The 236523-nt window shown below is 55.9% G+C and overlaps 8 protein-coding genes across 10 annotated transcripts; 2 read left to right on the top strand and 6 right to left on the bottom strand.

Annotated features, from left to right (window-relative positions):
• Positions 1-1150: 1150 nt before the first annotated feature.
• CRTAC1 (cartilage acidic protein 1) lies at positions 1151-15117 on the bottom strand. 2 transcript variants are annotated; one of them, XM_074158995.1, is made up of 16 exons: positions 15073-15117; positions 10905-11101; positions 9455-9651; positions 8387-8517; positions 7559-7715; positions 6816-6950; positions 6375-6520; positions 6047-6183; positions 5304-5386; positions 4663-4763; positions 4416-4584; positions 3762-3907; positions 3587-3629; positions 2980-3123; positions 1666-1791; positions 1151-1278 (listed from the first exon to the last, which is right to left on the bottom strand). In XM_074158995.1, the coding sequence occupies exons 1-16, from the start codon at positions 15115-15117 to the stop codon at positions 1151-1153; spliced, it is 2085 nt and encodes a 694-aa protein (XP_074015096.1). The 2 variants fall into 2 exon arrangements, with proteins under 2 accessions (XP_074015096.1, XP_074015097.1); XM_074158996.1 differs by lacking the exons at positions 1151-1278; positions 1666-1791 and adding an exon at positions 2647-2759.
• A 20839-nt stretch (positions 15118-35956) lies between these two features.
• On the top strand, positions 35957-37559 carry R3HCC1L (R3H domain and coiled-coil containing 1 like). The gene is made up of 5 exons (XM_074159196.1): positions 35957-36258; positions 36373-36443; positions 36556-36651; positions 36810-36950; positions 37131-37559. Exons 1-5 carry the CDS (start codon positions 35957-35959, stop codon positions 37184-37186), a joined length of 666 nt encoding a protein of 221 aa, XP_074015297.1. The 3' UTR covers positions 37187-37559.
• Positions 37560-39546: 1987 nt separating this feature from the next.
• Positions 39547-44660, bottom strand: LOXL4 (lysyl oxidase like 4). 2 transcript variants are annotated; one of them, XM_074158925.1, is made up of 14 exons: positions 44207-44660; positions 43834-44012; positions 43499-43710; positions 42905-42943; positions 42564-42780; positions 42268-42451; positions 41843-41997; positions 41365-41532; positions 41007-41169; positions 40630-40873; positions 40249-40364; positions 40035-40171; positions 39731-39842; positions 39547-39617 (listed from the first exon to the last, which is right to left on the bottom strand). In XM_074158925.1, exons 1-14 carry the CDS (start codon positions 44484-44486, stop codon positions 39547-39549), a joined length of 2277 nt encoding a protein of 758 aa, XP_074015026.1. In that variant the 5' UTR covers positions 44487-44660. The 2 variants fall into 2 exon arrangements, with proteins under 2 accessions (XP_074015026.1, XP_074015025.1); XM_074158924.1 differs by having other exon boundaries at positions 42549-42780; positions 43499-43743; positions 43873-44012; positions 44207-44486.
• Positions 44661-47471: 2811 nt separating this feature from the next.
• PYROXD2 (pyridine nucleotide-disulphide oxidoreductase domain 2) lies at positions 47472-52169 on the bottom strand. The gene is made up of 16 exons (XM_074159032.1): positions 52001-52169; positions 51556-51575; positions 51217-51310; positions 51070-51143; positions 50812-50958; positions 50515-50668; positions 50235-50296; positions 50024-50121; positions 49500-49641; positions 49274-49408; positions 49112-49184; positions 48849-49005; positions 48574-48728; positions 48305-48411; positions 48076-48196; positions 47472-47864 (listed from the first exon to the last, which is right to left on the bottom strand). The coding sequence occupies exons 1-16, from the start codon at positions 52167-52169 to the stop codon at positions 47794-47796; spliced, it is 1779 nt and encodes a 592-aa protein (XP_074015133.1). The 3' UTR covers positions 47472-47793.
• Positions 52170-53364: 1195 nt separating this feature from the next.
• On the bottom strand, positions 53365-58165 carry HPS1 (HPS1 biogenesis of lysosomal organelles complex 3 subunit 1). Its single transcript, XM_074159195.1, has 17 exons — positions 58083-58165; positions 57849-58020; positions 57633-57775; positions 57309-57417; positions 56959-57119; positions 56781-56883; positions 56412-56481; positions 56235-56302; positions 55455-55622; positions 55203-55379; positions 55064-55131; positions 54808-54930; positions 54640-54705; positions 54295-54439; positions 54086-54199; positions 53864-53946; positions 53365-53586 (listed from the first exon to the last, which is right to left on the bottom strand). The coding sequence occupies exons 1-17, from the start codon at positions 58163-58165 to the stop codon at positions 53424-53426; spliced, it is 2016 nt and encodes a 671-aa protein (XP_074015296.1). The 3' UTR covers positions 53365-53423.
• A 1265-nt stretch (positions 58166-59430) lies between these two features.
• On the bottom strand, positions 59431-175289 carry HPSE2 (heparanase 2 (inactive)). Its single transcript, XM_074159058.1, has 12 exons — positions 175030-175289; positions 173832-173989; positions 162751-162912; positions 99929-100102; positions 99160-99331; positions 87142-87189; positions 78372-78465; positions 75553-75659; positions 74168-74282; positions 60822-60967; positions 59679-59825; positions 59431-59596 (listed from the first exon to the last, which is right to left on the bottom strand). Exons 1-12 carry the CDS (start codon positions 175287-175289, stop codon positions 59431-59433), a joined length of 1749 nt encoding a protein of 582 aa, XP_074015159.1.
• An 11337-nt stretch (positions 175290-186626) lies between these two features.
• Positions 186627-206093, top strand: CNNM1 (cyclin and CBS domain divalent metal cation transport mediator 1). The gene is made up of 12 exons (XM_074158885.1): positions 186627-188154; positions 198304-198447; positions 199003-199143; positions 199433-199602; positions 199798-199897; positions 200076-200123; positions 203481-203543; positions 204533-204696; positions 204911-205086; positions 205439-205548; positions 205651-205767; positions 206014-206093. Exons 1-12 carry the CDS (start codon positions 186627-186629, stop codon positions 206091-206093), a joined length of 2841 nt encoding a protein of 946 aa, XP_074014986.1.
• A 2348-nt stretch (positions 206094-208441) lies between these two features.
• On the bottom strand, positions 208442-214406 carry GOT1 (glutamic-oxaloacetic transaminase 1). Its single transcript, XM_074159181.1, has 10 exons — positions 214187-214406; positions 213691-213872; positions 212636-212759; positions 212282-212394; positions 211984-212088; positions 211250-211400; positions 210948-211113; positions 210676-210818; positions 208860-210390; positions 208442-208778 (listed from the first exon to the last, which is right to left on the bottom strand). The coding sequence occupies exons 1-9, from the start codon at positions 214299-214301 to the stop codon at positions 210251-210253; spliced, it is 1239 nt and encodes a 412-aa protein (XP_074015282.1). The 5' UTR covers positions 214302-214406; the 3' UTR covers positions 208442-208778; positions 208860-210250.
• Between the last annotated feature and the right edge of the window lie 22117 nt (positions 214407-236523).

The raw sequence follows: 236523 nt of genomic DNA, 5'->3' as shown, positions 1-236523 counted from the left end.
GAGCCTGGCCAGAGCCCCGGTGCTGCTTCATCTGCATGATGGTGCCGTGCATTCATCCCGGCCCTGCCCCACGCGCTGCCTGTTGCTGCTCTCACCCATCTGGCAGCAGCATCCTCGCCAGCAGCATCCTTCAGCACTGCCCATGACACTGGGCACTTGCTTCTTCTCCCTGCCTGACCCACTGCCATCCCCAGCCAGACCCAGAAACCTCCTCAGCCCCAAGCCCCGTGCCCAGAGCAGGGACGTACAGTGCTGGCCAGGCTCTTGCCCTTGTGCTGCATGCCCTGGACTCATCCATTGCACGGCATAGCGGAGGCTGAGCTGTGGCATGGGTGAGCCAGGCTCCCTGCTCAGTCCTGGCAGAGCCTGCCTGCCAGCAGCTCCCTGCCTGCTCTGCTCCATGACCTGCTCCAACGCAGGGACCAGCTCCACCAGGACCCTTCCTCTCCTGCTGCTGAACCCTCCCATGCCCATGTGTCCTGCATATGTCACCTCCGGCACTCTGATTCTCAGCCTGGCCTGTGGTGGGGACCCCAAGGGGCACCTGAGCCTGGCTCATGGGATTCATGGGCCAGGGTCAGATTGGGGGGGGGGGGTGGGGGGGAGAGCGGGGGTGTGAACAGGAGGGTCCCTGTGACATCCAGCATCCTGGGAAGAAGAGCCCCTGCCGGGGTACAGGGCTGAAGTGAGGTGGTGTTGCTTTCCCAGGGTCCCAGAGGGAGGACCCTGCCCTGTGGGACTCCCTTTGGCTCAGTCATGGAGTGGGTGCAGGGTGGCCCTGGCCCCGCCACTCCTGCTGGGGCCCCCTGCATGGAGACCTTCCTCAATAAACCCTGCACTTCATCCTCTGCTGCCTGCCCCGTGTCCTCCTGTGTCGGAGTGGGGCGATGGTGGGCGGGGGGAAGAGAGTGGGCCTGGGCATCCCCCAGCACACCAGTGTGCATGGAGCCCCGCAAGGTGGGGGGAGCATGGAGGGAAATAAGGGGGGAGGAATGAGGCAGTGCATGAGGGGATGGGGACAGCCCTGTGGCCCTGGTGACAGGGACCCACAGGGAAACTAGTGCAGGAAAGGGTTTATTCAGTTGGCACTGGGTGCAACCAGCAAGGGGGCTGGGGGCGAGCGGGGGGCACCTGGCTGTGCCAGGGCAGGCTAGTTGCGCAGGCAGCGCCCACCCGCACCCAGGGAGAAGCCGTGGTGGCAGTGGCAGTGGAAGGAGCCGTGGCTGTTGTGGCAGATGTGGTCGCAGGGGCCGGGCTGTGCCTGGCACTCGTCTATGTCTGGAAGAGAATGGGAGAGAGTCAGAGCTGCGCGAAGGACAGGGTGGTCATCCAGCAGGGGACAGAAGGGACACAGGGCAGGGTGGGGGGGCAGCTTGTGAAGCTGGGACACGAAGGCATCTCCGATGCCTGTGCCCATGAGGTTGTGATCCTGCCACTGCTTGTCCCCAAGGCTGGCAGGTGGCAGATGCCTCCTCACTCCATCAACTCCTGCACAGCCACAGCCCACCCATCCTGCCCCCGTGTTGTGGGTTAGCTGGGACCGGGGCTGTGAGCACAACAGCCCCAGAAACAACGTCCCTGCTCCCAGGGCAGCATGGCTGCACCTGGCAGCGGCGGGCAGGTGAGTGCCACAGGCTACTGGCCCCGCTGCCTGCAGGTACTCACCCAGGCATTGGCTGGCAGTGGGATCAAGGGGGCGGAAGCCAGGGTGGCAGTGGCAGTTGTGTGCCCCGGGGGTGTTGGTGCAGAGCTGGCTGCAGTTGTGCAAGCCCTGGGCACACTCGTCGATGTCTGGTGGTGGGGAAGAGAGTGGCATGGGGTTATAACTCGCGGCAGGAAGGCAGCACAGCCCCACTGTCGCTGTGTGGGCAGGGCTGCCCGCTGCACCCCATCCCCTCCAGTGCCGCACTTCTGGCTGTACTGCTCAGGCTGGGATGAGGGATGGGCATGGGCAGAGCTGCATGGGGTCATTGTGCACCCTCCAACTAGCTCCTGGCCCCGGGCCATGGAGAGTTGGGGGATGCTAAGGCTGCTCCCCACCCTGCAGTCCCTTCCCTAAGCAGCCCCAGGGCAGGGTTGGCAGAAGCGTGGGCACAGCCCTGGCCCCTACAGCTCAGCAGGCCAGGCTAATAGACAGGATATAGTTTATTGGGGGGATGGGGTTCTCTGGGAGAGGGGCTGGAAGACTGAGCAGGGTCCGACTCCAAACAGTGGGGTCAATACATTAAAAAACAGACCAGGAGGGTCCTTCCCCTACAGGGCCTGGGGGGACCCTCCTCTGCCAGGGCCAGGGAGGGGGGACCCCGTCACCGAGGAGGGGGCAGGCGAAGCACACACGTCACAGGCCAAACCAGCAGGCACATGGTACGGTATCGAGGTGACGGAGCAAGTGACCGGGTGGGGAGGTGCCAGGGAAGGGGCGCTGCCCCCGGGGCTGCTTTCCCAGACATGGTGCAAGGGGCAAGCCCCCCACGGCCAGGCAGCCAGGCTCCGTACCCGTCCCGCCGCAGGCCACCCCCAGCAGGGCACAGCCGACACTTCCAGGGTAGTTCGACATGGAGAGAAAGAGAGAGAGAGAAAGAGAGAGACAGGCGGAGGCCAGCCCGTCCTTTCGCCAAGGCTGCTCTGGCACGTTACGGGCAGGGGTTAAAGTGCATAGAGGCAAAGGCAGAGTCCGAGGACTAGAGGGAGGAGGGCACCATGGGGGGGCCTGGGCCAGCTCCCGATGGAGGGGTATCCCTCAAAAAAGGCCACTTGAGCTGCACAGAGAAGGAGCAAGAAAGAAAAAGAGAGAGAGAATGTGTCAGTGGGGGCTCAGCAGGAGGCACAGGATGAACAGATAGAGAGCCAGGGTGCCAGGGGCTGGGCAGCTGCATGGAGGCTTGCAGGATGTGGCCAGGCCTTTGGCAGGGGTTCAACAGCATCCCAGAGCGGTGCTTTGGGGTGGCACAAGGTCAGGGCATCCCCGCCGTCACTCACCCACGCAAGCCGTGCCATCCTCATTGGGCTCGAAGCCCCGGCTGCAGCGCTTGTTGCTGCGGCAGCGGTACCCGCCGTAGGTGTTGATGCAGGTGGGCTTGTCCCGGGGACAGATGAAGGGGAACTCGGTGCACTCGTCCATGTCTGCAAGCAGAGAGGCCGTGGTGGGATGGCTGGGTTGGGAGCTTGGGACTGCTGGCCGTGGCCCCTCTGCTTTCCCCTGCACACTCTGGATGGCCTCCCCTCCAGAGGCAGCCATGCACAAGCCCTGCCTCTGCCTGTGAGGCTTATGGCATGGCCACGGCCACCCTGTCACATCCCTGCTGCCCCTCCATCACCTGTGGCTCGAGCCCAATGCCTTCCACCCCCAGCACAGCACTCTGGCCCCTCCCTGTGTCATCATGGGACCCCCTCCAGAGCCATGCCAGTGCCCCCATCCCCACAGCCCGTGCCGAGCAGGCAGGCGTACCCTGCACTGAGCTACGCAGCAGCCCTGGCTTCTGCCTGCCTGTAGCAGGATGCTGCCCCTGTGCCCCCCGCTGTGCCCACGGGGACATGCTGCAGCATCCCAGGTGCAGGGACTCCCGTGCCCCCAGCAGCCACTCACCTACGCAGCGTCCGTTCTCGTGCTGGGAGAATCCCTGCCCGCACTGCATTTGGGGAGAAGCAGAGACCACCGGGATGAGGAGGAATCAGCCTTGGGCAGCCACTGAGCCAGCAGAGCCCAGCCCCTCATTCCTGCCTCCAAAGCCCCCTGCCCTGTGCCCACACCAGGCCCTCACCTCCAGCGGGGCAGGCATGAGTGGCTCCTCCACATCCAGAGGGTAGGGAACCTCCAGGACAGAGTTGGTCTCACTGCTGGCCACAGCTCGCACCATGACGCGGCCATCCGGCCAGGTCACCTCCAGGCTGCTGGCTTCATCACGCCCTGCAAGCGGGCAGCCTGTCAGAGGGGGTGTCTCCAGGGTGGGCAGGGGCTGAAAGGAGGTGGGGGGGGTGGTAGGCATGGAGGGGCAAAGCCACCCCTTTCTCCCTGAGCCAGGCCGCTGATGCCTGTGGTGACAGCCCATGCACAGAGATGCAGCCCAAGGGGTGCATGTGGGGACACTCCTGCGGGCTTGACTGCCAGCTGTGCTGAGCCAGGGGAGGGTTAATGCCAGGGAAAGCCCTGGTCCCTGGGCGAAGCAGCAGGCGGGGCGTGGGGAAGGGGGCAGCTGCCCCTTGCAGCAGGGGTGCAGTGGCTGGGATGCTGCCTGCTCCCTCCCGTGCAGCCCACCATGCCCAGGGCGATGGGCATGGATGACTACCATCTTGCAGGGCACCAAGGTTGCAGAGGTGGCCCTGAGCAGGAGGGAGTGGAGGGCTCAGGAGCCCATCAAAGAGGGTGCCAGGGATGGGACTAGGGATGGAGGCAGCCCCTTGCCCCCCTGGCTCACCCAGTCCGAAGTGTGCCACAGGCTCCATCTCACAGAGGTACCCCGATCCACCATCGATGATGCGCAGGTGGGCCCCGCTGCGCCGCGTGAACAGCACCACTTTGGCCCCCCGTGCAAAGGCCCCAAAGCGGGTGCGGGGGATGACACGCAGCCAGTTGTTGCCGGTGCCCTGGGAGGGAGCAGGGAGGTTGAGCCAGGAGAGGTGGAAGGGATGGGGACAACGCGAGGACCCCCCTGCTTGACTCACCTGGGTGCCCTTGAAGATGGAGATCGGCTGTGCCATGGACTCACCATGGGACAGGATCAGGTCCAGCATCCCATCACCATCAAAGTCCGTCACTGCACCCCCTGCAAGGACAGGATCAGGACATCTCTGGGGCCCAGCCCCACATCTTTAAGTACTAGACCCTGCTGCCAGTGCTGGCAGCAGCACTCCCAGTGATGCAGGGGCATTAGGAAAGATGGGGTGACCCCAGGGCAGGCCTTAGGGGCCCTGTATGGGTGACACCCTGCAATCAGGTGGGTCAGCTCTATGGAGAGGCAGGGGACAGGGGCAGGCAGTGCCTGGGGGCCTGTGGGACACAAGAGGCTGCCTGGCCACCTGGTCCCCTCCGAAACACAGAGGTTGGCTTTGAACAGTGGGCATGCAGGAAGAAGCTCCCCAAGATCAAAGCCCTGGGGAACAACAGGAGGTGGCACCCTTAGCCGGGTACAGGTGGAGGGAGAAAGCATGGAGTTGCTCCTGGGTCATGGGGGCTCTGGGGAGCTGGTGGTGAGAGGGCAGGTGACCAGGCTGGGCATGTGGCATCCCCAGGCACAGAGGGTGCCAGGTGGTGCTGTGGCATGCCCCCGGCACGGGCTGCCCCTGCCAGGACTGGGGGGACTCACCCGTGCCCCGTCCCTCAGGCTCCAGCGCGTCCCCCGGGTTCAGCTCTTCCACGATGGGGTCCGAGTGCTCCCTGCGGGTGAGCCTGTGGCGCACAGACAGGGTGTCAGTGCTCGCTGCTGCGGCCCCCGGCAGCTCCCTGTCCCCCCCTGAGCAGCCTTGCAGAGAGGTGACAGCCCTGGTGGTGGTGCTGGTGGCTTTGCAGGGTGAGTAGGGGACGGGACTGGCCCCTGCCTGTTGGTACCTCACATCCTGCTCCATGGAGGTGACAGGGATGTCATGGGAGCCTGGCTCTTGTGGGACTGAGCTGTGGAGCAGCAGCAGCATCTTCCAAACACTGCCACGTCCTTCTGGGACTGGAGACACCCTCCCACCCTCTCCCGGCCTCCCCACCACACCACTGACCCCCACCCACCCACGGGTTCCAGCGCCAGATGGGGACAACCAACTCCCACCACCCTGTGTGCTGGCTGAGGTGGTGTCACACAGCGGTAATGAGGAATTGACCCCCACAATTAACAGAAGCCACGAACAAGCTTCCACACGGCTGCTAATCAGCGGTGCCGGAGACCCTGGGGGTGGCTGCAGGCACGATCGCAGTGGTTGGTAATGATGTGGGGAAGGGCTCAGTCACGGTGCCTTTTATTAGCCGAGCCTGAGCAGTGGCACTGCTGGAGAGGAGCCCCGTGAGCCCCGCTGTGCCGCGAGGGCTGCGTGGCCCCCCCGGTACCCGCTGGGCTCCTACCGGAAGAGGCGGTTGGCGGAGGAGCCGCGGTAGGCGATGTTGTTGAAGAAAACCTCCAGCTCTTGGTCGTTGTCAAAGTCGGCTGTGATGACGGTGCGGACGGGGGACGGCATGGAGAACTTGGGGGTAGCGATGTCCTATGCAAGGGGTGGGCACAGGGTGACAACGGGGATGGGGACTGGGACACCAAGTCCCGCTTTGGTGCTTCAGGTCCCTTTCCCAGTGGGAACGGGGACTCAAAGCCAAATCTGGGTGAATCCAGGCCCCTTGGCCAAGGATGCTTGGCAGCAAAGCTGGAAGTGGGGGGGGTCCCAGCCCCAGCCCTCACCCGGAATCGGACACGCCCGGGGGGCCCGCTCTGGAGGTAGAGGCGGTGTGGCCCATTCCAGTTGCCATAGACGATGTCCACTCGGCCATCACGGTTGAAGTCAGCCAGTGCCACGCCACGTCCATGCTGGTAGGGGTCATCCAGCCCTGGGGAGCCGCAAGGGGATGGGGAGAGACAGAATCCCCTCCCTGCCTCCGTCTTCCCGGGATGCCTCCCAGGATGTGCCCCATGGTCCCCGCCAAGATGGGTCCTCCCCACGCAGGGCTGCATCCCTGCCCTGATGGATGCCCTGGTGCACCTCAGGCACCCCCAGTGGTCAGCAGGGCTCTGAGTCCCCAGGGCTGTCCCTCCACCCTGTGCTCAGCCTGCCTGGGCAGGCAGAGCCATCTCTGCCCTGGGGACACCAACACCTGGGTCCTCCCCCCTGCTCCCCCTACTCACCCACAGCAGCTGCCACGTCCCGGTATGTCCCGTCCCCCCGGTTGTGGAAGAGGAAATTGGGGCTGTTCTCATTACCGCAGAATATGTCGGAGGCGCTGTCACTCAGGATGGGGCCCACAGCCACCCCACGGCCCCCTGGGGACAGCAGCCTGGGGGTGAGTGGGCAGCTGGCACGCCACCCCAGGGGGGTTCGTGCCCCCCATGCCCCCTCGGTGCTGTCCACCCGGTGCTCCTGGGACCCCTGGTGTCCCCTCTGCGCCCACCTCCCTCCTTCAGTCCCTCTCATCAGGAGCTAATTGGGCCTGGCAGCCGCTTGTGTCACTCCCAACTCTAATCACAGCCATCGCCATGGTGACAACACTCCTAATTAGTGACAATTTACTGCTGGGGAGACGGGGCATGGCGGTGGTCCCCACGGCAGTGGGGCAGCATGGGACGCAGGCTGGCACGTTCCCTGCTGCCCTGTCTGTGTGCCCATGTCCCTGTGCTATGCTGCCCAGCCCTGCGGATGCTGTGGGTTCTGGAGGGAGCTGCTGGGCAGGGTGATGGTGGGTGCAGGGGTCCTGGGTGAGCACCTCGTGGCCCTGGTCCCTTCCACGGGCAGTGGGGCTGCCACTAGATGGGGCAGTCAGGCAGCCGAATGCGTGGCACAGACCACTGCCTGCCCTGCCTGCAGTGGGGTCCCACGCTCGCCGTGCCCAGCAGTGCCCCGTGCCCTCCGTGGGACCGCAGCAGCTGGGTACCTGTGTACTTGCTGACGCCAGCCTGGGCAGCCACGTCCACCAGCACCACGACGCCACGGGCAGGGTCACTGGCAGCCACGTCCATCTCGAGCAGGGCGTGGGGGCCCACGTTGCCGCTGGCGTAGTTGGCGATGTAGATGGAGTACCTGCCGGAGCCCTGCGGCCAGCGGCACCTCCTCAGCACCCATCCACCCAAAACCCAACTCCACGGGGACCACAGGTTCCCTGCTGTGGGGCTGGATGCCCTCATGGCTCCATGGGACCAGGCGCTGGTACCATGTGCTGAACTCTCTGCTCTGCAAAGCCCATGGTGAAAAGCACGCTGGCAGTGGAGTCCTGGGGATGTGCCTCCAGGACCTCTGTGGTCCCCAGGCTCAGGGTGCTAGCACAGGGCACCCTGCCCCCAGAGCATCCCCAGTGTGCCAGCTCCACCCCATCCCCACCACCCGCCTTGTCCCGTGCAGCAGCTGGACCCTGATTTAGTGATAATCGTTTGGAAACAAACCACTGGGGGAGGAAGAAGAAGAAAGAGCAGGTGACAGGAACATAAATCACCTCGACAGGCACGTTTATCAGCTGGCGGCAAGTGTGTGGACAGGCGCCCGCAGTCCCCACGGTTGGGGGGAGGGGGACGGGGACTTCCAGCCCTGACAGCCATGGGCTGCTGGGGAGCACCCCCAGCCCCAGACGGGGGTGGGATGGGGCTGGTGCTCAGGCAAGAGGAGAGATTCCCCAGGACCCCACAGGGGAGGGCTGGAGGGGCATGGCGGGGGGAAGGAGGGAAAGGAGCAGAGATGGCCCCCTGCCCGCCATGCCCTGTCTGCTCACCATCCGGTCCACGCAGGCGACGGAGCGCCCAGCGAAGCGGCTGGCCACGTCCCGGTTCACCTCGTCGCTCAGGAGGTCCTCCCAGCGCCCGTTGCGGAACTTGAAGAGCTTGTCCGTGTAGGTGGCCATGCCTGGGGTGGGGGGGACACACAGGTCAGGGGCCTGCAGCATCCCACCTCCTCCTGAGGAGGGTGCCCTGTGGCAAGGGGAGGCTGTGGAATGGGTACCCTTTTCCCAGAGCATCCCAAACCCCTGCTCTGTCCCCCACAGCCCCCAGCAGCACCACGGGGCCAAGCTGCCACTGCAAGAGTTCCCGTGACCCTTAAGAGCCTCCGGGCGACACGCAGAAGAATCAACTCATTAAGGTAAAATGTGTCCCGATGGGGCACAGCCCCGTAGATCATCCCCAGGAAGGTAAAAAAAAATCGATGCGGTGCCAGGCACAGGCAGCGAGCCACACTGCCTGTGACAGCAGCAACGGCAGCGCCTGATTTAGGGACAGGTGTGCCGTTGGCCGCTGCCAGCCCGGGTAATTAGGAGTGTCAGGAAGACAGATCCATCGTGTGGAGGTCAGGGCAGTGGGACAGGGACACAGAGCGGTGCTAGAACACTGACCCAGGGAGCTCTGGGGATGCCTAGCGCCGGGCTGGGGCACAGAGGTCTCCTCCCCACAAGGGACATCCCAGGAGCTGGGACGGCAGCGACAGGGCAGGATTAGACCTGGGTTGGTCCAGCGGGCACAGGAAAACCGCGGCACGGTTCATCCTGCTGGGCACAGCTGGGATTTGCAGCGCAGGGTCCCTGTTGGCAGGGCAGCACCGGGGGTGTCGGGGAAGCTGCTGTCCCGCTTGGGGTACCGCGGGGAGGGCAATGGGCAGCTGGAAGTGCTGACTCGGCGGCTGGCTGGGCTCAGCGTCCCGCCTGCGCTGCCATCAATCAATGGAGCCACTCAACTGAGAAATTAACTCCAGCCCGCACACATCCCTCACGCGCCGAAGGTCGCAGGCTGGGATGCTGGGAGCTCCCCCTGCGTCCAGGTCCTGGGGCACAGCCACCAGCGGGGCTCACCGGAGAAGGCATTGTTGGTGTTGAGGAAGTAGACCTCCTCGCGGCCATCCCCATCGATGTCGCAGGCCGTCACACCGATGGCGTTGCCCTGCCGGTCCCGCAGCGCGTAGTACGGGGAACCTCGCTCATCCTCCGCCACATTCACCAGCCGTCCCCGTGCCTTGTCATACTTGAGCACCAGGTTGGGGCCGTTGTACCTGTGGGTGCGAGCAGGAGTGATGCCTCCCAGAGGCTCAAGGACAGGATGAAAGCCCCCATCCCTGGCGTGACAGCGGGTGTGACATCAGGTTTTCCCCATGATGGGCACAGCAGAGATCTGTGTGGTCCACGGACGCCAGGGACCCTGGGCTGTTCTCAGCACTAGAATGTGGGGCTGGCTCCTGGCTGCCAATGGGGAGGGCTCAGCCTGGACTTGTTCCAGCTCGTGTCCGGCATCCCATGTCTACCTGGCCTGGGTACCACGGGGCAATGCCAGGGCAGGGGCTGGGAGGCAGGCAGGACAGGATGGGGCGCAGGTTCCTGCTTGCAGTTCTTTCCCAGAGCAGGGAAACCGGCACGCAAGGCAAATCCTCCCCACAGGCTCCCCGCCTGCTCCTGCCTGGTGCACCAGTAAACAAGTTATACAACGGGCACTGTGACCGCTTACAAAACCTGGCTCAGCCCAGCTGGGAGCGGTGGCCCGGGCCCCTCCGAGGGTCCCCAGTGCTGCCTGTGATTTGCTGACCCAGGGTGATGCTCAGACGGGTGGCAGAGCTAGACTCTGCCTGCCACCATGGTGCCCTGGCTCCTGCAGTCCCCCCTCCCACCCCAGACGGGTTCTGTGGGGGTGAGGGGTCCCCTCCAGGTGAGCACACCTCCGTGTGTGAGCCTCCCTTGGGGGTGAACACAGTGGTGCATGCACAGACATGCTCTGCTGGCAGCCCACCGCCATGCCAGCACACACACACGGAGCCTGTGCCACTGTCCCTGCTGTCCCTGGCCAGGGCTGGACCTGCTGGCAGCAGCTGCTCCTTGTCCAGCCCTGCTTGGGTGCTGGCAGCACAGCACACGGCTCCCTGCCTCCTGCCAGCCCTTCCGAGCCATCACTCCAATAAAGGGCTATAAAAAAAAACTCCAGCCAATTAACCGAATCTCCGGAGAGCGCTGAGTCCTGTCAGCAGAGCTGAGCCGGCTTGGGGACGCGCTGGCTCTGCACTGCAGGGTGGACCCCAGCCACTGGGGAGCTGCCACTGACCCACAGAGGGGGGAACTGGCCCCAAGGCTGGGATGGGGGCACACACGTGGCACCCAGCTGGCATCAACACCCTCTGTGGGTGTATGCAGACTCCCACCCTAGCACCTTTTTGCCCACCCCCTCAGCCGGCCACATGCCCACGGAGGAGTGAGGAGCTCCTGGCCCTGCAGGGCCACCAGGACCCGCTGTCACCAAGGCACTAGGTACACCACTCACCCTGCCACCACGATCTCGAAGTCACCGTCGGCATCCAGGTCGGTGACAGCCACGCCGTAGTTGAGCTGTGTGGGGTTGCTGTCGTAGTCAGGTGGGAGGAGGCGGTGAGTGACGGCCGTGAACACGGGCTCGCTGCGCTGGGAGCCCTCACTGAGCCAGGCCAGGGACAGCAGGCACAGCACCAGCATCCTGGGCACCTGGGAGAGACCTGCAGCCCATCAGCTCCAGGAGGAGACCCTGCTCCACAGTGCCGGAGCATCCCCACCGCCCTTGCACAGGAGATGCTCTCTTACCACCCTTTGTCACCCATCTCAGCCTGTGCCACCCCACCGGCCCTTAGACCCCTGGGCACTGTCACAGCTCTGGCACCCCCGTGCATGGACCCTCTTGGCTGCAGCTCACCCTCAGGGCTCCCTCAGGACAGGAGCCTACCCCAGCAAGCTGGGAGCCAGGGCTGAGCAGGAGCAGGGCTGTGGGAGCCCATCCCATGGGAGGGACCCAGGAGGCAGCAGGAGGGCTGCTGACGAGGCTGGGCTCAGCCCCAGCTTGCTGTGCCCCAAGGGGCCACCGGCACCCAAGCTTCTGGCAAATCATGATGCCAATCCCTGCTCCCTTGGCAGGGCCGGAGGAAACAGGCAGTCACATGGCTGGGGAGCTCATCCCTTGCCCAGCTGGTCCTCCAGAGCTGGAGAAGGCCATGGAGAGAACACGGGAATACTCTGCCAGGTGGCTCCTGTGTGCCTCAGTTTCCCCACCCTGCTGGCACTGTCTCTCCCAGTGGCTCTGCAGGGTGAGCTCCTCCCAGGCTGGCTGCGGAAGGTGTCTGCACAGGGATGTGGTCACGGGAAGGAGGTGCTGGGAGGAACGGGAGGCTGGGAGGAGAGGCTCAATTAACCTGGGCTGCGGAGGACGGTGTCTGCCAGCACTGCTGGCAAGGCTGCGGAGACTTTGGAGCTGGCTCTCATCTGGCTGTAGCATGGGTGATGAGCAAGGTGGCACTTAGGATGGCCAGCCCTTGCCACAGGCCAGGCAGTCCCCTCCAGAGGGGAAAAAGCTCAGAAGTGGGTTGTGTGTCCCTGGGTTGTGGGCATGAACACGTGCCAGCACTCCAGCTGGGAGCAAGAGCAGCCTGTCCCACTCTTGCAGCCTGGAAGGAGGGCTGGAGCACCCGGCCACCAAGGCAGGGACACATGTGGCCATGCCGGGATGGCCATGCCCAGGCAGAGCTGCCCCTGCTTCCTGGGGAGCCAGGAACAGCCCCCAACACTGGCATAGGGATAGGGGAGAGTGGCCCCACTGCCAGCCAGTCCCCATGCTGTGGGCCCTGCCAGCAAGCAAAGGAAGCTGTGGCAGCTGCGTGGTGCCACACGTGCCCAGCTTGGAGAGGGGAAGCTGCCTGATGGCTTAGATCCTGGCAGATCCACCGGGCTACAGCAGCAGCCTGCTGCCGCCTTCCCTAGGGATGGGAATGGTCGCAAGGGTCTTTGGAGGGCCAGGATTCCCCTGCCACAAGCAAATAGCTTTCTTGCCCACCTGGCTGGGCAGGAAGGGGCTATCCTCCAACCACAGAGAAGACCTTGAGCCCCACTGCCCAGCACACCCGAAGCCCTGCATTCCACTGCCCAGGCCCTGCTCCCCTTCCCTCTCCAACCCCATCCGTTCATCAGGTGCAGCTGTAAGGGTGGATGTGTGTGTGTGTGTGCCCGCAGCTCTACTCTGTGCTGCTCCCATCCCCTCCCTGCTGTGACCCACATCCCCCCAGAGACCCCACTACAGCCAGCCCCACTCTAGCACCACGCTCTCCACCACCCAGCTGGACTCGGGACACTGTGCCCATCACTGCCATCCTGTCCGGAACAGCTGTCCAGGGGCAGGACCCTGGGTCTTTCCCTGGTGCAGGTGCCTGATGAAAGCCACATGTGATGGGGACAGGGTATCATTGCGTTGGGACAGTCCCTGGGTGTTACTCTGCAGCGCCAGGCAGTAAGGGAGGCAGAGCCTTTGCCACAGCCCCACGCTGGGCTCGCTGAAGTAAGCATGGGGAGCGACATCCACATGTGGACATAAGGATGCAGGGCTACCGTGTGCCGCCCCCCCCGCCGGCCACAGCCAGGCAATGGGTGGCTGTCCCCAGGCCACCAGCAGGGCTGTTCTTTCTCTGCCTCCCTTCCAGCTCCTGCTCCCCGCAGCTTGGCCCGTTCCCCAGGTACCCCCCCGGCCCATCCAGCTGCAGCCAAAATCCCTCCAGGCTGGATGGAACGTTTCCAGGGAGAAACAATGTTCCTGATTGGAGACAAAAGGCTTTTCCCAGCAGATCCGGTGCTTGGTGCCATGGGGAAGGGATGCACGGCCCAGAGCCAGGCCATTTTGGGAAAGGGGAGGGAGGCTCAAGTTCTGCATGAGGGATGGGAAAGGCCTCGTGGTCCCAACCATGCTGCTGATGGCACCAAGGCCCCAGCATGAAGCTTCACCTGAGGTTTGAGGCTGTGGGGTCCTGCCTGCACACAGGGCTGAGCTCAGCCTCCCTTGTCCAAGCAGAGCCGAGTCCTGGCTTGTGTTGTAGCATCTGGTGGCAAGGTCACACCAGGGTGCCTGCTCAGCATGGCTAAGCCTGGTGACATGATGGATGTGGCCATCACGGGGCATGGGAGGATGGGGTCAAGGCAGGGGGTGCGATGGGCACCCACGCAGGGTGCAGCCAGGCAGCGCAGGGACAGAGGGCTGGCCCTATGGCAGGGATGCAGCTTGTAGGGCTCATCTGTCCCTGCGCATGGCTGCAGCTGGCAATGCCCTGTGGGGAGGATGGGATGAGACTGGGAAGTGAGCCGCAGGGCAGGCAGGGGCTTGTGCCCCAGACCCCCTATGGCAGGTGGGGAAATACCGTCCCCAGAGCTCCTTATGCACCCACATGCGGATCCCCACCCTCGGCCCATATCATGGGGAGGGTGGGACTGGCTGTCTGCGCAGCCACCCCATCCCGCATGCCACCGTGACATCGCCGCCCACCACACTGCGCACCCCAGTGATGTCATGCTCCACCACTGCAGTGACATCCCGTCCTGGGCCGCAGCCACCTCCAGCACTGCTACAACATGGCATGCCATCACGCAGCAGGGGCCTCATCGCACCCCAAAGGTACCCCAGAGCAGTGACAACATGGTGACATCACAGCAGCCCATGACATCATGCTGCATGTGCCCCAATAACATCATATTCCCCTTCCTGCCATTCCTAGGCTGGCACAGCTGTCCCTGTCAGGGCAGAGGACAGGTAGGAGACGTCCCGCAGATCCAACAGCCCCTCTCCCACAGGGGCAGCGCTGCCCTGGGGTGCCAGCAGTGTCCCCTCCACGGCACCTTAGCCCCGAGGAGCTCAGCCCCTGCAGCGCCTCTGCTCCGGTTGGAGCCCACAGCCCTGGTCCCGCTGCCCCGGCTCCTCACTGCTGCCGTGGGCTCAGCACCGCTCCCTCTCCCACACCCCTCTCGCAGACCCCGGCCTGTGCATGCATCCCGTCACGGATGCTTCCCACGGGCACAAAGCCCTCGGCTGCTGGCCATCCCGTCCCTCTCCCCTCCCTCGCCGGACTCCTCAGCTCTGGACCCGGCACGCTGGGGCTCAGCCAGCAGCAGCTAATGCAGTGTGGAGATGAGCAGTCACCTTAGCCTCTGAGCTCAGCCCAAAGGGACACCAGGTCCTTGGGGGTCTCGGCCGCAGCCAACTGCTCCCAGACCCACCAGTGCACAACCAGCCCCTTCCCACCCAGGCAGATGCATGGATGGACCCCTCTATCCGCAGCCCCCAGCCCCTCCATGGGCTCAGCCACCGCGAAGCACAGATGTCCCTAGAAAGAGGAGCTGCCCGTTCTCTCTCCCTGTCCCTTGCTTCTTGTCACCCTGATGGCTCTCCCCCAGTCCCACCCCACACCCCCCCATCACTGCTTCATCCTCCTGAGCCTGCTCCCCCCCCAGCCCAGCATCCTTCATCCCCCTTCCTCCCACCCTGCCACCCCACGCACCCCTCCACGCTGCGGGGACAGGCTGCGTGCCCTACCCAGCTTGCCACCAACTTCTCTCCGGGCCGGTGACTGTGCGGGAGTTGACAGCCACCCCCTCCCCGCCCCGGAGTCCTCGGAAAACTTCACGGAGCAGCAAACCAACCCCTTACTCACGGGCCAGGGGGGCTGCCCGGCGCCCCCGCGGCGGCGGGAGCGCATCCCGCAGCGCCCGCCTCGCCGCTCGCCGCACCGCCCGGCTCCGGTTCCGCCGCTCCCCCGGCTTCCGACGGGGCTGGCCCGGTCGAACGGCGCCTTATGTAGGGGCGGGCGGCGGCGGCAGCGCCAATGAGCGAGGTGAGGGGGGCCGCTGCCAATGGAGAACGCGGAGGTGGGGCTGCGCCGCGCTGATTTACTGTCCCCACGGCAGGGATGCTGCGGGGGGATCCGCCGGGGAGCATCGCCCCGGGCACTAAGCCCGCCGGGGCTGGAAGTGATGGGGGGGCTCCGGGATGAGCGGAGCGTCGCTTCCCGGGCAGCCAGAGCCGCGGCGGGGGAGCCGGCTGGCCGAGGGGGGCTCCTGGCTCGCAGGAGAGGAGCTGCAGCCCCGCGGTCACCCCGTGGGTGCTGGGGGGTGGATGGCACTCGGGGCACGGCTGGGTAGGGCTCCCCACCTCCTGCAAGGACAGCTGGGGTGACAGGGTGAGGAAAGCCAGGGACCTGCCCCCGGCCTCGGTGCAGTGGGGGTTTGCCCCACAGAGCAGTGCAACTGGGGGCACGGGAGGGGGAAAGGGAGCGGAGCCGGGCAGCCCCCGTAGTGCAACACCCAGCTGCACCCCGAGGGCTCCTCACCCTCCCTGTGCCATCACCCTGCAGGTCACCCACCTCCCTGCTACCACCCTCCCTTCTCTGGGACTCCAGGAGCCGCTCTGCCCCGGCAGCCGGTCCGCACTGCCAGAAAGGCCTCGTCTCAGGCCATACAAGGCACTGGTTTGCCCAAAATCTTGTAGCCAGTGGATACCCGAGTCAGGATCGCACTCAACCCACAAGCCTGCACTCCCTGACATGTCTTTCTCCTGTGTGGCCGCTGTGGGGCTGGGCACAGAGCTCTCCATGTGTCTCTGGATGCAGAAAGTGGCTGTGGTAGGGACTGGGACAGCGCTGGCACGGAACATGGCTACCAGGTCACCCCAGTGGAGCACGTTTGTAGGTGCCCCAGCACGGAGCTCGTTTGTGGCCACCAGCAGAGACAGCAGGAGGGGCAGGAGCCCGTGCCATTTCACTGTTTCAAGTGGCTAATCACCTGCCCTGCTGAAACCCTGATTTCTCATTCAAACGTGTCTGGCTACAGCTTTTGCCTGTTGCTCCCTGTTCTTCTCTCCCTGCTGGATTCAAGAGCTCTCCAGTCCCAGTGATTGTCTCCCATGACGGCGCTTCCAGTGGCCATCAAGCACCCTTTGATTTCATTTCCAATGATCCCCCCTTCGCAGGGTGCCTGTCTGAGCACTGGGCTTGCTGCGCGGTTACCTGCTGCAGGGTCCCCACGACCAGTGTGACAGTGTCTGGGCACAGGGAACTGGCTATGGGGCACTGCCGTGGAGCAGGAACCCCCACTTCTCTCTGTGTTCACTGCGGGGAGGCCAGCATGCCTGTCACACACGTGCAACGCTGCGCTCACATGTCCTCGTGCCCCACAGAGCTGCGAGTGTGCTCTGCCCGCCGGTATCCCACAGCCCGGCTGCAGCCTTGCACGTGCGCGTGTGCTCAGGGCAGGCGCCCCCTCTGCTGAGTCGTTAGCTCATCCCAGATTTAGTAACCACCTGGGTAATTATTAGCACAAACTCTGCACGCCGGCTCCCAACACCCTCCCTGCGACTGGCAGGTAGAGAACACAGGCGCCGGCAGGAAGCCAGCGGGAGCATGCCGAGACTGTGAATGGTGCTGGGCACTCCGGCTCCCCGGGGGCTGCACACCCCATGTGCCGGCACACCGGGGCCCGGCCCTGGCCCTCAGCACATTGTGCACCCCCTGGCACGCACAGGCAGGCACGCCGGCACACCCCGCACACGCACCTGTACACACGTGTGTGCACATAGGTGTGCGTGCATGTCGTGCGCAGCTGGACAAGCACGTGGCGCGCACACACAGAGCTCTGCGGGTGCACACACCACGTTGGTGGGGATGGTGCTCACACCACGGCAGCCCGGGGGTACATGCACGCTGCGTGTGTGTGGGTCACACATGCTGAGAGGGCCTTGCACGCTCCAGCCCCATGCTGCTGGCACCCAGCAGGGTGATTTTTCCGCTTGTGGGGCTGCAAGTCACCCCCCAATACCTGCTGTCAGAGCCCCTCGGCGCCCTTCCCATGGAGTCTGCCCCCCTCTCCGGTTGGGATCCCGAGATGGTGGCATCCCCACAGGTTGGGATGTTTCTCTGGGGGACAAGAGCAGCCAGCAGGCACATTAGGATCACAACTGCCATGGCTGCAATCCACAGCCCTACCTCAGTCCCTGTGCCTTGTGCCGGCCCAACCTGGCACAGCCATCTCCATCCCACCCCTCCGCTCGCATGGTGGGGTGAGCACCCTGGGGTGGGACACGGGTCCCCCGAGGAGCTGCGGAGGGGAGCGCAGAGCATCGGTGAAAGGAGCTGGGGTGTATACAGGGACGTTCGCAAGGCGGTGAGGCAGGGCATGGGCTCCGGGGCGCAGGGAGGCAGGCTGTGCGGCACACAGGGGGATGCGCAGGGGATGGCGGCAGCAGCGGTGGGGACAATGCACAGGAAATTAGAGCGAGCGACAGGCAGACACGCTGCGGGGGGAAGGGAACCGCTGTGCTCCATCGAGGGCTGCAAGCAGGCGGGGGCAGGCTCTTCTGCTGAGCTGGGGACAGTGTGAGCAACAGCCACCTCCTCGCACATCCAGGACTGCCTTTCCCATCCCCAGGGCAGAGGCGTCCCAGCTTTCCCTGGATCTTGTTCCTGGGGTGCTTGCCCCATCCGTGCCAACCCAGCCCCCGGGGAGTGGGAACCCCCTTGCAGCCTACAGCCCTGGCACCCTGTGTCCTGGTGGCTTGTCTGCCAGCCCAGGATCTCCCTGGGGAGAAAGGAGCAGGATGCTGGGGACGGGTCTGCCCCACGCTTGCACTGCAATGGGCAGAGGGGTGGCACTGGGCTGTTTGCTGACAGTGCCAAGTGCCTTGGCCAGGCAGGGTCAGCCTGTGGGGTGGCAGTGCCAGGTGACCCCCATGGCCCTCGCAGGGACAACATGTCTCTGGGAGCTGGGGGACCCTCATCAGGACGGGAATCCGCGCAGGATCAGCTGGATTCATGGAGCACCCAGTCTGCCTCCTCCAGCAAATTCCAGATGGTGCAACACAAACTGGGCGCAGTGCTGGCACTAACCTCCAAGATTCTTCACTGGGGCTGTCGCTCCTCTTTCTAGAGCTTCATGAAAGCTAAGACACCTGCACACAGCCTGGTGGGTGCACAGCACGCACACACGCTGTCAGTACACTCTCATGCACCTTCATGCACACGTGCAAGAATTTGTGTGCAGCAGCCCCACCTGCGCACACTCTCTGTGCACACAGATGGTGTGTGAGCACGCAATGCGCTGCCCAAACGTGCGCACAGCCCGTGCACACACACACATCTGCACTCACACGTGCATGCGGTGATGTGCACGCACCCCACCGGGCACACTGCCCTGCGCACTGCTGCTCGCTGCACCCACCGGCACGACCCGGGCAGCAGCCGGGAGGGATGCACTGGCCACCCTTGCTGCTTTTTGGCACATGCTGTGACAGGAGGGGCTGTGCTGGGACCTCCCTGCTATGAGGGTCTAACTTCCACCCTAAATGTATTCATGGATAATTTATCCCCAGTCATTCCAGTGCTAACATTGTCTTTTAGCTGAAATAGCTCTTCTCCTCCCTGGCATTTACCCCACTGATGTATTTATAGTGAGCGCTCCGTTCCCCCGCAGCCTGCGCTGTGCTGGGCACGAGCCACCATCCTCCCATCATGGGTCTCCCGGGCTCTGCCTCCCCCGGCAACCCTGTGGTACCTCTGTCCCTCTCCCAGGCTGGCTCCAGCACAGGCAGCTTGCCCAGGGCCCATGCAGGGACACAAGAAGTCCCCAGTGCTGCCAGAAACACCTCTCCTGGTTCCTCCTAGGATTCCTCTTGACTCTTCCATGACTGCAAGCCTGTCATGCGGTGGCTCACAGCAATGGACTCCCACGCTCAGCCGGCTGCTCGCTCCATTCCTCTCCTGCCTGCCATCCCCTCCCTGTCCCTGTCCCGCAGTGCCCGACCTCCTGCCTTGCCTGCAGACCTCTGCCTGCTCTGGTCCTGCATCCCGAGCCAGCCTGCTGCTCCCTGGTGCCCGGACACCTCCCACCCCGGGGGCTCTTTGTGCTGGGACTGGCAGTGACCTGGGGATCGTCACCCATCCCAACGGCTCCCTGTGAGCTGCTGCCTCCCAGCACCCTTCCCTGGTCCCCTCCTCCTGCCAGTGAGGTCCTTCTTAGGCGCTTGCTGGGTGTGGAAAGGTCTGGAGAGGCGTCACCTCACCACAGAGACCAGGTCAACCCCGAGGCGTGTTTTACCTTCCAGTCCCCTTCATCACAGGTTTACCGCACCCTCAGCAGCAGCCAAGCACGAAGGTTGGGCCCTGGGTACTGCCCAGCCAGGGAGTCCCCAGGGGTGGCCAGCCCCTGCCTTGGACCCCCAGCCCCGCAGCTCTCTCCCACCCCAGCCCCTGGCTCTGTACAGCCTCCCTGGTCCCTGCACGGTCCCCAGCCACTCCTGTCACCGTGTGCAGTGCCCCCGGGTCCCCGCTTGGACTCTTCCTGTCGCCGGGACATCATTAGAAATGTTAATTATTAATTATCACTAAAAGCCCTTTTTGCTGCATTGCTGTTCTCTGCCTATCTCTCTGCCCCGTGCTGCCTGTAACCGGATCTGCCGGCGCTCGCCTCCTGCCTCGCAGTCCCTGTCCCCGCGTCCCTGCTTTCCCTCGCTACCTGCTGGGGTGCAGGGTTGGGGAGCGAGGGCAGACACAGCCCCCCATCCATCTGCAGGACATGGCTCTATGGGACGAACTGGACTTGTCTCCCCTGGGATCCCAGAGCCGTGGCTGGCATGGAGATGCACCAGTGCCAGTGCCCAGCCTGGGGACTGCCTTGCCCCATGCCAGGAGAGGGGACAGGAGACCAGAGGAGGGACCTGGCCAGTGCCGTGATGGAGCCATGGACCATCAGCTCTTCTCTGCCAGGGACGATGGGGTCCCTTATGAAAGGAGCACTGGGATGGGGCTCCCTGGCTGGGGGGGTCTCAGCAGGGTGGAGGCAGCGGGCTGTGCTCTAGCCCACCCAGGCAACATCCCTGGCTGGGGAAGAGCGAACAGGCTTCGGGAAAACCCGGGGTGCTGCTGGCAGCTGGCTGGGGCTGGCAGGACCAATAGGGCCAGTAGAGACTCAGGGCAGCTGGCTGCTTCAGAGGAGCCGTGCAGCTGCAGGGATGCAGGGGGATGCCCAGCCTACCCAGCTCAGCCTCCTCTGCCAGGGCTCCTGAAAGATTTATCAGCTTCAAGTGGATCCCGCTGATGAATCAATTAAAATCACGGTCTACCGAAAGCAGCCGGGTTCCTTTCCGCGGGGCAGTGGCTGTCACCCAACACGGCGGCACTGCCACAGCCAGCGCTGGGTGAGATCGGGAGCTGCTTCCAGTCACAGCATCCCCGAGTGCTGGCTGTCGGGCAGAAACCACCTCCTGGCAGCATCTCTGCCTGCCAGAGCCGGCCACGGCGCCCTGGTACCTCCTATGGACTATTGCACGATGGGCCACGGTGGAGCAGGCTGTGACACGGGGCCAACAGGGGCTACCTTGAGTTGGGATAAAACCTGGATCTCTCCCAAGAGGTCTCTCTTGCTTATTCCCCCCATCTCCCGAAGGAGCCAGGGTATCTGGTTTAGCAAGATCCCCAGCGCCGGGGGCTGTCACCGGCCACCCCATGCTGCTGCACAGTCCTGCTGAGAGAGCTGGAAAGCAAGACAATAGCGGGAAAGAGACAACGGTGAGAGCTCAGGGAGAGGCGTTCGGGCGCAGGCTCCCAGGGGAGCGCAGGGAGGAGCACCCAGGTCGCTCCTGGAGCGGTATTGATTCCTGCAGCACAAGCGCTGCCTTCTGTGCCTGTTCATTGTAGAAGAGACCCCGGCTCCCCCCCTCCACAGCCAGCCCACACTCCCACGGGCATGGCCCCATTGCCTCCCTGCCTGCAAACTGCCGGCAGCACCGGCGCCTGCCCGCACCACGGGCTGCTTCCTTGCATTATACAGTGCTGTCACGAGACGCCGAGTCCCCAGGTGTTTGGTGCAATAATGCAAAGCAGATCTAATCCACCCCAGCCCCGGGCTCTCCGCAGTCCCCTCCCCACGGGCTGAGCTTTTCCCCTGGCAGGGCACGGGGGAGAGACCTGGGGCTGTGGGTGCTCTGGGTGTCCCCGGCACGCTCCAACTTCTGGGTGATTCCCACCTTGCCCCTGTGTGCTCGTTACAGCTCTCCAGAGCTTTTCTCTGCCAAAAGCACTCCGTAAGCATTTGCTCCGCAGCAATAAATCAGTGATGCTCACAGGAGCACAGGAATGCTGGGCTCCCCGGGACCAGGGCACAGGGAGGTGCCTGAGGAGATGCTCGGTGCCAGAACGTGACTTCTTTATTTCCCGGCGTTTCAGCATGAAGCCTGACACTCACAGCTCAGAGGGTCCTGGGCCACGCCAGCAGCTTTCTGAGCCCCTGGGGTGTCTGGCTACTGGAGAGAAGGAGCAGAGCAAGCAGGGACTCCTCTGCACCCTGAGTGCAGTCCCAGAGGGTCCCCAGGGTTGGCTGGGGGTTGGCATGGTTGCAGCAGCCCTAGTACCCTTAGACAAGGGGGGTCCCTGTCCCTGGACCATGGCTGGCTCTTGGTGTCTCTCCCGCTCACCACCTGGCAGGGAGCTAGTGGGCAGCCAAAGCCCCTGCCCCCTCTGACACCCTCATTTGTGTGTTGAGCCAGGAAGTTCTCAGTTTCCTGAAAGCCGTGGGAGTCATAGGGGGTGACAGGCTGGGAGGAGGCTGCAGGGCAGGGGGAGAAAAGGCTCCTCGGGGAGCCAGAGCAGGAGCCAAGGCTGCCTCGTGCTGTCTCTCCTTCCCATCCCGAGGGCCAGGGCTCCGTGCAGCGCAGGATGCCAGGCAAGCGGGAGCTGGATGCACGGCTCGCCTGCGATCAGACCCAGATCTGGGGCCGCTGACAGCTCCTTTCTCTCCTGTGCTGCTCCTTTCATCCTGTGCCTCCCCGCGGCCCCGGCTGACGCAGCTGCAGATGAACAGACAAGGAGAGCCAAGCAACGCTCCCGGCCCGCTCTGCTGTCCCCAGGGAGGCACAGGCATGGCAGCTTTAGATCAAGACTCTTCGGAAGCAAGAGCAGCCCCGGCTATCAGCAGAGAGCGGCCGGCTGACTTCCAGCATCCACTCCTGCTGGCTGCATGATGTGGGCAGTGGGCTTTAGGATTCTGAGGCAGCCAGGACTGCAGTGCTGGGCCCCCCAGTGCAGAGCCATGGGGTGCTGCAGCTCCCACCAGCACCAGGCTGAGTGCCTGGGGCACGGCTGGGCTGGGGGCAGACCTGGCAGCACCAGCCAACCTCCTGCCCCAGCACTGGGAGCAGTAGGAGCCTGGTGCCACCCTGGTCTGCGCAGAACATCAGTCAGCCCTTGAGGAATGGGATGTCCATGCCTGGGAAGACTCCCAGGACCCCTGAGACCCCCCCAGCTCAGGACAAGGTGGGCCATGGCCAAACAGAGCCCTGCAGCCCCACTCTGGGGTAGTTGGCCTCAGAGGGTGGTGCAAGCAGGGTGCCTTTACACCACCGCCTTGTCCTCAGCCATCCCCTCTTTCCTGGGGAGCATGGGGGTGTCAGTGGTGCAATGGGTCCCTGTCCCTGTGGATGGTAGTCTGGAGGGTACCATGGTGTCCCTTGTGGGAGGCAGGAGCACGGACACAGCTGCTGGGGCTGGAGGGGACACATGAGGTTATCTCCAGTGGGGGCAAGCGAGGGGGTCCTTCTGCAGCCCACACCTCGCAGCACTTGGACGGTGCTGCTGCTGCCATGGAAACTGCCGTGGAGTATCATCCTGCGATGCTGGCCAGGGTCACCAGGCCACCACGGTCCCCAGCCTCCCTCGGGCTCTGTCTGTGGGCACCTGGGCTGACAGAGTGGGAGAGGCTGGGTGTTCCCTGCCAGCCACCGTTCCCGGGTCACCGTGGGCTGTGACAGGATGGGGGCACCCCCGGGTGGGACATCCCAGGCACGGCAGGGACAGGGAGGCCAGGGAAGTACTGGCAGGGGGTGTCTGGTGCCATTCCCAGACAAACCCAGCTCCCACGCGGCCAGGGGCTCCATGCTGCTTGGCCTCCCACAAACATAAATCATTTTCTAATTTATAACATGAATAATTGATTTTGCCTCCGTAGCTGGCGATAAATCTCCTGTGCGCACATGCATAAGAAAATAATAATAATGAAAGCGATCAGGATCTGCTGCCATCGATTACCTGCAAGAGGGACCACGGTCCCGTGTGTGCCACGGTGGGCTGGGGCAGGGGCTGGTCCCCAGGGGCTACCAGGTGGCCCTGACTGGTGTGAGCCTTCCTTGTCCTGCACAGGGCCACGCGGCTGGCGTGGGATGACCCTACCCATCTGTGTCTGTCTTGCCCCAGGGTTGTCCTGCCCAGCCCTCCCTTCCTGGTCTCAGGAGTGATCCCATCAGGACTACGGTGATGGAGCGTGGCTTCATTCCCAGGATTTCCTGCCTTGTTCACACCTGCACCCAAATAAAGGGAAATCAAAGGTAAAACACATTATTGCTTGGGTCCACCACTCAGCACAGAAGAACCAGGTCTCTGGGGCTAACGTACCTGCTGTGCTGAGCCCCCGTGGCTGTACTGGGACCCACACTGGGCAGCCAGGAAGGTCCGAGTACTTCAGGGCATCCCAAACCTCAGACGTCAGCAGTCCCAGCCCTGTAGCTGCACCTGAGGATGGATGTTTGGCACAGCCCCATGCACGGATACCCCATGCAATGCATCGGTGACACCTTGCCAGGGTGGCAGGTGACCAGTCTCAGGCCCTCAGCAGCTGCACAGCCCCTGGGGAGCTGCAGAAGCCCCGTTGGCTGCCAGCTTCCCCGGGCACCGGCCCCTTGTCCCACCACACGCAGGCGGTGCGCACGCTACGGGGCATCACTCCTCCCTCACCCGCACCGTGAAGCCGGGTGGGAAAAAGTTGCTTGGGAATTGCATGGCAGAGCTTTGGCTCATTGGGAAGCCTGTCCTGGGAGGGGGGCGCGGGCAGACACCCCCCACCCCATCAACCGGACAAACCAGGGTGGCTGCCATCAGCCTGCGCAAAGCCTTCCCAGCCCCGTGCCCCAGCCAGCCGGGTCACGGTCCCGCTCTGCCCTCGGCCCGCAGTGACAGCGAGCCCCACGCCGGCCACCCCCTCTCCCCTGCCAGCCCTTGCCCTGCCTGTGGGACCATCCAGCCCTCTTTCCCCGCTCACCCCATCCTTCCCCCGCAGGGACAGGCCCCGGCTGGGCAGCGCTCTGCAGCACCAGCCGCTGGATGCGCCGGTCCCGGAGACGCTCCTCTGGCTGCCGGCGAGCACCGGGGCCCGGTTCATTATCTACCGGGTGCTGCTCGCCAAACCCCAGGAAGGAAGCGGAGCAGAGCTGCCCGGCGCAGACACCTTTCCCCGGTCTGGGTGTCTGGGCAGCCGGCACGGCGGCCGGCCCGCAGCCCTGCGGCGGGAGGGCGGGATGTGGCCCGGGGGTGCCTCAACCCCCGGTAATTCCACACACACACACACACACATACACACACACACACACCCCAACCCGGTGCAGGGGGGGGAGCGCGGAGGGGCCTGCCGTAGCCCGGCCAGCACGGCCGCAGCAAGCACGGCGGCTCCCGCCTCCCGTGTGACATCGAGCGATAGTGGGGAACCTCGGGGGGGGGGGGGGGGCACCCCGGGGCGGGAGCGGGGTTCACCGTCCCTCCTGCCGCCCGTCGCCCGTCCCCGCCATGGCCGCGGAGCAGCCGGGCGGTGCCTGGGGGAGGAAGGGCCCCTGTGGCACCGGGGCCGCCTGTCGCGGTCCCAGCTCCGGGGATGCGCCGAGGGGCGAGGAGCGGGGGTAAAAGGCGGCCCCTCTGTGCCCCCGGGGGTGCCGGGGCGGGGGGAGCGGCCGGCGGGGACGCGGGGCGGTGCCGGTGCCGGTGCCGTACTACAGGTCCCGGCGCTCCCCGCGGCGGGGCGGGATGAGGCGGGCCCGGCGCGGCGGAAGCGGCGGCGGCGGCGCGGAGCGGCGGGGGACCCGGCGTGGCCACTGGTAACGGCGGGGGGCCCGGCAGGCGGCACGGCTCCGGCCCGGTGCGGCGGGACGCTCGGGGAGGGGACGCGGCAGCTCGGGGGTGTGCGCCCTGCCCCGTCCCCGGGCTGCACGTCGAGTCTCCTGACCCGTTCGCCCCCACCCCGTGTCCCCGCCATGTCCCCCACCGCGCTTTCCCAGCCCTGTCGCCACCCCACGTCCCATCCGTTACCCCAACCCCATACCCCGTCCTTCCCCCCCCCGCCATGTCCAAGCCCTGCCCCCCCCGTGTCTCTGTCCCCCCATGTCTCTGCCCCCCCAACCCCCCAAATGTCCCAGCACTGCCCCCCCCACCCTATAGAATCATAGAATGGTTTGGGTTGGAAGGGACCTTAAAGATCATCCAGTTCCCACCCCCCCTGCCCTGGGCAGGGACACCTCCCACCAGACCAGGTTGCTCCAAGCCCCATCCAGCCTGGCCTTGAACCCCTCCAGGGATGGGGCTAACACTTCCAGGGACAGGGCCAACGCTTCCAGGGATGGGGATTTCTATATTCTACAGAAATACCTCTGACCCCCCACCCTATGTCCCGGCCCCTCCCCACCCCCGCAATGTCCCAGCCCTGCCCTCCCCATGTCCCTGCCCCCCCATGTCTCTGCCCCCCACCCCCAAAATGTCCCAGCCCTGCCCCCCCACTCATTTCCCTGCCCTGTCCCCCACCCCGCTGGCAAGTAGCCCCTGGAGCTCCCAGACAGCACGGCAGGTTGCAGACCCCCATAACTCTCCCCACCTTATTGAGTCTCGGGGCAGTGCCAGCGGTGACAGCCCTCGAGGGCAGGGGAGTTATACGGCGTCCCCGGGCACTAGGTGTGCTGGGCTCCCGTGGCTTGTAAAACACATGCCCGCTGCTTCCAGGCACCGGATGCTGTTTTTCATGGCTTGCTGCCTGTCGGCCCTCGGCGTCCCCTCCATGCTTCATGCTGCCTGCAGGGCTCTGTGTGCTGCCCGCTTGTGGGGCTGTCACAGCCCCGGTGTGGCCTGTCACACGACGCTGGTGATCAGCTTCTGCCCCTTGCGCATTTTGGGGTGGTCACCCTGGCCACCCGCTTTCTGGTCTGAGCACACCATGGGTCTCTGGGCCTTGCTTTCCTGGCTGCTCCTGCCCACCGAGTAGCGGCTTCGGGTTATTTTCCCTTCATTTTTCCAGGCTGGGTTTCATTTTGTTCCCTGCCTACGTTTCTCAGATCCTTTGAATGATTTCTCTGCTTTTGCCGGTGTTTGCAACACCCCTCTGCTCGGTGTCATCTACAAAGATAATTGCCATTCGCTATTCTACTGAAAGTTTGGGAGATGGTGTAAAACTGAAGTTCAGCCAAATTGCGTCTTGCTTGCCTGATCCCTAAGCTTTGCCCGGCAATTCTTCCCAAATAACTCCCGCTGGGCAAGCCAACAGCCTCCGTTCAGGAGCCCACCGTGGTGGGTGAGCAGGCTCCTTCCTCCGGACGTAACGTTCTGCGCTAGGGATGGGCACAGGGTTTATCCCGTCCCTGGCACTGGTTTTATTGTCCTTTCTGGCACAGAAAATCAGCGCCTGGTTTGCTTTGCCCATCGCCAGGGCCCCAGTTTCTTCCCAGCACGGCGTGTGTGTCAGCGGGTTAATCGGTTCGTCTGGGCTCTGGCCACGCCGGCCAGGTGACTGTGTCTGTGTGGAGATGCTGTTTTTGCGTTCCCTGCAGCTGTTTTTGTGAGGCCTCCGCCTCATTTGCATTTTTCTGGTTAAAAACAGTAATTTTGCCCTTTTGAGTCATCTTTATTTTTGAGCCGTCATTAATTTTCTCTCCCTCCTCATTTATTAATAGACCTTTTCACTTTTGTGCTGATTCTGCCCGGATATATTTGTGAAGTCCTTTGTATTCCCCTTAGCCCTCCAGCTGTTAACTCCTTCTGCTGGGTTGTTGTCCCTTTTCCCCTCTGGAGCCGCGAAGGGACACGATCCACTTACAAATCCCCCTCCCGTCTGAAATGTTCCCCTTCTCTTGTTCCAGGTATCTCCTAAGAGCATTGCAAGTGAAAGGTGTGATTGAAATCTCTCTTTTCTCATGCCTTCACCACCTCCTCGCGTAGCCAGCGTTTGCTCCGGCTGCTGGAGAGCATCTTTTTCCCGGTAGCAGGGGGACAGGGATGTCGTAAAGCCCGTGGAGCTGCGGGGAGGCGTTGGACGGGATGGAGCTCTCCGCTCCTTGAAGCGCTTTGCTTTGCCTTGTGCCACCGGCTCTGCGTTTTTGCCTTCGCTCTGCCTGCCCCTGCCGGGTCCTGTCCTGGCCCCGTCACCTGCTGTGGGAGCCGGGCGGGCTGGGCTGGAGCTCTGCTCAGAGCAGGAGGGGTGCAAGGTAGCCAAAACCTCTGAGACAACCCTTGCCCGGGCTGCCAGGCTCCGGCGTTGTGCAGTCGGCGAGCGCGCTGCGGTGCGTGCCTGGCATGGGATGAGCCCTGCGAGCGGCGGGTTCCCCAGCGGGGCTGTTTAGAATCTCCTTGTACCTGCCTTTTTATTAGTCTTGTTATTGTATTTATTTATTTATTTATTTATTTTTTTCCCTCCAAAGAGCCCAATCTGCGGCAGGCTGTAAAAACTGACATTGCGGGGCCGCGAGCTGCGCGCCGAGGCGGCGTGCGGTCCCCTAAGGCTTCCGGTCCCCCGGTGCCACTGTCCCCATTCGCTGTCAAGGCTTTAAGGTTATCTGCTCTATCGACGGGAGTATGGATTGAGTGGAATTAGAAACCTCGAAGGCTAAAAATACAGCTCCCTGCCAGGAAATGCGGCAGCCTGCTGGGAGGGCGCTGGGTGGCACCGAAACTCTTCCGGGAACTGGCACGCTCTGTGAGCCCCGCAGCCCGGCATCCGTGCCCCGTTCCCAGGGCCGTGGCTCGCACCTCTGCCCGCAGGGAGAGGAGGTGGTGGGAGCTGTGGTTTAACTATGAGAGTCGTGCTGTGGGTGTCCCCGTCTGCCGGGGTGCGCTGTGCAGCGTGAAGTAAGGTCTGTAAGGTGGGCAGCTCTGTCTTACTGCTGTTTGTGGGGCCCTTCTCCAAAGAGGAAACGGAGAGAAAGCAGGGAGAGAGAGAGCTGTGCTCTCTCGTCTGTGCTGCAGATGGTGACCGGAGGAGCAATGCAGGCTGGCATGTTGCCTGGGCAGCTGTTCTGAGACCTCACAAACTCATGCCATGAGCACGAGCTCTCCATGAGTAGCGTGCTCCTGGGGATGGTGCGAGGGGAGCCTGTGCCTGCGGGGGGCTCCGGCCACCTCCTGGCTGATGCTCCAGCACCCCCCTACCCACGTCAGGCTGCGTTGTGCTGGGCCGGTGGGCACTACGTGCCAGGCAGCTGGGCAGCACGCCCACCACTACTTTTGCCGTGGTACCATGGTGTGCCCGGCCTGGGGCTGCCTTTGCCTGCTTGGTGCCACGATGCCAAGCTGCTTTATCACCCAGCTCTGAAAAGCAGGGCAGCACCTGGGGCAGCTCGGGCCCCTTTGGGGGTGCGCTGCCCGTCTCCGCCTGGCTTTGCGAGGCCAGCAGCGAGCTTGGTCCCGGAGTCCGGAAGCTCGGGCTTGCCCTGCCCAGCCTAGTGTGAATGAGACCCAAAGCCAGGGCTGTTGCTCTGCCTCCCGGAGCATGAAATCGGTCGGTGCCGACGCGTGGCCATGGCATCGATGAAGTGTGTAATAGGCTCGGGGCAGGAGCTGCGCTGCCCTGCGGGGAAGAAAAAAGTGCTGCAGGGTCCCTGCCAGCCTGAGCCAGCCCCCACCTCGCTGTGCTTCTCCCTGGGCTGCAGGAAGAGGCTCTTCCCTGGCAGCGCGCAGCAGGCAGAGGCAGGGTTGTGCGGGGAGAGGATGCTCCCGGCACCAGCCGTCTGGCTAACGCTGCACCATCTGCTTTGGAGGGTGAGGCAAGGTGAACGGCAAGCTTTCGAGGAGCCCATAAATTCTGCATGCAAAGGCCCTTCTTGGAGGTGACTTCAGGTGCGCGTGGGGCGATGCTGCTCCTGGCTGCTCCCCGTGCTGGAAATCCTCAAGAAGCAGAACCTGGAGGGACCAGTGATCACCCCCCAAGGCATTCCGTGATGGCTTGGCTGGGAAAAGTCCTTTAGCAGAACGTGCTTCAGTGTAGTTGGAAGCTCTGTGTAGTTGGAAATGGTGGCTCCCAGTGCCCCTCCCCTCCGGCACCCGGGCTGCCGCTCGGTAGGAAAATGTATAACGCCTCAGTGTTGAAAAATGACTAATCCAGACCTTGGAGGGTTTGTAGGATACGTTCTTTTCTCGCGGTCGATAAAGATAAAGGGGATCATTCTGCCAGCAAAATTAGTGTATCAAAGAGGGGCGAAAAAAATTACAAGAGCTGTGGAGACAGAAAAATGGTTGGGGCAGCCCCGGGACGGTGCCCGGCATCGTCACGGCGCCCATGCCTGCGCCTCGTGCCGTGGTGATGCGGGGGAGCACTGCCCTTCCCCGGGCTTGCCGGTGGTTTCCAGAGAGCCACGAGAGACCCATCCATCACGCTGAGGCAGCCGTCCGTCCGTCTGTCCGTCCATCAGGAGGAGGGGATGATGCCATGCAGCACGGGCAGCCCCGGCCGCTTTCCAGCCGGCGGTTGGCCTCCCCTCGCCTTCCCGGCACCGCTGCCGGCTGTCGGCGAGGGGCCGCGGGGAACGTTCGCGCCTCGGTCAGGGGCTGCGTGGAGGGGAGGCTAATGTACCGGAGGTGCCTCGGAAATGAGAGCCTTGGATGGGTTCCTGGCCCTATTGATCCGCCGGCAGTTTATGCATCCTGACATTCATAATCTCGGTCGGCGCTGATGGTCCAGATTAATGGGCCCGGGGGCTGTCCATCCGTCACTTCACATTAATTACTGAAGAGGTGTTTTTCCAGTGATTTACCTGACAGCGGCCCATGATGAATCCCCCTAAACGGAGTGGGCAGTGATTAATCACGGGGCCCCGGCCCGGCCCTGCTCTGCCTTCCCCTCGACCGCAACGCAGCCCCCCACGCCATCCGTCTCCATAAACCCTGCCTGATGCATATTTATAGGGGCAGGGGGGCCTGGTAGCTCACGGTGTGCCTGCTGCTGCCAAAGATGATGAAAAATAAATCTCTGCCGGGACGGGGCAGCAGGTGAACGGGGCTGTGGCGTGCCGGGGTGGCAGCCCGTGGTCCCGCACCGGGTTGTCCCCAGGCTGGGGTTTGGTTTCTGGTGCTCTGCGGCTGCTGTGGGCTTCTCCGCGGGTTTTGATGTATGAATGGTGGAAGGGCTCTGCATCCTGCTTCGGCTGCAGCCACTGGTCCCTGGGGCTGGAGGGTCCCAGGCAGCAGCTGCCGGAGCGGGGCAGGCACCTCGGTGGTGCTGGCAGGGATTCCCTGCTTCCCCCAAGCCCAGTACACCCCACCAAAGGCTGTAGGGCTGTGGGGTGCTCCGAGCACCAAACCCCATCTGCAGAGCTGCAGAGCTGCTGGTGCTGGGGCTCTGCTATCCGTTGCTGTGTGCCAGCTGCCGTAGGAGTGAGGATGGGTGCCAGGCTGGGACACCGACCCACCGCACACCCAGCTGCAGGGCCACGGGGACGCGGGCAGGGCAGTGACACTATCTCTCCTTGGCAGGCAGCGGTGGCACCATGCAGCAGGAGGCGGAGGGCAGCCGGCCGCGCCGCAGGAAGCCTGACATGGCCCTCTACGTGCCCAAAGCGCGGCGGGAGAGAGAGGCGCAAGCGGCGGGTGACGTGCTGGCTGGGCATCGCCAGGAGCCCAAGAACCACCACCTGGCACAGGACACTTGCCAGGGCAGCAGCGAGGGGCAGAGGCAAAGCCCCCGTGCCAGGACTCAGGCAGGCAGAGCGGCGAGGAGGGAAAGCAAGGTGGATGCTAGCCCGAAGGGGCTGCGGGCGGCTTCTGCTGGGCATGGCCGGGGTCTGGGAGGCAGCTGCCCCGCTGTGCTGGAGGGCCCGGGGACATCACCTGGCATGCAGGAGCTATGCCCGGATCTGGCTGTTGCCCAGCCCTGTGATGGGCAGGACAAAGCATCCCATGATGAAGGACTTGGGAAGCTCAGCCGTGGCCGCCGGATGATGAGGACCAAGCCTGACCCTACATCCCCACCGAGTGCCCAGGCTGGGGCCACGGGGGCTACCCTCAAGCCTGGGAGGGACCCCGCTAGCCCGACGCCCCCTGCTAGCCCACTGCTGGCATGTCGGACAGAGCTGAGTGGTGTGTCGGAGCATTTGGGGGACAGCACCCCAGATCCAGCCAGGGATCTCTCCCAGCACCCAGGAGAGGGTGTCCTGCAGCTGGCAGGGTCAGGCAACTGGGACAGCGTGCCTGGGCTGGCATGGGAGGCTGCGGGTCCGAAAGCCCAGGAGAAAGAGGGGGAGCATGAGGAGTCTCTCCTGGCAGAGCAGAGCAAGAGCTGTGCCACTGGGGTGCCGGAGGAGGAGAGGTGGGGAGGCACGGCTGAGCTCGCTGGGGAGAGCACCCTGGATGCACCGGGAGGAGCCAGCTGTGAACCCGGGTGCTCGAGGGGTGGTGTGGGTGTTGCACCAGGTCTCCCAGGGGAGAGCACCCCAGGGCAGGGCATCATCATCCCATCCCAGCTCCCGCCCAGCAAGGAGGAGAGCACTGCTGGTGTCGGGCATCCCGGTGGGGAGGGTGACCCGGTGCCCCCTGCGGAGGGAGCGGGCAGCACCTCTGCCGGGGCTCAGAGTGGCCCGTTGGGTGCTGACGAGGAGCTGTTGAGCGGCTCATGGGAGGGGTCACCCCTGGAGAGATGTGAACCCCCACTATCCCTGGAGCTGCTGTGCCATGGCGTAGAGGGGCTCTCTCCTGCGGGCTGGGCTGAGGAGCCGGCAGGGGCGGAGGAGGATGCAGGCTCGCCCCAGCGGCACCAATGCAGGCGGGAGGCTGAGGAGGAGGAAGAGGGAGGTCTCCACAGCGATTCCCCAAAGGCAGAGCAGGCCAGTGCCGGGACCCCGAGCCAGGCCAGCCCGGGCGCCGAGGAGAGCTGGGACGCGCTGTTCAATGACGACGGGGACTGCTTGGACCCGCGCCTGCTGGAGGAGGTACGTCCTGCGAGCCAGCGCCCGCCGGCATTTGCCGGGATGGCGGCTGCTGCCTGCTGGGATGTGGGGACAAGGGACCTTGGGGGTTTGGCTGTCCCTGTGTCCTCCAGGCTGGGTGCATGGTGGGGTGGGCTTCACCCGGGGCACACAGCCAGCCTGCTGCGATGCCCAAATGCCTGGGACCTCCACCTTCCCCCCAGCTGGTTTCCATCCCATTCCATCCCAGGGTGCTGGTGAAGGCTGGGGGAGATCTTCCCTCTCTAGTACGTAAAGCTCAGCTGCTAAAACCTGCTGGAGCACTGTAAACTGCAACTGTACCCTCGTGAAACCGGGGCTGGTGATAAAGAAATGGGCTGAGACGTATGGGCTCCCATTGAAATAGCAATGGGAAGTTTACTCGGAACTACGGCTTCTTAATCAGCTGTGGCTCATTACCGTCCCCTCCTGCACGCGTGCGGCTGAATTTACTACAATTAGCTGCTTAGTGCTGGGACCCACGCCGTTTTCCTGCTGTTTGCGAGGAAAGATCGGCTTCTGCAGCGAGGCTGGATATCCCTTATTGCATTTTAAATCAGTATCGTCAAACTGGTAATTTTCCAAATGACATTAATGTGCCCAAAGTAACAAACAGCGCTAATAATGTTACAGCCAGCGTCCGTCCACCCTGGGCTGGAAGCAGGGTCTGAAGTGGCGGATGGTGCCTGCTAACAGCTTCTGGGAAGGGATGAGATTAACCCAAGAGCATCGTTACTGAGGAGCACTGGTACCACCTCGTCTCTGGAGCTGTGGTCGGGCTGGTGTGCCCTCGCCAAGCTTGGTGTGGGGCTGGGACAGGGTGTGGGACACGCAGGGCTCGCCTCCAGGGCTACTCGGAGGGCGATGTGGAAGAGGTTTGAGTACCCCCATCCTTGCCTGGCAGTGCTCCCCCCCCGGCTTCAGTCCCCAACCCTCCAGCCGGGAGGCTGTGAGCACCAGTGCAAGGGGGACGGTGCTGCTGCTCCGATGGCAGCCCATGGCGCTGGCACTGGCTTTCCATGGGCTGGCACGGGAGGCATGGCTCCATCCTCTAGGCACAGCGGAGCGGCTGCCTGGCCCTCCTGATGATGGGGAGGTGGGTCAGGGAGGGCCCTTGTTATGGTGCAGCCGTAGGATGCTGTGGGAGAGGTTGTGCCACGCAGTACTGGTGCTAACTCTTAACTGTGAGCGGCTCTGGAGCATCCATGTTAGCTCCCCTGTGCTTGAGCTCTGAGCAAAGTTTGAGCTTTCCAGGGAGCTTCTCAAAAGGGGTAAATAAGAACCTGGAAAAGGGATTTCTCAAAAGTTCCCATCTTCACCCCCCCTACAGATTCCCGTACTGAGCCTGGTGCTTCCCGAGCCCTTCGAGCTCTCAGCAGGCAGATGGGGATGTGGCTGCTCAGGGAGGGTGCGGGCTCTTGGGGAGATGGAGCTGTTGTTAATTAACAAAAAGGACAAGAAAATTAGTAGCGTTCTTCCTTGTAACTGAATCCTTATTCACTGCGGATAGCCAGCAGAGAGCAAGATTTATGACGTTGTGTGTGGAGGAGAGATTTCTGATAGGGGACGGCTCTTTAATCTAGCAGAAAAAAACACCATAGCGAGAAGCTGAAACCAGACAAATTCAGAGTAGAAATCAGTTGGAACGCAGGGAGTAATTAAGCACTGCGACCATTTCCTTGCAGGCTGGGTGGACTCTCCATCAGCCGGCATGGCGTGCCGGGGGCCGCGGTGCCTGCGTGCCGGTGCACGCCTCTCCTCCGGCTCTGGAGGTGCGCTCTCGGCGAGCGAGCAGGAGAGTAAGGGAGCGGCCACGGACCCTTCTAACGTGCCCCGGGCGAGGATGCACGGTTAGGGAGCAGCAAGGCGTGATGGACAGGCTTCGTTTCCTGCGGCATCCTGCCTCTGCTGTCTGTCCGTCCGTCTGTCTGTCAGTGGACGCTTCCCAGTGCCGAGTGCAAGCCGGGTCTGGGGGCTCCCGCTCCCTGCCCCATGGCTGGGGGGCTGCGGGCACCCTGCGTGCCCAGGCTGGCAGCGTGTGGGACCTGTTGGGCTGTGCCTGCCACGTGGCTGAGCCCGGCTGCCAGACGGCTCCTGTCCTTGCCGCCCCACCACACTCGGTGATTTGTGAAGGTCAAGGACCGCTCCGGCACTCGGTGCTCCTGCTCTCTAATCATCTTCCCGGCACCTGGCACTACCCGAGTGCTCTGCTCCCTCAAGCGGCACCGCAGGGCTTCATCCGGCCCAGGGATGGCTTCTTCCCATCCCTGGAGCGGGCAGGGGGTGCTGGATGAGTGTGCTGCCCCGCGTGGGGTGCGCTCTGTCAATGGGGGACGGTGGCAGGGCAGGCGGCTCTGCTGGCAGCGCTAGCCTGTCCCGTGAGCTCCGTAACTCAGCTCTCCCCTCCGCCGGCATCCAGCCGCCCTGGCAGCACCCCCTCACCTGCCGTGAATCCATCTTCCCCATAAAATTGTCGGAATGAGCACTTTTTATTGACTGAGCTGGCTGGGATTTATGGACTCTAACCTTCCAGCCGTGCTGTGCTCTGCTACGATCGCTTGGGGGACCGGGCTGGGAACCCGGCTGAGTTATGTACCCGCTCCCCAGCACCGCACCAGCCCCACGCTCCGGGGGGTGGGGGGGGAAAAAAGGGGAGCCAAAGGCAGCTTCGAGCTGCGCCTGGCCCGGTGTCACACCAGAGTGGGGTGACACAGCCAGAGTGGGGCTGTGGATCCCCGCAGCCACCAGCACACAGCGTGGGATGGAAAGCAGAGGTGCAGCGAGTGGTGCCCGCTGGCACCCATGCCGCGGGGTGCAGGGGAGCAGGAGGTGGCTGCACCCCAGGTTGTGGCAGTGGGCGGCCCCCAAAGGTTGAAAAATGAGGGTTGACGAATGGGAGGGGTAGAAAAGCGCTACAGCCGTCATCTTTTAGGGCTGGAGAAAGTGCCCCGCTGTGAGATACTAAACGTGCACAACCCGTTTAGCTTATCAAGAAGAAGATTGAGAAGGGACTTGATTAGCGTGAGTGAGTGCTATCACGGGGAGGGGACCGGGGACTGAGGGCTCTTTAATCCAGCAGAGAGGCAGAACAAGAACCGCTGGCTGGAAAGGGAAGCCAGACACATTCAAATGAGAAATAAGGCATAAATTTTTAGCCGTGCAGGTGATTAACCACCAGAACTTGCTCCTCAGGGGAGCTCTGGTGTTTCCATCTTGGCGTCTGGGGTGCCGGTGGGCTGCTCGGGTGCATGTGCTGCAGCTGGGACAGACCGAGTCCGGCGCTCCCACACGGCAGGCAGATGTCAAGTCTGTCCTCTTGGCCTTGCTGTCCTGCTCCTTGCTGTTCCCCAAATGTATTTCGGTCAGCACGTCACTATGGAAGGAGGACTGTGCTCGGGGGCACACGTCCTGTCTCCCCGGTACCATTCCCACTGCTTCTCCGGCGGGACCACAGAGCGTGGCAGGCGAAGGGATGCTGGTAATGGGAAAAGCAAGTGCCTGGTGCGAGAGCCCTGGTCGATAACTCCTAATACCTCAACGCCATGAATCCATCTGCAGTGCTGGGGCCGGGGGGCGGGGGCTGGGCCACTTCCCAGGGAGCGCTTGCCATGGATCCGGGGCTGGCGTGGGACGGGTTGCTCAGTGCTGTGCCTCTCCCACCCCTGCAGCTCTCGGGGGGCGAGAAGCGCCGGGAGAGCCGGCAGTCGCCTCGCTTCGACTACTACGGGGCCGAGCCCGCTGCACCAGACCTCAGTGATGACGAGCTGCCCCATGTCATTGAGATCTATGATTTCCCCTCGGATTTCCGCACCGAGGACCTGCTGCGCGTCTTCTGCAGCTATCAGTGAGTCTGCCGGCAATGCCCCATCCCCAGTGCTGGGGTCTTCTGCCTGGGCTCTGCTCTGGACCCCTGCCCGCCCGGTGCCAATGCCTTGCTGAGCTTCCCTCTCTCTGGCAGGAAAAAAGGCTTTGATATTAAGTGGGTGGATGATACACACGCCCTGGGCATCTTCTCCAGCCCTATAACAGGTACTGCTCCCAGATCAGCTGGGGATGGGCAGAGGGGAGGCATCCCTGCCTCTCCTGCAGCCAGATGCTGGGCCTGACCCCGCATGCAGACCCTGCTGCTCTCTCCCCGCAGCACGCGATGCCCTCAGCACCAAGCACCTGATGGTGAAGACTCGCCCGCTCTCGCAGGGCACCCGCGCCTCTAAAGCCAAAGCCAGGGCGTACGCCGGTGAGTGATGCTGTGCCCTGCCGGCTTGTGCCGTGGTGCTTGTGCTGCATCCCGATAAATGGGGAGGGATGAGGCAGCTGGCATGGCTCCACAGCGCTTAAGCTGCCCTGTCCTTCCTGGGGTGCCCCTGTTGATGTCCCCCATCTCCGCTCACCCAGACTACCTGCAGCCGGCCAAGGAGCGCCCCGAAACATCGGCTGCCCTGGCCAGGCGGCTGGTGATCGGCGCCCTCGGGGTGCGCAGCAACCAGACGCCAGCCCAGCGAGATGCCGAGCGGAAGAAGCTGCAAGAAGCTCGGGGTGAGATTTGGGTGCCGCGAGGGGTCTGTGGCGTGGGAGGACCTTCTCTGTGGATGGCCTTCTCACAGGGTGCTGGGTGGGAGGGAGATGCGCTAGGGTAGGCTCCAGCCACGTTCATGGGGATGTGGGTGGTTGGGGGTTGATGAGGACATGGGGTTGACCCTCCTCTTGTCTCCACAGAGAGGAAACGCCTGGAGAACAAGCAGCGGGAGGATGCCTGGGAGGGCCGGGACTGAGCTGGGAGGACTTCAGCCCCACTGGAAACCCCCCTAGGGTGCCCGGACCCCTCTCTGTGGGCAGGCAGGGCACCCTGCATCTCGGAGCGGGGATGGATCCTGCACTGCATCCCAAAGCACTGGGCTGCTCCCCCGAAAGGGCTGAGCAGGGTGCATGCAGGCTGGTTGGTGCCATGCGGGTACTGTCGCCATCGGGCAGCGCTGCCCGTCCTGCGGGACCCCGGTGCTGCCTGCTGCCGCGGGAGCAGCCGGCGGGACACGGGGAGCTCGGCAGCGAGCACGTGGGGCTGCGCAGGGCGGCCCTGGCCACCTGGCAGGGCCTTGCCAGCCAGAGTTTCTGTCCTTTATTTTGCTAATAAATACCATTTATTTTATTTTCCTGGCCGTGCTCTGGTTCTGCATGCCGGGGAAGGGTGTGCACGCCGGGGGGCTGCCGTGCATGGCCCCAGCCATCCCTGGGATGTCCACGCCTCCCAGGTGGTGGGTGTCCCTGGCGGGTGGGTGGGGGGCACCGGCAGGAGGGCTCGGGCAGGAATGTGCTGGCAGGGACCCTGTTTACTTCTGCACAGCAGCTGTGGCCCCGAACAGCGGGGCCCTTGTCGGTGCACGGGCAGGGCCACGTTCCCGGCCCCGCACCGGGCTGTGATGTGGCTGCGCTGCCGGCCCCGGTGGGCTGGGGGCTTCCTGCCCTGCCCCGGGGCGGGAGCACGGGCAGGCAGCTGGGACCTGCCTTTGGCTCTTCTGCTCTGTATCATCTCTCAGCACCCAAAAAAACCAGCCCTGTGTGCCCCAGTACTCCCGCCCAGTAGCCCCCCCCCCCCCCCCCCAAACTCTTGGGGTAACGGTTTGTGGGGTTTCCGTGCCATTCATGGCAGGTGGGGATGGGGACGGTGCTTTTCCACCGCCCCTGCCAGGGGTTTGCGTGTTTTTGGTTGTGGCTGCCTCACCCCAGCCTGCGCTGAAGGGCTCGTGTGGCTGCCCCATGTTGTCCCCTGGCTGTCCCCCAGCTTGGCGGCGCTGGAGCCGGTCACGACCCTGTGCCGGCGGCGCTGCCAGCTGGGAGCTGTCTCGGCCGCCGCTCCCAGCCACTTGTGGCTCGGCCAGTGGAAATTTCAGGGCATGAAGCTGCTCTCATACGGAAAGCATCTTCCCCGCCATCCGGCATCCCTTGAACCCCGACCACGGTGGAGCGAGCCTCTGCCGGCATGTGCCTCGCCACGGTCCCTGGCCTTGGGCCACCCCAGCACGTCACTGCTGTCCCCGACAGCTCCTCCACGTGTGGGGACTGTCACGTGTGGGTACAACCCAGCCTGTCCTGGCTGTGCAGGGCCAAGGTGGGTGCTGGCAGCCCCCCACCCCGGTGTCTGCCTGCAAGGTGGGGACAGGCAGGGGTGTGCAAGGAGAGGGGGGGCAGTGCCCGGTAGCTGTCGTGCCAGGGGCTGAGCAGCACAGAGTGTAGGTCAGTGGTGAATATTCCCATTTATTTCCTTTTAAAAAAATTTGCTAGAAACCACAGGAGGAAAGAAACAGAGAGAGCAAGGGCACCGTGTCCCTTGTGTCCCCACCCTGTGCCCAGGAGCAAGGGCTTCAAGGGACAGAGTGGCCCCATCCCTGTTCCCGGGGCTGGGAAGCGGCCAGGGCAGCCTGGGAAAGCCCAGCACGGTGGCTGCAGCCATGGCACCCAGTGGGCTGGCTGCTGGCCCGCACTGCTACAGAGCTGGCCCCGTCCCTTTGTGCAGATGGGGTCAGCCAGGTCAGGGCCAGGGTGCCCTGGCCGCCGGGGATGACTGGTGGCAAGCCGGAGCTGCTTGGCACCAGCCATAGGCAGCCAGCCAGTGGCAGCAGGGGGGGACACTGTCTGGCCAGGGGGACACTGCCTAGACCAGGGTTGGTCCTGGCTGGGGACCAGCTTTGTGGTCCTAGCAGAGAAAAGAGCAGGGGATGGTGAGGTTGATAATGGGGTACCCCACCTCTTCCACAGCACAGCACCCCTCTCCCGTAGCACAGCACCTTTATTGAGGACAGGACTGGTGCAAGGGTGGCAGTGGCTGGGGCCTGTCCTGAGCCTGCTGGGTCAGAGGGTCCAGGGGGGCAGGCTGAGGTAGTCATCCTGGGGGGCACCGGAGCTGTGGCGGTGGGGGCTGCTGTGTACCCAGGCCCCTCTTGCAGGTCCTGTGGGGTGGACAGGGCTGGGGGGCACCAACACTCCCCGCCAGCATCCTCTGTGGCAGCATCAATAAATACAAAAGTCTTTGAGTCCCTGAGCTCAGTCCGGTGCTGCCAGGGCGCGGGGGCTGGTGTGCGGGAGCTGGGCTGCCCCGTGGCGCTGCCGGGAGCCTGCCGATGGCAGGGGGGGCGGGTCACACAAGGTTGTTGGCCAAGCGCTCCCGTCGCTCCAGATCGCTCACCACGTCGGCGCCGTAGGCATCACCTGGGGAGAGCGATGGTGTGGGTGGGGGGGGACGGGGGAGCTGCAGCACCCCCAGCCCCATCACTTGCCCCCACCCTGCCCGCTGTGCCCCCACTGCTCCCATCCCTCCGTACTCGTGTGGCAGCCGTGCATCCAGATGCGCTGCCCGTCATACTTGCACTGGCACCGCATCACGTTGTTGGAGAAGTCTGACTCGGCCACCTCGTGTTTGGGGTTGACGACCACCTGGGGAGGGCGAGGGGCAGGGCTGGGGGCACTGCTGCCATGCCTGGCCCTGGCAGGGCCATGGAACGCACTGTGGGGTGCGGAGCAGCACCCCCATGTTCAGGGTGAAGGGTGCTGGTGGTGCCCGTGGAGGCTGAGCCCCAGCCCTGAGCTCTGGTGCCTCAGTGCCCCCCTGCCCCTCCGTCCCTGTACCTGGAAGGTGTAGCTGCCCGGTGGCACGTCAGTGATGTCAATCCACTGGCAGTCGATGTCGTGGCGGTAGGTGTCCCAGCACCCCACGCTCACCCCCTGCTCCCCAAAGTTGGCACAGGCAAAGCGTCGCTGCAGCCCTGCAGGAGTGGGGGGGAGGTGAGGGAGGGCACAGGCAGAGCCCCCCTCAGGGAGCAGGACGGCGACTGGCACCTACCTTCAGGGCAGTTGGTGTCCTCCAGGCAAAAGCTGGCCTTGTGCCCTTCCGCCACCTTGGAGCCGTTGAGCGTCAGCAGGTCATAGTGGGTGAAGACCTCGATGCTGTGGAAGTGCCTGTGGGGACAGGGGCTGAGTGTGGGGCTGGTGCCCGGCCACAGAGCATGGGGCCGGCCCAGCCACCCAGCCAGGAGCGGGCAGCGTCCGGAGGCTCTGAGCAAATTACAGCCTTGAAGCCAAATAAAGCCGTAATGACAGTGCCAGCGCCGACGCTGCTAATTACCCCAGGGCGGGCCAGCCTCTGTGGGATGAGTGCCACTATGCCCTCCTTGGCCCAGGGAGGGGGCAGCCCCCTGCCAGCTCCTGCCCATGCGCCACTCACCGGTGGCACTGGTGCCAGGTCCAGGCGTGGCGCCCCATCCTGGGTCGGAAATCGGCTCTGCCCAGGTTGTGGATCTGGGAGGAGAAGCGGAGGAGGCGGCGGTGGCCGTAGGGCCACTGCATGTGGTCAGCGGAGCGGGAGAGGCAGCGCTCCTCGTGGGCACAGTACAGCAGCCCCAGGGGCCGGTCCTCCAGGTAGGCTGTCTCCTGCACCAGCTGGGCGTTCATCACCAGGTCCGGGGCATCTGGCACAGAGGGGATCGGTAGGGATGGAGCAAATGGCCCCCACCCCACATAGTCCTCCCCACCCAGCTCTCTGTGCCAGGAGAAGGGGGGGTGCCCCCTCCCAGCAATACCCCACCAGCTCCCGGTACTCACAGGCGGTGCAGGTGACCCCAGCCGAAAAGCGTCCCCCGCCGCTGGGGCAGTGGACGGGGCCGTGGCGCTGGCACTGCTGGAGGGCCAGCTCGGTGCCGGCGCAGCGCACCCCACTCATCACCACCCGGCTGGCATCGGGGCTGCCTGCCCAGTACCACGTCTCCTGGGCAAAGGAGGACCACAGAGCTTGGACCAGCCCTCGCACCCCCTGCAGCACCCACCTCCACTGGCAGCTCCCCTGCACCAGTGCTGCCACCAGGGCTTGTCCCCCCGACGAGGCTGTCCCTTCCCAAAGCCCCCAGTCACACATCCCATAGGACCCCTCTGAGCCCAGACCCTGGGCTGGGACCCAGCTCACCTGGAGGGCATGGCTGGCAAAGCCCAGCCCCAGCTGCCTGCAGACAACCATGGCCTCGTTCAGCCCCCACTGGGCACCGCACACCGTGCCCCACTGCAGCCGCCCCTGCACCGGCAACAACACCTCCACAACACCCTCCTCGGGGCTGCGGCCCCCGGCCAGCCGCACCTGCGGGCAAAGAGGGGCTGAGACAGAGCGTGGAGCAGATCCCCATCCCTCCCACCTGCTGCTGCAATGGAGCAGGCAGCCCCATGCATCCAGCTGAACATCTTCCCCACCTTCCTCATCCTCCTTTCCTCCCTATAAGACCGCTTTTGCCACTGGCTCATCCTGCAGAACCCCATCAGCGTGCTGCTCTGCATCACCCCATCCCCGGGGGAATGCTCTGAGCATCCACACTGGGCACAGAGCTTGGGGGGCGAGGGCTGTGCAATGGGGCTGGGGCTCCACGAGCTCTGGGGAGGAGGCAGGGGCTCACCTGACTCTGGAAGTCCATGTGGGGCATGTGGCAGCGGACGGCGGCGTCGGACTCGTGCCGGCATCCGCTCTGTTCAGCGTCCTGGAAGCGGCACTCACTCAGGGAACGCTCGTGGCCCGTGCACCGCACCTCGCTCATGTGGATGGGCCCCAGACCTGAAGCAGAGCGAGGGTCAGTGCTCCCTGCTCTGGGCCCGTCCTGGAGCACAGAGGTCCTCCCACCCTCCTTCCCCTGGTCTGGGAGGTCCCTACGGGCACGGGCTGCCTGTGGAAGGAGCAGCCAGGGGAGTCCCAGCCCAGTGCAGGCTGGAGCTGCCTGGACATCCCAGGATACTCCAGCAGCATCCAGTGAACCAGGGGCTTGACCTACCCAAGCCCCTCCAAGCCCTGCAATGCTCTGAGTTCCTGCCACACCGTCTGCCTCACCTTGACCCATCTGGGCTCCCACCAGGGCTTGCTTCGCTGTCCCGTAGCCCAGCTGCCGGCACACCACGCTGGCTGCGGCCAGGTCCCACTGCTTGTCACACACGGTGCCCCACTGCCCGTGGCGCAGCACCTCCACCCGGCCCTCGCCGGCATGGGTGCCCGCTCGCAGCCGCACCGGGAACACCTGGGCACGGGGAGCAGCCGGTCAGCAGCCCCGGGGCAGGGCCACTCACCTGCACCACGGCTCCAGGGCTCTCCATCAGCAGGATGGGGCACAGGGCCGTGCCAGGGCTCACCTTTCCCGGGGAGGTCTTGCTTCTGCCTTTGCCCGTGCCCTTCTGGAAGGCAGGGCCGGGGAGGCAGCTGACGATGGCATGCATGCCACGGGGGCAGGCGTGCTGGCGGGGAGTTGGTGGGGCCACCTGTGTGGGGCAGCGGGCCAGGTGGGGCTCCGTGCCCCGGCACTGCACCCTGTGGACCCAGAAGCTGTTCTTCTGGCTGAGGGTCTTCAAGCTGCCGAAGTAGAGGAGCAGGGAGAGGCATTATCTCGGGTGCTGGAGACTGTCCCCCACCCAGCAACCATGCTGGGTGCCCACACAGAGTGTCCCTGTCCATCCTGCCCAGAGCTGAGCCCTACCTGGAGTTGGGGTCCTTCAGCTTCTTGTTCCACAGCTTCCTGCGGGTGCACAAAGCCAGGAGGTTAGGGGGGACCATGCCAACGCTGCAGGGCTCTGGACCCTCATCCCATCATCCCTGCCCTCCTCAGCACCCCATGGCAGGAGCTGAAGCCGTGGGGTCCTCCCATGGCATGGCAGGGTGAGGACAGGTCCTCTCCCTTCTGGCAATTACTGTGCCAAGCCCAGCTGTGCCGTGTGTCCCGGCGGGACTGCGTGACTCCTGGCATCGGCAGGGGCTCATTACAGGCTGTATTTATAGCCCCAGCCAGAGTCGGGGGCGGAGGGGCCGAGGGCCACTTGACTCTCCTCTCCTTCCACTCACGCTTTGCCAGCCACGGCTGGTCACTGTCCCCACAGTCCCCCAGCTGCTGCCGAGCCCAGCTCTGTCCTTCTTCGAGGCCCCAAGAAATGGGCACAGGCATGGCCAGGCCATACCAGCACTCCACACGCTCCCCCATTTATGCATCTCTTCCTCGATAGCCCCCTGGTATATCCAGCCAGGCACCCTGCCCCACATACCCCACGGCTGCAACGCGGCTCTCCCTCATCCCTACCGGTAGAAGCTGGTGTTGACGTGCTTCTCCCGGGGGAAGCCCAGCATCCCACAGACCACTCGGCTGTTGTTCCTGGTCCAGCTGGCGTCGCACACCTGCCTCCACTGCCCGTTGTGCTTCACCTCCACAGCACCCTCTGTCACCGGCATGCTCAGCTTGGCCCGCGCCAGGATGGGCTTGAGCCGCACCTCCTCCAGGCTCAGCCCCGGCACCTGGCACAGAGGACACAGGGGTGGGCATGGGGGCTCCAGCGTCGAGGGCAGGGTGTGCAGGATGGGGATGAGGGGAAGGGTCAAAGGGACCTTGCCTCAGCCCCCTTGTCCATCCCGCTGGGCACTCACCAGGTTATCAGAGATGGTGGCTTGGGGGGAGGCGCCGGGCAGGCGCTGTCCTGAGCACACCACACCGGCGTCCTCGCCGTGGTGGCAGTCGCTGGTGCCCCAGCCGTTGTGGACACACTCTGCCAGGGAGCCCTCGCTGCCCCCACACCGCACGTTGTCCAGCCAGATGGGACCTGGCGGGGGGAGGGGGGGAAACATGCAGGGCTGAGGGTCTCCATCTCCCTCCCCAGCACCATGAGCCCCATCCAGTGCCCCCCTGCAGGCTGCCTGCACCCACAGCCCCCCCGTGCAGGCTGTCCCAGCCAGCGCTAAGTATGCTGCCCTGGCCAGGACCTCCTGCCGCCCCCTCTCCCCACTTGCCCCCTACCTTCCCCTTGGCCGTAGGTGGCACTATGGGTCCAGGTGATGGCCGCGGTGTAGCCCAGCTGCCGGCAGGCGACGGTGGCCGCGTGGAAGTCGAAGCCGTCGTCGCAGACGGTGCCCCAGCGCCCCTGGTACAGCACCTCCAGCCGGCCCTCCCCAGCCGGCCCCCGCGGCCCCGCCAGCCGCAGCTGCACTGGGGCCGGCTCCTGCCTGCTGGGGACCACTTGCCACAGCAGCAGCACCAGCGAGAGCAGGATGGGGCTCACACCAGCCAGCACTGCCATCGCAGCTCCGGGGGTGGGACGCCTGGGGACATCCCGACACTGAGCCCTTTGGGACCACAGTGGGATGCAGGGTGCTACTGCAGCCCCCCCCACCCCCCAGGAGCTGGGCTGTGGTGGAGGGGTGTCATGGCCCCTTTGCACGATGGTGACATCTCCGTCTCTGCGCTGCAGGGGATGCAGGGGCTGGTCCCTGCCATGCACAGCTTGCAGCATCCCCCACCCCAAGGCTCAGCCCCAGCCTCACACTCACTCGCCCCTCGCCAGGGGCACCCATCCATGACGCAGCCCCCCCAGGAACCCACTGCCCCATGCTCAGCCCTGCCTGCCAGCAGTCAGGGGCAGCCCCACGAAAACTTCCCTGCCCCTATTGCTTTATGCCTGCCCCATGCTTCGGGCCACGGGTGAGGTCCCGCAGAGCCCCCCCTTATCCTCTATCTAAGCCCTGGGGGACAGCAGGGTCCCCTCCCCATGCTGCAGACAGCCCCTGCCCCCCGACGCCCTGCCTCTCCCCTGCATTCCCACTCAGAGTACTAGCGAGGTTGCTGCCCGCCCCCCCCTCCATGTGTCCAGACCCCCACTTCCTCCCGGGGCCACCCCCAGCACTCACCCTGGCAGGGGGCGACGGTGCGGGACAGGTGACGGTGCGGGACAGGTGACGGTGCGGGACAGGCGACGGTGCGGGGAGGCGGCGCTGGCTCCCGCAGCCTCCAGCAGCTCTCCTGCCACCGAGCACCGCCTGCTGCCGCTTTTATGGTGCGGCGGGGAGGGCCGCTGCCCAGCCCGGCCCCGGCCCCCCCCCCACCCCCGCACCGTGCCTGAAGCCCAGCCCTACACCCTGCCCGCCCCCCCCCCCCCCCCATCCTCCCCCCTCGCCTTCTTCTGGGCAAACCTGCCCCAACCCCTACCCGCCCCCCCTCCCCTCTTGGGGGGTTCTGAGCACCCCTGGGGTAGCCCCCACCTGCCCTCAGCATGGCCCCCCCTCCTCTCCAGAACGAACTCAATGGCCCCAGTGGCCACCACCGGGCTGGCCCCCAGCCAGGCAGAGCATGGCTTTTCTGGGGGTGACAAACACTAAGGGCACCCCAAAAGGGCACCCCTCGCCCTTTCCCACCCCACACAGCAGCTCAAGTGGGCAAGCGGGGATGGGGCTGCTGCAACAGGGCCAGGACTTGGGCACGGAGCCCGGAAAGAGTGTGAGGTGGCACCGGGAGCCCAGAGCAGGGTCCTCATAGCTCTTGGGGCATCACCTGGAGCCAGGCTGGCTGTGGGGGTCCCCAGGCAGAGTCCTCCTCCGTGGACGTGGAGACGGGAGGGTGCTGCCCCCCCCGACCTGCCCCGGGAGCAACCTCTGGCTTGGGGTGCCGCCAGTCCCTGGGGCATCCCGCTGCCCACTCATCCCTCCGTGGGACGAGGATAAACAGGAAGCCCTGAGCCCTCGCCGTGGCCAGGGGCCAGTCAGGAATGTGCCGGTGGCCACTGGGCTGTTTGTTTGGAGTCAAAGCAGCTGGTTCCTGCCGGGAGGCGCCAGGATCAACACGGCCGGGAATAGCCCGTGAGCTCATCGCCACGTCCCGCGGGAGCCTCCTCCAGCATCCCCGGGGTGTGCAGGTGTGCCCATCCCCAGGACCCCCACGCAGGGCACCCTCCTTCCAGCCCTATGCCCCAGCTGGGCTCGGGGCACACGCTGGAGCCTCTCCTGGGGTGGGGGACCCCGGCCAGCCCCAACACGGGGGCAACGGAAAGCCCTGGGGAGGGGCAGGGCTGGGGCCAGCAGTGGAGCCCGTGACTCATTTGTGTCTCGACGTTTTGGAGCTCAATTACTCAAATGTGAAGCCAGGAGCTCCCCCCTCGCACCCACCCACACCCTCCCCCCTCCTGCCCCCCCCCGAATGCAGATGCCAGCAAGGGTGCAGGGCAGGCAGGCGCTGGGTCCCGCTCCCAGTGGCATCAAGAAGAGGGCAGCAGGGGGTTCTGGGGGGGCTCTCCCATACTTGGGACCTTCCAGCCTCGACCCGCAGCAGTGGGGGCTGCTGCCCAGTGTGACAGTGGCAGGCTGGGGGTGTCCCCCCTCCAGCCGAGTCCTCGGGGCTTACTGGGTGCCAGCACCTGCAGCCCCCCCAGCACCCAGCAACTGCAGCAGCTAAAAATACACTGCTGGCAGCAGGGCAGCCCCGTGCGCGGGAAGCTGTGGGCAGCGGGGTGGGCGTGCGGGGCTATTCTCAGAGGGCTGCGGGACTATTCCTGGCCGGTCAATATTGATTCAGCCAGCTCAGGTGCAACAGCTCAGCCCGGCAGCACCGAATTTAGGGCCCAGCGGGAGGCGAGGCGGGTGGCTGAATTGGGAGCATTGTCCCGGGGAGGAAGAGGGCAGGGAGAGGATGTGAGCTCTGTAATCTGCAGCAAGCGGCTCCCGGCAGCAACCTCGGGGAGGGGGGCACACCCCGGACCTGCCGCCGTGGAGGGGTGGCTAGTGAGAGCCACTGGGCAGCACAGAGCCTCTGCTCTGAGGATGCAGGAACGGGGCCAGAACACGTGCAGGCAGTTCCTGGCAGGAATAGGGGTGGGGGGCATGGGAGGCAGGTGCCAGTCCTGGCTCCCGCAGTCTCTGAGCTGCCGGGCACAGGGCTGCTCTGTACACATGGCCACCGGGCCTCAGGGGGACAAAGGACGGTTTGGGCGCTCCAGGGAGCAAAGCAGGTCTCAAGCAGCTCCCTGGTTCCCTGCTTGTTTTGGGCACCTTGGGGTGGTCCAGGCCAGCCTGGGGCTGGGTGGCTCCAGCCAAATAGTCCTGCACACACCCGAGCCTGCATCAGTGAGTGGAGGAGAGGTTTAGGGGCTAGTTGTCCCCATTCACCGCTCTGGGACATGCCTGTGCCCTCCGGCAGCTCCCCCAGGGGCTGCATCAGCAGGCACAGTTCAGATGGCACAGTGCAGCCCCCCATGCCAGCATGGCAGGAGACACACAAAGAGCTGTAAAACCACAGTGGGAGTGCTCCAGGCAGAGCCTAGGATGGGGTTTATTTCCTCAGGTGCAGGTGGGGGCTGAGCGAGGCTTGCCATAGCTCCTTGGTGCCCAGGAGCCACCTGGGCAAGGCTGGGCTGCAGCGGGCTGGGAGCAGCCACGTGTTCCAGAGGACAGTGGCAACTAGGAGCACAGAGACCCTGCCAGCCTGCACCCCCCTGGCTCTCAGGGGATGCTGCCACCCTGCACTGCCCAGGAAGCAAGTTGGGGATGGACAGAGCTCTCCGCTGGGACAGCACGGTTTGCTTCAGCCACAACCCTGCAAAGTTGGTGTCACCACTGCCATCACAGGCACCTGAAGTCCTCAAGGGCCACTTGGGCGGCATTGCGTCCTGCTGCTCCCATCACTCCTCCTCCTGCAAGAGAACAGAATTGGGGAGCAGGGGGCAGCTCCAGCCCCAGGAGAGGAGCCCAAGGCTGCACCAGCAGAGCCCCTGTGAGGGCAGAGAGGGGAGTGGATAACTCTTCTGCCCACCCCAGTCCCCGTGTCGCTCTTGCACATCTTCCATGCACCCTGCTCTCCTCCTGCAGTCCCCCAGGAGGGTCCCAGCTCCCAGCCCTGCTCACCGGGGTGGGCTCCGCTTCCACAGAGGTACAAGCTGGGAATTGGGGACCGGTAGCCCGAGTAGGATGGTGCTGGCCGTGCAAAGTACAGCTGGTCCAGAGACATCGCTCCATGGAAGATGTTCTGCAAAAGCAGAGCTCTGTGTGAGCTGGCTGTGCCTGGCCCAGGGCTGTGTGCCCACCAGCACTGGCACCAGAGTGATGCTCAGAGCTGAGCCCACATGATACCCACCCCGCCGGGCAGCCCAAAGATCTTCTCCAGGTCTGGTGGCGTCAGGATGTCCCTGCCGATGACGGATGCCTTGAACCCTGGGGCATAGGCTTCGATGCAGTCAAACACTAGAGAGAGACGAAGGGACTGGGGGTCAACTTGGAGGGACATGGTGGCCGGCCCCTGAGCAGCTCCAGGATGGCCCTGCCCATGGAAAGGCACCAGTGCTCCTGGTGTTACCCAGGTCTGCATATGTGTTATTTACCCATGCCCATGTATGCGTTACATACCCCTGTCTGCGTAGGCGTTTCTGGCCTGCTCGTCCCAGGGCCGCCCGCCTGCCAGCACAGAGGGGGTGTACTGGGTGAAGAGGGACACGACGTGGCAGCCCTGTGGGGCAAGCCCTGGGTCCAGTGCCGAGGGGATGCAGAGCTCAATCATGGGCCTGGGGGAGCAGGACACCAGCTGGGCAGGCAGAGGAGGACCCCAACACCCCCAGCACCACCCGCCATGGCTGTCCTGCCCCTTCTCCGGGACACTGAGGTGTGCCGGTGCAGTCTCCTACCTGCTGGAGGGGTGTCCATGGGTGGCCTCAGTGAAGGCCTGGTGCAGGAGGTGGGTGCCCTCACAGTTGAGATGGATGGAGCACTGGTGGTGGGGCAGGGGCCGGCCATCGCGGGTGTTGGGAGCAGCCAGGAAGCTGGGCAGCCGATCCACGGCCACTGGGCACAGGAAGGAGGATGGGGAAAGGGGGGTGCAGGGTGCTGAGCATGGCACCAGTGTCCCTCCAGCAGGAATGGCAGCGGAGGTGGCCCCGCTGGTACCTACCATTGATTTTGGTGACAGGAGAGCGCGTGTCAATCTGCCGGATCCGCTGGACAAAATCCTTTGGCAGCTCCTCCTGGGGTGGGAGACCCCAGCAGTGAGGGGGACAGCCCAGTCAGGGGACACCACTACACCAAGCCCCTGCCAGCCCCATGTGTCCCCTACCTGGGGGGTGAGCTCCAGGAAAGTGATCTGGGGGGAGGCGTTGGACAGCACCAGTTTGCTCCGCACCTCTGTCCCGTCCCGCAGCACGACGCCCTGCGCCCGCCCGCCCTTGCCCAGCAGCACACGGCGCACTGCCTGGGTGAGTGGAGGGGACAGGACCTCACCAAGAGCACCCCTGCTTCCTCCAGGCCAGCCACGCAGCTCCCTGCGCCCAGACACCCCATACCTTCTCAGTAAAGATGTGGGCTCCCCGGGCAGCCGCTGCACAGGCGATGGCTTGGGACAGAGCCCCCATCCCACCGGCCACGTAGCCCCAGGCTCCCCGCCGTCCCTCCAGCTCACCCATCACATGGTGCAACAGCACGTACCTGCAGCAGCAGGACCCCAGGTTAGCCGCCAGCTGAGGTGACAGGCCTGTCCCCTGCATCTATGGTGCCCTGGCCCCCATAGACGGGAGCGAACCAGCTCGTGGGATGCCAAATCAGTTACAGGGAGCACCCACCGGCCAGAACTTGACCTGACCTGGGGACAGAAGTGTCCAAGCATCAAAAGGACAGTGGGGACTACTCAGGAGAGCCATATGGAAAGGATGGGGGGGCAGCCCTTTGCCCAGCTCCAACCCCTGAGCCACTCCGGCAAGGCTGAGCAGGACACAGGGTGCTGGGGCACAGCGAGCCAAGAAGCCGCCAGCACAGAGGATGGCACAGGGGGACGGTGCAGCCATGAGCCCCAGGGGGAAGGGACCCTCACCCACTGCCAGGGGTGTGAGGGCTGGCCATAGCTCCAATCACCGCGTCAGTAGCCAGAGTTGCCTTCAGGGGCTCCGACTCAAACCACTGATCCAGGATCTGGCCCAGGAGAAAAGGAGAGTGCCAGGCTTGGGGTGGGGGGCTGCCGCAGCACCCTCACAGGCAGGCAGGGTGGCGGCTGGTGGCTCTGTGCTGCTGCTGCTGGCACTCACCTTGGAGATGGGGGCTGTGAGCACCTCGTAATAGCGGGGCAGCTGCCGTCCCAGCACCCGCCCTGGGGGTGCAGAGGCAGCATGAGACCTGCACAACCGTGCCAGGGCCAGCTCCCTGCGCCCAGCTGGGTTTGGGGACAGGCAGTGGGCAAGCCTGCTGTTCTGCCAGCCCAGCTGGAGCTCCTGAGGAGCCTGTGCCCTGGGAAGGAAGGAGCATCACCCACTCCAGGTGTGGACTAACGTCCATTGCCATCAGGGTCCCCCGGCATCCCAAACGTACCTGCCCCCAGCAGGGGCCGCAGGGCTCGCAGGGCCCTGATCCTCTGGAGCAGGGATCCCTGCCCCAGGGCAGCTGTATCCACCGGGGGGGCATCCAGCAGTGGGTTGAGGGCCAACACCAAGCCCCCCATGAATGCCTCATACTCAGGGTAAGCCTGAAAGGGGACAGAGGGGGGACAAGAGGGACTGTGCCATGGTGGGTGCAATGGATACCCCACCTAGGAGCATCCTTGCTGCTCCACTGGGCAGAGCAGCCCCTCGGGGGCTTCACGATGCAGGGTGCATGCCCCCACAGTACCTGGGCATCCTTTTGGGAGAACTGAGCAATCTGCTGCTGGGCCTGGGCCATGTCGTGCCCCAGCAGGAGGGAACGGGGGGGGCTCCTGTCCTCCAGCAGCGGGGTGAAGGAGTAAGGGTCCCGCGGGAGCAGCCTCAGGCCGTGCCGCTGCAAGGCAGGGATGGCAAGACCCACTCAGCGGGGATGGCCTGGCAGCGGGCTCACCCTGCCAGTGTGCCAGGAGGTGCCAGCAGCGCAGTTAGGGATGGGTGCCAGTACCTGCAGCTCCAGCTCAGCGTAGATCTGCGGCCGCAGCAGGCTGAGCAGGTATGACGCCCGGGAGAACTTGAAGCCTGGAAGGTGTAGGATGGTGGGGGGTGCCCACACCCAAGGCTGGGCAGGGGGACATAGGGCACACGGGGGTACCTGGAACAATCTCCTCGGTGACGGCCGCGCCACCCAGCACGTGGCGTTTCTCCAGCACGGCCGTGCGCACCCCTGCCCGCTGCAGGTAGGCAGCCTGTGGGGAGCACGGCGTCACGCTGCCCACCCCTCTGGGTGAAACGGCTCCTTGTCACCCTGAGCACCCTCTTGCACACCACCTTTATCTCACCAGGGAGGGCCCCGCTCCCCACAGCCCTGTAGGAGCCCCCAGCCCCATGGGCCTTGCCACCGACACCCTCCCTTGCCCATCGCGCAGACCCTCCCGTGTCCACCACCGTCCCCCAGCGATGGAGGCGACAGCACCCTGCACTCAGTACTCACTGCCACCAGCCCGTTGTGCCCTGCAAGGAAAGAGGGAGGTGAGCCGAGCCCGGTGGTGGGGCAGTCCCACAGCACCCTGCCATGCCTGGGGTACGGGGCTGCCACAGGCACCCAAATAATGGGGTTCTGGACATGGGGATACAGGTGACAGGGGGCATCCTCCCCCATCCCTATAGCCCTGGCCCTCACGGTGCAGGGAAGGGGACAGAAGGGGTCAAAGCAGATGCTCCAGCTGTGCCCTGCACAAGCAGCATGCTGGGGGGGGGGGCTGCAATGAATGCCCAGCTGTGCAAGACCCCTGCAACCCTCCCTGGCACAAGAAGCATGCCCGAGGGGCTGCAACGTGCCCAGCACCACCCTGGGTCCCCATCTGTCCACCCGCCCCGCCTGCCCTGGGGGGAGCTCAGCAGGATGTCCCCACCAGCTCCCCGCCGCTCAGCATTACCTGCCCCTATCACCACCGCGTCGTACTCCCGCTGCAGCCGGGCTGCAGGCCCGGCATGGGTCAGCCGCGCTCCTGGCAGCCCTGGGGATGAACACCAGCCCCGTGGCCAGCGGGAAAGGCAGCCCGTTGCCCAGGGCCCAGCAGCCATCGCCCCACAGTGCCTGGCCATGGCTGCTCTGTGCCCAGCAGCCTGGACTTTGCTTTCCTGGCAGAGCTTTTCCCAGGGCTTCCGGGCATGGGGAGGGGACGGGGGGGGCCAGGGCAGGGGACACCCTGGCACGGGGCCGGAGGCTGCGTCCTGGGGCTTGCAAGACGCTGAACCCAGCAGAGCGTTGCCAGGGACTTGAGGCGGGGGGGCAGCCCCAGCACTGAGAAGGAGACGGGGTTGGATCCTGCCTGGTGCTCCAGGGAATACCAGGTGCTCCCCAGCCTGTACCCCAGGAAGGCACACACCCCACCCCCCCCCACCCCCCCCCCCCGAGAGCCTCCCCAGCCTCTGTTCTGCTCCAGGGGGAAACCAGGGGCATGTGGCTGGGGTGATGGGCCAACAAGCACCGCGGGACAGAGGGGGGGAGCTTGTCCCCCCTCCTTGAGCGGGCAAACCCCAAGCACAGCCCTGAGAGCAGTGGGAGAAGGGGCAGCTTGGGGGTGAGCTTGGGCCTGAACCCAGCAATGTTGCTTGGCAGGGCAAATTCCTGCCCAGCACGATGGGGCAAAGGCCCCACCATGGTCCACTGCTCCCTGAACTGCCGTCCCCAGCCCCAGCGAGCAGCACAGTGACAAGGGCAGCGGCTGCCAGAGCCCCTCGGGGCTGGCTCCATCCCCAGCCACGCTCAGGGGGTTTGCACGTGCACTGAACCCAATATGCCTGGGAAATCCAGGAGCTGCCTCGGCTTTACCCCCTGTTCACGGCCGAGCTCGGCCCCGCAGCTGACTGGTGTCTGAGAGCCTGGGTGCGGGGAAGGGGGTGCAGGATGGGCTGCACCTCCCCCCAGAGCCTGCCAAGCCCCCGAGGGCCCCACATCCCACATTTGGGGGTGAGGAGGAAGGGGGGAAAACCCCGGGCCATTCCTCCGTGCAGGTTTGGCTATACCGTTTTGTTCTCCAGCCAAAGCCTGGGGGTGATGCCAAGCCAACACTATAAATCCTGCTTTGGAAACACACTTTTCAGCAAGACGGTGATTTGCCAGCAACCTCTCAGCCCCACTCTCCGCCTGTCCATGGAGGCTGCTGGGTGCCAGCAAAGCCCATGGGGAGCAGGGAGGCAGGCAGCTGGAGGCCCAGCCGGGCTGGAGGATGGGAAGTCTGCCGGTAGCTGCCTGCAGGCACAGCCGACGGCGCACGGACACCGAAAAAGCAGCCCAGTCGCCAGGAACACCCACACCCCCACTTTAATCCCGGCCCCGAGGTGGCTGAAGGCAGCTCAGAGGAGGGGGATGCGGGAGGGCTCCCAGAGACGCCGGGCCAAGTCGCAGGCCTGTTGGACCACCAGCTCGGAGGGGATGATGCCCAGGTGCACAGTCAGCAGCTCGTAGCACTTCACCACCTCTGCCTGGTGGTTCTTGCTGTAGTAGCGCAGGAGCTTCCTGGGAAGGAGAAGATGGGGTGCTCAGCCAGTGCAGTGCAGCCTGGCACCTCCATTCTAAACACCTTCCCCCTAGCAAGTCTCTGGCAAGGACACAGTGGCCATCCACCAGCAGGACCACCACGCTGGGGAGACAGGCTGTTGCAACACCGGTGACACTGCAGCACTGGTGCCACCCTGCAGCGACATCCCGGCAAGGACGGCGTCACCCATGGGAACCCCCGTGCCAACACAGCCCCGGGCCCTGGTGCCAAACCCCAGGGCTAGGGACGGCTCACCTGTAATAGTCTCCTGCCAGCATCCCGATGGGAGCAGAGTCATCGGAGAGAACCGGCACCTCCATCACCTCCAGCTTGTAGCCCTGGGAAGCGATGACAGCAGAGGCCAGGGTCAGGGATGGGACCGCTGAGGAGCTGGAGCTGGCTGTGCCTACAGCTCTGCTCCCTGCCCTCAGGAGGTGCCAGGGGAGAGGGGCTCAGCCCCTTCCTCGCTCCACGTACCAGCTCGTTCTCAAACCAGAGGAAGTAGGAGCAGCAGTAGTCTCCATCCTGCAGCACGAGCGTCGTGTAGCCCTTCTGTAGGTATCGCCGGGCCAACGCAATCAGGGACCAGACCTGCGGGACGAGAAGCATCTGAAGCACGAGCAGAAAACCCTCCAACTGGCACACTCATGTGGTCCCCAGCCCAGCCCCAGCTCCATGAGCAGTACCTTCCTCTTGATGAAGGTGGCCAGGGGGCCCTTGCCCAGCTCCGAGCTGGACTTCTCAGTCACGCTGAGCGATGGTGCCATCATCTGCCCAGCTGTGCGGTCCACATAGATGAAGTGCACCAGGCCAGGAAAGTCCTCCAGGTACGTGGGGTGGAGGTTAAGGGTGGCCAACAACTCTGATGCCCTTCCAGGGCAGCCCCTGAGCCTTGGGGAAACTGCTTTCGCCCACCACACTCCTCCCCTTGAGCCTGGTGTTGGGGTGAAAGGGTCCTCCCTCTCCCACCTCTGCTTCCCCCCCGGGACCTCTCCTGGCCGGGCTGTGCTCCCAGCCGCAGGGATGGATATGACACCATGGTGATATTGCGTCTGCTCTTCACCAGCAGAAAGTCCCGCCAGTCCAGCAGCTTCTCCCTGCCAAGAAGAGGCACGGTGAGAGGCCGGGACCCTCTAAGCCTCAGCACAGCTGGGTGTGGGGCAGCCCCCTGGGGACGCCAGCCACCCCCACGCACTCACCTCATCAGCTTCTGGGCACGGTCCCGCAGCCCCTGGGACAGGCTGTGGCTGGTGGAGCCCAGGAAGAGCTGGCGGTACATGGAGCAGAGCTGCCGCTTCACGCTGGCCACTGCCTGCAGCAGCCTGAGACAGGAGACATGGACGGCACGGAGTTTAGCCCCTGGGTCCCCACTGCCACAGGGACAGCCATGCCAACCCCCAGGCTGGGAAAGGTCCCCACCTCCCCAGATACTTTCCCTGGCCACCCTATACTCACTCCAAGGAGTTCGCAGGCTCATTTCGGGAAAATATCTTGTTCTTGAAGTCCACCCAGGCGTTCTGCAACTAGAGAGAGACAGGGCTCAGCATCAGGCTGCAGGGACAGCAGGACAGGGTCCTTCTGTCCCCACTCCCACCTGGATGTCCTGCCCACTCAGCTTCTTCACAAACTTGTCCATGCGCTGCCGTAGCTCAGCCAGGAATGGGTAGGAGCGTGGGGCTCCCGCCTCCGGCCCCTCTTCCAGCTTCTTCTCCAATACCAAGAAACCATCCAGCAGCTGGTACAAGGTGACAGCCACCTGGGTCGTGGGGCCCTGCCAGGGAGGGGAGAGGTGGGTTAGCCAAGACCCAGCCCACTGTTTGCTTCCCTCACCTTAGAGGTAGCTCACCTTCGTCAGGAGAACAAGGGAGATGCCCGGCCAGAGCGGGAGGCAGTGCATGGTGTGCGGCAGCAAGGGGCAGTAACCTTCCCGCAGGTTGGCATCCAGGAAGATCCTTCTGGGGTTTGAAGCTTCAGGGACCAGAGGCTCCAAGGTCTGGAGTGAGTCCTCTGCCATCTGGGGAGACAGGGGAGATGCTTAGCCCCCAGCAGGGACAAGACAGCCTACACTGACCCAGGACACTCTGGAGGGACACAGCAATGCCCTGAAAGCTGCAACTGGGCATGACTGAACCGATGGAGCTGGAGGGGCTACGTGGCAAAAAGTTGGCAGCGAGGGAAGTGCCTAAGGATTCCAGCGAGGGAAGTGCCCAGAAGAGCAGCAGGTAGAGGGGAAGCCTCTTGCAAAGACACAGGTTGCCAGCACCTTGCACCAAGGCAAGCACTTGCTTGGATAGAGTGTTGAGGCTCTGCAGCATCTGGCGGGGAGGCAGCCCAGAAAGCCCAGAGGCAGCAGAGGGAGACATTAGGCTGCTCTGAGGCAGCCCTGTCCCCTCTGTGCCAGCAGTTCTAGACAAAGAGACCAAGCAATGCCCCAGAGAGGGTGGTCAGAGCTATCACAGTTATGCACAGCAGGAGGGACGCAGGGTACGCTGCCAGCCCTAGAGCCTGGGGCACCCACAGCCCCAGCACAGCAAGGGACAAGTGATGAAGACTGGAGCTGGCAAAGAGCACCAGGAGAGGGTGAGGAGGTGCAGAGCCAGGAGGGACTGCAGGACCCCTTGCTCACCTGGACTTCTGCAGCGTCTGCCTCCCCGGTGCCCACTGTCTCAGCGCCCTCCGACCAGCTCTCACTGCCTGCAGGGGGCACGGCAGGTCGCCCTCCCTGCCAGCCTCCCACGCAGCCCCAGAGTCTCCATGGGGCTGAGGGGCGCGGGGCAGGGCTGCTGCCCGGCTGGGCACTCACCCGTGCTGTGCTCACCCGGTGAGGGCTCAGGAGTGTAGTAAATCTCGGCCACGGAGAGATCGTCTGTGTCCTGCCGGCGAGAACGGCTGGGTCAGTGACGGGAGGGACGCAGGCAGCCCAGCCAGTGTCCCACCCCGCAGTTCACGGCCCCAGGGACTCACCTGGTCATCTGAGTCCTTCTCTGCAGCTCCATGGGAGCCAGGGCCACTCACCGGGATGCTCTCGCTTCTCTTGGGTCCCTGGGGGAGCATCTTCCCTGACGCAGACTTCCAAAAAAAAAAAAGGGAAAAAATTTAAGGCCTGGCCACCAAGACATCACCCCACAGGGGTACCCCAACCCACTGCCCCCCATGCCCTGCTCTGGAGCACCTGGGGGCCGAGCTCCTCCTCGGCACTCTGGCTGGGGTACAGGTCCTGCACCAGGAGGATGAGGATGAGCAGGTCAGCAGGACGGATGGAGCTGGCATTGCGGCTGTGGAACAGAGAGGGAAGGGTGAGCCAGGAGGGCGAGTGGCTGCCCCGGGGAGTGTGGTGGGGCTGAGCGCACCTGGAGTAGAAGGCCAGCAGCTTGGTGTGCACCAGAAGGAAGGCATGTCCCACCTCGTGCCCTCCGCGCTCAGGGCTGGTGTTGATGTACTGCACCACCTGCCGCTCCAGGAACTCGATGCACTGCTCGCACAGCTGAGGGTGGATCAGCCGCTCCACAGCCTGGGGGGCAGGCAGGGGGAGTGGGTGCTGAGCACCCCCAGACCCAGCCACGCAGCCTCGCGGGCAGGTGCGAGCCTCCACTGCCCCAGGGAGCTGCCCCAAAGTCCCCAGCCCAGAGACCTTACATCCCAGGACTCCACACAGCCTCCTACCCCTGGGACACCCCAAAAATGAGGGATGGCACACTACCTCAACTGCAAAGCTCTGGTCCTCCTCCCGCAGGTGGCTGTAGGTCTCCAGCAGGCCCCGCAGCAGGCTCCAGACACGTTCCCGCTGCTCCGAATCGGCCGGCCGCAACCTGCAACAGCCACAGAGTGTGAGCCGAGGGCCGGCCATCACCTCCTCGGGTAGAACGGGCACCCCAAAAGCCAGCTGCAGCCCAGCAGGCAGGTCCTGCTGCAAAGGAGGGGTGCCAGCTGGGAGAGCTCCACCACTCCCACCCCCCGGGGCTGCACGAAGGCACTGCTCGTCAGCTGCCCGGGCACCCCGCCGTGCCAGCCCGTGCCCGCTCACTCTTTGCGGACGAGGTGGGAGTCCAGGGTGACGAGGCCGCAGTGAACCTCCACCAAGCGCCGCAGCACGAACAGGGTCCGGCGCAGGTCGTCCTCGCTCTCCGTCCCGTCGCCGTTCACCGCGATGTACAGGCAGTCCCCGAACTGCAACCGGCAACGGGGTCAGCCGGGGGATGGGCGTCCCCCCGGACGGTCGGTCCCCGGTGCCGGCCCCTACCGTGTGCAGGACGTGGAGGTGCCGCCCGCGCTCGGTGGCGAAGCAGGTGTAGGTATCGGCGAGCTTCTCCAGCAGCGCGGCGCAGGAGATGATGAGGGGGGCGAAGAGGGTGTTGAGGCTGTCCTCCAGCGCCGGGCCCTGGGGCACACGCTGCCGGGTCAGCGCCCACCCGCTCCCGCGTCCCCGTCCCTCCCCGCACCCCCCCCGTCCCGCCCCACCTGCCCGCCGTGGGGCGCCCGCAGCCGGCGGAGGAAGGCGGCATCGGCCCAGTAGAAGAGCAGCTCGGCGGCGGGGCTGGCGATCAGGACGCACCGCATGGCCCGGCCCGGCCCGGCCCGCGGCGGCGGCGGCGGCGACGGGGGTGGAGTGGGGGGGGGGGGGGGGCGGCAGCACCGGGACCGCGCGGCTCCGCCCGCCCCGCGCCGCTTCCTGCTCCGCCGCGCGTGACCGCCGCGCCCACGCGCGCAGCGCCCCCCGCGGCCCGGCGCGGCCCTGCACGGCGGGTACCGCTCCCGGTCCTTCTCCCGGTCCCTCTCCTGGTCCCTCTCCCGGATCCCGGTCCCTCTCCCGGCCCCCGCTCCCGGCCCCCGCTCCCGGACCTGCTCCCGGACCCCACTCCCGGCCCCGCTCCCGATCCCGCTCCCGGTCCCTCTCCCGGCCCCCGCTCCCGGACCCCGCTCCCGGTCCCTCTCCCGGTCCCTCTCCCGGACCCCGCTCCCGGTCCCTCTCCCGGTCCCTCTCCCGGACCCCGCTCCCGGTCCCGCTCCCGGACCCTCTCCCGGACCCCGCTCCCGGTCCCGCTCCCGGTCCCTCTCCCGGACCCCGCTCCCGGCCCGTGGCGGACAGAAGAGGCCGGCGCGGTTGACAGCCCGACTTTATTACACCTCCGGCAGCACCTCCCAGCTGCTCCTGCCCGCCGCACCGGGCAGGACACGCTCACGGCCCGTCCCCGCCTCCCGCCGCTCCGCTCCGGGCCCTATAATTTAATTATCAACATTTCCAGCCGCGGACCCCCGAGCCCCGCCTGCCCGGGGCGGACCCCGGCCCCCCCTTTTCCCGGCCCGCCCCGCCCGCAGCATCCCCGCGCCGGTCCCCGCCGGGCTGGCGGCAGCAGAGGGAGCTGCTTCCATGCACTTGCTGCACCGGCAGCGCTGCCCGAGCCCCCCGTGCAGAGGAAAGGGGGACCCGGCTGCTGGAGGGGTCACCCTGAGGGGCAGCCGGGCCGGGGGCGCCGGGGAGGGTGCCCATGGTGGGCTCAGCACCCCAGTCCTCCCCAGCAGCCGGTGGGCACTGGACCCCAGGTGCCTCTCTCAGCTCGCCGGACGGATGGTGGCAGGCCCTGCAAATTTGCCGTCACACCACCCCGGTGGGATGGTGGCCAGGGCCAAGTGGATCTCTGCGGTCGCAGGGTGGGAGAGGGTGCCAAGCCAGAGGGCATCCAGGGAGCCAGGACGAGGGCACGGTGCCGTGCCTCCCCGACGTGGCCCTGCTGTCAGGCTGTGCGGGCTGCCGAGGAGGCAGCGTGTCCTGGGGAATGCGCGGGGGCAGGAGCGGGGCCGGTGGGTCCGTTCTGGGCCACGGGCTATCGGTACCGGCAGGCCAGCGCATTCACGTTCTTCACCACGTAGAAGCTCATGGTCAGTGGGGGTATGACCAGGGTACGGCCGGCCCGCAGCGGACGAGGCTTTAGCTCGGGAAGGGTCCCATCATCCACCATAGCCAGCGGCTGCCCATTGAGCTGGACCGACCTGTGGGACCAGGAGAAGGTCAGGGTGGTGGCATCGAGTACACGGCGGCAGTGGCAGCCCCAGCCACCAGCATTGCACTTACTTGGAGTGGAGCCCATCCTTGCCATAGGGCTGCAGCAGGTACTGGTGGACGATCTTATCCCGCAGCGTCCCTGCCAGCTTGATTTTCTTCCGGGAGCGATGCAAGTTGATGATGTAAAGGGTGATGGAGCCCCGGACGTAGTTGTGGCTGCAAAGGGGAGAGCGGGAGCTGAGGGGTATGTTGGTACGTGCCCCAGGAGCATCACCTCCAAGAAGGGCTTTGGGGGTCTCTGCAAGAACTGGCCTCATGCAACCATCCAGAGGGGACATCACCGTCCTGGCCGCCCCTCCACAGGGAGATGTCACCTCCGCATCACAAAGCCCAGCTCTGCGATGACACCTTCCTAAATCTCCCTCTCCCCTCCTCAGACAGGGGTGGCATGGCTTGAGGGGGTGCTGCTGGGGTGGTGGTCCTGGGGCAGCCCCCCCGCAAGGCCTCACAAGAAAGAGGCTGAGAATGGAGTGGAGCTCTGTGAATGAGCGGCATCTCCCCCCGCTCCCCGCTGCCCCGGGCACCTAACTGACAGGTCCAGACACTGATCCTCTGTCCCTGCCTAATCAGGCAGCCCCAAACAAAGGCTATAAAGCACTTTGCACCTGTCAGTTACTGGACAAGGTTTCCTACCGAGCTGGAGGCATGTTGAAAGCATCTGGACTGTGTAAAGAAACAGTCTCTCCTCCTCCACAATAGCAACTTGTGTCTGCGGAGGAGGTGGCCACCCCCCTCCCGGCTCACTGGGGCGCTTTCAAAGACCTTATCAGCGAAACAATAACCAGGCCGGGCTCCCCGGCAGTGCAGCCCAGCGGGTAACCCGACCGACCGGGGCCCCTCCTGTGAAATCCACTCCCTTGATCTCTGCTGCCGGGGCTGCCCGCCGGCCACCACGCTGGCCCCAGCCGGCCCCGTTCCCAGGCAGGGGCTTGCCGGGACTTTCATCAGAGGCATCCTCGTTCCCCCGCGCTCCCTCCACCACCACAGTGGCCAGAGCAGTGCCCGAGCAAGTCCCCTGGGGAGCCAACCTGCCTTGCCAGAGTCAAAGCCAAAGCCTGGGCTCCTGCCCCCAGCATGTCCCCGATGGTCCCCATCTCCTGGGGGTCCTTCTCATCCCCCCCTGCAGCCTCCAGCCTCCCTTGATCCCCTTACTTGTGGTAGCTGGTGCAGTGGGCGTAAATGCGGAGCTTGTCACGAATGACTCTGCCGGGCCGGGGTTTCCTCTGGAGACCGGCCACATGGATTGCCAGGACTTTGGGACCGATGAGGCGCTTGTAGAGTAGGGACAGCCAGTAGTCCTGCGGGGCAGAGGGGACAGTCAGCAGCACAACGGTCCCCCCTGACTCCCAGCGGCAGCGGGCAGGAGAGGTTGGCTTCCCTGCTTACAGACTAGCAAAAATTTGGCGGTTGGGATGAAAATGTTGTGTGCCAGATGTCTGCATTGGGGAGAGCTGGTTTTTGTGCAGTCCAAGCCAAAACGGCACCACTGTTTCCAGGAAAGAGATTAAGGGAAGAATACATTGCTCTGCCTACACTGGGAGACACCGATACCCTCTAAAGGAGCTTGGCTTCTGGCTGGGCTGCGGAGCACGGGGAGCAGCATGGATGCCCTTCCCACGTTCGCATGGACCTGCATGTAGCCGTGCTGTGGACCTGTGCCCCAGCTCCAGCTGAGGTACGGGAGACGGTGATGTCTCTGGAGCAGGAAGGTCGCCCTCCGCCCCACTCCGTACCCACCAGAGCTCTCCCGTGCTCTCCAGCTCTCTTCATGGCATGCTGCCTTTGGTGACTGCTGAGGGTGCTCCACGTCCCAGAGGTATTTCTCCTGTTTTAAAGCCTCCCATGGAGTGAAGCACCCACAAACACAGCGCGGGGAAGCCAAGCACTCAAGAAGTAGGAAACGTTCAGCCCCTGCACACATGCGTTAACGATGAAGGCTTTAATTACGTCACCACATACTACTTTTTCCCGCGGGGCACGGCCTCGCTCAGCACACAGGATGGGCCCCAAGCCCCGGGGAGGGAGGCAAGGCTGTGCAGTGACAGAGGCCGCTGCCGGCAGGGCCCCCCCCCTCATCCGCTGCAGAAGCCGGGAGGTGTGCGGTAAATGAAGCAGGGTTGTGGGAAGGGAAAGGGCAGTCTCAGCCTCTCGCCTGCTGTTCTGCAGGATGGGGCTCTGGCCCCGCCGCCGCTCTGGGTATCCTGGGTGATGCTGGGGAGCTGGAACCTCACGTTGCTTCTCTGGGCGCGCTGGGCACCGCCTGGGTGCTGGGACCCCTTCACACACATGAGCACTCTGGATAAACCCCCTCGGTGCAGCCCAGACTGGCTGCCCCAGAGGGACCATGTGCCCCAGAGGGACCATGTGCCCCAGGGCAATTGGGATGATCCCCCCAACCCATCGGCGATGTCAGATACCCAGCAGCGATGGTCATGCGGGCACCAGGGACTGTTCTGCCCAGCAGCGTGTGACCTGCACAGTGAGGATGACCTGCTGCTGCTGTGGAAAGGAGCATGGATCAAGCACCCTGTGACTCTCTGCACACCATCTGGCGAGGCACAAGGAAAGCTCTGTGTGGTCAGGATAGTGCCAGGAAAGGGTCTGTCACCCCAGAGGGGCATGGAAGGGGAGAATGGGGTCTCCAGGGCCCCAGGCTACAGGGCAGGATGGGCAGGTGGAAGCACAGATCCCTCGCACAGGTACAGGTATCCATCCTGTGGGTGGGAAGCCCTCACACAAACCCTGATTAACATTCATTTTGGATGAAGATGCCAGCAGATGAAACACAGCGCAATGTTGCAGCAGTATCCAGCTTGAGGCGAATACCCACCAGCCAGACCAGACTGCTGGTCCCCATCCTCTCCCTAGCCCAGCTCAGTTGACCAACCAGTTCCAGCAGCACTGGGCTGGCCTGGCAAAGGCAGATCGAAACCCACTTCCCACTTTCCGGGTAAGCTTTTGGCACAGTGCTAGAAGAAAAATCCACCTCCTGCTCTTCTCTTGCTGCTCCCAGCCAAAACCACGGGGCTCTGTGCCACATCAGCCTGGTAACTGCTTCCCCTGCTGACCCCGGGCGCCGGAGGGAACGTGAGGGTGAAGGAAGAGGCTTGTTCCCGAGGAGGCTCAGCCCATGAGGCCGAAGCTCCCGGGGAGGATGAGCTGCAGTTGCTCAGTACTACAGCCATGGGCTGTCCCTGTGGCGCGTGCCACCACCTCAGTCCCTGCTGGCTGGCAGTGCTGCCCCACACCCTGGGGATGTCCCCCCAGCACCGTGCCACAGGGTCTGTGCCAGCCCACACAGCTCGGACTCACGGCAGGCGGGAGAAGCAGTGCCCGGCACACTGCTGGCTCCCCAGCAAGTCACGCTGATTAGCAGGAGTCATTAGATGAGCAATTACTTGAGTTTACGGCAAGGCCAAAGGTGAGCACAGATTGCAGTGTTTAGCCCCACAGTTTTGAGCTAAAAGTAAATGAGTTCAGTGCTCCCAGCTCCCTGTCACCCCAGGCTCTTAGGTCTTTCCAGAAGCCCCCTTGGGGTTCTTTTTTGCCTCCTCTCCATATCTCCACTGATGAGATCCTGCTTTTGCCCCCAGGTTATGGGGGCAATAGAGGCCAGAGAACTCGTGGCTGCCCTCAAAATTTCCATAAGGGTTCCAAGAGCCGTTTAGCAGGGGGCTTGTGATGGTCTTGTCACGATGGGGAGCTGGCGCCAGAAGCTCCAGCCTTCAGCTGAGCTCCTGCCCCTCCGGGCAGGGTGGTCCCTGGGGGTTTGCTGTTTCGCCACCGGCATCCCCCTGCTCTCAAGGCTCAGCAGCAGCAAGATTTGCAACGCGGGAGTGCGAGGAGCTGCCCAGCCCTGCATCCTGCTCCGGTTGCTGCCAAACCTCACGTCTTGGCACACGCTCTTCCCAAGGGTGCTCGGGCAAACCCTGCTCCCCTGCAGAGCTGGGGAAGCCGAGCCTGGGGCTCCTGCCATGGCGGATCACAGGCGGAGCTGTGCCGTTCAGTATCTCCTGGGCTGGGCACGAGGAGAGATGCTTGTCCCCTGGGGAGCATTGGCCATGATTTGTGAGCTTCTGATCTAGCTAAGGGTACACAGCTTTTCTGAGAAAAAACATGCGGGTGCCACAAGATGGGTTAGGCAGCGATGCAGGATGAACCGTTCTGCAAAGCATGAGATGACCACGGCTGAGCAGAAAGTATTTTGGTGCAGGCAATGCCCCCAGGGCAGCACGGGGACCCACCTGTCTCTCCAGCATCTGCAGGAGGCAAGGGGATAGCAGTGATTTTGCTTTGCCTTGCTGGCAAGGCTAGCTCCAAAGTCTCCATTTTGAGAAGGATGTGGAAATACCAAAGAGAGTTCAAAGGAGGGCCAGAAAAACGACCTGGGGCTGGAAAAGGAGCTGTTCAGCGCCGGCCTCGAGGCACCCGAGCTCTTCAGCTTACTGCAGAGAAGCACTGAAGACAGCTGCAGCTTTTCGTGTCATCACAAGCCCGCTTGCGGCGGGGGCCAAAATCGTGTTACTTGCAATAAATTACCAGGAGCTGGCGACACCAAGCATTTGTGGGTGATGAATTGCGCACACATCCAGCGTGATGGAAACAAACCCACCAGGTGTGGGCACTTCCCCCAGCCGGGCCGGTGCTTCGGTGCTGCTCCTACCACTGGCATGAGCGAATCCCAGTTAAAAATCACACTGGGGATGCCCAGCACCTGCAGCTACTGGCTCCTCTTCAAATGGTGACCAGCTTGGGAAGCAGTTGCTCTTGAAACCCATCTTGTCTGCAACTGGGGTGGCTTTTCCACCGATCAGTGACCTTTCCCCAGTCCCCTGGCAGCAGCTGGCACCCCCTCCCATATGGAAAACCCTGTGTGAGCGTGGCCCCAGGCTGGCAGCACCCAGCAGGCAGAGACGAGCTCCTGCTTTGCCGTGTGGTGCCGGGCATCCCGGTGGATGCAGTCCCAGCGACCCCCAGGGAGATGCACGGCTCCAACCAGCGCAACCGCAGAAAGGATTTGGCTTTTGGAGTCACAGAGGGCTCCCGTTGTGAAGGCTGAGCCAGCAATACAGCTGTAGCGGTAGAGGAGGAATAACAGACAGGAATCTGGTCCACTATTAGTCCCCCAGGAGTTGAGGGAGCTTTCTTGCTTTAATTACTTTGCAGACCCATTAAGCAGAGCTGCCACTGCAGCCCTCGGGTCTGCAGGCGAGGAGCACCTGAAGGCAGACCCGTCCTGTGCCTCAGGAGGTCTCCTGGCCCCAACTCCTGATTTATGGGCAGGAAGGGCTCATGTCTCAAGTGAGCTGATGTGTGGAGCTCAGCCCAGCCACATCTTCCGAGCACCATGGGGCCAGTGAAGACCCACGGGCTTCTCACTAGATGGGGAAAGCCCAGAGGGTACCACTTTATCCTTTTGAACATTTTAATTAATTGCAGGAGCTTTTGGGGACTTCAGCTTTTGGAGGCAAGGCTGATTAGGAGGACCTTCAGACCGACCTATTAACCAGACCCTCCCATCTCCAGAGCCATTAGGAAGGGTGCAGGAGGACATCCCCACGCTTCCTCCTAGAGACAGCAAAGCAGCTTTAGAGCCCGCCTCAGTTTGTTCAACTCCATGTCCACCACATGTGAGAAGATGTTGCCATAACCAGAAAACTGCAGTAAACAGAGCTGTGGCCCTTCAATCTCCTGGGGGCTGTAACCGGCAAAGGCAGCTGAACTTCAAATGAGCAGGTGTCCCACCCTGTGGTGCATGGCTCTGTGTCCCAGGTCACCAGCAGCATCAGCTGGCTGCTGCCCGCTCTCCTCCTCTTCCTCTTGCTTCTTCCCTCTTCTGAAGCTGCCCGAGCTCTTCCTCCGTCCCTCAGGCATGTTTGAGTTTTGACAGCCTGTTAGAGATGCTCCGTTCCTGCACCTTCATCTGTGTTTTTCCACAGTCCAAGCAACCCGCATGGAGATAAGGGCTGGCTGTCCTTCCTGTACCCCAAGGAACAGAGAGCTTCACTCTTATATCCCTCTGGTGAGCCTGATGGCTCGTTTTCAGCAAAAATATCTTCCAGAAAAGTAGTGATTGTGGTTGTAAGGGCTTGGAGGGATAGAGAAGCTGCCACTTCCCAGGGAGTCTGTTCCAGCAGTTAAACATCCGCACATTCCACTCCTTATTTTCAGCTTGAATTTGTCCGGTTCCAGCTTCCAATCAGTGCTTCTTGTTCTTTCTTTTTCCACTAGATTAAAGAGATCCTCAGCATCCAAAGCTTTCTCCCTGCGGACGTCTGTACATCCTGTTCAAGCCACGGCGGGTCATTCCTTCAGCAAGGCTGGACTGATGCCGCTTTTAACATTGTCCCTGAGTTTGATGTGCTGCTTGGACTGTGGGAGTTTGAGGCTTTCTCACCCAAATCCCGTCCAAGGTCCCATGGCAAGCACAGCAGGGCAGAACCTCCCCCCAAAGGGAAAATTTGCTGAAGTCAAAATGATCGGGTCCGGGAGCGGGCGCTGGTGCTGTCCCCATGAGCTCACACGCACCCATCCTCAGGGATGTGAGCTGTTTGCCATTTTTGTGTGTGCACCCTCCTTGTGTGGAGGTCCTGAAGAGCTGAGGACTTGGTGAGTGGTCTCCTACAACATTTGCTGCCCTACTGGGGGAATCTGTCGGTGCGCCCTGAGCACCACGGGGGATGCTCCAGAGAGGGTCCATGAATAGGGTACCATGCTCCTAGTCCCAAACAAGGGGGCTTCAGGTGGACCGGGCTGCCAGGAGCGACTGGCATCAGCAGAGGAGCACAGACCCTTGCTTTGATCCAGGCCCCTGCACCTGTGAAAGGATGGGCCAACGCCGCCCAACTTTCTTGCTTAGACTCGGTCCCCGCAGTTGCCCACCCACCAGTCGCCTGAAGATGCTGACGTCTCTCCCTGGGCATCTGTTGCTTTCACCACACTGATCCTCTTCCTTCCTGCTCTAACGGCTGCAAATGCCTCACCTCACACCCCTCTTTCCTGCATCGCCTTCCACCTTCACCTCTGGCAGCAAGCAGTTTCCAGCTGAAGCAGGACACAAGGGGCTGCCAGTCCCACCCCCCGTGCCTTTTGGCTAGGGAGGGAGAGGAGAGGAGGCAGGCAGGGTGAGGGAGGGCAATGGGACGATAGCAGGCGCAGAAGCAGCTCTGCAGAGCAGAACAGTCGCTGCTGTGGCTGTGTCGGGCACCCTGTGTGCTTATGGGGCTTAGGCCAGGCTGGATCTTGGGTAGGGAAAGGAAACCAAGTCATATTTTGCAACGGCTCTGCAATGGATCCCGAAGCACAGCACATGGGGACAGCCAGGAGAGTCACTCCCACTCCCAAATAATCTGCTAACGCATGTGCACCCATGGGCTCGGAGAGCAGCATTCTCATCCACCGGTGCCAGCAGCACCACAAGCTCAGTGTTTGGGCTGAGCATCAGCCGTTTGCCCCACAGCCTGGGCTCTTCCCCAGCCATGCCAGGAGCACAACCCATCAAGCCTCTGATGAGCACCGTGTCCTCCCAGCCTTCAAGCCGTTGCACCCCCTGTGCTCAACCCCTCTCCCTTGTCTCTGTCACTTCTGCCCTTTTTCTCCATTCTGGAGAAAGTCCAAATACTGATATTAAGGCAAAATTCCACAGGAATCGCTGCCAGGCACCAGTGGCACCGAGGGGACAGCCTGCCTGGGCACTAGGAAAGTGGCTTGTGGCAAGTGGCCTCTGCCTGCCACTGCCCTTCACAAGCTGGCCCCCAGCCAGCGGCCTCCACTCATCACCTCTCCCTAACAGGGTCCAGGCGATGGAGGCTGCAGGAAGGGAGCAGAGCTGCCGGATCAGAGCTTGGAAACCAAATGCCACTTCTTTGCTGTTTTCTGTTCTTCTGCCGCTTTTCACCATAATGTTATTTTCCTCTTCTCCCCCAGCGAGCACCAACCCACCCTGGGAAGGGTATTGCTGTCCCACCTCCTCCACAGCCCCAGGATGGCTCTGTCACTGAGGTGGGCAGGTCCGTCACTAGCACGGTGCCTCCAGGAGACATGGGCAGTGGCCGTGTCCATCCTCCCAAGTACCAACCGCTGCTGCTGGTCCCAGCCAGAGCGTGTCTCTGCCCCAGTCTCTGGTGTGGGAGGAGCAGCCCGGCTCCAGGTCTGCACGTGTCCTGCAGCTCCCGCGGGCGAGTGCCAGAGCTGCTAGCCGCAGCATGGCTTTGATGCATTTGAGACTCCAAGTATACGTACGTCAGAGATGTTTTTTATGGTGCATTAAGAGGGAAAGACCTCTTAACCCACCGTGTCAGCAAGCAGAGTTCAGGCGCTTTAAATCTGCCTCCTTGTTCTCAGATAAAACGAGCCTCAGAGCAGACGCAGAGCTCCTGGAAGGCTCCTTAGAGCTCCTGGAAGGCTGAATGCAGTGAGGGTGCAGAGAGCAGAGGACGCCACAGCCCTCGAGAGGTGGTATGATCGTGGTTGAAAGGACCAGGCAGCAGAGGGGAAGCCCTGCTCAGACCTGCTCCAGGCGCTAGCGCCGAGGCTGGCCGGGAGATTTCTGCAGGGCACCATGTCCACTCTGACCTTCAGCTGGCTGTTCTCCGGCTTGATGTCTCCTGGGAGAGCCTTTTCCCCATGCACACCTGAACTGCTGGGGGTTTCATCCTTCCTTCCCACAGCCAGAGCGAAACTCCCGTACAGACCGATCCTGCCCAGCCTCGCCTCTCCCACCCCCCTCCCCATTTGTAGGCATCGCTCCCACCAGAGCCAGCGCTCTGGTGTGTGGGGCAGATGGGGGTGCCAGGCACCCGCGCGGCATATTTATGGTTGTCAGGAACAGTCTCCATGTGTGTGCGAGCTCCATTGGACACGCCACCTCTCCCTACCCTTTGTTGCTCCCAGGCTCGGGACTGTGCAGTGAGACGCTGCAGCCCGGCCCAGCCGCCCCCTCCCCAACAGCGACCCCAGAGCTGAGGGTCCCCGCTGGGGGGAATGACAGCCACAGTCCTACCCCTGGCAGCTGGGCTGGCTGCGGTGACTCGGTGCTGGGCGTGCAGATGGGCCGGCACGGCAGCGGGGCTGAATTCCCCCGGCCCCGCAGCCAGCTGGCCGGGCTCAGCGGTGGGAGCACGAGCGCTTGCGGGAAAGGGCTCTCTGCACGCTTCCCCCTACGGATACCGCATCTCCTCGTCGCCTCCGGACACTGCAGCCACCGGAGGAGCGGAGGGCAGGGTGGGGATGGGCGCAGGTGGGCGAGGACCCGGCCCCCACAGCCCCCTCCCGCACCGCTCAAGGCGGGGAGAGGCACCGTCTGGGGAGACGGCTGGGACCTCCAGCTGCAATTAGCAGTGCCTCCGGCCAAGCCAGCTCAGCTAATGAGCGCACCAGGGAACGCGTACGTGCGGCAGGCAGGAGCATGGCTAAGGGACTTGCTCCCACCCCTGGCACCCAGCGCAGCACCTCGCCAGCGGGTCCCTTCCCTCTGTGCATCCGGAGACCGGGGGGACCAACCCGTGCCCCGCTGGGGAGGTGCTCGGGATGGGTCAGGCAGGAGCCCTCGGTACCGAATTGCCAGGGGCAGCCCAAGGGGACGGCTCATACCACGGCTCTGCCCGCAGGACCCCAAGGGATGCTGGAGACGGTGGCAACCTGGCACTGAGCTCATTCACACCAGGGCTCTTATGAAAGCCCAGGTAGAAAGGGGACAGATCACTAAGGACAGACCTTATATGAGCGCAACGTCCTCCCTCCTCCAGGACAGACAGTAACTTTCCCATCAAGCTCCTCAGTGCCTTTGGGTTACGGAAAGGAGGTGAAAAATTACCTGCAGCATCCAAGCGTCTGACCACGGCACCATCAGGCACCGACCTCTGCACTGCTACGATGCTTTCTCAAGGACATCATCAATTCACAGGCAATATCATACTGTCTTCTACTACCACAGCTGAGCAGGCAGCCCCTGCCGTCGCTTCACCCTGTGATCCCGCTGGGCCTTTCTTTGCTGCGTATGAAACTTATGCAGAGAAAAGAAGTTTAACATCTACCTAACCTAGGAGAACCGAGTATCTCACTGTCCACAGTCTTTAGGAGAAGGTTCAAGAGGAGCCACAGTTACCAGGAGATGGAAGTCTGGATTTCAGCTGTGTCTTTTCCATGGGCTTTGCCTTGCTCTGGCCCTGCCTAGGAACATGCCCAAGTTTTTCCACACTTATAATATATATACAGCACTGTGCATTAAGGGAGCAGAAATTACTACCAAGGATGGATAAAAAAGAGGCAAGTGCCCCATGGAAGAGCACGCAGAAAGCTCTTTAACATGCTCTAACAATCTGAAGAGAAAGCTCACACCTACCTGGGGGCCTCTCCAATGAAATAAATGTATTGCCTGCCTCTGGACTGTTTCAGAGTGATATTAAGGAGAGACGGAGTACGGACACCGCGTGCCTGAAATGAGCCTGGAGCTACTAAATGCCAGGCTGGCATTTCAAAGGCACTGCCCTGTGAAGGGTGAATATCACTGCTGTTCCTGCCCTCCTCTCCTCCGCTCCCCTCTCCCCCACACACGTACGGGTGGGTTTAGGTGCAGGCGGGCAGACTGACATACCTGCAAGAGGCCTCATCTGAAGGGCTTCTCAAGCACAAGCCACACAGTCAAGCCCTGATTATTATACACCTGACTGCCCCAATCACTCAGGAAGAAAAAGCAATCCAATGATACACGGAAAAGCTATCTCAAAAATAACAAGGCATTAAAACACTGGAGATCGGTCGCATTAAGGTTGGCAGGAATATTTCTATTCCCCAGCCCGATAGCCCCCGTGCCCAGGCCAGGGAACCTCGTGTCACCCAGTTCCTCCTGTTTTGGTCCCCATTAGAGAAACTTCTCCCCGAGAGAAACTTCTTTCCTGGAAACTGCACCTGGAAGGAGGTTCCGAGAGGCACCTCTGCACCACCTCCAAGGAGAAGGTGGACAGGCAATTCTGGCAGCCAGTACGGGCACCCAGAGCTGCTCTCTCATGTGTGAAGGACCTGGATGGGGCACAAATACCCCTTGCAAGATGCCCCAGAAGCCACAAGATGCTGCTTAGCTCATGAGACAGCTGTATGCAGAAAGCCCAGCAGAAACGTGAGCATCTCCCTCATCTCTCCATGAAGCTGCAACGCCCCTCGGCCACACTGCTGCCACCTGAGACCATTTCTGGGGAGCCAAGCTGTACTCCACCAGTGGCCACCACATCACAAAGCTGGGTCTCGACTAGCTTAAACCTCCTCTTTCAAGGTTTCACTGAGCCTGTCTGCAAGCAGCTACTCCCAGGTGCTCTTGCACTTCCCACTGAAATGCCCAGAGTTTACAAGTTTGTTTTCAAGCCCCACCAGGCTGCTCGGGTTTGCTGCCCGGCGCCCGCACCCCGAGAGTGGCTGTGCTCTCTGCCCATCTGAGGTGCCGGTACCCCTCGCTGTCTCACAGCACACTCCCCAACAGCGGCTAGCATCCTGTTATACATGGAATGGTGCTCTGATTTCCCTGCTGCTTCCCTGGTACATAACAAATCCCCCCAGTACTGCAGTCCCAGGGGAGAGGCAAAAAGAGACATGATGATTTAGAAGCTGACTCCCACGACGGTGCCCACCAAGTGACCCCAGCATTCCCCAATCAGCAAACGTAGCACACACACCACATTTTAGGAGCTTCCTTGTGCCACTCACTGTAACATCCCCTAACAGCGACAGTGCTAACGTGAGCAAGACCAGCAGCATTTGAGGGGCCCAGCTGAAGGACACGGAGGAGGGCTCCTGTGACAGCAGCGCAGTGCTTGTATGGTGATGGACTACAAATCACTTGGTTTTGTACGGGAAGCTCTTTAGCACAAGGGTGGAGGGCTGTATTTGCATTGCCACAGCATCCCTGGACCACGCAGAAAACTCTCCCTGGACCGTGCAGCTCCCCAGCACCTAGGGACACCGCTGTAGAAGGCTCAGCTCCAGCTCAGCATCCTGAAACGTGCCATCCTCTTATCTGACAAGCCGGGATCAGCAGTGGCAGGGGAGGAGGAGGTGCAAAGGCTGCTCTGGGGGAGTCCAGCCCCAGCTCCTTTAGGAGCTGCCAGCTGGAGCTGCGATTGATGCTGGGATGCTACGGCCCTTCTCTCAGCAGGCAGCTGCCTCACGCCCAGCCAGCGTGCGGAAACCTCTTTGTCATGGCAGCTAATGAGCAGATTGTATTTCACAGCGCCGTGGCCCGGCGCAGATAGAGCCAGTGGCTTTCATCTCCCTGATAGCTCCCACGGGAAAAGAGCGGCCGCTTGCCCTGCAGAGCAGGTCACAGCCCGGGCTCGCTGGGCTTTCTGGTGTTTGCAGCTTTTAAACCCTCCGTCAGTTTGCTCCTATTCTAAAGCACAGGAGTGGAGGGAAAGGGGCTGGGGAAGCACCCACTAGAATTTGTGCAGGACCACGATGATGGGACATGGAATCGATGCTGAAGCGCATGGGAGAGCAAGTAAACAGCCATGGGAGGGGGTGGCATCTAACTTACTTGAAGAGTTAACCATAAAACAACAGCAAAATCCAGTTTAAAGATCTCCATTGTGTTAGACGGGGTTTATTCCTCGAAATCCTCCCCTAGCTTTCATCCCGCTCCTAACTGCATGGGCCACTGCCCCTGCTGTGCCGTGAGAGCTGGCCGTGGGCCACCCACTGTCCCCACTGTGCCCAGCGGGCAGGAGCTGGCCTGCACCCACCCAGCCAGGAGCAACCTGGGGGAGCCCCAAGGCCAGAGGTCGGGGGTGGGGGGAGATGTAGCTTGGCCAGGGGAAATGGCTCTTCACAAGAAATCCATCTCCTGCGCGGTCCCCTGCCATGCTGCTGCATGTATCTCCCAGAGCTCTCCAGGCTCACTCATTTGCTCTCCAGAGCCACCCACCAGGCTATTCTGGGGGGCTTAGTGCAGTCATGTCACCAACACCTCCCATCTCGTCTCCCGATGCTCACGCATGCTGTCATAGAATAGAATAGAATCATAGAATCATTCAGGTTGGAAAAGACCCTTGGGATCATCGAGTCCAACCATCAACCCCACTCTACAAAGTTCTCCCCTACACCGTATCCCCCAGCACCACATCTAAACGGCTCTTAAACACATTCAGGGATGGTGACTCAACCCCCTCCCTGGGCAGCCTCTTCCAGTGTCTGACCACTCTTCCCGTGAAGAATTGTTTCCTAATGTCCAGTCTAAACCTACCGTGTTGCAGCTTGAAGCCATTCCCTCTTGTTCTATTGCTAATTACCTGTGAGAAGAGACCAGCACCAACCTCTCTGCAGTGTCCTTTCAAGTAGTTGTAGGGAGTGATGAGGTCACCCCTCAGTCTCCTCTTCCTCAAACTAACCAGCCCCAGCTCCCTCAATCGTTCTTCATATGATTTATTCTCCAAGCCCTTCACCAGCTTCGTTGCCCTCCTCTGCACTCGCTCCAGCACCTCGATATCTCTCTTGGATTGAGGTGCCCAAAACTGGACACAATACTCCAGGTGTGGCCTCACCAGTGCCGAGTACAGGGGGACAATCACCTCCCTACTTCTGCTGGTCACGCTATTTCTAATACAAGCCAGGATGCCATTGGCTTTCTTGGCCACCTGGGCATCATGGGGATGCTGTTTCCACCAGCTGAGTAGGTAGAGCTGACCAAGATGCAGCTCCCTCAGCGCCTGCCCCCCTGAAACACATCCCCCCGGCCCCGAGATCCCAGGGCACTGTCGCAGCGGCAGGGTTGGGCACCTCTCTGACACGGATCCCCGTCTGCTGGGTCACGGCCACCTAAATCCCTTCCAGGGGCAATGTAAAGCATCCGGCCACTCTGCCAGGCTCTCCGCTTACGAGGCAGGGTATTTACTACCCTCCAAAAAAGAAGATGAAAAGGAAAGCTGCTACTTTTGACAGTGTTTTTCATACAGTTGTTTTATCAGTACCGCATGTACTGGGAATTCCCCCCTGCTCAGGCATTTTTGAAGAACCAGGGATGCTGGTGAGGGCCAGTGCTCCCGGTGAAGCCAGGAAGGCCCACCAAGTGCCCTTTACCTCAGTTTCTAGAGATCTGAAGTCAAGTGCTCAGGCTCCAGCCTGGTTTCCCTCAGGCCAGCTCACCACTAGTGATCCAGCTGCCCCCCCTGTGCCATGCGGGGTGGTCCTGCCACATCCCCCTTCCCTCCCTCCCTCCCTCCCTCCCTGACTCCACTGCCCAGCCTGGCACCCCTCAGCGGCACCTGCCTCCATCCCGTGCTACCTTCATCTGGGCACGAGATGAAGTTCCAGCTATGGAGTTGCCGCTCTCCCATCTGCCTCCAACATGTTGCGTTTGACATGAACTAATGTCTCCTATCAACACTGCAAGGAACAGATCTGGAAAAAGTCATCTTCAAGCAGAGTTCAGACAGGCCACAAGGAGAGACACCCCCCGCCCACCCTCCCCAGAATGAGTGGGGAGAAGCCAGTGCGATTTCCCTGGGCGGACCTACCGGCAAGGGGTTGAAGTTCTGGTCCACCAGGTGGTTGTGGCCGTGGTCAAGGAAGGAGTGCCGCACCACCACGTCGATGCCCTGGCTGGCCAGCAAGCCCAGAGTGTTCAGCCACCTGGGAATGGAGGGAGCAGAGTCAGGCTGCAGCAGGGGGACCCAGTTCAAGAAGGACAGGGAACTGCTGGAGAGGGGACAGCAGAGGGCTACAAAGATGATGAGGGGCCTGGAGCATCTCTCTGATGAGGAAAGGCTGAGGGACTTGGGTCTTTTTAGTCTGGAGAAGAAAAGGCTGAGGGGGGATCTGATCAACACCTATAAATACTTCAAGGGTGGGTGTCAGGAGGATGGGGCCAGTCTTTTTTCAGTGGTGCCCAGGGACAGGACAAGAGGCCACAGGCACAAACTTGAACATAAGAAGTTCCACCTAAACCTGAGGAGGAACTTCTTTCCTGTGAGAGTGGCAGAGCCCTGGAAGAGGCTGCCCAGAGAGGTGGTGGAGTCTCCTTCTCTGGAGACATTCAAACCCACCTGGATACGTTCCTGTGGGACCTGCTCTGGGTGGACCTGCTTTGGCAGGGGGTTGGACTGGATGATCTCCAGAGGTCCCTTCCAACCCCATATCATTCTGTGATTCTGTGATCCCAGCCTCGGCAGCCCTACTGCCTGCTCCCAGCACCCCATGCCCCCATGCATATCCCCGCACCTCCCCCAGAGCCCAGATAGTCCTCCTCCATCTTTCATGATCACAGCCAGCTCTGAAGGTCTGAACTGGGGCTCTGCAGCAGGATGCCCGTGACACTGGGCTGAGCCAGTAGACAAGCCCCAGGAGCCCCAGGAATGGTTGTGGCTTTGAAGAAGGAGAGAAAATGGTTTCCAGAGCAGAGTTCTGCCTAGTGCTTCCCTGGGCAGATGCCCCAGGAGTGAACGCATGCAAGGACGCAGGGCTGCAGCCTGAACCAGAAACACGGAGAGGGAGGAGGCTGCGGGGATCCAGAGCAGATGAGCGAGTCAAGCTTGTCAAGATGCCAGCCCTGGGGTCCTGGAGCTGACATGCCCAGATCACACCTCCCCTTCCACATCCATGCCCTGTGGGCACACCGTGGGTACCGGTGTGGGATCCCAAGTGGCCCCCTCCTTGCTCTGCTTCTCTGGGTACGCCAAAGGCTGGGTCACCTACAGGAAAAGCAGACCTGAGGAGAGGTAATAGGGATGCCACGGAGAAAGTAGCGGCGCCCAGGCTGCTGGAGGAGTGCTGAGGGGGGTAGGAGTGGGGTGTCTGGGCACAGAGCTGGCCCCCTCTTGGCTGCAGAGGCTTTGCAGCACCCGAGCCTGCAGAGCCCGTGGGGATGGCAGTGCCCTGGCGCCGAGGAGCTGGCATAACTCACAGGAACCCGGCCGCATAGGAATCGGAGAGGTTGTTCATGCCTCCGGCCGAGGTCGCGCCAACGCCTTCCAGCCAGATCTTCTTCCCCGGTGTGTACGTGTTCACGACCTGTGTGGGACACAAAAGCAACGAAAATGACTCTCGTGAACCTGTGATTTAAAGCTAAGGCAGACATGTCCTGTGCTACGCTCCAGGAAGGGTTTCGGAGACCTTGGGTAATGGTGCTGCTGGGCAGTCAGTGCCTGCTCAGCCCTGGCACGGTCACCAGGTGTCTCCACCATGTCTGGGGGCTGGGATGCTGGTCCTCACTCTCTGCTGCTGCTGCTGCCATGTGTCCACTACCCATCTTCTGCAGCTGCTCCTAACACGTCCTCCCAAATATGCTCTCATGCTCCCAAACCCAGGCCCTGCACTTTCTCCACGGTCTCCCCACACACTCCCCGTCCCGCAGGCTGCCCTGCCACGTCACCTCAGCTCTCCACGGCCCCATGCAAGGTGGCCACCAGCCACAGGAAGCACCCGAGCCCTGATGGCTCTGCCACGTGGGAGCCCTGGGTCACATACTGGAGCCACATGGAGGAACAGTGGGCACCCAAGAAGATAGCAGTGGATGTGTCTGGCCACAGACAGAGCCAGCCTCATGGCTGAGCAAGGGCTGCTTCGATGTCCAAGGGCTCCCTGGCAGAGACAGGACGTACAGGTCTGAGCACACTGTCCCACCACCTCCAAGGCTCCAGCCAGCAGCGCAGACACCCATGAGATGCCAGGTGGGGTGGAAAGGCTCAGATGGCCAGAGCTGCCTTCTCCCAGTGTGAGCAACCTCTGGCACCACACAACTCCCTGTCCTCTCTCCCTCAATCCCACTTCTCCAGGCTGGGCAACAAGCTCCCGTGAACAGATGTCTGCAAACCCAGCAGCCTGAGGAGTGCTTTGCGCAGCCTGATGCATCCTGCCCCATTAGTGAGGAGTGCTGGAATGTGCTGGATGGACTGGGATCCCTCAAAGATGTTAAATACGCCAGCTCTGGGCTGCCTCCCACTCACAGCCTGTGAGAGTCGACATCCCTGACTGAAGCCCCAGAGGTGTTGGCATCCTGCCTGTAATTATCTAAGCCCGCCACCTTCCCCCGTCGGAGAGGAAGCAATAAAACAGGCAAGTGGACAAGCCCAGCTGCTCTAATCAGCCCCGGCAGGATGCACGGACTCAAAGCCAAGCTGGAGGCTATTAGCACCCAGCACTGTGCTTTTGCTCAGCCGCACTGGCATTCCCGGGAGAGCCCTTCCCCAGCCATCCCTGCACAGACCAAATCCTGCCCCGCGGGTGCCAGGGTTCCCCCAACCCACATCAAGGGCAGCTCCTCACTGCTGCTGGTCTGGGGATGGATGGGGTCCAGGGAGCCCCTAGGCCTGGTGTCCTGTCCTGCCGGGGATGTCACCACTCAGCTGCCCATGGCTGGGAGAGCAAACGTCATCCCCAGCCATCCTGCTGCTTGTGCCCTGCTCCCAGACCCCTCTGCCCAGCACACCCTCGGGGCTCCTGCTCCCTTCCCAGCAGGTTCCCGACCCACAGTGAAGGTGGGACACATGCCACCACTTTTGGTGGGTTTGTGTCCCCCCAGTGGGAACAGGACTGCTCAGTGCCTCTCATGTCGATCCCACTGGCTGCCCCACCACACCTCCCCATAGCGAGAGGACCATCCGCATGCATGGATGATTCCCAGCTTGCACCAAAGGACTCGGCAAGCGGCTCCTCTCCTCTGGCTTTGCTGTGCTGACCCTCACATCCCCTTTCCCGGGGCCTCTTTGAATTGTTTACTCATCCTTACAGTTTCTCCCTGCAGGAATTACAACAGTAAGACGTTGTGGTGACTGGTATGGTATGAAAACCTGGACAAGACAGACAGACGGACATCTCCTCTAGTCCCTAAAGCCTTCCCTGCCTACTAGGTGTTCCTTATTTCTTGTTGGAATGATAGCTGAGCAGGACAGTCACAGCCCTGGCCCCTGTATCAGCTGAAGCGGGGGGACCCGTGAAGCCCCCGTTCCCTGCCCAGTCTCTAGGGTTGCGAGCTGGGTGCCCCTGCGTGGCAGGGAGAGGAGAACTCGCCTCAGGCTGCGCTGGCCGGGCAGAGCCGTGGGCTCTGGCACAGCACGCCAGCAGCAGCTGGGTTTTATAACATAGTCAAAACATGATCACCAGGGGGAAAAAAAAAAAAAAACAGTTGTTCATAACGATGTTCATGATTCTCCGCTAGTGAAAATCACCCTGGAAATGCAACTGTCACAACTTTGCAAGCAATATTTTCAGGCACTGGCAGCGAGCGGGCAAGATATTGTAGTAGGAGCCCCCTCCTGAGCTGGCATGGCACCGGCTGTGCTTGGGCCGGTTTGGTGCTGCCTGGTTGCTCCCTCTTTTCCTCCTTCGGAGAAACTTTCAGGGATGGATGGATAGGAGACTGGAGACAGTCGGCTGCTTTAGAAAGGCTTTGCGTGGCAGTGTCTGCCCCTGTGCCGTGCATCCATCCCGCATCCCGGTGCACTGCACGGACCACACGATGCTGCAGCCCGTGGCCACTTCCCTCCTGACCCACCGCACATCCCACCCTGGGGTCAGCCATCCTGCTGCCTGGTCTTTCCTCCCATCCCCTGCATGAAGGCTGGCTGCATCTGGGCTGGGAGCACAGCCGCCCCCAGCAGCCGCCCTCCATCCCCACCCCACGCCAGCTCCCCTGGGAACACATCAGAGCCCTGGCCAGGAGCTGTGCCGAGACCGAGCCCCACGGGCACAGTGCCCCCTCCCCAACCCTTTGCACTCACGCACTTTCTGGATTTTCCTGATCTGGTCAGAGAGCGTGTCTAACAGGCGCGTTTTCAGGAAGTCTGTCACTTTGGCCACTCGGCCATCGATGTAGTAACTGGAAGGGAAATAAGAAGACAAGGATCAGTCAGCTGGGAGTAGCTCTTCCCCAAACCACGTCCTCCCCGTGCCAAGAAGCCTCCTCTGCTCTGGGCCATTCCCTGCTTGCACCCTGCCCTTCCCCGGCCCTCTGGCCATGCCCACATCTGGCAGATGCTTTCAGTCTCCAAAACAAGGTGTGAGGTGGATGCACTCTGAACGCTGAGCATCCTGCGCTGCAGAATCCACGGGAAATTTTACACTTTCTTAACTATTGCTGGCGAAACGCTGGGAGCAGCACACAAAAGGTGGGGAGCACAACGCCACCCGCAAAGACTTTGCAGCGCCCTCTGCACTGATTTCACGGAGACCCCAGGGAAGGAGACCCTCTGACACAACACCTGTGAGAGCAGCACCTGAGCTTCACCATCAGGGAGACGTTCTGCTCGCTCAGCTTGTCCCGTCTGTGCTCATCCCCTGTATTAGGGACACTCTAAATGTCCAAAGTGCAGATAAGCCAGTCAGCCCAGTATCATTGCTACCGGAAAGATTGCTCTTACGGGATGGCAAAACAGAAGAAGCACAGGTAATGGCTAAAACGAAGGGCTCCTCAGCCTCAGGAGGACACCGTGCAGGCAGCGGGGAGGAGAAGGCTCCTGAGCAGCAAACGCCCTCTGAGAAGCACTGGAAATTGCTGCAGTAAACACCCAGAAGCGGGCAGGGGACGCTGCCCACGCTCCCAGCTGTGGGAATAACTGCATCACCCTGCCTGGTTCATGGGACACTCTCCATTCAGTGGCTGGTCTTCTGGCCACCGGTGCATCTGCTGGGGACACTGTACAGAGCCTCTTCTGGTCTGAGAACCAGAATTGTTCCTGGACATCCTGCTGCAATAACAGCCCTTCAGGCTAAGCCCTGGTGGTGTTTCTGAGCAAGGGTTAGTGACCGTGGGGTGCATGGGCTCAGGACCTATGGCACTAGAGCGAGCCCCACTCCCAGCACCCCTGCACAGCCCCCACCTTTCTTGCTCACTATCCCAGCAAAGTCCACAGCTGAATCCCCCAGTCGAGAAATGCCATCTCCATTACCTGCAGGGAACGTCCTGCTCTCACAGAAATCCCTTCTGCCCTGGGAATACCAGGGGGCATTTCCCATGGAGAGAGGTGATTCCTGCTCTCCATGTGCTTACTTATATTAAACATGGCAATAGTGCTGCCAATCATAAAGTGAATCATCTGTCCCTAAGTGTCGGGGGGGAAGGCTCTGAAAGGCGTCAATACTGTCTAGGACACAAGGTAAAGCCATCTGTCCTGGAGAGCAGATGCCCTGCGGCTGGAGGTGATCCCAACCGGCTCCTCCTGAGGAGGTGTCTGGGGCTGGCACCTCTGTCAAAAAAACCACAAAAAGTAGTAGCAGCCCTTGTACATCTCCCAGAGGCTCCTCCCAGCCTCGCAGGTACACCAAGAGGTCTGCTGCAGCATGCACTGACATACGGCTGATGAACAGTTTTTGCAAGAGAACTTTATGAACCTCCTCCTCCCAAATCTGCAGCGTGCACCAGCCCTGGAGCAGGTCAGAGCCACGAGGGAGGTGCAGGAGAACTACAGCAGCTCTGGCTGGGGCTGGCAGGGCTCAGCCATTGCCTCCCATCCCTCACTGGAGCCACAGCCACTCAGCGTTCACAGGAGCGAACAGACCCTGCTCCCTCTCCACAGGCTTCAGTGCAGCCATGGGAGCTGGGATGCACAATAGGCTGAAGACACGGGGTCTGAAGAAAGGTGGATTCGCCTTTCCAGGGCTGATTTCTCCATAACGTGCATCTCATCGGCAGCAGCGAGCAGCCGTAGTGTCCACAATGGCTGCTTCACCCGGGTGCTGGAATGCAGGAGCATCCTCAAAGGATGCCGTGGGCTAACTCAGCCAGAGTGCCTGTCACACGCGCAACATGCACGAGTGCTCAGAGAGGATTTTTTTGCTCTAAGTCACTACCCAGGTAACCAGGTAAACGCATTTGTAGCTGTGCAAGGCTGTGGTGGATGGGGAGCAACGCCAGGACTAATTGGCCCAGAACAGAAAAGCATTGAATGAGAAGAGTCTCCTCTGCCAATCCTCCCTCAGGCACATTGTCCCTGCTGTGTCCCCAGCGAAGCACAGGATGGTGCCCACTTTCACTCCAGCAGAGTGTAACCCAGGAAAGGAGGAAAGAGGCATTTCTGTATGTCCGTGTCAACTGGAAGGTGCTAAGGGCAGAGATTAACTCGGGCCGGGGGGGGGGAACTTAGGAACTGTTCAAAATCGCTCCAATCACTTATACACTATTGAAGCCCTGGCTGCTGGGAGGAGAGCAGGTCTGTGAGCAGCAGGCAGCAGTGGGGTTTACAGAGATTACTTTTTAAGACAAAATTACAAAGCAATGGACTCTGGGGATGGCAGATGTTTGGATTTTAGCACAACACTTAAAAACTGAACAGAAACAATTTTTTTCAGACTGCTGTGGACAAAAAACCCCATCATCTGGGACAAAAACTGGCTAAAAGGCAATAAAAATAAGTTGTATTGACTGGGTAAAAACGGAATTAGAGAGACCTCAGTCTGTGTACGGCCCTTTCAATGCAGCAGGTTTTCTGCAGAGTTCACCTCGTGTGTGCAAGCCAGTACGGTCCCAGAGCCCAGAATAAACCCCTTGGAAAGCAAAGGCTGGCTCACATCTCCTCATCACCTCATCCAAGCACAAGGGATGCTCTCACCTACAGCTCCCCTGCCAAGGGAGAGGAACACCTCTCCAGGAGCAGCCCCAGAGGAGGGACCACACGGAGGAGGCAGCCTGGGAAGGTGCTGCTGTGCTGAGCCCAGCTGAGACCCCGCTGGGGAGAGAAATGTCCTGGAACAGTGCCACGGTCACAGGGGTTTGATATTTTCATTAATAACACAGAGAAATGGGGACGGGCACGGGAATGAAAGGAAAAATAAACTTTCTGCCTCAGTATCAGGAAATCTTGTTGGTAGCATGTCTCCCGGGGGAGCGAGGAGAGGAGCACCTTGGATTTGGGTATTTAAGGAGAGCATGAAGACATTTACAAGCTCCTGTAAGATGGGTAAGGATCTCTTGCAGATCTGCCTGCGAAGTTCTCAGACACCAACAGGTACTTTCAACCTCCCCGGACTGGGAAAGCGGGGGAAATGGCCCCAGTTGCAGAAGGCTTGCGAGGAAGAGAGAGGCACTGAGACCTGCGCTGGCTGGGTACACGGCTACTGGGGAACGGGTGAGCTGTTCCCAGCTGTAGGCTTCATCACTAAATTTCGGGCACTTCCTTTCGAAAACTTTAACCATCAGTAAAGGCAGTATAGAAACCCGCAAAACGCAAACAACTGACAGACCTTTAAAGCAGGAGAAGCGCTCGTTAGGCGTGGATTATTCCCAGGAGCAAAGGCTGCAGCTTTGCTGATATTTACAATGACTCAGTGCACTTGACTTTCAAAAAAAAAGAAAACAAAAAAAAAACAAAGCCCCAAACCCTGGACAGTCACAGCCTCCAAGCTCCAAAAAAGCCAGCAGCAGCTGCAGAGAGCTCCAGCGCTGACAAGTACCTCCCCAGGCAGCAGTGTGGTCACAGGCAGCCAGGCTGAGCCGGCCCCGAGGGCTGGAGCATCCATATCCTCCTCTCCCCGTGGCGGCGGCGAGGTCTGGGTGCCAGAGGAGACAAAGGGACAGGTCCTCCCCAGCATGGGCAGGGGTCTCTGGCAGCCGTGGGTCTGCAGAGGACACGTAGTTCAGCGACAAGCTATTTGGTTCCAAGGCGGGCTGGCAGATCTTCCAGCGGGGTGTGGGTATGGTGCAGCACCAGAGCTGGCCCTGAAGCCCGGGAGATATCAGCATGCCCACCATGGGCACAGCCCATGCCAGTTCTCATAATATAGGAGAGAACAGATACAGGCAATTACATGCAGAGCTGACTCACTGTGTCCCCCAGTTTGATGCCACTATCTCTGTAGACAGACAATCTGCAGGAACCAGCCAAGGAAATGAGGGATCTAGCAAATAAATCCTAGACGAGACACACGTCTCAAAGGAAAGGCCACGTACAGCCACGGTGGGTGCCCTATTACACTGTACAAAGCTGAGGCCAGTTCTGCACCTTCCACCCACCGAGCAAGGGGTACCACATTTCTAAAAAAAAATCCTTTGAATATGCCCTAGAAACCCGGGATGGGACCAGTGCACTTCGCAAAGGGTAATGTGACTGTGTCACACCGGAGGCGGCCAAACCAGAGCATGGTGCAGGGGGAGGACTCGGCCAAGGGTTTTTGCCGGCATGAGGAAACACACCACCTCAATTCCCAGCCTCCAGCGCTGGCTGGAACCGTAGCACGAGACTCAAGATACAAAAACAAGAGGTGGGAACAGCACACCAAAAAAACTGCTGCCAGGGGGTGAGCTGAGGCAGGGCTGAGCACAGCTCCCAGCCAGAAATGCTCAAGCCCTTGGGCAGGCTGCAAGGCTGGGATGCACACAGGTACCCAGTGCCTCCCAGAGAAGGGCAGTGCCAGGCACCAGGGCTCTGGGGCAAACCTGGGGTTGGCTGCACATCTCTATCCTGTCACCTCCGGGCCTTGTGCTGCTTTAAAATGGTTTTCTGGAAAGATCCACAATTTGCTGCGTGGGACCATGAGGATCATCCCATATTTAATGAAGGCAGTGCACTGGCTCCTGGGCAGCTGGTTTCATTTACCTTCTCTTTCATTTTAAAGAGAAACCTTTGCCCCTATTATCTGACCTCTTCTTCTGTTGCAGTTAATTATATTAGAGCCCACTTCCCAAAGCTCAGGAATTTCCGGATCTACTTTGTTGCCTGCTGCTACAGGGAGAGCCTGCTTGGAATTAGGGCAGCTGCCTCCCAGGACGCCGAGCGTCCCCACCGTCAGCGTGACACCCCACCACCGCCACAGCTGTGAAACCAAGACACGTCTGCTGACAGAGGTGGCCCTGATCCCTGAGCATCTTCCCAGGAGAGGTCGGAGCCCCTGTCTGCAGCACAGGACACAGACAGCCCCGCTGCTCCCCCCGGAGAGGAGAGGTGGGATGTGACAGGCTTCCCCCAGGTAAAGACCTGTGGGCAAAGGGAAGAGGTGCTGCCCACCTCCAGTCAATTAATAAATGCACTAATAAAGAAGAATGGCTGGGGGTTGCTCTCTGGCCCTAAAGGCGCTACTCATACCCATGCCTTTCTCTGTGCCCAGACGAGGTGGCTGTGTCCACCCCACCAGTAGCAGCCATCCATCTCTAGCCCATGCCATCTCCCCACTCACACCCCGCCATCACCTGGGATTGTGCTGGTGGCCAGGGCCACGATGCTCCCAGGGACTGTGCCCTCTGTCAGACAGCACAGAGGATGGCAAACCAGTGTGCCAAACCATGCCCTGGCCAGGTTTATTTACAGGTGGAGATGGGACAGCGATTTCTTCACGCAACTCCAGGCACAACCTCAGAAGACACCACATTCTGAGCACTCGCAGCAGGCTCATGTGAGCCCAAGTATATACCCTTGGTGTATCCATTGGGGTGCACGTGCACGCTGGGAGACTCTCCCCTGGCACCTTTAGGACATCTGCCCCCTGCTATAGCTACTGCCTTGTGAGCATCTCTGCCTGCACACTCGATGTGTCTAAGACAGAAGAGTTGTCACCCAAACCAAGCCCAGCAGAAGCACTTCAAGCAGCATCCCTCACACACCCATGTGCCTGGCATCTCTGATTGCCACATAGGGCAGGTGACTTTCCATCTTGGAAGATAAACGTGGCATTCTCCAAGGAGCCAAAATGATAGATGCCCACTGGCTTTGAAGGGGCAAAAATTTACTTTCCCTGTAAGTAGCAGGGATTTGTGCTTCAAAGGGAGTGTTACATAAGGATTTGCCCATTAAATTTGCCAAACGTGGCGTTTTGCACACCACTTTGGATGGAAAACCAGCCGTACGGGACCTGGCACGGCTGCAGGTTTAAGCAGGCAATGACTATTCCCCTCACGCGAGGATTCCAGCACCGAGCAAAGAGAAGGCTGCGGGGAGGTTTCTGAGCAGTGGAAACCCGCATCCAAAGACTCCGGGGGTCCGCAATAAAGGGAGCATTTACTCGTAACCAAACATAACAAACAACCTCGATTATCAGGGAAGTGCCAAAACTCTGGGAGCCACTGTCAGTCCCACCTGCCACACCCTCCCTTAGTGGAAATTCCCTGAGCGTTCCGAAGCCGTTCACACATCCCTCTCCAGCAACACATTACTTCTGAAGAGGGAGGCACACATGCTGAGTTACATATGTAAGTGAAACCATTCTCAGAAAGGCTGGCGAGGCTGCTTAGTTCCACCCGGTGTCACTTTTCTGTCAGATATATTTCAGCTATATTCTGTTTTCACACAGAGAATAGGGATCCCTGCAATGTAATTCCCTTCTCAGTTCCCTTTCTGGATAAAGCACAGCCTTTTCAAAGGAGTAACAGATTTGACAAATTTATAACCGATATCCCAGGAGAACGTTAGGGTTTGGAACAGAAATGTTCATACTTGAAGTTAGACAGCAGTTTAGTTTCCTGCTAATAATTTTCTTCTTGGATACAAAGGAACTTGTTTTGTTTTGTTTTGCTGTTTGGAAGCAGAGGGATGAGACACTGTTTTGACATTTATTCATAAACAGTACAGAAGCCCAGCTCGGAGCTGTGGCCATTGCCAGTCCTCGCAAATGCACATGGGTGCAATCTCCAGAGCTCCGAAGCCAGGCTGGGGAAGCAGCAGCTCCTACGCCGCGATGGAATCGGGGGGGGGGGGGGAGGAGGGCTTGCGGGGGGCCGCTCAGCACCCCCGGAGCTCCATACTGATCAGAGCACCCTGCGCTCAGCCTGCAAGGAGAGGTTTCAAAGCAGACAGGCGGGCAGAGTCCCCACACACCAGGATGAAGCTCCATGTCAGAAGTCTGGAAGTTTGTTCCTTCAACTCCTCCAAGGGCTTGGCCCAGGGATCAAGCCCCGTTGCAGAAAGCAAATTCCTGGACGAAGTAAATGTGATCAGCACATCGTGTAATCATGAAAAGCAAACTCCCAGCTGAAACATAGATCATCAGTGCACAGCATGAGCCTGTAAGTAACACAAATCCCGATCCAAACGCTCTGCTACCCCGCTGCCCCCATCGCACCAAGCTGCTGCTGCCTGGCAGGGAAAGCCCAGGAGCCGAACACCCAAGCAAGCCCAGTGAGGCAAGCTAGGCTCCCTGAGGAACACGACTTGCTGGATGCTGGTGCTATAAACCCCTCTGAGATGCCAACAGCTGCTTCTGCAGGAGCCTCCAAGGTTAACACGCCAACACACTGGGCGCACTTGCCAGATAAACCTCATGTCTTAAAACCCACCAAGCTCGTTTTAAGAGCAGGTCTCCAGGTGGCCTTTACAAGAGATGCGCTTTACAAACCACGCTGCCGCACTGCAGCCAAGCAACCTGAGCATTCCACGAAGGGTCTCTGTGAAGAACCAGCTTGGGGACCAAGCCCCGTGGGCAGCACACACAAGCCCACCTTGGACCTGAGCCCCCGACTCCCGTGCTCCAGGTCAGTGCTCTGCATGGGAAGCTTAACCCAGCGTCAGAGCAAATCCAGGTTTTCTGGGAACAGGTTTTTTGCTCGAGGGAATGCCTGTCTCTGAAACGTGTCCTTTCTGTGGCAGGAAAGAGTCCTGCCTGCCCCACAGACCCTATTTCTTTCAAATCTGTTGGTTGCTGATGTGCTTGCACACTGCCTCACCTTCTCACTGGCGTTTGCACTCCCACTGCAGAGAGCCACAGGCTGCTGGGGAGCCTGCCTCTGGCCACAGGGTGCAAACTGGGGCCACTGGAATTAAGGGGAGGAAAAAGATGCTTATGGATTTTCACCCAAATAGGAAAACTTTTTCCTCCACTCGGTGCTTGCCGCACTCAGTGCTGCAGCTCAGAGCTTGCTTTGCTCTTCTGAACTGCAGCACGTGTAGGAACCGGGAGGAAAATCAGGTGTCAGCATCTCTCTGGCAGCCCCAACTGGACCTGAATCTTGGGTGTTCACCTCCTTTCCATCAACATCTACTCCTCAGGCTCCATCTGCAGTGCAGGACAGTGGCGCGTCTACAAACATCCGAGATCCTTACAAAATGGAGCGGGCGCTGGGGCATCACACATTTACTATCGGACTAAGCTGCCTCCTCCTCCTCTGGGCCAGACCAGCTTAGCTTCAGGCTAGCGGTTGCAGGGAGACAGTGGTTGGGGTGGAAGGAAAAGGGCTTTCAGATAGTCCCATATACCTGTCACATGTGGCTTTTTTGATTCCCTGTTGTCTCCACCCAGCCACCACCAGAGCTGCCTCCAGGGACTCCATGGTCCAGCCCAGGGCTTTGTTCCCAGCTATCAGGGAGGCCAGGCACGCTGGCAACGGTATTTTTAGCCTCTGTCTCAGCTGCAGTGGTAAAGGTTAATACATCCCCCTCCTGTATTTGTTTGAGAGGCTCCAGAAGGAGGGGCAGAGCCTCTTTTACCTATTTAAATGCAGCAGGATGACAGAGGAGGTGGCTGTCACACATCTGCCCCCTTTCACACCCAGACAGCGCATCAGCTCTGCTACCAGCGTAGTCGGATCACTACGTGTGATCAGTGTTGAAAAGTAGAAGGAATGGTGAATACCTACTGTTGCCAGGTAACAGCATCCACCGTGCTGCCAGCCACTTTCATGAACCTATAGGAAACAGAGGAAGAAACCATATGAGCCCAATGTAGTCACAGGGGAAGTCCTAAAACAACCGATGCCCATCCTACCTCATGGGAAACCAAAGGCGGTCACCACACTCACAGGTTCTAATGAAACCTTTGCATCCTTAAATGGAAGGAATAAATGATACGTGATACAAATACCTGCAGCAAGCACAGCTGAGAATGACGAACTGGAACCCAACTGGCAGCAGAGCTCTGACCATCATTTTGGGGCAGGTAGGGAGAGCTCTCTGAGCACAACAGCATTTCAGGAACAAGATCCTGGGGTATGGACCTAGTTCTACGACTGCAGCAACCCTCAATAGTGATTAAAGTTTTAAATGCCCATCTTAAACTCAACATGTATTTAAGCTGAGGAACTCCTTGCCTGGACTCAAGGAAGGACTGGGAAAATGGAAAAAAAATGGAAGAAAAAACCAGCAAAGATGCCACCTCCAGCTCAGGAAGCCCCTGAGCATTGGAGAATGGGAGGAAAGGCTGGACAAATACTGCTACACGCTTCCTGGTTTTTTGCTGATCTTTCTTTGGCATTGGCTGTTAACAAACTGATGAGATTCCATCCTAGGTGCACTTGTGGTCTGTCCTGCCCCTGGGACTAACCACAGCCTTTCCATGCAGAAGGTTACAGTGAGTTGTATATATCTGTATTAGTCTCCTGATGGCTTGTGACCCAACTATCTTAAAGAAAATACACCTCCTCCAGAAAGCTCCTATTTGGGTCAGACCTGAGGCCACACAGGTCTATCTGTTTATGCTGCTGATGCCAAAAACCAAAGCAATTACTAATCTTGGGGACCATATGAGACCACCACAGCAGCAGCCCCTAGCACAGGCTTGCTTGCCATCCAAGATGGTCGCTCCCTGGTCCAGCAATCCAAACTACACCTTGGAAAACTGAGGCTCCCAGGAGGAAGCTCAAGCAGTCACTCTGTTCTTAGGCTTAGGAGCAGAGATCTGAAAACACACAAAGGCACACACCAACTGGGCAGGCAAGCTTTTCTGTTGGTGTAACATGCTAGCTGGTGCATTTTGGAAGGGCTAATGCACGCACACGGCAGGAGACTTCGGCTTGAGCAAGTGAATGTGGTGAGAAAGGAACCGATGCTGTATTGCCTCGGGCTGCTCTTTAGTGCACAGGGATCCCAGGAACACAACAGGCGTCACAGAATTGTCCTGACTCCACTGGGACACAGGGATGAGTCCCCCCAGGCCAGCCCCATGATCGAGGGTGGAGAAGGAATGTGAGGAGAGGTTTGTGAGGAGAGATGAGACCTTTCATCAGAGCAGTTGTCGTTCCAGGGAAGAGCAGCAAACTTTCCGGCACATGAGCCTCTAATCAGGTCTGAAACAAGAACAGCAAACTTCGGGCTAAATATAGCTCGGAAACAATCATTCTGACTTTAAATTAATGACGATGGTCAATTATAGACTGGGACAAAAGGGCAGCTGGACCCTGTGAAGCATAAGAGGCCACTGGCAAAGACAGCGGTAATAAATCGCTGTGGACAGAGAGGGAAGAGATACAATTAGAAATGGAAAAACAATAACGTGCTGTAAAACCCTGCAGCACTGACGCTTCCCCGATGCCGCTGCCTCGCAGCGCTGTGAGCTTCGGTTCCCAGGCTCGCCTTTCAGAAACCCTTTTACATTTCTCTCGAGAGTCAGGCCAGTGCCAGGGTGGTGGTTTGGGGGGTGGTTCCTCCCCAGCTTGGCAGGGTGAGGAATCCAGCTGGACCAGCCACAGTGAGGTGTGAACGCCGCGCAGCTCACACAGCTCATCTGGCTCAAAAGGAAAAGGGGATTTTGCAACTATTGCCACGGAGAGGCTGCTGTTCTCCAAAACTAAGTGTGCAGAAATATGCCAAAGGGATCAAAAAAAACCCGACTCCCGGGTTGTAAATGCTCAGTGCAGGGACTGCTGCCTGAAGTGGAATGCACGGAGTGTACGACAGTGAACTAATGAACTCTAAACTGAAATTATGAACACAACCTATATTGGGTCTGAAGATCAATATATTGCAATTGGGTTTGAAGATTAGCCAAGGTCAAATGCTTTACATTCTGGCTGCAAGACGAACCCTCCTGGACTTTACTAAATCACCTCTTGGGGCTCAGCTTGGCACTCTCCGCTCACAGCCCACACCCCTGAGCAGACTGAGCTCGGAGGAAGAAGTTCTTCGGTTTTCCTCACCCCCTTTCATAGCGCCTGCAGCCCTGCCGCGAACATACCCGCTCCAGCTGCCTCTGAGCAGGGACTGGAAAGCAAAGCAAACTCTCGGGATAACCTCCAACATGCCTGGAGCAGCAGCAGCAGGACATCCATCTGTCCCACCTCCCGTGTCCCCGGGAAGCTAAGTGACCTGCTGTTAAAAAGCTCCTGAGAAAACGTTCTAGGAACAGGCGTCACTCAGGCAGCACAGTGCAGACCAAAAGCAGGACAGAAAAGACCCTGGCTTGCTTACTGTTCCTCTTCTGTCTCCATAAGAGAGAAATAAATTGGTTAGTTCTAGTCTTTTTCAAATCTTCCCATAAAAACTCAAATTTTCCTTTTCATGCCTGCTTTTCTTTCTTTTCTTTCTTTTTCCTTTTATTGAGATTTTTGCAGGATGAGGTTCAAAAGTTCCTGGTAAAACTTCAAGTCCTGCCTTAAGGGTGGAGTTGTGCCTGGAGCACAACTGGAGATGACTTGGGCTTGGTCTCTGCCCTCCAGAGGGATCCTAGAGCAGCTCAACATCCAACAAGTGGCCCTGCACGAGCAAGAGATGAAAGCCCAGGGCAGGTGGAGATGCAGTGAGGCAAAGGTATCCGAATATCCTTGGCTTAGGAATACAGATGTTACTAATCCCTTTATTCCTGTAGCACCTGTGCTGCTCAAACCACAGATTTTGAGACCAGTGAAGATCCATACGGTCCAAATGACCAGTGCTGGCACATTTTAATCTGGGATTTCCTGGACTGTGTGATGTCCATGTGTGCAGCACAGGGCAGGCAGAGCAAACCAGACGTTTCCGGGAGGGCTCAGGTCCCTGCACATGTGCTGCACAGATGGGCTGGGCTGGCGCAGTAAATCTGCCATTTTCCTCCACACTGGCCTTTCTCTGTAAGCACGAATTGACCCCCCAGTGCCTGTGCACTAAATCCCACCCCCCCATCCCGGAACAGTGGAACAAGCCGAGCCCGTGCTGTGCAGGCAAACGTGGGCAACTCCTGCAGCGATGCCCCAAAATTGGTGTGGGTGGCAGCCCCAGGGCATGCTCGCGTGGTATCGTATCCCTGACTGGACTTCCACACATCAGAAGCCTGGGCAAATGTAAAAATCCTCAAATTCTGCTGAGGCAGCACGTCTAGATGGGAAAACAGAACACGTTGTGTGGAGGAACAGGAGCCTCAGGCAGGGAGTTTGTGATTCTGAGGATCAGACAGAGTTACTGAGCTCAGCTACATCCATCTCCTTACCCTTGCACCGCCTGTGTGCCAGCATCCCACGCCAGCATTACTACTTGTGGGGCCTGTGTTGAGCTAGAACGTAGAAAGCTTAAGCTTTTTTTTTTAAACAAGCACTGAGAAAAATGTAGTTTAAAATTGCTCAGTCACCCAAACAGTTCACAGCTCCGTCCCAGAAATGGTAATAGTGGCACACGCTGGGACGGCACCTCACAGGTCAGGAATGAGCTGCGTGAGAGCGGGGCAGGAGAACTGCAACACCGTGAGATGGTACTGATACCACAACTCTATATTGTGAAACCGTGGCTCAAATCCGACCCTTCCCGGAGCGAGCCACATCTCCCAGGATCGCAATTTTCAGCTGAGTTTGGGCACGTTTCTGTAATAGATCTCCTGTCCTGATTCAATACTTGCCAGTCATGGAGCAACTACTGCAACCTTAAGCAAATTGCTCCCATGGTTAATTAGCCTCCAAGTGCGTTATTTCTCATCTGAATGTGTCTGGCTTCAGCTTCCAGCCACTGGAACTTCCTAGGCTTATTCCTGGTACATTAAAGAGCCATCTGCATTTGGAAATCTCTTTCCCATGCAGGTAATTGCAGATTGTCATCCTTGAAATAACTAAAAAAAAGCTTATCTTGTTACAAAGAATGCAGCTGCACAAGAAGACAAGTTACTGTGGTACAGGCTCCCAGCTGCTTTAGCATTATCCTCTGAAACCTAGGTAGTGGACTTCACAAACACGGGTTATTTCATCTGCTGCTCCCTGGAGTCCTACCAAAGCAAACTGACCCCCCTCAAGCCCCAAATGCAGAAGTAACACCGTCCTGCCTGTGGTGCCGTGGTGGGTCCCTAGAGCTGGATGGTAGATCTCTGCCCTTCGAGCCAACAGTGATGGGTAGAAATAGCTGTATCCTGCATCTGTATTGGCTGGTGAGGGGGTCTAAGGTACAGGCTTCACCTGCTGACTTCTTCAGGTTCCAGAAGCACAATCAAACACCCGCAGCAGCAGAGACAGGCACTAAACCAAACTCATCCCAGCTGCTGCAAAGGCTTTGACCTGCAGTGCCAAATTTCAGTTTGCGGATTTCAGTCTGGGGAACAGAACCTGGTGGGATGTACGTATAAATCTGCTGCTATGTAGTATCCTCTCTCTGCTCAGCATCACCAACCTGATCTACGGTAGGGCTGCACAAGCCTTCTAGCAAAGAGGGCTTTATGTTCCAGACTAACCCACCCAGCCTTGGTAATCTGCACTCCAGGGACTCTGGAGGTTGGATTTGAACCATGATGTGGCATTACTGCTGATGCTTTTTCCTACCATTGATTTGTCCAGTCCCTTTCTGAACACACGCCTTTGGCCTCCACAATACCCTCTGACGATGACTTCTACAATGCCATTGTGTACCACGTGAAAAAGCTTCTTCCTTCTTTCCAAAGCTTCCTTCCAAATTACTTTCTGCACTGGGGAAGTAAACACCCCGTTCACAGGCTCCTGGGCCTCGATAACGCTCCCTCTGAGCTGTCTGTCTTCTGAGCTGAAGATGCACAGCCTATTTAATCTCTTCTCATGTGAAAACATCACATACCTTCACACAGCCTTGCCTCCTCTCCCTGTAACCCTCCTGGTTCTATTATACCTTTTCTTAGATGAAATGACTAAGATTGTAGATAGCGATCAGGATGAAGGTACACTGTGTACTTCTACAGAGGCATAATCTCATCTATGTCTTTTCTTACCCATTTTGTTCTTCCTATACAGGTGACTGTGATTTTGGCATTCCAGCCATCCAGATCAAGCTTCAGCCACAATGACTACCTTAACCCTTTCCTCCTGAAAGAGCAATAGCTAAATCCTTTGCTTATATTTCAGATTCTTGACCCTGCTACATAGCCAACTGCAAAATGCCTCATCATATCCTTCACACCTCATTTCAATGTATTTATGAATGGATTCACTCATAAGTTCAATGCTACCAGAGCTTGAGTTCATGCTGCAGTGACCTCCTCCTCCCTTTGTATCATTAGTTTAATGTTGCTTGTCTTGTGGCTTGATTTTTTGCACAAAATTCTTCCTCTGGACCTATTCAGTGTCCCAGCACAGTCTGTGCCACCAGCCTTGCGGCAGCTTGGAGAAGGGTGAAGCTTCTGGCTCTGCTGACCGAGACACGCTCACCTCTGCAGCATCACTGAAGAGCCCCAGACCAATACAGCAAGGACTTTTAAAGAACGTCTAACAGCCAAAACAGAACTTCTAAAAATGCAGTGCTTACAAGTCCCCTGTGTTGAACAGGGTAGAAGTCCTTGTCAGCAAGAGTACAGGACAAATGCCTACATTTCTTCCTGAAACCCACCCAGAGTCCTTCCCTCTGACAGATACCACCTCTTACTCCAGGCTCTCCTTGTTTCTCTTCCCTGCTTGAATCTAAATAAACAAGCTCTGTCCATACGCTGTCTTTGGCTGCTGCTCCAGAACAATTAGCAGATAAAAAACAATGCCTGGAGTGACGGATGTGTGCTGGACAACAGGGTGCCCACGAGCCAGCAATGAGCCCTTGTGGCCAAGAAAGCCAATGGCATCCTGGGGTGCATCAGGAAGAGTGTGACCAGCAGGTGGAGGGAGGTCATCCTGCCCCTCTGCTCTGCCCTGGGGAGGCCCCATCTGGAGCACTGGGTCCAGTTCTGGGCTCCCCAGTTCCAGAAGGACAGGGAACTGCTGGAGAGGGTCCAGCAGAGGGCTACAAAGATGATGAGGGGCCTGGAGCATCTCTCTGATGAGGAAAGGCTGAGGGACTTGGGTCTTTTTAGTCTGGAGAAGAGAAGACTAAGGGGGCATCTGATCAACGCCTATAAATACTTTAAGGGTGGGTGTCAGGAGGATGGGGCCAGTCTTTTTTCAGTGGTGCCAAGGGACAGGACAAGAGGCCACAGGCACAAACTTGTACATAAGAAGTTCCACCTAAACATGAGGAGGAACTTCTTTCCTGTGAGGGTGGCAGAGCCCCGGAACAGGCTGTCCAGAGAGGTGGTGGAGTCTCCGTCACTGGAGACATTCCAAACCCACCTGGACACGTTCCTGTGGGACCTGCTGTGGGTGGACCTGCTCTGGCAGGGGGTCGGACTAGATGATCTCCAGAGGTCCCTTCCAACCCCATATCATTCTGTGATTCTGTGACCTGCTCAGATAGTCACAGCCCTCTTCACCTCATGATGGCACAGACACAAGGCATGGGCAGTCACCATAAAAATACTAACAAAGACTCTCCCATTTTTTGCACCTTGATTTTGCTTTGGTCTCTGGTTATGTTGGACACCAAGTGTCCGACCTGTGCCATTTCATGAGCTATAAGCTAACACCTTTCTCTACCACATAAGCGCCAACATGAGAGCCTGGGCCTGGGCTTGGTTTGTGGATGCAGGGAGCAGGGCTGAGGACTGGGACAGGTTTTAGCCTGACCCCTACCTGGGCTGCCCACAGATAATCAAGACATCATCTCCATGCCCCCTTCTGACCCTGCCATATCCACAGCTGACAGGGAGGAGGGCTTCATCACCGCTTCGTGACCTTTATGGGCTCCATTCAGAGCACTGTAGGATGATATCATCACCAAAAGGAGACAAAGTGACCCAGAGGGGTGGGTAACTCTCCACAGGTGCTACAAATCAGGAGTCCGAGGCAGTAAAATCATGAAGGATGAGAAACTCTTGTGCCTTGTGAGGTGTGGGCACCTCCTCACCTGCTGCTGCTGCCTGGCTGGAGGTGCTGTGGCTCTCTGTGACCAGAGGGTGGATGTGCAACAGGGACAGCAGCAGCAAGAAAGGTCCAAGGAAGCTGGAAAGAGGGCAGACAGAAAGCCAAAGAGGCAGCAGGTCTGGTGCCTCTGAGAGTTGGGAGATGAGGAGATAGAGAAAGGCTGTAGCTCCAGATAAGAACGATTTTCACTTCTCTGGTGGCTTTGGCGGGCTCAGGACCTGAAGTGGCCAAAGAGCATCAATAACAGCCAGCCTAGCGTGACACAAGTGCCTGCCAGCCCTTATCCTCCAGGCACTGCAGCTCCTGCTGTGGTGGAGGTAACATCCTGGTGCTTGTGAGGTTCCAGTGGCAAAAACTAGGCTACCCCAGCTGAGGAACAACAGGTCATGAGAGCCCCTAACCAAATCTGCCCAGATGTGCTGGCCGAAGTTTTGTACCAAATGTTCTGAGTTTTAACGCACGTTAGCATCTCTTCTTCCTAATAGCTTTCCCTCGTGTTTCTTCTCTTCCAGCACCGAGTGTGTGATTCAGTCATGCATTAACCTTTGTTTCTGATTCCTGATCTGCTGTTAAAACCTATGTTAATTCCTTAGAATCTCACAATTTTTTCCCCAAGCCAATTCTAAGCAGTTCTGGGATTCCTGTACCCACAGACGCAGTAGGTAGCTAACATGGTCTGCTCTCCAACAGCTCAGGCTGCATGAATGGTCTAATTAACACCTCATCAAACTCATCTGTTGGTTGTGCCTGGAGAAATTCCCTCTTGCACCTGTGTGTTCACAAGACTCCATTTCTAGCCTCCCGCACAGAAGGCCCCAGGCTTGGGAGCAATGCTCCATCACTGTGGAGCTCATCCTTACATCAGCAGGAGAGGTCCTGGTCCAGGCTCCAGGACTTGCCAGCCCAGAGTGACAGGGACACACTCTATGGAATGCAGGGTGGTGCCAGAGCTCAGGACCAGTCAGTTGGCAGTGAAGAATGTGCAAAACCCATGCTGCTGCCTTTCCTGCTGCCTTGCCGTATCCTGCCTCCAGCATCAGAAAGTGTGTAGGTTTCACCCAGCACAGCTCAGTGTCACCTGCCTAAGGACAGCCTTTGCAGTGGGACAGCATGCACACCCCACTACATGCTCCAAACCTTCAGGTGCCTGATCTGCGCTCGTCATCTGGCCTGTCTAGCAGACCCCAGAATCATAGAATGGTCAGAGTTGGAAGGGACCTTAAAGATCATCCAATTCCAACCCCCCTGCCCTGGGCAGGGACACCTCCCACCAGACCAGGTTGCTCCAAGCCCCATCCAGCCTGGCCTTGAACCCCTCCAGGGATGGGGCAGCCACAGCTTCTCTGGGCAACCTGGGCCAGGCTCTCACCACCCTCACAGGAAAAAATTTCTTTCTAGTATCTAAAACCGTTACCCCTCATCCTGTCACTCCCTCCCCATCTCTCCTGTAGCCCCTTCAGGTACTGGAAGGCCGTTATAAGGTCTCCCCAGAGCCTTTTCTTCTCCAGACTGAACAACCCCAACTCTCTCAGCCTGTCTTCACAGCAGAGGTGCTCCAGCCCTCGGAGCATTTTCATGGCCCTCTGCTGGACCCGTTCCAACAGGTCCATGTCCTTCCTGTGCTGAGGACTCCAGAGCTGGACACAGTATTCCAGGTGGGGTCTCACGAGCGCAGAGTAGAGGGGTAGAATCACCTCCCATGACCTGCTGGCCACACTTCTCTTGATGCAGCCCAGGATGGGGTTGGCTTTCTGGGCTGCCAGCGTGCACTGCCGGCTCATGTCAAGCTTCTCATCCACGAGCACCCCCAAGTCCTTCTCCTCAGGGCTGCTCTCCAGCCATTCTCCACCCAACCTGTATTTGTGCCTGGGATTGCCATGTCCCAGGTGCAAGGTGGGAGAAAGGTGGCGTCCCAGGAGGGGTTCAGTCCCACCCTGTCCTGGAGGACAGGCCCTAGGATTGGGTCAGAATGGCCCTGGAGGTGTCCATCTCCCACCACTGAGATAGACAGAGCCTGGTGCATGGCAGAGTGCAATGCCCAATTCACGCTGGCACTACCATTATTGCAGGAAAAGGTTTAAATATAAAGAATAAGTTTAGCTTGGTTGCTTGAGATAATTGTTAAACAATAGACTACAGTGTTTGGAACACAGAGCATGCAACAGGAAAATGTAATTCTAGGTAGTACTTCACAATGAGACTATTCTGAGTGTTTCAGCACCTAAGGTAACTCCAGAGGCTTTCCTTGGAGAACATCAAACTCCATCTTCTACTGTCAGACATCACACTCCCTGGGCCTCTCTGAGCTCTCCTCTCCCACTTCAGCTCATTTCCATTATTTCACCCACCAAAACCCTCTTCCTCACTTTGTCTGACAGAGCACTGCTTGCCTGGCAGACTAATCCGCCCACCCTGTCTTCTCCTCTTAGGGTGTCTCATCTCCCCCCTCCAGCCTTACTTAACACTTGAGCCATAATCTTCCACTTGGCATATCTCTTCCTACCAGGCTGACTTCTGCTGTTCATCGCATTTTTTAAAATAAGAGCAAAACTTGGCAGATTTCATGTCATCAGGACTATTAACCGCACACACTTTATTTGCTCGGCAGCGTTCATCTTACCGTGAGCACTACATAGACCATCCATAGTGGTCTAGCAAGGCAGACAGCAGGCTTGCCATTGAGAGCACCTTCCTAAATTCCTCCTCCTCTCTCCTGCTTGCTGACTGTGTGGGCCTCATTCAGGATCCCGGGAGGCACGTCCTGGCCGTGACAGCCCCAGGCGCACGCTGAGCCACATCCCATTGACCAGTTCTGCAATGCTCCTGCAGAAGGCAGAGCTCTCGGTAGCACTAACCCAGAGTGGTGAAGAGACCTCAGGGAGCTGCTGGGAATAAAGCTCACGCTGTCAGGCAGCTCAGGCACTGGGGTTTATTTGTTTGTCCTTTGGCAACCCCATTTCCAAATACTGCAAATGAGCGTTTAGCCCTTTGTCTTTGTGTAATCAGACTTGTTCCTCCTCTCTACGACCTGCCTGGCAATAATGGGGTCTTTATGTGGAAAGACAAGCAGCTCTTGTTTCACAGGACCCCGTGGGCTGTGAGGCCACGCAGGCACGTGCCGCTCGCCATCCGCTGCAGACGCCAGGGTTCGGAGAGCAGGACACCCGGTTTCTCTACGGTACGGAGACACCACTTTGAGCGCCCGTGGGCCAGCACCACCCTGGCAGGCAGGGATGGCAGCAGAGAAACAGCTTGGAGAGCAGGCATGCTCGTTACAGCTCCTTCAGACCAATGTGGGGGTCTGGAGAGTTCCCACCACCCCATCACCAGGGTTGCTCAAACCCTCGCTCTTACCTCCCTTCCCTCTCATTCGAGATGGTGTTTTTGCCATCCTCCCCATCAAATTGTACGCTACAGCCTCACTCCCGGGGTCACCGTCAGTCAGAGCAGGGCTCCAACAACGCAGAGCTGCCGGACCACCCTGCCCCTGTGTCTCGACTCTTCCGACCCCTCTTCCTCAGGACCCGGCTGCGGCGCACGGAGGGCAAACGCAGCAGTAGGACTTCCCTTTCTCTAAGAGCCTCTTGGCTCCCATCCCCGTTGTTTTCCTTATTCAGCCCGCTCCTCCCGGCGCTAATAGATTTCCTGCTGATCAAGGCTACTACAGCATTTTGTAACTCCCCCCCTCCTCCCCGCCACGCTGAAGGCCGGGGCTGCAGCGAGCGATGCGCCCGTACGGCATCGGCGGCAGCCCATGCGGTGGGCGCAGGGGCTGCTCCCCCCCTGCTGTCAGCGGGAGGGATGCTGGCGTCGCAGCTGGTCCCACCAGCTTTATGGTCTCTTTGCGCTGCTGCAGCAAAGCTGAGAATCTGGCCCCGGCTCCCTCCCTGCCTCGCCGGGGACTGCATCAGTGTGCTGTTTATTGTTTCTGCCAGATCATTCATGCAGATGTTAATGAACGCTAGACCCAGCTTTGCTCCCAGCAGAGTCCCTTCCACACCTCCCCCTGCCCAGCCCTCTGCACTGGAGTTTCTGTTTACAGTCCTGCAGGGAATTTCCCCTCTGCTGCAAGGTCTTGGAGCTGCGCAGTCCCAATTCCTGCTGCCAGCAGGCTCCCACACCTCCCTGGTTCCTGTAGCTCTCCAATGTCACCTCCAAGTGTCTGCGTCCCTCACTGTCACCATTCCTTCTCCACCTCTGGCCTCCCCAAACTAGAGACATGCCAATTGTCCTGGGAGGGAGCAGAGGGCTTGGCTTGCTACAGGTTCTTCCTCTGCACTGATGGAGAAAGCACAGAGAGAAGCAGCCACCAAAGGGGAAGAGCAAAGCAATTTGTCCAGGTGGACTTTGAGACAACACCTACACTGGTAGGTGGTGCCAGGACCCACCTCCTGGCTCTGAAACCCACATGCAGGCACCAGCCCGCGGCCGCATCACTACGTTATCTTCACATCCAAGCCAGGTGGGCACCTCAGGCTGCCTGTGACTGTGAAATGCTGGGAATACTTGGGAGAGTGTTAGTCAGCCCAGCCCAAAATCCCAGCAGGGACCTCTGCAGAAGTTTAGCAGCACAGACGACCATGTCCCCAACCCCCTGGTGGTGGCCACTGCACAGAGCCTCGCTGTCCTGGCAGCTCTTGGATGTTGAGAAGCCAAAGAGCAAGTCTACCTGCTGCAAAGGGTATCAATCTCAGGAGGGGTTTCTGATCTCTTCTTGATCAAAGCAACATCACTTACCCTTCCAGGAGAGCGATGACATTCTTTCTGGGCCTCCCAATGTTTGGCCCATAGAGGTTTGCTCTGGAATAAGTGCGGATAAGCTGCAGCAGGCTTCTCAGCTGGATGTAGTCCTTCCCCAGCTGGCTGCCGTTCACCGAGCGGCCGATCAGGGTCCGATAGTTATTGGGCTCTGGGAAAATAAAAATAGACAAGCAAGGCTTGCCAGCTCTGCTCCTTCATCCATGCTTCCGGAGAGAGACACACAGCTCACAGGCTGTCACACAGCTTGAGCTCCACAGAGCTGCCTGCCTGCTCTGCGGAGCCGCAGAAGGAGCCTTGGAGGTGTTGGTGAGGGCCATCTCTCACTCTCCTGTGCCAGCATCACCTCCCACGTCCCTTTTGCTGTGTGCTGGGTGAAGGACCTGCAGCTTGGTGTCACGCTCTTGTCCCTGTAGGGCCCCCCCACTTCCCCTGGCACTGCAGCCACCACACAAGTCCATACAGCTGTTGGTCTGCCCACCCCAGGACCAGTTATACCCAGTAGCCAGGGCAAAAGAATTTCATGTGTGTAATACCAACTGATGGAAACATCCAGCTCAGGTGCAAACACGAGCCAGGTCTGTCTTAGAGATGGTGCTGCCTTATAGCAGGGGGTCTTGAAAATCCTCTGAACCTACATTGGCAAAACACCCCGGGGCCCGGGATTTGCGAATGTCCCTTTCCAAAAGGGAATACCTTTCTGCTACAGTGAGCTCTGTTCCCGTGACTCTCCCGTTCCCACACTCACCGTTGCCCAGCTCCCAGGAGATGTTGTACTTCTTGCTGGCACTGTACTTCAGCAGGCTGAGAGCGTTGGAGCTGTTCCAGGAGTTGTTGGGGTTTCGGCGCAAAGCATTCAGTGCAAAGATCAGGTGAAGGCCAGAGCAGTCAGCAAAGTTATAGAGTTTGTCTAGAGACCTGGCTGGGAAGAAACAAAAAACAGCTTGTAATTCAAATGAAAGCTAGTTCCAGGGAGGTTCAAATGATCCCGCTGTCCATCAGACCTTGGCTTCTGTGTAGGATGAGCCAGGGTCAAATGCCATCCCCGCGACATCTGTAACCACAGAAAAGCACCTGACCTTTGAAACCGGGATAGGATTCCAAGTGTGGGCTTATCTCCTTCCAGCATGAAACTTGGATGCCCTCCACCACCGTGTCAGAGCTAGGGGCCATGTTACCAGAGACAAGTGACTTTATAACATCTCTTTTCATCTGCTCTTGGCAAGGAAAGTTGAGGCTTTTCTGTGCTTATCCTGCCTTGTGTCTCTTTCAGAGCAGATCCCTGCAGCGCCTGGGGAGCAGAGGAGGAGGTCACCAGCCCCCCCAGCCACCTCTCCTGCACGCTGCCACAGCCTGTCCAGGTCCCACAGACCCCTGAGCAGTAACCAAGCCCCAGCAATAATCAGGCAGAGCCTCTAAGGTGTGCACCACACACCAGGCTCCTCAAGAGGAACTTCGTGAGCTCGGGGAGAGAGGAGGGCTCCCTGCCTGGTGACAGCACGGCCAAGCCCTGCTGCCGGGGGAGTCCTCCGGGGGTGCTGGCGTCTTTGCGGGATTCGTGCCCAACCTGCTGGTCCCAAAGCTCCCCAGCTGGCACCTCCCCTGCCGTGCTGTGGCCTTGATGAGCAGCGGGGCACCAGCCAGCAGCAGAAGCAGAGACCAAAGAAAGACCTGATGCACTGTTCAGGGAGGAGCGACATTAGCACAGGGCGCTGCCGGGGGAGCCAAAATACTTAATACCTTTTTTTTTTTTGCTTCAATCTTCCCTAAAAACTCAAGTGCAATCAAATGTCTGATGAAGCTAACGCCAGTGTTAGCAGGATAAGAACTCACGCGACAGCAAGAGGAGATTTTGATAGAAAGTAATTAGATAACTGTGGTGTTTTCAATCATCCCTGCCTGTTGAACTGCATCCCAGGACACTCAGCAAGCTTCCTGAAGCAGCCTTGGAGATGCATCCACTTAACTGTGAGGAGCCACTGGGGATGGGGAGGTTCCAGGGGGTTGGAGAGGGCAGACCAAGGGCTCTGCTTTCAGAAGAGGGGAAGGAGGCGCTGGGGAGTTACAGAGTAGGCAGACCAGCTTCAGGTCCCAGAAAAATACTTGGATAAATAATCAAGCTGCTTGTCAGCACTTACAAAATATAAGGAGATGATCAACAGCCACAGGAATGTGTCAAGAACAAATCACGCTGAAGCAATCTACTGACAGGAGAGAAGGGCTTGCGGGCAGCAAAGCAGCCATTTAGGTCTTATACCTTGATGGTTTTTGAGGCTTTTGACAAGATTGCACACGATGTTCTCTCCAGAAAGGGAGGTAATCCTCATGTAGACTGAGCTGCGGAGAAATACGCTCACCGAGAGCAGCTACCAGTAATTTGCTGTTATACTGAAGGGTCCAGGCATCCTGCTCTGGGTCTCTTTACACGTTTCCACGTGTAAAGGGCCGGAGGATACACACATCAGGCTTGCTGCGGCACTAAGGTACTAGCATGCACCACCACGGCCAAGGGGGCTGAAGGGGGTGGAGAGGAGGTGATTGCACGCTCGGGAAATTGCTCTAAGCCCAGGGGCGATGCTCTCAGACTCCCCGTGCCTGCCCTGCTGGACCAAGGTGCCAGTGAGACGGTGACAGCCGGGAGCTGCCGGCTCCAGTCAGGATAAGCTGCTCACAGCCTCTGCGTTTATTCCATCGCTTTTCCTGGTCACTGAAAGCCTCGGAAAATACAGAGCCAGCTCTGAGGTCTGAGAAGAACAAACTTGTTTTAAAAGCAATGTTTTAAGGAGGGTCAAGGAAATAAGCTAACTGAAAAGCTAGTGTTTAATGGAACACAGCAAAGTCATGGAAAGGAGAAGAAAGGACAAATGTGGAAAAGAAATTCCTAATCCCTGTGACAACCTTTTTCTAAACGCTACTGGTTGTTTGAGTGCAAAGTAGCTGAATTAGATTAATCTAATGTATTCATCCCACTGGTTCAGGCACATTAGCTGTTTTCTCTGGATGTTTAGTGAATTAGAGACAGATACAGTCACTTAATACTTATTTACTTCAGACCTCCAGGCAAAAAGCTGCAGTTGAAATGAGACTCCTATGAAGAGGATAAGATAAACCCCTAAATGACAGCATGAAGAGAGCAAAAAGGCGTTACCTGCAGTTCTCCTGCTAGAAACGAAACCTTTTCGCTGGTGCAAAACAGTTGTAGTTTTTAAGTGCTACAGGAGGGGATTTGGTTCATGTTTAGGAGCCTCTGCAGAGGACTGGGAATTGATTTTCCATGCATCCATCGGAGGAAACAAGCCGTCTGTTTATTCCAGTGCAGGGCCTGCCACTGTGAAATTGTATTTTCCCCATGACGCTTATTTTGTTTCCCCACGCCTGGACAAGAGATGCCACGTGTATTTCATGTTTTGCCATGACTTTCCAAGCTGGAAACCTCAGTGATTGGGGAAAGAATTAGGAGAAACACACAGATGTCTGGGGGTTGCTCCTTCAGGTTTCCAGTGGTCTCCCAGCACACAAACCCACCTGCAGACTGCAGCGAGGCTGCAAAGAGCAGAAAACTACTAATAAACCGACCTCTGCGTCAAACCAGATCGTTAATGTGGGCGCTCGTGGTATCAAGAGTATCAGGTATCAAGCCCATTTGTCTCCTTTATCCTTGGCAGCGCTCCAAGGACGGTGGGAATCTGGAAGCACCAAGTCTCTCCAGTGGCTCTGGCAGAGCCTTGATGACCAGTTTACACAAGATGCCCAACTGTTAGCAGTTAAAGGCCATGTCTGACCCCTCCTGAGGTGGCTGCTTTAAACTGGACATCTCTGTTGCAGACAGCTGCGGTTAGATGAGAAGAGTACTGTCATGGGTGGCTAAAGCACAAAAAGAAGCACATTTAGATGACCTCAAGTGATGTCCAGCCCTCCAAAAGTACAAACAGGGCCAAAAGAGAATGCTATAAATATTTTACTGCCATGACTAGGGATGGCCACATTACTTCTGAGTAATGAGAACATGAAGAATCGCAGTATTATTAACAGCTGGCTAAAACTCACTTTGAATTCTGGATAATTGCACTGTTTTTTCTTCATCAAACACAGAAAATCTTCCAGGAATTTAACCTTGCCCCAGCTAGCAGATCATTAGGCAAGGCTTTCACAAAGCGTTTCAATAGAAAAAGCCATTGTCGTACCACAATGAATCTTAATAGAGCAGAACTGGATTTAGAAGATATTCTCCCTGCCCCTTCTCCCCCTCGGCTGGGTGCGGAGATGCTCAGAGCTGACGTGCCACTGAGCTCAGGGAGAAGGAATAAAGCGGACAAAAAGAAGGGGAAAAAAGAAAAAGTACAAGGGTGCTGAGAGTCGGCTTCTGATACTTAATAATGCTCAGGTAGTTGGAGCGAGGCTGACCAAGAGGTTGACCTCAAGGCTGACCTGCTCCCTTCCCTCGCATCCACAGCAGCGCTTGCTGGCAGGTCTCAGTGGGGATGGGTGCCTGCTTGGGTGGGTTTGGGACTAACAGCAGCCAGCAGGCAGAGGCAGAGGCCCCGTGGCCCTGGCACAAAAAAAGAAATCAGAAGACCTTTGGGCTTTCTCAGCCTTTTACATCCTCGGTTGCAAAGGCTCGGACGCATCTGGAGAGTGAATACCCCCCGACAATGCATGGCTGGGTGGCTGCCAGAGAAGATCTGCTCGCAATCCTGCCCTCAACTGAAGCTCTGCGTAGGAATTACAGATTTTGGCTGTTTGCACAGATCTCTCACCCTGCGCAGAAGGAGACAAACAATTTCAAAACGCAGGGGAAGGTGTCTGCGAGGACATAAATGGTGGTGGGGTTCATGGGACCAGCATGTCCTTTGGGATTCTTTCCCATATTTCTTCTTTTTTAAAGTTCTCTGAAAGATGCATGGCACTTAACTGTGGCATGCCAACACGAAATCTGAGGCACATTAAAACGTCTCTGGCAGTTTAAAATAATTGGAAAGACTTTCCAATTGTAGTTACCGAATTAAACATTATACTAGAGACTTTATAAAGAACATAGTATTGACTGCCATTTGGTAAGAGGGACAGTTCAATAATCTCTGGGTTTGAAAGTCTTCCACATTTTTTATTCTGCTTCAGGAATTTTGCTTTGGCAGGGCTTAGCACAATGAGTGGGAATTCATGTGCAGGCTGAGTCGGAGGCTGAGATCAGCCAGTGGGCTGAGGGGCGGCGGGGCATGGCACGGCGTGCTGGGGGCTTTCATAACTCTGGGAAGCCAACCAGGAGGACAGGAAAGAAGAGCCTGTTCTCCCTCTATCCCCACCATTCACCACGTCCATCTCTTGCACGTACAACGCGTACCAGCACAGAGGAGAACAGGACGAGAGCTGAGCAGGGAGCGGGCAGCACGCACTGCACTCCCCAAATCCGCAGGTCAGCTGGGAGACCAAGCAAATGCACAGCAGATGAACCCTTCTGATGATAAAGGAAAGAAATGCAGTGCTAAAAATAACGATTTCTAATACACAATACATAATACTAATCGTGGGTATTGCTCGACTCCGCATTCCCCATAAATTCTGAGCAATGTCTGGAGCACCCCTACAAACAGCTCCTGGTGCGGGTACCAAAGCCAGCAGCATCCCCTGCCCACCGAGAACCCTCCAGCAGATAGCAGAGGGAACGGTTGGGAAAGACCTGGCAAAGAGCAAAAAGAAGCCTAAAGAGAGCTTTACAAGGAGGGGGCAGAAAGGGCAACACAGAGCATTCAGACAGGAGATGAGTAAGATGGTTGGTGAGAGCAATGAATGGAAAAAGAAAGGTATTCCCACTTACAGAAGAACAAGTGGGTACATGGAAAATTTATTTACAAACAAATTGCCACCACAGTCAGCTGAATCCCATTTGCACTGGCTCTCATGGGCTGAAAATCCTCATAAAACCACATGTGTGGCAAGGACTTAATGTGTTCTTAGCAAATAAATGCGATTCAGAAGGTATGCAAGAGGCAATCAGAGTCACTCCAGACCCATGGGACAGGTCTGCAAAACTGGCTCGAAATCTTCCCATGGATTCCATCCCCAGTCCTGCTAGGATTTCAGACAGGGAAACCAGAACCCCCCCATCCACAATTTGTACAGTTAGAGCACCAAAGAGTAGTCTTCACCATCACTGCAAGTTCAGAGGAAAAGCCACATCCCGCACTGTCCGTATGCACGACAACATCCAGCTTGATCCACTGGATCACGGCAAGATTTTCCCATTCTAGCTGCATGCTAAGCCCTTCCTTAAAAGTTGCTGTTTAAAGAGCATTTTAAAGATTTCAGGGCTACCAAGAAACCCACACAGTTGCTGGAAACTGCATTTTAATGATGACCATCCCAGCTGGGATGCTGTTTGGTTTTAATTCAGTCTTCTGAAGCATTTTGCTATGCAGTAAAACCACACCGTGTAAAGACGCTGAAGAATTCCCAGGCAAAATTACTGGCAGGAGGAAAAAGTTTGCTTGCCTCAGACACACGTTTCACCTGAAATGCTCCCTCTACCTGGTCAGGCTCCCAGTTTCCCCCAAAGAGGATGGAGGTGTGCGGAGCCATCCCTTGCTCTCATTTACCTCCCAGGCTTCCTTACTGCTCTGCGGGGGAGCGAAGGCTGGGGCTGTGCCGCCCGCGGGAAGCGCTTCCCAAGGCAAGGTGCAGCGTTGGAGGTCTGCGCTAAGTGACAAGAAGTGCTTTGGCAGAACCCAACGGTGCTATAGAGAAGGGATCTAGTTTAATCCCATCTGAAGCATACCTGAAAGCTGGAGGTTTTTGGACTTTAATACTGCCAGCCAGTAAAGAAATGCCACGCACTGTGTGTTAATGAGAACCTGGATTTCACATCCAGCTGGATGACAGATGGGGGATCTGGGGCTATTCCCCCTGGAGTATCGAGGGGGCCTTGTTCCAAGGGAATTGTTGTCATCATCCCTGGTCTTTAAGCAGCTGAACATCGACCCTCAATATTCATTCAAGTCTTTAACTGGATTTTTCATTTCACTGCCAATGCAGAGGTGATTATGCTGACCACGTGAGGTAGGTTTAGTTCTTAACACCACCGTACAGAAATAGCAGTCTGGGGGCTTGGTGTCAATCTCTCGCCAATAAGAAGCTTGGCCGGCAGCCATGGATTGTGGGCTGAGTTCCCAACTGGCATATAACTTGGAAGACTACCACGAGGTCTGGGTTCAATATCCAATTGCTAAGGAGTCTGGCTGACAGCCTCATTTTGTGGAATGAATCCCAAATTAATATAATGCTTTTGATACCAGACAAGGGGCATGGCTCGCTTCCAAATGCTGTAAGGGCTCAGATAAAAGGCATAGGCATCGGGTTCAGTGTGTAAATGGTATTGAGGTCGGATAGCAGTCAGGATTGGGCTTAATCTTCAGATGGTGAGAAAAAGGAATGAGCCCCGAGCTCTGCCTTCGTGCAAAAAAAAAAGAGCTCAAATGAGCAGAATAGCTCTGTTTTCAATCCTCCCATGGTAAAGAGCTCACAGGACAGTAATGGTTTCTAGGAACAAGTGTAAATTGACATGGAGCTTCAGAAGAGATGTGGGATCTGGGTTCAATCTCCAAATGCTGTAAAACTCAGATAATGGCCAGAGGGGCAATTTCCAAACCCTCTGTTCGAGCCTGGTGCCTGAGAAGGAACCAAGATCACATTACAGCTAAGAAAGCTGCTTTCTTCTGCTGCATAACTTAAGACATCTTGCCTTTTGGGTCGGGACGAATCCAGCATCTTCTAAAGTTTCAGAGGGAAATGGAGGTGAGCAGGGAGAGGGCTACAGGTTTGAGCAGAGCAGAAGAACAGAGCAAGAGAAAATAAGACTGAGAACCACCGGCTCTTGTGCACCTTGTTGGCCACCCCGGATCCCTGGGCTGGAGCCGTGGAAACTGCTCCAGAGAAAACACAGGTACAGCTCATCAGCATCCCAGCTTCTCTGCAGCGCCTGCAACCACCGGGCATCCACAGGGCCTCTGCGAGAGGCAGCTCATCCCACAGAGAAACGGCGGCAGCCTGCGTGGCAGCCACTTCTCACTGACAGCACGTGCCCAAGGGATTGGTGTGAAACAGCGTGGGCAGCAATCACTCCCTCCCACCCTCATAGCTCGCTCGTGGAGCAGCTTCCTGATGCAGCTAGGCTAGTTGGCTTGAAGTTGTTCCACTTCGTATAAAGGAATGCAACTAAAATGTGTATAAAATATTAAAATACTACTTTGGGCATTTAAAGTCATTCTGTTACGTCTGTTATGCCCCTTCCTGGACACGGTTTTATTGAAAGTGTGAAAAGCTTCGAATTTGGTAAATCGTGACTATCTCCCTTCCCTTGAGGAAATGCTTTAAAATCTAATTGCGGTCCCTGGGGCTCCCAGCTTTAGCTCCAAAGCCTGAATAGGATGGACCACAGAGGACAGGGCCTGATCTCTGTGAGCACCGCTATAGCAAGCTGTGGTTTGTAAGTCAGCCAGACTCTTGAGCATCAACTGCAGGCTTGGGCTAAAAAACCCCAAAACACCCTCTCGAGGCAGCAACCACCCGTTCGTAATGAGAAGAGGCGCTGAAGACAAGCCCTGCCAGCACCATCCCCTGCCTGGGCGGTGGGCACAGCCCAACGTTTTGCTCTTTACCCTGTGGAAAGCTACGACGTTGGGGAACGGGTTACAGCCCGTGCTACGGATCCACCTTCCTCTTCACCTTCTTCCTCTTCTTCACCTAGGCACCTTCACCTAGGCACGTGGAGGGAGCGGAGCCGCCAGGCTTGGGAACAGGGCTGCAGAGAGAACCCAGCTCCTCTGCCAGACCGTTTGCTGACAGAATGACTGTTTTATGTGGCTATAAGAGCAGCTATAAGCGCAGCTGTCTGAAAAGCAACAAAATCTATGATGTGTGTTTCTAAATCCAATGACAGCTGGCAGTGCTGCGCTACAGCTCATTCCTTCTTTTACACAGTTTAGCTAAAACACTTCTCCGCGATCGCCCCGATTTATCAACAAACAGCAGTTTCTGGAACAATTTAAAAGCATTCCCAAATAGGCAAGAAGTGGTCAGCTCTTCAAGCACTAAGCAATCTGTGAGCTCCCAAATAGGCAGGCGGCTGGAGATGGATGGGGATGGCTGATGGGAGGACAGAATTGCCCTCCCCGGCCACCTTGCAGGGAGGACAGCACTGTGGATCGCATCGGGGTGGGGGGCTTGGAGGGAGAGGTACCTGGGCAGCTACAGAGCATTACCCACGGGTGGGGGAAATGGTGATTTATATGCTTCAAAGGTGGGCTGAGGTGCCAACATGAGCCATTTCTGCACTGCCAGGGGGAAGAGGTGACTTGGTCCCTGCACAGTGCTGCTCCCCAGCCGAGGAAGCCCCGTGGAGGGGGATCTACTCCTGCAGCCGAGTCTCACCTCCCAGGCACGGGAAATCCTGTGCAGCCCAAAGCCACCCAGATGTGTACAAGACAACACTGTAGCTCGCTGTACAGCTGTACGCTGTAACATGAGGCAGAGCGAGAAGACTCGTGGGCAGGTACCATGCCCGTCCCCACGCTCACCTCCTCCTGCCAGCTGTGGAGCAGGGGCTGTGGGGCAGACGACAGCAGCCGTCATGGGGACCCACATCCCTGTACATCGCTTGTGGCTCAGGCAAGCTGCATCACAGTATCACAGAATCACAGAATGATATGGGGTTGGAAGGGACCTCTGGAGATCATCCAGTCCAACCCCCTGCCAAAGCAGGGCCACCCACAGCAGGTCCCACAGGAACGTGTCCAGGCGGGGTTTGAATGTCTCCAGAGACGGAGACTCCACCACCTCTCTGGGCAGCCTCTTCCAGGGCTCTGCCACCCTCACAGGAAAGAAGTTCCTCCTCATGTTTAGGTGGAACTTCTTATGTTCAAGTTTGTGCCCATTCCCTCTTGTCCTGTCCCTGGGCACCACTGAAAAAAGACTGGCCCCATCCTCCTGACACCCACCCTTGAAGTATTTATGGGTGTTGATCAGATCCCCCCTCAGCCTTCTCTTCTCCAGACTAAAAAGACCCAAGTCCCTCAGCCTTTCCTCATCAGAGAGATGCTCCAGGCCCCTCATCATCTTTGTAGCCCTCTGCTGTGCCCTCTCCAGCAGTTCCCTGTCCTTCTGGAACTGGGGAGCCCAGAGCATCCACAGAGTTCTTTCAAGGTGTCAGGGTTGCCAGGCAGAGGCTTTCTCTATAAATACTTTTTCTTGACAGCACCCAAAGTGCTAACACTGCAGCAGGAGGATGGATGTTTTGAGTGCTTTCCTGCAAAAAGTTAGCGGGGCAGCACAGGCTGAGCAACACCCTTTGCACGTGCTGTGTGGCTCCCCTGGAATGAGAAATGTACAGCTTCAAAGCGTGTTTTTAAGACCTTCATTTACTCTCAGTAAAATGCTTAACCCAGGTAAGCTGTGCCTCCAGCTCACCAATTCCCCTCAGCCCGGCCGGCAGCTCCCATACTCCGCTTTTGCTGCCTGAACTGCCGTCACGTGGCAGACACACGGCTCCACTCAGAAGAGCCCTCGCACAGGGATGTGAGCCAGACCCACCCGACAGCATCCCCAGCCCCCTCTGCCTCCTGCCCCCTGGGACCCCTGCTGCTCCGTAGGACAGTGACACCCATCAGCCACGCTAGGACACTGAGATACCGCATCGGGAACAAATTCAAACTGAGGACTTCAGCGCTGCCAAACCCCAACATTCAAAAATCATGAGTCAAACTCCCAAAAATCATGGGACTGGCTCGAGAAATCTGGTTTTAACATAATTTTCATTGCCTGCTGTTTTCAAAAATTTTGAGTGCCTTTACAGGACATTTTTAAGCTCTCCTACTACCAGGAGAGCTAAAATCTGGCTTGTTTTTATTTTCCCTTTTAACGGCAGTGGATTTGCAGCAAAACAACTGTTTTATTTTACAAGCTGTTTGGGTTGGCCTTGCTTCCCCGTGGGTGGGGGCTGCGGCCAGCGGCCAGGGGTGGCAGGGGCACGCCTGGCGCCCCTCGCCAGCGGGCGCTGCAACCCAGAGAGATGCTCTGCCATCGAGCAGGGGTCTGCCCATCCCCTCTTACAACCCCTAAAACCGGAATCCACGAAAATCAGGTGCTTCATTTTACGGGTCTGAGTCAATGTTTCCTCTCGTGCGAGGAGCCCCAGTCATGAAAACCAGCGATCCCAGTCCCGGCTGACCCCAGGCTTGCCATCGGCCGTCCCTGGCTGTTCCCCCTCGGCGGAGCAGCTGATTTCCCTGGGAGGAAGAGGGAGTGACTAGGGCTCTTCGCACACTTTGTGAGCTGGGCATCTGGTATTTTTCAAAACTTTAAAACATTTTAACTGAAAACTGTCCCAATAAAAAAAAAAAAAAAACAAAAAAAAACCACCAAAAAAACCCCCAACCAACAAAACAACCAAAAAACAAGGCAGAAAACCGGAAATGTTTCAATCTGAAATCCTTAATTAAAACCACACTCTTTAGTACATAAAGAAGGAAGTTAAAACAGAAATGTACTTTTGCACATTACAGACAGCATTATAGTAAACACGAAGCACTGCCAAGAGAGAGGCATTTTCAAGGCTAAAGTAGATGCCTCCAGCTGCACTCAAATCCTTGTCCCCACCGCCGAGTGTCACCGCGGCTGAACGCGACAGCGCGCGACCGAGCGAGGCGGGCGAGGAAGGCGGCAATTATTGGTGCAGACGGCCAGCGCTGGATCACACAAGGACCACAACCCGCTGGGATCTGCGAACTCCACCGACTTCCCACAGATCCCAGGCCCTGGTCTTAATCTGTAAAATATTTGAAGGAACTGACCCTGGCTCTCCCTGCTCCTCTGGGCTCGCAGATACGGCTCAGCTGGAGGGACCCGGTTTGGCAGGAGCTCCCCCCAGCTAGTCCTTGGGGGAATCTTGTACCAAAGCACACAGGGTGGAGTCCGAACCTGATCTGGGAGGCACAGACGAATGGCCGGAAAAGGCCAGCATCGTTAGCCTGACATCACACACCACACAGCCCAGGACACACACAAGGAGTGCAGGAGTCAACCCAGTCCCTCAGCAGGACAGACCACGTCTTTTGTAAAGGTAGCCACCACCGCCTTAAAATTTGCTGCAGGTACGGAAATCGGCCGTTGCCCATGTAAAATGTTGCAGTTATTTAATATCTGTGGTCAAAACAGGCATCTGGCTTCCAGTCCAAACTTACCTCTATTGGCCTTCTAGTGACTGGATCTTGTCATACCCCTGCCTGCTAGGTTTTTGTTTCTTCTGGATAGCTCAAGTTTAAGATCAAGCCTCCTCTAAACATACTTTCATCAAGAAACATTTCTTGCTGGTCCTTAGTACCTTCACAGTAACTCAAGCTCTTCCAAGCTTCCAATCAATTCTGTAGCTCTGCTCTCCTACAAGCCTTACCAAGCTACGCCACCCAACCGCTGCTGTGCATGACTTTTAGGATCTCACAAAACAAGACTGATGTGCTGAGGGGAGACAGGTCTGCTCAGACTCCTGCTCCTCTGCGCCCGCTGCAGAGCCGTGCTTGAGCACCCAGCTGCTGCCCGGGCAAGAGGGTCTTCTGCAGAGAGAGGATGCTGGAAAAAGCAGCTTTGGGGTGAAGATGGATGGTACCTCTCCAACCTGGAGAGAGGTCTGGAAACCTCTCTCTAGGTTTCCTGAAGGGAACTGCTCACAAAATCTAGTGGGTGCCCTAAAGCCAACCGAAGGCTCGGGATATGGCTAAGGGAAGGGAAGTTGCAGTAGGCTCAGAGAAAAACTCTGACTGAGACTAACAGGGCAGCCTTCCATCATATTATACGTCTGCACGTAAATGCCAGGAGAACAGGGAATAAACGTTAATAAAAATAGAGAACAAGTCATACAAGGAGAGGCTGAGGGAACTGGGCATGTTTAGTTTGGAGAAGAGGAGGCTGAGGGGGGACCTCATTGCCCTCTACAACTACCTGAGAGGAGGGTGTAGAGAGGCGGGTGTTGGCCTCTTCTCCCAAGGGAATAATGACAGGACCAGAGGAAATGGTCTGAAGTTGGGGCAGGGGAGGTTTAGATTAGATATTAGGAAGAATTACTTTACTGAGAGGGTTATCAGACATTGGAACAGCCTGCCCAGGGAGGTGGTGGAGTCCCCATCCCTGGAGGTATTTAAGGAACGTGTAGACATGGCACTTCAGGGCATGCTCTAGTGCCTGAGATTGTGGGGGTCTTTTGTGTGTGTGTGTGTGTGGTTGGACTCAGTGATATCAGAGGTCATTTCCAACCATGAAGATTCTGTGGTTCTGTGAAACAAGATGACTTTAAAGCCCTCGTATACAACTACAGCACTTAGCTTCACACACGCTTCATGGGAAGACATCATTAGAGGGGAATACTGATACAAGAAGATGTAATTTGTTTAGGAAACAGAAGAAGGAAATAGGAGGGGTTTTTTTTTGTATGAAGAATAATTTGGAGTTCGAGAAGAGGTGAGAAACAGACTCTGTGCTCTATTAATCAGAAAGAGGACATGGACAAGGCCTCTTTGAGCATCTGACTGAAGCAGCCAAATAATTGGAGTTGGTTTGAGCAGGTAATTTTAATTACTCTGGCGTCTGCTAAAGACAGAGCAGGGCAGGTCCCAGACCCACCAAGCTGCTGGAATGCGTGGGGAAAAGTTGCTCTGGAGAAGGGAAAGTAGCAGGGGAGAGGATATTTATCACATGGATACTATTGATACAGAAAGTTGATTAATAGTCCAAAACTGGAAGTAAATTTGAGTGCAAGCGGTTACAAAACCATGAAGTTCAGCAACTTAAGGCAGTGAAGGAACAAGAACAGCGGATTAAAGATAATGTATTTCAAAAAAAGCAAATTTGAACAAATTCAGGGCACAGGTCAAGAGGATCTCTGGGGAAGGGAGTTTAAGACAGCATTTCCCAACCAGTGAGACATGGAGAGGCAACAGCTGTGCTGTGGGTCCAGGGGAGAGAGCAGCAGAGAGAACAGCAGGAAAATACCCTGCAAATACATACAAGTCAGAGGAAGAAAGAGGAAAATATCAATCTGTAACTCAGTGCAATAGAGTAAACAACGTATGGACAAAGAGACAGCTCTTTGCTTTAGTTTTTGTAGAAACAATTAACTGTGACATGGCTGTTAATTACATTAATTTTAAGTGTGAAACAGAAGCAGACCTGAAGAGGGAAGGAACAGATGAAAGACCACTTAGGAAACCTAAACCACACAAGTTCTCGGTTATCCCTATGAAATCTGTGTCAGATTATTTTGTCAAACACAGAAGATTCATATGTATTCAATAAATACCTTTTCTGCATTTTCACCCAGAATTTTGCCATTATGAGCATACCCCCTTGCAATAATGCTGCACTTTGCTGAAGTGGTTTTACTCCTGGTATGCTAGCAGTGTCATTATTGCTTTCCTCCCCTGGACACAGATGCATCCCTGGTACTCTCATATTCCCCTCGCTGTTTGCCAGCATTTCAGGGGAATGCATCTCCTCCAGGTTTACTCCAATGGAGATATCATCATCCAAACTACTTTTCTTTATCCTTTTAAGGTGAGGGGGGAAGAACAGGCGTGACTCCTCAGGTGAACTCCGTGGGAGCTCTGTACCTCTTTATCTTCCTGGAGAACAACCCAAAGCCAGCCCAGCCCTGGGGATCAACACTGCAGATATATGGACTTGGATGGGATGGATGTTAAATTTCACAACAGTTACTCTGCAGCCGCTGCTGCCAGCACAACTCCTCCGCATTAGTTAGCACATCCTCGGTCGCTGTGGAGATGGAGAGGGGTGCTCGCGCAGCCTGCCAGGACAGTAGCTCCAAATATCATCCATTAATTGTATCATGCCTAGAGGTGGCTGTCAAAAATGCAGGGAGCCACGTAGGCAGAAGAGGGAGATGAGAGCACAGCTCACTCGTGGTATGTGGGACTCGGCTAAACATGCAACAAAAGGCTCTGCCGTGAGTTACTCCAATCAATGAAGGGATTTACATGTCAGATGTTAGCTCTTTTCCAGAGAGACCCTCTGCATGTTTTTTAATACATCTGTGTACCCAACTGCTGAGTGACCTACAGCACAGCCCTCCCTCCTTCTCCCCTCATACTACTGGAACACAAATCCTTCAACTGAGAATACATCATATTCTGGAGCTAAAGAGTTGTATTAAAATTGAGTATATGAGGTGCTGGATTAAGCTAATGGTGTCATTGGCTTGCCTTCTGGGAGAGGGATCTGAGATTTTTGCAATGTACTCGACAGATTTTTTAACTTGCTCAGCTAAACAAATAACCACCGTTAAGCCTCTGAAAGGGATTCTGCCCCCAGCCAGAGGAGACAGCCTTCCGAGACAATTCTTGGGGATAAAGGTTGATCTAAAGAAGCACAATTTCTTGGAGTTTAACAGAACGTATCTCACTGGTTAAGTGAACCATTATCTTTCTGGATATGGCATAATCTCCACCAAAAAATAGATGAATAGAAAATATTAAAAGCAACTTCTTCCCCCCAAATTCCCCCCAAACTGCATGGCAGTCTCTAATTAAATACTTCCATCCAAGAATCTCGTTCCCTCAGATTGCATATGGGATATGCCCACTGGCTCCCACCTTCATTAAATAGGAACCATGTGGGCAGCATTAGAAGAGGGAAGTGCAAGGAAAGGTGAGCCCAGTAAGAGGCAGATGAACATGCCATGGCATGCTGGGGAAGACCAAAAAAAGGAGGGCTGAAAGCTTTTGACAGCACAGAACAGGAAAGTTTCTGTATCTGAGAAAAGTTACAGGCTTGCTCTGAGTGGAAGGAAGGTGTTAGCAGTTGGAAGAAAAGACTAGGTCTTGTCCTAGGAGGAAATGCTTCAGAAGAATTTATTTTCCAGCTTAGCAATGACATTGCTCCATTTATTGCTGAGGGTTGTGGATGTTGGAAGCCTGATCCCACAAAATGAGGCTGGTTGTGTCTTATTGTACAGTTGATAAATGTTACACTGTCAGAATTGGGAAATATATTTATGCTCACAGCACTCAGAAATGACTCAACATATTCTCACTTGGATTTCAGGTCGTCTCCTTGAGCCCTCTGGTAAAGTCTGAAACTTTACCATAAGGAATTCCCATCTGAAGAGAGATGATAGGGTAAAATGATAAACACTCAAACCAGGTTTGCAACCGCTGGCCTGGGTTTCCACCATGTCCTTGTGCTGTATCGGCACCAAGGGGATAAACAGAGTGAGAGGTTGGACACCAGGAGGACAAGTCAGGCACCAGGAGCACGTCCTGGAGAGAAAATGGAAAGAGATGGAGGATGCCCAGCATGAAAGCAGTAGCAGCAGCAAACTCAGGCAGTCCCAGCCTCTTCCCAGCAGCCCTGACCCCCAAGAGCATGTGCTGACCAGATGTGGTGTTGGTGTGCTGCTGTGTAAGATGATCATCCCCCTGTACTGGGCACTGTTGAGGCCCCACCTCGAGGGTTGTGTCCAGTTTTGGGACCCTGACCACAAAATAGACATTGAGGGGCTGGAGCGGGTCCAGAGAAGGGCAATGGAGCTGGTGAAGGGTCTGAAGAATAAATCTGATGAGGAGAGGCTGAGGGAGCTGGGGGTGTTCAGCCTGGAGAAAAGGAGGCTGAGGGGAGACCTTCTCGCTCTCTACAACTCCCTGAAAGGAGGGTGTAGCCAGAGGGGGTCGGTCTCTTCTCCCAAGGAACAGGCGATGGGACAAGAGGAAATGGCCTCAAGTTGCACCAGGGGAGGTTCAGATTGGAGATTAGGAACAATTATTACAAGGAAAGGGTTCTTAAGCCTTGGAATGGGCTGCCCAGGGAAGTGGTTGAGGCACCATCCCTGGAGGGATTTAAAAGCTGGCTTGACATCGTGCTTAGAGACATGGTTTGGTGATGGTTTTTATCAGGGTTAGGTTGATGGTTGGACTTGATGATCTTAAAGGTCCCTTCCAACCCAGAGAATTCTATGATTCTAATACAACAGCTTTGATTACAAAGACTGATGGCGATGAAGAAGTACATATCTACAGCGATTTAGAGAGCAATGGGAAATATTTTCTATGCATGTGTGTAGAAACAGATGACTACATCCTTCTGGAGTACTCTTGGCCATCCAATCAAGATGTCACGTGTGCAGCACTTGTATTAGAAGATGTGGCAGTGGCAGGGAGAGGTTTATCAAGCTGATGCTGCACACCCTAGTTGGTTGTGATTTCTTTCTAGTGAAGCTCACTGGCACCCCAGCACACACAAGTCCTGGCAGAACAAATGCAACATGAGCCTGTAACTATCAGAGGGGCCTGGAAAACCTCATTGGATTACTGACGGCTCTTCACTCAAGTGCCATCTAGTCACCACAAGGCCTGAGCAGCACAGAAACCCAGCCTCCGTGGTGCCCTGGAGGAATTTTGGCAATGCTGTTGATAAACACGCTCCAGGAGGGCATCATCCGGGGCATTACACTGAAAGCTGGTTTCTAATCAGCATGTTTCCTGCGTATCCCATTCCTTGACACAAGAGGTGCTGCAAGTCCTATCAGTGATGATTTCCCACTTCTCGAAGGATGGAGATCTGCAAAATTTCCTTAGCCTCTGATGGCTCCTTCCCAAGGACAGACTCGCTAGGAGGTGCAAGCTATTGGCAGCTTGAGGGCCCAGAGGAGCTGTTGACCGTGTTTAGGCCACAATCCAGAAGACTTGATTTCATCCAGTGTAAGCGGAGCTGTTTTATTTATTCTAATGGTCTGATGGCGAGGGAGGAGTGCTCCCTGGCTGCCCGCAACAGCCACAGCCCTGTTCCAGACGTGGGGTCCAACGCACAGCCCTGCTCCAGAAAACACTGCTCACAGGGATGAGGTGTCCATCCTCACATGCCACCTGGAGGCAAGGTTTCAGCAGACCCATGCTACCTCCCTGGAGACATTTATTCTTCTGTTAGACCTGTTGTCTGACCCTGTACATCTTCCCCAGTCAGGTGAGCCTATGTGGTTGTTCCACATCATGCTGGAGCCTCCCATCTCCAGCTACATTGAAGAGAAGATGCCTGCAGAAGAGTGCAAGTGGGACAACCATGCCATGACACCTCCCAGGGTACACTCCCGGCCTCCAGGAATCGGTGGCACAGGGCACCAAGAGTGCAAGGCATCAGGAGTCTTACTTCCTGAATAAAAGCAATAGCAAAAGCCAGTAAATAACGATAGCCCCAGGGCTTCACATGCACCACGAGTATGACGAAACTCAACTCGGAGTAACCTGCTGTCCCATCTAAAGGTCTGAGAGCAAGATGTCCTAGTTCGCACAAAACAGCGAGAGTCTGCTGAGCCCTCAGAACAGACTCGCGCCAAATTATAAATAAAGATCCAAGAAGACTTGACACAAATACTGAGGCAATGACTAGAGGAATGACTTATGAAGTGCACAGCGAATGCCTGCAGGGCTGACCAAATGGAGGAGAAGCTTTTAAGAACTGCAGAAGCTTTCCAGAGGAACAGAATCTAAGGAGTGCCAATTTGTGTCAAAGATTTTCCATCTGCACAAAAATAAATAAATAAGGAAGATGGAACCAGACAGGGAGAAATCTGCATTGTCCATCACAGAGCCCTATGTGGGTGTAGCTCCTCCAATGCAGAGTCTGTGCTGGACTCCGGCGAGACTGAAGCATTGCAGATGGCTGGCGGTAGTCATCTGCGTGGGGCTGAATTATACTTTATAGGTCCCATTCTGCCTTGAAAATTAATGCTATCTCCTCAACATGTCCGAGGTACTCTCTGGACCTGCACAGCATTCACCTGCTGGAGACGGAGCAACAACATCCCTCAGGCAGAGCGTGGGCTGGGAGGACAGTGAGAACAAAGGAGCAGGAAAAGAAGACATGGGACAATAAGTAGAAGGGAAAAAGAAATGTATTGGCCAAGCCATGACGTCCCAGATCCCATTAACTCCCACTGCTGCTCACCAGAGCACCTCGGCATAAGGACACCAGCCTTGCCACCCACCGACACGTCTGTGGAGGGAGCAGAGCGGGAGGGATGGCAGGCAAAGAGGGGGCGAAGGCAAGCCAAAGAGTGCGGGAGGGAAAAAACATTTTGGGGTTTATTTTTCACACAGGATTCACAACATTCCTCAGAAAATTTAATTTTGCCGTCCTGTTCTTGTTTGCTAACCAGAACCAATTTAATTTTAAAACAACACGCAGAGCCAACGGGGGGAAAAACATTTTGCAATGGCTCTTCGCTCCCACTTGGAACGGCGAGCACAGCTTAACTCGTTCGGCTCCCACAGCCGCAACACCGGCTCGTGGGGAGCCGGCCTGGGAAGCCTCTGGCCGGGAGGGAACGGGGGACTCGCTGGCGCCGATAAACGATACGAAGCAAATGGCTTTATTTGAGCAACTTGACGAATCCCACCCCACGCATCTGCGGAGGTTGGAGGTGGCGGGAGAGGAGAGCAATTTATTGCATGGAACATCTTCCCCTCGCCCCAGCTCCCCACTCGACAGCCTGCTCCGTGGTTTGTAGAAAAAAAATGGCTTGTTACCGTATTTAACAAAGAGCAGAAAGCTCCCATTCCTATCCCGCTACCAAGAACACGCACATTTCTCATATCAGCATGTGAGTCTTCTGTGGTTTTATGCCTTGTTGTGACAGTTTGGTAAACAAGCTGATAAAAATCAAGCGCTTTTCAAAGGCAAGGTTAACACACTCATGTGCGACCTGGCTTGTCAGGGAACGGCAGAAAATCCAAACACGTTGCTTCTGCTTACCATCTGCATGAGCTTATTCAGACTAAAATAACAAAGTGTGTTTCCTGATCTCCGTCAACGTAAATACAGCCATTAAGCTGCGAGGCTGTTTACATTCTGGAAAATAGTCATTGCATTCATCCTGATTGCTCCTCGTCCCGCCGCCGCAGCGTCCCCACACCGTGCTCGTGGTGGCTCTGCTGCAGCCCACAGCCCCACCGACCGCCGGTGAACACCAGGCACCGGGACCCACCACGTCCGTACCACAAAGCCAAAGTAAAACCCTTCGTAAATATTATACGCTGCTGTCCAAATTTGGTTTTATAACTAGAAACAAGGACACACTTGAAGGATCCAGCTCTCCCAGTTGTAATATCTGGCAGGCAGAAGTAGGAACATTCATGTTTTTTAAAAGGAGCTCTTTTGGTAGGTAAAATTGTAAATATTAGAGCAGAAAAGACCTGGAGCTTGCCGGCAACGTGCTTACAACAGCTCCGTCTTCTGCGTCATGGAAGGACCAACGCTCCAACACGAGCACGTAGAGATGGCACAGCCTCCTTCCCAGAGGATTTACGTCCTGGAAGAGGAGAGGATGGTACTGCCTGTAAGCCCTTGCATCCCAGAACATCGGAGCCAAACGCTATGCTCTTTTGGCTGAGGCAACCCATCTGTTCATGGAGAAGGGCTGAGAGCGAAGGGCAGCCTCGCGGGGGTCCCAGCCAGCCCCTCTTGGTCCATGTGGGGACCGGGCTCCTCAGCACTGGAGGGGACATTTCCATGGCCCCCAGGAACACGTGCTGTTCTGGATCATTGCTAGCCTCGTTACAGCCCTAATAGGTGCTCCCTGTAATTGTGGGAGAGCATTGTTTTTTCTTGGCCTAGCTTCACCTGCAGAATTGTAGAAGAATGAGAATTCCACATTTGGAAATAATAACAAAAGGATAAAACCGGGCAAATAATGGTGCAGGCCAGGTCACACATTCCCGTTTTATTAGACTCAAACCCTTCTGAAAGAATTTCCTTGAATCTGCGTGTACTAGCTAAGTGCAAATATTTTCTAGAGGACATTCTGTTTCACAAAATGGAGGGGCTCCGTTTCTGCGAGGGTTACATCATAAATTATCCGTTATAATTTCGGCAAGTTTTGCCTTTACGCTACCTAGAATAACAGCTCTGGACCTGCCCGCTCGCCTCTGCTTGGCGAGCCAGCCCCACGGTCCCATCAGAAACATTCCCCCTTGCAAGACCAGAAAGTTGTGTCTCTGCATCGCCGCCTTTCACAGCTCACGCCTTTGTCTCCCTCCCAGATGAAAAATATCCCTTTCCTCTTTTGCACATGGCTCTTCCCTACCCTCTCCCTCTGCTAGCAATTAACTCACTGGAGCATTCGGGAACCGGAATGACAGACGGGGTGGAGGATAAAGTCGTGGTCCCATTCCCCACCGCGGTGATGGGGACAAGGCTCAGCCCAGCTTGGTGCCGAAAGGCAGCGGGCAGCAGAAAGCCTGGACCATAGGAACAGGGATGAGAAAAAAGCGAGTATGAGCTGCTGATGTTCTGCCAACCACGTCGTACGTAAGCGTTTAACAAGGGGGCTTGTGAAAACCAAAACACCAATATTTGCTTTTACCATGACTTTCAAGGCATTTGAAATATGCAAGCACTGTTTTTAAAAGAGTTTTTTGGGTTTGTAAGTGAGCAACGGTGAGGTCAGACACACCGCGGGAATGCCATCGCCCTTGGTAAAGCCAGTACGTCCCCAGGAAACGTCCTGCCTTGATTCAGAGCCGTTAACCACGCGCCAGGAACCATGGCTGGTTCCAGAGCTGCGCACCCACTGGGAGAGAGGCTTTCATCACAGCCCTGTAATTAAGGGGAAATGTTAATGTTACATGTTAATAACTTGGAACATCAGTTATCCTGGGAGTTCAGAGAATTTTAAAAATGCAAGTATTTTGATAAAGCTAATTAGTTTACATACCAACTTTAATTTAACTCCAAATAAATCAGGAAGGTTTGATTTCTTACATGAAGATGTTTCTGCAGAAATAGAAAGCACCTCAGCGCGACCATAGCAAGTCTCAGCCAGGGGAAAGGCACGCACAGCATGCCAGCAGGCAGCACCTTGCGTCTGTCCCTCTGCAGCTAAAATAGTTCAAGAATTACTCAACACTTTGCACAATAAACTCTAAATATCCTCAAAACCCCTCAGGTTCGCTTGGGAGGGGGTGGAGGTGGGGGGGGGGCACACTGGGTGAAAAAAAAGGAAAAAAGGATGCCTGTGGCTGGAGTGTGTGTTTTAATCACGTCCAGCCCTTCCCGTCTGAGGTGTGTGTATCAACTCTCTGTCCAAACAGGAAGGACGCACACACGGGATAGTCGGAACAGCTGAAGCTCACGCACCCGAGAAGGAAAACATCTCCTGGTTGTGTGTGGGCTGGCTCTCAGGATCAGGAAACCCACGGGAGATGATGCCCAGGGAGAGGGCAGTCTCGGCCAAAGGACACGCGTGGGCACGTGTGGACACGCGACCCCCACACTGCAGTGGGGTCACTGGGGAACGGGCTTTTTCAGGCCAGGGCTGGAGAGGACACTGACTCCTGCCCGGGGTCGGGTCCAGCTCAGAAGACACCTACCCCAGATGGGAGAGCTGAAAGCGGCAGCCCCGGTCTGTTCTCAAGCATGTGGCAATGTTTCATTGTCAAAAAGACTGTGCTGGCCAGAACTGTTACTACATTATTCAGCATTAAGAAACATTTTCCACTTAAGAACAGACACAAGCTTGAAGCCAGTGTAAAAGCACCCTTTCAATCAGTGGTAACAATGGCATCATTCAGTTCTGTTGATGCTTCAGTCGAGATCAGTACTTCTGCCTGTATGGTTTTAATAAAAGCAGCCAAATAACCCAGGCATGGGCTCTCCAGAAAGCCCTATGGAGGGTTTGTGTACTCGAAAACTGAGCGCAGGATTCATGGCTGTTAAGGTGGTACTCATGTGAACACAGCCTCCCTGGGATAAAGATGTTCCCCGCACAAGTTGAAGCAGTACAGAGCTGGAGGCAGACAAGCCCCTGGAGAGGCAGAAGAGAATTATGGAGTGTTGAGCTAATTAAGTTCACAGCCTTAATTATTGGAGCACTACAGCTGATAATGCAAAACCAGCCTTGTAAACAAGCTTCTATTTTCAGCCACTCATGCCAACAACTTTCTTCTGAAAGCATCTGCTGGAGAACTCAGACGTGTCCCATCCCGAGGGCACGTTCTGGAGAGTGTAAAAAGGTGCTCTGAAGCCCTGTAGCGTCAGGTAATTAAAGCAAAAGAGATCTTGACAATTCCCATTTTTAAACAAATAATGAAAACATGATGGAACATTTCAAACTCATATGTGGGCTGGATCATGCATGGCTTAAGTGCTGGTCTTGCAAAAAAAAAAAAAAAAAAGAAAAAAGAAAGGAACATGGGAATTCTGTTTTATATATGACTTCCAAACTCATAACCTTTACCTTTTCTTCAGAGCATCCTCTCCTGAGATTGGAGGAACAAGAAGCAGGGTCACAGGCAGACCCTTTGCTAGTCCCAGGAGAGCGCAGATGGAGTCGCAGCCTCACACCTTAACTGGCCCCGTCCTTCTGGCCATGCCGAGATTTCTTAGAGGCTCTAAAGCCGGAGGAACCCTCAGATCACCTTGTCTGACCTCTTGTACATCACACGCTATAGTATTTCACCCACTATCCATGTGCTGAGCCAAAAAACTCAAATTTGGCTGAAGTGTATTTTCTGTAAAGGCATCCAGACTGAATATAAAGCATTACAAGATGAAGAAAAGAAGCCACTTATTTTTTTTCTTTCCTTAGGTAGTTTATGCAGCCGGCTAAATATTTGTGTCCCATTTCTAATTGGAATTCTTTGGTTTTGGCTTCCAGCCCCTGATTCTTGTTCTACTTCTAGCCATTAGATTAAGAGACTCGGCAGTAGATTATATATTTTTTATCTGAGAACATAAAAATCAAGTAACTTCTTGTTCTTCTTTTTGATACACTAAACTGACCAAATTTGTGAAGGCTCCTGCAGCGGGATACTCCCTTCTCATGAGCCAATAGCTCTCAGCACCCTGCAGAGCACCCTCTACCCCTCCCACCTCCACACATCCAGGTGAAATAGAAAATTGAGGGCGTTCGGCAGATATACCCCTCAGCTGGTGCATGGGGAGCCCAGGAAGGGAGAGCTGAAAGGGGCCCACAACTCTCGGCCTCAAGGAAAAGTCAGGGGAGCCTGGAGACTGCACCAAACTCTGTCCTGGAGGGTGCCAAGATCTCTAGTAACAGCACAACCCAAGCACCATTCCCGTTCACGCACACGATTCATACATCGAGGCACAGAAAACAAACCTTGAAAAAAACCCTCAGTCTATATGAAGGCCAGAAGAAGTCATCACATCATCTAGGTTACCTGCCTGCATAGCCGAAGCCAGGTACCTCCCAGACACCTTCGCTGAACTCAGTAATTTGAATTTTATTCGATAGCAAAAAGCACGAGACTTTTTTTTTCTTAAATGAAAAACACGTGCACCAGACCCACTTTTATGCCACTGCCCACTCAGTGATGGGTTAAATGTTTCCCAGGACAGGGTGTAAGCAACGATGTTAGGGTTTGGGAACCTCAGACATGGGGCAGCTGGAACAAATTGAATATCATGAGCTGTCAACATGTGAACAAAGGCATCAAGTATGAGATGGGATTCTTGGTCATTAAAATACATACATCGCAATTCCCACAACAGATGGTGATTTATAACTCACCCAGTTATCCCTGTCTCATGATGGTGTGTAGCAGAGATGTTAATGAGGGAACCGGAGCTAAGAGGAGACAAAAATGGGGAGATCTCCACATGGTCATGCACGATATGATGATATGACACACATCACAATATTCCAGCACCCACCCAAGGGAACCAGGGCTGGACAAATGGGGGAAAGTCAGAAAAGGACCAGATCACCTCTTTCTGCTGCGAGTAGCGTTTTGAAGAACAAGAGAAGCCAAGATGCTGCACTTTAGTCCTGGGAGAGTGACAGTAGCTAACGAGCCAGCCTCAGACTCCCCAGACACTGCAACCTCCAGGGCAAGCCTAATCTTTAAATGACAATGCATTTTATCACTTCATACCTTTGCCCCGCCACTGTAAAGCCACGGGGTCGGGCAGGTTAATGAAATAACGTGTCACTTAAGCCCTGCCTAGTGATAAACCTGACCCCGAGGCTCTCCACCACACCTGCCCTCCGTCCCCAGGAGAAGTCAGGTTGGGTGGGCTGCCAGCATGCTGCTCTGTCCATGCTGCACGGAAATGGGGGGTCCCCTCCCCACCCAGGCTACACCCCAGAGTGCTGTTGCGGTATTGTCATGGCACATTATCACGTGCATCTTTTATTTCATGGCACCTTCCAACTTAACCTGGGCCAAACCGCCACTTAATTGCAAGGACTTAGTCATTAAGCAAGTAACATGAACTGGCAGGTCATGAGAAACCTCTTTTCTGGAAAAGGTGAGCCTGAGCTGTTTAATAAATAGCGTGATGGCAGAGAAAGTGTCTGAGATTCAGGGGTCACCAGGAGCTCACTGCCAACACAGAAGCTTTTACAGGCTCTCTTGGACCTCCTAAAAAAAGCACCCAAGAAACAAGTGTGAAGTCCGTCAGTCACAGAGCAAGAGAGCTGTGTGCCTTCCTCGTTTCAAAGCAAAGGACAAACACCATGCAATAGTAATAAAAGAAAGAGATACAGGGCTGCTTTTACGTGCATCCTTTACACAGAGTGGGTGTAAGGACCAGGGATGGAGCAGCCCCTGGGGTCGCTGACGCAGCTCTTCCTCAGCAGCACAGGGAGACACCTGGGACACAAAGGTGTGATTTTAAAATTCTGATTGTTAGCAGGGACAGAATAGCAATTTTAATTCCTAGCGTGACTTTTAATGAAAGGAAGCAATAAGATTACAATGAAACCCTCAGACAGCCAAAGCACGTAGGGTATTTGTCTCCACGCTGCTTTAACAAAACCTTCCTTCAGACACCAGGAGGCACCAGCATCCTGAGAGGGATGGAACTCGTGTGGGTGATGCTCACAGCTAACCGCTAGGTATCCGCGTGTGTGCTTTCTCCAGCTGGGCAAGCACTGCTTTTCCCTAAGCATGAGGTTTGTATTTGCATGTACCCTCCCATATCCCTTCATCTTCTCCCAGGCTTTCTGGTGTAGGAACATCTCCACCAGCTGTCATTTTTTTGCGTTCTACATTCGTTCCAAAGACTTGCACCCGTCTGTCACCCACCAAGGTGCTGCTTCTCCCCAGAATGTGAAACCCCCCCATGTGTTCTTCATAATCCAGAGGAACCGCAGCAGCCCCCACATGCCCAAGCAGCCACTATCTGTCACTAGAACCACCAGCTCCAAGTCTCCTCCTCCCATAGTTATTATCCCCAATACCGTCACACCTAAATTGCCACCGGGAGGAATGTTCTTTTGCAGGTGATGCCCAGCTTGTTTCTGAGCAGATAAAATTTCATGGCTGTCTCTAGTTAGTTTCACACCGAGGCACTCAAATGCTGAGCCAGCCAAAGCCTGCACGTCTGCTGTGAGGAGAGATGCACCGTGGCAGCCACATCCCCAGGGTACGGGCAGTCCATTTGTCTTTAATTGCAGCAAGACAAAATGAGGACGCACCATAGCATCCAGCGTTATTCTCCTCATCATCTCTTCTGCCATGCTGTTCATCCAGGGAGATAAATCCCTCCCAAGGACAGAAACACACAGGAGCTGAAGTCCCAGCCTTAACATGGGCTGCATTTAACTTTCTGTTCATGGATTCCATTGGGGGAATCAGGCTCCTTCAGTGCCCAAGGAAGGGGCCACCAGAGAACTGAGTTCCTGTATCGAGAGCCGACGATCCAAACTGCACACAACCAAATGGCACTGAATTACAGCATTGGAGGCACTCTTCCCTCGGGAAGCCACTTTGAGGAACGTGTGCCATGGAGGAGGCTCCATCCCAGCCACCCCCGACCCCCACAGCCACACGGGTGGGCAGAAGGCAGCGTTGATGCTATGGTGTGCCAAAGCACATGGTGCTGCTCTGAGCCTACAGAAAGCCACCAGCAAGGACCTGCCCCACAAGGTCCCAGACAGTGTTTCTGCAAAGCATAAACCCCTTAAACCTCATGTTTCTGGAACTTAAATCGGCCATTTTAAAGCAGCTTAAAGGTTATGCGAACACTAATAAAAACACCATCCACCAGCTCTGCAGCTGGCTTTGAAGCTGGATAATTCACTTAGCAGGAGCTCAGCCTTGCAGTGCTCTTGAACAAGGACAGAGGGACTCCAGGAGCATCGCTAACAGCAAAACCTGTCTGGAAGAACTCCCAGGTTGTTTCCATTTACTGCTCAGGGTACTAACAAACCCAACAAGGAGAAAAGCACACGTATTTTCCTGTTACAAAGGTAATGCAAGCAGCCCAAATGCATGAGGTAACTCACACATGGGCTTTTTAAAGCAATGGCTGTACCCAGTTGTGGATTTTGGGACATGATTTCCCCAAGAGAACACATTGCTACGTGACACGTAGCCCCTCTCTGGGATTTGCACTCTCAGGAGTCCGCTGAAGCTGAAGCTTTTATTGCATTTTTACTTTTGTTTCAGGACTGGGTAATTTTATGGCCATTAATAACACTTACAGTTAAATAAGATACGCCTATGAAAAGGTAATCAAATGTCATGCATGAATCCAGAAACCAGCAGCGGTTCATTCGTAGAGGGCTGAGGAAATGGCAAAATAATTATCTTTGAAAGGAAAGAGGAGATGTACTTACATATTAGCAATTAGTAGTATGTGCTTACATATTAGTAACTATACACCAGTAAATTAAACAAGGGCTGGTGCTGGGAGCGCTGGGCACAGGGCACAGCTCACTCAGAGGTGGGCTTCTGTTGGGGTTAAGATACCCAGATTACACAGGAGGAGATGGACATGAACTAAATTAGAAATCACCTCGCTGGTGATGGAGCCTTCTCTGTGCTGATACAGCAGAGGATTAAACAACTCTGCAGGTAGACAGTGCTGGGCTGAGAGGAGATAAAATCAGAGCAAGGAGGCGATCGGAGGCCAGGAGCGGGGAAGATCCCGCTGAAGGCTGGCTGTGCCGTGCTCACAAGGAAGAGATCCCGCTGATCCTCTGCCCCAGCCGCTCCAGGAAGCGGCCGCCCTGTGACGGTGATGGATACGGGCGGTGGTAGCAGCACTGCTTGCTCTCAGCCCATCTGCTCCCGCACCACAGCGTGGGTCAGTGGGATGCTGTGGGGTAACACAGCCACAGCAGCCAAGCACCCTCTGGTTGCGCAGCGTCAGTGTAACCGGTGCCTGTTACGTTATTTTTTTGGGAAAAGGTTTCCCGAAAGGCTAATGCGCCTCTGACAGCATCAGAGAAACACGCAGCTGGTCTGTCCAGCTCGACAGAAATAATGACGGAGGGTTTGTTCGTGGAGTGACCTCCACATCCTGATGCTGCGCTAAATCACCCTCCTGGTCGGTGCGTTCAGCGTGGAGAAGGCAGGCTAAGGCTGCGGCTACGGCTGAGCATGTTACTGCAGCCAGGATGCATTTCTGTACCCAGCGACGTGATGCTGGGGTCTTTTTTAATTGCACATTTTCCCGCACTGCACTGGCCCCTTGGGGTCCTGGGCTGAGTATCGAAAGGAACGAGATGCCACAGCACGAGTCAGAAAAGATTTCTGGATACAGGCTCTTTGATCATGGGGAAGGAAGGGCAGGTTTGGGCACTTACGTGGAAAACAAACCCCCAAGAGCCACCTTATTGCAGCGTAAGGAACAGTCTTTTTTTTCTTCAAGATCCACACAGTGTAAAAAAAAAAAAAAAAGAAAAAAAACCCCAAAACCACAGAAAAAGCATAAACTCTGGCAAAGTAAATGCAAGAGCATAATAAAGCAAGTCAAAAAGATTTTAAGGAACAACTTAACTAAAGCCTTAAAAACTAATAAAAGCTTTTTTCAAACGCATCAAAAGGGGGAAGCCTGCCAGAGCATCTGTAGAGACAGTAGATGGCTGGGGCAAAAAGATAAGGCTACAGCAAAAAAGCTAAATTAATTCTTGGCATGTGTATGAAGAAGCTTAAAAAGGTTCCCACAGCAGAGCCTTGCTCTACGTGGGACGAGCCAGAGGAATGTCTCCAGCCGCAGCACCAGAAACCGAGGTGGAACACCGGGGGCCTGTGAAGCCAGGCAGGACAGGGAGCTTTGGTCACTGCTCCTCACCGCCGAGGGACCAGGAAATCACACGGTGGAAATATCAACTTACACAGCCAGCCCCAGCCATGTAATTAAGCAGAGAAGCTCGTTACCAGATGGGCACAGTAGGTGCTGCAAGATTGGATGGATTCCCTGGGCTCTGAGATAAATGAGCAGGAAGAAACCCACCATCAGCCACAAGCCCTGAGCTGCAGCTCCACCACCAGCAGCTCCACAGCTGCTCCAGCAGCTGATGCACCAGCAGCTCCACAGCTCTCCTGTCCAGACAGGAGATGCAGGAGATCCCTCTGAGGGAGGGAGAAGCGGTCCTCAGATGGAGGGAAGGCTGAAGGTGATCACCCAAATGAGACTCGTCATCACCCTGACTGTCACTTTAAGACTGTTCTTTGGGAGAAGGTGCCAGTAATGAGGACCTATAGCTAAAGGGTGACAGCAGAGAGGGGGAGGGTGGTACTGTGAAACAGACCAGTCTTTTGGGGGTTCAGAAGAATTTTTCCGTAGGCGCTAGACTGGTCAAGGGCTGTGCCTATAACCATACTGGAAATCCTTGGTCATCATAAAACGTGAACCACCAGTAACTGGAAAATGCATTGGTTCAAGTTCCTGGGTGCTTCCAGGAATCTACGTGAGTCAGTACCAAGCATATTCCGTCATCGTCACTCATGTGGCCACGAAGACTAGTCACAGCACCACAGATGATGAAAGTAGGACCAGGGTACTTACCCTGAGCAACACTTTCTTGGCTTCACCGGGTGCCTCCCAGGAGAGCCTGCTGCAACGCTGTCTGTGACAGGGCTCTGTTATTAAAGTTAATATTTTTGGGGGCAGAATCACAAACATGGGAGTGGTGGAAAATTTGGGGTTGGAGGTGGAAATACATGTAAGGCTAAGGAAAGGCATAATTTTATAACTGGGCGTTGGTTTTGTCGTTTCTTTTTTATTTTAAATCTAGACTGCTCTGAGCACTGCACAAGCCCTTTCCTTTCACCACCCACTTGCCCCTGCGCATTTTCCAGCCTCAGGTTTTCGCCACTGAACCTTCCCAAGGGATCAGGCTGTTAATCAGAGGCATGTCCCAATCCATTTCTTAAACTTACAAAAACGAGCTCAGCCTCCATGGCCACACGGAGCCTCATGCACAGCCCCCCGGTGTCCGAGGGAAGGCAGCACCTAAGGGGGATCTGTAGAAGCCCAGCACCCAGAGACTGAAGTTTTCTATCCCTGAGTCTAATTCCCACCCATAACGTCCCTGGAAAATTTCAAGGTTCCACCAAAAAAAAAAAAAAAAAAAAAAATAGCCTTATAGCTTATATATTCATATATTTAGTTTAAAAAATTTAAATCTCACTTTCTGTTATTCACTTCTGTTAGACCTCCTTGGGGCAGGAAATGAGGGCTTTCAATTTGGCTATAACAAGGGGAAATTTGCAGATGAATGGGAGATGGCTTTCCTCCTAGAAACGCTGGCATAACTACTCCACAGCCAGATATCAAAGAACTTTGAGCTATTCAATTTATTCTAGTGACAGATAGCGCGTCAATCACCTCTTAAGCACCGGAATATGTTAAAAAGACTTTTTTTTTTTTTAATTATAAGTTACACTTTAATTTATCAAAGCCAGGGTAATTTTTAGAGACAGAATGAAGCAAGACAAATGTATGTACTAGAAATAAGCCTCCTTTTTATACATACATACAGTGAAGGCAGTTAATCATTTGAACAATTTATCTACATTGTGGAGGATTCTCCATCACATGTTATCTTTTTAAGGGAAGAATAGAAAATTTTATTAAAATCTGCTCTGGTTCAACCAGAAGTTGCAAGTTCTAAGTAGGAATTTCTGAATAAGAATTTTTGCTCAATGTTATTATGCAAGACAGACAAGATTTTTGTATTAGTGCCTACTGACCTTAAAAGCCAAGAATGATTGTAATGAGAGAGGTTTCCCATTAAAGGAGATGATATTAAGAGAGTTAAATTGTATTTCTTTGAACTATTCTGAAAATTTTTGCTTTGATATAGATATTCTTTTTCAGCCAGTGTTTATTTAGATATAAAAAGGTACTAAAACTAATCATGGGAGTTTTCCTTAACATATATTTAATATAGCACAATAGACTTACTGAAGCACGTAAAATATCTGAAGTATATTAGGAGTTTAAAACCTTGTAAAACTATGGATTACTAACCCAGTGCTATGAATGCATTTGGGGATTTGATGGGATGTCGCAGGATATTAATTCCCCCCCCTAGCCCCGCATTGTGGCAGCAGGGTGAAGGGAAAGCTCCTCCAGTTCCTCTGCTGAGACAAAATATTGGAGTCCAATAACGAATTTCTGATGGACGCACAGAAGTTTGGGTGCATGAAGGTCCTTCTTCTCTGGTTGCACACGCGTCCTTTGCTAATACAAACAACCACCGACGAGAAAGAACACTGAACTTCGAGTCAGAACTAAAATAGGTAGAATAGTCAAGTATTAAATTAACCAGAGCTTTGGATCAAACTTTTCCACATTAGATTGAGCTCCAGCTCATGCACACAACACAACCTCTTTTAGTCAACACACACACAATCAGGTCTGATTCATATTCCAGCTAAGGATCAGCTCTTAATTCCCTCAAACGAAATCCAGACGCAAGGTGCCCCCGCGTTCCTACACTGTATGGATTCTTAAACATTTTCCTCTTTCATGTACAGGCTCAGGACGGAGGGGTGCGCGCCCCCTCCCAGCAGGCAGATACACAAAATGGCTTTTCGCCAGGCGCCCTCCTCTACGGCAAGACATACAAACCCCCCCGTGTCTAGTCCTTGCTTCGCTAAAAGTGATTCCTATTTAAACTGGTCACGAATAGCCCAAAACGACAAAGAAAAAAAATCAGGCATTTCCCACAAAAGCCAAATTCCCAGCTGCTCCCCGGTCTCCCAGGCGTGTTTCTGCACCAGCCGTGTTGTAACGTCCCATATAGTGCCACTGCATCGGTGACGAAAACCCGCCCAAGGGAAGGCAGGTTTCCTACCTAAGGGAAATACATTTTTTTTCAACCAAACTGCAGCCAGATTCTCCAGTGCTTCAATCCAGCTGCCTTGAATTCAAAGTTTTTGTACTATCTGTAAAGCAATTTGAGCTGGCTGCTCAAGAGCTCTCAGTTTATGCTGTTTTCTTCATCTCCAAGCTCTTTCTGTCGGTTTTACCTGTGCTGGGGGAGGAAGGAGGGGTTAAACCCTGACTGGTCCAGATCAGTAACTGCAGCATCTCACATCACCCCTGCCCTGATGGTGGGGAGGGTGGTGCGCCCTCACCCACTGATCTCCCTCCTTCTCAGCTGTCTTCATTAACAAACACTTAAACGCCACAGGGAATCAACAAGGGAAATGTGCTTGTTTGGAATCCCTCTAAATTGAATCTGAGTGGAAGGAATGAAATAAGTTAATGAAACTATTGAATAATACTGGACTTCACCCTTAAGGCTTCCTACATGATTTCTCTTCCCAGTTTGACAGAGAACTAGCTGTAGTTATTCTTTGAATACATTTTTTTTCACCTATTTTGTAATGATTTCACCCAAGAAAGTGTCCTTGGTTGTGCTTTTGAAACAAATACTACCTCACAGTCAGAATATATCACAGCTATTATTACTTCCCCAGATCAATGGATGTCAAAAGAGAAAACAAATTTGTTCTTGACTGGTCTGGGTTAGACTAATGTTTCTTGTCATTTTACCATCCTAGAAGTGTTTTTAAATTCGTTCATAATTTGCTCTAGTATCTTCCTCATTATCAAAGTCAAAATAACCAGTTTATAATTACCCAGGTCTCCTGTCTTAGAAAAGAAGGATTATGCTTGTTGTGCTCCCTTCTGCCAGGACACAACCCATCCTCTACGGACTGTTTAAGATGGCTGTTTTGGTGCAGACACTGGATTATCCACATACTTTCCAAAATCTTTTCCTAAATAATTTTCCTACCCCAGCTACACGCAAGCCCCCATCCACGGGTGCTTTTGGAAGGGCCTCATGTCCTGCATCCTTGGCAGTGCCAGCCAGGATCCAGCATGGTCCCCAGAACCGCACAGCTTCACCTGGTCCACTGCTGTGCCACAGCCTCAGCTGGGCCACATCTGTGTCTTTCCTGGGAGCGCAGCAGGCATTCCCAGGGACATCACCACCCCACAGGTGTGAAAAGCTGAGATTCATCCCTCTCTCAGGTGTTAATAACAGGACTTGGCATTGCATGGCATAAATAGGGTATTTGTACCCCTGATCGGACAGGCTCCAGAAGAGTAAGAACTGTGCAAGAGGGTGAGAGCATGGCTGACTGTGGGTGAGGAAGAATCTGGAAAGCGAGGACCCTGTTCTGCCTTTGAAAAATCCCCTGCCAAGTCTTGCTCGCCATTAAATGATGCCCAGAGTTTTGAGCTCTACCCAGCGCCGGCTCAGCACCACGCAGGACTAGCCTTTATATCGATTACAAGTCACCCCTTGGCGCCAGGGGAGCAGCAGACCTGTGGAGGCACCATTTCTGCGTAAGCAGTTTTCACTGCCACCATCAGGTGCCACCACGGGCAGAGCCAGCCCCAGCGCCAGCACCAACACCGCTTTGGGCTAAGGGGTCTGCGAGCACGGGCTCACCAGTGGTTGTTTACATGTGTTCATCTGAAGTCAGAAAACAAAACAAAAAAAACACCAACCAAAAAACAGGAAAAAGAAAAAAGGAAAGAATAAGAGAAAATGAGCATTTTAATTTCCCAATAAAATCTATGCCACAGTATGAGTCATTGTTTGCTTTTTTACACTAGTTGGGAAAGGCCTTCTGGTTTTAATAACTAATACTGCTGAGTTCAATAAAAAGCACTTAATTTAATTTAATCCAAACCTTGATTAATGCCAGCTTCCCCTGGAATTTTATCTTTGTTTTAATTTGAGTCACTATGTTAAGGGGGGAAAAAAAGACAGAAGGGGATAGAAGTCAATTAGTTCCTGTGCTTGTTTCTGGGCAAAACACTGGAAAATGGAAGATTGACAAGTATGTCCTGAGAGTCTATTTTTCCCCATTCCTTGGGCTGACTTTCCCCTAAGAATGTAATGTTTGCTTAGCCTTAAAAAAGGAAGCTTAACGGCTCACAGCTCAGTTTGGAAAATAAAATATTCCAGGGCCAATTAGGATCAGATTTCTTTGCTGGAAGTATATTGCTTTTAATGTGTTAATATTCAAGAGATAGGCTACTGTTTAATTGGACACAGAGAGCCCTTAAAGCTTGAGAGCTCCAACATGAAAACAACCAGTCTCATTCATGGGCTCTGGAGTGGCTACAAAAGGAAATAATCTGGGATAAAACCTCTGATAAGAGGTTTTCATCCTTTCCCTACAATTGTCTGCGCGTATGTTTATTCAGATTCATATCTTATACAAATAGCCAGCACCAATGGATTTCTTTTGTAGGCTGGAAAAATGAGTATTCCAAAAGTTAGAGTAGGCAAGCTGCTGATAATGGAGTTCAACACCCTCTGTGGCTGCGGGGGGACTGGCTCTGCCCAGCATCACACAGGAATCCCGTGACAGCGCCAGGGTTAGGATCCAGTTTTCCCACATCCCTCACCAGCGCCTTAACTACAAGTAAACATTCCCTCTCTTCTTGCAGTCCTCTATCTTGTGCTGTGCAAGGAGCACGCCAAGGTCCTGCCAAGCCAATAGTTTTTAATTACATGATCGCATACTCTTGTAATGCATATATGCAGGGGAACTGAATTAAGGTCGCATGGGCCTGGGTATTTTCTAACTTTCGTGTGACTGATTTCTGCAGCTTTCCAGAGAAGGTTTTGGATACGTTGTCTAGGGTTACCTTTCATTACAGAAACGAGACAAATAGACATGAAGTTACGCCAACCTACTCGCAAACGTCTGCGGCAGAACCTTAACCGGGGACCAGAAAGGAGCAAGGGAGACCTTGGTCTCTTCGGCACAGAGACAACCACGAGAGCAGAAGGCTGGAGCAGTAATCACATAGCAGGCTCATCGCCACGTATGGGGTTTAAGGCTTTTTTTTTTCCCCCCTCTAAGCAGCCAGGGATGCTGGAAATTCGCAAGTCTGGGCTCTTTGCTGTGCTAGAAGCACCGGGCAGCACCCTGGCGTAGGCAGGCACCCCACGCTCCTTCTCCTTCTCACAGGCTGATGTCTGCTCGAGCAAGACTTAATTTTGTGTGTGTGTTAGAGACCTGTAAAACTACGAGCAAACAGTGCATAGAGAGTGGGGGGGAAAACTTCCCTGGATTTGCTTGCTCCCAGCTCATTCCATCGTCCCAAGGCAGAGGGGCTCAGGGAGACCACTGCCGCAACTCTGCTGGCCTACAGCAGTGGGACACAGCCGCGCTGGCTCTTGGGCACTGGTGGCGTGAGCCATTCCCCCCAACTTCCTGCACTCACACCTTTCCCAAGGAATAGGATATTGAATGGCTGAGCATCTTCTCCTGGCTCTGGTACAGAGCTTGCCCAGGAGACGGGGCGGTCAAGGCCAGCCAGAAGAGATGCAGGAGGACTAAGGCAACTCCTCGCAAAACACAGCAGGAGGAGCAAGCTCCCTCCTCCAGCATCCTCCAACCCCAGGTACATTTGGTGCCAGTCCCAATCAAGCACCTCGGTGCCCCCTGCCCCAGCAACAGGGGAACTGGGGTGCCTGGTGCTTAAGGGGCTCTCCTCTCCTCTGGTCCACGGGGTTCTGGGAGCAATCTCCTCCCTGGCAGCAAACCGTGCTCTGGTGAGCATGAGACACGTGTAGACAAAGGAAGGGGCACAGACACCATCCCCTTCTCCCTTCACAGACCCGGGTCCAGCCCTCATCCTCCCCCTGCTAACAGGAACAGAAACAGAGAAAGGCAAAACTAGACAAGCTCTACCAGCAAAGAAAAGGGTCAACAAAACGGAAGAAGGAACTCGAATTTGAGTAACTATATTTTCAGAAAAAAACCCCACCAAACTTGCAAGCAAAAAATGAGAAGAACTCAGTGGACAAAGTACCTACAGGACTTTGAGCTCGCAGTTGTGCACAGATTCGGTAATGAAGCTCATGACTCAGAGATGGGAAGAGGGGCTCATGAGAAGATGCTGCCACCGCCACCAGCCTGGCTTCCCAGAGCCAACCATCTGCACCCTTCAGCTCCCTCCAGTAACTCAGGCTTTCCTGCTCACACCAGCAATTCCAGCAAAGGCATTCCAGGCACTGCCCCCGCACCTCCTAGGAAAATCATTCCCTGTGGTTGTTGGGCAACCCTTCCCTAATAAAAATTAAACAAACAAAAGTAATAAAGAGTTTTATTCAGAATAGAGGCCAATTTGCTACTAATGGCAGCATTAAGGTCCTAAAAGGGTATTGAATTACAGAGCAGTAAAAGCCACAGAAAAGAGCCTGTAGTTTTAAAATAACTACAGGTGCCAAAATTAAGGAGGGCCAAATTATCAGCCCGTTTCCAATGCTGGCCTGCAAATACTCTACACAACATGAAAAATGAATGGTAGATGATTGTTTTTACATTAAGAAAAAGCTGTTTGAATATTTTAAATACGTTTCATTGTGCAATTTCTTTATTTGCTCCGTTCCCAAAGCAAAATTATTCACCTAATAGATAGATTAATGAGATGATACTAAGCAGAGGGGGAAGGTCATGTTTAATCAGAGCACCTTCGGGCAGTGTTTGTAAGAGCTATTTAACAACACCGAAGCCCAGTATGTTGCACTTAAGGCTGAGTGCTTCTAGGAGGGGCTGAGCACCGGTGCCGCTCAGCACACACACGGGCTGTAAACCAACCCAACCCCCCCCCTCACGTGAAGGACGGCAATTCTCCTGGATGACAGAGAATGAGATTTCCTGTCAACTGACCTCCCAGGTGATGGGAAGTAGAGCCAGCCATTGGTAGCATCACCATTCAATTTGAAAGAGCATGCGTTCCTTGCCTGAAAACATAAGATTCGGGTTCAATGCGCTAGCTGCCCGCGCAGCCGTGTGAGGCAGTGTAATGGCACATGAAAGATGAGGTCAAATTTACTAAGTGTTGAGGAGGTGTCATCAAGAGCCGCATATTACTTCAAGATGTGTCTTCGGCAGCAGAGCCCGTGTAAGCCCCTCTTTCACACAGAAATCTCTTCCACCCGCTGGGAGTTGGAGAATTCCTCCCAGCTTCGGTGCTCTGCAGCCTTGCATAAGATCCAGCTCTTTTTCCTGCTTTGTCCTCCCTTAAAGAGCCACAAAATAAAACCAAACCGATGGGAATGAGCCTCTGACAAACCCCTGTCCTTCTTTCTTTCCCATTTGCTGAACCACGTGTGTCGCCTACGGGGCAGAGCAGCGCTTGAATCCCACAGCATCCAAAGAGCTGTTTTAACCTCCCTCAGCTTCCACTTTGCTTCAGCTTGAGTTATCGGTTTCTTCTTGCAGGTGACAGCAGCCTGATGCCTCCTGGGGATGAGGGAGGCAGGTTTTTATCTCGTGGTTAAAGCCAGGGTCTCCAGCCCCTGCAGAAATGCTTCAAATGCCTCAAACCTGTGTGGTTCCTGACCCCTTAGCACATTTCCCTGTCTCTGTGTTTTCCATCGAGCAGCCCAGCGCAGGTGGGAATTGCCTGCCCAGGGTCAGGAAGCCCAGCCAGCAGCACCGGCTCCGCACAGCACGACACCTCTTCCTCACCCCCGTCTTCCTCGCCGCCACCCCCTCTAGACTCTCCAAATAGAACCACCGCCAGCACAACTGTCAGCGGCAAGAACAATGTGCTAAGGCAAGCACCAAGGCAAACAGAGAAGCCATCAGGCTCTCCCCAGAGTAAACATGAGCTAAAATCCGGAGTCACATAAATCACATGGATACACGCAGCTCTGGGGGGAGAGGAGGAAAAGAAGGGACTCATTTGTCTTGCACCAGCCCTGGAGGCCCCTTCCTGAGACCAGAGAAACTCATCCAGAGGCACTGATGATGCACTGCCTGGTTTGGCCAAGGCCAGGGAGCTAGCTGGGAAGACGACCCTGGCATGCCTGTGCAGACATCTGCTCCTGGGCTCCTCCAGGAGAGTTTTCAGCCTCACAGCCACTCTTCTGCAGTGGGAGAGCCGCAGCCAAAATGCAAAACCCCTCTGTCCAGTCCCCCATTTATGGGAAGTGGCTTTTCTTCTCATCAGACTGTAGGTCACAGGCCACTTCTGAGGGCAGATCTGCAGCTCCAGACCATGGTGCTGAGATTCAGGAGAGTTGGGGGCTCAACCTGGAGAATCACAGAGGTCTGGTTGGCTCTTCATCGGACACGAGTTCCCTAAGGATTACAGATACAAGCTGAATATCACAACATATAAAGTCACTTTTGTAGCAAATCTAGTTCCTCAAACCTGCTTGGACTGGAGCCACTGAGCAAATGGACCTCCTCACTGTCTCTTTTGCAATTCCCTTCTGAAACGCAGGAGAAAAGCCACACAGGAACAAACAGGGGTAAAGTATCTAAACTCTCTTGAGCTTCAAAGAGCCTCAAACGTGCCAAGGTGCTGTGGAAGGCACAGGAGGGAGAGGAGGGTTGTGCATCTACCCTTACTGCATCTACCCTTGGCCAAACCCCAGCGTGGGTCGCTGCATTCCGTGGCAGAGCCAGAAGTCTCCATCCCTTCTCAGCAACACTCCAGTAACAACAAGTGCCCAGAACACCCAGTTCATTGCCCATGTGTTCATCTTCAGCAGAAACAAGATTTGCCACAGTCCACTGATGACACCCCAGACTGGACTCGGCACAGTGGCAGCCGAGAGAGCTCATCAAGATCCCTGCTCCTGATGGCCCTCAGGGGACAGTCACTCCATTCACTAACCAGTGTTGTAAGATGCACTCAATATAACATTTCAGACTCTTCACCCAGCAATTTAGCAGCAGCTCTCACCATAAATTGCAGGACTCGGAAACAGACGACAGTCCCTGTTTTAGAAAATGGAAGAGCTGACACAGTTTGAGTTTAACACAAAAAGTCCCTTCATTCTCTAGATTATTTATCCTTTTGTACTGCAGAACCCTCATCCTGGACTGGGTCCTGATCTGCTCACCACTAACACTTGATTTTAAGAAATCTGCTATAAACTCCTATTGCAAAATGTACTTTTTTTTTCTTTTAGTGGAGAGAGATATATATATACACACACAAAAAAAAATATATATATATCCCTGAATGTTTTGCCCAACACTCCTTTGTTTTCTTGCAGCTGCAGCACCAAGTCACATGAGGCAGCACCTCAGGCATGGGCAAAACGTGACAGTGGCAGACAATAACTTGTGCCAGTCCCTAAACAAGCACGGTGCAGGATTTGAAAAAATTTGAGGTAAAGTATTAGTATCAAGATTTAAAGCACAAGCATGCATTTTCATGTATTGAAGTGTCTGGTGAAGCCAGGATTTTCAGAAGACTTTGAATTAATTAGTGATACCAGACCAAGCGTTTGGGAACAAGCAAAGGTTCACGGAGAGCAGTGGGAAGAGGGGTTGGCTGTGCATATCAAAGAACAATTCTTGTGCCCAAGTTTCCAGCAAGTTAATGTGCTTTGTGCTGTGCATTTCAAGTTCAGCTCTCCCTTCACATTATTTAGCTGTTGAAGAGATTTTGGGCTTTGCACAAACAGTAACACAGATATTTCAATATTAAACTCATTTTCAATTTTCTGATGATCTCTGCCTGGCAATAATCACAGGGAAAATAAAGAGATAATTACAATAAGCTGCTGAAAGAGTGAACAGCAGTTATTTCTTAATTCAGTAGCCTCACATTTTATGTGCATGTCTGAGCTTCTAACATCCATGAGTACTGTGTTGGTTTAACCTATTTTGCAAAGCTCAGGAGAAAAGATTAATTTAGCTCTCTTACAAGTCTCTCCAGTGGTTGAATGCACTTTGCTTCAACAAAGACAGGCAGGCAGTCCAGGAAATTGCAAGAAAAAAGACATTAAGGCAGTGCCATATGTGATGTTTCTGATACCTACAGAGATAAGGTGACTTACAGACTTTCCCATCATGAAACAGATACAGAAGGAAGGGCATTTTTTTGTTATATCAGAAGCAAACGACTGAACGTAGTGTTCCTAAATGCTCTGAAACGTTAATGGCAAAATATTTATTTTGAATTAGTAAGATACTTGCACTTTTTTTTCCCCTCCTTATTTACAAAGTTAGTGTAAGACCAGGGAAGTTCTGAAAATTTTCTTAAATAGCGGTTGCCAGTGGTTTTGTTCAAACCCAGTAATGCGTTTGAATGCCAACAGAAAATCTGTCTTTACTCGGTGTCACCTCCTTGCAAGGACTTATTTGATCCTCAGTCAAAGCAGCCCTGATACTCGTGCATCCAAGCTGTGCTGAACTTATAGGACATTTGCTTCCAGAGACTTTCCAGAGCTTCTTTGCCTCTTCTGGGTTTTCCTGTCTTCTAAGCTTAGAGAATTTTCTTTTCCTCTATTTATTCAAAACCGCACTGTGCCCATTTACAGTCATGATCACTTTGAATCAGACAACACGCAAATGAAAAAAACCACCCACCTTGGTTCTGTAACGGGCACCTAGGATTTTAAGGACCAGCTTAGCTGGAGTCCTGCTGCTCATCCCCAGACACCATGAAGTGCTCAGACGAGCCTCCTCCTTCTTCTGCCCATGGTGGCCTTGGGAGGGTGCTGCCCTCTCCCTGCCAGGTCAGCATGGGCTTGGCAACAACACAACCGCCAGCGGCAAGTGCTGAAAGATCAAGAGTTGCCTGGGCTGGGGGTGTTAATGTACACAGTGTACTTTGAGAAGCACTATCTATGCACACAGGGCAGCACAAATCCCCAAAATTGCCCCAGGTGTACAAGAAGCCATAGCCGTGATCCTATACAGCCAGACATAGTTGAAAAGGGAGTATCCCCCATCCCTCATTTCTTCCCACCCTACGTGGCCAAGCAGCTCCAGAGAAGAGACACAGAAGGTGCTCACACTGCACACGGATAGCACGGTTTGAAGAATTTAGTGTGGGTACATAACCTGATTTTTTTTCCCTTGCATCATTCACATGCACATTGATAGAGTGGGCAACCTTCAGATCTCCCTCCCAGGGCACAGTCACATCCTGGGGAATAACTCTGGAGTCTTTACAAGAGCAAAGCCTGGAGGGTTGCTGTGCCAAGTGCTGTATCATGCCTGGAAAAACAATACAACAGACCGGCACTTGGCAAAGGTACGAAGGGCCCCCCAGGCTACCCAGCAAAACACACTGACAAACATTTCTCTGAGACACATCTCGATACTAGAACATTGGGCAACACACGGGCAACACAACCAGTTGTTCTCCTTGAAGCGCTTGCTCCGAGTCCTGACACAGCCTGTCCTTCAGTGCAACAACCCTGCTGCTCGCCTTGATGGCCACGTGAAACTTTGCCATGGAGACAAAGGAGGGAAGGTGTTTCCCAAATGTTATTTTAGGTAAATATGATAAAGGTTCCCCCAGAAAGTACAGAAAGGGTAGAAAGCAGTTTATGGCACACACAATACAGGGATGCTGCAAACATGCAGCAACTCTAATGCTCCAGATGTGCTCTGTGCGTATCCAGATGTGCTCCCATTTGAAGTCTCTGCTATTCCCCAGCTGCACGCGTGACTCATCAGCACATGTGCCAGAGCAGCTCCCAAAGCATGAGATCCCCGCAGCGCGCTTGGGTGGCACATGCTGAGGGACTGCCAAGGCACCTCTCAGCAACTCAACCCTCCCGCAGGGCAGAGCATCCTTCCTGACAGTGCACAGCGGCACCCCACTTCTCATGGGGCAGCGTTGAAGCGTAAGAGTAGTTCTGCTTTACCCTATCAAGGTCACTGGATTACAATATGGAGAGTTATTAAAAAATAAAAAAAACAACATAATGGATGCACAGTCTGCAACCGCCTGAAATTTAGATCCATGATTTGCTGTTAGCTGATTTCTTCCCCGTGGTATCACCCAGTCATTCCAGTTGATGATGGGCCACAGCCAAAAATCCTTTGCCAGAACATGCTTTGAAAAAGCTACCTCAGCTTGGAATACAGCCTCTGAATATCTGCTTGCTCAGTTCCAGTAAAGTACTGAAGGGAAGTGAAATCTTCCAATAATTTCTGGTCTCTCCTATTCTTTTTCCGGTTGCTCAGTTTGGAGACGGTAACATACGAATTTCACTATTTCTCTCCTCTTTCATCATCTGCTCGGGAGCCCACTCCGCTAGCTCACACTAACAGTGATGTTCACACTTCTGTCCAAAAAGCCTGTTGTTCACTTCACACATAAGGGGAAGGATTGATTTTTTCAGCCCAAACATTTTCACTGTGTGTTTTTGTTTGTCCTGATTTACCTTTCAAGTTCGGACAACTCCACCGATGGATTAAGCTTCCCATAAAATCCCATAAGAATCAAGAAGTAATTACCCTCCAGCAATCAATACATCTTCAGCCGCGTGCTGAAGTTATACAACATGCAGGCAGAATAAGCAATGACATTAGGAGGGGGGGGTCCGAACCTTGGCCACATTGGCAGGTACCCCAGCAGGGTGTCAGGCTGCCATCCCATGTTCAGGCCAGCTGAGAGGTGATGCCACCCAATAAGGCAGAGGGATAAGGATGAAAACTTCCTCCTGGCAGGAGCTTGAGGGTTTTTATTCTTTGGCCAAGGACAAAGCCAGAAGGACAGGGGCGAGTGGGAAGAAGGAGGATGCCTGAGCGAGAAGCATCCCTGCTTGACCCATAGCCTGCCAAAAGCTCATACAAGGCCAGTAGCCTGCAGTGAACCATCAGCCATGGCTTGCACCAAGTTTCCTAGTGACAGTTCTGCTGGTGAAGTGTTCCCGACGTTGGAAATGTGAGCACCGGGTCTCTTGTGGTCCGTTAATCCCACCACAGACCTGACTAGGATATAAACACCATCATCTTCACCGCTGCTTGGCACATCATAAATACAACTGCTTGAAGCTGGCTGTTGGTCACTTGTCCAAGGGATGGTGCTGTGAATTCAGAGAGCAGGCGAGTCTGCACAGGAACAGCCCAGGAGAGAGCGGGAGACAGCTGTTTCGTTTCTACATCTTACAGGAAAATATTTCCATGAAGTGTAATGTTTGGAAAATGTCTAACAACCTAGTTCATGCTTTCTACAGATTATGTGGACTTAGCATTTCTGTTGTCTATGCTGGGATAGATGAATAGAGAGATAAAAGGAGGCATGAAAATATAAGACACTTGGAATGCAGGAGAATCCACAGAATGTGCGAAAAATGTAGGAAAAGCTAAATAAAAGAAGAAAAGACAAATGAGATATTGTCAAGGCAGCCAGTGAAGCAGCAGGGTCCCAGTTCAGAGGTGGAATCAGTAAACGACAAGCGAGGTAGCTCTTACAGAAAGCCAACGTGTTTTTTTAACCCTGGAATTCACTAGGGGGAGCGTGTAGACAAGGGCGGATGCCAAAACAAATCTGTTTTCCAGAAGAAGAAAAAAGGAATATATTGGGAGTTCGGTCACCCCAGAACAGGGGCTCAGGGAATGAGGGGGCTTCTGTGCTGGCCACACTCAGGACACATCACCCAACAGCTCTCAGGAAGGTGGGAAGCATCCACCACCAGCCTGCAGTGACAACGGCTGGAGGAAAGCAGGTTTGCTCGCTTCCAGAGCAAGGACCAAATATCATGGGCCTGTAGATGGGAACTGAGAGAAATGCTACAGAGAAGATCGGGTGAATTTGCTTGGATTTTGCCTGGATCTAGGAGAGAAAGCTATTAATCCTTCCTTCATTCTCCAGCTTGTCACAAAAACCTGGGGTGTTGATCCAGAAAAGCCGCAGTGCAAACACAGCAGCTTACATTCACGTTACAGTCCCTCCATATCCCAAATGCAAGCAAGCAGCATGTCAGACATACATGAGGGACACCATGTCCCACATCCTCTGCTCTCCTCTGCTGCAGGACGAATGGGAAGGTACAGATCCCTGTGGGGACCTGTGCAAACAGGGAATGGAGGAGCCCAGCAAGGAAGCACAGAGCTCAGGCAGAAAAAGGAATTTTAGAATCATAGAAGAGTTTAGGTTGGAAGGGACCTTAAAGATCATCCAGTTCCAACCCCCCTGCCCTGGGCAGGGACACCTCCCACCAGACCAGGTTGCTCCAAGCCCCATCCAGCCTGGCCTTGAACCCCTCCAGGGATGGGGCAGCCACAACTTCCCTGGGCAACCTGTTCTAGTGTCTCACCACCCTCACAGGAAAGAATTTCTTCCTGAGATCTCATCTAAATCTCCCCTCTTTCAGTTTGAAGCCGTTATCCCTTGCCCTATCATTACATTTAAGCACAAGACAAATGAAAGGTCTTGCCTCAAAGCAAGACCACGACAAAAAGGACCTTCCTACTAATCCTGATGGAAAATACCCCCATCTAGGAAGGGAACATGAAGGACTAGGACATTCTGGCAGGGATTTCCAATGTACACACGCTTATATGGAGTGGTCTGTGCAACAAAGCTAATCCTAAACCTCTGGGGACGTGCTAGGCTCAGACACACACAGACCAACTCCACTTCGAGATCTTGCCTTTCCTTCAAGTGCACTAAAGGCAATTGTACAACACGTGGACATTTGGCCCATCCAAATCTCCCCAGTGTCCAGTCCCTTGCATTTAAGAGTGCATCAGTGATTCCCAGAGAAGCAGCAGCTCAAAGCCCCTATGCATGTGGGCATATCCACATTTCCAGATGGTTGGCGGCCTGTCAGGATTCCTGCATCTGTGGACACATCTGGGCTTCCCAGACATGGGGCAGTCCAGAGTCCCTGGGCACGCACGGCAACATGCAAGGCCAACAGGCACTTGAATCCCACAAAATCTGTCTGAACAGTGACAGACAAGAGGACACGTCTGGGGAAACCTGGACAGACGGTGACATGAAGAGTCGACTACCCCAGGAGATGCAACCAGCAGAAGCAACCGGTGGCATTGGAGGTGAAAGACAGGCACGGCAGCCTAGGTCCTTCTCCTCACAACTTCTACCTGGAGGTAAACCAGCACTGCGTCTCTCGGAGACAGGCACACAGAGCTTGTGTTGCTGCTTCTAGACTATCCTGTCCTCACAAAGAGAAACAAGAGGCATGGAGTTACTCCCAGTCCCTGTGGGGCTGCCAGAAATAACACAAACCTAACATCTCACACCAGCTGGCGAAGAGGACTAATCCAGCTTCAGAAACTGCTTGACAAAGAGCCAAACCTCCCATCCAGTTCTCATGGCCCCTTCCACTCCCCCCAGACCCGGTTCCTCTTCTGGCACGATGGTATCCGCAGCGCTCAGCTGACGGCAAGCTGCTCCTTGCAAACCGCTGTCACCCTTTGGAGATGCTCTTCCAACCCACCCTGTGGCAGCGTGCTCACCGGCGACTCCTCGGTGCTTCTGCTGTCCCCACACCATGGCCAGACATGCCGCAAGAGGGTCTGGCTCTGCAGTGGCCAGACCAGAGGGTGGTGGGGCAGCAGACACGGCAGGGAGCTCCACTCCTTCCTCCCTCTGCCCCAGTCCCTGGCGTTGCAGCTGCACCTCTTCCCTTGAATTAGGCATCTCAGGAGCTTCCCCTGCCTGTGAACCTCCAATTCTTTCCCTCTTCCCACCAGCTGGTGCCTCTTCTGAACCCCCAGCTCCAAAGCCTGAAACCCTCTCTAGAAGAGGAGCTTGGTCATATTTTTGCTTCCTTCTTACCAAATGCCTCTGTTGGCTCCACGTTCACTTCAAGCTGTGAGGGGGATTTTTTTTAATTATTTTTTTAATAATTATTTTCCAAATGCAGTATAATGAGCAGAGCAGAAGCATCAGCGTCGCAATAACTGGGTCTGCCTTCATTTCCACCACCAGCTTGCAAAGCTACAGGAAAGAGTCATTGACTCAGTTGCATAACTAATTGCAATTAATCCAACGCCCTGGTCGATGACACTGCACAGCCCAAGCCAATAGCTGTAAAGCGCTGTTTAATTTAGATGTTTGTGGAAACACAAAGGTTTATTTCTATGGTTGCTGTCATACCCATCTCAACTCTGCTCCTGCCACCGCAGCCCTCCCTGGAGCCCTGCCCCGCTGCAGCTCCTGCATTAGAAAATTAATATATGTAAAAAATGATATATGTAAGAAAGCATTTCTCCTCTTGAGTCAGTACAAAGGAAGGAGGCTGGCACACTCAGCAGCCTTCAGGCTGCATGTAAACAAGCCAAAAGACGACGTGTTTCAGAAAGAAAAGATAAGTCCAAAAATGAATTTTAGAAGGGCGAGTCCCTCATGAAAAGATACCCTGCATAACAAGCGGATATAGCTGGGCAGAGCTAAATTCAAAACATTCCTCGCCTGATTTGGTCTGCAAGGTTCCTATCTTCTTCTGTCACACATTATTAAATGTAGATCAGAAACAGGATCTGGGATTACAGAACAGACGGAACGTGGGACATCAGAAGACACCTGTCCTATAAATAGGAATCATTTACCAATTCAGAACAACACACACATGTTTTGGCAACCTCTCAGCCAATAAAAGCAGAAGCCCCAACATCAGAATTATCCAAGCGCTATTATTTTAAATGCAGAACAATGATTTACATCATCATGACTGACTTAACTCCTCATTTCCCAAATTCTCATCATGCTTGTCTCCAGCGAATCACACCAAAAATCAACTCTGGTTGAAAGAAGCCCATTACAAAAATCCATCCCAATTTCTGGACTGGAAAATTGCCTCTCTTTTTTTTTTGGAAGAGAAGAGCAGCAACAACAACAAAAAGCAGAACTTAGATTGAGAGCTGTTAATTTGGAGCTACCGGTTTCTTCAATAGCTTTTTGCCTGCATTCCCACATCCCAGGATTTCAACTTCCAACCTCCAAAGACAATTCAGTCTCTCAGGCCACAGCCTTCCCGCAGCAAAGCACTCAGAAACACACCAATTTGGGATTTTGCACAGAATTGCAATGCAGGGGCTCCGATTTGTTGACACTTGGGTTTCTAGGAAAAATTAACAGAAACACGTGCAAGGGTCTTTATAAGGGAACAACGCAAAGTGCCACTTCCAAACAGGTGCAGCCGATTATCCGAGGCAACATTGTGCCGGAAAAAAAAAAAAAAAACAAAAAAACAAAAAAACAAAACCACACCACGCTGTTTTCTTCACAAATTTTAAGAGCACTAAAAACTTCCAGATAATGGGAAGTCCCTGAAGCTTTTGGAAAGTGTTTTCTCATACTCCGTACCTGGTATGACAGCTGCTTCTTTGCAGCTATGGGGAGTTGTGGTTTTCCATTTGTGAAAATTCAAGTGAAATCTATCATTTTTTGGAAAGAGCCTAAGTCCTGGGGTTCTCAAATATCTTTACAGGTTGAACATTTGGAAAGGATCCAAGACTCCAATCAGAGCTTGAATATGTGGAAATATTTAACTCTCTAAGAAACAGTATATAAAATAAGCTGTTTCTGTGCTTGATGGCTATTTCAGGATTGACTAATGACTTGTCATGGTGCCAAACACCACGGAGATGGCTCAAGAGGATAATTTCTGAAACTTGAATTTGTAACATTCTATCAAACGAAGACTATTTCTGTGTCAAAACCCTAGATCTGGGAATTTATATACAGCAAGATCATAAATGAACTTTTGGACACCAAAGTTCAGAAGCAGCTCTACTACGTTTATTCAATGAAATATCTGCTACATCTTTTTTTTTTTTTTGAGGGGGAATGAACAAGCTTTAAAATAAAGTAGGAAAATAAAGACTACCACTTCAAACATAGGGCCCTCCTGGGGAAGCTCTTGCATTTCAGCTGGCTGGTCTCTGGGTCTCATTTTGAGGAAGGATTTGGTGGCAGGGAGGGAAGGCTGCCCCACTGTCCTGGTGAGCGCAGCAGCTCCTCCCTGGGGGTGGTTATGGCAAGGAGAAGCATCTAAGCTTGCCTAAATTCGACTTCCCTTGGCCAAAAACCCCTGACCTAAACTTGATCTTTCTCTTAGTACCAATGCACGTCACACCAAGGCCAGGCAGGTCCTGGCCTCGGCAGGGGCTAAGTTCAGCTCCTCTCTTAACCAGGACAGAGCTGGAGCCTGTAGCTTGCTCCCAGCAGAGCAAAAGGTCCATCTGGCCGAGTTACTAGCAAAGGCTAACAAATTCAGTCTGGTTTCAGGGAGCAATTAATTCCTGCCATCACCTATTCTCTAGGAAGCACAATGCTCACGTTACACATTTATTCAGATTATAAGGATGGAAAGGACCATTAATATAACATAGTTTTGCTTCCTGCTTAACAGGGATTAGAGGATCTAACCTCGTAATTACTACACAAAATCCATAACTTCTGTCTGAAACAGTTTCAGCAGGAATCTGGCTTTCAGGCTGACAGGGGCTGTTAATCCATCTCATACCTAGGTAGAAACATTCCAACTTTTGCATTATAAATCTGCACATTATTAGCCCAAGGTTGTCCTGCATTAGGCTTTAAATCATAACTTCTCCTTGTGCCTTTCTTCGCTAACATTTCAAGTTATTTGCTCTGAAATTTTTCTTCCCCTTGTTGGTACTTGTACATTATGACCAACCTATTTTTTAATTTTCCCTAGGTAGATGGCTCTTACTAAACCCCTGTCTATAGCTCCATATTTCCAGGATTTGGTCACATTTATTGCTCTTTTCTGAGTATTTTCCAACTGTACAGCATCTTTTCTCTGTTAAAATGGACAAGAGAACTGGACGCGGCGCCCAACACTGCCTCACCAATACCGTTTCCAGCAGCAGAGCTTCTCGTTGACTCTTAGAGGGCTGTGGCTGTGCCTTTCCTCCCAGCTGCCGCTCGGCCCATGTGTCTCCTGCCCACCCAGCTGTCTGCAACATCTCCAACTCCTGTCTCATTATCTGCTCCCACCTCACAAATTTAGCCTAGCCTGTTAAGTCCAAATTTACGTTCAGCAACAAAACATATTTGTTCAGCAACAAAATAGGTTAGGCGTGGACCTGCTGGAACCAAGCTCCGAAGAGAAAGATCTGGGAGTCCTGGTAGACAGCAAAATGACAATGAGCAAGCAGTGTGCTCTTGTGGCCAGGAAGGCCAACGGAATCCTGGGCTGCACAGGGAAGAGTGTGGCTAGTAGGTCGAGGGAAGTCATTCTCCCCCTCTGCTCTGCACTGGTGAGGCCACAACTGGAGTATTGCATCCAGTTCTGGGCTCCCCAGTTCAAGAGGGACAGGGAACTACTGGAAAGAGTCCAGCGAAGGGCAACAAAGATGATTAAGGGATTGGAGCATCTCCTTTATGAAGAAAGGCTGAGAGAGCTGGGACTCTTTAGCCTGGAGAAGAGAAGGCTGAGGGGAGACCTTATTAATGCCTATAAGTATCTCAAGGGTGGGTTGAAGGAGGAGGGAGCCAGACTCTTTTCAGTGGTTCCCAGTGACAGGACGAGGGGCAACGGGCACAAGTTGGAACATAAGAGGTTCCACTCGAATATGAGAAAGAATTTCTTCACGGTGAGGGTGCCAGAGCCCTGGAACAGGCTGCCCAGGGAGGTTGTGGAGTCCCCTTCTTTGGAGATTTTCAAGACCCGCCTGGATGCAGTCCTGAGTAGCATTCTCTGAGCAATCCTGCTTCAGCAGAGGAGTTGGACTAGATGATCTATACGGTCCCTTCCAACTCTAAAAAAAATTCAGTGAAATTCAGTGAAATATAGAATCACAGAACTGTCTGGGTTGGAAGGGACCTTTAAGATCATCTATTCCAACCATCAACCTAACTCTGATAAAAAAAAACAAAACTAAAAACCACACAAACAAACAAAAGAAAACATGAATGTGTTCACCTGTGAAACTGTCAGACGCCACTCCTGAGCTCAGAGCCGTACAGGGCTTGCTGCCACAGCAGCTTGCCAAAGCCAAGCAGCAGATTTTAACACCAGTCCCCTGACACGCCGTGCAAGATAACTGCAGGCTTTGGCACAGAGGGGACAAAGATACAGCAGGTGTTAAAGCAGTGATGTCCGTTTAATAACTTACCATTTAAAAATAACCTTTCACTTGTCACCAGCGTGACAGGGGAGCTGCACCAGTTAGAGGTAGGTGTCGTGTGGGGCTTTGGGAGCTTTTACCAGTGCCTGAGGGGGCTGAAGCTTGACACCGGTGGGGCAGTGGACCAGGTGGAGGGGGGGAAAAGAGGGCTCAAAGTCGGATTAGCAAGAGAGGCTGCCATAGCACCATGGGAGGGAGAAGGAGAGGGAGTTTAGGAAAGGAAACGTGACAAAAGCCAAGCAGAAGGGCCAGGAGGGCGGATAATCATCAGAACAGGCTGGGCTCCTGCGCGGCAGGAGGGGAGGGCAGCGCAGCAGCGAGTGCGTGGGAGAAGGGGAGAGGGAGCAGCACGAGCGCGTTGCGAGGCCGCGGGGAAGATGCAGCTGTGAACCATAGCCCTGCAGGAAGGCATGAGCGGGCTCAGCAAGGGAGACACACACACGGAGCTTGGTTTTGGCCAGGCTGAGAAGAGCAGGCAGCCATCCATCGTGGAGGCTCAGTGGGATGCACAAGGCTGGCTGGCAGAGGGAGGGAAGAGGTCCCCTCCAGGGCATTCCCCACCTCAGATGGGCACGCTGGATCCAAACCAACACAGCAGTCCGTAACCCTGAGGAGAGAACTGAGAGCAGGATCTCATGTCTGTGCAAAGGGGTAAGCAGAGGGCACTGAACCTGGCCAGGAAAGGCGGATGGCTGCATGGAATGGCATCCATCAGTAGCAGCTCTGGCACTTTGCTCCTACATGCCAGCCTCACAGGGCACAGAGAACAGCTGTGGCATGGGTCACCTGGCAGACTCTGCCACCACCTGCATGCAAGAACTGAAATTCTCTTTTCCTTCTACATTCACCTGCTGAGGGGTTCAGAGACCAGCAGAGCAGCTGCCGTACCCAGAGCCACAGGTAGCCTTCTGGAGGTGCATCCTCCCTGCCCTCCCAGCTCACCCCATGCAACAACCTCCCTTGTTTGTGTGAGGAGCGTTCTTGGGAGCAGACAGACTTGTTCCTTGCAACTTCGACATCGCTGACCCAGCATCTGACCCCGTGGCTCACACCAGCAGCATGAACAAAGTGTCCCACACCTGGCTGTTTCTTTGGGACAGTCTTCTCACACCAACCCCAGAGGTCCCAAGCTCTCACATCAGGTTCCATGGCAGGCCCAATACACCCCCAGCACCCTACTCTCACACCACTGCTGCCTTGGGGTAGCCAGAACCAGCCCTCCCCACAGACACCTTGTCCCTCAAGGGGATGGAGACATCGGTTAAGTGCCACGTGTGTGAGTGAAGCAGGCAGCTCCTCAAGGCAGGTTGGGCAAGAGGCAGTGCATGCCAGCAGGCTCGGGCACCGTGCCCTGGCACACCCTCCTAAATGCAAAGCCTCCGTAGGCACGTACTTTTGCTGCTGTGCACGTACAGCCCTATGGGTACAGTCTCCTGCCGACCCAAGGACCATCACTGTTCTCAGGTTCCTGTTGTATGGAGTAGATGACACACCATGGTTTAGACCCACAGCTTTCCTGGGCCGAGGAGCATCTAGGAACAGTTATACCAGATCAAAAGGTTTCCAGAAGGATCTTCTGCAGTTGGTACAACTGTTACTTAGTCAGACACCTAAACAATTTCTTGGCCTGTGCCCCCTGCAAGCATTAGCCTCCAAACAAATCCCAGAGCTGAATCAGTTTCCTCCATTTAGAGGCTCCACTCAAATTGTTTCTAGGATTCCCATCTTTCTCCTTCTTTTTACTTTACAAATATATAAATAGTCACATCGTCATACGAGACAAGTAGAGACTGACTCTTATGGGTAAAAAAACAGATGTTTCCCAATCTTCCCTAACAAAGTAATATTTTATATATGGCTCTTCAATGGATTTATAGCCAATGAAGGGATGTTACTACATTAGCTCATGGAGGGGGTGGGTGATAAAAACTGGAAAGGAAGAGCCAGACAAGAAGAAAAGAAGCTATCCAGAGCACTGCAATTGGAGAAGCATGACAAATGGGCAGCACAGTTTTAGAGGGCTTCGACAGCAAGGCAGATTGCCTGGCTGGGAGTGATTGTCCACAGCTGGAGCATCGCAGAGACCATCTGGTATTTCTTAAACATGCTTTCCCCAGGTGATCCGATTCTTGGAGTGCCCCAGCAAAGAGAAGAAAAAAGGCTTGCTAGTCTCAGCCCCATTTCCAGGGTTCCCCTAATTAGTTAATAGAATTATATTTGAACCGGTTTCGGTTCCTCCTCCAAAACCTTTGCTTTTGCCACCTTTTCAACAAGGGGAAAAAAAAAAAAAAAGAGTATTTAAATTGTTGAAGCTTTAAACTTCTTTAAGAGAGTCATTGATTGTGTCTCTTGGCACAGCAACCTAATATAAAACTTAATGAAGTAAAAAGAGATCCAAAATTTCTTTTGAACACCTTGTAACCCCACGCTTCCCTACACCACGTTTAGTTGCACAAAGCACGCATTTCCACAGACTCTCACGTTACTCTCCCACCCCAGCGTTTCCATCCCCAGTACTAGCCTCCAAAAAAGCACAGCATAGCCTGCATGTAGGACTGTAAACCTCTTTTTTTTTTCCAGGATTCTGACCCTTTTCTCACCTTGGAAAAATGTTAAGGAATGTAATTAACTGTATGTGCCACATGGCCTGTATGTTCCCATGACAAGGAGGGCTGGCAGAGCAGTAGTACAGCGGGGTCTGCTGCTGCCCTTGTGTTCCCCATAAGACAGCCCCTTCCTGAGCCAGGAGCATCAGGAACCGGCTAACGAAGAAAAGAGCAAGAGAAAGCGGTAAATAATAAATGAACGGACAGATGGAAAAGGGGTTAGAGCAAGCAACTGGAGATCAAGCCTTGGGAACCAAACCGTGTTCCCACCAGCAGGCAGTGCCCCCACCGAGCAGCACGATGCAGGCAGGAGCCAGGCTCCGGCCACAGAGATTATCCCTGTCGCTTCCCGCCAAGCCAGGCTTCCCAACCGCACCTCTCCGCTCTGCTTTCTCCATGAGTTAGCCCAGCCACAAAGCGCGGGTCTGTCCAAGACTTATCCCGTTTGCCACAAACACACACACACACCCCCCCCTATTCTCAGCTGCAAGCTTCCCAGCAGCACGTAAATAACCCTTCCTGCTATTTTTCACAGGGAGCAAATACGTAGGGACGGTGCCCGGAGCACTGAAGCTGGTGATACTCCTCCATCTGCAGCAAGATTTGGTGACACAGCAACATTTCCTAGGAAAATTTTTTAAAACGCAGGGAACTCGCCAGACACAAAATTCCCTTCTCCGTCCTCGTCGGCAGCTGCCTTCTCAAAGCCTGCATTTGAGAAAAGCTGGTGGGACTGTAACCCCAGTCAGAAATACATATACAAGGTGCTACAATTTCTCCAGGCTGAGAAAAATTATCCAATTCAATTATTGGGAAGAAAATACTGGACAAAAGAATCCAAAAGAACACTTAAAGGTTTTTCTTTTAGTTTGTTTTTAGGTGGTTTAGATGGCCAAAATCAGCATATTCTGCTACCACGATGGAAGGGGATTTTGGTTGGAAACCCATCCTTATGCAGTGGTATAGCCAGCAATAACAGAAAGCAATATAAACCATGATTGTAAAGCTAAAGAAATGGCAACTAATTGCAAATTACGAAGCATAGAAAATTAATAAAGTATTTAAAAAACACAGTGGAAAAATTCATGCCTTGCCAAGTTAGTGGGAATTTAAATAGAGAGGAAAGATGGGAAATGTGAACAGGGACACAGATCCATTATTTTGTGCACGCAGTCAAGTTACCAATGTAATTACAAAAATATAAATACATGCGCTCTGTATGTGGGGAAAAGATACGATGAGTTCACCGTCATAAGACAATGATGCACTTCACAGTTTACTAATGACCAAGAGATGTATTAGATAACATCTGCTTTGGATAAACACTGTTAAATCACCCACCCTGGATAATTTGCACCTCCAACCGCGCTAAGGAGCTCTCTGACCTGCTGATGCTAATTTTTAATAAATCTTGGAATGCCAAGTAATTCTAGAAGGGCAGGAGAGCCCTAAGCCTGTGCCGGTGCTTAGGCAGGACTAGCTGACCTAGGGAGCGACAGCCAGTCCGTCTGACAGCAGGCCTAGACAAAGCAATTAAAAGCCAATATGAGAATCTACTGATCGTTCATAATATTCATGTCTCAACTAATTACCAGCCAACATATGTTGTACAGAATCATCCTAACTGATGTTACAGCTTGATTGAAGAACTCGCGTTAATAAAAATAATTTGGTGTAACTGGACAGATAGAAGTGAGACAAAAAAATGAGACAAAAACTGCATCCACTGCCTGCTTCCCATCCCACAGGATGCAGGTTTTTTACCAATCATTTAGATAAAAATAAATACAAGGTCCGTAGAGGCAGCTTGCAGATAGCACAACCGTAAGTTAGTAAATAACGAACAAAACAGCCCCCCTTTACCCTGTGATCCAATTTGTATGGCTAAATGGCCACCATCCAACCCAGCGTGCTTTAATGCAGCCAAGCACAAGATAATACACGTACAGGAAAACAACACGGAGCCCGTATCTCCAGGGTGGAAAAGTCTGTCCTGCACGGCCACGGGACAAAGCAGGAGCTATGAAAGGACTTTGGTGGAGTAAAGCCGAAGGAGCTAAATCTATTCAGTTTATGAAAGAGGAATATCCATAAGATTTGAGTGCTGCCCACAGGCGTTACATTAGCGTGGGGGGTGAGGGGGTTCTAACCCGATGGCAAGAGGCAAAGGGAGCTCCAGGGGCTGCACGTCAGAGTAAAGCACGATGCTGACAAAGAGGGAAGTTATCAGCACGGCAGAGGATGAGAAACATCACCCAAGGAGGTCTGGATGATCTTGGGGCCAAGCATAAAGGCAGGGGGTGAAATTCAGTAGTACAGAGGGCAGGTATAAAGACTTCTGCGTAACATAAGAGTGGAAGGAGACCAGACACTGGCATACTGGGGGTCCGCTTTAGGCTACAGAATCGGGGAGATCAGAAGCACAGGCTTATTGGGAGCATCTGAAACACAGAACTCGCTGGTAATTAGGGACCTTTAACTGCCCGCACATTTGCTGGGAAAGGAAGACATCAGACACAGCCTTGCATCAAGTTCCTGGAATGCACCAAGAAAAAAAGAAATTGTGAAAGAAGAGGCAGGAACAAAATTAGGAAGGAGGCTCCTCGAGATTTGACTCCCAGTAGCAGAGGAAAACTGGGAAAAACACACAAAGGTGGGAAGGACCACGGGCAAGGGAGCTAGAAGTGTTTGTGCTCATTAGGAAAAGAAGGGAAAACAGCAGCAGGGTAAAAGCAGTGCAGTGGAAAGACAGAGGCTGTAGTAAACTCAGGCGGCTGGCAAGGGAGATTTCATACAGAATGAAAAGGGACTTCAGGAAAGAGGGTGTTTTGTAAACAGGCAGCACGATAAGGGAACAAATGCACGTTATCTTGGTGTGGGGGTATGACAAGGGTAAATCACAGACTCCTCCCCGGCTTGCAGCAGAGGAAGGAGAAATGGAAACTCCATCAAGCTGATGCGGACGAGCACAAAGCGACGGCACCAGGAGAGAGGGACAGAGCTGAAGAGCCAAGCGTTGAGCAGAAACTGCTCGCAGCAGGGACTGCCAGCGGTAACGAGGAGACGTTTGATAACTACATCAGTGGGAAGAGACAGACCAAAGGGTTCATCACCTCCTGAGCAGGGAGAAAAGGTTAATAGATTGGTTTATGCCACTAAACACACCACAAGCTCTTCCAAAGGTGTTGGTGTGTGTCAGCCCTCCCCCCTCCCACCGCAATCTGTTTTCGGTTAGGTTTATGTGTTTTCTTTATTCTCTACACAGCACCCAGAACCGGCTGGTTCTGGTAATGACATTACGTATTATAATGTACATAAAATTAGCAATTATAAGATACACAATTTATAAAACATCTTCTCTTGTGAGGCTAGTTAAATTTGACAGTAAATTGAATTTAATAAATACCAAATACATCTTAAGAAGCCCCGTTCCCCACAGTTACAAAAGCAATAACCAAATCAGATAATGAGAAAGCCAAAGTGTTGCTTAACGGACTAGAGTGTCACCTGAAAAAGAGATTCACCTTCATGACCCCTCACACACACACACATGTTGTCAGCGCACAACAAGTTGTAAAACTACTAATTAGGTTAAGAGGAGGCAGGGGATCCCAGGGGTTTGGCTCACAGCTGTCTCAGGAAGCACAGAGGTATAAATTGGGACACGATTTCACAATAGCCAACAACTCACAGAGTTAAAGCTGAAACATTTAATGCTTTTGTTGGGTCGGACTTCGTGAGAAAGGACAGCCAAGACCACAAAGTTAATGCAATTAAAAGCAGCGGAGTAGAAGCGTAAGGCATAGTAGCACATAATATGGAGATTATTGAGATAATATTGAGATTACTGAAGCCTGATGTTGTCAGATAGTTGCTGATGGACCTCAGCCTATCTCCGGGAATTTCTGGAAGACAAATGAGGTCTCAAAAGACTGGAAAAGGGCAAATATAGTGGCTATATTCAACAAGTTGAAAACTTAAGGCAATTGCAGGCCAATCAACATAACTTCAATTCTTGGAGAAATTTAAAAAAAAAAAAAAAAATCAATCATCAAACAATCCATCTGCAAGGGAGGGGTGGAAGCAACAGCCCTGCCACGTGACATTAACCTGCTTCTCTTTGACAGAGCAAAAGGGTCTGACACACAAGACAGAGGCAACATATGTTCTATACCTTTACTTTTGCAAGACGTTACCTCCAGTTTTGTAGAAGATTTCAATAAGCAAATTAGGGAAATGGAGTCTAGACGAAATTCCGTACAGGGAACGCGCAGCTGGTTGGGAAATGGTACACAAAAATGCATGCGTGAACAAGCAATACTGTACCAAATAAATAAATAAATAAATGTATAAATAAATCCATGATTATGAGGGGTATACAGACAGGAGTGTCACACACGAGATCCATGTAATAACCCCGCTGCTCCTCTCAGCCTCAGCTGCCTTTCTGGGCTCATTTCAAGGCAACGCACTTCAATAAACAGCCCAGACCAAGTGGAGAGAGCCCGAGGGACTCCAACAAAACACAGAACCACACAAAAAAAATTTAAAGAGGGCTGAAAGAGACCTCGAGAGGCAGAATCAGCCATGCATGTGTCATTCAACTTGAAAATAACATGGCCGTGAGGAAAGCAAAAGAAAGGCGGTTGTTCAGCGTAGAGAACAAAAGTCTTTGGGGAAACATGATAACAAACCTCAAATATGTAAAAGATTTCTGCAAAGAGGAAAGGAGTGCTGTAAGCCGCTGTCCGTGTCCACGGGGAGAGGACATGTTGTAATGGGCTTAAACTGAAGCAAAAGATTTTAAGAACACCAACTCCATAACGATATAGATAATTACGCCCTGGAGCTGATTGCTGAGGGAGGGTACACCTCTCCCACCACAGGGGGTTTAAGGATAAAGCCCCATCATTTGAATCAGTTAACAGTGATGTCCCCGCAACCTGGGCAACGCTGGGCACCAACAGCCTCCTGGCTTTACACAGGCATACCCAGGAACAACAATATATTTCAGCTACGCACCAAACGCCCTGCGCAATAAAAACAAACAGCCACTTCGCTTCAGAATGAGCTCATGTGAACGACTGGTTATGGCACAAAAATACTCAGTTACAAGAGATTGTTTTTCCCAGTTTATTTTTCTCAGCACCATCCCCTCAGTTCTGATCCCAAGGTCTCAGAAGACACCTGCTAACCATCCCCAAAATGGACCCGGCAACTCTGCTGGTTATTAACCATGGGCTCGGCACAGTCATTGTTTTAACAACATATTACAATTTTTCTGGTCCCTTCCTCCCAGGAACGCCCTCCCTCTTCTCCCCCCCCGCAATGTTTCACAGCAACTCTCTCTCCCTCTCTCTTTCCCATAGGAGCTGATGACATTGTCATCCCCTTGCTAATCTGACTTCTCCACCAGTACCCAACTTATGCTTATCAAGGAGACAATCTCAGGGAAATTATTTTCACTGTGTATTTAGCTTTGAATGCTGCTTTTTTTTCTTCAGCCCCAACAAAGGGTTCGAGCCCTCCAAAGTTTGTCTGTTTTTCCAACTGTATCAGCAGGTCACATAGAAGATATTGCCTTTCCTTATGCACCTTTCCCCGAGCGGAGTACAGGTAGAGCTGGTTTGTCATGGAAAAGGCTAGAAGATGCCCTCTTGAGGTCCTTTTCAGATCTATTTTGTACAATGCTGTGGATAACGTGCATAACGGAATGGGCTGCAATGGACAGAAGGGCAGACAGCCTGATCCAAAAGCCACTCGAAGGCCTGTTGCAAACCCCCAGAGAGCGTTCTCCTTGAAGGAAAGCTGGGGAGCAAGCACAGTGCAGACGACCCCAGCACAGCACCCAGTAAGATACCTAGGATAGGGATCACTGCTGCACAGACCACAGGACTTTTAGGTTGCTTATCCCAAATAAAGTGCCAAAAAAGGTAAGGAAGCTGTGCTTACCTCTGTGACAACCCTCCCAGATCCCATCTCACAAGGTGGTCCCCCTGCCAGCCCCATGGAATTAGCTGTAACAGGAGATAAAACCATCTCTCTGGAGAAAACTCAGGCAAAACCAAGCAGAGCAGCCTCTCTGCCTGGCAGCATAGGCACCAGAAGCACAGCCCTCCCCGCACAGGCCCCCTCACAAGGGCAGCCCCTGAGCCACGGCCCCCTCCAGACCCAGCACACCATGGGACAGGTCCTGGGCCCTGCAGACGTGCAGGTCACAAACCCCCCAGCGTTCAGCAGAAATCACAAAGCCACTGGGGGAGGTTCACAAGTGCAGGAAACACAAATATCACAGGTGCTCACCCCGAGCCGTGTGATTCCCTGCCAAGAACAAGCACGACTGCAGCTCTGGCCGCCTTCAGAGGAGAGGAGAAAAATTTCTGTGGGGCAGCTTCTCTCTTGCAAGCTCTTCACGCAGACACACTGCCGTTACCCTTGCTCCATGCTACCCCTGTGCGTAATCGCTCTGCAGTGGCCACACACACGTTTCTGTTCCTGCATGATCTGCTTTGGTCCCACTCCTGCCACCATCGCGCATCCCTACTTGGGAAAAGCTGTCACGTACCATCCATCACCACCACCTCATACACCCATACTACTTACCTGGGATGAAGAGGGTCTCTGCCTGGTTGCTAGAATCTCCAGAAGTGGCCTTTTGCAAGGAAAGCCTCACAAAGAGCTCACAACTACTGTTATGGCAGAGTTTAAGTTATTAAATGACCTTAACAGAGGTAATGGAATGCCAATGTAAAAAACCCAGTTGCCATGTTGGATACAGCCAGTGAAATGCCCTCTTCGGCAGCTCTTAACTCTGTTCCCAGCAGCTCCCTCCTGATTTTAATTCCCCCGGTGTCTCTCAGTGCAGCTGGAAGAAACTTTCTGCTAAACACCCTCAGCAGGGTGGGACCTCAGAGGAGTAACTGGGAGCATCTCCTCCCTTAACCGCTGCTTTTAGAGGCTGTGTAGCATGATGTGACAGGGTGGAGGGCTCCCACCACACCACATCCGCACTGAAGAGCCGGTGAGGAGAGTGCAGGGTGTGTGGTGGGACAGGCTGGGGAGATGCCATCACCAGTCTCTTGATGCAGAGGAGTAATCTGCATTGTAGCTTCAAGGAGAAGGTAGAGCAGAAAGAAGAGAGATTTTTTTTACTTTTCAGAATGAGAAGTGGGGCACTATTTTGTTTCCTCAGGATGGGAACTCCTGAAAGCAAGATTATGGTTTGTCCTTGTATCTTGGGAAGCTCAGTTACACTTAATACTTCACTTTAATACAGGAGGGGACTTTTTTTCACATGTGTCTATTGACCTGAGTAATTCCCTTTTCTATCAGGCTTAACAGCTTTACTAATAATGGTGCAAAAGCCTGTGGATATCCAATCTCTTAAAGCACAAAGGCGGTACATGAACTCAGCCCAAACTGGCACTGCAGAGGGAAGGCTTTAGATTTAATCCAGCAGAGCTCTGCCTGCTGCTGTCCCGCTCTCCGCAACCTCATTCCGTACAACCTGCATGTACGTTGGGTCTCCACCACCCGGGGCAGCTCCTCACACCTCACCTGCTGCCAGCCCAACGCTGTGCATTCACCCTCAGCTCCAGGGCTCCACCATCACCTTTCTGCCACCTGGACATTTCTCCCAAGGGCTGCAGAGAGGAGCCTGCTGTCACCACTGCAACTTCTACTCCTGCTGATACAAACCATAAAAGAATCACCACTTGCTCCACCTAACTCGACTGGGAAGAAGAAGAAAAGAAGTGTTTCTAGTGGAAAGATTCCTCCTCCTCTGTCCCACGGTGGGCTGGGCTGAGCTGAGCGAGCCAGTTCCCAGAGGAGAGCAGGCGATGCTGTCTGCTCACCCTCTGCTCTACCACGGGCTCGCCCCAGAGCATCAGAGATGCTGATCTGTGAAAGGAGATACCTATCTCTGAGCACCAAGGGGGAAGCAGCAAAGATTAATAACCCTCAAAATGTTTTACAGCATTTAAATAGCACTGTCACAGATCAAAGACTATCACTCATCTCAGAGAGGCAGGCTCAGTCAGCCTAGAAAGAGCACACAGAGAAAGCAAATGCAAGAGAAAGCCTGCAGTCGGGAGCCGAGGAAAGCTCTACAGAAACCGAAGTGGCCTAAGCCAGTCTAACATGTGTTCCTGGAGGAACGAGAGCCAGAAAGACTGCCTGGTTTCACTCAGTCTCAGTTGTGTCTTAGCACAAGAAAACACATTTCATTTTAAGACGCCCTCTTACCTTGGAGGTACCTGCTGCTGGGAGCAGCTTAAATCCCAGTGCAAAACCACAACCCTGCCAGATCGCTGAGATAAGGAGCACGCTGGGAACCATATGCAACTGGTGAATAGATTTGAAAAAGCCCCCGATTAACATTGATGCCACAGGGACTGCAGAATCACACTCTTTGCACTCTAAGGGCTTCCATTCTTAAAGCCATCAGGACACTGCATGGAAGTTTGATGGCAATATCACTTGCCCACACTTGCAGGCAGCGTGGGAGGCCTGATCAATAGTCTTTCGAGCTGCTCGTATAACTATGTCATCTGGGAGGAGGAGGAAGAGAAGGGCACTTTTTATCCACATCACTACAGTGGGAGCAGTAGTAGCACGGGAATAAAGAAGCCTCACGGTGGTATTCCCACTTCCAAGCTCTCCTAGAGTAGCCATCCCATCGTAAAGCACCTTTATTTTCACATGACTTTGAGCAAGATATTCCATTTACATTTCCTTGATATAGTTAAAGTGCTGCAGGAACTAGCAGTCGTAGGACCCCTCAGAGGTGTGGGGTGGAATATTCCCCATTCTAGGCTGGACACTGAGTACTCAGAGTCACCCACAGTAAATGCACTGCATGAGGCCAAGTAACTCCTGGCTACAGAACTCCAGGGAGGAAAGAAACCCTGTTCTCAGGGATCCCCTGGATCCTCCATCCCTGCAGACTCAGTCCCTCGCTATCCCTCCCCAAAACAGGTCTGGATCCTTGCTCCTGAACCTCGCCCCATGGACATTGCTGCTGATCTGGGGACTCCATACAGCACTGTACAAAAACATTGTGCACAACAAAAAGAAGTCCTCAAGCAAACTCTGGCTGATTGAATTTTGAAGGTAAGGAATGCCCTTCTGCAACAGATGTACAACCCCCTCTGCCCACCCCAAACACCAGATCCATCACAGAGAAGGGAAATATTTACACAAGTTAGTAGAGTTCCAGTTAAATATTATGCTTAGCTGTCTAGAGTCCATGTTCTCAGTCTATGCCTATGAAATAAAAGATTAAACTTCATAACAATTATGAAGTTGCTCTGCTCGCATTCAAAGGGAGTTAAAGGACATTAAAATAGTTCTTTGGGTAATATTCTGGTGAAATTGCTCTCTCCCCCCTGGAGAGTTAGAGCTAAAACCTTCTGAACTATCTTGTAAACACACTTGGAAAGGCTAAGAGCTGAGCTGATAACCAGGTAGCACCTCTGCTCTGCAGGTTCTGTAAAATATGTGAGCAATGCTGGAGAGCTTTTGAAGCAGCGAGGGAAGGAGGACAGGGGAGAGCAGCTTCTCTTCTCGAGGGAAGTTTGTTTAGTGGAAAGTAAGCAAGTTGTCAGGGGAAAAGCTGACAACGTTGATTCCAGCAGTTGTACTGGGAATAAACAGCCAAGTGGATTACGTTACAGAGAATGAGAAATGGCCCTGAGGATCCCATTTAAATGCTGGGCTTTCAGGAATGATGCGATTCAGCAATGCTCGTAGCCCCGATGCCCACAGTCCCCCAGGGCTGAGCCCTCTGCCAGACCTGATATTGCCCCCCCGCCTCTGTGGGATCCCCAAAAGCTCCAGCAGAGCTGATGTCCCCAGGAGACCCAGAGCTCACTGCACTGCTGTCCCTGGTGAGGACACAGACCTATTCTGGCTTAAAGGCATGGGCTGGACATTGAATTAGGGACGGCAGCAGAGGAGGGGAGGTTGCACAGGGCCTGCTTGCCTCTCCCAGTGCAGCAGGAGGGGAGGGCCACCATGGAGCTTGCCATCTCCTCCCCAGCCAGAGAAAAGAGCCCTCTCTCCCATAAAAATCAGATGCCTCCCTGCCTTTCACAGGAAAGGGACCCGGCAAGAGGAGAAGGGGATCTTGTTTGATTTATTAGTCTCTTCCTCCTTCCCATCGTCTGTGGCTCATCCAGCTGTAGTGATAAGGAGAACAGCTATGAAAGGACACTGCTGGCTGCTGGGAACCCATCCTTCTGCCCAGCCAATGCCTGAAAACATCGGCCCTTTACAAGCACCATTAAATGTGTATCCAAAATGTGGCAGTCTCCTCCATCCTTTGAGATTCTGTTCCCTGGATAATACAAACAGTTGCCAGAAAAAGAGTATCCTCTCATCTCTGTCTGGGCCATTATCCCTTTATATTTGCTCTTTAATATTTACTGGGTTCACACAAAGTGCATGCTCTGGAAAGAAAAAAAACTCAGCTGCAGCTTAAAGGACTCCAAATTTAGTAATTGCTGCAGCCCCATCGACGTGAACGGTTAGCAGAGAGATTTCTCCAGCACTTCACGTGCCGTGGTATTCTGCTTAGGTCAGACTGTAGGAAACATTCTGTCCAGGGGCACCAAATCTGGAGTGTCTGTGTAGGTGCCAACTGCAGAGGCCTTATGAGTCTACCACGAGTTCCTGCAGGTCCTTTCCCTCCCAGCACCCAGTAATCTTGGTAGGAAACAGAGGCAGCCAGAGAGATGCTGATTCATACAGAGGTGAAGCACCCGAGGGTTTTAACACACCTGTGAGTTAGCAAGAACTAGCCCCAGCTCCTGGCTCCAGAGCTGGACTTGCAGCCTTACCTGTTAATGTGAGGTTGCTGTATGTGTTTGAAAACTGCTCCTTTAACAAAACCAAGTGCATCTGAGCTGCCTTTTCCCTCTGTAGCTCCAACATTATGTCAGGATGCTGGGCGATCTTACAGCCTTTCTGCTTATCCAGGGCAATGTCGCTGCGAACAATGTCTACAGCAAAAGGGAAAGAAAAAAGGGAGATGGCCAAACCTCAGCTTTCATTTTCACCAGACGCTTGGATCAGAACCAGCCAACACGACAACCGCACAACCATCACCCAGCACAAGCAACCCAAAAAAGGGTCCAAACCCCTGGGATCCACCTATCCGATGAACCTCCTCTGCTCAAGTACCCTTTTCTCCCACAGAAAGCTCAAGTCATTGACTTTAATACACTAACACAACCTGCCGCCCCTTCGGTCCTTCACCTGCCTAGTAGTTATCTCTTACAATAATGACCCCTCCCTTGAAGGAAAGTGCAAAAGTCTCCCAACATTTATATTATGACCCTGTTACTGGTGTGTTTGACACTTAATACTGAGAAAAGGCTAAATCCCATTCTGGTGACCTCTGGCTTCCATTTAGCCTTGCCTTGTCCAAGAGGTGATGAAGGCGGCTTGTTCTCACCTTGTTTATCCTCAGTGCAGCTATCACAGCTGGAGTTAGGTCAGTATGGCTTATGACTCTTTGAACAGGTTTCTGTACCCTTCTAACTCCTGACATTCAATTCAGGAGGCAGGAGGGTTATTTAACAATTATTTTCTCTTCACATGAGCTTTTTAGAAGTCATATTGTGAAATAAGAGTATGATATTCCTCCTCCTAGAACTACTCACCTGCTGGGGAAAGGGAAAGATGGAGGTAGCAAGGCAGAACAAGAATCAAGTAAGATGTGTCCAGTCTCCAAACAGGAGGGGAGTGGTGCAAACTAGTCCTTGCAAGGTCCCTTTCTGAGTTTAAAAAATTCTGTAACATAGTCAGATCCACAGGCACCATGTGCTGTGTTTAATTCTTACAAAACCTTAGGCAGCCAGCACTGATAAGGAAGGATGGAAATTGGAGTTCTTCCACCACATTGCATGAGATCACCCTTTGCATCACGAGGTTGTGCTTTGCTTGCTTTAATTCCCATGTAGCTAGAAGTTTTTGAAGGAGCTTATTGTCGGAAGAGACCAGTTCCATTATTGTTATGCACATCAAGGAACACCAAAGTTATTTGCAATAGTCATGCTCCTGTCTTTCAAGGTGTCAAATCTCAGATGCAGCAAACCTAAGTTCAAAGCTCTGCTATGTGTTGGGCTAGCAGGGAACCCCCACCAAAGGTGGGGTGGAGGACTGGAAGCCACATTATCTTCCTGTCTCTGGGCCTCATACCAGAGTCACTATGCTCGTCTTGCCCAGGCTGCGCTCTGTCTGACTTTTTACTGTATTGTTTGGGATTAACACAGCTTCTCTAAAGCCTGCCTAAAAAAGACTGCTCAGAACAGTATTGTCATTAAAGCCCTTGTAGTTAGAGGCGTGAGTTCTCTCCTCCACCCACAGCTATCATGCTTGGGAGTGGAGACAGGGCAGCAACCAGCTAGCATGAAAATATGGCTCAGTTATTTCCACATCCATCATAGGGGCTTCAATGCAGAGAGATGAGATGGAGCAAGATGAAGGAATAATGTTCCTCTGCAGAAAATTAGCACCCACCCACCCATACACACACCATTTACTTTTGGTGCACAACCTCTTAGGTAGACACTGAGTAAGATTCGAGCCTACCCAAATCCTGCCCAACTAATGAAGCGGCATGATGGTACAACCCTGAACCCCTACTGTGGGAGATATTTGCAGAACTGAAGATTGAGAAACACAACTTTATCGCCCTCCTGCACCAGAAAGGCAATCACAACAGCTACTGGTGTCACCTGGAGCTCATGCATAGTCATTCACCTTCCTGAGTGATGGACTTGTTTTCTGCAGAACTGAACACAACAGTTGTACACCCTCCATCCCCAAGGAAAAATGGAGCAAAACACGCCAAGGATACCCCGGTGGTGGAGAAGACCAAGAGGCAGAGAGGTTTGAAAACAGATGGTCTCCAGTTCTCTTCCAACTGCTATGAGGGAGTCCAAGCTGAGTCAAAACAACTTTGTTTCCTAAAAGGCATGGAGGGCTCCTAAAACCCTAACCAGGGCCAATGTGGACCCATATGGAGGAAACCGTTGGCCTGGGCCCAGGGTCCCTGCCCTCCCGGTCAGGGGCCAGCCCAGCACCTTGGAGAGTGCAAGGGGATGTGGCAGCAGGTCCTGTGCGACACCCTCACCTCCGTCTTCAGGGACCAGAGGTCACAGCAAACACACGGCTGTGATAGGGATTAGCACAAGGAAGTCAAGCCACGTTTGGACAAATCCTCGGTCATTTCTCAGCTGCTGAGGTCTAGGAGAATTTGTGCAGGGCTCAGAAAGTGGGGGCACTCTTCTGGCAGCCAGCTTCATGGGGTTCCCAGAAAGCTGCCACTGTGGACATTCAGGAAGCAGAGGCAAGACTTGCAAGGTCCTGGCTTCTCCAATTGATGGAGGACCCAAGAAACTTGACCAAGACCTTAAAATGGAGGTGGACCCAACATTCATTATAGCACCGGTTTAAACAGTGGACAGAGGTCTGGGATATAGAGCTCCTCAAAAGACTCGGTGCCTGGACATCTAGACCCCAGCAGGCTGTGCTCAGTGCAGGGGAGGAGGCAAGGGCACCTCCGCACCACTCTTCTGAAACACCAAGGGAAGAGGGGTAGCAGGCAACAGCTGCTAGAGACTCAGGGGAAATCTCAGCAAAAGCAACCCGGGGGAAATGGCCGGCAAGGAGCCCACAGCCCTCAAATCTTAAAGGAAGAGAGAGGAAAGGGAAAGACACCAGGAGTGCAAGGAGGAGGGTAGGGTAGGATGTACTGGGCAGGGAAGCCCCACGCGGGAGCTCCAGAAGAACACTGCCTTCCTGAACATCGATTTAAAAAACAACCAACCAACCACAAAAAAAAAAAAAAAAACCAAAACCCCCCCAAAAAACCCCAAAAAAAACAAAAACCACCACACAAACCCCACAAGTACCCAGCAAAACACGAAACCAAGCGGCTCTTGCCAGAAGTGCGAAGGAAGAACTCCAGATGTGGGAGCCCCAGAGGACGCCAAATGGTTTCCAAAGCCGGCAGAGGAGGAGCCGTGCCCCGGCGGGGCCGTGCCGGGCCGGGTCAGTACCCTGGCCAGCTCAGACCCCCCCGCGCCGCCGCCGCCGCCGCCACCGGGGCCGGGGCCGGGGCCGGGACCCGCGCCGCCGCCGCGCTCCGGGTCGGTCCGGCGGAGGCCCCGCGTCCCGCGGCGGCGGGTCCGGCAGCTCGCCGTGCTGTATGGCGGGAGCACACCCGTGTGGCGGTCAGGTGAGCTGCGGCTGGCGGGAGACACCGGCAAACGGAGGGGAAATCCCGCCTCCTGCCCCGTTCCGGCCCGGCTCCCACCCGCCCGGAGCGGCTGGAGCGCCGGGCTCCTGCAGGAGCTCTCCCCTCGCCAGGCTGCCAGCCCTGGGAGGAGGATGCCGCTTTGCAAAGGCTGTGTTGTGTCTCCCAGTGCCTGCGCGTTTCTCTGTCCCCCTTTGGGACCTGTACATCTCCAGAGCTTACACGCACGCTGCCTACGGAGGTCCCCGCATCTACCAATGGGAATTTTGGAGAAGATGTTAGAAAACACTCCTCAGGAGCGACACAAGGGCAGCAATCCCTTCCCAGCCCAAGATAGCCACCTCAGGGCTGGCTGAGCTCTAGAAGTCCCTGTCTGTGAGTTGCCTGCACCAAAGGGTCGCACTAATCATTTCTCACTGTACCAGTACCAGATCAGAGAGCTCCCGAGCTGTGAAACCTCCAAGATGGCACACGGCACATGGATACAGCTCCCAAATGCCTGCTGGGGAGGGTTTCCCTGACCCACAGGGTGAGCTTCTGCACATGGGAATTCACACAGCATCAGTGCGGCCTGCGGGCCAGTGTCCAGCCCGTGGCTCATGCCACCATCTGCCCATAGGCAATTCCCTTCCCGAAGTCACTGGAGTCACGGAGCAGACACAGGCTACTGCAGCTGATCAGCTGGAAGGTTGGAGGAGGAGGGCACAGACCCAGGTTTACGTGGAGAGGGCAGAGGGATACGGTTACGGTCAAAGGGATGCATCACAGAAGGGTGAAGAGAAGTTACTCCTCTTCCTGTGCGTGCGAGAGAGCACTGCTCACAGGCATCGCCACCCCAGCGAAACCCACGGCCACCACTGCCGTGGCACCGGAACAAGCTGAGTTTGCCCATCCTCCTACGGGACTCTTTGCTTCAGCTTTCTAGTCTTAGAAAGTGAATATAAAAGAAAAAAAAAAAAAAAAAACAACCCAAAACCCAACCAAACTATTTTATGTTAACAAAAACTGAATGTTCTTACTCTAAGATTCCAATTTTATAAAATGGTGTTAGTGCAGAAGTTAAAGGGATGTTTAATGAGTCACCAGGAAAAACCCTTATGAATTGCAGGTTGCCATAAGTATAAAATACCTACTTTTTAAAGAAACACAGTTTAAAATGCTTTACAAACTGGATTTGTCTGCTGAAATTGTTACAAAATGCCCAGTTACTGGTATATTGGGAACACAGCTTCTATTTAGAAAGCCTGAAGATTTCTCAAACCAGAAACTGCATCCTCATCGTGTCTGTCTTCAATAGGCAAATTTCTGACACATTAGTAACATTCCTTTCTTTTAGCTGGGAAAAATTCCCTGACAATTATTTCCACAAGTTATTTCCATATATATATAACAAATCATATTTTTTTTTTGTTTTATATGTGATGATTCCACTGGATGCTCCCTATTTCTTGTCTCATGAAAACACGGAAATAATCATTCCCAAATTCTCTTCTCTGTGTGCCGCTGAGTTCACAGCGTTTAACACATTCTCAGACATTTTTTTCAAGCTGAAAAAAACCAACCCTAATTTCCACAACTGAAAGCTGTGACTTCGATCACTCCCATCACCCTGTTCTACACATCTGTGTTACTTACACCGATTAGTACGTCATCCTCTCGTTTGCTTATAGCACAAGAATGCTCTCAATGAGTTTCTCTAATTCTTTTCTAATATTCCTTACATCGGGTTAACTTTTTGCTTCCCTGAATGTATTCAGAGACCAATCCACAATAAATTCAAAACGTTTTCCTTGAATGGTAACTGCTAATCTAGAACCTATAGTACTGTACAAAGTCCCGTGCGGTTCCCTCGCGCCTGTAACGTTGCGCTAATCATTTTTAATTCGTAAGAAGAAGATGGAACATAGAAAGAAGCGTGGGACTAGCAAAAATACGTCACGTTTTTTAGGGAATTTAGGATGCTTATTATAAACAATCCAAAAATGTAACAATAGAAATCTTTCATCTCACCCAGATACCAGCAAATAGGATCAGGATCTCATTGCTCCGTTTCCCGCAGTCAGTAAGGCAATTTTCACGCAGGATTCTAGCAAACCAGTTTGAAATTTAAAAAGAAAAAAAAATGGAGATAAACAGGCAATCTTTGGAAGCATCTCCCTTACTTATGGGTAAGGTGATTTCTACAGGGTTTTTTTTTTTGGTTGGTTGGTTGGGTTTTTTTAATTTCTGAGGAAACTACTAAGCACTAGAGCTCCTTCCACAGAAATCCCTGCCAGGCAGAGCAGGTCGCAGCTCCTTCCCTGCAGTCATGGTTCCTGGGAACTAGAGAGCAGAAGGGCTGCCTTGGAGCTCACGCCAAGGCGCGGAGCAGCCTGGCCTGGCAAATCTCAGAAGACGGAAAGACATCAGAGGATCTCCCCGTCCCAGGGACCGAGCGCTTGCAGTGTCTGAAGTGCTGCAGCCCTCCCAAAGGGGCTGCATTATAAACACCTGGAGGGTGAAAAAACCAAGTGTCCTCTGCAAGCTCTGAAAGGACAGATACCTAAAGTGTAAAGGGAGACTTCAGCAGACAAAAAAAAGGGGCTCTGGGAGACCAGAAACAGCAGGTCATTCCTTGAATAAAGGAAAACTGGTTTGTTCATTTTTACTGGGACAACAGGACGGTTCTTCATTCAGAAACACCTGCTGCAAAGTGTTATGAGTTGGCAGAGCCAAAGGGGCAGTCCCAGCCACATGGCAACACCCCTCCCTTGCTCTGGTATCCTCATACCCCACGATGACCCTCAGGATCCTGCTCACTAAATTCACAATAAAACAGTTGCGGGTTTTTTTTCCCCCTGAATTAGTTTACAGCTGGCGTAGCAGAGGATCAGAAATGTGCCAGAGCAAACACAAGGGAAGCAGCAGCAGGACATAAAAGTTCCATCTAAACATGAGGAGGAACTTCTTTCCTGTGAGGGTGGCAGAGCCCTGGAAGAGGCTGCCCAGAGAGGTGGTGGAGTCTCCTTCTCTGGAGACATTCAAACCCCGCCTGGACACGTTCCTGTGGGACCTGCTGTGGGTGGCCCTGCTTTGGCAGGGGGTTGGACTGGATGATCTCCAGAGGTCCCTTCCAACCCCATATCATTCTGGGATTCCGTGACACAGTGCAGGGCAAAAAGAAGGCATGGGGACCAACCCTTTTGGTGGCAGAGAACCAGGAGATGAGCTTCACCACCTTCAGGACACAATTCTGTAGATTTTAATCTGAACAAGGCTGAGGCTGCTGCAGTCCCACCTTCCACTGCAGGCTTTCCTTTCCCAGTACTGTCCTCTACACCCCCGTGGTCACACACCATTAATCGGTGCAGGTAGCTGAAGGAGCTGAAATGCAATCACCTGGTGCTACAGCATGAGTTTGGTGGGTTCACGTGGAACGTCCTCATCCGCAGTGCAGTCCTCAACTGCCTCTCACCTCAGAGCCACACATCAACTTTGGACAACCTTTGGTGACATTACTTAGAGTTCCTCCCTGTGCATATGGGCTGTGAAGGAAAACTCAAGGGGAAAAGAGAAGTTACTTCCAAAATGGGCTCTAGGTTCAGGCACTGGGGTAGCACCTGGAGCATGTCTTTCTGCACCAACACCATATCTCCACACCATGTGTAACACCCCAACACCAGGCTCCAGGGCAGCAGGTGAGTCAGGTTTTAGCAAACCCAACTTCAGAAGAGGTTTTGTACCAGCAACTGCAGCTTGAGCAAACAGGCAGCCCTGTGCGTTTGCTCCAAAAAGGAGCTGCTCGAGCCTGTTTTCCTAGAGACTGATGTTTCTTGTTGTCCTATTCCTCAGACCCAAACGGTCCTTGCCACATGCGAGGCAGTTCAAAGGATAGGCCAAACAGATTGCTTGGTAGGTAACCCAACAGCGAAAGGAGAAGCAGGTCTACTACATAGACTGAGGATGAGCCCCCACATCTTGGTACCTGCCCGGGGACACAAGGGAGAGAAAAGTCTCTCAGGCTAAAAACGTTACACCTCTTGATCATCAAATGTCAAAAAGTCTCTGGCTCAGCCCCACCTCCCCGTTCCACAGAGCTTGACATACATTGAACTGGTTTTCTGTTTCTAACACACCTCAGGCTGGCCAATGCCACATCCAAAAAGGGTGGACTCCAGGACTGACCATGGGGCTGCACGGCATGGCAGCCACCCAGTGTCCATGATAGACGGGGGTATAGATATAACAGATTAGTTTGATGACCTTCTAACAATTAGCAAGGTTCAGGGGGTACATATAGCCATGCTGCCATCAACAGGGACTGCACGCCCTACGGTTCACCTAAACTATTCATCACGGGCAATTGCTCTTACAAGTTGCTCTGTCAGGTAAGGACAAATCTGCCACCAGGTGATGAAATTGCCGTGTCAGCTTTCTATGCAGAGCTGAAACAAGTTGCCACACGCACCCTCTTCGTGGGCATCACAGATCACTCACCACTTCGTTACCTTTACTGCCCAAACATGACTGGTTTGGACTGGGGTGAGGCTGTTTGGAGTTACAAAGGGAAGACGCCGTACACACCTGGTATTACACAATACTTCCAGGTCTGTGCTTCCAGGAAGGATTTGTACAAGAACAGAATGACCGCAAAGCTGAAAAGAAACACCTTATTTCCGGAAAATTAAGTACATTTTAGATACAAGTCAAAAGCAACTACTATAACCCTCAGAGAGCACCCATGCTCCCTGTGGAGGAAAGGAGAGGAAAAAGATGAGCTGGTGAACCCAAAGGCAGGCCTAGGTAAAGGCAATTTTCAGAAGGTGGAGGTATGCATGGCCGTAACAGCTTGAAAGGGAAATAAATATAATTTTAAATAGAGGGGAAAGAGTAGGGTGAATCTCAGGAGGTTCAGCCGTCAGGAAGGCGGAGCATTACAGAGAGAGAAAAGACTGTCAAAGGCTGCAGGGAGGGATACCTGGTCTGGAGGACAACGGGTGGCAGAGGGAGATTTACAGAACAAAGATTCCTACACAGAGATTCATTCAAACTCCAGCAAGCACGGTCACAGAGCAGAGGATCCATGACGGATGCTGCAGAGCAATCCTGTTGCTGCTGCTGCCTGTCTGAATGCCTGAGATGGTCGCATCGGGGTGGCCTGTGAGCACGCAGAGGAGCACAGCCGCCTGTGACGTGAGCACCACTCACAGAGTTACTCACTAGTCACTGCAGGTCTCTGAGCAGCCTTGCACACGTGCCCTGTACATGAGAGGAAAATAAGCTGTGCCCTTCCCTCCCCATCTATGTGCAGGCCACATGAGGACATATGGCACGGGAACACCTGGGGAGGCTGCAAAGAGAACCCGGGCACCGGGGTCACAGACCTGGGGTGAGACTGTGCGTACCCACAGGGCGAACAGGTAGAAAGACAAACACTCGAAGCAGAAAACAACCGAGCTATTACTTGTCACGTCACTAAAAATCGCTAAGATGATGCATAAGACTTAGAATATCTGCTGACTTCTCTTTTAATTATTTTCTGACTTTTTTAACTAATCGAGCCCCCCAGCTTCTTCCCCGCTCCTGGGCCACTAGAGCGTAGACAAGAAATTTCAGAAAATAGATGCTGGACATAGAAAAGCCCACAGACACGGAAACCAATCCCAGACACCCCAGATAACTCGGGTAAGAGGAAGGGTACCTAGAGGGATGCTTGCTGGCTTCCCCCGTGCTCAGGTGCCGATTGCCATCTTTTTCTCCCCGTGCTGTCTGCTCAGGCTGCAAGTTCTTTGCAACAAGCGCATCTGCTTGCACATTTGTGCACGCCGTGATCCCAAGCAGGTCCCGGGCGAGCCGCAGAGGAGGGAACAAAAACCAGACCAGTGCTCCGAAAGTAGAAGATGGCTGCTCAGATCCAGTACAGAGAGGGGCAGAGAGTTGCAGTGGCATCAGGATTTCATTTTGGAGAACTGGATCCCTCTAGTGAAGCACTCGGCGCAGCCTCAGCACAAAAAGATGTAAGCTACTAGCAACTCTAGCCCTGGAGTTTGCACGCAGATCTTAAGAACAAATACGAAAGCTTTGCTTCCAGGCAGGAAATCCCTTTTACCACACCTTTCTGATTTACACCGATGCTTGATACACACCACATGTGTCCCCTCCTTCCCTCACCCGCATTTATAATGGTTCTGTTCCATATTTAAGTGATGAAAAGTTAAGACCTGTGGTTACAACTTCTATGAGAAGCTTCATTTTGAAGGGCTGCTACATTTCAACTTTATTGCCACGAGGAAAACTTAAAAAACCAAAAGCTTTCAGTCCTTCCCTCACATGAAAGCTGTTGTGAAGACATTTAATAAGTGTAAGTTCTCTCCTGCAAGCTGTTGAAATATTGGAAGTGGGAAAATTTATTCCTACAAATGTTTTCTACGAGTCCCATCTACAATTTTATGCACTACACTTAATTTCTTCTGCTCGAGGTGGCTGCGGCAGGTTTGGTCAGCATTTTCTCCTGAAGGTAGGCAGAGTTACAACAAACCCTTTGCCTGAGACTTGTTACAAAGAGAAGAAAACCAAGGAATAACATCGGGACTGCTTCAGCTGGGAGACTAAGCAAAACTCGGAGCACACGAATTTACCCACCTGCCTGCGTGTGGGAATAGAGGGACATTCACTGCGGTGAGATCAGATGTTATGGGGGTGGGGGGGGACACAGCGGGAGCGAGAGCCCTCAGAAAACTGGCAAATGCGTCTGCTTTTTCCATTCAGCACTGTGCTGCTGACTAGATCTCTGTAAAACTTCCTCTGTTCCACAGACCTGCCCACTAGGATACGTCTGGCATTAACTGGACTTCAAAATTACTTATGGAAATATCTGTAGCTAATTTTTGTAAATCACTGAGTGAGAAAAAAAAAAAAAAAGAAAATTGTTGTTTTTTTTTTTTTTTTACATAAGTATGAGAGAAAAATCAATAAATTCTTGCATGCCGACATAGTATTCTGCTTCTTAAAATAAATGCCGTAGGAGGGGGACTTGGCCCTGACTTTTCTACGAAGTTTCTTTGTGTGAATTAAGGGCCGCAAAAGGTGGAAAACTTTTGTGCAGCCGAGGAGGGCAGGGGAGGCGGGCAGGGGCGCGGACCAGCGGAAAGCCGTGGGCCAGACGGTGACTTTCGGGAAGACCTACGACGGCAGAGCGCTCCGGAAGGCACCGACCCGCGGGGACCCAGCGGCCAAGCCCCCGGGGAGCCCCGGGCGGAGAAACGCGGAACGACGCGGGGGTCCTTGGGGAAAGGCAGGGCTCCGCGGGAGAAGCGCGGGGAGGTGCGTGCTCGGGCATCCCGCGGCTGCGGTGCCCGGTCCCCGCCAGCAGCCGGGGTAAAGCCCGCTCTCCCACCCGAGGCTTGGGAGCGAAGGGAGCCGGAGGATACGAAAAGCCCCGCTCCCCGGTGCCGGCCTTTTGTTCCCGGGGGTCGGCATCCACCGGATCCCCCAGCAACGGGCGGGCGGGCGGGCTCCGCCGAGCTCCCCGGCTCCGCCGTCTCGGGAAGGAGAGGGTACGCGGGGGAGGTTCCCCTCCCCGGTGCCCGGCGGCCGCGTTGCCCGGACGCGGGGCAGGCGGAGCGGGACCGCCGGGCGCCCGCAGCCCCCCCCCCCGCCCCGGTCCCGGGAACTCACCGTCCTCGTAGTTCTTGAGGTAGTAGTCGGGGCCGGGCCCGCCGCGGCTCTTGGCCGGGTTCTTCACGTTGTGGAACTGCAGAAAGTCCGTCCTCTTGCCCGCGAAGCGCAGGAAGGCGGGGGCCAGGCCCCGCGCCAGGGTCACCAGCCGCCGGGAGCTGGGGAGAGGAGGGGAGAGCGGGCTGAGGGCGCCGCGGGCCGGGCCGGGCCCTCCCTTCCTTGCCCCCGGTACCGGCAACGATCGGCGGCCGCCCGGCTCCGGGACCCGCCGTCGCCCCTCTCGGCAGCGGGTACCACCGCGGCAGCGCCCGGCTGCGGGGGCTTTGCGCGGCCCGGGAGCCGCCCCGCCCGCCGGTAGCGGCCCGGAGGCCGGCCGGACCCCGGCTCTCCCCCCGCCCCGCAACGCCGCCCCGGCCCCGGACAAGTGCAGCGGCGTCCCGGAGGTGGAAGCGCTGCTCGCCCCGCGCAGCCCGGCCGCCCCACGCGGGACCGTGCCGCGGGCCGAGCCGCCGGGAGGGGAGCGGAGAGGGGAGGAAAGGGGGAGCCGGCCGGGCTCCTTCCCTGGAGGGGAAGGCGGCGGCCGAAGGGACCCTCGGAGCGGACGTGCGGAGGGAGACCCGCTCTCTCTCCCCGACTTACCCAGCAGGGAGAGGGATTTCTGGCCGTCCCAGCGCCTCCGGCCCGCTCCGCTCCGCCGGTGGAGCCCAGCGCAGCTGCAGCCCCGGCTCTGCCCCCCGCGCAGCGCCGGCAGCCCGGGGAGCGGAGGGCTCTGCAGACCTGCCCGGCACCCCGCTCTCCGCCCGGCGGGACCTGGGGAAGGCTCGGCTCGGCAGGCAGCCCCCTTCCTGCTGCTGGTTTTTTGTTGCTTTGTTGTTTTGGGGTTTATTGTTTTTTTTTTTTCTTTTTTTTTTTTTTTCCCTGTGCTGCCTCGGCCCCGTGTTGTGCTTTTTTTTTTTTTTTTTTTTTTTTTTTTTTTGCAGAGGAGCGGTTGTTGGAGCGAGGGGAGCACGACATTTTTGCAGTCATAACTGATAAGTCTCCGAAATGCTTTCTCCATTGCAAACATGTGCATCTTAATGGAAACCATGGCCTCGCTCCCTCCGTCACAACAAGCGCCGCCAGCAGCACGGAGCGCGGCGGGGCCGCCGGGGCGCCCCGCGGGCGGCGTGGGGAGGGCGCCGGGGGGCTCCTGCCTTACCTTAAGAAATCGAGCCAGCCATCATGAATGATGGAAGGGTCCAGCTGGAGGGAGAGGAAATTCTCACTGATTATCCTGACAGGGCTCTTGGTGTTGACATCAAGGAGAATGAGAGTTCTTCCCTTCACACCTGGAGGTTTCTCCACCGGCAGCGCTCTCCTGTCCCCGGCCTGGGAGGGCAGCGAGAAGGTGGCCATGAGAGCCAGCCCGGGTGCCATCAGGGCTAAGAGCCCCGGGGGGCAGGAGCTGGGACAGGGCATGCCGGAGAGCAGGAAACCCCTAATTAACTCGCTGTCTGCAGGGGCTCGCTGGTGGCTAATTGTCCTTATCTAAAGTGTGGGGCGCTCTGCCTTTTTTTGCAATGTTTTGGTGCTGGTGGAGGGGAACTCACGCCCCTGACCAGCCTTTCTCGCAGCCGGTGCCAAGACTCCTTGCAGCCAGCACCGCCCCTTTAAGAGATGCAGGCTCCAGACATTTTTAACTTTTTGAAGGTAAGGGGAGGCTCCTGGTTTAACCCCCTCGGCTCGGGGCCCGCCGTCCCGCCGCAGCCCCGTCGGCACCGGGCTTTCGCTTTCCGCCGGCTCCGCCGCCCACCGGCGGCCGCTTTCCGCCGCGGGAGCTTCTGGACCTCGCAAAACCGGACCGGAGCCGGACCGCCCGAGACACCGGGGAGTTCGGCGGCCGCCCAGCACGGCCCTAACTCGTCGCCGGCTGCAGGAACGGGCGAGGCGGTAAGGCAGCGGGGGCGGCCCGGGCTGGGGAAAAAGGGGGTGAATCACCCCGGAAAAAAAAAAAAAGCCCTACCCGCGGGGAGAGCTCGCCCCGAGCTGAGCCGGGACCCGCGGTGCCGGTCGAGGTCCCCGGGGCTAAGCGCTGACCGCTCCGCCGACGGGCGCAGCGAGGCTGGGGGACCCCGGAGCCCCGGCACGGCACGTTCGGCTCGTTCTGCCCGGAGCCGTCGGCTCGGTCCGGCCGGCGCAAGGGCACTCGGGCAGGGCAGGGAACCGGGGCAGGGGGAATCGGGCTGTCGACCGCCTTCTCCCACCGGCCCCGGGTCCCGGCTGAGTTCGACCCGCGGCGGGAAAAGGAGAGGGGCGGCGGCAGCAGTTCCCCGTGTGGAAGCGTCTGCATCGGGGGTGCAAAGGGCAGCACGGTCCGATGGGACCCGCGATGTCCCCTTCGCCGGGGCCAGCCCGCGGCCGCCGCCTGCGAGACGGCCCGGGGCAGGGCGGCCTGGACCGGGCGCGCTGCGGAGTCGGTTGCAACCGGCCGCGGCTCTCGGCGCCGGGCGCGGGCTGGTGGCACCCGGCCCGGCATCGGTGGAGGCTGCCGAGCATCCCGGGAGCGACGGCCCATCTCAAGGAGCGTCCACCCGAAGCGGGCACTCCCCCCCGCCAGCAGCCGGTTCCCGGGCACGCCCCGGGCTCCCGCACACCAGCAGCCGGCGAGCTCCAGAACACGTAACGCATCCTACCTGGGCCCTCCCCCACCGCCGTGGGCCGCCCCGGTTTCCCCTCGGCCCGGGCCAGGCGGCAGGCGGGGCCCCGGTGCCGCTGCCCGGCCCGGTGCGGTCCGTCGGGGCCCCGCAGCCCCGGTGACGGGCCGCCGGCAGCACCATCTGCTGGTGAGGGGACCGGCGCGGCGGGGGAGCCGGCACCCACCTGTGGACACCCCCCGCGCCGGGGTCGGGAGGTGCGGGCGCTGCGGGGAGCGGCGGGACTGCGGGAGAGAGGCACAAATCCCTCCCGGAGCCGAGCCGCACGGAAGAACGGGCCGGACGGCGGGGACCGACCCCCTCCCCCCCCCCCGCCGGGGTCGGGTACGAGCTGCGGGGCGGCCGTTCCGAGCAGCTCGGGCCTCTTCCCGCTCTCCCGGCAGGGCTCCCCGTGCGGGGAACCCCCTCCCGCTTCTCCCGGTGCCCGTGCGGAGTCACCCGCACTCCTCGCCCGCCGCAGCCGGGGCCCGGGAGGCGGAGGGAACGGACCCAGCGTCTCCCGGGACGGGATGTCCCGGAGCGCTCGGAGGAGCCCCGCACTGGGGTCTGGGTCCCGGGGAAATCCACAGGCAGCGCCGTCTCCCGTGGAAATCTCCCCTCGTCTCTCCGCCCCACGAAACGCTTCCAGCCCGTCGCCCTGCCCCCGCAGCCAGCCCCGGGGTAGCGAGGTTGCGGGGGCACGGAGTCACCGTAGAAGGAACGGTAACGGGGGAAGGAAGGATGAAACGTACCTCTGGCTCTGCCGGGGGCGAGCGGGGAGCGTACAAACCGGGATTTGTGGTGAAATCCCGTAAGGACGGCGAGGGGAAAAGGGGCTCAAGGGGCAGCCGGGGCTGACAAAAAGCAGCCAAGGGGTGCCCGGGGCAGGGGGGCTTTAAGCGCTAGAAAGAAGTAAGAGGATCCGGGGGAAAAAGTTGTGCAATTTCAGCTGAGCCAAAGCCCTGGCATCCCGGGACAGGAAGAAGGCAATTTAAGCCTGGAAATTTGTGTTCGGCTGCAAAGGCTTCAGCCGCAGTTTGTAACAGCGCTTAAAACCCACCCGGGACCTGAAGCCCCCGCTTCAGATACCGCTCGGGTTTTTGGGTCACCTCGGAGAGAGGGATGCGAGTTTCTGACCGTTCCCTTTATTTTACAATTATTATTTTACATATCGTTTTTTTCGTGTGTTATCACGAAGGTAAGGCTTCAGGGGCATTTGTTGCTCAAATCAGCGCTGTGGTTGCAGGCCGAAATTCCGTGCCGGGCTGTCTGTTAAGGACGGCTCGATTTTAAAAGGAAACTCTAGTGCGATACGTGGTAAAGGACGAGAAAGAAAACAACTCATCCCGTTTCACCTCCTTTATCTATTTTTTTTTTTTTTTTTTCCTTACAAACAAGCTCCTTTTGGAAGATAAACGTGTTTATTCTGAAACGTTCAATTAGTCTCTGCTTTGAATGCAAACTCCGGATGCAGCGAGGTCACTGATCTGGGGAGATATCACCAACCACGTGAAGTAGGAGGGAAAGGAGCAAAAAAATCTCCCAGCTGCCAGGACCAGCTTCCAGATTTTGGGAAGACGGTACTAAAGGAAATAGTCACTTACCTGTCTCAGCTTTCCAGAGCCTGCCCCGAACCGGTGGCGTCGGAAAAAACAAATTGCACCCCGCTTCGCATCTGGCTGCGGCCACGGCAAGTCGAATCTGAAAAGAAACCGTTTTTTGGGGGGGGATTTTGTTTGTTTGTTCGTTTAAATAAAGCGTAGGTTTGCTACATCAGCCCTTTAAACGTTAAAAAGCTTTGGTTACCTGCGGGGGCTGGGGCCGCCCGGAGGCGCGGGGAGCCCCGGGGAACCGCCGCTGCCGCCCGGCGCAGCTCGGGGGCGGCCCGGGAACCTGCAAGGGGGGAGCCACGGTGCCCCCCCTGCACAGCAAGGCGCACCAGATAGGAGGTATCTCAATTGACACCAGCTGCGACCTCGGCTCCCCGTCCGCAGGGGCGAAGTGCCGGTCCTTTCTTATATTACGATAATTACTTTAGAAAGCCTGACTCACATAAAAAGTATCTATAAAGATTTACTCGCGGTTTTCTCGATTTGGAAATACGTTTCTCCATTTTCCATCTACTCTAAACTTGCTGTTTTTAATCTCCAAAACAGTCATTGGGAAAGAGAACTGGGGGAGGAGAAGCATTTCTATAAAGAGTTTAACCAAAGCACATTAAATATTTTCCCAACATCACCAAATAAACAACAATCCTCCAGCTCCCTATAAACTATTTAAAGCATGTCATATCATCTCTTCAGCTCTTGCCAATGTACTTTCCTTTTAATTTATAAGCCGATTAGAGCAGGGGCCTGTCTTGCGTGTATTTGCAAAATGTCTGGCACCCTTTCAGTCGCTCGCAGTTCACAAACACTTAAATCTGCGTTTAACTTCGTTATTATAGGTACTCACTTCGATTTTTCCTCACTTTTGTAGACCTACTGCCTGTGAAAGTGCTTGTGGTAAATGATCTGAGCAGTTGTTGAAGGGTTTCAGCAGAGGAAACCTCTTTGGATGGCAGAGCCCATGCAAAAAAAAAAAAAGAAAGGAAGAAGAAAAAGCACAAGGGAAATTGCAACTGAGAGCTCAGGCTGTATAAATCGGCCCAAAAGAAAATGGGGAAAACCTCCTTGGAAGGAACATTTTTAGTTCGCTAGAAAATAAACTTCTGCTCATAAATGATGAAAGTTATTATCATCAGAGGATGTGCTGTACCAAACAAACCTCCATTAGGCTGGGAAGGATGAAACAGGCTAGACAGCCTTTTTTTTTCAAAAAAAATCATCATGTCTTTGATTCCCAAGATATCAACCATGTCTGTTTCTGTAAGTGCTGTCAAGTAAACCTGAGTTATGGATGCTCTAAAAGAACCCAGCAAGGAGAAAATTCAGCAAGCGAAAATTGAGACCACTATCCATAGATACTTTACCAAAATATACTTTCTTTTCAGGCTCTTAAATTCCTGCCCTGTACCATGGCATGACAATTTCTGAGAAGAAGAGCAAGACCCGGGAATGTGGTAAAGCTGTGGTCGTCGGAGCAAGCAATCGCATGGCAGATTCTTTTTATTGAGGTTTTGCTCTTTCTGCGCTGAAGTGTCCATCATTTTCACCCCAAGAGCCTTAACGTCTGGAATGTGACCTCCTAAAACTGCCACTGCCTCAAGGTGGGTGTTGCACAGTCTGAACTCCAACTGCGGAAACCATTTTCTAGCACGTTTTGGTATCACGTCTAACCTGAACAAGCAGGCAGAGGAGGACTGCTGGATTTAATACAGTATCCGTGCAGTGCTCTCTAATGTAGGGGACCTGGGAAGTTCTGCAGCAAGCACAGACATCTGTCTGGGCTAGGAGGACTGGCTGGCTGGGGAGCTCGGCCCCAGCGGGAGGAAAGCAAGCTTACTGGGAGTGCTTCCTCCCTCCGTGTGTTCAAAAAATCGAGGCATCGATTAAACCCAACTGCCCGGTCAGGAAAAGCACACTTGGCAATGCTGTCTTTGCATTTTTGCCAGCATGAAAGGAACACAAAGTGGCCTCTCCAAATCTAGCCATAGGAAAATAGAGCACAGTGGTGCCAGGCTTTCCTTTGAGAGTCAGTCTGTACTCACTAGCTGCCTAATTAAGAAACCTATAAAAATGAGGGACAGGGACAAAAAGGCGGCACCAGTCTCATAAAGGTTTTGAGTCTAGGCTCTCCCTAGCTGGGTCACCATGAGAAGACACACCAGAAACTGGGGGGATGAAGCCGAGTTCTAAGCAGCTGCCGATCAATGATCTTTTTTTGTTGTTGTTGTTGTTGTTTTTAATTTTTGTAACTTAATTCCCAGTTCTGTGAGCAGTTAGCTACAATGTACACTGCTAGAATAAACTGAATTTATTCTTTTCCTTAATCTGGATAATTTGATGCGTGGTCTCAAAAATACTCTGACAAACCCAGGATACCCTAGTCCTGCAGATTTGTCTGTGGAGAGGAGGAGTGGGCTCCCCGAGTGTCCACCTCCCAGCAGGTGTTTTGAGGTCCTTAAAAAAACTGAGATGCACAATTTCCATCAAGCTGTGAGAATGGCTCTGGAGGCTGGTCAAACCACGTGCTGTCCTAGCAGTCAGGAATCCCCTTTGCCAAGTGTCTCTTCAGCAAGCAGAAAAACCTCCGAATAATAACTGAGTGTTAATAACACACTCTTTGACACAAAATACTCTTCAGATCCATGAACTTTCCAGTACTCATCAATGGCTGGGGCTGATTTCGGTTTTGTCTTTCGTATCTTGAGTAGAGCCAAATGTGGCAGCAATTTGTCACAGTCAAAGAGATACAGAGGACAAACACAACAGTGAGACCTGGAGCTCTGCAGCGCTCCAAAGACCACAACAGCCTCGAAACATTTTTTCTCAAACCAAGCCCAACCCCGATGAGCAGAGAACCATGTAGAATTATCCTCGTTTCACACCATCACATAAAAAAAAGAAAGGAAACTGAATACGCCAATTTTTCAAGCCTGAGAATGAATGTGAGCAAGCTTTTGTCCCACCATCTGTGAAGAGATGATAGAGGTGAAGGAAGAGGGAATTCACAGGGGATGGTAAAAGTTCACAGAGACCTTCTATTTTTCTGGAGAGATGCTTCACATTCCAGCAGCAAAAATGAAGGAAGCGGACATGAGGAGTAGATCAGAGAGGGGAAATAGGAAGATGGATGAAGTGCAAGGCTGGAGGAGCAAACGAGTCAATTATGAATAAGAGGAAGGGGCTGTGCGCAGAGACCAACGAGGAGATGGAGCTCAGGGGAAGAAACAGCAGCCAAAATACTCTCAAGTCAGAGACGCTGCTGGGATGAGGGAGGCAGAATAAAATCGTAATCTTTCAGGTAAAGATAGAATTGTAAACCCCTGTCCTCTGTATCTATTTGATTATGGCACCTCTGTCACCAGCTCTATCAGGACAACTGAGCATGGCCCCGCTGCAGACAGACAGGAGAAAGCAGCTCTGTCCAAGCTGCGAGCTGTTGGTTTGCACGCAGAAACCAGCAGCAAACTATGAAACTCACGGCTGGAGAGCGAGGGGAGGAACCGCTGAGAACTACGGGTCATGCCCGAGCCCCGGGCGAGTAGATGAAGGAGAAACAAAGTGAAATGCCAGCGGTGTAGAAGCAGTGGATGCTCAGAATGAACCCAGAGGAGAAACCAGAAGCGAGCACCACCAAAGGAGGGTGAAAGGCCAGCAGAACCTCACTGAGCTGTGATAATGGAGGAAGGAGGAGATGGGGTGGTGCCGGACAGACCTTAAAGCAATACTCTGCTTCCATTGTCCAGCAAAAGCTCCCACCAAATAAATCCAGAAAAAGCAAATGTCTTTCTGCACAAATTCCAGTAACAGCAGTTAAGTTCATGACCTGTTCCTCTTGAAGGTGGCGGTAGAGCGACGAAGGTCTGCAAGCATCACCTATAAGGTTAAAAGTACAGAATCTGGGAATCTCTTTGGGATTCTCTAACCAGGCAAAGACATGGTCTGCCCGCAGCTTCACACCGATCTGACATAAACCCCATCCCTCCTCCTGACAAAGAACAATCAAATAGCTCCTTCCCCTGTCTTGGGAGCAACAGGGACCGAGAAGAGTATTCTTGATGATAAAGAGCTGCGAGAGAAGCATTTCCACAGCCCTTAGGGCAACCCAGCCTCACCTTAGCGCTGCTTCGGGGCTACAGAAGGGAGGGGGAAGGCACAGGGTCCCCAGCCCAGGCACAGCAGCTTATCCCCCAGAAACAACCGCGGGGAAAGAGCGTATATTCGCAGCGCAGACATCTCCTTTGTCTTCCGTACCAGGATCTGGGTGTTGCCTCGTTTCTTCTCCCTCCGCAGATTCCCTTCTGTTAGCTCTTTAGTAACAGCAACATGGAGAAAGCTAAAAATAAAGCTGTATAAGCAACGTAACAGGCATGCAATTGCATGTCTATTTTCTTTGAAAAAAATGATGCTTTATTTCCTGTACAATGGAAACTACAGTTTGATGTTACAGCTATTGGGTTTTGACTGAATGCAGAAATTTGACTTAAACAATGACAATTCCCCCTGTATTTACTATTACCATATGTCACTGATTATATATTTAAGTTGCAGAAATGAATTAAATTTCATGGCTTCCTCAAGTTAGATTCTGTTGGAGTAGACTGTCTCTTGTTATTAACCAAAATCCTCGGAAAACGGTTTAAATCAAAACAGCAGACTTTTGGTATCATTTCAGGAGAAAATTGATTATCACAAACCAAGCGCTTAACACGTCATCATCCGGAAGGCCGGGGGAGCTTCGGAAACCTGCAGCAACCATGGCCAGGATAAAGAAAAGGGGTTAATTGAACACCATAGACACAGAGATGGGGGGAAAAAACCCCACCCAAACAAAAAAGACAGAGTTTGGAGCACTGCTTGGAGCTCCCTTGCCTGGGGTCTTATTCCTTCTGCCTCAGAAGTTATCATATATCCCATGTCTCAGTGCTCGCTTTGCTTACTTGGGGAAAGTATCTTCTCTCAGCTGGCTACAGAGCATTGGTGACAATCATGTTGCACACACGTTCCAGGAGAAGCCAGCCTTGTGCTTGCTAGATTTCTTCCTGCTTTCTGGAAAAAAAAAAAAAAAAAATTAAAAATCCAGATTTTCTTTACTCCTTCTGTTTCCCATCATGATTTGGATCGCTAACATTTCTATCCCCACTAGTCCCCCGGCGGCTCCTGGCCCTTTTCTAGAGGACCAGCAGACGGCAGACCCCCTCGGCTCCCATCAACCAGGAAGGAAGCAAATTGCAACCTCTGGGAATCTGGCTTCAGACCTTAAAGTCAAGGTGATGTGAAGGGGACTTTACAAAACTCCCCATGTCCGTGCTTCCCACCTCCCCCGAGTCCTGCCCGGACCTGCACAGTCAGAGCTGGAAGAGGACAGCCGCAATCAGAGATGTCACCACTGGCAGGGGACATGGATGTGTCAGGCTGTGACACAGAGGGAGCTCAGTGGTGGCAGGCATGGCACAAAGCAGAACCTGAGCAGCCCTGGTGAGCGGGAAGCAGGCTATTATTCCTAACTGAAGAGCAATGTCATGAGGGGAGAACAGGTAAAAGAAGAAGACTTCAGTGTCAGAAGAAAACCAGGGCAGCTGTGCCGTGCTTGCTTGAAGGACTCACCAGGCAGGATACAGCTGGGACAGGCTTCAGCGTGAGCCTCGTGAATTCACATCATACTTTGCCAAAGACTCAATCAATTGAGTATGTGCTAAAGCTCAGTTTGTTTTGTCTTATTTGGAGCTTTGGAAGATATTTCCTATCTTGAATCATTGAACACGCTCCAGCCACACACCTGCAACTTCTGGAGTGCATCCTCTCAGCGAGAGGCTGGCTAGCACGTCGTCACTTATGCAGGGCAAATCCTACTGAAAGCACATCAGACCACAGCTTTCACACCAGTTTACTTTTACATGTAGCACATGTAAGCTAACATCTGGCAAGAACACAACTATGTCCTGACCGAGATGGAGCTCATCACAACAGATGGTGGCTGATACTGCAGGACCAGGGCAGCTCCACCTCGATCTCAGCATTATTTCTCCCCTGCATTTTTACCTCCTCCGGGCACATCTTTTTGGGAGTGGAGCTATTGTCACTATGGCGTTTGCGGTCCCCTCGAGACCACAGGCCATGCTCAACTGGTCACTGCCTAGTCCTCACACCCAGGTTATTTTGCTCCCGTTGAGGCATCTCGTTGCACGAACCCGGATCCTGACAGTCCTGTTGAATTGCACGTTAATATAACGTGAGGCTCGCACTACTCTGAACCAGTTGCTACAGGGAGTGCCTCCAGCAGAGGAGGAAACCTTCTCTCCGAGCACTCAGCAGCTTTGCCAGCATGCATGCAAGCAGCGTGGCAGTTAGCAATCTAACAAGCAGCATCTGATGCCCATTTTGGGTGAAAGGATGGAAAAGCCAGCAAAGAGCAGCCTTCAGTTCCACCTCTTCAAGCCCGAGAGTTTCATCCTGAAGGGAAAAGCGTCCAGAAGAGAAAACCCAGCATCAAAATGAACGACTCTGAAAGACGAGACATGACCAACATCTTTGCAGCTTTACACGGCTGCTGTCCGAGATATTTTTGCCAGAGGTTTCTTTTGCCAGTAGAAGAACAGAGAGAGATTGCCACCTTGTGGTTCCTCCTCCTGCAGTGCCATGTGGGTTTTTTTTAATTGCGCTAGCCTAGACCAGGGGTTTCCAAACTGCTGACCAGGGATTTCTGGTGACAAGGGTAGTATGGACAAGAATACTTTCCCAGCACTTACTTAACTAAAAAAGCAGGCCTGTAATTCACAGCCTTCAGCTCTTATACTGAGAAACTCATCACTACAAAATCCTTCAGGAATCTAATCTGCAAGTTAATAGAGATGAGTAACTACTGGCGAGGGTACGCAGCTTCCAAACAGCAATCCAAAACGCTATGGCAGTGATGCACAAAACCAGATTGGCTTTACAATATTCTCAGCATCAAGAAATCTGTGAGAAATTCAATGCTGATGACAGCCTGCAGTTTCAAAAACTTGGGATGGTCTCAGGCAGTAGTTCCCACAGGGTTCTAGTAAGGAAGGAGCAGCCGTGTGCTCGTTCCCCAACCGACTGCAGACAGAAAGGCAGGGGCAGGCTGGGCTTGTCCCCAGTCACTCCAGGAACTGCTCAGGACAGTTTGTGAGACCTGCTCCTAAGGGGGTATAAGCTGGGGTAAGGCTTATTACCAATTGGCTCCTCCATAAATCATGCCCGGGTAGAGGCAGCAGGCAATATTTCCCCACCGGAACTTGGAGGGAGTTAGAAAGGGGAAGATCAGCAAAGGGCTTGTGAAGCAGCACGTGGCCTCTGTGAAATCCCAGGGAATTAATCAAACTTGGAAAAATTTTAACAGCCTCTCCCAGAGAGGTGGAAGAGTCTCTCCTAACACACAGCAAGGAGCACAGATGTCCCTGGCAGCTTTTCATGCCTGTCTCCCTGCTGACACACTGACACAGAAAGTGGCCCATTTTCGTGGTTGCGATAATGAGTGAATAATTGGAATTTCTGGAGCATTTCCTTTTCCTCCATGATATTTTCTGACTAGCTTCCTGCTTTGCCACTAGCAAGCCTGTCATAGTTGTAAGCAACTGACTCTTTTCCAGTTCCCCAGCCTCATTTCAAGGTTGTCGTGGGTGCTGGTCCCAGGAAGACCCAAAAGTTTCAACAGTCCTTAAGCGCCTTCTTCAGCACATACTTCTGAAGCTGATAAGCCCCGTTGGTGTGTCACATTCCCCATCAGACCTAGACAGGAGAATAAATGTTAGTTACAGCACGGTACATTTGTTTCCCTAGCAAGACTGCAAACCTAATGACTACCTGCACCCCCCCCCCCCCCAGTTAAAAGGAAAAAAAGAAACCGCTCCCACAGGAAGAAGGGAGATGAATTTGAGCTGAAAAGCTAAAGTGTTGGGCCTCGGCAGTTAACAGAGGGAGGCTGGCTGCAAATCCTAGCTCTAGAGACTGCTGGCAGAAGCCTTTCAACAAGCCTCCACTGCAGCCCTCCCCGCCACCCCACAGCCCCCCGTCACCCCCCCACCCCCCCCCCCAGGCGGTGCCCGGTCGGTGCCCGGTCGGCCCCCCGCCCTGCGACACCGGGAGCGGGTGGCCGGGGCAGGGCCGGCTGCTCCCTCGCTGCCGGGGGTGGCGGCAGCCCCGTAGTCCGGCGGATGGGCTCCCAGGCCCGTACCCCCGGGGGCTGGGGGGCTCCCGGACAGCCCCACCACCGTCCTACCAGATGTAGGGCGACCGCGCCGTGGGGATGCTCCTGCGTGGGGCGTCCGGGGGTGGAAGGCGAGCCCCCCCCCCCCCCGCCCCCCGTGTACCCTCCATCCCGGGCACCCGAGCGGGAGGGGCTGTCGGGGCCGGCTCCCGGTCGCACGTGGCGTGGCGGCTGCCCGCCCCCCCGGCTCACGTGTGCCGCCGTGCCGTGCCGTGCCGTGCCGTGCCGTGCCGGCTCCCCGCTGCAGTCCCGGTGCGGCGGGCGGGCGCTGCGGTGCCGGCGCAGCGCCATGGCGGCGGCGGGCCCGGGTCGCGGCGGCGGCTGGGGCCGGAGCCGGGGGGCCGTGCTGCTGCTCTTCTTTTCGCTGTCCCCGCGGCCACCGGCCGGGGCCGCCTGGCTGCTGGGGCTGCGGCCCGAGGACACGGCGCCGGGCCGGGTGTCCCTGGAGGGCGGCGCGGTGCAGGCGGCGGAGGGAAGCCGCTTCCTCCTGCGCCTCTACTTCCAGCCGCCGCCCGAGGGCAACGGCAGCCGCGGGCCGGCGGGGGAGCGGGAGCCGCGCCTGGTCTTCATCGAGGAGGCGGCTCCGGCGGCGGCGGCGGCGGCGGCGGGGGGGAGCAAGGCGGTGCGGGGCCCGGCGGAGCGGTGCCGGGAGCGCAGCGCCTGGGCCTCGGACGTGGAGGTGGTGGGTCCGCTGCGCTCGGGCGGGGCGGCGGGCTCGGCGCTGGCCGAGGTGCGGGTACGGGAGCCGCGGAAGGGCGAGACGGCGGCGGCGGCGCCGGGGGGGCGGCTCTTCTCGCTGTGCGCCTGGGACGGGCGGGCCTGGGCCCACCACGGGGCGGCGGGGGGGTTCCTGCTGCGGGTCCGGCCGGCCGCCCCGGCGCTGGGCGCCTGGCTGCTACCGCTGCCGGAGGCGGGCTGGTTGCGGGCGCTGGGCGCCCTGCTGCTGCTGGGGCTGTCGGCCCTCTTCAGCGGGCTGCGCCTCTCGCTGCTCTCGCTGGACCCGCTGGAGCTCCGCGTCCTGCGCAACAGCGGCTCGGCCGCCGAACGGGAGCAGGCGCGGCGGGTGCAGGCGGTGCGGGGCGGCGGCGGCACCTACCTGCTGTGCACGCTGCTGCTGGGGCAGGCGGGGGCCAACGCGGCGCTGGCCGGCTGGCTCTGCGCCTCGCTGCCCGGGGGAGGCGGGGAAGGGGCGGCGGGAGGGTCGCGGGGGGCGCCCTGGCTGCCGGTGGTGCTGTGCACCGCCGCCGTCTTCCTGGGAGGCGAGGTGCTGCCCTACTCCGTCTGCTCCCGGCACGGACTGGCCATCGCCTCCCGCACCCTCTGCCTCACCCGGCTGCTGATGCTGGCCGCCTTCCCGCTCTGCTACCCGCTCAGCCGGCTGCTGGACTGGGCGCTGCGGCAGGAGCTCAGCGTCTTTTCCACGCGGGAGAGGCTGCTGGAGACGCTGCGCGCCGCCGGCCCCCACGGCGACCTGGTGCGGGAGGAGTTGGCCATGGTGCAAGGTGCGCTAGAGCTGCGCACCAAGGTGGTGGAGGACGTGCTGACGCCGCTGGCCGACTGCTTCATGCTCCGCGCCGATGCCGTGCTGGACTTCGCCACCGTCTCCGAGATCCTCCGCTCCGGCTACACTCGCATCCCTGTCTACGAGGGCGACCGGCGCGACAACATCGTTGACCTGCTCTTCGTCAAGGACCTGGCCTTCGTCGACCCCGATGACTGCACCCCCCTGCAGACTGTCACACGATTCTACCGCCGCCCGCTCCACTGCGTCTTCAACGACACGCGCCTCGACACGCTGCTTGAGGAGTTCAAGAAGGGTGAGGCCGCCGGGCCGCCACCCCCCGGGCCCCCCCTGCGCCCCCTCCGCACCCCCAAAAGTTCCTTGGTGAGCAGCTCCCCACAGCCCACCCTGCATCGCTTCCTGGCAGGACCCGGCAGGTACCGGGGATGCTGGGGGGAGTTGGGCCCTGCATGCGCTGGTGTGGCGGTGACACTGGTGTCACCCGGTGGAACAGCCCCTGGGTAGATGGAAGGCCTGCAGTGCTGGTCCTGCCTGCGATGTTATGGAGACTGTAAAAGCCCAGGGGCTCAGCGGTTGCTGGTTCAGCGGGTGAGCCTGTCCCGCGGGGGCCTGGCAGCGTGGGCTCGGTGCCTGCCTCACACCCCTCCCAGGGAAGGCAGCCGTCGCCGCTCTGTTCTGTGCGGAGGAGCTTACGGCAGGAGATCGCATCTCGTTACGTAGCTCTTGTATTTACAGCTTAGCAGGGAGAAGCGGGTCTAGAAGGCGTTTCTGTGCAAGTGGTTTAAAGGAAGAAGAAAAACCTAAAGCCATAGAAAGAGCTGTACTTTTTTTTTGCAGCTGTGACAGTATCTCATTATGCAGCAGCTGCCAGCAGCCCGGGAGATGCTGAGAGCTGTATTTCGTTAACCATACCTTGAGGATACACACAGCATGCGTTTCTCCCGCCCCCACCCCCGTCCCCCTCGGGAACTGTGTTTTGCTGCGTGTTCCTGGGTACAGCGTCCTGTGGCGAGTGAGTCTGTAAGAAATGGCTGCAGCGCTGACATCCTGCATTATGTAATGCAGGACAGCGCTGGCTCCGGGGCTGCGCTGCCGCAAGCAGAGCCGATCCTGTGAGAAGGGCCAACCTGGTCCATCCCAGATACAGAGGAAGCCTCTCTGTGAGTCATCTCCAAGCTCGTTTTTAGAGCTGGGAGGGTAGGACCTTTCTTGTGCACCAGGAAAGCGATCATCAGATACATGCGGGTCAGCATCCTCTCGGGAGATGCACAGCTGTGTCCCCCTCACCCCCTGGGATCACAGGGAGAGGAGTTCTGTGTGGCCACGTAACACCTACCCTCCCTGCCCCTCAGCATGACTGCAGACTCCCAGCCGTGCAAATCAGCAAATTCTTGGTTTTTATACCAAGACTGTTAGCAAAAGCATTACGATTGCTCTCTGGGTACAACCTTGATGAGCTGCAGTAGTTTTCCCCTTGCCCTCATGTCTCTTCTCACATAAATAGTGGTCTCCCCTCTTCCTAATTCCCTGTGTGCTTCACGGTTCCTTCTCAACTGTGACTTCCTGCATGATATTACAACATTGCTGAAGTTCACCTGAGGTCTCTGCTACCTCTCCCTTGTCTAGAGAGGTCAGCGTTACCGAAGATGTCAAGATGACTTTGGCACAGTCCCCTTTGGTCAGCCTCCCCCGTGCTTTATCTGATGTATTCAACTTTTTCCCCCTCCAGATTTGTTCTACAGCCCGGTACCCTATGGATCAACAGACCCATGGAAGGGGACTTGTGGTTGCTTAGCTCACTGCCCTTTTCTTGCCGTCCTCTCTGTCCTCCTTAAACAGAGGTGTGTTGCGTGTGTCGCTCCCTGAGCTGACGGGTGCATTAACAAGCCTTGCTACCTGCCCTATACATTCACGTGCTAGTCCCCATCTCAAATGAAGATTTTCCATCATTCTTCAGCTTTGTTCCATTAAACTCTTGGCATTTTGCTTCAGACTCTTCCTCCCTTACATCTGTTTGCCATCGTGGCCTTCTGGGGTGTTTTGCTACAGCCCCTATGTAGAGCTCTCCCTAAAACTTATTTCTCTTCCCACCTCGTTTCTCCTTGTGTTTTCTAAGTTACATGGCTGAAAAGCCTTGCTTTTGGTCTAGGTCTCTAACTCAGCATGGTGTATAGCAATTCCAGCTCTTCCCCCCCAAATGTTCTCCTCCCCAGGTGTTGCTGTTCTCTTCCGATTCATCTTTCCCCTATTTGTAGGCGTTTGGTCACCCCCAGCACCCTGTGTTTGTAGATGGTCACCCCCCGGCTCAGCCCTGAACCCCTCCTAAACTCTCTTTTCCAAGTTCCAATACAGGTTCCTGTGCCGGCTCCTGCACTGCGACAGACATTCGCTCCCAGCTGCCTTCAGTCCCATCCACTGCCATTTCAGTCTCCTTCACTTAACTATTTAAAATAAAGATTTCCCATTTTTAATTAAGAATCTTCATCACTGTCTCCTTTTCTGTGTCCGTCTGAATTATGGTGAAGTATCTTGCTTGATCCAATCAAGGTTGCTTTCCATGGCCAGGTCTTCTGTGACACCTCCACTAATTAGAGAGTAGGCTGATTGCTTGTTGGTTCAGCGAGTACTTAATGAAGGCATTAATCATTTCACACATCCAAGGTGCCTGCAGGACAGGCTCTCACTGATAAGACCCGGTCTCTTTCTAGGAAATTAAAGTCTGTGGTAAGGATGGGACCTCCAAGTCCTTAGGTTCCTGAGAAACCTCTGGAGGAACGTTGCCAGCTTTCTTTTCCTTCTCCCATGATTGACTCAAACAGGTTTTGTACCCTTTATTTCTTTTTGTTATTACCGTGTTTATACAAAATACCCATCACATTTTATATCTTTCTTTCCTGGATAGCAACGTATGCTTTTGATCTGTTTCACTAATGATTAATGTTCTGCCACATCCACTATACTCATAATGCCATTTTTTTGCATAATGGATAAGTAGCACAATTTCACTGCCAGCACTCCTTGCCACAGTACACAAACATTTGTTCTTTCTTATGGAAAATGTCAGGGGATGATTAAATACAGCACTTTGGGACTCTTGCTCACACCTCCAGCAGCGCTTTCTCGTTTCTGCCTCTCCTCCTACTCGCCGGTATCACACTGGATTATCCTTGTTTACCTGATGCCTTTCTTTCCTCTCGATGTGCTATCCCGGCTATGAAGATTATCAGCTTTTTTTTTTTTTTTTTTTCCCCCTTCTCCTCACTGGTCTTTCTCAGCGGGGTTTGAAGGGGAGCGTTGCAGGTATGTTCACACCTAACCACGTTTGAGCTCGGTTCCGTTAAGACCCATTGATGTTTGACTTGAATTTAGTCCATGTCTGAGTCGCAAATGCCCTCTCTCCCAGCAGGGCTATTTCCTGGAGAAAGATGGTTAAATTGGGGGCACTAATAGGAACTGGGAAAAACCCGGAGAAGGCTGAAAACAGCAGCAGAGGGGAGGGCTGGCCTGTGAGAGCATAGCTGGGACTTCAACCCACAGCCTCCAAGGGCAGGGCAGCGGCTAAAACTGCGTTGAAAAACAGCACGCCAGCGGGGTGAGGCAGGTCCGGCTGGAGGCAGGAATTGCTTGTATGAGATGATGGTTTTGACTTGATCTCTTCATCGAAACTCAGCGAATTTAACTAATAAAGCCTGGACATCCAGTTTGCCGTCTTTTCAGGCAAGTGAGACAGGGTCATCATGGAAGGCTGTGCTGCATTGACACAGAAGTGCTCAGTGGAGGACGTTATACAAAATCTCTGTCCCCTTTTCTCTAAAAATAAGAAAATGCACACCAGTACAGTAACTTTGCCACCTGCAGCCTGGAAGAAGCTGAAGCTACTGAAGGAGTGAAAAAATGTGCAGACAATTTCTTGGCAAATTGTACTGGTGCATCTCAGAATACTTGACTTTATTCTAGGCTCACAGGAGGAATTATCTAATACACCAGAGAAATAACTGCACCATATTTAGACAAGCTAAAGCAACGTAGAGGGGCAGATGAGGTCACCTTTGGAATATGGAGCTAGGAGGGAAGGTTTATGCGTTGATGCAGTGTGAAATGCTGTCGGTGATGCAGTCTGTTTCTCCTCCGTCCCTAGAAGACAACCGAAGCCACGCAGGTTGCGGCTTCAGTCCTGTGATATAACTCCTCCCGGGGAGCTCTTCCATGGGGTCCGCCTCCTTGTTCTGTAGGTGCCTTTGGGAAGTCATAATCTTACCCCATTGCTCGAGTCATTTATGGATTTTGTTGACTAATCTTTTTAGGGGTCCATATATAGCAACGGCACTTTTCAGCAAATAACCTTCCTCTCTCAGAGAAACAGCATAAATTTGCACTTACGTTCGTTTGCCCGCAGCAGGGCAGAGGCTGAGGTGCAACTCAAATTAGCCTGCTGTGGCTTGGCATCTTTTAAGAGTTACTAAAAGTAAATTCTCTAAAAACAAACTTCCTGGCTTAGCAGGGAAAACAGCCTGTCCTGCGGAGGACAGTTCTGCCCCAGGGTCTGTCTTTGTTTTTCAAAATACCCCACAGCCTCTATTAGACCTCTGCAAATGGGATGTAGCTGGAGAAGGTACTTACTCTTGCCTGGAACTGGGGTAAGTAGCATTTCACCGGTTTCTTACTGGCCCTCTCCTGAGCCTGCAGTCACCGCAAGCACAAAGCAGGGCTTGAAATTTAAACCAACCTTCAAGAGATTTCTGCAAGTGCGATATCTAGGGCACCTTGATGGGCTGAAGCCTGAGATTGTTGGTTTGTGTCTGTTTGTTTGGTGGTTTGGTTTTCTTTTTTTTTTGTTGTGGTTGGACTCGATGACCCCAAAGGTCCCTTCCAACCGTGAAGATTCTGTGTGAGGTTCTGTGAAATTAAGCAATGACCTCCCTATCCAGTATTATGGGTTAAGGAGCTGGTTGTTACCTGGGAACTCTCCCGAACACGTGCCCTGGTGATTGCCAGGCTGAGAGTGGGTGAGGTGCCTCTACACAAAAGATGGTTTCAGTGACTCATGCTGCAGCTCTGCCTGAAACATTACTTTGCTTTCCCTTCAAAACTCTGCTTAATCTTTCTGTGTGTACTCTGGGCTGCTTGACCCCAGCCCAGCGAGCCCAGGAGCAGTCCTGCTCCGGGGAGGTGTTCAGGAGAGCTGTGTCCTTGGGGCAAAGGGCACCCAGCTGGCCTTCTCCCTCTTGGGAGCTGTCAAAGGCACCTTCAGGCTGAGCTGTGGGAAAGAATCAAGTGGCCTGTGCTACAGACACCAAAGACAACAGTTTTGCATTGGCTCTCTCAAAGTTTTTTAGCTTGGAAGATCCTCAGCGTCCTTCTAGGCTTCCTTAGACTCCAAGTAACATGAAAGAGGACCGGTCGTTTGTGGGCAGGCAGCATCATTACCCAGGAGGTCAGAGCCCTGTTGTACAGCAGATGGAAGATGGCACTCCACGTCCCCTCTAATGCCCCCCTTACCCTCCTGATCCATTTTGTCAACTGTAATACATCAGCTATTCCAAATGTTCCATCTTTCCCCCGCTTTTCCTTAGGATCAGGGAAAGCACCAAAGCAGAGTAGGAGAAAGACTTTTGTACTCTGCTAGAGACAGATGTAAGCAGATGAAGTTCTCATCTCTGCAGAAGGTCTGGATTAGATTAGGATTTACAGTTTTCCCTTTGCGTAGCTCTGGTTCCCCGTGGAGCTGCGTGCCCCCGCAGCCCTCCCGGTTATTTCCCCCCCCCCACTAAAGTGTAGATGTGCATTGCCTCTAGGTGCAACTCTTCAGGCATCTGCTTTCACCCTTGGTGCAGAGTCGTGGTAACACAAGAGCACGCAGAATCACACAATCACAGAACACTTTTCCAGTTCAAGAAGTTCAAATCAGCGTCCCCATGTAGTTCAGACACAGGTCTGCGAGGGGGCACAGAGATGCTGAGAGCCCCTGGCCCAGAGAAGGGCTCTGATGAAAAGCACACAGAAAACAGATTTCAGTTGCATCGTGGCTGTTTCACGAATCAGCCTTATTTACCAATTACCCTGTTTGTTTGTTTGTTTGTCTTCCATTTTGTAGCTGTAAACGGTTCATGGCTTATGCCCCTACCTTTGATCTCCTAGTAACAGCTTTAGATCTCACTGTGAAAATTCATGAAAATAAATTTCATGCTCAGAATGCTCATCCCGTGGAATAATAGACAAGACTAAAGCATCTTTAACATTCCTCTGGCAGAGCACCTACATAAAAAAAAAAAAATGATAAGGAAGTAGCCTGGGCTATATTTGCAGCCAACAGCACTTTCTTTCCCACAAGTAAAGGCATTTCCATGTGTTCAGACCCTGTTCTCCCATTGGGGAGGACGCTTTGAGGTGAAGCTATGAGCCCAAGGTCATTTAGGTACCTATGAAAAACGAGGCTCCTAAAAACGGGCATAAAAGCTTTAGATATCTGTTCCGATGCTTGCTCCATCCGGAAGCTTTCAGCTGTTTATATTAGCTCTGTAATTTAGCATTTTGAGGCATTAACTTTCCACTGATGCTGTTGTTTGAAAAGAGCAGATTTCATGTAGCTCATAAAGAATTTAGTACAGTTGTATCCCATGCTGAGCAGACACTTAATCACCTATAGACTTCCTGTGCGAGAGCCGTCCCGCGGAGGCCGGTGCAGCTATTCACACGAGTAAAGTTAATTGCCCATTTGTTCTAGCATTTGCCAAACTAAGGCTTTGATTCTCAAGTGTTTCGCTGTGCTTTCCTGCGTCAGTGATAGCTCTGTAAAGTTCTCATGTGACAGCTTGCTAGTGGGGAAGCAGCTCGCCCTTATAATTCATTTCATTTGAGACATCAAGTGATGGTTACAATAGCACGGGTTTTGGAATCAGCTTTACAGACCTTAAAGCTGGTTTAGATCAAGCTCAGAGTTTTGTTTAAATGATTTATCTCCCTCCGTCGTACTCCCACCGAGGCAGACCTGCTGGGTAACAGCTAGAGAAGAGAATGTGACCCCTTTCGCGTCCCTGGGTCTGTCCCTGTGCCACCCTCCCTTGGACATTGCTTCCACTTCCTAAGATTGCCCGGTTTCTGCCCTCCTACCTGCTCCCAAAGCCACCACTTTTCCTCTGTGCAAGTGTAGCAGCTCCCAGGGCTGGGAAGGGGGAACTTTGGCAGCATCCCCAGCCCATGAGCACCTCTTTTCAGCGTTTCCCAGCGATAGGACGAGGGGCAACGGGCACAGGCTGGAACATGGGAAGTTCCATTCAAATATGAGGAGGAACTTCTTTCCGGTGAGGGTGCCAGAGCCCTGGAACAGGCTGCCCAGGGAGGGTGTGGAGTCCCCTTCTCTGGGGATTTTCAAGACCCGCCTGGATGCAGCCCTGAGTGATGTGCTCTGGGCAACCCTGCTTTAGCAGGGGAGTTGGACTAGAGGATCTCTAGAGGTCCCTTCCAACTCTAACAATTCTGTGATTCCATGATGAGGGAACATGCCATGACCATACAGCACCCACGAGCCCCCACCGCCCCTGCTGCCAAATTTCTAAGGTCTGTTCAAAAACTGATGGGAGGAGAGGCAGGACCCAGCAGGTTTGCAGGACTTCGCAAAGGATCTCATGTCCTTCAGGTGGGAGATCAGGGCAAGTCAGCCCATTCCCAGCAGGGGCCAGCTGGCGTTTGCACCAGCTCTGGGGTGGGGGGGTTATGTGGGTTTGGGGGGGTTTGTGACGCGAGTGTCAGCTGCCTGGGCAGGGGCTGGGATCAGCCCGCTCGGGGTGGTCCAGGAGCAACTGCAGGAATTGCAACACCTTTCCGTTGCTGGGTACCTGTTCCGTCTCTAACACGGGTGTCAGCCGGGAAACCTAAACCTGGGGGTTTATAGCATGGCTGCAAGTGTTTATTTTCTGTGAAAATAAAGAACTCTTGAGCGCTCTAACAGCCCTCCTGGCTCTGCCCCCAGCGCAGAGAAACCGTGGGTCTCCTCCCAGACTAACAGTGCTGGATTATTTCTAAATAATCTCATTTGCCGTTACGTGAGCGTGGAGCTGGAATCACATTTCTGTGAGGCTGCTCTAGAGTAAATTACAGCGTCGATGAAGGTGCTTAGCCAAAAAAAGAATTGCCTCCATTACTCTCTGACTGCCTTTAAGTAGCACCTAAGCTTTTTGTAAGGGCTCGGTGGTTTTGGGTTGCGTGTAAATGTCATTAACAACAAGCTTTCAGCCAAAAGAAATAACTTCTCCCCTCTCCTTGCTCACCCGCGGACTCGTAGGAGACCAGATGGCCCCAGTGCTTGGGAGCGGGGTTTGGCAAAGGAGACATTTTCAAAAGTTGGACTTTGCTAAGATGAAACGTAGCTGTTGCTGCTGTCTTGCAGCCAACTCTGCTGCTTTTTTCTTTTTAAGTCTCAAAGTCGCGTTGCTTTATTACCCACTGAACAGACAAGATGCACAAACCCGTGTGTGAAAGGAGTGAAATAGCCTGGTCCAAAGAACATGCTGAATTTTCAGTGCCCTGAGGCTACTGATTTGTTTTTTTAAAGTGCATCTCGGTGCTACTTGCTGTGATGTTGCTCTCGTTTCTAATTCTGTAGGCGTGGGAGGCAGTGAGCTGCTCTCTGAAATCCTGCAATAAAAGCTTGGTATGAGGAGGAGGGAATTTATACTGTGGAAAATGCCCAAGCTTTGCTGTGAGAAACGTATAGTGCTGATCTTTGGCTGAGAAATATCATTTGCTCGTCTCGGATCCAGGGCAGGGTTATTTGAAGGTCTCATGGTCCCCAGAGAGACGTGTTTGGTGGGACTGCCAGGGTGCCCTGGATGTGCTCGTCCCTGTCCCTCACCGGCGTGTGAGGAGGGAGCTGTGCAGCGGCAGGAGCCCACCCCTAGTCCATCTTGATGCATAAAGACCGTTCACGTCCCCTCGCCCGGAGCAGCAGGCAGGTTTATTGGGGAGGCTTTATGGGAGAAGCAGATGCAGAGGCAGCTGCGTAGCAGAAGGGACATGCTCCCCTTTCCGAGTGACCGTTGCCGCTCAAGGAGCTCAGCTCTGAGCCCGTGGGGAAAATATGTTTCCAGCTTTCTGGAGGTCCCTGCAGTGCCCACGGTACAGTTGGGTTTGGGCAGGCATTGCACCAGGAGACCCCAGGGATGCAGAGCAGAGGGAGGGGAAGGTGTTGGCTCTGATGCTGATGAAGGACATTTTTAATGTTTTAAGTAAAACTAGAGGTTCAGAACCTGCGTGTGGTGCTGAGCAGCATAGGAGCCGCAGGGGCAGTAAGAAAAACAGCGCTGTTCATTGGCAGGTCCAAGAATACATTGAAACTAGAAACCCAGAAGTTGTTTGTGGGTTGGAAATTGGGTTCTGGTCAAGCTGTTGAGCAGGAGCATAAATCAAAGCAGAGAATAAAGGAAAGGAGAAGTTGAAGAAGTCAAAACAGCTTACAGAGAACTGGACACACAAAAACAAATAGCGATGTTTCAAGTATGCCAAAAGCAAGAAGCCTGAGAATGTGTCAGCAGAGCTGACAGCTTACTGGGGACAAGTAAGGAACCTGAAACTGCGATTGAGAAACACTGCGACTTCCAAGCAGGAGTCACCATCATTGCAGCTGAAGGTCCTGGTTGCAGTCTGCTTGTTTAAGGTAACAGAGAGGAGGTGCTGTCAGGGGCAGGGTTTGGAGAAGACATTCAGGTGCAAGCCGATGGCTTGAAAAGCAATCAGCCTCCACAGCCAGATGGTTCACCCAAGAATTCTGCAGGAGCTGGGCTGAAAGCTGCAAACAAACATACGAATTTCTGCATTGAAACCAGCTGTTGTTCCAAGGATCTGGAGGCTTTGCCCATATTTTAAGAAAAGCTTTAGGATCAGTCCAGACAGTGATGGATAGAAAGATGTGGGGGAGCTGTTCCTGGCAATTTGATAGGAAAGATAATTAACAACAGAATGAGAAAACACTGGGAGGATGAGGAAAACCAGTAGAGCCCAAGGACACGCTCACATTTCTGTGTTGGAGGACGCTGTCTCGTTGCTCTGTTAGAGTTGTCTCATGCCAGTGAAGCCGAGGGTAAGCAAGAAACAGCTGGTGCAATGTATGCTTCAGTCCTGCCCAGAGGCTGTCAAAGAGCTAAACGGAGAGACTCGCAGCAGATTGCCTGGGTAAAGCAAGCAAGCGGCCCCAAAAAAGAGGCAGGCGGAGTCCTGTGACACCTAGAAATCAGCCTGGAGAGCAGCAGCCCTGTTGGGCTGGGCTGCGTGTCCAGCCCCTCTTGTTGTCAGTGCCGTTGGGGTGGGTTTGGGTGACAGCAGCTGCCCCTGAGGTTTGGCTGTGATCTGTGCCTCCCACCAAGCCCTGTCTGCCTGCCAGTGTGCTGTGCTGAGGACCCCTCTCGCCAGGGGGTGGGGGTCTCACTGCTCTTCTGCTCTTCCCCCGCAGGAAAGTCCCACCTGGCCATCGTGCAGCGGGTGAACAACGAAGGGGAAGGAGACCCATTCTACGAGGTGATGGGCATTGTCACCCTGGAGGATGTCATTGAGGAGATCATCAAGTCCGAGATCCTGGATGAGACGGATCTGTACAGTTAGTGTCCCAGAGCAGCTCCTGCGGTTGCAGGACCCAGGGTGGGAGCCCGCACAGACAGACAGACAGACAGACAGACATGTGGGTAGGAAACAGGGGAGAGAAAATCGTGGTCCTTCCCCAGAGCAATTCACAGTCATGGTGGGAAAGACAAGAATGATGGAGAGATGCTGGTCAGATGTCAGGGAGCCTTGAATGCTGGAGAGAGAGAAGCACCAGCATCAGCGGCTGGTGATTGGTAGGGCCTGACCCAGGGACACGTGTGTTGGGCCTGAAGTGCCCACGGGTGGTTCCCGAGCTCCTTTCCAACTTTGGGTGATGCATCTAGCCAGGGCAACCCAGGACTTGTTCCTGAGAGAGAAGGATGTTTCAGCATCCTGCTCCCTCCCCAGGGAGCTGCTCCCCAGGCTGTAATGCACGGCTCCACCGCAGCCCTGCCGCAGGGTGCAGCAAGACGTGCCTCTCTGTGTACGTGTGCGTGTGGAGCGGGGCCCTGCAACTGCAGTGGCTTTGTGGCTGCTGCAAGCGGCAACTGGGCTGCTCTCTGCCCCACAGCGGACAATCGCAAGAAGGAGCGGGTACCCCACCGGGGACGCAAGCCCCAGGACTTCTCCATCTTCAGGCTCTCCGACAGCGAGATGAAGGTGAAGATCTCCCCGCAGCTCCTCCTGGCAACCCATCGGTTCATGGCAACAGGTACCTTTGTCCTTGGGCAAGCCCTGTCTCCCTGCAGTAGCACCAGCCCCGCAGGGAGGGCATCCCTGAGCCCTTCCTTGGCCAGGCGTCCCCCCAGGAAGCAGTTTCCGCCTGCCCGGACCCCCACTCTGGGCATCCCACTGTTCCACCGTCATGGGTTTGTGCTTGGTTCTCCTGCATGCAGTGGGGTGCCGAGGCTGTGGGAAGGAGGGGGCCGTGCAGCCCAGAGGACAAGGGGCTCCCGGCAGTCCCAGCCTTGCTGAGCGAGAGTGTGTTACCTCCCCTCTAGAAGTGGAGCCTTTCAAGTCCCCCTACCTCTCCGAGAAGATCCTGCTGCGGCTCCTGAAACACCCCAACGTCATCCAGGAGCTCAAGTATGACCGGAAGAACAAGAAGGCAGCAGAGCATTACCTCTACCAGCGCAACCGCCCCGTTGACTACTTCATCCTCATCCTACAGGTGCCTGGGGCAGTGGTGGCTGGAGGGTGGCAGGAGGTAGCCCCTCTCTCCTTGCTGCCTTCCTCTGGGCTGCTTCTGCCAGCAGAGATGTCCGTCTTCTTGTACGGGGTGTTGTGGGTCCCCGCAGCCCCCTGGGTGGGTCAGTGGCCAGGAGCAGAGGGTGCCTACCTGAGGGAGTTTTCCTTCTCCTTCCAGGGGAAAGTGGAGGTGGAGGTTGGCAAGGAAGGGCTGCGGTTTGAGAACGGGGCATTCACCTACTATGGCGTCCCTGCCATCATGGCTGTCGTCTCCTCGGGTAAGGGTTCTGTGGGCTCCCTCCGGCCCTGCCTTCACTTCAGCAGCTTCCACAGGGACTAAGCGGGCTGGTGGCCAGAAGAATGGGCTGGCCATGGGGTGAGGTGGCCCTGCTGTGAGGTGCAGGGCGGGTGGGAGCCCTTCCTCTGTGAATCCTGCAACTCCAACTGTTGTTTCAGATAACGATGTGCGGAAAGTGGGCAGCCTGGCTGGATCCTCCTTCCTATGTAAGTATTTTGGGGCAGGCTGGGGCACTGAAAACCTCTCCTCCACGGCACCAGCCAGCTGGAGGAGGCATGGGTTCACACCCCGCAAAGAGCAACTCAGGCTCTGCATCAAGTTCACCCCTTTTCACAGAATCACAGAATGATATGGGGTTGGAAGGGACCTCTGGAGATCATCCAGTCCACAGCAGGTCCCACAGCAATGGATCCAGGTGGGGTTTGAATGTCTCCAGAGAAGGAGACTCCACCACCTCTCTGGGCAGCCTCTTCCAGGGCTCTGCCACCCTCACAGGAAAGAAGTTCCTCCTCATGTTTAGATCAAACTTCTTACATTCAAGTTTGTGCCCGTTCCCTCTTGTCCTGTCCCTGGGCACCACTGAAAAAAGACTGGCCCCATCCTCCTGACACCCACCCTTTCAGTATTTATAGGCGTTGATCAGATCCCCCCTCAGTCTTCTCTTCTCCAGACTAAAAAGACCCAAGTCCCTCAGCCTTTCCTCATCAGAGAGATGTTCTAGCCCCCTCACCAATTTTGTAGCCCTTTCCTGCACCCTCTCCAGCAGTTCCCTGTCTGGGAACTGAGCTTTTACAAAGCTTTTACAAAGCTCAGTGAGGGGCTGGTGCAGTGAAGTCCCCACAGAGGGACTTTCAGGTCCCTTTGAGGTTTTAGCTGTGCGCTGGATCCCTGCGGGTGGATCCCAGCATGGCTGGCACTGGAAGGGGCACTGCCCAGGGGCAGCAACGTGCCCACGTGGGTGGAAGCAATAAACCCTGCAAATTCTGGCATGGTGCATCCAGGGCTCAGCTTACCATCTCTAGATCCTTTTGCGTTCCTGAGGCTTGGCACCTGAGCTGAACATGAGTCCCACACTGGTGGAACAGGGACTCCTTGGGAACTGTGGAGAGGGGTCGATTTACCCGTGAGGCATTCACACTTGGTGGTGTGGGAAATCAGCAGAGTTAAAAGTAGATGCCGTGGTCCTGGTGAATTCCCTGCCTGCAGAGCTGATGCATTAACGAGCAGATCCCCTGCTTGCGGGAGTTAAGAGGGAGCTCTGGTCGGGGGGGACTGTGATCCTCCCCACTTCTTTGCTGATCACCCCCGCGGTTGTTTCGTGCCTGGTGGCTTGGGAGCAGGCGGGGGTGCTGCCCGCCCCCAGTTCAGCACATCCCTCATCCCAGACCGCCGGTGTGGCAGTGGGATATGCAGTGCCAATGGTAAGACAAGGATGCTCTGGGTGCCTCATAAAACAAGAACCCGCTAAGTTCAACCTTTAGGTGTAGGGAGGGATGTCATGGAGAGAAGAGGGGAAAGTCCCTTGTGGCAGGTGACTGTCACTCCCATGGGTCCCATTATGCCTGCAGCTCACCTATTTCTTGCTGCTTGCTTTGCCTCCGTTGGAAAGGCTGGCTCCTGGACTGCTGGATTAACCCTCCGTGCGCATTCCTGCTCCCCCGTACATCCACCGCACGCTCGGTCCAGGCAGAGGAAGTCAACGAAGCAGCCAGTTTCCCTTGGGATGTTGCCGCATGTCCTGATGCCCCCGTGCCCTCGGTGACTGTCCCCAGGGCCCCCCGTGGGGCTCAGGCGGCGAGTGGTGCCCACGGGCCACAGGACAGGCAGGGCATGAGCCCCAGTGGGAGCCGTGCCATTGTGGCCACGCGTGTCTGCGGTGCTGCCTGCCGGGGTGCTGCCGCTCTCCCCGAGCCACGTTTTCTGCCACCCCTTCCTGCTGTGGCACGCGTGCGTGTGCGGTGCCGCACCACTGGCCAGGGAGGGGGCAGGCGGGCAGGCACGGGTCGCAGGGCATCTCCCTTGTTGGGCTGGTGTCCTCCCTCCTCCTTGAAGCAAAGCCCAGCAGGAACGAACGAGAGCAGCACGTCACAGCGGGGAATTCAGACATTAACCCGTGAGCATGTGGCAATTTGTTATTAATTAACCGTTGTTACGCAACTTTTTTATCACCAGGCAATCTTTGGCATTGGCAGCTGTGGGGGGGTCGGGCGGTGAGAGCGGGGAGCGAGCGCTGGTGGTTATCAACCTGTCCTTCGCTCCCAGCTGGACGAGGTTGTCCTGGGCAGCGCTTCCTGCTGGTGCCTTTGCTCGGACTTTTGTTTGCGGGAGGTTTCAGTCCAGGGGAGGATGCAGAGCAGAAGTTACGGGGGGGAGGAGGGGGGAGATGGGAAGGAGAGGGCTGCAGGGCAAGTTTCCTGGGGTTTTTACCTTCGAAGCAATTTAAAAACGTTAATCACATGGGCAGCAGATGGTTCCTAGAGTGCTACAGCCACGCTGCAGGCACAGTGGCCGGAGGGAGGGCAGCACGCCCTGGGCAGGAGGGACGGCAGCTGGGAGATGGTGTTAGGAGGGGGCTGGCAGCTGCCCACCTCCACAGAGAGCAACGGTGAGGCATTGGGAGGTGGTGAGGAGCACATCACTCACGCTGCACGTTGGTCTCCCCATGCTCCCTGCACCCTCGTGACATGTCCCAGGGGTGCCGTGGTGGGCAGCAGGGCAGCTCCCCGCAGGCAGCGTGTCTCAAGGAGGGGGAATGCCTGCCCTTGAAATTGTCGCTGCTGCTGTAACCTGTGGCAATCAAGCACGGAAAGTTAATGGGCAATGATTCGCCCTCTCTGTGTGATGGGCCAGGTAGCCCCAGACACGGAGTCCTGGCTCGTGGTTCCTGCATGGAGCAGTTCCCGGTGGGAGGCTCTTCTCGGCATCACCCCAAGTTTGTTGAGACCCAGGGCCTTGCAGGGAGCCGCAGGCAGCCCATCACGGATGCCTTTGCTTTGCGTGGTGCTAACGGGCTCCTGCCAGCCCCTCCCTGCAGCTGTGGGGCTGTGTGGAGGCAGAGGCAGGTCCCTCTCTGCCACCTGCCTGCACACACAGAAGCGTCCCAAATGCCAAGCACAGTGACTTGGTTGAGGTTCCACCCATCTCTCAGGTGGCACAAGGTGACCACAAGGTTCCCTCTCCTGGCAGCAGCTGGCCAAGGGCTGGAGCAGGGTGCCAGCACTCGGCCGATGGGAAGAAGATGCTTTCTGCCCACACTGTGGCTCTAGGGAGATGTGTGGCTGTGCAGACAGGCCTGGCAGGAGCTGGTCCCTCCCAGCCTCACCTCCTCTTACCTTGTCAGAGAGCATTCAAGTCTGTGTCCCTGCTGGTGTCCCTGTCCCTGGGGCCGGTGAGCACCTCCCAGAGCAGAAGCAGGAGCATGTAAGGGGTGCTGGAGGCAGTGGCGGGAGCCCAGCCCGGGGCTGCTGGCACATGATTCTTTTTCTCATTCTTCCTCTTAGTCTGTCCCTGACCCTCACTTCTGTCCCTCACTTCCCCCATCCCCTCCTTCTTTCTCTCCGCAGTGCCCGTGTCGGTGTCCCGTACCTTCGCTTTCAGCAGAGGGGACTCCCTGGCTGGCTCTCCAGGTAACGGGGCATGGCTTTGGGCAGGGACCTCCGTGTGTGCCGGGATCTTTCCTCCCTGTGCGCCAAGCCCCCCCCCTCCACCCTGCATGGCAGGCGGTGCCTGGAAAGGAGCACCCATGGCCCCCCAGTCTGGGCAGCCCCTCACTGGTGGGAGCACAAATGGCAGAGCGGGGCGAGCAGCCCTGCAGCCTCCCCAGGATGATGCAAATCCCAGGAAGAATGGGAAGGGGACAAGGGGGAGCCGTGGACAGCTTGGGCTTTCTTTGGTGGGCAGTTTCTGTAATTTCCTGCACTCAGTGTTTGGGTTTTCTTGCTACTTGCTGCTTCTGATGACGGTTGCCCGCAGCCCTGCGTGCACGCTGCCCTGCTTCCCTCGCTTTCTGGCAACCCGGGTAACAGAAGGGCGTTTTAGCAGTAGAGCAAAGTCAGCAAGATATTGACGTCACCCGTGCAAGGAACAAGCTGCCTTTGTTCCCTAATAAATCACTGACTAGACAAAATCCATCACGCTGCGTGTCAGAGGCCGTAAGTCAATCTGAGTGACGGGCCAGCTTGCCATGGCAGCCTCTGCTCCTGTTCTGTGGGAGCCGGGCGGGGGACAGGAGCATGCCCTCCAGGCACGTTAAGTAAACCCCTGTGGGCTGCCAGCTGCAACCAGAATTTGTGCCAAATACCGTGCAGAAGGCCTGCGTTAGCGGGAGGGCTGTCGGTCAGCCGGCGTGACAGGCAGGCAGCAGCCCTAACCTCTGCTGCCAGCGCCGGGTGGGATGTGTGCCTGCCCGGTCCCTTTGGTTTGCCCGGGGCTAGCAGGGCACGGCGTCTCCACCGCCAGCGTGCAGCGGGGAGGACTTCACCGCAGGTCCCCTGCCAGCCCCAGCGTCCATGGTGCACAGCCGCCAGAGGTGCCCTGTGCCAGCGCTGGGGACCCAAGCGGCACCACGAGTGAGTTTTTGGCCTCTCTGCCGTGTCCGTTCCCCCCCCCCCCCCAGTGAACAGGTCACCCTCACGGTGCAGCGGGCTCAACCGCTCCGAGTCCCCCAACCGGGAGCACAACGACTACGGGGGCAGCACCACACAGCTCCACAGCAGCAGCAACAACATCTACACACCCGACTACTCCGTGCACATCCTCTGCGACGTACAGTTCGTCAAGGTACCGGCTGGGCTGGCAGGGACTGTCCCACCCCAGGCACCCCCCCCGCCCTGCTGTGCTGCAGGAGCCTGGTGGGTGCCCAGTGGGCACTGGGGGGGGGGGGGTGGGGGGTCACGCACTCCTGCTGACCGGGGGTTTAGTGCCACCAAGTCCCCAGGAGGTCTTAGCGTGGCTCGGTGCCTGCTGAGCTGGGCACGCGTGTCTGTGTGCCCAGGTCACCCGGCAGCAGTACCACAACGCGCTGGTGGCCAGCCGCATGGACAGCTCGCCCCAGTCCCCCGACATGGAGGCCTTCGACAGAGATTCGACTAAGGCCTCGACCGCGCGGGGAACCCCACAGACGCCCAAGGAGGACCCCACCACCCTCCTGAATGAGAGGAACAGCGCCATGTGTGAGTCACCCCCCAGCATCCCTTCCCTGCCACGGGCCAACGCCGCGCGTCCCCTGGGGGGGGGACATGCCGGGACCTGCTGACATGCCGGGCGTGCCACCGCTGAGACGCAGTCACACATGGACTGGGGCACGTGGGCATTTGCACGCACACGCTTGTGGACGCTGTTCTGTGCCTGCATACGCAGATGGGTGCAAGCGTGCAGGCACATAAATCCCCGTTCCCCGAGCACTCGTGCTCCCCGGGGGTCCCCGGCACTGGGATGTGCCGCCACGGCTGGCATCCCGCTGCATCCCGCTGCATCCCGCCCCGGGGCACAGCGCCCGCCTGCCCTGTGTCCCCGCAGGCAGCCGCCCCGAGGGGCTGCGCAGCCCCAGCGAGTCCGTGTTCCTGCGCATGGAGGGCATCCCCTTCATCCAGGAGGAGCTGGCTGACAACGAGGAGAACAGCAAGCGGCAGAGTGAGTCTGGCCGTGGGGACAGACCCACACACTCCCCCCTCCACTGGGGGAGGCGGGGGCTGTGGTACCCCAGGGCGCTGCAGCCAGGCTGGGCTTTTGCAGACAGTGAGTGCTGCGGCACTGTCCTGGAGGCAGATTCCCCGGGGAAAGAGGCCGTTACCAGCTCATCACCGAGCAGCTCCGAGGAGACGCTGGGCAGGAGGCTGCTGAGATCCCTCAGTGAGTGATTAACCCGGGGAGGAAGCACCCAGGGGACACCCTGCTGCTCAGGTCATCTCTTCCCCAGCCCTGTCCTGGGGACGCCCTGCACGGGGCTGGTACAGAGCAGGGGACAGCCCGGTTCCCCGGCAGCAGCCCAGCAAAACTGCTCATGGGGTAGAGTCAGCTGCCTGGTCCTAGCCCAGGTCCATGCAGCCCCCTCCCTGAGCACCTTGGCCCCAGCCCTGGACACTCTTGCTGCTGCAGGTGGGCGCAAGCAGCGGCCATCGCCGGAGGGTGAACCGACGCCAGAGGAGAGCTCCAATCTCGCCCCGTTAATCACCTGAGCAGCAGCGTGGCCAGAGCACAGTGCTGGAGGCCCACGCAGACCGGAGGTAGGAACGGGCCCCTCGGTGCGATACTCCTTCCCCAGCAAATGGGAGATTGCTCAGTTTTTATAGTGTAAAAATCAAGTTTCAAGCAGCAAAGCCAAAACGATGCACTTTAGAGCCCAGGAAGGCACACGCTGCCAGGGGGTGGAACAGGGTCAAGGGATGCAGCAGCAGATTCCAACCATCTTTGGGACAGGAATGGATGTCGGAGACAGACACTCTAACTCGAGCTAGAAACATGTGTCTGCACCAATTTCCCGGTTCGGAAACCTGCTGCAGGCTTGAGCAGCAGGTCAGGGAGGGTGAGCTCTGGCCGCCTGCACCAGGCTGCGCTTGTGTCTTCCAGGTCTGCAGCATGGGGGGGTCTCCTGCCGCCAGGCTCGTGTCCAACAGCAGCAGGTCTGCACCCGCTCGCTGCCCGCCCGCCTGCCCGCTCGTGCCGCCCCTCCCTGCAGGACTTGTGCGGAGCCCCCATCCCCAGGCGAGAAAGGATGTGCCCCCCCGCAGGGCCGAACCACCCGGGCAGCCTGGACCAGCTCGCTGGAGTCGGAGGGCCCTTGCCCAGCTGCTCCCTGGTAGCGCCTGGTCTCAAGGAAGAGGTGGAAAAAGGAAAGGTGAAGTGTCTGGCACGGCATCCCTGCAGACAGAGCAGGGAGGGGCGGCCCAACCCAGAATTGCCCTTAGCATCATTTACCATCCCCATCCCAGCGAGGCACAGAGCCCCTCGGTGCTGGGTGCTGCACAGACGTGCTCTCCCCCCGTGAGGAGAATGTGCTATTATTTGGGGGGGGGGTGCCACATGCAGCTCAGGGCCCCAGCACACGTTTGTGCTGCGCCTAGTGCCACGCACATGCTGACCATCGACACAGCCCCGCACTCCCCCAGCCCTGCCAGGCAGAGGGCAGGACACCCAGCCCCCCCCCCCACCCAGCGCAGCCCCCCCCGCCCTGGGAAGACTCGCTCCACGCCGCATTGAACCATCCTCCTCTCCCCGCACGGCTGCCTGTGCCAGGGAGGCTGGCGCCGAGCCTTCGGGTTGGTACAGACCAGTCAGTAGTTTTTGTAGAGGCTGAACGCAACGGGGATATTAACATTAAAAGTGATTTCTCCCTGAGCAGTGTCCCATCTGTGTCACTGGAAGGTCCTGCTAACCTCTCCCACCAGGCTTGGCTGCCCCCGTACCCGCAGCAAGAGGTGGCAGGAGTAATAGGACTCAGCAACGCTGAAGGACCAGGTCACAGAATCACAGAATGATATGGGGTTGGAAGGGACCTCTGGAGATCATCCAGTCCAAGCCCCTGCCCAAGCAGGGCCACCCACAGCAGGTCCCACAGGAACGTGTCCAGGTGGGGTTTGAATGTCTCCAGAGAAGGAGACTCCACCACCTCTCTGGGCAGCCTCTTCCAGGGCTCTGCCACCCTCACAGGAAAGAAGTTCCTCCTCATGTTTAGATCAAACTTCTTACATTCAAGTTTGTGCCCGTTCCCTCTTGTCCTGTCCCTGGGCACCACTGAAAAAAGACTGGCCCCATCCTCCTGACACCCACCCTTGAAGTATTTATAGGTGTTGATCAGATCCCCCCTCAGTCTTCTCTTCTCCAGACTAAAAAGACCCAAGTCCCTCAGCCTTTCCTCATCAGAGAGATGCTCCAGGCCCCTCATCATCTCTGTAGCCCTCTGCTGTCCCCTCTCCAGCAGTTCCCTGTCCTTCTGGAACTGGGCAGCCCAGAACTGGACCCAGTGCTCCAGATGGGGCCTCCCCAGGGCAGAGCAGAGGGGGAGGATGACCTCCCTCCACCTGCTGGTCACACTCTTCCTGATGCCCCCCAGGATGCCATTTGCCTTCTTGGCCACAAGGGCACATTGCTGGCTCATGGGCATCCTGTTGTCCACCAGGACTCCCAGATCTTTTTCCTCAGAGCTGCTCTCCAGCAGGTCACCCCCAACCAGGCGGGGGCTGACCAGGTCAGCAAGAGCTTCCCAATTTCTCCCTGTGACCCCAGGCTCTCTGTCACTCGTGCTGCCAGGAAAGCGCTCGGCAGCGCTTAGAACCCCATCACAGCAGCGCAGACAAGGGCTGGGGAAGAACAGGAGTTAATGTCGTGCTGTTGCAAACACAATAGTGGGATACACGTGCTGGTAGAGCCTGACAGATAGTGACAGAAATCCCATAAATTTGCTGATAAAAACTTCAGCTGGAATAACTGCATCTCCGTCTGGGCACTGCCCTTCTCAGGAAACACCCAGCAATTGAAAGGAGGCCAGAGGAAAGCAAGGGCTGGAAAACAACCTACCCCAAAGGCTGAAGGAAACAGGGTCGCTTAATCTCAACCAGTAAAGGATGTGAAGGGGAGAGAGGAAGTTTTCAGATACATAAAAAGCTGTTGCAAAGAGGAAAGGAATAATCTGTCCTCTGTTGCCATGGTAAATGGGATAATGAGCTTACACCACAGAAAGGGAGAAATTTAGGTCACTCATTAGGAAAGCCAAGGCTAGTGCGGCTAGCAAAGGACTAGTGCCGATCGTGTGTGGGGTGAGGCAGGCTCCACACCTGGAGGGCTGCAAGAACAGAAGCGTAGGCAGAGGTCAGAAATAACAAGAGGAGAGCTGGTTCCTTCAACTCCCTCTCCCGAGATCGCCCCTAAAAAAAAAAAAAATCACTCTTTAACCACTGCCCCATCATTCCAGCTGTGGGTGGATGCCTAGAGAAAAAGCTCCCCACCTGCACGAGGAAAGGCTGCCTTCAGCTCACTCTCTTGTGTGACACGAATGCTGTTTTGAGAAGGACAAACGAGAGCCCATGCGCTGTCTCTCTGCAAACACAGCAAGGGAATAAGGCACCATTTCCACCTTTGCTGTCCAAGCTGCAGCACAAGCGAGATCCACCAGGGCAGCAGTGACTACCACCGACCGACCCAAGGAAAGGGACTGTTCCTCTTTCTTCCCCAAGATCTTGGCAGGAGGCTGCTCTATCAAGGTGATAATATCAGATCACAGATAGAGCTGCAAACAGGGACTGCAGAGAGCAGAAGCAGATGGTCCCAGCTCTTTTCCAGTGCCAGAAACACAGGCTGTTGCTGACAGGCCCCGCTGAAGCCAAGGGGAGTAGGTGATGGTTCACCAGGGGCCTGCTGAGAAGGAAGAAGAGGGAAGATCCGCTTTTTGACACATAGACAGCAGGCGGGGAGCTCTGGGCCAGGGAGGGATTGCAGATGGATGGGTAACACACAACCCTCCAGAAAGCAAGCACATGGAGATCAAGAGGAGAGGCCGGACAGCAGAGGGCAGGGGGGGCAGCAAGAGGAACACAAGCCAGACGTGGGAAGAACAGGTCAGCTTCACGTAGGGTCACGGGGAGCTCTCAACTACACTTTCACAACAGGACTGTGCCCTGTTAGTAGCAACCATGATCATCAGAGCTGCAAAGCTGCAACACACCACAAGGGAGAAAGGGAAAGCCTTGAAACAAACGGAGTAAGACCCAGCAGACAAACCAGGATGCTGAGGCTTTAACCTCAGCCTGGGAAGAGGCTAGCACAGCCTGACGGCACGGCATCACACAAGGCAGGGGTAGTGTTCAGAGATGGAGGTTTAATCTTCTGTCAGCAACACAAAGCAGCAATTACCACAATTACGAATGTTTGCTCACTTAAGACTCAGAACTGGGCGGGGGGAAAGCTAGTGACAGCTTCAACCCTTCCCCAAAATACTAATGTGACATTAGTTTACAAGCCATACGAGATCCCGACTGATTTGGGCTGTTATCCTACAGCATATTGCACCGGCACCAGACTTCACCTAGATCAAACTGAGCAGTTACAGGGAGCTGATTTTTACGTGCAGCTCTAAGTTCCTGAAGATCAAGCCGCTGTCAGTCAAACAAGAGCCAAAGCAGCTCATGCTGCTCCCACCCTTCTGGGGCCACTGCCTTACCCATATTGCAAGGGGTATTTCAAAAAATATCAACAGATTATTATCCCTGATTGAGCTACTGCCCCCATCTTTATTAAACCCTCAAGAGGTGTGGGACAAGGCAAGCCACGAGCAGGGAAAGACACGGGACTACACACTACAGCTTTGGTGACTTCATGTAAGTTTGGTTGTTCGTGTGCTTCACTGGATTTTTGTGACAGCTTCATGGATGGACTTGGCCACATAATCCAGGTTCTTGGTAGTCAGGCCACACATGTTGATGCGCCCACTAGCCATCAGGTAGATGTGTTTTTCCTTGATCATGTACTCCACTTGCTTAGCTGGGGAAATAATTGGACATCAGGTCAGAGCAGTAACCTCACAGCTCAGAAAAACCCAAAGAACCAGTCAGGGCTGCTTGAATCTTTCACAACAAGCAAAAAACTTCCAGCACTGGTCACTAAAATGCTGCCTGATGCTTCATCCCTACCCAGGCACAGAGGCAGTGATACCAGGCCTCCAGAGAGGTCCCCAAGAGATTCTTGCCTGGACTGCTTCAGCCCAGCTTACGCCCAGCAAAACTCTCCTCACCCAATCTTCCCTTCACCAGGTCACTTGGTACTTACGGTTCAGCCCTGTGAAGCTGAACATGCCGATCTGCTCCGTGATGTGGTTCCAGGTGCCCGGGGTCCCAAGGGACTCCAGGCGAGACCGAAGCTCTGACCGCATGAGCAAGACACGATCTGCCATCGTCTTCACATTGTCTTTCCTGAAGAAAGCAAGAAAGAGAGCGTGAGGACAAGCAGCTGCCTGGTTTGGAGCCACGTGGCCAAGGCTGGCACTCAGGGAGACAGCTTCCCCCTCCTTCCCCTCTCCCACCAGCCCTGGCCACACGTACCACTCGGCAAAGAGCTGCGGGGAAGAAAGTGTAGTTGCCACAATGCGCGCTCCCTGGGAGGGAGGGTTGGACCAAGTGGTGCGCACAATCTTCTCCATCTGGGAAAGCACACGCTGCACGTTGTCTGCATCCTTCCCCACCACAGTCAGGTTCCCCACACGTTCATCTGTGGACAAGCCAAGATGGGTGAGCCATCGGTCCCACACATCATGGCGATGCAGAGCTCTCCCCGCCCCCCAGCATGCCAGCCCCATCTGCCTTGAGTATGATGCCCCTGGGCCAGTTTACTGCCAGACACTCACTGTAGAGCCCAAAGTTCTTGGAAAACGACTGTGCACAGAAGAGCTCAAAGCCCTCGGAGACAAAGTATCGCACAGCCCAGGCGTCCTTGTCCAGGCTGCCAGAGGCAAAACCTTGGTACGCCGAATCGAAGAACGGAAACAGGAACCGTCGCTGCAAGGAGGAACAGTGTTAGAGGGAAACCCCTCCCCCACAACCTTCACTTTCCCCCCCGCTGTCCCCATAGGAGGGAAAAATGACCATTGAGCTTCTGGGTGAATACAAAGGAAACATTGTCCAGCAACACCAGACTGGAATACTTTCTTTCTACTTGGGGTAAAGGAATAGGAAGACTAAAGTGGTCAAGAAAAGGCCAAATGCAGGAAAAAACTACAGCAGCTGCCTCCTCCCCATTCTGGGGGACACAGAGCACAAGAGATCCCTCAACTCACATCCTACTATCCGGCACCCGTGAAAGCAGGTGCCCCTGGAGAATCCTTCCAGCATGAGAAACCTCACTGCAGCCCATACCACAGAGTCTGAAAGCAAGAACTTGGAGGCACGAGCAGAAGTGGGATGCTTCTATTCTCTGAGCACAGAGGAGCAGCATCCTGCCAGCCTCTCCCTTTAACACCTGCCCTGTGGGACTCTTCCAGCTCCTGCCACATCTCATGCCATTCCCTACAGCCCACATCCAGCTGGCTCAAGAGCTATCTGTCCCCTCAAGTACTGCTTTAGCCCCAGCAGCAGCCCATACCTTCATAACAGCAGCGATCTGCTTCCACTGGTCCGGAGTAGGGTCTGTGCCCGTTGGGTTGTGTGCACAGGCATGGAGGATGAAAATGGAGAACTCTGGAGCTTTCTGAGAAGAGAGCAGGTCTTGGTCATGTGCACCAATGAGACTGGGCACCCACAGCAGAAGGAGAGGCCCCGTGCTGCTCTGGGCACCAGCAGCTTCTTTCCTAGAAATCCACTTCCAGGCACAGCACACGAGCCCAGCCAGCTGCTGGCAGCACAGCACCAAGCTCAGCCTGTCCCATGCCAGTTTTACTCACCTCCATGTCATCCAGCAGCCCCTGGAGATCCAGACCCCTCTTGGCAGCATCCCAGTAGTGGTAGGTTCTGATATCTTTAAAGCCAGCATCCACAAATACAGAGTTGTGGTTCTCTGAGGAAAGAAATCACTTTTCAGAAAAGCAGGCCTCACCTCCAACAAGCGACCTTCTCCAGTCCCAGTATCTCCCTAAATGCCACCAAAATATGTGATGGAGACACTTACACTCACTTTACCCACAAGGGAAAGGCTCCTCTCCCACTGCCTAGGCCCCAGCAAGGAGCTCAGCCATTCCTCCCTCGCTGACCCACAGGGCTCCCTGCACGGAAGCGGCCACACAGGCGACAGCACTCACCCCAGGACGGAGCAGAGATGTACACCGGGGTCGCCGTGTTGTTGTTTCCATTGTACCACCGCCTCAGAAACTCTGCACCAATACGCAGAGCGCCCGTCCCACCCAAGGACTGAACGCTTCCAATCTGCAACAGAGAGAGTTGCCAGCAGGGTCCACCCGGTTATCAGTGCACAGGGAGCAGAGGTGTTCGCAACAGCAAGACAGGATCATAGAATGGTCAGAGTTGGAAGGGACCTTAAAGATCATCCAGTTCCAACCCCCCTGCCATGGGCAGGGACACCTCCCACCAGACCAGGTTGCTCAAAGCCCCATCCAGCCTGGCCTTGAACCCCTCCAGGGATGGGGCAGCCACAGCTTCTCTGGGCAACCTGGGCCAGGGTCTCACCACCCTCACAGCAAAGAATTCCTTTCTAGTATCTAATCTAAATCTCCCCTCTTTCAGTTTAAAACCATTACCCCTCGTCCTATGGCTCCACTCCCTGATCAAGAGTCCCTCCCCATCTCTCCTGGAGCCCCTTCAGGTACTGGAAGGCCGTTATAAGGTCTCCCCGGAGCCTTCTCTTCACCAGGCTGAGGATCCCAGACATGCTCCCAGGGGTTACCCCAGCCAGGACACCATCCCCTCTCAGTGGTCTTCAACCTCCCTCGGCGCCCAGGCCCATCCTGACACAGTTATAAATAGACTCCAGTTGTTTCTGCTACTTTTTGGCACAGAGCAGATCCCTAACTGGTTCAGGAAATGTGGTCTATTTTCTGACTTCAGTTTCCCGTGGGACAACCCTTAAATGATGAAGGGAAAAACAAATTCCAATCACAGACCACCTTCGGTCTTTCCCCAAAAACTACAACCACTTGTACAAAGGGCTTCACATCCCCCGGTTCATCAAGCGACCTACAACCAGCAAAGGCCACATCAGAGAAAAATCCCCAAATCCTGCCAAAATGCAGCTACTCCACACGTTTCTGCTCTTCTGCTGGCTCCGCTGCAGAGACACCCCGGGGACCCCGGCAGGTCTCCCAGCAAGGAGGGGTCTCGCTGCCCACCCACCACCTACCCGCTTCTCCTTGATGGCGGGGCTGTCGTCACCCAGGGCGATGCGGGAGGCGTTGGCCCGGAACTCGGGCAGGCCCAGGATGGGCAGGTACTCGTGGTTCAGGCTGTTGTCGCTGGCGATCATCTGCTCCACCTTCCTCACCACCGGCAGGACCCATGGCTGCCCCTCGTCCGTGCGGTAGGCTGCCAGGAGAGGGAGAGCCGTCCGTTCCGCGCCCGGGGGCACGTCGGGCCTGCCCGGGGCACCGACACCCGAGCCCGGCGGGCAGGCCAGCGCGGGGCCGCGCCCGCGACCTTGAGGCCGCCGGTTACCCGCCGCCCGCCCCCCCGCCCGGCACTTTGCCAGGCGCTACGCGGCGCCCGGTGACCTTTCGTGCCCGGGCACCGCTGCTGCCGCCCAACCTCTCCAGCAGGCGCCGGGCCCGCCGCGGGGACCCCGTCCGGCCTCCCCCCCGCGGAGAGGGGCCCCGCCGGGCCGGGGAAGGCCGCGGACTCACCGCCCACGCCCAGGTTGACCTTCCGCGAGTCCCCGTCCTCCCGGAAATCCGCCGTGAGCTTGAAGACGGCGACGGGCGGGGCGCGGGGGACAGCGGTGAAGATGGAGGCGGCCATGGCGGCGCGGCCCCCTCCGCTCCGCTCCGCTGGGGTCCGGTAACGGGCGGCGCGCGGCGCCTGGAGGAGACGCTCACCTTCACCGGCGGGGGCGGGGCCGCCGCGCGCCGCGGCCAATCAGCGAGCGGCCAGCGGCCCCGCCCCCGCTGTTCCCCGGGGCGGGGCGCGGGCAGCCAATGGCGGCGGGGGACGCAGGGCGGCCACGGCCGCCGCGCGCGGTGACACTGGAGGGGCGGGGGCGCAGGCGCTGCCTATTGGCGGCCGGCGGCTCCTTGGCCCCGCCCCTTCCGCGGCGCGCGAGGATTGACGGGGCCGCTCCGGGGTGCAGCCCCCGGGGGCGCGGGGCGGTGACTGCCCTTAACCGGGGCCGGGCGCCCGGTCGGGGGGTGCCGCAGGCCGGGGGCGCGGGGCCGTCACAGGGGCTGCGGGGGTGCAGCGTCCGGTGGGGGGGGGTGTGACCCGGCGCGGCAGCGATAGGGTGTGGGGTGGTCTCGGGTGGCGAAGGCCGTGGAACGGGGTGCTGCTGGGGATGCCGGGCCCGCGGCAGCGCTGCTCTGCGGCGGTGCTCGGGGGTGCAGCGCCCGGGGGCGCCGTGGTCCCCGCAGAGGGGGCCCGAGGGACACGGGAGCACACGGGTGCCCGGGGGTGCGGAGTCGGTGCGGGTGTGGATGGGCCCTGGGGCGCACGGCGGCCCCGGGGAGGGGGGGGGGGGCGCGGGACGGTGCGTGGCTGGGGGGATGCAGGAAGGTGCCGTGCCCGGCCGCGTTTCAACCCCAGGGCGGGTCACGGGGATCCTCCGGTGCTTCTGCCCCCCGTCTTTTAAGGCATTTTCCCGATCCCCAGCCACCCTGAGACCCTCCCAACCCCGGGGGAGCCCCGGGCTCAGCTGGGGGGGCCTCCCCTCCCAGCGAGAGCCTCCGGCCGGGGGCTCCCGAGCGGCACACGGCCGGTGAGCGGCGGCGGTGCTGGGGGGTGTCGGCAGAGGGCAGAGCCGGCCCGCGCATCGCGCCGCCGCCGGCAGCACCGCCCGGTGCGGCCCCGCCGCTTATCCCGCAACCTCCGGGCTTTGACCGGCTCCGGCCCGGCCCGGCGGGACAGGCTGGAGGTGGCCCGGGGCTGCCCCGGCATCCCACCCGCGGCCCCCGCGCATCCCCCGGGGAGGGGGCTCGCTGCCCCGCGGTGCGTGACCGGCTCCGATAGGAACCCGCCGTCCGACTCAAGGGGGTTTTGAAGTTTGTGGGAATCCGCCCGCGATGCTGCGGTACCTGGGAAAGGCTTCGAGGGAAACGGGAGGGACGTTGCAAGGAGCAGCCCCGCCAACGCGACACCTCCCCATCCCCTCGTGACATAAAACACGGGGGTACGGGACGGGGAAGGACCTGCTGTCCCCAAACGCTTTTGCAGACAGCCCGTGTCACACACTCCCTTTGTTAACCCAGCCAAGATCCTTCTGAAAACCAGTTTGGCGCCTCGCCCCCCTCCTCCCATGCCGAGGGTGGCTCCACAGCCCGGTTAGCTGGGAGGGAGCCCGGGGACACGGCACTCGCCTCCCCCGGCTTCGGGCAGCACCTGGAAGAACGGCCCAGTGCACTTTCTGCTTAGCATGAGAGCAGGGAAGAGGCAGAGCTGCCCGGCGGCACAGCAGCGTGCCAGTGCTTCTGCCTTGGGAGAAAAGAGTGAAATGGGAAAGGCAGAGGAGCAAGACGGCGGTGCCAGACCAAAGCCTTGGCCCTGGTGGAGTTTTTAGGCTGACTCAGATCAAACCTGTATCAGGCCATGAGAAAAGGCTGCATGGACGCCCAGAAAGGGCTTTGGGTCTCCACAACAGCTGTGAACTCCTGCAAACGCCTGACCGTGTTGAGGTGCTGTGAGAGCAACTCCGAACCCTACCCTTAACTCTATCCCTAACCTTAAATCTCACCTTACCCTTCACTCTAACCCTAAGCTTAACTCTGACCCTAACGGGACGAAGAGGACTTGGCTTTCCCGAGGTGTGTGGAAGCTGCTAAACGGGAGAGATGCTGCAGCGCTGAGCAGGGAAGCAGCTGATGAGAAAAATGGCACCAGAGGTACGTACGTGGGGGGAGCCCACCGCAGGGTGAGTCATGTTCTCTGCTCGCGAGGAGTAAAGCCTTGCACAAGAGGGATGCTGCGATGGGAAAAGCCAACCAAGGGTGCTTAGAGCATCCTATTTCTGGAGCAGACAGAAGTGCCGGGGAGTCCCTAGACCGGCAGGCTCTTACTGCACTTACTGGTTTCTAATCCTACCCCTCTCCGAAGAGCACTGGGATATTTGGGGACATGGCCAAGCCCTTTCTCAGTACAGAGCAGAGAAGTCACAAAGGCACAGGGGTGCTGCGTGCCAAGCTGGCTGCACCAAGCCACTGCTTGGGACCGCCGGAGCAGGCTGAGCAGAGCCATTTGCAGGAAAAATGCAGTTTCCCCAAACCAGCACTGTCTTCCTCCTTTTCCTCGGGGGCTCCTGGGCAGCATGAGCTCAGCTGACGGTGAGAGACCGTCTGTGCCGCTGCCCTTGCCCGCGAGGCCAGGGTCGCTGACCCAGCAGGAGTTACCTGCCGGTGCTGGGTGCCCCCAGCCTGCCTGGTGTCCCGTGCCCTTGGCGGTGCAGAGCGGAGCTCCTCTGGGAACAGATGCAGGAACGAGACAGACAGGCACAAAGCAGCAGGCCGCTGGGGCCCCGAGCCGGGTGGCTGTGCCTTAGCAAGATCCCTCTGGCCCTGAGCTTTCATCTCCCCAGCCTACACAAAAGGTGCCACCAAAATGTATGTAAAAGCAGGAGAAACATGGGAGCCGGCCCTGAGGCATCCCTCCCTTCATCTTCTGCCTCCGACTGACAGCCAGCAATGACCTGCCACTCAACGGGAAGGCTTGCACACCTTAACCGGACTGATGGAGCCCCCCAGGCACGCACCACCATGCCACACGCAGGCATGGCCCCCCACGCTCAGCCCCTCCTGGGAGCCAGAGGGAGGGGGGCTCGGCAGCCAGCCCAGCTCCCGCAGAGCTCAGGCTGCCGCAGGGATACAGGGATGCATGGGGATCAGGTGCTGCACCCCCCACACCATCAAGCCTCACCTGGGCTTGGAAAAAAGCCCTTTCTAGGAGGGTGCAGATGAGCTCCGCTCCCCCCGTCCCCTTCACTCCCCTTCACAAGATCTGCCCTCGCACCCCTCTGGCCTCTGCCTCATCCTCTTCCTCACCAAAGAGCCCAGCGCCAGGATGCCCTCGACCTTGGCATCACGGAAGGGTTTAGGCTTCCTTCCCCTCAGGTGTTGCCCATCCCGGGCTGAGGTGGGATGCAGGCAGGGAGCAGAGCCACAGCCCTTCCCAGCGGGTGCTGTGCAGGGGCTGTTTTCCCAGCTGCCCTCCCAATACAGATGTTTTCTCAGTGCAGGATCCAGACAGAGGAGGGTAAAATGTTTTCATTCCAAGCTCCCGGGGTCAGGTCATGGTTTGTCTAAATGGCTTTTGTTGCTGTAATTATCAGATTAGCTGATCTCTGGCAGTGTGTTTAGGGGCAGCTACATTAACTGTAGATCCCGACTCCCTCGCTGCCACCCTGCCCAGCCGGGGCAGTGGATTTGCAATGGAGCGGTGGGGATCAGGGATGCCAGAAGAGCCAAGTGAAAGGTTCGTGCTTGATTTTGAGGTAGTACCCAAGCTGGATTCCGGCCCGGGAGCAGCTAGAACATTTGGGGAAGAGAGCAGCAAGCCCCCTTGACCTTCTCAGTGCACATGATGATGCTGAGCTGGACCTGATCCTTTCCTCCCGCTCCAACCTGCAACACATGGCAGCCACAGAGCCCTGTCCCAGGCACCCGCCTGCCTCTCTGGCTGATGCTCAGCATGCAGACACCAGGTGGGGGCACCTGAGGTGCCTCCCCTCCCTCAGGGCTGATGTTCCCTACAGGCAGTGAGCCCAGCAGGTCCCGGGGGAAGTCCAGGACCCCACGCTGCTGCTGGGATGGGGGAGCCACAGGGTGCTGTGAGGGGTGGGCAGCTGGGGAGGCGCAGGAATAGGAATGTGAGATACCAAGCGACATGGAGAGCATGACGGGGAGATGAGAGAGCAGGGCGAGGGGCAGATAAAGAGGGATCAGGAGTTTCCGGCCTCTGCCAGCCCCTCGCTGGTTCTGTCTGTCAGCGCCTGCAAGTGCTGATGGCACGGAGCCCCGGTGGCAGCCGGGGCCGTAGGTCCTGCTGAGGGGCACCATCAGGGGCTGGGAAGGGACCCCTGCTGCTGCCTTCCTGCTGTGCTGGGCACCAGCAGCATCTTGGCCCCCAGCACGGTCGGGGATGGGCAGTGCCCACGCACAGCACCACGGGTGCCCTCGAGGCCAAGCCCCCAGCCCCGCTGCCCTGCGCCACCCACCCTCTGCCCCCCCACCTCTCCAGCCCGGCTGCACACATAGGCAGAGAGCACCAGGGATTTCACCCACTGGCACCAAAAAAACCCAGTTCACACTCTGCTGGGCTGCAGATGAACACGCAGGTGCTCGGTAGCCACTCAAACAGGCACTGTGCCCGCAGCGGCCACCTTCTCCCCGACACATCGTCCCAACTCCTCTCTCACCTGCTGTAGGTGGGAGCAACAGGAGTTTCCCTTGAGCAAGGCAGAAGCTGTAAAGAAATCAGAAAAGGCTATTTTTTTTTTCTCCATAAAACAAATTATTTAAAATGTGGTTTTACCACATTTCAGTTTCTGAAGTTTTATCATGCTGGAGCATTAACACCCCACTGAATGAAGCCTTCTGGAGCAGAATGTCTAAATCTCCTCTTCAAAGAACATTTCAACCTTTTTAAATGCTTCAGAAAATTTCAACAGCAAAATTTTGCCTTTAAACATCATGTTCCTGCAGGAAGTTTTGGCTTCAGCAAAATATAATTAAAAAAAAAAAAAGTTAAAAATTAGTGGAAGCTATATTCCTGATATTTTTCCTAATTGCCACCATGACAGATCTTGGTTAGCTCCAAATCATCTTCTTTGCTTCCAGCTGAAAGCCAGAGAGCAACCCAGAGCAGCGAGGACAAAGCCTGTGTGTGCCCGAGAAGGAGCATGTATACCAACCCAGTCAGGCTCAAACCTCTCCTGCCATCGTTGTGCCTGGGCACAGCCAGGAATTTACCGTTTCTGTATTTAAACCTATTTTGCACATCAGTCCTGGTGTCCCTGGAGTCTCAGCCCAGCCCAAGGACCACTCAGGACCTGCCCCGCGGCCATGCTCACCTCCTCTGCACCCACTCGTCCCCCAGGCACCCGGGAGGAGCACTGACCCTGAAAGGGGTAAGGGGTGGGCTGGTCCCAGTGCTTGCCACGGGAAGAGCCACTGGGGCTGGGAGAGCGTGCTTCCTTTTGCATCAGCAGCCACTGGCAGATGTCAGGAGACTGGCCCACGGACCATGACCTGCCCGGGCGCTGGTGCCCGGTACCCTGGGGCATTAAAGGTTTCCCAAGGTTGCAGATGACCAATGGAGAAAAGACTGGGCTGTTGGCCCCCAGTTATCCCTAGCCCCAGAGGAGGGACAGGCACCGCTGTGAAGGCATGGACTTCTGCACAGCCAAGGAGGCTGGGTTTGGGGATATAGCTGCCACCCCCAGAGTCCGGAGTGCCGCAGAAGCAGCAAACCCAAGCCTCTGCCCCCTCGCCAGCGAGCCTTGGGACAGAGACACCCCATGTGTGGCAGGGACCTGCTCCACTGCGGCGTGCCCGGGCTGCCAGGCAGCTGCAGAAGCCCAGCTGCACCCACAGGGCTGGCAGGATGGAGGCATCTGTAGCACAGCTGGTCACAGCTGGACCACTCCAGGCCGGGTGTGTGCCCCAGCACGGCTGAGACGAGGCCAGGAAAGAGGACTCCAGCTCCTTTGCAGCACGCCTGGTGCCGTGGGTAGCTCCTGGACCTTGGTGTAGGAGCAGATTTACTGAAAACAATTTATTTAATATAAAAAAATAATTTCTTACGGCGTTTCGGCTGGCGTCAGCCGAGCGCTTACTCACCCGGGAATTCAAACAAAGGCAGGGCTGGCGCTCAGCCAGGGGGTCGGGCGCTGGGTGGTCGTGTCCATCCCGGCCTCGGACCCGCCTCTGGGTCACTTGTGGGCTTGTGGCATGATGTCTCCATTTATTTATTGGAAATGTTTGAACAGGAAATGCTAATGGTTTGGGTTTGTGGAGACAGCTGGAGGGGTCCGGCTGGAGCTGCTGGGAAGGGGAGGGTGCACTGGGATGAGGCAGCCCAGCGAGGAAGGGGGAATTGGTGCTGCTGGTGGGGATCTGTCCCCTCCGTGTTCGGGGCAGAGGACCCGACAAGAGATGAGACTGAGGAGGGCTCCGATGTCCCCGTTGTCTTCTCCTTCACCGCCGACTGAAGCCGCTGCTGCAGAACACATGTCCGTGCTGCAAGTGTGGGGCTGCTCCCGGCACGCAGCCGTGACCCATGCCGCTGCCCCACGCCGCTGGGGGGCACGGGAACGGCGCTGCCGAACTGGCGCAGGGAGAACGGCGACCACAGGACCACAGTCCCGCACATCCCACCCCTCGGACTCCTGCCTGGCCAGCGCCCGTTAGCGTGGGAGGGATGTGAGAGCGCTGCCTTCCCCTGCAAGGGGGTCGAGAGGTTCCTACGCAGCCCGGCTCTGGACCGGGCTGTTCCTGCATTTGCTGATAACAGCGGAGGTGAAGCCTGACCCAGGAAATCAGGCAAGATCCGCAGAGATAAACTCCCCGCAGCGAGACAAAAGCACTGACCTCCGCGCAGCCCGAGCCGCTGCATTCCCACAAGCACAGCAACAATTGCCCGGCCGCAGCCGCAGCAGCCAGCCCTGCACCAAACCCCGCCGGGAAGGGCCTGTGCGGCAGCCGGTGACACCTCCCGCCAGCATCCCTGCGGAGAAACCACAGCTCCGGGTTCTTAAACCAGACCTACTGTAGATACCAATTGCCCAGACAGGGACAGGAGAGAGAGTCGGCTGTTCTTGCCCCGCTCCTTGTCCAGCAGCGCCGTGGGCTCGGTGCCGCCTCGTTGCACGGCCGGAGGGATGCTGCACAAGCACCCCTTCCTATTCCCAACCTCACACCTTTATGCCCACACTCCCAGTGCGAACAGGCTTTAGGTTTCCTCCCTAAACGCAGCCAGGGATCTCACGCACTCCTGCAGTTCAGGTTTCGAGCATCTGCTTTGAGCGGGGGCTGCTGTGGCACCGCACACCCCCAGAGCACCCAGGGAAACCCAAGGGCAGGCGCTGGGGCAGCTCCGTCTCCCCGTGCCCAGCCCATGTCCCATGATGGGGCAGGAGGCTGGAGCCCACCCGGCACCCCCACGGGCCACTGCGACTGCTCTGCCCCGAAACAGCACCAGCTGAAAAAGGCAGAGGCGCTTAATGGGATTTGCAGAAACACCCGGCTCAGTTACACACCGTGCGCCTGTTGTCTCAGGCATGTTTTTAAAATCTTTATCTCTGCATGATTAAATGCTGATCTCCATTTGAAAAGGAAAGAATCCCTTCAGTTCCCTACCTCTGAAATGAGGATAACTATCCTTCACCTCATAGCGGGGTTACGAGGATAAACAGATTAAAGACTGCGAGATATTGTGGCAAAGAAGGTTAAACAAGCCTCTGTGACAGACAGCCCAGGGGCAGGGACCAGCATCAGAGCGATACACAGCATCAGCCGCCGACCCACGTCTGCACCATGCTAATGACCCCAGAATCCCAGCGCTGGCTTTGCCACCGTCTGGCTCCCCAGGACGCTGTCCCCAGCCAGCCGAAAGCCTGCCGAGGGGCTACCCCCCCCCCGACTAGGGATTTGCACCCGTGCCCTGAGCCTGGGAGCGGGGAGTGCAGAGGGATGGGGGGAAGGAGGGAGAGGAGGTGCCCATCAGGAGCTCAGGGCTGCGGAGGACAGCAGCAAGGGGCTGCGGGGTGCACGCGTGGTGCGGGCGGTGGGGCACAGCGGGGCAGCTGCCCCCCCCTGCACATCCTTCCCCACGTCCTCAGAGCAGGACACCCCTCTGCTGCTGCCCAGAGTCCTGCCTGTCCCCGGGCGCCCTGGGCAGGCAGGGAAAGCAGGGACAGAGATGTGCACTTCTGCAGAAAGAGCTGGTGGGGGAGAGGATGAGCCAGACAATTACTGTCTGGAAAGTCTCACCCGGGTCCCTAGTAAAATAATGGCACAAATATTAAGAAAAGGAGCTCTGTAAACATCTAGAGGATAATGAAACCATGAGCTATAAGCAGGATGGGATTTGTAAATAAAGGACTGTGCCAAAAACAACAAGCCCTCCATAATTGTTTTGGATAGAAGGACAAGATTAGTGCAGGAAGGGGACTTGGCAGATGTCATGAGAGGAGACCTGGAAGCACCGGGTCTGTCCTCCCGCCTGGCCGTTAGAGAACCCCCCCAGCACATTTGGGCAGGTTTGAGGGGTCTGACCTTCACAAAAAGATGTCCCTGATGGCGCGGCTGGCACGTGGGGACATACCTGTCCTCTGGAGCCTGACACCTGCAGGCCCCCAGCCTGGCACGTGTCACATCAGCACCGGTGCAGGGGCTCATGCCTTGGCCATCTCCAAGTTGCCAGCAGAGAGCAAGGCTGAAACTGAGCCACCATCCCAGCTGGGACACATCCCACCACCATTTCTCACAGGGCTGGGACCCACCTGGTGCAGGAACGATCCAGCTGGACGGTCATTGAGGGGCCGAGGGAGAAATAAAATCGAGCGAAGCCAGGAGGAGGAAAGTAGTGCTAGCACCTTCCACGCCATTCCCCAGGTTTTGGCAATGTTTTGTCTTTTGTGAACATCAAAATGGCATGTTCTGCAAAACTGTAGGGTTCCCCGGCGCTCTCAAGTATTGGATTTTTGGCCAGACATACAGGAAATGTGTGTGCACCTCCTCGCAACCAGCCCTTTGAAACGTTACTCTCTAAAAGCACACGTAAGCCTTAGAGTCATCTGCACTGCACAGGCCGAACCTGGCCAGCTTTGACGTCATTGCATGGGAGGAAAAGCAGAGGCCTGACCAAAACGTACCTGGTTCGGTCCCGGCCGCCCCGGGTCCCCGCGGCCGCGGCGGGCTGGGCGAGAGGCGCTGGCTGGCCAGCAGCTGGCTGCCGGCGGCACACAGGGAAAGGCAGGCTCCCAGCCGCGCACAGACCCAGGGTGAAAGGCACCATATATGGTGAAGATATTATTAGTCCCTAGCTGTCTTCCAAGGAAATCTTGCTTGAAAATGGGAAACAAAGAGGTTTGTCTGGGAGACTCAAGCTGCCTGAAGGACCAAAAGCAGTGGCTTCGGAGGAACGGGGAGCAGCAAGGCTGGGGGTGTCAGACACCTGGGTATCTGCAAGGTGCTTAACAAGATTCTGGTTAAGTATTCCTCCTAATTAATGCTGGTTGCCCACCCATTACCTACATCCCAACCGGTCTCCAGAAGTCATCCTCAACAGGGAGATGCTGCTGAAACAGTGTCAAGAAAGGTCAGGGCTGGGTGGCTGGGACCCAGCACAGGCACAGGCGAGCAGGGAGTCGGGGCTCGCTGCTGCCAACCTGGGCTGCAGCCCGGCACGTGGCCAAGGGCACGGAGCCACCTGCTCATGGGTTCTGACTGAGCCAAGCGTCAAGTTGGACGTGTTGGTCAATAAAGTGGGCTATCCCCCTTGGTGGCAGGGGCTAAGGCAGGGCTCTGGCACTGAGCGGGGCTGGTTTGGGGTCCCGGGGTTGAGCAGCGGGGGGTGAGCTCGATGGTGGGACCAGGTGGTGAATGCAGCTGTAGGCATCAGAGCGGGGAGCACAGCCGTGGGCAGTTATGAGGCAGTGTCTTATGCAGCAGGGGATGGGATGCCAGCCCTGGAATACTGTCACTAGCCTGGTGCCCCATTTTAAAAAGATGCAGATGAAGGGAGAGCCGTAGATGTGTCCCCCTCCCGCTTCTTGTTTTCACCATCTTCCATAGCATCATTGCAGCCAGACCGGGGAGGTGCGGGCTGGAAGGTGGGGGGAAACACAGGGTGGGTGAAAAAACGGAGAGCTGGCACAGGAAGCCAGCAAGGCGGTGGGATCTATGTCTTCAGACATTTCCAAAAATCTGATGGATGGAGGCCCGACCAGCGAGCTGTACCGCCGGAGCTCCTGAGGCCAAAATTATTCTGTGAAATGAGAGAGGGTGCAGAAAACAGCCACAAAAAAAGACAGAAGGGCAGGAGAACGCACCCCACAGTGGCAGAATCAAGCTCAACCTGTTTTCTTCTTAAAAAAGCTTAAGAAATTTGACTGCTATGCACAAGTATGCTCGTAGTAAGAAAATACCGTGTGCTAAAGTGTTTTTATTCCAGCCAAAAAAAGGCAGAGCAAGAATCAATGGCTGGAAATTAAAAGCCAGACAAACCCGCATAAGAAATAGGACATACATTTTCTGAGCAATGCTGATTAGCCGTCAGACTAACCATCGGTGGTTGAGTAAGACCAAACCATGAACTCCCTCGCTCCTCCAGACCAGCTGCTTTTTGCGCGTTAGCGAAACCCTGTGTTATTTGGATCTGGAGAGAGTAACGAGAGCAGGCAGCGGGTGAAATCAGCATAGGTGATCTAATGGCTAACTCTGGTCTTAAATGTCACGAGTAAAAATACACCGTGTTACTAATACACAGAAAAAATTCCCATTGCACGACCTCTGCAAACCCATGGATGGAGGGGGGATGACAGTTGCTAGTCCTGTTTTAGAAAAAGCAAAGCACTCAGCCCGCAGACGACCCGCGGGGACCTTGCGATAGGAGTGAAACCACGAGCGAGACATGAGCTCCCAACAGCCGGAGTCTGTCGCCAGGTGAATTCATGAGTGAGGTGGGCCCTGCCCCAGGACGCTCTCGGATCCCAAGGACAGGCATACAGTCCATTGGGTGGGGAAGGGAACGTCCCTCCGGGCACGGCTTGCGGGTGGATCACACGAGGCACATGCCCGTTCCAGGAAAAGTAGGAACACAGGGATGTGCGGAAATGGGCAAAAAAAATGGATGGAAAAAAAAACTGCTTAGGAGTGAATAACAAAAAAAACCTGATGGAGATAATGGAAACCTAGACGACATCCACAGCTGAAGCAAAACACACCTGGCAAGGATCAGTCCCGAATAGACTGGCTAGAGGCAAAACGATCTTCTCTTTTTTTAGTATCTGTATTCACAAAATTATAAAAAATAAGCCTGGAAGGCCCTTGGAAGGTCACCTAGCCTGTCTGCCTGCCCCCAGACAAGGTAAACCCTTCCTGGTGGAGCTTTTGTCTAAACTCTTCCTAAAATAAACCTCTACTGGTGAAGGCAGCTCCCAAGAAAAACGAGTTTTAATCTTCTTTACCGCAGTCATTGTAGGGTGAGCCTATGGCTGCTTCTTCTACCCACCCTGGAAACAAGGAATAGCCCATTATGTTGCATTTTGTAGCAGGGCTTTATGCATTTAAAGACTTTTATCTTATTTCCCTGAAGTCTTTTTGTCTTGATGCTAAGCTACCCTGGTCCTTCAGCCTTCTCCAGTATGTCATGTTTTCTGAATTTCTGATCTTGTTCTTCCCTGGGCTTTCTCCAAGAACCACAACTAGAAACGCTGAGCTCCAAGTGGGACTCAGCGCTCAGGCTCACACTTTCTAAGTGCAGCAGGATCACATCAGGTGTCTTACAAACACCTTGTTTATACATCCCAGCCTGATTTTTCTCTTCTCACTCGGGCTGCTGCTGGCTCACGCTCCCTGGGGGGACTCACTCTTGCCTCCGGCTGCTTTCCCACAGAGCAGCCTTGCTCATTGCCCAACTAGTGCTTACGATGTTGATTTTTCCCAGCTCATAGAAAAGCCTTATATTTGTTCTTACCGACAGCTTTATTTTGGATTTCTCCAATTTCTCAAGAAAAGGACTCTTGCAGACCCTACCACTGACCAACCCTAGACCCAGAGCAGACCTCGTCTGAGGGTTGAGCACTGGTAACTGGCCTTTCAATACAGTTTTCCAGCCAGCTGTCCTCTCATGGAGCCACACATTCGCCTAACCCATGTTTCTCTCCATTGCTCTCAAGAATTTCATGTGGAAATGAGGCTAAAGTTCCACAAAAGTCAAGATTTAGCACATCTTCTGGTTTTCCCATGTTGGCCAGCACAGATATCCTCAAGTAGAAGAAAATTCAGTCGGTTCGGCTCTCAGCTGATGGCCAAAGCTGTCACTTACCACTTCATTATCTCTACCCACTTGTTGTATACCTTAATGATGTATTTGCCTGTCTTCAATCTGTTTACGCCGATGTCTCATTTTTCCTTCAATTCTGCACCCCTGGTCTTGAGTAAAGCTCAGGAACTTGGAAAGAAATAGAGGTCCATTTAGGAAAAAAAAAGGGGGGGGAACTGCTCAACAACAACTAAATCCTCGGAACTCACATGTTTATCCAAATTCATCTGAACCTTCTGGGGACAGTGACTTTTTAGGGTAAAATGAAAACAAGTTCAAGTGAGTTTTCCATCCCTGCGACAGTACGGTGATTCCAGCCAATCTGAAACTATTTTCCAAGAAGATTTCCTGCAACCTCACAGTGATTAAAGGAAATAACATTGTGAATAAAGGGACATTCTTCAAAGTCAATGAAGGAGCCACAAACTGTACATTCTCACAGAGGGCCGGAAAGCGCCGTCGCGAGGTGGATTTTGCGGCGTGTGGCCCCCCAGAAGGAAGAGGGTGGGATGCCAGGTCCGTCCCTCTTCCCCGGGCAGGGGTTGTGACCGGGTTTCTCCCAGTGCAGGCAGTGAGGGAAGACAGACCCCAGAACCCCCATGTTTGGGAGCAAAAAGCTTGGCCCAGTGGGTTCTGACCCCCGGGCTCCGGGTGAGCATCCGTTGGGGTCGAGAGCAAGAGGCTCGGTTTGTCTCTGCAAACAAGATGCACGAACCCATCGACTCTCTCAAAACCTCGGGCGACTCAGCAAGGAGGAACATCCCACCATAGAATCATAGAATCATAGAATCGTTCAGGTTGGAAAAGACCCTTGGGATCATCGAGTCCAATCATCAACCCCACTCTACAAAGTTCTCCCCTACACCGTATCCCCCAGCACCACATCTAAACGGCTCTTAAACACATCCAGGGATGGTGACTCAACCCCCTCCCTGGGCAGCCTCTTCCAGTGTCTGACCACTCTTTCTGTGAAGAATTGTTTCCTAAAGTCCAGTCTAAACCTACCCTGTTGCAGCTTGAAGCCGTTCCCTCTTGTTCTATCGCTAATTACCTGTGAGAAGAGACCAGCACCAACCTCTCTGCAGTGTCCTTTCAAGTAGTTGTAGGGAGTGATGAGGTCTCCACCATGGTGGCTTCACGCTGCATCCTCCTCCCCAGGAAACTCCCCGGGTGTTGCTTTGTCTGAGTCAAACCCTCCGTGCGGTCTCCTGGCCGGGCTCTGGGATTGACACGGAAATGTGAACGTGCCCAAAAAGCCACTCTGGCAGAGGCGAAAGCGCTGCACGGCATCGCTGGGCAAGCAGGGTCCTGCCCGCGGCAGCCCCCGCCTGCAGCAACCCCTCTGGCTGGGGGTACCCCGGGACCGGCAAGGGAGGGATGAGCGTGTGCCCAAAATGGCTAAGCCAAGGGGACTTTTAAAAACCTGCCTTCTTAGCTAAAACAAAGAGAAAGGAGTAACGAGGAGGCGAGGCAAGCGGGGGAGAAAGGCGAGAGGGGGCTGCCTGGAAGCCCAAACACACATGCTTCATTCAGCCGATGCTGCGTAATAAGGGAATTAGCTAATGAGCTTACTGCGGCACACGGACAAGTCCTTTAGAAACATCCCGGCCACCTGGGGAGGGCCACGGAGGAACCGGGTGGCCTCGATCTGCAGAGACGGAAAGATGAGCCCCCTCGGACAGCCCCGCTTCCCCCCCTCCGGGGGGTGCGACGGGGGGACGAGGCAAATCCACCAAAAACTGGTTGCGGACCGGTAATAAACAGCGTTCAAAAATCAAATCAAAACAAAACAAAACACAAACCCACACCAGCTCAGGCTGAGGGCTGATCTCAGGGGGCTGCAGGTCGGCAGCCCTGTGACGCCCCTGCAGCAGGGGACAGGCTGCTCGGGGACAGGCAGCCCTGCCCCGGGGGTGTCCAGAAGTACGGCTGGCCTCCCCCGGCACCGGCAGCTGCGACGGATACGTCAGACAAAACCAAAGTATGGATTGTTTTTTTGAAAGTCGTTCAAATACAGCTGCATAAACCCCCAAATTCAAACGTAAGTGTGCGCGAACGCGCTAATTTGAACCGAAAGTGGATGAGAGAGAACCTAATGCTAAAAGTCACTTAGAACAATGCAAACATTAAATATACAAATACTCATCAAATACTTATTTAGAAAGTGGTTTTTAGACAGTGATCAGGCTGGGCTGCAAAAAAAAAAAAAACCAAAGCAAAACAAAAAATATTTGCTGATGAATATTGAACTCATCGAGGAATTTGTGTATGCGGCAGTATTCGCACGAATTAGAGTAGGGGAAGTATGAACAACGCCGAAGACAGAGCACTCCTCTGAAGAAAAAAGGGCAAAGCAAAAAACCTGAGCCAAACACGAGGCTCCACTTGGAAGAAAAAAAATGACTCCCGCACCAGTGAGAACAGGACCCAACCCAGGTATTTGCTGGAAAGGTGGAAATTGAGGATTTTTTTATTATTATATTGAGGTAGAATTATTGTTGTTATTAACAGCGTGAAAAATAAATTACAATAGTTATTCAGTATAAAAATTACTGAAAATTCTCTTGCCCCAAATTAATTAGATTGAAAACTATTCTCTGGAAAGCATTTTCATTTAACTTTTTGATTTTTTTCCAATCGAAAAGTTTTAACAATTTTTTTCTTTCCGTTTCCTAAACCAGAAAGCTGTTTGAAATTTGGAAGCACCGTGTTTCCATGTTTTCCTTGTCTTCTTTTTCTGCCCTGCCCTGAAGCTGCTTGGAGTCTGCCTAAACATTCACATGAGATTTCCTCTTCTCTTTTCTCAGCTTTTCTTCCCCAAGCTGACACTTCTCAAAGCTTTGGCTCTCTTGTAAAAGGAAAAAAGAAAACCCTTAAATGCAGTATCACTTACTCAGATATTGAAGGGCTGTAAGAAAAAAAGGAATAGGAGAAGAAAGAAGAAAACATTTTCAAAATGTCAATAATTTTTCAGAAGCAATTTGTGCCTACGTACAAAACAGTGGAACTTACAGCCAAAAATACCTTTTCTTTTTTTTTTTTTGTGAAGTTCTTTTCTGAACTGCTTTAATTAGAATTTTTTTTTTTTTTTTTTTTTTTTTTGTAGGGAAAAATCAGGGGCTATTTTCTGGGGCACTGCTCTCCGATTATCCAGGATGGTTAAGGCCTGGAGGAGAGGAGGGCAAGGGCAGAGCAGCAGGAGGAGCAGCAGGGGCGAGGGAGCGGCGATGCCCCAGCCCACCCGGGGGGCTCAGCTCCCGCGCCACCGGCTGAGGAGCAAAAACCACTCTCTGCATCACCCAGAGCCACCGCGCCTCCCACGGACAGACCCTCTGGTGGACGAGGTGACACTGGGGGGGGCATGGCTGCAGGGGACACGAGGCGATCCCATAGCTGTCGCAGCAGCGGGCATGGGGGCTGCAGGGCAGACGCAGAGGGGGAGATGCTGACGTCGGGCGTGAGCATCTCACCCACCTGCGGTGCAGCTGAAGGGAGGAAAACCACCCCGGCCGCTGTTTGGGAAAGAGGGTGAGGTGTCCCCTCACTTTCCCAGCCGGTCGCCTCTGTCCCGGCTCCCAGCCCAGGCACAACGAGCGCTGTGAGAGATGCCCTGGGTCCCCAGCCTGTGCAGGGACAGTGCCTGCAAGCGCTGCCGCTCGCCGGGGCATGGCGAGGTGGGGGCAGACGGGGGCTGTGGGGTCATGAGCCTCTTGGTCCCTCTGCACCGGGTCCTTCCCCGGCTCCCCACGCCTCTGGGTGTCTGCCACAGGTCAGGGCAGGGACTCACGCCCGGGGGGGGGGGGACGGGGACTGTCACTCCGCAGCGACGAAAACAATAGTCAGCGATGATTATTTATTTTCCAAATAAATCAGCGGGTCCTGCAGGCGGAGGGCTGGAAAGCGGCGAGTTTAGATTAGACCCTCCCCAAACCCCGGCTGGGCCTTGAGCCGCTGTCAGGGCTGCAGAGAAACAGCAGCAAACTCTCACGCAAATGGCCTATAAAAAAGGCCCCTGTCAAAGGCACCTTGACCTGGAGGCTCGCTTCGGTGCCGGGCTCCCCAGCGGCCCTCCCCTCCCAGGGCTGCGCTCTCCCCGCATGATGTATTTCCCCTGCCTTTTTTAGAGCTGCATTATGTTAGCTCCAGGAAACAGCCTCTTCCTTCTTATAAACACAGCCCTGGGTTACTGACCAGTGGCCCTGCCACTCCACAGCCACTCTCTGTCCATCCATCACACCTCGCTGTCACCCTGGCAACATATCTCTTGGACCGGTCCGGCTCCAGAGATGGGAGAGGAGGGAGGAGGGGGGGGGGTCACATACACAGAGCACAATTCCAGCCTGCTGACTAATTCCCTGGAAACCCTGGGGCTGCACAATGAGAAAGCCTTTCCGAGGGTTTCTCGAGCGTTACTGGAAGGTCAGGCGAAGGTCAGCCCAAGGACATGGCTCCGACTTTCCCCGCCGTCAGCAAGGGCGGAGGCACGGGGTGGACGTGGGCGAGCAGCGGGGGTACGGCGGGCGCGCGGTGGGAGGGATGTTTGGAGAAGGGCGCCCGGGCGGCCCTGGGACACGGCACGGTGCAGGGGACGTGCCTGGGTCGGGGCCGGTGGGGTGTCCCGGCAGCCAGATGGGCGTCAGTGGGACAGGGCATGGCTGGCAGCGTGGCTTCTTGCCTCCCCGGGAAAGGCGAGGACAAGGAAGGGAAGAGCTGCCTGGGCCCTGTGCTAACTACTGGCCACCTCCACCACAGCCCCAGCGCCCTGGGACTGCTGGTCTGACACAACACCACGGGTCATTCCCAGGGGAGTCCTGGGGGAGAACACCAGGATGGGTTCCTGGGGAGAGTGTGGCCTCCAGCGCGCTGGGACATCAGCGGCGCTGGGACAAGCCAGGAGCCACACCAAGAGACCCAGGTTGCCCTGTCACTGCTGGCAGAGGAACGCATTTTGAGTGAGCCTTGGGCCCATCCAGCCTTTTGCACGTGTGGCCAAAGCACAGCAACCACGGCAGGAGGGGTCCGGCTCTGCGCCCGCCCTCGCCCATCCCCACCTGCTTGTCCTTCTCATTGAGCCATTGTCTCCGGGAGGAAATGCCATTTAGGAGCAGGTATTTCAAAAGAAACGGGAGATCTCTGCTTTCTGTAAAACACGGCGCCTCACTCCTGCCTGCTCCCAGTCTAAAGCCAGGCGTCAGGTTTACATGGGGATGAAAAAAAAAAATGGCAAAGCTTTTAAGGACAGATCTTCACAAACCCAAACCAAAACCCCATGAGGGTAAATCCTTTCTAATCCATGCTCTTCCTTAGAGGTGTAAGTGGAGTGGAAGGGTGGAGGGGGGGGGATTTAAATCTGGAAAACTGAGTTCCCTGTCCCTTCAGTCTGGCAGAGAGCCCGCCAATAGACTAAAAACAACTCTGCAGAGGAGCCTGTGTAGGATAATCCAGCTCTGGCCCCTGAGGGGATAAGAACAATTAGGAATCCTCACTCAAGTCTCCACTCCAAGATAGAAAAACAGTTTATAATTTGGTCTGGAGTTGTTGTCAGAAAGTTCTGAATCATCAGGATACACTAACAATTTCTGCGCGGTAATTATGAGGAGAATTCATTAGGCAGACTCAGAGATAAACTATTAACAGCAGCTTTCAAATCTCCCACCTGCCCGCCTGCGTGTGGGACTCGGGGGCTGCTCTATTTATACAGCGGCCGTTGGTGAGGAGCTGCCGCAGCGGGGAGCGACACCAGCAGCCATGGCAAAATATGGAAAGGATTTCGAAGGAAAACGAAAGAATGGGTGTTTATTAGAAGCGTGCAGACCAAGCGCACGCTCCACCAGGGGCAGCAGCCAGCCAGGGAGCTGTTTGCCTTTGCTGCCCCTGAACATGTCACAGCCCCCACCCGCAGGGACCGTGCCACTTCCAGAGAAAAACCCACTATCGCGTCGGAAGCTGGCCCGCGGTGGCCTCTGGAGGCAGCCTGCAAAATGCCTTTCGGCTAAGCCTGCCAGGCTCTTGTCCTGTATTTACCCAGCGGAGACGGAAAGGATGAGGTTCCCCAGCCCCTGTCTTCCTCCCGAGCCCCCAGCTGCAGGTTGTGGCAGGGCAAGGGGGGGGGTGTTTGTGCACAGCCCCGCTGAGCTCTCCGCCTGCAGAGATGAAGCCATGCAACAGCCCCTCGCTGTGGGTGCCTCTCGGAGCCCGTGGCAGCCCCCGTCGATGAATGCCAGCAGAACCGAGCAAGTGCCACAGGGAGGCCACTGCCTGTGCACCACCCCGTGCCTGCTCAGCCAAGGTGGCAGCGTAGTTTCTGCCGAAGCTGGTTTCTGCATCCTTTCTCAGCCCAACTACCCCCAAAAACCACCCCCGGCAAACCCACAGCCGGGTGCCATTTCTGGTGCAGGTTTGCCAGCTCCGGGGGTAACCGTGCCCGGGATGGTCTCATCTGCACGGGAACAAACCCTGCTTGGAGAAGGAGGAATCTTGATTAAGCAGGGAGAGAAGTGGGGACTGGCTGCCGAGCAGATGCCCTAAACAAGAGGAACTTATCAGCTCTGTTTCCAAGACCAGACGTGTGTCACCACCTCGAGCAGATCCAGCCTGGCCACCCGCTCCTCACCAGCACGCCCGGGCAGAAGCACGAGGGCTTCCCTCTCCCTGAAGGATGCCTGTAGGAATAGCCACTGAATAACTTGCGCAATTTCTTCTAGAAAAGGCTAAGAAAAGCGCTGCACCCAGAATGCTTCGGGGGCAGGCGCCGGATGGGAACGGGAGCCAGCGTGCAGCTGCGCTCCCAGCCCCAGCGGCAGCACAGGGAGGTCCCCAGCCCAGAGGAACACCAAGTGCCGCGGACAGCAAGGAACCGCTCCGCCAGCACACACACAGCCAAGCCCGACACGGCTAATCCCTCCTGTTTATTATGTAATAAAACACTTTCCAGACCCGTTAAAATTTAATTGGTTTAATCTTAATTGTTCCATTTTCCGCGGCGCGGGCAAACACAGAGCCTGACCCTGCCGCTCTCATGTGGACTGTCCTGCAGGCTGCGGTGGGGAGCACGATGAAACCTGCTGACCTCAGCGGGATTGCGTGCATGAATCAGAGCTGCGGGCCCGGGCTCGGAGAAACCCAGTGCCGGGCAGGACGCCAGCGTAAGGCCCGGGGTCCACTTAGGCTCCACTTAAGCCCTCTGGGATGCAATTGGTACGCAGGCCTGCGAGCGCGGAGCGAGCCTCGTGCTGGGCCTCTGCTGGAGGATGAGTTTCAGCCCTGATGCTTAACCGCACGGACGCAAACACGCAGGAGCAGCTTCCAAGGTGCGGAGCCACAGCGCTCCTAGAAAGTCCATGGGTTTTGCTCTGCGTGGGTGGCGAGGGGGTGGTGTGTGCGTGTCGGCGGTGGTGTCCTCCAGCAGAAGCCTCGACATGGGACCTTCTCATGGCACGAGCAGCATGCTGTGATTTATGACAGCTTCTCCTCCAGAGGAAGAGGTGTTTTGCTACCCTCCGCACGTCCACAGTCGCGGGGCTGTGTCGTGCAGCAGGGTGGCTTTGTGCAGCCTGGATATCCTTTCTGCACGAGAGACGCCAAATAAAAGCAGGCGGGAGGGGGTCCTTCGCACTGACATTTCCTATCCTGCACTGCTTCAGCTGTGGGATGACCTTTACCTGCTCCCGAAAGTTTGCTCTCACCGAGCAAAACGTGCCAGCCTCATTTTCCGAGGCCCATCGGGCGCTGAAATCAAGGGCAGCCTTCCCTTTGGAGTCCAAACCTACTGAGCTCCCCTCGCTGCCGTGAGCAGCACCCTCGCACGAGCCACTCCTATCCCCCCAAAAAGCTGAGCACTGAACGTTGCACACAGCTACTGGTGCCCCTCAAAATTAAGTTCCCACCTTGGAAACGTATGCGTTTCTCGGGATGTTAAAGACTCTTGGTCTGAGCCTCAGAAAACACATTTCTCATCGAGGCTTTGTTTTGGGACATATTTCCAAGCCATACATCCCTGCAAGAACTGTGAAGCAAAAGTAAAATAACCAGTGCCAGCGGAGCAATAAAATAGTGAAGAAAATATTTGCAGTGATGTGTTTCTCGAGAAAAAAAATGGGTGTTTCATGGGTGGTTCTTGGCAAAGGCAAGGCAGGGGACTCCCAGGACCCCGAGAGGTGGAGGTAGGTGCCAACCGGCAGACCCGAGTGGGCAGGAGGGAGCCGGCAGTGCCCGGGCAGGTCTAGGACGGGGCAGAGGGAGATGAAGACAGCGTGTCACTGGAGGAGTAGCACCATTCCTTGCCTGGTCCTGGCTCCCCGGCCTGCGGGGGCCCTCTGCTCTCCTGGGGTATAAAGATAGCGTTTAGATTCAAAAAGCTGAAAAAAAAAAAAAAAAAAAAAAAAAAAAAAAAAAAGTCATTCCCGGGCAAGCGGCGGGGCTGGGATAAAAGCTGTGCTTTACCCCGGGAGATGCGACGAGCCGGGGATGCGTGCCCGGGCTGGGAGCTGCTGGCGAGGCCGTTCCGTTCCCGCTGCCCCCGCCGCGGCCGAGGCTCCGTGCGCGGAGAGAGCGGCCCCGGGAGCGGGCGGAGCGCCGTGCCGTGCCGTGCCGTGCCGGACCGGGCTTGGAGGCGGGAGGGCCCGCAGCCCGCAGGTGCCCGCCGCCGGTGCGGGCCGGGCCGGACCGGGCGCCTCCTCACCGACGGCCCCGTCGGGGGGTTACAGCCCCGGGACCCGCCGCCTTCTCCGCGGCTCGTCGCCGGCCCCGCCGTGCGGGGGCGTCCCCGGCGCGCTGCGGTTCTCACATAAATCAGGGCCGAGCCCCTGGGAAAGGGCCATCCTTCACCGGGCGCTGCTGACAGAGAACGAGAACCAGACGCGCCCGGAGATAAACCACGGCGCGCAGCGTTTACACAAGGGCAGGCTCTGTGTAAATAGAGCCGGGCGCGGGGGGCAGCTCCCGGCGGCGCGGGTCCTTCACCGGCCCCGCTCCGCTGGCCCCCGGGCTGCCCGGAGCGGCGGGCAGGTGGGTGCCGAGGGCCTCCCGGTAGCCGCGCCGCCCTCCCCCGTCGGACTCCCGGGGCACCGGCGCTGGAGACGGGGCCGGATTAACGTGTTTGTTTGTTTGCGACCATTAGCGCGGGGCCGGCTCCAGCGCTCGGCACCCGCGAGACTAATGGAGCAATTAGCAGCCCCCGGGGCTGATAGCATCGCCCCGAGCTAGGCCCCCGGCCGTCCGCTACCGGGCTGCCTGCCTCCGGGGCCCCGGGGAAGAAAGTTGGGGGGGGGGGGGGGAGGGGGGGGGCTGCCCGCCAACCGCGATGTGCAGGGCTGCTCCCCCCTCTCCGGGCCCGCGGGGGGCTCTTGGCTCCGCTGCAGCATCCGCACGGCGAGCTCCATCCATTACAATAATCCCCTGTCTAAACAGAGCGCAGGAGCGGCCGGGACAACAAGGCCCCGCTGTAAACAGAGCTCAGGGGACGCCGCTAATGATATAAATAAAATAACCATTAATAGCCCCGTGACCCCAGCCCAGCCGGCTTGGGAAAGCCCCGCAGCCGCATCTCGGGGCTGACACCCGCCGGCAGGTACCGGGGCTGCGCTCTCCCCGGCCTCCTGCACCCCCGAGCAGCTCGCCCCGGCCCGGCCGTGCCCGAGCAGCTTCCTGCTTCCTCGGCTTCCCCGCCTGGGAAACCGCCGCTCGTGTCCCCCCGAAGCGGGCCTGATCCGGCCCCGGCAGGGTGGGAAGATGCGGGCTGGGTTACCGCACCGGGAGCACCAGCGGGGGACGAGGCGGCCGCGGGGAAAGTCCGGGATAACACAAGGTGCTCCCACGCGTGTCGGGGCCCGGTTGCGGCTTCCTCCCTCCGCGGGGCGTGGGTTCCCCGAGCATTTTCCGAGGCCGGCGGCGGTACGGTTGAGCGGGTCCCGGTGGGAGAAGAGGTCCCGAAGCACCAGTTCTGCTTGGCCTGGGCTCTCCGTGCCCGCAGGCCGACCCTGGCGCTCGGCCCGGCCGG

Source organism: Numenius arquata, chromosome 15 (assembly GCF_964106895.1).
Source record: "Numenius arquata chromosome 15, bNumArq3.hap1.1, whole genome shotgun sequence".
In the NCBI taxonomy this organism is placed as follows: Eukaryota; Metazoa; Chordata; class Aves; order Charadriiformes; family Scolopacidae; genus Numenius; species Numenius arquata.
Note: the sequence above shows the minus strand (reverse complement) of the source record. Positions and strands in the feature narration are given on the sequence as shown.

What these genes read in the sequence shown, in the direction of transcription:
- CRTAC1 (XM_074158995.1), bottom strand. Translation starts at nt 15,117, where the DNA reads ATGCGCTCCCGCCGCCGCGGGGGCGCCGGGCAGCCCCCCTGGCCC. An exon ending in GGACGTGGCAGCTGCTGTGG is followed by an intron (nt 6,521 to 6,815) that starts GTGAGTAGGGGG and finishes GCGGCTCCCCAG; the next exon opens with GGCTGGATGACCCCTACCAG. An exon ending in GCCTGAGGGACGGGGCACGG is followed by an intron (nt 4,764 to 5,303) that starts GTGAGTCCCCCC and finishes CTGTCCTTGCAG; the next exon opens with GGGGTGCAGTGACGGACTTT.
- R3HCC1L (XM_074159196.1), top strand. Translation starts at nt 35,957, where the DNA reads ATGAATCCATCTGCAGTGCTGGGGCCGGGGGGCGGGGGCTGGGCCACT. An exon ending in CAAAGCCAGGGCGTACGCCG is followed by an intron (nt 36,652 to 36,809) that starts GTGAGTGATGCT and finishes CCGCTCACCCAG; the next exon opens with ACTACCTGCAGCCGGCCAAG. An exon ending in GAAGCTGCAAGAAGCTCGGG is followed by an intron (nt 36,951 to 37,130) that starts GTGAGATTTGGG and finishes TTGTCTCCACAG; the next exon opens with AGAGGAAACGCCTGGAGAAC.
- LOXL4 (XM_074158924.1), bottom strand. Translation starts at nt 44,486, where the DNA reads ATGGCAGTGCTGGCTGGTGTGAGCCCCATCCTGCTCTCGCTGGTGCTG. An exon ending in CTGAAGGACCCCAACTCCAG is followed by an intron (nt 42,781 to 42,904) that starts GTAGGGCTCAGC and finishes CTACTTCGGCAG; the next exon opens with CTTGAAGACCCTCAGCCAGA. An exon ending in CGGGCAGCTACACCTTCCAG is followed by an intron (nt 39,843 to 40,034) that starts GTACAGGGACGG and finishes CGCCCTCCCCAG; the next exon opens with GTGGTCGTCAACCCCAAACA.
- PYROXD2 (XM_074159032.1), bottom strand. Translation starts at nt 52,169, where the DNA reads ATGGCCAGGCACTGTGGGGCGATGGCTGCTGGGCCCTGGGCAACGGGC. An exon ending in TCTCCCAAAAGGATGCCCAG is followed by an intron (nt 50,669 to 50,811) that starts GTACTGTGGGGG and finishes GTCCCCTTTCAG; the next exon opens with GCTTACCCTGAGTATGAGGC. An exon ending in GCGGCCCCTGCTGGGGGCAG is followed by an intron (nt 50,297 to 50,514) that starts GTACGTTTGGGA and finishes CTGCACCCCCAG; the next exon opens with GGCGGGTGCTGGGACGGCAG.
- HPS1 (XM_074159195.1), bottom strand. Translation starts at nt 58,165, where the DNA reads ATGCGGTGCGTCCTGATCGCCAGCCCCGCCGCCGAGCTGCTCTTCTAC. An exon ending in GAGCCTGCGAACTCCTTGGA is followed by an intron (nt 54,931 to 55,063) that starts GTGAGTATAGGG and finishes CTCCTGTCTCAG; the next exon opens with GCTGCTGCAGGCAGTGGCCA. An exon ending in CGTGCCCAGAAGCTGATGAG is followed by an intron (nt 54,706 to 54,807) that starts GTGAGTGCGTGG and finishes TCTTCTTGGCAG; the next exon opens with GGAGAAGCTGCTGGACTGGC.
- HPSE2 (XM_074159058.1), bottom strand. Translation starts at nt 175,289, where the DNA reads ATGCCCTGTCCCAGCTCCTGCCCCCCGGGGCTCTTAGCCCTGATGGCA. An exon ending in GATGCTGTTACCTGGCAACA is followed by an intron (nt 78,466 to 87,141) that starts GTAGGTATTCAC and finishes TTTCCCTTCCAG; the next exon opens with TTACTACATCGATGGCCGAG. An exon ending in AGAACTTCAACCCCTTGCCG is followed by an intron (nt 60,968 to 74,167) that starts GTAGGTCCGCCC and finishes TCTGCCCCGCAG; the next exon opens with GACTACTGGCTGTCCCTACT.
- CNNM1 (XM_074158885.1), top strand. Translation starts at nt 186,627, where the DNA reads ATGGCGGCGGCGGGCCCGGGTCGCGGCGGCGGCTGGGGCCGGAGCCGG. An exon ending in GGATGAGACGGATCTGTACA is followed by an intron (nt 198,448 to 199,002) that starts GTTAGTGTCCCA and finishes TCTGCCCCACAG; the next exon opens with CGGACAATCGCAAGAAGGAG. An exon ending in CATGGCTGTCGTCTCCTCGG is followed by an intron (nt 199,898 to 200,075) that starts GTAAGGGTTCTG and finishes CTGTTGTTTCAG; the next exon opens with ATAACGATGTGCGGAAAGTG.
- GOT1 (XM_074159181.1), bottom strand. Translation starts at nt 214,301, where the DNA reads ATGGCCGCCTCCATCTTCACCGCTGTCCCCCGCGCCCCGCCCGTCGCC. An exon ending in CCGCCATCAAGGAGAAGCGG is followed by an intron (nt 212,760 to 213,690) that starts GTAGGTGGTGGG and finishes TCTCTGTTGCAG; the next exon opens with ATTGGAAGCGTTCAGTCCTT. An exon ending in CAAGAACTTTGGGCTCTACA is followed by an intron (nt 211,114 to 211,249) that starts GTGAGTGTCTGG and finishes GCTTGTCCACAG; the next exon opens with ATGAACGTGTGGGGAACCTG.